The sequence below is a fragment of the Budorcas taxicolor genome, chromosome 18 (genome assembly GCF_023091745.1).
Source record: "Budorcas taxicolor isolate Tak-1 chromosome 18, Takin1.1, whole genome shotgun sequence".
NCBI lineage: Eukaryota > Metazoa > Chordata > Mammalia > Artiodactyla > Bovidae > Budorcas > Budorcas taxicolor.
The window spans coordinates 18,296,285-18,584,642 of NC_068927.1; the positions used below are offsets into that span (position 1 = coordinate 18,296,285).

The 288,358-nt window shown below is 43.6% G+C and overlaps 4 protein-coding genes across 6 annotated transcripts; 2 read left to right on the forward strand and 2 right to left on the reverse strand.

The window, feature by feature from the left end:
* Positions 1–17,586: 17,586 nt before the first annotated feature.
* ABCC11 (ATP binding cassette subfamily C member 11) lies at positions 17,587–97,730 on the reverse strand. The gene is made up of 29 exons (XM_052655999.1): positions 97,632–97,730; positions 94,682–94,800; positions 88,878–89,036; positions 83,937–84,084; positions 81,094–81,327; positions 74,561–74,734; positions 72,497–72,644; positions 72,198–72,346; positions 64,933–65,040; positions 60,048–60,308; positions 57,959–58,030; positions 54,452–54,576; positions 52,512–52,584; positions 49,910–50,113; positions 48,490–48,624; positions 48,313–48,409; positions 46,679–46,768; positions 44,403–44,506; positions 38,499–38,696; positions 34,960–35,186; positions 34,712–34,849; positions 33,064–33,250; positions 28,667–28,756; positions 27,309–27,498; positions 24,968–25,127; positions 21,155–21,233; positions 20,477–20,590; positions 17,790–17,954; positions 17,587–17,679 (listed from the first exon to the last, which is right to left on the reverse strand). The coding sequence occupies exons 1-29, from the start codon at positions 97,728–97,730 to the stop codon at positions 17,587–17,589; spliced, it is 4,140 nt and encodes a 1,379-aa protein (XP_052511959.1).
* Positions 97,731–106,044: 8,314 nt separating this feature from the next.
* LONP2 (lon peptidase 2, peroxisomal) lies at positions 106,045–187,610 on the forward strand. Its single transcript, XM_052655511.1, has 15 exons — positions 106,045–106,355; positions 114,046–114,280; positions 115,874–116,005; positions 117,222–117,344; positions 118,834–118,997; positions 121,998–122,092; positions 128,996–129,254; positions 137,860–138,001; positions 148,783–148,933; positions 150,931–151,057; positions 154,428–154,561; positions 174,121–174,263; positions 183,408–183,615; positions 184,053–184,243; positions 187,197–187,610. Exons 1-15 carry the CDS (start codon positions 106,123–106,125, stop codon positions 187,416–187,418), a joined length of 2,559 nt encoding a protein of 852 aa, XP_052511471.1. The 5' UTR covers positions 106,045–106,122; the 3' UTR covers positions 187,419–187,610.
* Positions 187,611–199,255: 11,645 nt separating this feature from the next.
* On the reverse strand, positions 199,256–226,589 carry SIAH1 (siah E3 ubiquitin protein ligase 1). Of its 3 annotated transcripts, none has more exons than XM_052655513.1 (2): positions 226,404–226,589; positions 199,256–201,239 (listed from the first exon to the last, which is right to left on the reverse strand). In XM_052655513.1, exon 2 carries the CDS (start codon positions 201,235–201,237, stop codon positions 200,389–200,391), a length of 849 nt encoding a protein of 282 aa, XP_052511473.1. In that variant the 5' UTR covers positions 201,238–201,239; positions 226,404–226,589; the 3' UTR covers positions 199,256–200,388. The 3 variants fall into 3 exon arrangements, with proteins under 3 accessions (XP_052511473.1, XP_052511472.1, XP_052511474.1); XM_052655512.1 differs by lacking the exon at positions 226,404–226,589 and adding an exon at positions 203,694–204,092; XM_052655514.1 differs by lacking the exon at positions 226,404–226,589 and adding an exon at positions 202,948–202,982.
* LOC128063446 (translation initiation factor IF-2-like) lies at positions 225,950–226,837 on the forward strand. Its single transcript, XM_052656208.1, has one exon. The coding sequence runs from the start codon at positions 225,950–225,952 to the stop codon at positions 226,835–226,837; it is 888 nt and encodes a 295-aa protein (XP_052512168.1).
* The last annotated feature ends 61,521 nt before the right edge of the window (positions 226,838–288,358 follow it).

The window sequence follows — 288,358 nt, forward strand, 5'->3', positions numbered from 1 at the left end:
ATTCAACATCAAAAATTCCAACAACCCAATTAAAAAAATGGACAGAGAACCTGATAGACATGTTTCCAAAGAAGACATACAGATGGCCAATAGGCACATGAAAAGATGTTTGGTCTCACTAATCTTCAGGGAAATGCAAATCAAAATCACAATGAGATATCACCTCACACCTGTCAGAATGGCTACCGTCAAAAGGCAACAAATAACAAGTGTTGAGGAGGATATGGAGAAAAGGGAACCCTCATGCATTGTTGGGAAGAATGTGAATTGGTGCAGCCACTATAAAAAAACAATATGGAGAGTCCTCAAAAAATTAAACATAGAACTGCCATACAATCCAGTGATTACACTTCATGAAATCTTGGCATTTGCGACTACATGGGTAGATCCAGAGGGTATTATGTTAAGTGAAATAAGTTGACAGAGAAAGACAAATACCATATGATTTCACTTACATGTGGGATCTAAAAGGACAAATGAACAAACATAACAAATCAGAAACAGACTCACAGATAGAGAAAACAAACAGGTAGTTGCCAGAGGGAGGCAAGGGTGAATGAACTAGTGAGGGAGATTAAGAGGTAAAAACACTCTTAGTCACAAAATAAATGAGTTATGGAGTAACATTCTATATCCATATTACACAATCCATCCATTTTTCTATTGATGAATGTTTAAAACTGTTAGAGTCGCTACAAATGTTCCTGTAGAAAGCCGCAAGGATATTTTGTGCAGAGTCTATTTTCTGTGGATTGTTTGCTTGCATTTTTTAAATTGAACTTGTGTTGACATTAGTGAGTATAAGAGGAGAGAGGCTTGCAGAGGTAACTTGACCTTGCTCTTCCCCAGTGGCATATTGGACACCTTCCAAACTATGGGGCTCATCTTTAGGTGTCATAACTTTTTGCCTTTTTATACTGTTTGTGGGGTTCTTGGTACAAGAATACTGGAGTGGTTTGCCATTCTCTCCTCCAGTGGACCATGTTTTGTTAGAACTCTCCAGTATGACTGATGCTGAAGCTCCAATACTGTGGCCACCTGATGTGAACAGCCAACTCATTGGAAAAGACCCCGATGCTGGGAAAAATTGAAGGCAAGAGGAGAAGAGAGGGGCAGAGGATGAGCTGGTTGGGTGGCATCGCCGATTCAAGGGACATGAACTTGGGCAGACTCCAGGAGACAGCGAGAGACAGGGAGGCCTGGCGTGCTGCAGTTCACGGGGTCGCAAAGAGTCAGACAGGACTGAGCAACTGAACCACAACAACAAGGCTAGCAGAGGTGGGGGGAATTTGTGAGGACAGTGGGAGGAAGCATGCAAATTTGGTGGCCACTCTGCAGGTGACTCCTCCAGCAAGCAGAATCTGTTCAGATCAGGTAAATGCCTAAGAGCGAGAATTGCTGGCAATGTTAGTAAGATACTCTTCAACTTGACCAGACAGCACCAAATTGCTTTGGACAAATTTTACTCCCATGAGCAGGGCTTAAGAGCTGCTCTGCTCCATGTACGTACTAAGACTCACAATTTCCAGGCTTTTAAATACTGACAATCTGAAGAATGATAAATAGCTCTTTTGTGATTGTGGCTTTAATTCACACTTCCCTGATACTCAAAGGTTAAGCATTTTTATGTGTGTTAATTTGGTTCAACTGTATTGATCAGTTGAACCAAAGTTGAACCAGTTGATCAACAGCTGAACAGTTCAACAGTTGAACCGGTTGATCAACTATATGTATCAACTGTATTGATAATTAATTGTATTTGTTATTATTTATTGCACATTCTTTATAAGTTCTGTAATTAATTTTTTATAGTTAAATGAATCACGTTTACACCAGCATGTCACTTCTCTTCTTAATCTTAATTTTTTTGTTTCTACAATTTATTCAGAAGTGAGAAAAGCAAGATGTATATATCTCAGCAACAAATAACACACCCAGTGCCAAATCTTGGTTTCTAACACCATTCCCCAACAAAAGGAATCCAAGCTCCTTGGAGAAATGGGATTTTACTGCAAACATATTTATCAGTAAATGAATATATTAGTGTTTTATAGTATGTGAACTTTCACATATGGTTATCGCAGTGAATAAATTTTCCTAAGACCTGCTTTTTTTCCTCTCTTGATTTACAATATTCCCACAGGTTGATGTGTAGCTTTATTTCATTAATTTTTACTGTTGAATAGTAATATATATGGAATCATAACACAAACACCATACTCATCTGTTAATAAGAGAGGAAATCCTCCATACTATTCTTCAGTTTTTCTGTAAACATAATACTGTTTTTTTAAGTGTATTTTTAAAGAATGAATTTGAAAAGATATACACCAATTTCAAGATGATGGTTATTACCTTCAAGGTAGAGAAATGGAGGTCATACAGGCTTTGACCCATGACATTGAAATATTTAATCACGTATTTAAGAACGCAAACCAGGGACTGGGCTGACTGTGCTGAGCATCACAGAGGAATGCAGGCCCCCTGTGCTACCCAAGTTCTGCGGAAGGACAGATCAGGACGGTCTGGGAAGAGGATGGCTTTCAGGAGGATTTCTAATAGGAAGTGAGGCTAGAGGTGGGTGGCTAGAAGCAGACGAGAGGAGAGAAAGAGAGTTTGAGGGGAAGCCCAGGTGGGCCATTCGCTGGGATTGGGTGTGTAGTGTCTGTGCAGTGAGGCTCTTAAGGGAAACACATGCATGAGGCTCAGGCAAGAGTCAGGAGCAGCAAGACTGGAAACGCCAGTGAGGGCTTTAGATCCGCTCCTGCTTCTGTGGACAGCAGACTGCAGGCCCTGCATGGGTCCGACCCTCAGCCTCCCCCACAAGACTTCCGTTGTCTGTTTACCAGAAAGCTCTTCACAGCTTCCTCTACCCAAAACATCATGCCCTCCTGGCTTCTCGGGCTTTGCTGCAGGAATATACAGGGGAGAAGTGTGTGTGAGGGGGGCTGGTAGCTACTGTAGGGATGCTCAGACTGAGAAAAGTAAAGAAACTGGGCTGTCACCCTTGGATGGGTCATTGGCTCTCCGAATATATGCAATCCAGCTCTGGGCAGAGAGGCAGGAGGAGGGAAATCTGGTCAGAGGCACAGCCTTGTACACAGAGTTTCTTGACAGCCTCCCCATCCTCCCTGTTACTGCCGTGTGTTATGAACAGCAATGCTGTGGTCCCTGACCAGATGCCCAACCTTCCTGTGAGCTCTGGGCCCTGAGGGCTGCTTGGAAGTTCCAATTGAGCACAGCAGAGGTAGGAAAGCAGATTAGCTGATGAAAGAGCTCAGTACAAGTTCTGCAACGCAACTGAAACTATTTTGAGGAGTGAGAATCCCAGAATCCAAGAATTAAAAGAATCCAAGAAGACATCAGACATGGCAAACTCAGTGTCTTGAGTAAGAATTTCCTTCTGGTCAACCACACTGTGGTGCAACAAGCTTGGCAACAGACCCCAGTCATTCTTTTCAAGATAGCCCTCATGCAATATTTCTGCAAATAATGGATAACCTGGATCTAGTCACAAGGAAATATCAGACAAACCTAAAGAAACATTCTGCAAAACCACTGGCTGTGCTTTTCAAAACTGCTAGTATAACAGAAGACAGAGAAAGGCAAGGAGACGTTCTAGGTTAAAGACAGCTAAATGGACATGCTGCTGCTGCTGCTAAGTCGCTTCAGTCGTGTCCGACTCTGTGGGACCCCATAGACGGCAGCCCACCAGGCTCCCCCGTCCCTGGGATTCTCCAGGCAAGAACACTGGAGTGGGTTGCCATTTCCTTCTCCAATGCATGAAAGTGAAAAGAGAAAGTGAAGTCGCTCAGTCGTGTCTGACTCTTCAAAAAGCAATAGGAGTGCGTGCATTCTAAGTCGCTTCAGTCATGTCCAACTCTCTCTGACCCCATGGACTGTAGCCTGCCAGGTTCCTCTGTCCATGGGATTCTCCAGGAAAGAATACTGGAGTGGGTTGCCATCCCCTCTTCCAGGGGATCTTCCCAACCCAGGGATCGAACCCATGTATCTCATGTCTCCCACATTGACAGGTGAGTTCTTTACCACTAGCGCCACCTGGGAAGCCCATACAATCCTGTATTAAATCCTGGCTCAGAAGAAAAATAAGGATGCTACTGGGACAATTGAAATTTGAATGTGGACTGTAGGTTACATAAGATTATTATTAATGTATTAAAGTATATCCTGATTTTGATAATTGTGCAATTTCATAATTGATCATTTTGATAATTATGACTATGTAAGAGAACATCCTTACCCTTAGGAAATACATACTGAAGTATTTAGAGGTAATGGAGCAAAATGTCTGCAATTTACTCTCAAACTTGTCAGAAAAATAATAATTATGCATAGAGAGAAAATGTTAAAGCAAGTGTGGCAAAATGTTAATTTGCAAATCAGAGTGAAGAGTAGTTAGAATTTCATAGCATCATTCGTGTTACTTTTCATAAGTTTGAAGTCATTTCAAAATAAAAAGCTAAACTTCTTTTTAAAGAAATAGCCCTACAGGGAACAAATCGTTTTTCTTCAGTGGAACTGAAAGCGATTGGCCTGCCACAGTCGCTCTGCTCACCTGGGCCATGCAGATCACATTTAAGCCCTCTTTATGCACCCTCACATACACGAATACAATTGCTGTGTCCCTCTGCTCACCCCATCAACCCATTTGCTATTCTTCTCTCGTCCAGGTTGAACGTCCCCAGTGCCTCCAATCCTGACTCTCCTTCTGAGAGGTTGCGCCTCCCCATCTGTGGAGAACCCTCCTATGATCTCTATTATTTCCCTCACTTCTCTGATAGCAGAGTCCTGGCAGGGAGCTGTCATCAGCTTGTCGTAAAGGGGTCTGGACTCCAAGATGCCATACACAGGACAGCAGGCCTCCCTGGTTAGGTTCAGGTAATCAGAGTGCATAGGAAATTGGGGCTGGGAGGTAATTTCCTTGAGCACTCCACAGGGAATGCAGAGTTGTGATTACCTAAGACCACTTGGAAGCATTGCAGCTGGAATGGTACTTTGCAGAATTTGGCAGCCCCAGGGGGAAATGAGGCTTTTTAAATCAGGAAGTCTGCTTTGGCTAACGTCTCTACCCCGTCTGTCGTGCCATCCTCTGCCAGGAGTGAGGAGCTGCCTGGAGCAAGAAATCTGCTTGCTGGCAGTCATGGGGTGGGTAGGGGTGGGGGCCACTGATGAGAGCTGGAAAAGGCGAGGACCCAACAGGCCAGGGCCCCTGCAGCCGTCATGACTCTGTTCCCACCTTGCTGTTTTCCACTCAGAGTATCTGAGGGATGATACAAGAAGGAAGAAGGTCCCTGGTGCATCCCTCTGCTTGCTGGCAGGGCGTTCCCTAAGCTGACCTCAGTAGACTAGAAAAGGCAGAAGCAGGAAGGTCTCATTTTAGAGCAGAGGACACAAACTCACAGATCATAGACCATTATACCTGCAAGTCCATTTTATTTAGCCTGTATAGTTTTCCAAATTTTCTGAACCTGTAGAAAACATTTAAAAATCAGAAGATACTCTTGTTAAAGAGAAAAAAGACTTCTGCCCTTTGTCAAGAAGTCAGGAGTTCTGTATGCTCAGTATCAGGAGCTCTGTATCAACTCAACCCTTTTTAGGTAGGGCACAAGGGTTTTAGTTTGCCACAGTCTCCACCAATCTTTAATGTCTCCTTGACTGTGGGGTCTCGGTGACTTAGCATTTATCATCACATTTGCTATTTTCCTTAAAGTGGGTTCATTTTTCTCTAACCTTGTCTCTCTCCGAAGATGGAAGACAAGAGATACCTTGAGAGCATTTCAAAAAGAAACATTTTCCACACCTACCCACTTTGTTCCATCATGATCTATTTCTGCCTCTCTAACCCAGAAAATGAACAATTAACAATGTCTTGTTTGAGAATTGGATTCTCAGATTCCCCTGGTGCCCATATTGGAAATCCTTCCTTAGGACTTTCTTGCATCAGTCAAATGGATAAAAATAAAATCCTTCCCAGATAAGAGATTATGGCCATCATTCCTCTCTTTACAAATCTTTTCTTAATTTAAAATCATCAAAATTACCAGTATCTGATGGTCTCATGCACTTCCCTGCCAATCCTGCAGCCCCTTCCTTGAGAGTCTAACCAGCTTCCAGCTCAGGGGGGAAAGCTCTGGGAAACTTCCCTCAGCCCCTGCCCCTCCCCTCTCCCGTCTGTCCAGTCTAGCGGTCCCCAGCATCCAGGTGGACAGCCAGTCCCGGGACTGGTGTTGGAGCGAGGAAAGAAGGGGAGAGAGGGCAGAAGGGATCATGGGGACTGGAGTGCAGAAAGGAGACAGAGGTTTGCTCAAGTCCTCTTGTCCCCAGAGAGCCCCGATGGCGATCTGTGAAGGGGTTTCCAGGTGAGGCAGTCTCTCAGTTACAGAGATGCTCTCACAAGATTGAAGAAAGATGAAGACTTCCATTTACACCAAAACCGTACAGGAGAGTACCACAGAGTAGCGCTTCTTTTTAATAAATCTTTTGATTAAATGGTGAACGTGTGTGTGTGTGTGTGTGTGTGTGTGTGTGTGTGTGTGTGTGTGTGTGTGAAGACTTCGTCTATTCATGTAGGCTTTTGTATGTCGGATTTGGAAATCCTGCCTTGGCATTTCTGCTTCTTTTTAACAACACTAGGGGGATTCCCGAATGGCAGTGCCCGGCTGCCCCTTGTGCTCTGGGGGCCCCAGGTCGCTGCCTCCTCCCGTCACAGCCTGTCCTGGGAGAGAGAGACAAGGGCCTCGAAGCCCAACTGGGCGCTGAGCGCTACAGAGAGGAGCTTTACCTGGGCAGGAAACGCTCTGGTCCTGAGGATGGGCGGGAGAGGAGGCGGGGTCGGAAGTCATGGGGCTCCGAGGGCGGTGCCTGCCGTTGCTGCCGGGTCACCTTCGCTCCTCGGACCTCCGATTCAGCTTCCTTGCCTCTCCTCCTGGAGCCCTCCTCTCCAACTGCCCCATTCAACTGCCGCTCCCACCACGCCTGTGAAGGGAACCCTGGGGGACCAACATTCCCTCTGCCCACATTAAAGGGCACTGCCCCCTCGCAGGATGGACCTGGGGCAGGGTCCCACCGGGGACAGTCCAAGCTCGTGTCATGGGCTTACCCAGCCAGCCTGCCACATCACCGCCTTGTATAAGGGGAGAAATTCCTTCCCCAGCTGGGCTTCCCTACAGCCAGGAGACCAAAAAACAGAGGGCTTTCCATGGCTGATTCGGGGCAAGGCTCAGACTAGAGCCAAGTCTCCCCACTCCCAGGAGATAAGCGTTTCTCCCTCCGTGTTCCTGCAAAGGTGAAGCAACTCTGAGGCTGGATGGGGAAATCCAGTCTTCAAAACAGAAAACTTCATTGATTCATTCCCCATTCATTTAACCAAAAGTAAAATGCAACTTGAGCTTAATTTTGCTTTCTTGAATTAAATGAAAAGTAAGTCCGGGACTGGCTCTCTTGCATATAAAAGTTTTCTGTTTATCTCACTTCAAGCTTGCAAACTCTGTAACACAAGTAACTACAGGTCTTTCCCAATTTCTTGAGTCTCTGTGAGTGGCCGGCCTCGGTACCTTCCTCAGAACACATGCCCAGCTCAATGGTGGCTGGAGGATTCCACAGTTGCCGGCGAATGGTTGGGAAAGCGCAACATCTATAAATCCAGAAATAGCAAATTTTGATTCATTCTTAAGAACTATTTACCACTTTAGAAGGCCTTCTTCATTTGATTCACGTGGATTTTACGACAAATTTTTCTGTATCATTTCAAGCCTGCCAAAATCATTTCAATCCTCGTCCTACCCTTCTCCTGATCAATTTCTCCCCCTGCTGGCTGTTCCTGACTCCTTCATATCCTAGGGGAGTAATTCACAGAGACGGAGAGTAAAGAATCCGTCAAGAGACATGGGTTCAATCCCTGCTTTTGGAAGATCCCCTGGAGAAGGAAATAGCAACCACTCCAGTATTCTTGCCTGGAAAATCTCATGGACAGAGGAGCCTGGCAGGCTACAGTCCATTACGTGGCAAGGTCACAAACAACAACAATAAATATATGTATCAATATATAGATATAGATATATATAAAACTGAATCACTTTTCTATACAGCAGAAGTTAACACAACATTGTAAATCAACTGTACTTCAATACAATAAATTTGATTTAATTCACAGAGGAGGCTGCCCTCTCTTTGTGCCTGAAAGGGAGGTGGGAAATGGAGAAGGTCTGCAGGCAGCTGGAGCTGAAACTCTAATACTTTGGCCACCTGATGTGAAGAAATGACTCATTGGAAAAGACCCCCATGCTGGGAAAGATTGAAGGCAGGAGGAGAAGGGGACAAGAGAAGATGAGATGGTTGGATGGCCTCACTGACTCGATGGACATGAGTTTGAGCAAGCTCTGGGAGTTGGTGGTAGACAAGGAGGCCTGGCGTGCTGCAGTCCATGGGGTCCCAAAGTGTCAGACACGATTGAGCGACTGAACTGAACTGAACTGCAGACAATATAGGAAAACCTTCCCAGGAGGAAGTTTCCCTGAGCTCAGGGGGGTGCTGGGCCCGCGGAGTCTCTCTCTCTGCAAGTCTAAGCGGTCTCGTTTTATTTGCCTCCATTCCTACTTCCATAAAAGCACATCACAGCTAATAATATAACTTGACATTTGTAGGGCCTTTGTGTATCACAAAGTTCTGCCTCCTTTCATCACCTGATCTTCATAACAACCCCAGGAGGTCTCAGAAACCCAGCACAGACTCACTGTCACAATTTCCAAACAGATTCAAATGCTGTCAGGTTTATGGAAGAAGAAGAACAGGCAATTTTCCTCCATGTCTATAGAAGGTCTATAGAAACTGGTTCTACCAAGATACAGTTTGAGGTGCCACTTCCAGAAGATCATTTGGCCGATCACGCAGCAGGTTGGGGCATGAATCACGGAGAGGGCCTGTGCAGTCACCACCCCAAGGAGTCGTTAGGAGAAGCATAGACAAGCTTCTGTCCAGGTGGTGAGAACATTCACAGAAGTTCTGGGCACTGAGGCCCAAGCAGGGAGTATACACCTCTATGCAGGGAGTTGCAGAGGCAGAGAATCCGCTGGAGTACAAGAAGGAAATAAAAATTTTAGAAATCCTTTCTAAATTGTCCTCATGCTTATAAAAATTCTATTTTTTGTGTGAACAAATATGTTCGTACACAACCTACGGGTATATGCAGTACATTATAGTAAATAAGTGTCCATGCCTGTATCAGGACTCTGATGCTGCGCTCAGTGCAAAGTTTCAGGACCGGTCCTCTGGAGGATTTTCCAGCTCTGAAGTTCTATGAGGCCTTTATTCCAAAGTCACTCTCTGTCTGAAATCCTCCCTATTCCTGCCTTCATCATAAAAGGCATGAACTCAACTAACCTCAAAAAATTGCTTAATATTTAAAAAAATGTATGTGTATGAAGGAGAGAGGTGAAGGAAGGAAGGAAGAGAAGGCAGGAGGGAGGAAGCTGGGAGGTAGGAGAGATAAGGAAGGAAGGAAGAAAGAAAAAAAGGGGGGGCAGAAATAATAAAGAGAGAAAGAGACAGACAGGGAGACCTGGCTCGACAACCCCAGGAAGCACACAGAGGTCGGCATATGGAGTCACACAGAATCAGCAACATGTAGCTTTAGGAATAGGAACTCTGGAATTAGATCTGAGCTCAAAGTATCTAAATTTCAATTTCTCCAGCTACAAAATGAGAATACTAACTTCCAAGCATTGTAAATTAATTGGGGGTTAGATAATGTAAGTGTTTAACACAGTGTCTTAGACATAGTAAACACTCAGTAAATGGTAGCTATTATTTGTGAATAATAATTTTTTAATTAGCAAGATCTCACAGGGAAATAGGAAGTCTACTTTCTGAGCTGCTGTTGGAAGGACACAAAGTACCTGCTAAAGGAAGAAGTTTGGGGTTTTCATTTTTGTTTGTTTGCCTGTGATATCAGGAGAGAGATACAAGGGGAAGATCAAACAAAGCTGATGTCAAATGATTTTGCAAAGTAACTTGGAATTCGAATGGGCTTTTAAAACAGGAAGCGGAAGAAACATGAATGAGTGAACCAGACGTGTGCATACAGCGATGAGAAAGCAAGCCTCTTGGAAAACACAAAACATGTTCTTGGGCAGAAAACTTGTATTCTGGCTCAGCTCTGCCACTTAGAGTTTAAAGACCTGAGCACATCTTTGGAAGACAGTGGTCTTTATTTACTTTAATTGGAGGAGAAGTGTCTACCACATTGTGTTGGTTTCTGCCATGCAACAACATGAATCAGCCGTAGGCAGACGCATGTTCCCTCCCTCCTGAACCTCCCTTGCACCACCCACACCATCCCAGCCCGCTACATTGTCACCGAATGCCGGATTTGAGCTCCCTGCCTCATACGGCAAATTCCTACTGGCTGTCTATTTCACATGTAGTAATGTGTATGTTTCCATGCTGCTCTCCCAGTTCGTCCCATCCTCTCCTTCCTTCACTGTGCCCACAGTCTGTTCTCCATGTCTGCATTTCCATTGCTGCTGATTTTTCTAGATTCCATATATATGTGTTAATATATAACATTTGTTTTTCTCTTTCTGACTTACTTCACTCTGTAAGATAAGCTCTAGGTTCATCCACCTCATTAGAATGGACTCAAATGTGTTATTTTATGGCTGAGTAATATTCCACATGTGGGAAAGATGACCCTCCATTCTCAGGACCAGGAAAACTATGCTCGTTGTCAACAACTATATATTTTTTTAATGACTGGGTCGTGAAGTTCTTGTAACACATCTTCCTTCTTTCTTCATGCTCACTGTTAAGGAACTCAGAGTGAAAACTCTTAGCCTTTTCTAGCTATGATGCACAATCTCATGGCACGTATTTTGTGTGGACATGCTCTGTAAGCTCTAACTCATGAATTGGACACAAGCCCAGAACTGTGAAGTGTATTGATGAGTGCGGGGAAAGGGGTGAGGAGCATCCCAGTAAATGCCGAGTGGCACTGGGACTGTCTTCTTGAAACAGAAGGTTCTGAATCAGTCAGTTGTTGCTAGAGTGCAGCACGAACGACAAAGCATTTGGGAACCAAGGACTGGCCAGGAAGCATCATTATTAAGTGGGAAATTATACTCCTCTTTGCTGTAATGAGAAATGGTTTTGCCCTGTTACTGCTTAGAGCTCATGCAATGGCTGCAGGAACTGGGGAAGGGTCAGCCAGACAGCAACACTAGAGTTTGTGTGAGGGGCTCACTCCCTGCTCTGCGGAAACCATGCCCGAGCACAGTATTGGGTGGGGCCTTTCTCCCCAGCCCTTGCTACCCTCTTGTCCTTTCTTTTTTTCCACAATCGAATTTTATTTTGTTTGTTTTGTTTTTAATTTCTGGCCACACTGCATAGCATGCAGGATCTCAGTTCTCTTAACACGGATCAAAACCATGCCCCCTGCATTGGGAGCTCAGAGTCTTAACTACTAGACCACCAGGGAAGTCCCCTCTCCTGCCCCTTCTATTCCTCCCTGTTTTAGAGTCAAGTCCCAAGCCAGCCAGTTAAAAGCCAGTGGTATATCTGTGGGCAAGAAGCCTCTGTCTGGGACTCAGCTTCCCTCTGTAAAATCAAGAATGGAAATAAATGAGGGTTCTTAACCCTTTTTGTGCCATGTATCTCTCTGACATTTAGAATAGAGTTTCTAATGCATCAAATAAACTACACAGGAGTGGGAAGAAAACCGATTACACTGATACATAGTTAGCAAAACAATATGTAAAAAGTAAATTCAGATATTGTCATATGTGCGCTTCTCGACTGATAGAGTAAATAACTACTATAATTTCAAAGCAGTGATGCATATAAATGATATTTTGTGAGACTTCCCTGGTGGTCCAGGGGCTAAGACTCCACACTTCCAGTGCAGGGGGCCTGGGTTCGATCCCTGGTCAGGGAACGATCCCTGGTCCGGGAACGAAATCCCACATGCTGCAACTAAGAACCCATGTGCCTCAACTAAGACCCAGCACAGCTAAATAAATGCATAATAAAATAAAATAAATGATATTTTGAGACATCTAAAACAACTGAAGTGAGATTTGAGAATACTGATGATTCACAAAGTCACAGGCAGTGCTAATACCATTATAGTTTGTTGTCTCATTCACAGTCAATGGAAATTTCTGTTAGTAAAAACAAAAACAATTTTTCCCATTCAAGTTGATGGCTCCCCTGAATCTAGCTAAGGAGTCCATGGACTACAGGTTAAGAACATCTGACCTGACAGTGTCTGAAGTTGCTTCTGACTCTGACATAGTTGGATTCCACAGAGTTGGACAGACTACCACACTGAGGTTAATGAGGGTGAAATGGTACTGTCTTAACAGCTGGCACCTATCATAGGGTGGAAACTGGTTTTTGTTCGTTGGTTTAAAGAACTGCCTTGACCAGTCTCTTGAGGTAAACTCTACGACCCTGAAGACTTGCCCAGCAGGAAAAGTCATCAACAGAGAGGAATGAACCGTTCTGAGTAGCACGCGTCAGGGCTCGGGAAGCGGAAGCAGAGAGGACTCAGAGGGTATGAGGCAGACTAGCGCAGAAACTCCCGCTTGGCCCAGAGTTCACTGAAGTCCTCTACATTGCTGAGCGGCTATCGCTTTCACGTTCACGCATACGAAGGGAATAAGGAAATTACGAGAAAGTGCTGAGCTCTCCTTCTGAGTCAACGTGATGGAGGAAACGAGTGTCTGTGTGGTCCAAGTGGGTCGCTCTGGAGTCTGAACCAAAAGAGGTCATAGAAATAAAAGTGCCCCAGAAATGGACTTTGGGGAAACTTGAAAACACGTTAGAACCAAGGTTTAAACCTTCGCGGTCTAGCCCCTACAGGATAGAGTCATCTTGCTAACCCCTGGGTTCTGAGAGTGTGGTGCTGGGTCCGGCTTCAACAACATCTGGGAACTTATTAGAAGGGCAAATTCTCGAGTCCCGCTCCGGACCTCCTGAATCAGAACGTGTGTCGGGGTGTGGGCCCTGGCAAGGTGAGCTTTAGCCCTCCAGGCTAAAGCACTCCTGCCATTGGCATTACTATGTTCACCATTGCATTCTGGAGTCATATATGCCCTAGAAGTCATCCAATCTGATCTCCCACGCACACAGCATCCCTGCCAGGACTCAGTCTTGTGGGAACCCTCCGAGCCTGGAAATACCAGCAGTGTCCCTTGCCCTACACCAGGGAACCGTCTGAATCAGAAAAGGCTGCCAGCCAGGGGCAGCTCCTAGCCTGACCTTTCCAGCTGAAGAATGTTTGTTCCTGGGCACCTGGGGCTGCCCTCTGGAGCTGTTCCTAGAGGAAGCCCTTAGGGAAAGGGCTTCTTCTTCTTCTTTCCTGGTCCTTCTCACAACATAGCTCAGGCCACCTAGTGGTCGCCCTTGGAAGAGTCTCCATGCAGCTGTGTTTCTTAAAATAGTGCCCAGAGCTAGAGGCAGAGGGCAGGGCAGGGCCAGGTGGACCACTGTCTCCTTTGATCTGCACATCTGCTTGAGGTTTCTGTGACCACGTCCACATCACATAGTTTGTGTTGAAGTTTGTCCACAGCACTCAACCTGGAGGGGGACTAGGCCCTGATGGCAGATGGAGGCCTTTAGATCCCAGAACACTAAAAATATCCTCCTATCCCCATAGGGATGTAATTGAAAATACAGATAATGGCAAGTTCAGTTCAGTTCAGTTCAGTCGCTGAGTCGTGTCCGACTCTTCACGACCCCATGAATCGCAGCACGCCAGGCCTCCCTGTCCATTACCAACTCCCGGAGTTCACTCAGATTCACGTCCATCGAGTCCGTGATGCCATCCAGCCATCTCATTCTCTGTCGTCCCCTTCTCCTCCTGCCCCCAATCCCTCCTAGCATCAAAGTCTTTTCCAATGAGTCAACTCTTCGCATGAGGTGGCCAGAGTACTGGAGTTTCAGCTTTACCATCATTCCTTCCAAAGAAATCCCAGTGCTGATCTCCTTCAGAATGGACTGGTTGGATCTCCTTGCAGTCCAAGGGACTCTCAAGAGTCTTCTCCAACACCACAGCTCAAAAGCATCAATTCTTCAGTGCTCAGCCTTCTTCACAGTCCAACTCTCACATCCATACATGACCGCTGGAAAAACCATAGCCTTGACTAGATGGACCTTAGTTGGCAAAGTAATGTCTCTGCAAACCACTAAGTAAATATGGGCTTCTCTAGTGACTCAGATGGTAAAGAATCCGCCTGCAATGCAGGAGACCTGGGTTGGGAAGATCCCCTGGAGGAGGGCATGGCAACCCACTCCAGTACTCTTGTCTGGAGAATCCCACAGACTGAGCCTGGAGGGCTACAGTCCATGGAGCCACAAAGAGTCAGACACGATTGAGGGACTAAGCACAGCACTAAGTAAATACAAGGAAGTAGAGCTGCCTTCTCTCATTATAATTATTTTTAGGTTATTTTTGAAATATTGCTTTTGGGGGGGACTTCCCTGGTGGTCCAATGATTAAGAATTCACCTTTCAGTGCACAGAATATGCCTTTGATCCCTGGTCAGGGAACTAAAATCCCACATGCCATGGGTCAGCTAATCCATGCATTGCAACTAAAGAAGTCTGTGTGCTGCAATGAAGATCCAGTGCAGCCAAAATTATTTTTAATGCAATTTTAAAAACTGTATTATAATATAGTTCAGATAGCCCCCAAATATATAAAGAATTAAATAAAACAAACTCATATACTCATCATTCAACTTAAGGAATAAAATATTACCTATCGGTTCAGTCCATTTCAGTCGCTCAGTCGTGTCCAACTCTGCGACCCCATGAACTGCAGCATGGCAGGCCTCCCTGCCCATCACCAACTCCCGGAATACACCCAAACCCATGTCCATCAAGTCAGTGATGCCATCCAGCCATCTCATCCTCTGTCGTCCCCTTCTCCTCCTGCCCCCAATCCCTCCCAGCATCAGAGTCTTTTCCAATGAGTCAACTCTTCGCATGAGGTGGCCACAGTACTGGAGTTTCAGCTTTAGCATCAGTCCTTCCAAAGAACACCCAGGACTGATCTCCTTTAGGATGGACTGGTTGGATCTCCTTGCAGTCCAAGGGACTCTCAAGAGTCTACCGTTTAAAAAAAAAAAAGCATCATATATTATTTTTTCAAACAGTTTTGCTTTATTGTTGTTTGGAGCCAATGGTTCTCAATTTCCACTGCATGTTAGATTCACTTACCGCTATAAAAATCCCAGCGTACATTCTCTACCTCAGACCAATGAAATCAAAACACCCAGAGGTGGACCTCCATCAGGATATTTTAAGCACCTTGGGTGACTCCAGTGTGCTGGGAAGGCTGAGAACCCGCCCTGAAGAGGAGCTTCTGTGAGGAGAGGTGAAATGAGGCCCTGAAGACCAAGTGGAAACGGGCTCTGGTTCTTGTCCTCTGACTACAGGGTCAACAGTAGCTCTCGGTGGATCTAGACCTGGAACCCGCGGGACCTTCCCCGCATTTTTGGGAAGAGCCTGCCATCTGCTGGCCAACTGAAGGAAAACAGGCGGCTAACTTTGTCCCATGAGGCAGCAGCCCTGAGTATGTGGAGCGCCCTCCCGCACGTGACGCAGGCAGCTGCCCCACCGCAGCTCCGGCAGAGGGCAGGGCGGGCGAGGAGAGTGGTCTTCAACTTGCCGACGAGCAGCTCTGCGACCCTGCAGAGTTGTGCCAGGCTGGGAGCAGGAGCGGCCGCTCTTCAGGGCCCCAGGAGGAAAAAGCAAGGACGAGGGGAAGAGGACGCACTGAACAAAAGGATTTTTAAGAGAGAGGAGACCTCCACCTGGGAAACACTCTCAGGAGAGAAGTGGGTGCTGCCTAAGAACCAGGAAGGGCACAGAGGCGACGCACACGTGGCACTAGCTCAGGTCCCGCGGCTGAATCAGCCCTGCCACAGTTCACTCCCACACGGGTTTGTTTGCTTTTCTCTCTGCCTGGGACTGTCTTCCTTACCCCAGTCTCCCTCATCTGAGCAAAGCTTTGTCCATTTTTCTGGTCTCATCACTTACAGCAAGAAGCTTGCTCTGACTGCCTCCATCTCCTGAACCCTGCCCTTGCCTCCTTTCGCTTGCTTTTAGAACCTCCTGTTTACTTGCTTACTACTTAATCTCTGGGACGGCTTCCCTGGTGGCTCAGCTGCTAAAGAATCTGTCTGCAATGTGGGAGACGTGGGTTCGATTCCTGGGTTAGGAAGATTTCCCTGAAGAAGGGAACTGCTACCCCACTCCAGTATTCTGGCCTGGAGAATTTCACAGTCCATGGGGTCACAAAGAGTCAGACACTGAGTGACTTTCACTCACAACTTACCCTCTGGAGGGCAAATTCCATGAAGGCGGGGACATCATTACGTCCCCAGCATCCACCCCAGTGCAAGAGAGTCAGAAATACTCGGTTACAGAATTGATCTTTCTTAGGGCAAAATCAGACACTAATCTGAAAACAAAAGGAAAGTACTTTGAAACATATTCTCCTCGAACAATGAGGTCTTCCTAGAAGTAAATTGAAAATAATTACCTTTTCTATTTCTATGTATCTATAAACATTAGGGGTGGGGGGCCAGAAATGGTCTTATTTCCAGTTGGCATATGCATTAATAATAAGCTAACTCTTTATTTCACCCATCTATGCTTCAATTAGTAAGCAAGCGCATGGTAGACAGCTACTATTTGGGGGCTGTCACTCTTTCCTAACGTAGTAATAACACCCCGATTTTATTTTGGGGAAACAACCCTCTCCATCCTTCGTTTACGTGATTCAGGGTAGCTGATCCCATCCCCAGGCCCGGGTACAGGCATACAATTTGGGCCTGGCCCCTCACTGCATTCCAGCAGCCTAACACGTAACTAGTTCAGGGATGAGCAACTCAAGTTGGCCCAGTGAGATTTAGCCCTGGAGTTTCGCTGGAATCCCTGGAGAAAGAGGACTGGGAGTATGGAGCTGGTGGAATGTGAGCCTCGGGCTGCTGGCAGCCATGCTGTACCATGAGGAGAGAAGGCCAGAGAGTGAAGTCAAACAAATGAAAGTGAGGCTGAGTGAAGAAAGGCAGAGCCCGAACGGCAGACGTCCTTTTGATACTGGCACTCAACCCAGAGTTTTTTCTGGAACTTTCCATCACATGAGCTAATAACATCCCTTTTACCAGAAAGTTTAAGAACGTTTCTGTTCCCTGTAGCTGAATGAGTACCAGCTAACAGAGAAAGCAGAACTGAGAGTGCAACTGTTTTTTTCTTTTTTGCAAAATCAGTATACCACTTGCAACACTTTTAACACCAATCAGAATATTGTAATAAACTTTACCATTATTATGAAATTCTTCCGTGGTCTCCAGGGGAGCCAGCAACTGCCCTACTCCAGGCTGTGCTCCCTAAGTGTCCTTTTCCTGCCCATCACCAGCACTCCGAGCACGCTCCAGCCCTGCTTTGCAGAGAAGCAGCCATCTCTGCAGAGAAGGCTGCAGGCTGCAGTCTTCTCCGCCGGCTCTGACAATTGCACCATGGCCGGCTCAGCCACACCCGCCTCCACGCAGTCCCTCCTCCTCAGCTCATCGAACTACTGGCTGTTGCCAGCAGGGCTGCGAACATGGACCCTGGCTTCTTCTGCAGGACCTCAGGCTTGTCAAACTCCATCACCTGGGAGGCAGAGAGAGAAGGGGAGGGAAGCAGGGTGCAGCTGAGCTTGGTCCTGAGGGATCTGAAGGCGTGGGCGCCACCCTCCCCGCAGCCTGGGGGTGTCCCCTCACCTTCCCATTGCCCATGACCAGGATGCGGTCACAGTTGAGGACGGTGGTGATGCGGTGTGCGATGATCAGCACTGTGCAGCCCTGGAAACTTTCACGGATTGTGTGTTGGATGAGGATGTCTGTCTCCAAGTCAAGGGAGGCCGTGGCCTCATCAATAAGGATGATCTGGTAGATAAGAAACAGGGCTGAAGGCAGCCTCCTCAGACTCAACCCTGGGTCTAGTCCTGAGGTAACCACTAGTTATCTCAGCTGGAAAATCAGATCTTTGGACTTGGTTCGAAACCCACTTAGAACTTTAAGTTATCCATCACATTATGAAGAGAATGTTAAGTCTCAACCAAGAGCTAACTATACTTTGTGTCTGTTAGTAGCTTAGTAGTGTCTGACTCTTTGCAACTCCATGGACTGTAGCCCGCTAGGCTCCTCTGTCCATGAAATTCTACAGGCAAGAATCCTGGAGTGGGTTACCATTTCCTTCTCCAGGGGGTCTTCCCAACCCAGGGATAGAACCCAGGTCTCCTGCATTGCAGGCAGATTCTTTACAATCTGAACTACCAGGGACGCCTTCTTTAGTGACCAGAAAATTAAGTTCTTAAAAGTGAAAATGTGCCAGTAGCAACTTCCTGTTTTATGAACTGCCTTCCTATTTGTCTGAATTAACTTAGAGCAATGTTCCTCTCAGGACAGCCAAGCACACATCCTGGGTGGCAGAAGAGATGGTGCAGCGAGTATGTGGATAAATGCACTTTTTACTTTAACATGTTTATATTTCTTTCATTAACAATATGCATCAGATGCCCTTTGCAGTAACATGGATGGCCCTAGAGATTGTCATACCAAGTGAAGTAAGACAGAGAAAGAGAAATATGACATTCCTTATATGTAGAATCTAAAAAGAAATTATATAAATGAACTTACAAAACAGAAAGAGACTAGCAGACTTAGAGAACAAACTTTCGGTTTCGGGGGAGGAAGAAAGGGGAGAAGGGATAGTTAGAGGGTTGGGGATGGACATGTACACACAGCTATATTTACAATAGATAAACAACAAGATCCTATTGTGTAGCAAAGGGAACTCTGCTCAATGTTATGAGCCTGGATGGGAGGGGAGTTTGGGGGAGAATGGATACATGTATATGTATGGCTGAGTCCCTTTGCTATTGGCCTGAAACTATCATAACATTGTTAATCGGCTATACCCCAACACAAAATAAAAAAGTTTAAAAAAAATAGGCATTGGAAGAATTTAATCAGCATAGAAAGTGTGATTTTTGCTCCTTCACAAGACAAGGCATCACAAGTAAATCACAGGCTAGATTGTACACAGATATGACAAAAATCATAAAGTGATGACACAAACTTGGAAAACAATCTAGAGAAAGCAGCCTTCACACCAAGCGGCTCAGTAACTGAAATACGGAACTGAGGGGCTAAGAAAATGTTACCCACACATTGCCAGGCCTGTCACCCCCCCTCTCTGAGCAAGAGGGGAAAGTCCTTCCTCCGCTGAAATCTCCCTGCTCCAGGCCCCATCGAGCTCTGTCTGCTCTTCTTCTCAGCTCTGACTGTCGCACCAACAGTTTTTGCACTGCTCATTAACTGACCATGTTGTGTATTGCACGTGCATGTGTGTGCAAGTATGTATACATGTGTGAGTGTGGAAGTATGTGTATGTATGTGTGTACAGCGCCTCACTTGTGAGGGAAAGTTGGCTCCTAAGTAGCCCCTGTAGTACCTGAAATATTTGGAAAATTTTAAACCAACAAAGGTCCATCTAGTCAAGACTATGGTTTTTCCAGTGGTCATGTATGGATGTGAGAGTTGCACTGTGAAGAAGGCTGAGCGCCGAAGAATTGATGCTTTTGAACTGTGGTGTTGGAGAAGACTCTTGAGAGTCCCTTGGACTGCTAGGAGATCCAACCAGTCCATTCTGAAGGAGATCAGTCCTGGGTGTTCATTGGAAGGAATGATGCTAAAGCAGAAACTCCAACACTTTGGCCACCTGATGCGAAGAGCGGACTCATTGGAAAAGACCCTGATGCTGGGAAACATTGAAGGTGGGAGGAGAAGGGGACGACAGAGGATGAGATGGTTGGATGGCATCACTGACTCAATGGAGATGAGCTTGAGTAAACTCCGGGAGTTGGTGATGGACAGGGAGGCTTGGAGTGCTGCAGTCCATGGGGTCACAAAGAGTCAGACACGACTGAGCGACTGAATTGAACTGAACTGAACTGAACTGAACTGAACTGAAAAAACACTGTTGGATGAAACTTTAAAAAAAAATGTTATTTTGCTCCTAAACAGGGGTCATCTGATTCTCAAATCTAACAAAGATGAGGGAATGTCCTGCACCCAAGTTTTAAAAGGAAAGCACAGTAGGCAACGTTGAGTGAACATATCTCTAGCCTTGTGGCTTTGTGCAGGAGGAGTATGTTGGGGCTTGGTTGTGGCAGGGACGTTTCAAGTCTAGGTTAGGGTGCCAGGGTGCAGAGCACGTGGACAGAGAGGCCCCCCTTCCACAGGCAGGGTTGCCCAGAATGGCAGAAAGTGACCATCAAGCGCTTTGTAGATTTGTGGACAGAACCCAGTGTGGAGCCCAGGGTCCCAGGTGCCTGAGGGAGAAACAGCAGTGTGTTTCCCAAGCTGGGCATCCCCCAGACCCCTCACATGCCCCCAGCTCTCACCTTGGAGCTGCGGAGGAGGGCCCGGGCAACGCAGAGCAGCTGCCGCTCCCCCACGGAGAAGTTTGAGCCGTTTTCCACAACTTCTGCTTGCAGGCCTTGTGGCAACTTTGAGATCTGTGATATCGAGGAAGACGCCCGTGAGCCACAATGGGATGAGTTCAAAAACTGACCCCTTCATACCTCTCCTGTCCTGTCCTGTCTGTGACACTCCCTCCCCACCCCCGTCTCCACACTCCAGACACTGACCTTTCTCGTCCCCAGCTCTGCCCATCCAGTTCCCCTCAGAAGGTCTTTGCACCTGCTAGCTTTTATATCTGGAATGTTCTCTCAAAGATCTGTGCCCAGCTGCCCCCTCAGCATTTGGTCTGTTAAATGTGTGTCTCTACAGAGGCCCTGGCTGGGCACCCACTGTGGTGTCTGCAGTTCTTATCAATACCTACACGGCACTGGTCCCGTCTGAGTCTCGCCTGACTGTAAGTACCAGAAAGACAAAGCTGTACCGCCCTTGCCCTGAGCTGGTACATGCCTGGCTTACTACTGGCGTCATCAGCCTTTATCGAGGGATCTCAAACCATCTCATTCCCGTGAGATGATTTAATCCACGCAGCCTCTGGCATACCACACCAGAGGAGCCCCAAGGACCAGCAGGACTGAGAATTCAGCCTTGCACTTACTCACCGTCTTGTTCAGGAACGTCCTCTCCAAGGCATCCCAGATCTGCTCGTCCGTGCAGCAGTCAAAGGGGTCCAGGTTGAATCTGCCTCGGGAGAGAAGGAGAAGTGTTCAAGAAGCACACTTGCCCATCGAGTCGTCTGCACCCCGCAGAGCACGTGACCGAGGATGCCTGAGTAAGTGAAACTTGCTCAGTTGTGTCCAACTCTTTGGGACTCCATGGCCTGTAAGCCCACCAGGCTCCTCTGTCCATGGAATTTTCCAGTCTAGAATACTGGAGTAGGTTGCCATTTCCATCTTTGGGGGATCTTTCGGACCCAGGGATTGAACCCAGGTGTATCGCGTTGCAGGCAGGCTTCTTGCCATCTGAGCCACCAGGGTAGTCAGGGTGGTTAGAGCTGAATTATTGGATCCAGAGAAATTCATCAAACTCCCACAAATGTTCTTCCTTGTGCCTTCCCAGTACCCCTTCCTTCTGCAGGCAGCAGCTCCCAAGTCTTGTTTGGGGGCCACCTCCTTCCTAGCCATCAAGCCTGTGTGGTCCAGGTGGGGCTCTACCACCAGCTCAGGGTGGAGCAGACTCGGGTGCAAGCAAACCAGAAGGCGGTAACCCCTGGCCGCAGCGATTGGCTGAGGGGTGGGGAAGGTAACCAATCAGAGTGTATCTCAGGACCTAGACAACAATCACCAGAAAAGGGGCTTGTACTTTCTCACCAACTGAACAAATGAGGCGACAACCATCTTGCCTTGGGAAGAGGAGACATGGAGCCCCCACGGCCCACAATGGAGCCCAAGGATAAAGCCAAGGCAGACTGAAGGGGATATTGGTCCTTTGAATCAACCTTGGCCTTCCTGTTTTGTGGTCCGAGAGGTTCTTTTAGCTTAAGCCATCTGGGGTGTCTGTGTGTGCGTCCCTGTATGTGTTAGCATATACATAACATAATATTTACCATTTTAACTGTAAATGTACAATTTAGTGGTGTTCAATACATTTGCAATGTCAGGTAACAATCCACTAAAACTCATCAACACCGATAAAAACTCTGCCGATTAAACATTCTCCCTCCCCTTCCTCCCTTAGCCCCTGGTAACCTCTTTTCAAAATTCTTTCTGTTTCTACGAATCTGCCTATTCCTGCTATCTCATTTAGGTGGAAATATACAATATTTGGAGCTTCCCAGGTGGCTTTAGTGGTGAAGAACCCGCCTGCCAATACAAGTAGACATCATAGACTCAGTTCGATCCCTGGGTTGGGAAAGACCCCTGGAGGAGGGCACGGCACCCCACTCCAGTGTTCTTGCCTGGAGAATCCCATGGACAGCGGAGCCTGGCGGGCTACAGTCCACAGGGTCACAAAGAGTCGGACAGGACTGAAGCATGCTGCCTCTGGCTTACTTCACTTAGCATAATGCTTTCAAGATCCAGCCATGTTGCATCATATATCAATTTTTCTTTTGTTTCTGATTGAATGATATACCACAGTTTGGATAGGTCACATTTTGTTTATCCATTCATCTCTCGATGGACATTTGGGTGTTTCTACCTTTTGGCTGTTGTGAATAAGGTCATAAGCACTGGTATACAAATATCTGTTACGCCTTGCTTTCAATTCTGTGGTAATTCTTTCAGATCTGTAGATTTGATTCTTGAAATTTAATTCTTTCAAATCTGTAGAACCAGATTTAGTGGATCATGTGATAATTCTATGTTTACCTCTTTCAGGAACTGCCACATTGTTTTCCACCGTGGCTGTGCTATTTTACATTCCCACCAATAGTTCATGACGGTTCCAATTTCTCAACATTCTTACCAACACTTGTTATGTTCCTTTTTCTTTTCTTATTATTGCTAGTCTAGTAGGTATAAGGTGGTATCTCATTGTGGTAAGGTTGTTTTTTTCTGTCTCTTGCAGAGAAGGAATCCTAACTGATCATCCAGGCAACTAACATCATATTTGGATCTAATTGGACTTTATACCCATTAAGGTTTGCCCTGGCATTTGGCATAGGAAACATTATAAACACATCCTTGTTATGCAGCCACTCCGTCCCAACTGAAACCTGTCTTAGCCGCTGTTTTCCCCCCCACCCCCCAGTTCAACAAATACATTTTGTATGTATGGCTAGATTGAAGAAGCAGAAGGTAGAATGCCCTACTTGCATGATATTTGATAGTTTCCAAAGCATTTTCACAGATGGGTTCATTGGCATCTTCTTCCTCATGAGAGGGATCTCTTATTGATGAGAAAATTATGACTTATCAGTGTTAAGTGGCTTGTTCAAACTCATACCACAAGTCAGAGAGACAGGCTGGAATCAAGGTACTCAGAGTCAGACAAAACCTCAAAAGGTAGGGAACCCAGGTCTCCTGTACGCCGGTCCACCCTTTCTGCTGCAAGCAGTGGTGGGGGGAGGGGAGGTACTATCACTCGTTAGGGTGTTGAACTACCTGGAGTTGTATCTCATCTTTACCATCTATGTGTGTGTCTCCTTCAATAAGTCACTTTCCTAAGTTCAGTTTGTAGAAAGTAATAGTGCCCACCCCCCAGAGTTGCTCTGACACTGCAATGACACAGAATATTAAAGCATAGGGCTGGCACATTTAAATGCTCAATAAACATTAATTCATATTTCTACTACTCCTATATCAAGGCACGATAGATTTTGGCCAGCTTCTACCTTAACACAGAAATCTATCACTAAATTTTATCTCATTCCTCTAAAACAACACAATCGGTACAAAATTCTCTGTGCACACAGTATGCACTCTCCTTGGAAAGACTTTCCTCCCTTTTTCTGCCATGCAGTCTTCTACTTAACCTTCAAGACCCTATTCAAAGGCCTCCCCTGCTTCTCTGGAAGGCTTTCTGAATTCCCCCAGGCAGAGTTATTTGTCCTACTTCTAGGTTCCCTTAGCACTTGGTTTATATCTCTGATCTAGCAAATTACATCCTTGTATTAATATTATAACTTGACAGGTCTTACATGTCTACAACTCCCCGCACCCTTGAATGTGAACTTCTGAGGGGAATAAGGGCACTGATCATTCACCCAAGTGTCCCCAGTCCCTAGCACAATGTCTGGACCTGGCAGAGGCTCAGAAAAGGCAGGTTAAGTGGATGAAATGATAAAGGAATGAACGAATGATGGGTAAATAAATAAATGGATGACTGAAGCTCTGTGGTTAGTCTATCCTCTTGCCTCTAAGAAGATAAATGCCCTTAGATATCCCTGTATGTGAGGCATCCAGCTTCATTTTCATGCCTCATCCTTCCTCAGACTCCATGCCTTGGACTCCCACACGGCTAAGGAGCACTATCAAGCACCAGCACTAACCTGGACGACGCTTAATCCCCAAGTTGCCTTCAGAAGAAACAGAAAGTGTGGAGAGGAGGCCAGAGACCCAGTTCCATCTGCCTCACTGATGGGACTGCCTGGATTGCAAACATCGAGCTTAAACACCGCTGTTGGCCTTATCCAGTGGGAGACAGAACAGAATAAAGCACATCCAGACATGGAAAGATGTGGTCAACCACAGAGCAAACACTGATAGTGATCTGAAATCTGACCAATCCCATCAGGGTTTTTAAAAATTAAAATTAGGCCTTTTGTTTAGGCCTTTTGGTTGAAGTGTTCTTGTGTGTATCCAGGCCTCATTCATTCATCAGGGACATCTCTTCTCGCACCAAGGAGAGAACAGAGGCCCAGAAACTGGGACTCTGGCCATAGGTGACGAGAGGCAGCCCAGCCCTAGGGATCCGCCCAGCGACTCCTGCTGGGAGACTGTCCTCTGCACAGGCTGCCTCAGCCCAGCACTCACCTGATGGTCCCTGACAGCAGGACTGGATCTTGAGGGATAACCGAGAACTTGGACCGCAGGTCCTCCAGGCCAAGGCTACAGATGTCCACGCCGTCGATGAGGATGCAGCCACCGGCTGGTTCCACCAGGCGGAAAAGAGCCACCCCCAAGGAGGACTTCCCTGCAGGGCAAGAGTAAGTGGGGCTCTGTCTCCTGAGTCTGCAGGAGGGGCAGCACGGGTCAGACCTGGTGTCCACCCCAGACTCCCCTCCCCATGACCCACTCCTTGTCATCATGAGCCAGAGAGGGCAGAAGAGGCTTGGAGTCTCCAGTCTCCACCCCAAGGGGTGCCCGAAACCATGAACAGCTCTTACTGCCTCAATCAGAGGGTGTGAATGGAGCCCCTGGGTAAATCCAGCCCACACATAAGTTTTGTTTCACACACACGATGTTATTGCTGCTTTTTTAATTCTTTGCCAGCATTAAAAAAAAAAAATCCAAAGACCCAGTATACAAAAGCTCAAATTGCATGATTCTCTTGAGAGTCAGTAAAACGGGCAACACTGGGCCCATATCCCCTCAGGCAACAGGCAGCTGGAGCCAAGCATAGCCGCTTCCTTGAGAGAGAACAGTATTCAAGTCCAATGTGCTGCCCTCCCCACCCTCGTTTCCTCACACCCCAGGCCCATCACGTACATTTGAGTTTTCAACCTCTGCTCTGAAAGGTAAGGTCAGTGTGAGGGGCAGCCATGTGTCTTGTTCACCTTTGTGTTTCCAGGCCTGGCATATAGTAAGTGCTCACTAAATACCTACTGGATGAATTCAGTCAACTGGATCATCTCTACTTGAGAGCAGCTCTACATCAGACCCAGCCCTCTCAGCCCACCTGCAGGGGAGAAACGCAAAGGGGAAAGCACATGAAAGAATACAGCTGGGAGCCCTTCACTTTGCAGTAGTACAAGGCCTGCAGGGGCCTAAGGAGACAGACTTGGGAGGCTCCAGTCATCCTGGGGGGCTGCCTGGAGGAGGCAGCCCCTGGAGCGCAAGGCTGGGGTCTGAACAAGGCAAAAAGTGGAAGAGGGTGAATACCCTTGGGTCAGATGTCCCAAAAGTGATGAGAGGAAGAGAGGGAAGAGGTCAGCCAGGAGAAAGGAAGTGGGGAGAAGCAGGTGGAAAAAGAGGTACTCCTTGGAAGGAAAGTTATGACCAACCTAGAAAGCATATTGAAAAGCAGAGACATTACTTTGCCAACAAAAGTCCGTCTAGTCAAGGCTATGGTTTTTCCAGTGGTCATGTATGGATGTGAGAGTTGGTCTGTGAAGAAAGCTGAGCACCGAAGAATTGATGCTTTTGAACTGTGGTGTTGGAGAAGACTCTTGAGAGTCCCTTGGACTGCAAGGAGATCCAACCAGTCCATTCTAAAGGAGATCAGCCCTGGGTGTTCTTTGGAAAGAATAATGCTAAAGCTGAAACTCCAGTACTTTGGCCACCTCATGCGAAGAGTTGACTCATTGGAAAAGACTCTGATGTTGGGAGGGATTGGGGGCAGGAGGAGAAGGGGACGACAGAGGATGAGATAGCTGGATGGCATCACGGACTCGATGGACGTGGGTCTGAGTGAACTCCAGGAGTTGGTGATGGACAAGGAGGCCTGGCATGCTGCAATTCATCGGGTCACAGAGTCGGACACGACTGAGCGACTGAACTGAACTGACTGAGAGGGGGAGGGGAGAAGGAAAGTGTTAGTCATTCAATCCTGTCCGACTCTTTGTGATCCCATGGACTGTGTAGCCCACCAAGATCCTCTGTCCATGAGATTCTTCGGGCAAGAACACTGGAGTGGGCTGCCATTTCCTTCTCCAGGGGATCTTCCAGATCCAGGGATCAAACCTGGGTCTCCTGCATTGCAGGCAGATTCTTTACCATCTGAGCCACCAGGGAAGCCCACGCAAGCTGATCTTCACCCTTGCAGAGCTCTGCACGCCCCGTGCAGGAAGCACTCATTCCTGCACCCTGGTCACCCTTCCATCTCAAACACTGGCCTCAGAGTACAGGCTACTGTAGTTCAAGGGCCCAACAACTCCGTGGCTCTGTTAACATCACCCCTCTCCTTCCCCAGGGCCTTCACCACCAAGGCAGTTATCTTCCTCATTCCTTATTTGATGACCTGTCAACATCTGTCACCTCCACTGGAATCCCATGACAGTAGTGACTACGGGTTTTGTTCTTCCAGCACAAAATGAGTCCCCAGTAACTATTTGTAGGGTCACCACACGTTTGAAGAGTCACCACACGTTTGAAGACAAGTCTGATACCCAAATCCAATGTTGAAGACAGGGAATGCCCTGGATCCTGAGCTCACCAGAGCCCGTCCTTCCCACGATGCCCACCACTTCCTGGCTGTGAATCGTCAGGCTGAGGCCCTGGAGGATGATAGGTGTGTTGTCTCTGTATTTCATCTGGTAATCCTGGAACGTGATTTCCCCATGCTGTGGCCACCCATGAGGACAGTTCGCGCCTTCTATGTGTAAAGGAGCCTCAGGGACACACATCTTGTTTTCAAAGAGAGAAAAATAAGTCAATGATTATCCATCTCTGCCCATCCCCTGCTGACCCACTGGCCTCTAGCTGTTGGGTGTGTGAACCACCCCAGCCTGCCCTTGAACCAGGGTTGAGCCATCGCCATGTGATCAGAGGAACATCCCACCCCCAATCACCTGAAATGCACATGATTTTGTCCCCAAAGAGTGAGAAACCATATTGGTAGTTCCCATGTGATTAACATAGAAAACTCTAATTTATTGTGTGAGGCTCTAAAGACACAGAATCCAGAATAATGATAACCAGGACAGCAGGGTTACCTCACTCCTATGAGTTGTGTTTTAGAGCTCAGACCCCTTGGGCAGACAATTTCTCTCTATTCCTATCCTAGGAGGTAGGCAATTTTAAATGATTTCACAGGCAAGGAAATAGAGGCTCACACAGGTCGGATGACATGTTAAGATCATACAGCTGATGGGGACTCAAACCCAGGGGTGCCTGACTCTAAGCCCACAATTCTGCATTGAGCAAGGTGGCTGGATTGAGGGGAAAGATTCCTCCTCTGGATACTGGGATAATAATTCAGCTAACCATATTAAGTTGTTTTGTGATTCCATGAAACAATCTGGATATCATTATACTGAGCCTTTACTATGGGCCAGGCACCGCATTAAGTGATTTACATAGGATGTGATCTAATCTTTGTAATAACCCAATGACACAGATACTGTGATCTGTCTCATTTCATTGATGGGGAGCTGAGAGGCTGAATAAGTCACAAGGCTACACAGCTGACTCAAGGAGCAAAGCTTAGACCTGAACCCAGGTGATCTGTTTCCACAATCTGGATTCTTAAGTACTATGACAAAAATAAAAGCAATATTAATAACAGTTATTATTGTTATCATCATTATATTTGAGCAAACCTCTCTCTTCTAAAAAGGGCAGATCATTCCATCTATATCCAAGAGTGCCATGAGGGATGTGGTCAAAAAGAGCTGATGAGTGTGGAAGAGCTTCTGAGAGATGATATACACCCTTCTGGGGGAGATGAAGGCGAAGGACCAGAAGCCAGTCGCCTCCTGGGAAAATCTCAGGGCCCCTGAGGTGCTGGGGCTTGCAGAGGCTGGATGTGAAACTTCCACATCTCCCTGCACAAAGCCCAGACCTGTGTCCCACCTTCATGTACTGCAGAATCCTCTCCGCAGCTGTCAAGTACCCCTCTGTCTCTGAACTAATCCGGGCACTGGCCTGGAAGTTGGACGCCAGCTGGAACAAAGGAGAAGCATCTGAGTAGCAGGCTGTAGGGGTGACCTCAGGTTCTCATCACTTCCAAAGGTGGGAAATTGCCATTCCTCCTAAGTAGCTCCTCAAACCAAGACAACTTCCCTTACAGGGAAAGAGCAGGTATCTCTGGAGCCCCGCCGAGCTACTTCTGAGCATGGCTGCAGCTGTGGTGGGCAGCTGTAGGGGAGAATCCCACCAAGCCTGTTTCACCTCAGGTGCCCTCTGCTTTCTGTTCGAAACCTTTGCCCACACTACAGGAGCCCACTCAGCCCAAGTGCAGCCCAGAAACACGGGAGCAACCCTCTCCTAGTGGAGAAAGGAGCCACTAGATAAACTCTCCTATGTCTTGGCCTTCAGGGACAATCCTGTTAGTTGGTGATGGGGCAGTGACTCTCGATGACACACCCTTGCAGCGCAATTCCTCCTCCCCTGTCGCATGCTCCTGCTCCTGGGTGCTTTCTAGAGAGCATCCGAGTCCTCGTCTCAGGCTCTGCCTTCAGGGGAACCCAGACCAAGAGGAGCCTCAGGGATTCTTAGGAATTGGAGGCACCACAGGCGAGGATACAGAGGCCCAGAGAGAGGAAGTCATCCACACAGAATCACCCAGAAGCCAGCAGCAGAGCTGGGATGGGGGCCCCAGTTTTGATGCCCTGCACCCCTCAGGCCATGCAGAAGGTGCCAGGCAACAACTCCCTTGTACAGTCAGTCAGCAAACTCTGATGGAGGTGCTGGGCCAGGCTCCACACTTAAAGTGCAGCAGACCCAGGCCCTGCCCTCCAGGAGCACCCAGTAGAATGGGGAGAAAGACAGGTTAATAGAGAAGGCGGCATGATGGAGGAAGCACTCAGCTCCATCATGGCCACAGGACAGTCGCCAGATGAGGGCCACTGGGTAGGGTTCCTGGAGGGTTGACACTGGAGGCATGTTTTTAAGGAGAGGTGGGATTTAGCCAGCTAAACATGGACGGAGACAGGTTTTCCTAGTAGAGGGACAGTCTTGACAGTAGTAAACTGGCCTCACCCATTCAGGGCTCCTCAGGCCACATGACTGTGGATAAAGCAAAGGGTATGTATGGGCTAGGGAGGCCAGGGAGGGAAAACCTGTAGAAGTCAGAGAAGGGGCCACCATCATGAAATGGCACTGAGCTGGGAGAGGACACCAGCCACAGTTGATTGCCTGTCAACAGCCGGTCCCATCTTCCTTGCTGACACACCTTCTGTTATGTTCAGGTGTCTGGCAGCCTGGAATTCCAGGAAGGCTTGGTTACTTCAAACCAATCATATCAACCCCTATCCTCTTGCCAATGACTGGTTTAGCAGTGAGCCATGACACAATTCTGGCCAACAAAGCACAAGGAAAACTCAGATGTGAGTATTCTAGGAAACAACTCCTTGTTCTTACAAGGCGGCACATGGAAAAAGTTATCTCCTCTCCAGGCTTTAGCAGTTTCTGGATGAGGATGAGTTGTCTGGGACTGCAGCAGCCGTTCTGTGAACTTGAGTAGACAATCCTGAGGATAAAGTCAGACTGTGGATGCCAGAGCAGAAAAATCAAAGATCATGGGTTCATGATAAGCCAGTAAATTAGCCAACAGAGGACAGCCCTACCTCAGCCTTCTGGTCACATCAGATAATAAGTTCCCAGATTGCTAAGGCCATTTTGAATTGGTTATATGACTTGTTTTGGCTTGTAACCAAAAGTATCTCTAATATTTACTAAGAAATCTCTTAAGGCTACAAAGCAACGTTGTGTGTGATACGTGCCTCCCAGAGCCTGAATTTCGTCCAGAGTACATGCAGAAGTCAAAGTCTGACCAGAGGAAAGAGCGTATGTGGGGTCTAGGGCCAGACTTAAGGGCCTGGAATGCAGGTCGATGGCTTAGATCTAGTGCATAAAGAGACACGGAGTCTCTAGGGGGTCTAACCAAGGTGACGACCCGAGGAAAACCGGAATTAAAGATCACTCTGGAGTGGGGGCTTCCCCGGTAGCTCCGCTGGTAAAGAATCCACCTGCAATGCAGGAGACCCCAGTTCAAATCCTAGGTCAGGAAGTTCCCCTGGAGAAGGGAGAGGCTACCCATTCCAGTATTCTTGGGCTTCCCTTGTGGCTCAGATGGTGAAGAATCCTCCTGCAATGATGGACACTTGCGTTTGATCCCTGAGTTGGGAAGATCCCCTGGAGGAAGGCATGGCAACCCACTCCAGGATTCTTGCCTGGAGAATCTCCATGGATAGAGGATCCTGGCAGGCTACAGTCCATGGGGTCTCAAAGAGTCAGACATGACTGAGCAGCTAAACTGAAGAAAGTGGGTGGGAAGGGGCTCAGGGATGGGCAAGGCAGGGGGGCCGAGAAGTTGTTACCCAGGATAGAAAATAGACATTCAAACAGAACATCAGACATTGAGAAGAAAGGATGAACGTGGGGCCATTCTTAAATCCTCAAGTTCCCTGGCAGAGCTTCTTCTTGGTATCCTGTGGTGGGACAACTGGTCAACCTTGAGCAAAGATCTGTATAGATGGTGCACTTGGGAGAGCTAAGCCTCCACCCACTCTTTGCTCCAGCACCAGATAACCTAGGCACAGGGTTCAGCAGGCAGGGGGCATCTCTGTCCTTAGTGACGCGTGTCCCCCAGGACTCCAGTGTGGGGCCTCTCCCCAGAGCTCTGGAAGGCTCAGGGTAATTCTGCGGTGGGCCACGTGCGCATGTGCTCGTGTGCATGCAGGTGTGTGTTTATGTACTTGTGTGTCAGAAAAAACGAGAAAGAGAGAGAAGAGTGTGTCCCATCACGGACAAACCTGTCTCTCAGCAGCTGTGGGAACACAGGCAAATTAACTCTGGAAACTGTAGCTTCTTATCTGTAAGCTGGGAACTATAATAGGGAACATTTATCCAGCATTTATTCTGGGCCAAGGTTTTTAACATGTATGAACCCTTGAGTTTACATATATTCCTCACAAGTCTATGATTCCAGAACTTTTATTATCTCCCTTTCATAAAAGGAATAAGGAGGGTAACAGATTTCCCCAAAGTCACATAGGTGATAATGAACAGAGCCTGTTGAGAACCTGCAGCTTCCAAACCCCATGTTCTTAACCACTTGGCCGTACCTCATGGAACATGGTGACAGTTCAATGGAAGAAGCACAGCAAGTGTCCAGCAGGGCATGGGCTCAGTGCAAGCTCCCCAGCTGCCTACTTAAGGCCTGGGGCGGCTGTCTGTGGGCATGAGCACCACACAGCCACCTGTATGGCCTGTGCACCCTCAGAAGAGTCTGCACGCAGGCCTGGCCATGTGGGCACAGCACACATGTGTGTCTGTCACAGGGTTCAACAAGGAGCAGGAAGGAGCCCCTCTGCACCCAAAAGGATGCCTCAGCAGGGGGCACACAAGGCCCAAGTCCAGTTAGAGAGAAAGAATGAGAGAGGATGGTTAACGACTGCCCCTGTGGGAGAGGGTGCCAATGGAACTGTGCACCCACCGTTTCCCGAGTTTCCTAACTAGCCTCACAGCCCTCCGGGAAGAGCCCTTCCCCAGGACTTTGTAGACATAAGCCTTGGCCCCGATCCTGGGCATGGAAGAATTCAGGCCGTGAGACATGCAAAGCTTCTACACCAGGGTCCCCTCAAGAACCCATTTTAAAAATCAGATTCCAAGACTCCGCCCAACCAGGACGTGACTCTGAATCACGCCCCTGTGCTCTGGAGTGTGGCCCTCCCATCAGCTCCATGAGCTGAATCAGCCTATCAGGCTGGGCCGAGCACGCGGGTTCAAGTCTATGCACTTTGAAGCCTCACAGGCCTGTGCCAGAGGAGAACTGGGAAACCGACATTTTAAATAGCCTCCCCAGGTACCTCAGAAAAGTGACAACTGACTCAGGGGTGTACAGTAAAGTGAAAAAGGCACCGCAGGAAACCAAGAGGCCAAGGGTCTTGCCCTGGCTCTGCTCCTCAAGCTCTGTGCGTTCAGACAACTCCTTCCCCTCTCTGAGCCTCAGTTTCCCCATTGACACAATAGGAAGGTTGGACTCTGCTGTCTCTGGGCTCCTCTTCAACCCTAATATGCTATGACTCTGTTAAATACCTTTCAATGTAGGCTTCCCAGTTCGGAAGTGACAAGGAAACAGAACAAAGCTGCAGATTCAGAAAGCCAAGCATCCTGTTCATAAGGTCACAAACGACCAAAACCCACGGTGTAATCAAAGTCCCACAGACCCCTGCATCTGCCCACAGGCCACAGACTCCCACCAGCCTCCTCCCCGCCCCCCTGCTGTCTGATGGTCCATCCCTCACCTGGAGGACGAGGCTGAGAGCCATGGCTTTATAGGAATAGGGGGCAGAGGAAAGGCCGAAAACCAAAAACAGGGCTACCACCAAGGTCACCAAGTTGGTCATGAGCTCCAGCCTCAAGGCCACCCATCGCATGGAAGACATGAACATCAGCAGGTAGTTATTCTGCACATCTGCCAGCTTCTTAAACCTGACAAAGAAAGGGCAACGTGAAAGTCACATGTGTTTGTCTAACCCGGGGTTTCCTAACACTGGTTGCTTTCTCCAGCATCCAGCTCCCCAGGATCACCAAAGAACCAGCAAAGAAAACTGGAGAGGATCCCTCCCTACTCCTTTCTCAGCCATGGAGTTCGCCTGAGCCCAGATCTAGGAGGGAGCTCAGACCGATTTAGGCCTATTAGCGGTTCTCTTCCCCTGGCCTCGATAGCTGATTCAGCATGGGTAAGTTACTCTACTGGGCCAACGAGAATGAATAAAGGCCCAGATTTGTGAGTGAATGAAGGAAAGCAATCCCTTCTTTGTATCCGTCCACCTTGCTCACAGCTGTGTCCCCAGTGGGTGCTGAGCGCCTGGGAGGTTACCAGTGTTGACTGAATGATCCCTTAGTCCTAGTCTCTGCACAGTCCTTGGGTCTCTCTAGTGCCACTGGGAGAGCTGGCACCATGATTCATCCAATATTTCAGTTAACAGAGCACACACCATCACCCATGCCCAAATCTTCCCAGGCTTCAAGGCCACCTCGGATGCTGCCTCCTCCCCAAAGCCTTCCCTGATCCCAAGCTGCAGGTTATCACTTTCTCCTCTGAAACCCTAAGTCATTCTTCCTGCATTTATCCCTATTGCATTGTATTCAACACTTGTCATATTACAAAAATATACACCTGTGTCCCCCGTCTTCCTTTAGACTGCAAACTTCTTGTAGTTCAGTGCAGACCATGTTTGACTGATGCTTTCAAGTAGATAAGTTTATGTTACACAACTAAACCTCAGCAACAATCATAGGATTTGATTGTTTCAACAAACATTTAGAAGGCAAATCTATGGGTGTGAATAGTGAAGAAAGTTCTGCTGTTTAGAAAGCTATTGTTATTATTTTATTATATTTAGATATCTGTTTGCAAGTGAAAGAAAGAAACAAATGCAATCAGTACTAACAAGGCAATACATCTTACCATTCATTGCAGTAATATATGTATGTAACTGCACAGGTCTTTAAAACTGACAGACATTTTTCATATCACTTACATTTTTCATTCTTATAAGTACCATCTTCCAGATGGGGTTCTGGAGGTGCAGTGAAATAAATGGAATAAAACAATGATCTCTCTGATTCTTCTGAAGGTGAGGTGAAGTCACTCAGTCGTGTCCGACTCTTTGTGATCCCGTGAACTGTAACCTACTAGGCTTCTCCGTCCATGGGATTCTCCAGGCAAGAATACTGGAGTGGGTTGCCATTTCCTTCTCCAGGGGATCTTCCCGACCCAGGGCTTGAACCCGGATCTCCTGCATTGGAGGCAGACGCTTTAACCTCTGAGCCACCAGGGCAGTCCCTGATTCTTCTGAAGATGGTGCTATCCCTGGTGCTCTGTTTCCTTCCTGTTCCCCACCATTGCCACATTCCCCATCACCCTCCAAGAGCAGAAGGACTCACTCATTGATGAATTCTTCAGTTTTTCCATAGACATGGATGGAGCTCAGGCCCTGCAGGGTGGTGAGGATGTGTGAAAACAAAGGGGAGCAGCTGTAGTTCTTCAGTCTCTTGAACACACTGATGGCCCTCTTGAACATCCTGCATTGAGAACGGAAGTGAGCGACCTGGGCCATCCACCTCTGACACCCTCCATTTCTAGGTCGGTCCTAGACTCAAACCTCATTCACAAGCAAAAAGAACCCACTCACCTAAAATAAACAAGGCAAGCAGAGAGGATGATGACTCCCATCAGCAGGATATAGGGAGATAGGAAACTGATTACCAAGAGGATGATGATCACCAACAAAGACAGGAGCATAGACTGTTCAGCCACGATGGGCAAGAACTGATCCAGTTCATCCATGTCCCCTGCAAAGCAGTTCAGGAGCCGGCCAGTTGGGGTTGTGTCAAAGAAGCTCATAGGGCAGTGGGACACCTGTGAGACAAAAGCAACCCAGATCACAAGGCTGTCTGCACGCCGTGGTGGGGGCTTGATGAAAACAGCAGGTATCCTCAAGCTCTGAAAGATTCACAGGATGCAGACTGAAGGATATCCAGGGAAGGCAACGCAGAGCACTGCTTAAAGGCAGAGGCTCCAGAGTCAATTTGCCTGGACTCCAGGGCTGCCTGTCTTCCACCTATTGCTCTGGGACTGTAGGCAAGTTACATATAAACTCTCTGAGTCTCAGGGTCCTCATTTGTAAAATGGGGATGATAATGACGCTTCGGAGTTGTGATGGGGATTGTACAACTCTGCAAATATATTAAAATATACAATTTAAAAGGGTATATTGGGACCTCCCTGGTGGTCTAGTGGTTAAGAATCCGCCTGTCAATGTAGGGGACACCGGTTCAATACTGGGTCTGGAGAGATGCCACACACCTCAGAGCAAGTAAGCCCATACACCGCTACTACTAAGCCTGCACTCTAGAGCCAGTGCCTTGCAACAGGCAAAGCCACTGCAATGAGAAGCTTGCACACCCCAGCAAAGAGCAGCCCCTGGCCGCTGCAGCTGAAGGAAACCTGCACAGAGATAAGTAAATAAATAAAATTGTAAAGGGTATATGCAGGTTCAATCCCTGGGTCAGGAAGATCCCCTGGAGAAGGGAATGGCAACCCACTCCAGGATTTTCGCCTGGAAAATCCCATGAATAGAAAAGCCTAGTGGGCTAGGGTCCATGCAGTCACAAAGAGTCGGACATGACTGAGCAACCAACACATTAATATTATTATTTGAGTCATGAAGTGGTTCTTACAGCAGCCCTCATGGCGAATGTCTGGATCCTGCTGATAAGTATAGTTTGGTTGCTGCCTAAGGTAGGAGGTCCTCATCATCAAGTAGTCGCTCAGTTATTTCTGACTCTTTGCAACCCCATGGTCTGCCAGGCTCCTCTGTCCAGGGAATTCTCCAGGCAAGAATACTGGAGTGGGTCGCCAGTTCCTTCTCCAGGGGATCTTCCTGACCCAGGGACTGAACCCAGGTCTCTCTCATTGCATGCAGATTCTTTACCCTCTGAGCCACCAGGGAAGCTCAAGGTAGGAGGTAGGGAGCAGCAAACAGCAGCGGGGCAGACTGTGAGATCCTTGCTTTCTTCTTCTGCTTCTAAACTGTCTTTAATTTTATCTCCAGAATCTTTTGTTAAATACATGAGCCAGAGCAAAAAGAATATTCACAATCACAAATAAAAGACTAAAGCAATCACCCCCTTAGGACACTGAGCACTTTTAGGGAGTGAGGGGCTAGGGGGGCAGGACTCAGCTCAGCTGTGGCATGAAAGGGGTCTTTGTGAGAGCCCATGCTACTAGGGATTAGAAGTATATGGTGGGGACACAGGGTCAGAATCTCTGGTTGCCTCCTTAAGTAGCAAAATAATCTGGTTCTAGTTTTGTTTTCATATTTGTTGATTTTATAGTTGAGCCAATTTTTTCAGAGATTTTTCCTTTACTTGTGATTATTTAAAACTACATGCCACATTTAAGATCAATAAAGCCATAAAAGGGTGAGCAAAAAGAAAATGTTTAAAATATGAAATGTATTTTCTAATGAAAAAAACTTGAACATTTCTCAAAATTAAAATATAGAATACAACTTTGAGAAGGCCTGGGCACTAGGTATTTCTAGAATCTGGGAATGTGGAGTCAGAAACTTAGAGACCAGCTAGCTGGTGCCACCACCACAGATTAGGAGGTAAGGACTGCCAGGCCTTGGGGTAAAATTTCCCTCTCCTGCCTTCTGGCTCATCAAGCCAGTTGCTTTATCTAAGATGTGGGGAAATGCCTGGGCCTCACCCTCCTAAATCAAAACACAATTTGTCGGACTTCCCTGATGATCCAGTGGTTAAGATTTTGACTTTCATTGCAGGGGGTGCTGGTTTGATCCCTGATCAGGGAACTAAGATCCCATATGCCTCATGGCCAGAAAACCAAAACATATTGTAACAAATTCAATAAAGATATTTAAAATGATGGCCCATATCAAAAAAATATATTTTTAAAAAATTTGTTCTGAATCTACAAGGAATGATGGGTGCCGTCATTGCCTCCCGAGAATCCCTCTGAGAAGCCCCTCTCTCCAGTTCTCAGCTCCAGCCTTCCGGAGCTCCATGCAGCTCTCTGGAAATGTTCTGCTTCTGCTCACTTCTAAATCTTGACTTGGCGCGATCTCGTTCATCCTCAGATCTTAGCATAGAGGTCACTTCCTCCAAGAAGCCTTCTTGGACTCCCACCTTCCTTCCACCACCCCCATGCTTGGGTCAGGTGTGCCATGTTCTTTTGGTCCTGTGTGCTACCCACCATGGTTAACTCTGCACATCATATTACAACAGATTATTTTTCTGTCCATCTCCCTCCTTAGGCTGTAGGTTAAGATGGCCCAAACCACATCGGCATTGTTCACTTACCACTGTGAACCCAGTGCCTCCTCCAGAGCCTGGCACCCAGTAATATTTGATAAGTGAAAGAAAGAAAGGACATTTCCAAGAAGCAATGTGATACTATAGACAACTTGGTGTTCTAGCCCTAACATACATTCTAACCATGACACATGTTGGGCTTCCATTTTCCCATATGTATGATAAGGGTAAAATACCTACTTCAAAAGGAACTTAAGGAAAGTAGAAGCAACACTTTACGTGACTGTGCTCAGCCAACAGAGGCCAGCATTGACAGCTGAGGGTTGATCCTCTAGCAAAGGGCATTAAACTTAGTCGTGGGAGAGTTTCAAGAACCTATCTCATTCTGTGGCCTGCTCCCACCCAATTAGTGACCCAGTGTAAACTCACAACTATATGACATTATATTCTCCAAACCACAGAGACAGCAAAATAGATCAACAGTTTTCAGAGGTCTAGGGGAGGGATAGATATAGGCTGAGCAAAGGGGATTTTTAGGGTAGTTTGACTATTCTGTATTATACTTGATGGTAGACGCATGCCAGTATATGTTTGTCAAAACCCATAGAAGGTACAACATAACGAGTGAAGCTTAATGTAAACTCTGGACTTTGATTGATAATAATAATGTATCAATGTTGACTCATCAACTGTAACAGATGTCCCCCACTAATGCAAGCTATTAATAATAGGAGAAATTGAGGATGTGGTGAAGGGTAAAAGTGAACCCTATATTTTCTGCTCAATTTTTCTCTAAACCAAAAACTGCTTAAAAAATAAAGTCTAATAATTAGAAAAAAGAGTTGAGCAAGGTCAAGGCTCAGCCTGTGGCCATGCCCAGTGCCCAGGCCCATACCTTGCTGAAGAGCTTGTTGTGCAATGCTGTGGATGCCTTCCCCATCACCTTGGTGAAAACCACTGAGAGCAAGATGCCCAGGAAGACTGCAAACAGGCTGCTGAGGCCAAACACCAGCTGGTAAAAGGGCAGCTGAGGATTGTCCAGTATGTCACCGGGGTCTGCAATGGTCCGGTTGCTCTCTTGACTGCTATTTTTCTTCAAGAAAGGACAGGGAGTATGGTATGATAAGAAATATGCTTCATCTTTGTCCCCAATTCCTGACACACAAGTCCTAAAACCCTTGCAGTTTCCTAGGTGATGGGGGTGCTTGGGGCTTCATTTGTGGTAATATTTGGCCTTTGACTCGGGTTTCTGACACAGGTGCTTCTAAGATCTTTGAGGCCTCTGGAGCAATGAGAGAGTCTTTTGTAGCTAATGAGATGACTAGGGGCTGGGGACTCCTAAATAGTTTCAGGACTGGGGCTGGTCACCAGATAGACCAAGTCATGAGTCCAAGCTTGGAACTTTCAGCCCTACTCCCATCTTCTGGAAATGAGAAGGAGCTGGAATTTTAGTTTATGATCCATCATGTCTACATGTTGAAGTGAAGGTTGCTCAGTTGTGTCCAACTCTTTTCAACCCCATGGACAATACAGCCCATGGAATTCTCCAGGCCAGAATAGTGGAGTGGGTAGCCTTTCCCTTCTCCAAGGGATCTTCCCAACCCAGGGATCAAACTGGGGTCTCCCACGTTGCAAGCAGATTCTTTACCAGCTGAGCCTCAAGGGAAGCCCAAGAATACTGGAGTAGGTGGCCTATGCCTTCTCCAGTAGATCTTCGCAAACCAGGAATCAAACCGGGGTCTCCTACTTTGCAGGCGGATTCCTTAAAACTGAGCCACACGTTGAAGCCACCATAAAAAATCCCTAAAGCATGGCAATCAGAGAGCTTTCAGGTTGGTAAACACATCCACGTGCTAGAAGGGTGGTGTACCCCAACTCCACGGAAACAGAAGCTCTTGCACTTGGGACCCTTCTGTACCTCACCCTATGTATATTTTCATCTGGCTCTGCATCTGTACCATTTACTATATCCCTTATTTAAAACCTGATAAAAGTATTTCCCTAAGTCCTGTGAGCCATTATAGAAAATTGTCAAACCCAAAGAGGGAGTCACGGGAATCCCCAATTTATAGTTGACTCATCAGAACTACAAAAACAGCAGAATGATCTCTTCGTTTCCAAGGCAAACCATTCAATAGCACAGTAATCCAAGTTTATGCCCCAACCACTAACGCAGAAGCAGCTGAAGTTGGAATGGTTCTATGAAGACCTATAAGACCTTCCAGAACTAACACCCAAAAAGGATGTCCTTTTCATCATAGAGGACTGGAATGCAAAAGTAGGAAGTCAAGAGATATCTGGACTAACAGGCAAATTTGGCTTTGGAGTACAAAATGAGGCAGGGCAAAGGCTAACAGAGTTTTGCCAAGAGAACACACTCATCATAGCAAACACCCTCTTCCAACAACACAAGAGTAGATTCTACACGTGGACATCACCAGATGGTCAATACCAAAATCAGATTGATTCTATTCTTTGCAGCCAAAGATGGAGAAGCTCTATACAGTCAGCAAAAACAAGACTGGGAGCTGACTGTGGCTCAGATCATGAACTCCTTATTGCCAAATTCAGACTTAAATTGAAGAAAGTAGGGAAAACTGCTAGACCATTCAGGTATGACCTAAAACAAATCTCTTGTGATTATGCAGTGGAAGTGACAAATAGATTCAAGGGACTAGATCTGACAGAGAGCTTGAAGAATTACTGACAGAGGTTCATGACATTGTATAGGAGGCAGTGATCAAGACCATCCCCAAGAAAAAGAAATGCAAAAAGGCAAAATAGTTGTCTGAGGAAGACATACAAATAGCTGAGAAAATAAGAGAAGCTAAAGGCAAAGGAGAAACGAAAAGATATACCCATAAGAATGCAGAGTTCCAAAGAAGAGCAAGGAGAGATAAGAAAGCCTTCCTCCGTGATCAGTGCAAATAAATAGAAGAAAACAATAGAATGGGAAAGACTAGAGATCTCGTCAAGAAAATTAGCGATACCAAGGGAACATTTCATGCAAAGAGGGGCTCAATAAAGGACAGATAAAATGGGCACAATAAATAGTAGAGACCTAACAGAAGCATAAGATATTAAGAAGAGGTGGTAAGAATACATAGAAGGACATACAAAAAGGATCTTAATGACTGAGATAACCACAATGGTGTGATCATTCACCTAGAGTCAGACATCCTGGAATATGAAGTCAAATGGGCTTTAGGAAGCATCACTATGAACAAAGCTAGTGGAGGTGATGGAATTCTGGTTGAGCTATTTCAAATCCTAAGAGATGATTCTATGAAAGTGACGCACTCAATATGCCAGAAAATTTGAAAAACTCAGCAGTGGCCACAGGACTGGGAAAGGTCGGTTTTCACTCCAATTCCAAAGAAATGCAAAGCCAAAGGATGTTCAAACTACCACACAATTGCACTCATCTCACGCTCTAGCAAAGTAATTCTCAAAATTCTCCAAGCCAGGCTTCAACAGTACATGAACCATGAACTTCCAGATGTTCAAGCTTGATTTAGAAAAGGCAGAGGAATCAGAGATCAAATTGCCAACATCTGCTGGACCACAGAAAAAGCAAGAGAGTTCCAGAAAAACATCTGCTTTATTGACTGTGCCAAAGCCTTTGACTGTGTGCATCACAACAAACTGGAAAATTCTGAGAGAGATGAGAATAACAGACCTGCCTCCTGAGAAATCTGTATGCAGGTTAAGAGGCAACAGTTAGAACTGGACATGGAACAACAGACTGGTTCCAAATTGGGAAAGGAATATATCAAGGCCGTATATTGTCACCCTGCTTATTTAACTTATATGCAGAGTACATCATGCAAAATGCTGGGCTAGATGAAGCACAAGCTGGAATCAAGATTGCCAGGAGATATATCAGTAACCTCAGATATGCAGATGACATCACCTTTATGGCAGAATGGGAAGAAGAACTAAAGAACCTCTTGATGAAAGTGAAAGAGGAGAGTGAAAAAGCTGGTTTAAAACTCAACATTCAAAGAACAAAGATCACAGCATCCGGTCCCATCAGTTCATGGCAAATAGATGGGGAAACAATGGAAACAGTGAGAAATTTTATTTTCTTGGGCTCCAAAATCACTGCAGCCACGATGGTGACTGCAGCCATGAAATTATGACACTTGCTCCTTGGAAGAAAACCTAGGACCAACCTAGACAGCATATTAAAAAGCAGAGAAATTGCTTTGCCAACAAAGGTCTGTCCAATCAAAGCTGTGTTTTTCCAGTGGTCATGTATGGATGTGAGAGTTGGACTATAAAGGAAGCTGTGTGCTGAAGAATTGATGCTTTTGAACTGTGGTGTTGGAGAAGACTCTTGAGAGTCCCTTGGTCAACAGGGAGATCAAACCAGTCCATCCTAAAGGAAATCAGACCTGAATATTCATTGGAAGGGCTGATGCTGAAGCTGAAACTCTAATACTTTGGAAAAGACCCTGATGTTGGGGAAGATTGAAGGCAGGAGGAGAAGGGGATGACAGAGGATGAGATGATTGGATGGCATCACTGACTTGATGGACATGAGTTTGAACAAGCTCCAGGAGTTGGTGAAGGACAAGGAAGCCTGGTATACTACAGTCACTACAGTATACTACTGTATACAGTATACTACTGTTTGAGGTTGCAAACAGTCAGACATGACTGAGCGACTGAACTGAACAAAATGTCTAGACTTGTGATTGGCACATGAGCAGTCTTATGGGACTGAACCCTTAACCTGTGAGGTGTTGCTAACTCTGGATAGGTAGTATCAGAATGGAAGTGAATTGTAGTACACCCAGCAAGTGTGCAGGGAGTTGGAGAACTGGTTGATACAGAGGGGAAAAACAAAAATCAAAACCTGCACTTTGCATATCAGAGACGTTATGTGTGGAGAGAGGAAAACTGTGAGTTTTCTTTTTCAGAGGTTCAGCCCATCTGAGTTCAGGGTGAAATTCAGCAGGGAGAAAAACATGTCTTCCTGGGGCTACAGAAGACTCAACAGCCAGTAGAAGGTGAAACCATATGTTAAAATCTTCCTGCTCAGTGCTATCGCTTTTCCCTTCTCCCTCCCCACTGCCCTGTGCTGATCCCCTGGACCACTCCAGCATCAGTCTCAGTGGCCTGTCTCCTTGATCCAGTTCTTGCCTCCACTCCATTGCCTGCTCTACCCTGACTGTTCCAAACTCAACGCCACTCCCATTAGGACTTCTGTGCATCCCTTCCTCAATGCGTCTTTGTCCTGAGGCAGCCTGCTGTCTGACATGAGCCTCTTCTCTTCTGGCAGGGTAGAAAATGGCTTGGTAGATTACTTCACTCTATGCTGTTAGAAGTCTGCTCTAAATGGTCATCTAACATCACCTCTGCCTCCTTCCACACTCTCCACTGTGATTCAGGTAAGGGTTTGAGAACTGTTTCTCAAACTCCTCGCCAGCATGGTCTTAGGTTAGAGTCTACCAAAGAGAGGCACTCACAGGAAATCTAAAGGCTGAAAGAGAAGCCATTATACTCTGGTGGCAATTGTGGACAGGTGCATGGAGCTTGGAGTTCAGCCAGTGGTTAGCAGGCATCCTTCCAAGGATCAGCCCATTTAGTGCCACCTGCTGCTAAAATTCCTGGAGCCTGCTTTCCCTCTCTCCTCCAGCCCTTCCAATGGCTGTGTAGCCTCTAACTTGTGTATTAAATCTTTGGAAGCTCTAAATATTTCAAGTGGCTCCTGCTTTCCTGACCAAACTCCGTCTGAAACATGACTCAAAAGTTAACCAAATAGAGTGCTTGAAAATCACGGCCTGGATTCAGAGCTCAGAGTTCAAGGCACATTGACATCTCAGGGCAGGCTCCTTCTCCTCTCTAAGAATAATTTCTGCAAATATAAAATGGGGACAGTGATACCTACCTCAGAATGAGGTTGGAAAGATTAATGAATTAATCTGGTACATAATGGCTGAGAGGTCCAGAACCCTCAACACAAACAACCCTGTCCAAACTCCTGCACTGAAAGACTTGACCGAACCCTAGTGTGGCTCCTAGAGGCTAAGGCATGTCCCTTGGAGGATCCCAGCTCCCCCCACCTTCATGAAAGTGCCTCTACCAGGAAAATTTACTGTTTGTTCCAGGCTCCTGATCTCTCTTCCTCAGAGCACTTACTAAGAAGCACTCACAGCTGTGACTGTGTATCTCTTGCAACTGAGAAGCATCTTTCTTAAAGACCTGAGAATGATTCCTTTAAAATGTAATCCTCGGAAAGGACAGAGCCTCTGTCCCCCACTCTCTGTGGGAGGAGAAAGCTGGCTGCAGACACTGATGGCTTAATTGTACTGACACTCACCAGCCTTTTGTACTTTTTCATTCTCTGGCCCAGCAGAGCCACTACTTTCCCTCCTCTCTCATTCTGCCTTTCAAAAGCCCAAATCACTTCTGTGCAAGTCATACTGGAGCTCAGCTCTTTCTCTGCTGTCAGGAGTGATGGATAAAACTTCTTTTCCCTTCTCTAACTCATATTAGAGCAGACTGTAAAGCATTAGAGCTGTTTGGGGACAGAAACCTCTTGATTTTGTTCCTAGGAGGCTGTACAGGTGACCTCTTGCTCTGTGAACACAGGGTGCCCACCTGGGAGGGAGCTCCAGAGTTTCAGCTCCCAAGGGTTTCTTCTAGAGCCCCATTCATCAGGATGGCAAGGGCAGGTACTGGGCTTGCCATGAGCTTCTCTAACCCATACCCATGGGGCCCCAAGGAATAAGAAGGTCCCCCATTCCACCCAGAAGCACAGAAATGCACCCCACCCCTACATGGCACTCACCCCTGAGCCCTGCTCCAGCCAGTAGCTCAGCCACCAGAAGTTGAACACCAGCAAGAAGACTACAATCACCATGAGAAGGAAAACCATGCCGCAGATCAGGTAACCTGGGGAGAGAGAGAAACGTGACACCGGTGCCAAAAGAAGGTACGTGGCCACACCAGGCCCTTGGATCTTCCTCAGACACCTTAGAAGACTAGAAAGAGCTGGGTTCCAAGATTAGAAAGCCCTGGGTTCAAATCCTGACTCAAACTACTTACAAGCTATGTAAGCCTGGGCAAGGGACCAAATGTCAGTGACAGTCCACTTCCTTACATACAAGATGGTGATGGTACTCCTGCCGGCCTCAAGGGGCTGCTCTAGAGACGCTATGAGATAATGTGTGTCAAGTACCCAGCCCAGTGCCTGGTTATGTGAGCAGTGTTCTAGAGAAGCTGGTTCCCCTTATGCAAGTCCTGAGGGTTCAACATTCAAAATAACAACAGCTACCTTTCACTGTTATGTACCAAGTGCCAGGTAGAGTACTAAATACATGAATTATTTCTGAATTCAGAATGCCTATCGCCAAGTCTCCAAGGGAGGAAGTAACTTGCCCGAAGTCATAGAGCTTGTAAGTGATGAAGCCAAGGATGAGAAAACCTAGGGCACAAGCCTTCCTTTCCCATTTACGTCTTGCCCTGGCACTCTACCCACCTATCCAGTCTGTGCTTCATGCCCATATTCTTTTTCTTGAATTCTTCCCAAGGGCCAACTCTCTTTAATGACATCTGAGACCATGCTTGGTCCCAGAGATCAATCTCTCTTGCTACCAGTGGATGAATGTTTTAATTCTCTAGTTAGATTACAGGGTAGGTTCTCAGGCAACTTTATACACCCTCCCCTCCAGAACTCAGCAAGAGCCTAGTTCATAATAGGTACTTCCTAAATACAGATCAATTGGTTTTTTGGTTCATTCATTGCATTTCACGTGTATCTGCTACTCCCCTGCTCTGGTCAGGCCCTGCGTTATATCCTGTAAGGATGCTCACAGTGGAAGGGGTGAGGATGGCAATCTCCTATGCACAGCCTACCTCTTCCTCCCTAGACAGGTAGAGAGAAGACACACCTTGTGCAGGGTTAGGTCCCAAAATCAATGAAGAATAAAAAGTTGGCATGGAGTCAAAATTACTCTCAAAAATTAAGATACTCAAAACCACAGCAGCATATACTTGGTTTCATGTTTACAACATTGTACAGTTATATATGTGTGAATTTGGTAACATACACTATTAAATAAAGCAGAAGCTTTGAAACTTTTTATTGCCATCCACCTTCAGATATATAGTCTAATACATAATAAAATGAAAGCTTCACCAACATCACTTCTGCAGATATTTTCTACTCTAGTCACATTTCTATTCTCATTGCTCCTTACAACACACTTGGTTGATTTCACAGCCCACTAGTGGGCTAGGACCTGTAGTATGAAAAACACTGAGATAAAGAATACTGTGGCATTCTTTATTTCAGTAAAAATATTAATGATATTTGCTTATATTTCTTATTTTCTATATTCCTAATACTGTGTTATTTGGGGCCTTAATCCTGACAGACTGATCATCCCAAGGCTAGCTAATTCCTAGACAGCAAGTAACTCCTTGCAAGTACACCTTTGATATACAAACGAACCAGTCCACAGCCCATCCTCCCAGTAACCTCTTTTATCAAACTCTCACCCACCAAGCCAATATCTGCCCTCCCCTAAATCACCCTAAGACCAGGTATCAGACAACTAGGACCACCACTATAGCAATGAGCCCTCCAGAATTGTTCAAGCTGTCCAGTCCTAAGCTTACGCAGGGTGCCTACCCTGCCTCACCCACTTCTTCCCACAGAAACCCCAACAAAGGCTCGGGGCCCTGCTCTCTCTTACCACTCCCCAGCCTCCTGACCAACCTTGGTGCTTCCCCATGTGGTCCTTCATGGCATGCCTGCCATGCCTATTTCTAGGCAAAAAAGTGTAAACTTGTCCCTTTGTGAAAATAATTTATATGTCTACATGCCTTGACATATTTGATTTTTTAAATGCCAGGTATATTAACACAGATACACATGGAAACATAATTTCTGGCACTGACTACAGTGGTAGAGTTATTATAGTTGAGTATGGCTGGAATTATGCAAGTTAAACTCATGAATGGCACGACCCTTTGTGCCCCTCTACCTCCCACGACCTTGCACATTCCAGTCCGGCCCAGCTTCGTGAGTAGGCCTGGCCTGGGGCAGCTAACAGCCCATACCTCCGCCTGCCTGGATGTAGTGGTGATAGACTCTCCACTTCAAGGACCCTTCTTCCATCTTCTCCTTCTCTGCGAGCTGATTTTCCAGCACTGGATCAGGGAAAACAAAAAGGAAACAGTATGCCTCCCAATCTCCTATATCTCCTTCCTGGTCAAGAAGAGTCCTTGCGAAGCCTTCTGTTCTGGTTGCCACCAGTACCCCACCCAAGTCTAACTCTAACCAGCAGAGTCTGCAGGCCTGCCCGGACTCTGAAAAGGGGGTCCATTGCCAGCCATTCAATAGACCCTGGGGAGCCTGAGGTTCCTGAGGGCTGAATGTGTTGAGAGAGAGCGGGAGAGAAGGAAGAAAGCAGTGACCTGGGACAAGAATTGTATCAGTATCAGAATCGTGATACTGTACAGCTTCAAGAAGCAAATCACTTAACCTCTCTGTTTCCTCATCTGACAACTGGCAGGCCTACAGATAATTACTAGGATGCTTTGTAGCAATACGCTTCTGAAACAGCGCCTCGAAACAGGTGTAACACCAGCCCAAGCAGACACGCGGCCTACAGCAGGGCAGAGAGATCAGTATCTGAAATATCAGTAGATGTCATTAATGTCAATGACAACTGCCACAACAACAGTAACAGGAGGCAGCGCTGTGGGGGACACCTACTGTTTCTGCCTGCCGCTCCCCCTTCTTCTAACAGCAACACCACTATTTTCCCAGGAGAAGACAGCTCTCTTTGCGGAACTTTAATCTTGAGGGAAATTAGATTAGGATGGAAAACATCTGAAGCAGGTTTTCTTCAAAAGGATTCTATACCTGTTCCTGCTATTCTAGACTCCAAACTTACTGAGGTCTGGTACTCCAACTTTTTTTTTTTCCACTCTGTGATCTACACCCTTTTCTGCCAACACATTATTTTTCTGCCCAAACTGGCTTCTGATCTTTGCAGCCGAAGACTCTATTTGTGACAGATATGCCAGGCACTGTCCTAACCCCTCAGGACCTCTGCTAATCTCTACTGTGGTGTTGTAATATAAGAACAATTATCTCCACTTTTGCCACTGAGGGTTCAGAGAGTTTAACCTGTTTGGCCAAAGTCACACAGCTTTGAGAGCAGTAGGCCTGGAATTCTAATTCAGAACCTGTCTGACATTAAAAATGAAAGTCTTTCTCATTTGCTACCTTATCTCAGAAAAGAGCAAGATCTTCAACAAGCATACTAAAAGACGTTCAGCTTCACCTTTTGAATGCCCAGAACTGGGCTTAATTTATTTCTGACTTCCAATGGCATTGTTCTCAAAAAATGTATAATGAATTAATGGCCCAGAAACCTTGCAAAGTTTATATCAGAGTCACTCGAGGTCAACCCTCATTCTGCCTCTGCACACCCTGAGCTGTTCCCCCAACAATAGTCACTTCCTGGTTGCTTCAGGCCTCCTGACCAGCACAGTCCTTACCCCACAGCCCTCCAATACTTGGATCTGTACCCTATCTGAGTAATGTCTGGCACCCCATTCAGTGAGTGACAAGGCCTGGTCTCACATTCAGGACGAAATGCCAGAGCCTGTGGAAGATGCAGACAGGCAGGCGGAGGGTTGCACCCTGCTCCCAGGTGCTTTCACTACTTCTTTCAGCATATTACCAGCAGTTTCATTGAGAAGTTCTTCCTGGCACATGGTCTGGGCCTGAGCTTCCAGCTGCAGGTCCTCTTCTGTCTTTGCCACTCCCTGCAACACACCCTGCGGAGAAAGCAGAAGCCACGGTTGCAGGGAATGGTCCGCCCAGTTGGGTCGGAAGTGAGGGTGGGGTGGGAAATCACCTGTGTGGCTTTCCCGTGCATCTTCTGGATGAGCTGGGCGTATCGTCCCCTTTTCCGCATGAGCTCACTGTGAATTCCTTTTTCACAGATTTTCCCATCTTCAAATAAAATGATCTGGTCACAAAACTCTAAATACTGAAGAGTCAGAAGAAATAAGATCTTCAACAAGCATACTAAAAGATGCTCAACTTCACTATTCTAAAGGAAACATTTAAATGCTGAGAAAATATTTTATATCACCAGTCTGGCAAAAACAATCCCAAGTGTTGGTAACGACTAGGGGTAAAGGGAGTCTTACAAAATTGGGGTGGAGGGGGAGGCCTGTATAGATTGGTACAGCTACTTTGAAAAACAATTTGACAATATCTAGTAAAATTAAAGATTTTTGAAGAATTATGAACCAATAATTCTACTCCTAAAACACTTCCCAAAAAAGCCCTCTCAAACACATGCATTAAAAACACATGCAGAAGAATGTATCAATATACTGAAGCATTTTTTTGTAAAAGTGAAAAATGGGAAACAACCTGAATATCCATCCTGGAGAAATCAATTCTGGAATATTCAGATATTGTAATATAATACTAGTAAGAAAGAAATAAAATTCCATGTATCCACATGGAAGACCTTAAAAATATAATGTTGAGTAGAAAAGCAAATTACCTAAGGACACAGAAAGTAAAGCATCAATTATAAGTTGTTAAATATGAGGGGCAGGAAGGAGGGAAGGGGCTGTGATCTGAGGGCCATCAACATTGGACTGTGATGCGTCATCTGGGTGACAGTTACATGGCCTTTCATTAGGTTATTTTCTCACCTGTTTTTATGTCTTACACATTTTATACCAAAACTACTAAAGCTCAAATAGGAGAAGGATAAATAATAACAGGGTCTGGTATGAACATATCTAGGGAAAATGACCCATGAGAGGCAGCACCCAGCACAGCCAGTGCACTTGATGGAAGAATGTGAGACTTGGCGAATTCTTCTCTGAGGGAGTTTTTTGTAACTTCAAAAGCAGGGGCCCGCCCATACAATTTTGAAGATAAAGGAGACCTCAAAATTTAGTTTCAAAAAAACAATTTGGGAGGTGGGAGGGGGGTTCATGTTTGGGAACACATGTAAGAATTAAAGATTTTAAAATTAAAAAAATAAAAAACTATTAAAAAAATTCTATAAAGCAATTATCCTTCAATAAAAAACAATTTTTAAAAATTTAGTTTCCATTTTTACCAACTTATCTCCTCCACATGGAAAGCAGAGGACATCAAGTTCTTTGCAATCCTCTCTGACTTCGGGGTCTGTCTGAGATACGAAGGGGTATCTGCTGGGAGGCTGTTATTGATCATGTTGAGATGGCAGGGGCTTAAGGAGCTACATTATCTGTCAGTCATGGCCAGAGCCCTGGAAGGGTGGTCACCTGCAGATGATGGGTCACCAGGATGATGGTCTTCCTTCTGAGCACCTTCTTAAAGCACTCCTCAAAGATATACTTCCCCACATGGGCGTCCAAGGCCGAGAGTGGGTCATCCAGCAGGTAGAGCTCACGGTCAGAGTAGACGGCCCGGGCCAGGCTGATCCTCTGCTTCTGCCCCCCTGAGAGGTTGAGGCCCCGCTCCCCAACCTGTGGACAGGCAGCCAAAGGCGCCGAGTCTGGAGGGTGACCCAGCCAGGTGTGCTCCCACCAGCCAGGTGGGCAGGTAGACAGACTAACCCCCCTCGGCGCACACTCCTGGACACCAAATGGTCTGACACCCCTGGCACTTAGAATGGCGCCCCACTCCAGGACTCTTGCCTGGAAGATCCCATGGATGGAGGAGCCTGGAAGGCTGCAGTCCATGGGGTCACTGAGGGTCGGACACGACTGAGCGACTTCAATTTTACTTTTCACTTTCACTCTTCACTTTCATGCATTGGAGAAGGAAATGGCAACCCACTCCAGTGTTATTGCCTGGAGAATCCCAGGGACGGGGAGCCTGGTGGGCTGCCGTCTGTGGGGTCGCACAGAGTCGGAGACGACTGAAGTGACTTAGCAGCAGCAGCACCTAGAATATTTTTCACAATTTCAACTTCCCAGTGGTTAACAGTCCACCTGCCAATACAGGGGACGTGAGTTTGATCCCCGGTCCGGAAGGCTTCCACGTGCCACCAGGCAACTAAACCCGTGTCCCGCAACTACTGAGCCTATGTTCTAGAGCCCGCATGCTGCAACTATTGAAGTCTGGGAGCCCTTAGAGCCTGTGTTCAGCGACAAAAGAAGCCACCGCAATGAGAAGCCCGAGTACTCCAACTAGGGAGTAGCCCCTGCCCGCTGCAGCTAGAGAAAGCTTGGGTGCAGCAATGAAGACCCAGCACACTCAAACAGAAATTAATAATTAACTAAAAAGAAAATAAAAATATTGTTTCCCAATATGCCTAGTAAGGGATGAAAAAACTGATGCTCAGTTAACTGAAACTTGTAATTCATAGTAAGATATAATTTGTTCTAAATTGGTTGGCTTGTCAGGGAGCATCTTAAAACTTTTAACAGTTTAGCTCATAAAAATAAATCACTTATTCCCAAGAAACAGCACCTTCTTACATCTTACAATGGTTTTAAATTTCTGTTGACTGTAACTGTCGACTGGTGGGATCACTGGCCTGGGTTAGGGGTATTGCCCAAGACCAAGACTGTATTATAGGTGAGGTGGTGGGCGGGTGTGTTATGTCAGGAGTCGAGGGTCCTAACCAGAATCACTAGGCAGCGGGTCTGGACTTCCCTAGCAGACTAGCACTTCAGGCAGCTGCTGGCTGGCCCATCCCTACGTCAGGTCCTGAGGCCGGGACAGCCAGGGTCTAAGTTCTATCCCTGCTTGACCCTGAACTCTGGTGATGTCGTAGAGGAGAAGCAGAGTCTAAAGAGCAATGGGTGGCCGCTTGTCACTGCTCTGCCTCCAGTTGACATGTGACTGTAGATAAGGGGCTTGGCCTGGGAGAAGCTCAGTTTCCTCACTCACTCAGCAGACTGAAATGCCTAAGTGCTCCTCTGCTGCTGCTGCTGAGTCGCTTCAGTCGTGTCCGACTCTGTGCGACCCCACAGACGACAGCCCACCAGGCTCCGCCGTCCCTGGGATTCTCCAGGCAAGAACACTGGAGTGGGTTGCCATTTCCTTCTCCTAATGATGGCCTAACACTTACCCTACACCAAGCACTATTCAAAGCAAGTATGTATCAACTCACCTAAACCTCTAATCATCCTGATGGGGTCAGAACTATTACTGATGCATTTTACAGACCAGAGCTGGTTCTTCCTACTGAAGGGGAGACCCTGAACAAAACAACCAAGGTCTCTGCCCTCCAGGGTACACTGCTGATCGTTAAAGGAAGGATAACAAAAGAACTGACCTCAGGTTATCTGAGGCTCACCTAATATATTAGAGTTGCTAGAACAGTACCTTGAATGTAGTGACTGCTCAGCCAACTGAGCTATTATTAGATAATAAAATCAAGGCAACCATACTGCTTTTATCTTACAAAGGTCTTATGTAGAGTAAAGGTGGCTACTGACGTGAAAGATGGAGAATTATCAGGCACACCTAGAGGTCAGAACTGGCATTGCCACAGCGGGGCTATAGCTGCCATCCCCAGTGTCAAAGGAAGTGCTCTAGAGAGGGGCAGGGTGGTGGGAGGGGCAAAGGTGGATGATGGGGGGGGTCGGAGTGGAGGGGTGGGGGTATGGAGTGGAGGGGGGTGGTGCTTCTCATCCTCACAGGGTCTCTGCTCTTGATTCAGAAGAAGTCTGAGATCAATTCCCATTTCGGTGGGGCAAGGTAGCCCATTTGTCAGCCCCCAAGGTCAGGTGAGCCCCAACTTCCCTCCCTTGGGAGGGAAGGCTCTGAGACTGCAGGACCAGCTCCAGTTGCTTTGGGAATGAAGAGCTGGGGTCCCTCGTCTACCTACCCGGGGGGCAGGCTGGGGACCCCAGAACAGCATGACAAAGGCACCATCACAGCGGAAGTGGGGTACCCTCGCCTCCCACGCACCTCCGTCATGTCTCCGAAGGGCAGAATCTCCAGGTCGTGGTGCAGGGAGCAGCAGTGGAGCACCTGGAGATACCTGCAAAGGAGAGGGAGCTAAAGGGCCAGGCGGCCGGCTGCAGGCCCTCCAGCCTTCTCGAGTTGGAAAGGAAGGTCTTGCATTCCATGCTGAAAAATTTGGCCTCGATCCTGCATTTAATGGTAAATCACAGGAGGCTTTTTTCATTTCCTTCCTTCATTTTTTTTTTAATGTAACACGTGCACTTGGTAAATGTTTGAACAGAACAAAAGGAAGAAAAGGTGAAAAGTGAGTCTCCCTCGCATCGTTGACCCTCAGCTGCTTTCCTCTCAATTAGTCACTAACAGAGTTTCCTCTATACATATCCAGAAATAATCTAGTGATGTATGGTATGTGCAATAGATATAAGTTTATATTGTTTTAATGGCACGACCGTATTCCAGTATAGGGAAGCACCATGCGCTGTTTAGCCAGTGAGCTAATGCTGGATATTTGGATTGTTGCTAGCTTTCAGCTATCCTGAATAATTCGATGTGAACATTCTTGTACGTGGATCTTGACGTTCATGGGTGATGCTGCATGGATTAAGTACCTAGCGGTGAATTTTCAGAGTCAAAAGATAGTGTGTTTTTATTTTTGACAAACTGCTCTATGAGTCAAGTCAGTCTGAAAGCTGAGCAGTGACAGGATGAGACTGGGCTTTTAAGACAGCTGCCCTGGAGGCAGAGCACAAAATTCAACAGAGCAGAAGGCTGGAGGGAGCCAAGAGCGGGGCAGTGGGCACCGTTCAAGCAGAAGGTCACGGACCAGAGCTGGCAGTGGAGGTGGAGAAGGGAAATATTATACCAGAGCTGTTTAGGAGGTTGAGTCTTCCAGGGTTGCTGACCAATTAGATGTGGAAGGAGGAGGTGGTTCTTGGAGGAGGCAGGGTCGGGCTCCCTGGGGTGCACAGTTCAGTGATGCCATTAAGCCTAATTGGGAATTTGGGAGGAAAAGCAGGTGGGGTGGGGGCTGGGCACATTGGACCTGATGTTGAGGAGCTCACAAGCCAACAACCGGCTGGAGATAGCTGGTTTATACACCCACATATCTGTGCCTTTCAGCAAGGTTACAACAGGCAGATTGCAAAATCAGGCAAAGAGTTAAAAGGGGCCAGAGTCCACCAGAGTTGGAAGCACAGCTGCAGCAATCAGAGCAGTTTTCCTTGCTCCTCCACAGACCAGACTTTGCTCATGATTTCCAAGCGCATTTCTCAAGCAGGTCCACCCAGGACTCTGGAGGGAGAGGCTGCAAAGGGCACGGAGGGTGTGGGCCCGGCTGGGAATCTAAACTCCTTCCTCTGCTGTTGCATATCACCGGTGTGTTTTAGCTTTTGACTTTACCTTCTTAGGTTAGGAATTAATTAACACAAGGAAGTTTCAAAGTAACATTTTCGGAAGGGGAGGGTTATTTTGAGCCAAAGGAGCATAATAGTTAAGCGGTGGCGCTAGTGGTAAAGGACCTGCTTGCCTTTGCAGGAGATGTGAGACACAAATTCGATCCCTCGGTTGAGAAGACCCCCTAAAGGAGGGCATGGCAATCCACTCCAATATTCTAGCCTGGAGAATCCCATGGACAGAGGAGCTATGGTCCATAGGGTTGTACAGAGTGGGACACGACTGAAGTGACTTAGCGTGAAGTTTCTGAAAGCAACTGAGTTCAGATTCTGACTCTATCATATCCTAGCAGCTCAACGACTTCGGGCAAATTATTCAGTCTCTTGGGGGCCTCAGCTGATTTGCTAGAAAATGGATCTGATGAGAATCTTTCCTTCCCAGTGAGAAGGAAATACAGTGATGCATGTAAATGAGCACACAGCAAGTCGTTATTAGCAGCAAGAGGCCCCTCTCCAAACCAGCCCCAGACCCCCACATCCCCCCCTGCTTACCAGGCCTTGTCGTATTGGCTTCCCATGAGGATGTTCTCCCGGACACTCCCGTTGATGATCCAGGCCTGCTGGGGGACATAGGCCAGGCTTCCATGCACCCCCACTGAACCCTCCAGCAAGTGCATCTGCGGCAGAGTGAGTCCAGCCTCAGGCCTGTGGCAGCCACGGAACAGATCCCCCCTGGCTCAGCAGCCACAGTGCCCAGGGCTCCACTGTGCTCCAGGAGCCTGGGGGCTCTCCTGTGTAAATGAAATCTTAACAGGATCCTACCAGGCCCACTGTGAAGGCCCTGAGAAGGCCGTGGGCAGTAGTTGGGGAAAGCCAGATCTGTTCCTACTGTGACTGAAGGCAAGGTTCTCATTGAAGTCACCCACACTTTTTTCCTCTTATTTCCCCAGCCCCAATCCCTAGCAAGCAGTGCCTCCCTGCTCTTTGCTGTGAGATGGAAAGCTCCAGGCCACCTCTGTCCATCCCTGAGTATCACGGAATTATTACTGATTTGTGGGTATGATAACGTCATCACGGATCAGGAAATGCATTTACTTTTTGGACATCATGGTGAAAAATTAGTGGGGAAAGTGTCATAATCTTTGTAATTTAAAATAGGTTTACCAAAAAATAAATAAATAATGGTTCTACAAAGTATATTTCTACATAGATGTGGCGAGTACACAAATGCTATCAGCTCCTGAATCTCAGTGGTGGGTATACGGACCCTGACCGTAGTGTTATTCCTGCTTTTCTGCAGGGTAAATTTAAACGCACACATTTAAAAAGAATCAAGGCCACAGCCCTCATGCCCATGACCCCAGCAGAGGACCTCATGATGTTATGCTTCTTTCTCTTCTTATCCTGTGCTTCCTACTTCTTAACTGAAGACAGGCTTTAATAAGAACTAAACCCTTAAATGACATCTTTTTGTTTTCCTTCATGGGAAGCTAAGTGATAGGTTCATTCGAAGCGACAAGCCGCTAGCCACGTAGAAAGGTGGCCCTGAAGGGAAGCTGCTGGGAAATGTAGCTGTGACGAGCAGCAGAGCTCTGACATCAGCTGGACCTGGCTGCATCCCTCGCCTGCTGGCAGCTGTGGGCAAGTCACCTCTCTCAGCCTCACTTACTCATCTGTAAACTGTGGATCACAATAAACTGTGGAAGATTCTGAAAGAGATGGGAATACCAGACCACCTGACCTGCCTCTTGAGAAACCTATCTGCAGGTCAGGAAGCAACAGTTAGAACTGGACATGGAACAACAGACTGATTCCAAATAGGAAAAGGAGTGTGTCAAGGCTGTATATTGTCACCCTGCTTATTTAACTTACATGCAGAGTACATCATGAGAAATGCTGGGCTGGATGAAGCACAAAATGGAATCAAGATTGCCAGGAGAAATATCAATAACCTCAGATATGCAGATGGCAACACCCTTATGGCAGAAAGTGAAGAGGAATTAAAAAGCCTCTTGATGAAAGTGAAAGAGGAGAGTGAAAAAGTTGGCTTAAAGCTCAACATTCAGAAAACGAAGATCATGGCATCTGGTCCCATTACTTCATGGGAAATAGATGGGGAAACAGTGGAAACCGTGGCAGACTTTATTTTTTTGGGCTCCATAATCACTGCAGATGGTGACTGCAGCCATGAAATTAAGACACTTACTCCTTGGAAGGAAAGTTATGACCAAACTAGATAGTATATTGAAAAATAGAGACATTACTTTGCCAACAAAAATCTGTCTAGTCAAGGCTATGGTTTTTCCTGTGGTCATGTATGGATGTGAGAGTTGGACTGTGAAGAAAGCTGAGTGCCAAAGAATTCATGCTTTTGAACTGTGGTGCTGGAGAAGACTCTTGAGAGTCCCTTGGACTGCAAGGAGATCCAACCAGTCCATCCTAAAGGAGATCAGTCCTGGGTGTTCATTGGAAGGACTGATGCTAAAGCTGAAACTCCAATACTTTGGCCGCCTCATGTGAAGAGTTGACTCATTGGAAAAGACTCTAATGCTGGGAGGGATTGGGGGCAGGAGGAGAAGGGGACGACAGAGGATGAGATGGCTGGATGGCATCACCGACTCGATGGATGTGAGTCTGAGTGAACTCCGGGAGTTGGTGATGGACAGGGAAACCTGGGGTGCTGTGATTCATGGGGTCGCAAAGAGTCGGACTCAACTGTACGACTGAACTGAACTGAACTGAAACTGACCTCAATGTCTGTACCTTCCTCATGGAGTTGTTTTTGGGTTGGGGGCCAAGGGAAAAAATGGGAAGCTCTGAACACAGGGCCTGGCATTCAAATACTATTCAAACTATTTTTATTAAAAAAAAAAAAAGTGGAGACTTCCCTTGTGGCCCAGTGGTTATGAATCCGCCTTGCAATGCAAGGGACGTGCGTTTGATCCCTGGACAGGGAACCAAGATTCTACATGCGTGGGAGCAACTAAGCCCTCACACTGTAACTAGAGAATCCAATGAGCCACAATGAAAGATTCCACATAATGCAATGAAGACACCTCATGCCGCAACTAACACAGCCGAATGTATAAGTGAATGAATAAATCATTTTTTAAAAGTGGAAGTTTTCTTCTCCTTAGTTGTAAGAAGTTGGGGGAAGAAGTTGCATCACCTGTGGTGCACACACAAAAAAATGGGCCATCAGATTGATGTATTCAGAGAGAATTGCTATTGACAAGGTGACCGCTTTCCTAGGAGGTGATGAGTTTGTCCATGTGCTTTCAGGAGGAGGAGCTAAGGAAGGAGGGATATCAGATAGTTCTCCCAACCATGTGGGAAGGAGGGCAATGGACAAAGTTGGGAGGGGGTAGGAGAGAAGCTCTAGGACGCAGTGAGGCTGAGGCTGAGTGTGGAAGGGCTGGAGAGCTCCCCCGTGGGAAGGGGGCCATAGACACACAGATGGCTGTTAGGATAGAGTCCAGGTGTTATGGCTGTTTTTTGTTGTTCACTAGGAGGTGTGCAACATGACCTCAGTGTTTGGGGGGAAAGGGTTGGTCTTGTTGGAAACTGGAGAAGGAGTGGGCTGAGTCACATGCCTGCAGAGCTGCAGATGAAGCAGACCTCAAGAATGTCCCAAGGCAATGCGATTAAATGGTTCCGATTTCAAGGGCCTGATGCTGTCTCCATAGGGACACATGTCCCACTCTGAGTTTGTCTTCATGAGATGATTTCTGTTATCATATTAAGCATCGAGGTGCCTGTATAATCACCTTGGTGGCCGCTTGATTACAGCAAAGGGCAGGGAAAGCACAGAGAACAGATGAGGCTGGAGCTCCAGGTGTCCTAAGAAGTGGTTCTCCCATTGGAAGGTGAAATGGAAGCACATTCATAACTCACCTCCCCCACAGCACATACTCAACTGTTTTGAATTTATAAAAATTCTATTGGCTTAGACCCCTTTGTGGGAAAGAAGTGGTGGTGTGACTTGCTGGGGGACCTGGAACCTGGGAGTTCCTGGCCCTCGGAGAGGCGGGGTGCATGCATGGGCTACAAGACACTCACCTGCCCCAGGATGGCTGACAGCAGGCTGCTCTTGCCACTCCCCGTGTTGCCACAGACCCCTAGCATGGTACCCTGCAAAGCCAAGGAGGACAGACAGGCGTTGGGACAGCTGACTTGCCCAGGACAGGTCTATTGTCTTTTATACAAAATGACAAACAGAAAACAGCGACACGCACCCCAAGGCCCCTCAGACAACGCTCAAGAGGAGCTGAGAGGCCAGTCTATCCAGGTGGGATGGGGCAACCTCAGAGGAAGGAAATTGCATGAGAGTGGCAGAAAGGAATTAAGCACAGATGGTCCTGTCAGGCGCAAAACCCAAATTCCAGATCTACATCTATTCTACTCTATGATCCTGGGCAAGTCACTTAGACTCTCTATGCCTCAGTTTCCTCATCTGTAAAATGGGGATAACGAAGCCAGTTCGGCATATATTCCTTCATTTATTCATTCATTCATCCATCGAATAGTCATGTGCATTTCTTCTGTGTACCAAGCAACGAAGAAAAGAACTCTCATTAACTTTACAACTAGTGGGAAGAGAAAAACCATGAAATAAACAACAAAACAAAGAAGACAGATGGTGGTAAGTGGTATAAATTAAATACATTTGCTACCGTGACAGACAGTTGGATGTCACTACCGTGACAGCAGTGTTAGATGGGCTGGCCAGGGAAGGCTTCATAAGAGCCTGTGTCACTGCAGCTGATGCCTGAGTGACAAGAAGGAGTGAGACAGAAGAAGGCCTGAAGTTTTCACACCACGGGAACACGAGGAGCAAAGGTCCTGAGACAGGGACAAGGCGACTGACAAAGAGCAGCGAGAGGGCTGCTGTGGAGGGAACGAGTGGGAGACAAGGTTGGGGACGTGGGCAGGTGCTCAGGGAAAGCTGGACTCTACCCTAAGTGCAGGGGAGGGCCACTGAAGGACTGAACCAGCAGAGTGACTTGAACTGGTCTGTTTTAGAAGGCTCCCTCTGTCCACCATGCAGGATGGACTGGAAGAGGGCAAAAGTGGAAGCAGAGAGGCTGCCAAGGTGGCTCTTAGAGGAGCTGGGCATGGCATGCTGGTGGCTGGGGCTGGGGCAGCGGAGGAGGCTGTGGTGAGATGAGTCTGGTCCAGGAGAGATGCTTTCGGAGAGCTGCCAGGCCTCGCTGATGGAGACTGGATGGGTGGGAGGAAAGGAAAGGAAAGTTTGACTTCTAGGACCTTAACCACTGGAAAGATGGTGATGCCACCTCCAGAGATGGAGAAGACCTGGGGAATGGATCAGAGAGGGTGAAAACCAAGTTCTGTTTTGGTCTTGTTTGTTTGAAATATCTGGTAGGCATTGAACAGGAGGTAATAAAGAGAGTTAAGTCTGGAACTCAGAGGAGACTTCAAGGCTAGAGATACTAACAGCATAGAGATGGAACCTAGAGCCACGCGACTGCAGGTGACCACCAAGGAGGGAAATAGAGATATATCACTAATATTAGATATTAATATTTATTATTACTAGATGTCAACATTCATTGCTATTAGATATTTGTGTCTATTTTAGATATATCTATCATTAGATATAGATCAATGTCTATATTCTATACCTATATGATTATTAGATATTAATATCTATTATACTTTAACAGATATAAGTAGATAATAGAGAAGAGATTTGGACAGAGCAGAGGAGTCAACTGTCGCAAATATTAGTCAGAGAAGAAGCCAAACGACATCAGTTCACAGAGTAACCCAACTGAAAGATATAGCACAGTGCTTGGCACACACTAGGAACTTAATAAACCTTAGTTTAGTCTTTTTCCTTTATCCTTGGTCCCTCCAAAGACCAGCGAACATACAGCTTGCTATTCTAGGTCATGCTATTACAAAACAGTTTAGATGATCAACTGATTTACACTTAACTATGAAAGACTTCCTATTTGCCCTCCATGGAAGTTTTCTTTGTCTTTCTATGGAAAATTTCTATTTTAGAGGGAGATCTTGGAGAGGGCAGTTTTTAGCCAAGGAAATGGTGGTGCATGAGGCCAATCTCCCAGTCTTCGGCCCTATAAGTCTGGCCACCAGCCAGCCTGCTTGGACCAGATGAGGGTACCTTTGACACCGCCAGGTTTATCTTGTGCAACTCTGGGCCCCGGGTGTCCCCTTGGTCCTCTGGCTCAAGGCCACCCAGGGGTGGCTGAGCTCTGGTCATCCCCTCAGGAGTGTATCTGTTCTTCTCCACCTCCAAGGCTTCATTGATGATCCCAGGGCAAGTCTTTCTCCATGACAATGTGGCCTCCTCTAAAACCACTGGTTTGCTGGGGTCTTCCAATGCCTTAACATATATGACAGGGCTCTCTTGGAGGAAGAATTTCTATACAGAAAAAAAAAAAAAAGAAAGAAAAGGAAGCAGGGAGGAATTTAGTTCTTTAGTCCAGTAGGAACACATACCCATTTTACTGGCTTGTCAACCGGTCTGATTTATGAACTTTTAATAAACCGAGAAGTCTGAAGAACCACCATCAATTAGAAGAAGCTAGTTTTTGCTGGTGAAAATTCCACATCAGGGTTTTCCATATCTCAGACTACTGGGCTGTTCTTTCACATTTGTACCCTTCCTGTACTATGAGTTCTTTTCCATTTTAACTTAACATTAACTAGTGACATAGCCTGGTGGGCTGCCGTCTGTGGGGTCGCACAGAGTCGGACACGGCTGCAGCGACTTAGCAGCAGCAGCAGCAGCAGCAGTGACATAACCTACATTAGCCTCATTACTTAAGTGGTAAGAGCTGCTGAAACATAATACTGATGTGTGGTTTTTCTCATTAAGTTTCATTTCTAAGTATTAAAAGTAAAAAGGTCTGTCCAGGCACAACTGTGCCAAATGCTGTTTGGGTCATATATTTCAAAATGTATTGGCAGGTCACTTTTCTCCACACCTCCATCTCACTGTCTGCAAGAAATAAGAGTTGAACTGCAAGAATTCTAGCACCAAAACAAGGTGGGTGGGAAGTATGATCTCACTGACCAAATTACATTTGCATTTCTCCACCGGGACATGCTCAGAAAGAGATGTAGAAAAACACTTGCAGACATTTTGGACAATTGATTTTGTGTCTCCGTAGTAAATGCTGAGCAATCTTTATTTTCGGTATCTTTTTGCCTTGTCTGAACCTTTGCAAAGAGTATATAGCATTTCACAAAAACACCACAAAAAGCTATTTTCAGAGGAATAAAAGAAACAATGCCACATGCAGCAATATGGATGGACCTAGAGATTATCATACTAAGTGAAGAAAATCCAGAATCTAAAAAGAAAAAAAAGATACAAATGAATTTTATTTACAAAACAGAAACAGACTCACAGACTTGGAAAACAAATGTATTGTCAGCAAAGGAGAAAGGTAGAGGGAGGGATAAATTAGGAGTTTGGAATTAACAGATACATACTACTCTATTTAAAATAGATAATCCACAAGGACCTATTGTATAGCACAGGGAACTCTACTCAATATTCTGTAATAACCTATACAGGAAAATAATTTGAAAAAGAATGTGTGTGTATGTGTATATATATATATCACTTTGCTGTATCCATGAAACCAATACAACATTGTAAATCAATTATACTCTAACATAAAATAAAATTTAGAAAAAAGGTAGTTTGTTTATTTTTTAAAATTGAACCTCAGATACATTGAAATGAATTAACTATAATATTTGGGTCAAGGCTTATAGTCATCAGCAGGAACTGCATGGCCCACTTTATTTCATTTAGCTAGTTGGGCATTTACTCGTTTAGCAATTTTTTAATAACATACTGAATATCTGTGAGCCCACCAGTGGACCCAGGAGCCATGACTTTTATCGATCAATGGGGTCCTTCCCAGCTCATCCTCCGGCTTGGTGGGACAAAGAAACCCCCTCTTTCCAAGCCCTCCCCTTGGGCAAACACTGTCCCCAGATTTGTGGTTTTCATTCCCTTGCTTTAAAAAAAAAAAAAGCACAGTGCCTTAATGTGTCAGTATAATAAGCACACATCTGGACATGAGTCGACACCAACAAACTGGGTTATGGGGTGACCCCCAAATGCTCTCAGCAAATTCTCAGTCTGTAACTTTAATGATGCCACTCAGTGACTTTTCATTTATTATTATTATTTTTTTAATAACCAGTGGAAAGGAAAAGGTGGTCTGGAGGGCTGCCTACCACCCGGAGCCCCAGTGTGCAGCCTCGGCAGCACCCAGCAGCCAGCTTGCCTCCTACCTGTGGCCACCTGCATGGAGGCAGCCTTCCTGAGGGCCTGCAGCTTTCTTCTCCCTGCCCCACCCACAAGGTGACTCCTTAGTACAGCCCTGAGGGGAACAGAGGAGAAAGAATCTGGCCTTAGAGATCTCTCTTCCCCCTTCCAGCCTGAGGATCTCAAAGACAAAGGCCTATGCATCAGACAGAAAACACAGATGACTGAAAAGAGGTCTTGAAGTGAAGGGACTTGGAGGGTTAGTACTTGTCCAGCGTAACAGCCCCAGCCCCTTGAGGCGCTGAGGAAGTGCAGCCCAGGGTCTGATATCTTAGCCCTCTCGCTGGTGTTTAGTAGCTAAGTCGTGTCTAATTCTTTGAGACCCTCCCATGGACTGCAGCATGCCAGGCTTCCCTGTCTTTCACTATCTCCTGGAGTTTGCTCAAACTCATGTTCATTGAGTCAGTGATGCCATCCAACCATCTCATCCCAATTGCCCGCTTCTGCTCCTGCCCTCAGTCTTTCCCAGCATTAGAGTCTTTTCCAATGAGCTGGCTCTTCGCATCAGGTGGATAAAGTACTGGAGCTTCAGCTTCAGCATCAGTCCTTCTAATGAATATTCAGGGTTGATTTCCTGTAGGATTCACTGGTTTGATCTCCTTGTAGTCCAAGGGATTCTCAAGAGTCTTTTCCAGCACCACAATTTGAAAGCATCAGTTCTTCAGTGCTCAGCCTTCTTTGTGTCCAACTCTGACATTTGTATACGGCTACTAGGAAAACTGTAGCTTTGCCCTGGCCCTCCCCTTCCAGCCTCCTCCTCTCCTGCTGCATCCCTCCCACCCCCTTCCCTGCCCTGTAGCTGTCTCCTTGGTCATCCCGTCTGCCAGCATCCCTACCCACCCTCTCGGCCCAGGCTGTAGCCTCCTCATCTCCTGCAGGTAGAAACAGGCATGGAAGGGGAGGGCAGGAGAACTCCTCCAGTGGGGAGGAGGAGGCAGAAGGGGCCCCAACAGCTGAAGCTGAGAAGTTAGGGAGCTCCTGAGGCTGTTGATAAGTCAAGAACTAGTGTTACTCAGACAAGACAAGTTAATTCCAGCCTCAGGGCTTTTGTACTTGCTGTCCTCTGTGCTTTGTCATTATCACTCAACTCAAACCTCTCCTTGGGAGAGATACGTCCCTGGCCGCTGTGGCCCCAGCCCTCCCCAGCATGCACTCCAGGACATCACTCTGCTTTATTGGCACCACAGCCCTTCACATGAGCTAATGTTATCTTCTCTGATGGTTAATTCACTTGTACATCACCTGTTTCCAGTACCAGATTACGTTATAGAAAAGAACTGACTCCATATTGGATCTGCTTCTTTCCCTTCAACCTTTGCTTCCCATTGCTTTTATCCACTAAAACGGTACTGCTCGTACATAATGGCCTGCCTCAGGGGACCCTGCCCTTCTGCTTAAATGTTTAACCAGAATGCCTTTGTTCAGGACCGTGTCCACTTGTGGATGGCTACAGGAAGGAAAAAATTAACAAATCTCCTTCCCAAGGCTGGCCATGCCAGGAGATATTTGTAAAACCAATGGTCTTTTTTACTTCCTCACCTCCCCTCATCTCTGTTCTATAAAAGAACCTGGCATCCAGACCCCCATAGGATGGTTATTTTGAGAAATTATTCTGACATCTTTTCAGTCTGCCAACTTTCCAAATAAAGTTGTATTCCTTGCCTCAACACCTCGTCTCTTGATTAATTGGCCTGTCGTGTGGTGAGCAGAGTGAGCCTGGACTTGGTAACAATTATAACCCTCTGAGAGCAGGAACCATACGATCATTCTCACTGTGGTGTTCTCCATGACGAGTATTCATTATTTTTGTTTGTTTGTTTTTTCTTCTAAGCCACATTGTGTGACTCGTAGGATCTAAGTTCCCTGCCAGGGATTGAATCAGAGCAACAGCAGTGAAAGTGTAGAGTCTTAACCACTGGACTGCCAGGACACTTCTTGCTAATTTTTTTTTTAAATAAGTGTATGAGTGAATGGGTGATGTAGATTGGGGACTGCACGCATTTAGGAGAGATGACTATAAAATGCTTTTAGAAATTGGTTTAGATGAGAGGTTTTCAACTTCGGTGCCTATAGGGACAAGACCAGAAAGGTAAAGAAGTGAAGTAAACCATTGCTGAGATGATGAATGGAAAGTAAGCCCCAGGCCTGGAGGTGTGCGATGGCATGGTGGAGGCTGCAGCAAACTCCACCTGAATTCTCTGACTAAATGAGGGGCAGCTACCACCTCGGCTAGATCTGCTGTGGCCACAGAATAATGTGGGTCCACTATTGCCAGATCTTCTGATTATTCAAGAAAATCCAGAAATCTGAGTTTTTAATATACAATTTCCGGTTTTTTAAATGCCAGCAACAGATGCAATTTTTAAAAAACCAAAACGATCATGGTAACTCTACCCACACCTGAACAGGGTCTGCAGGTCAAACCACATCTGGCTGAGATGTGGTTTGGATCCATGTCCTAGAATGTCCTTGGGGCCTGGCAACTAGCCTGACTCATCTGTCTTCCCAGCCCCACACCACCCTGAGCACAGGAGATCACCGAGTGAGATGGATCAGCAATCCTACTTCTAGTTAGTCCCTCTCCATCTAGGCTGGACTCTGCCTGGCCTGGGGTCACACTCAGGAGGGACGGCATGGGGCTGAAGGCCCATGAGAACACGGAGTCAAGGGCTGCATGGTCAGACCTCTAGCCACTCACCTTGAACCTGTCCGCGGCAGACACGGAGTTTGTGAGGCCTTTGACTGCGAAGGGTGTTAAGAACACCAACAGCCGCATGGGACTCAAGGTGGCCACGGTGGTGAAGGCCTGGATGAGGCAGAGAGGAGGCAGTGAGTGTCTCGACACTGTCCTGCTCCCCCTCCCAAGGAAGACCCCATCCCGGAGTTTCAAGCTGCAAAGCCAGACCTGCAGCTTCCAGCAAGCAGGTTCCTCATTTGGTATTTCGGGACGACTAGGAAAAGTGGGGAGAGCACTCATCTTAAAGTCACTGAGTGAAGGCCTGGTTGCGTTTATAGCTTAGCACTGGATAATTCCCTAACTCAGACAGGTCACTCCCACCACAGTTTCCCCATTGGCAAAACGCCCCAAATCCTGACCGTGGTACAGGAATAGTTGGGAAACACTGAAAAATTACCCAGAGAGCTACCAGTGACATAGCTTTGAACTATTACTGTTGTTAAAAGAGATTAATCTCCAAAATATATGAACAGCTCATGCAGCTCAATAAAAGAAAAAAAAATCAAAAAATAAGCAGATCTAAACAGACATTTCTCCAAAGAACACAGACAGATGACCAGAAAAAAAAAAAAAAAAACCATGAAAAGATGTTCAACATCATTAATTATTAGAGCAATGCAAATCAAAAACTACAATGAGGTATCACCTCACACTGGTCACAATGGCCATAAAAAAATCTACAAAAAATAAATGCTAGACAGAGTGTGGAGAAGAGGGAACCCTCTTGCAGTATTGGTTGCAATGAAAATTGATACAGCCACATTGGAGAACAGCATGGAGGCTCCTTGAAAAAACTAAGATTAAAACTACCATATAACCCAGCAATCCTACTACTAGGCACATACCCTGAGGAAACCAAAACTGAAAAAGACACGTGTACCCCAATGAACAGCAGCTCTGTTTATAACAGCTAGGACATGGAGGCAGCCCAGATGTCCGTCAGCAGACGAATGGATAAAGAAGCTGTGGGACATATTTACAATGGAGTGTTCAGTTCAGTTCAGTTCAGTCACTCAGTCGTGTCCAACTCTTTGCGACCCCATGAATCATAGCACGCCAGGCCTCCCTGTCCATCACCAACCCCCGCAGTGCACTCAGATTCACGTCCATTGAGTCAGTGATGCCATCCAGCTATCTCATCCTCTGTCGTCCCCTTCTCCTCCTGCCCCCAATCCCTCCCAGCATCAAAGTCTTCTCCAATGAGTCAACTCTTCACATGAGGTGGCCAAAGTACTGGAGTTTCAGCTTTAGCATCATTCCTTCCAAAGAAATCCCAGGACTGATCTCCTTCAGAATGCACTTGTTGGATCTCCTTGCAGTCCAAGGGACTTTCAAGAGTCGTCTCCAACACCACAGTTCAAAAGCATCAATTCTTCGGTGCTCAGCTTTCTTCACAGTCCAACTCTCACATCCATACATGACTACTGGAAAAACCATAGCCTTGACTGGACGGACCTTAGTCGGCAAAGTAATGTCTCTGCTTTTGAATATGCTATCTAGGTTGGTCATAACTTTCCTTCCAAGGAGTAAGTGTCTTTTAATTTCATGGCTGCAGTCACCATCTGCAGTGATTTTGGAGCCCAAAAAAAGAAAGTCTGACACTGTTTCTACTGTTTCCCCATCTATTTCCCACGAAGTGATGGGACTGGATGCCATGATCTTTGTTTTCTGAATGTTGAGCTTTAAGTCAACTTTTTCACTCTCCACTTTCACTTTCATCAAGAGGCTCTTTAGTTCCTCTTCACTTTCTGCCATAAGGGTGGTGTCATCTGCATATCTGAGATTATTGATATTTCTCCTGGCAATCTTGATTCCAGCTTGTGTTTCTTCCAGCCCAGCATTTCTCATGATGTACTCTGCATAGAAGTTAAATAAGCAGGGTGACAATATACAGCCTTGACGCACTCCTTTTCCTATTTGGAACCAGTCTGTTGTTCCATGTCCAGTTCTAACTGTTGCTTCCTGACCTGCATACAGATTTCTCAAGAGGCAGGTCAGGTGGTCTGGTATTCCCATCTCCTTCAGAATTTTCCACAGTTTATTGTGATCCACACAGTCAAAGGCTTTGGCATAGTCAATAAAGCAGATGTTTTTCTGGAATTCTCTTGCTTTTTCCATGATCCAGCGGATGTTGACAATTTGATCTCTGGTCCCTCTGCGTTTTCTAAAACCAGCTTGAACATCTGGAAGTTCACAGTTCACATATTGCTGAAGCCTGGTTTGGAGAACTTTGAGCATTACTTTACTAGCGTGTGAGATGAGTGCAATTGTGCGGTAGTTTGAGCATTTTTTGGCATTGCCTGTCTTTGGGATTGGAATGAAAACTGCCCTTTTCCAGTCCTGTGGCCACTGCTGAGTTTTCCAAATTTGCTGGCATATTGAGTGTAGCACTTTCACAGCATCATGTTTCAGGATTTGAAATAGCTCAACTGGAATTCCATCACCTCCACTAGCTTTGTTCATAGTGATGCTTTCTAAGGCCCACTTGGCTTCACATTCCAGGATGTCTGGCTCTGAATGTTACTTAGCCATAAAAAAGAATACATTTGAGAGTCAGTCCTCATGAGGTGAATGAACCTAGAACCTAGTATACAGAGTGAAGTAAGTCAGAAAGAGAAAAACAATTATGGTATACTAATGCATATACATGGAATCTAGAAAGACGGTACTGATGAACCTATTTGCACAGCGGCAGTGAAGATACATTGAGACCAGACTTACGGACAGATGGAGAGGGAAGAAGGAGAGGGTGGGAGGTATGGAGAGACTAACATGGAAACATACATTACCAAGTGCAAAATAGATAGCCAATGAGAATTTGTTGTATGACTCATGGAACTCAAGCTGGGGCTCTGTAACAACCTAGAGGGGTGGGATGGGGAGGGATGTTGGAGGGATGTTCAAGTGAGAAGGGACATGGATAAACCTATGGCTGATTCATGTTGATGTTTGGTGGAAACAAATGTAATGCTGTAAAGCAATTATCCTTCAATTAAAAATAAATAAATCCAAAAAATCTATAAAAAATAATGCTGGAGAGGGTGTAGAGAAAAGGGAATCCTCCTATACTGTTGGTGAGAATGTAAATTAGCACAACCATTATGGAGAACAATATGGAGGTTCCTTAAATATATATATATATATTTATACAATTCGTGACATTGTACAGGAGACAGGGATCAAGACCATTCCCATGGAAAAGAAATGCAAAAAAGCAAAATGGCTGTCTGGGGAGGGCTTACAAATAAACGTGAAAAGAAGAGAAGCGAAAAGCAAAGGAGAAAAGAAAAGATATAAGCATCTGAATGCAGAGTTCCAAAGAATAGCAAGGAGAGATAAGAAAGCCTTCCTCAGTGATCAATGCAAAGATATAGAGGAAAACAACAAAATGGGAAAGACTAGAGATCTCTTCAAGAAAATTAGAGATACCAAGGGAACATTTCATCCAAAGATGGGCTGAATAAAGGACAGAAAATGGTCTGGACCTAACAGAAGCAGAAGACATTAAGAAGAGGTAGCAAGAATACACAAAAGAACTGTACAAAAGAGATCTTCATGACCCAGATAATCACGATGGTGTGATCACTCACCTAGAGCCAGACATCCTGGAATGTGAAGTCAAGTGGGCCTTAGAAAGCATCACTATGAACAAAGCTAGTGGAGGTGATGGAATTCCAGTTGAGCTATTTCAAATCCTGAAAGATGATGCTGTGAAAGTGCTGCACTCAATATGCCAGCAAATGTAGAAAACTCAGCAGTGGCCACAGGACTGGAAAAGGTCAGTTTTCATTCCAGTCCCAAAGAAAGGTAATGCCAAAGAATGCTCAAAGTACCGCACAATTGCACTCATGGTAACCCACTCCAGTGTTCTTTCCTGGAGAATCCTAGGGATGGGAGAGCCTGGTGGGCTGCCATCTATGGGGTCACGCAGAGTCGGACACGACTGAAGTGACTTAGCAGCAGCAGCATCACACGCTAGTAAAGGAATGCTCAAAATTCTCCAAGCCAGGCTTCAGCAATATGTGAACCGTGAAATTCCAGATGTTCAAGCTGGTTTTAGAAAACGCAGAGGGACCAGAGATCAAATTGCCAACATCCGCTGGATCATGGAAAAAGCAAGAGAGTTCCAGAAAAACATCTATTTCTGCTTTATTGACTATGCCAAAGCCTTTGACTGTGTGGATCACAATAAACTGTGGAAAATTCTGAGAGAGATGGGAATACCAGACCACCTGACCTGCCTCTTGAGAAACCTGTATGCAGGTCAGGAAGCAGCAGTTAGAACTGGACATGGAACAACAGACTGGTTCCAAATAGGAAAAGGAGTGCGTCAAGGCTGTATATTGTCACCCTGCTTATTTAACTTCTATGCAGAGTACATCATGAGAAACGCTGGGCTGGAAGAAACACAAGCTGGAATCAAGATTGCCAGGAGAAATATCAATAATCTCAGATATGCAGATGACACCACCCTTATGGCAGAAAGTGAAGAGGAACTAAAGAGCCTCTTGAGGAAAGTGAAAGAGGAGAGTGAAAAAAGTTAGCTTAAAGCTCAGAAAACGAAGATCATGGCATCCGGTCCCATCACTTCGTGGGAAATAGATGGGGAAACAGTGGAAAGCGTGGCAGACTTCACTTTTTGGGCTCCAAAATCACTGCAGATGGTGATTGCAGCCATGAAATTAAAAGACACTTACTCTTTGGAAGGAAAGTTATGACCAACCTAGATAGCATATTCAAAAGCAGAGACATTAGTTTGCCAACAAAGGTCTTTCTAGTCAAGGCTATGGTTTTTCCAGTAGTCATGTATGGATGTGAGATTTGGACCGTGAAGAAAGTTGAGTGCCGAAGAATTGATACTTTTGAACTGTGGTGTTGGAGGACTCTTGAGAATCCCATGGACTGCAAGGAGATCCAACCAGTCCATCCTAAAGGAGATCAGTCCTGGGTGTTCTTTAGAAGGACTGATGCTAAAGCTGAAACTCCAATACTTTGGCCACCTCATGTGAAGAGTTGACTCATTGGAAAAAACCCTGATGTTGGGAGGGATTGGGGGCAGGAGGAGAAGGGGACGACAGAGGATGAGATAGCTGAATGGCATCACCGACTCAATGGACATGAGTTTGGGTGAACTCCAGGAGTTGGTGATGGACAGGGATGCCTGGCGTGCTGCGATTCATGGGGTCGCAAAGAGTCGGACACGACTGAGCAACTGAACCGAACTGAACTGAACATAGACGGTAGCCCACCAGGCTCCCCGTCCCTCGGATTCTCCAGGCAAGAACACTGGAGTGGGTCGTCATTTCCTTCTCTAATGCATGAAAGTGAAAAGTGAAAGGGAAGTTGCTCAGTCATGTCCAACTCTTAGCGACCCCATGGACTGCAGCCTACCAGGCTCCTCCGTCCATGGGATTTTCCAGGCAAGAGTACTGGAGTGGGGTGCCATTGCCTTCTCCAAACTGATATATATATATATACCATATTACCCAGCAATCCTACTCCTGGGCATATATTCAGAGAAAATCATAATTTGAAAAGATATGTACACCACAATATTCATGGAAGCACTATTCACAATAGCCAAGACATGGAAGCAACCTAAACGTCCAATGACAGATGAATAAAGAAGACGTGGTACATACATTCAATGGAATATGATTTAGCATAAAACAGAATAAAATAAGGCCATTAGCAGCAACATGGATGAATCTAGAGATTATCATCCTAAGTGAATTAAGTCAGGTAGAGAAAGACAAACAGCATATGATATCATTTATATGTGGAATCTAATTTAAAATGGTACAGATGTACTTATTCACAAAACACAAACAGACTCACTGATCTCAAAATTAAACTTACGGTTTTCAAAGGGGAAGCGTGGGGGGAAGAGATAAATTAGGAAATTGAGATTAACATGTACACACTACTATATATAAAATAGATAACTAACAAGGACCCAGGGAACTCTACTCAATATTCTGTAATGAGCTATATAGGAAAAAAAATAGGAAAAAGAATTGATATATCTGATTCACTTTGCTAACACAACATTGTAAATGAGCTACAATCCAATAAAAATTTAGAAAAGAAAGAAAAACTCCCTAAGCATCAAGCTTAATCCATGCCTCACCTTACCCTGTCAGGAGACCTTTCCTGACTGTAGCAAACCACCCTTGGTTCTCAGGATCCCAGAGAATGACCTCGGGAAGGTACCTTGGGAACCTTCCATTCAATTCATGCCATTCATGCCCCGTCTCTACCCTCTTCTTGGTCCAGATGAACCTCCACTCCAACAGAGCTTTAGTCTAACCTTCAGTCAAACCTGGTGTGGTCTAAGTGCAGTGTGACCTTAAAGTTCCACTGAGTGTTCTCCTTACACAGTCTTCCTACCACCCAACGACTCCCTGGGGTGTTCCTTGGTGTGTGCCAGGCTAGCAGAGGTGACTGCCGTCTGGAGCACCAACAAGCCCTTGGCTGCAGACTGTCAAATGCACCTCTCTTGTTTCAGATGCAGGCTCCTGGGCTTTTTGGATGGATTCTAACCTAAGAGCTGTTTTGTGGTGGTTGTTGTTTAGTCACTAAGTCTTGTCCAATTCTTTGCGACCCCATGGACTGTAGTCCACCAGGTTCCTGTGTCCATGGGATTCCCCCGGCAGGAATACTGGAGTGGGTTACCATTTCTTTCTCCAGGGGATCCTCCCAACCCAGGGGTCAAACTCATAGATTCTTTACCACTGAGCACCTGGGAAGCCTCTATAGTAGCACTCTGTCTTATGTCAAATAATCAAATTCCTAACCTTAAAAGGCAGCTGCTGCTCCCCAAGGCCAGGGTCAGACCACAAAAGAAAAGACAGAAGTTGCCAGACCTTTGCATTTAAAATGCATTTTCAGGGCCCTATCTTGAGATCAGAGGAGCTCCCCACTTCAGGATTTTCAACCTCAGCATCATCTGGGTTTTAACTACACGTTTCACCTCCACTGCACCCCGAGATGACAATCTTTCCCCACCCCACTCCAGCCCCCACAGCTGCTATGCAGGGGATACCAGCTCCACATATGGACTGAAATGGAAGAAAGCTCAAGACCCTAACAGTCTGGAAAATCAAGATTCATTTGTATTATTCGTTTACAAAACCTCTAGATCTTTCGGGGGGCATGGACTGGAAAAGGACACATGAGAAAACTCCCTATATATGAGGGAGGAAGCAAAGGACCCCAGCACTTACTACTGAAGCTGTGAGTTTCAGTCGTAAGCCTGTGTGGGTGAGGAACAGCAATACTACAGATAAGGAGGGGGCTAGGAACATGATGACTGTGGTCAGGTTCTGGATAAACCCACACTTCTCCAAGAGCTTTGTTTCCTTTTTTCTGAGATCTGGAAAATTCAAAATGAAGAAATGATTCACAAGAACATTCTGCCAGGAGCATAGATCAAGCCCCGGAAGATGAAAGAATCCCCAGAAGGTGAAAGGCTCAGTCCGCCATGACATCCCAGGCTCAGAGCAGAAAGCCAGGTATTCTGTACCTTTAATGACTTTTGTAAATGGCTTCTCCCAGGCGTACATTTTAATCAGCTTAATGCTGGTGAGAACTTCACTGGTCACACGGATGCGCTGGTCACTGACCTCTGATGTATGATTCTGTGACACCACAATCTTTCTGGTCAGGAATACCTGCAGTGAGGATGCAGCAAGAGCGTCTTTTACAAGGGCAGGAAAGTGCAGTCTGGCGTTAGTGTGGCAACTGAGAGCACTTCCCAAGTCAGCTCCGCATGTGGACTGAATCCCTGGAGCTAAGCCTGCACTCTCAGTTCCTGGTCCCCGCTGAAAGTCTGGAAGCCTCTCTGGGCCATCATGCCTCAGGACACCTGCCTCACACATCCTGGGGGGCTTTCTCTTCTGAGTTCCAAGCCAGGCTTTGGCTAACTAAACAGAAACATGACTCCTCTGCCTCTGGGAACCCTAAAGTGAAAGTGAAGTCGCTCAGTCATGTCCGACTCTTTGCGACCCCATGGACTGTAGCCCACCAGGCTCTTCAGTCCATGAAATTTTCCAGGCAAGAGTACTAAACCCTCTACAAATTACATCACATTTTTAAAAAATTTTTATTGAAGTATAGTTCATTTTTAGTGCTGTATTAATTTAAAAGACGCTTATTCCTTGGAAGAAAAGTTATGACCAACCTAGATAGCATATTAAAAAGCAGAGACATTACTTTGCCGACTAAGGTCCATCTAGTCAAGGCTATGGTTTTCCCAGTAGTCATGTATGGATGTGAGAGTTGGATTGTGAAGAAGGCTGAGCGCCAAAGAATTGATGCTTTTGAACTGTGATGTTGGAGAAGACTCTTGAGAGTCCCTTGGACTGCAAGGAGATCCAACCAGCCCATTCTGATCAGCCCTGGGATTTCTCTGGAAGGAATGATGCTAAAGCTGAAACTCCAGCACTTTGGCCACCTCATGAGAAGAGTTGACTCATTGGAAAAGACTCTGATGCTGGGAGGGACTGGGGGCAGAAGGAGAAGGGGACGACAGAGGATGAGATGGCTGGATGGCATCACTGACTTGATGGACGTGAGTCTGAGTGAAGTCCGGGAGTTGGTGATGGACAGGGAGGCCTGGCATGCTGTGATTCATGGGGTCACAAAGAATCAGACACGACTGAGCGACTGAACTGAACTGAATTTCTCAGTACAGCAAAATGACTCAGTTATACATACATATATATATATAAATAATTTTCCATTATGGTTTGTTACAGGATATTGAATATGGTTTCCTTGCTGTGCGGTAGGACGGCTGCTGCTGCTGCTAAGTCACTTCAGTCATGTCCAACTCTGTGCGACCCCAAAGATGGCAGTCCACCGGCAGCCTGGTGGCTCCCCCATCCCTGGGATTCTCCAGGCAAGAACACTGGAGCGGGTTGCCATTTCCTTCTCCAATGCATGAAAGTGAAAAGTGAAAGTGAAGTCGCTCAGTCATATCTGACTCTTCGTGACCCCGTGGGCTGCAGCCTACCAGGCTCCTCCATCCATGGGATTTTCGGCAAGAGTACTGGAGTGGGTTGCCATTGCCTTCTCCATGCAGTAGGACTACAATCACCTTTTGATTAGAGTGCCTGAACTGACAAAGGAAAACACTCCATTTCAATAAGTCAGAGCACACAAATCCAAGAGTCACTTCCTGTTTTGCCCATTTATTTCAGCTGAATCTTTGGCAGCAAATTTGCTTCTCTTCCCCCATTAAACTGTGCCAATGTTCTATGCTGTCAGCTCTATTATACTAGCAAATTCTGGGTAAAAGAGAAGGAACTCCACAGAGGATAGCTGCTGAGGAAAGTCCGTGAAGCAGATCATCGCTCACAGAAACCCACGAGGTGGACCTCACCCATCAGATTCACTTCTTATTATTATTTATGAGGCCCCAGCATGGTGGCCAGAAAACCATTTGATGGAGGAATTGACGCCGAAGCTCACTTGCAATAGAATGAACAGTCAACAAGGGTCAGCCTTCCCACTCAAGCACCCCCAATCCTAGAGCCCTAAGAGTTCTGGGGAATGTCCAGCATCCAATGGGTGGCAAAGACATTACCTGCAGCAGCAAAAACAGAAGATAGCACAGCGTGGCCATGAGCGCTGTGGGCCCGAGAATGAAGCAAGAAGCAATGGTGCAGACTGTGAACAGTGAGCCGGTGAGCATGGCCAGGGGCCCGTAGTACACTCCCTCGAACAGGTAGTTTACGTCGCTGGTGAAGAAGCTAATGGCCTGCAAGACAAGAAGCCCGTGGACACAGGTGTCACCCCTCCAGTTCCCAGAAGAGGCTGCATGTGCGTGTGACAGGTGGCTTCGCCATGCCTTCTATGGGCCAGCAAGCTTGAGAGGCAGGGTGGTAGAGTGGAGAGACACCCGCGTTCACAGGTCTCACGTCGCTAACTGTGTGACCCCGGACAAGTTACTTTGCCACTCTGAGCCTCCACCTGTAAAGCTGGAATGATTACACCTACTCTACATGGTTACTGTAAGAATGTCAATGAGATGAATACCTGCACACATAGACTGCACCCAACGAACGTTACATTTTTGGACTATTGCTACTACTACTAATTAGCTACTACTATTGCTACTACTACTAACATTGCTACTACTACTAATAGCCAGATTCCACAGAGTTGCTTCTAGTATTTTCTTCCATTCCACTCCATTCCATTCATTCTAATAGTAATACCTGCATTTTTTGGCGGGAGCTGAGTCTTTTTCTCCTTCTCCTTTCTCTTTTTTGCTATGGACTCTTCTGCCCACTCCCTCCCTCCCCAACATGTACTGCCTAGTACATTGTATAAAAGCTGACATTCCAAGTCACAAAATATTTAAGGAATCAATTCGTTAATGTCTTTTGGAATTACCAACCTGAATTCCTAAGAAGTGGTTTTCTTTTCATTTTAACCCAGTCTCCTTCCAGTGCCCAGAATGTGTCCCAGGCTAAGCTTTAAAAAATTTTTAGTGTTGGGTGAGCATAACTTTGTACAGCCAGTTTGGAGGACAAGTTAACAGTATCTTTTAAAAGCTAATAATTACACAAACCCCATGACTGTCACTTTGATTTCTCCATTGAGAAACACTCTGATGTGCTGGAGGAAGCACATATATAAGGATGTTGATTATAGCACTGCCCATAGCAGCAAACCCAGAAACACCCTAAATGTCCATTGGTGGGGGAAGGTTAAAGCACTCACTTAAGAAGTATTAGTTAACATTGGATCCTGGAGCACACTGTCAGTGTTGATGCCTCACGCTTGTCATTTATGGAACCACAGACATGTGACTCAGTCACTCCGTGCCTCTGTTGCCTCATCAGTAAAATGGGACTAATAAAACAACCCACTTTACAGCGTTGATGTGATAACTGAATGAGGTAGCGCATATAAAATATTTTCACACATTGAGAAGGCTATATGGCGGTGATAGAAATGGACAAAAGTGATCCAAAGGTAAAAGCTACCAGTCATAAGATAAGTAAGTCCTGGGAATGTAAGGCACAGCATGGTGACGATAGTTAACAAAACTGTATTGTATACCTGGAAGTTGCTAAGAAAATAGATCTTAAAAATCCTCATCACAAGAAAAGTCTGCTAACTAAACTTATCGTGGCGACCACTTTGCAATACACGCATACATCACACTGTGCTGCTAGCGTGCGTGCTAAATCACTTCAGTCGTGTCCGACTCTTTGCGACCCTGTGGACTGTAGCCCACCAGGCTCCTCTGTCCATGGGATTCTCCAGGCAAGAGTACTGGAGTGGGGTGCCATGCCCTCCTCCAGGGGATCTTCCCCACCCAGGAAAGACCCATGTCTCTCATGCCTCCTACATTGGCAGTCGGGATCTTTACCACTAACGCCACCTGAGAAGGCCCATTATGCTGGAAGTTTTGTACTAATACAAAGTTCTACATCAATTATATCACGGTAAAAAGTAAAGAAAAGAGAAAATGCTTTAATTATGAGTAAGCATCACTGAAAAGTAATGAGGAAGATCTAAATGCGCCAACATGGAAATTCAAGACATAGCGAGGAGAGAAGAAAAAACTGCAAAGTGACGTCATGATGTAGTGCCACTGGTGTGAAAATCTCACCCCAGAATACATACCTTACATCTTCCATTGGTAAAACCAAGTTGCAGGACTAGGTAAAATGCAGTATGATTTATGTAAAAACATGCACACAAAATATATTATGTTTTCTATGGGTAATTCACATGTGTACCTAAATGTACTTTTAAAAGTTGGAAGGTGATGTTAGTTCAGGCATAGGAGGAGTGACCAGGTGTAGGGGGTCATCTATACTATTTTTCCTATTTCTTTCCTAAGGAGAAAGTATTCAGGTGTGCTTTTTTTTAACTTTTTTTCTATTGCTTTTTTAATTAAAATTTTTACATTGTTGTGTTAGTTTCTGCCAGAAATGTAAGCTGATACAGCCGTTACAGAGAACAGTATGGAGATTCCTTTAGAAACTAGGATGGGACTAAATCTATTATCTGACCCAGCAACCCCACTACTGGGCATATATCCTGAGAAGAAGACACATGTAATCCCAATGTTCACAGCAGCACCTTTTATGATAGCCGGGACATGGACACAACCCAGGTGTCCTTAAAATTAATTTTAATGTAAAATTTATGGAAGCAACTCTCTAGAAATCCTCATATGAGCAACTACTTTCATCTTCAGTTCCAAATGGATCGTCTTATTTTCTGCTTCTGTGAAGATGTTGGGAAAGTTGGACTTCACACATAGTAGGGCTTAGAACAGACAAACAGAAAAGGAAGCAGCGTTGGCCTGAATGCAGAAGATCTCCTTAGCAAGGCAGGTGACGTCTAGGGTTCAGAGCCTGGAATCTGCAGCCAGGCTCTGCCACTTACCAATCGTGTGACCTTGTCCAAGTTTCATACCCTTTCCTGGCCTCAGTTTCCACCTCCTTGACAATGGGAACAATAACAGAAGCTATCATGTAAGAGGTCATCAGAGGACTGAGTGAGCGAACTTAGTGATGCGTTTGGGATAATATCTGGCTCAGAGGATGTTCACAGTCACTGTGATAACTTTGCTGAGAACGGGGAGGAGGGCTGCCGTGGATCCTTTAGCTCTAGTCAAGTGCAGGAGGACAGGGTAGCTTTGATGCTTAAGGCCTAAAAGGAATTAATGATGCAACTGAACACGTGAATCACTGCCCCTCTGCCACGTGCTTTATACATGCTAACTCACATAATCCTGTAAGAGAACACTTCTACAAGGTTGGTCCTATTACTATCCCACAGCTCCAGAGAGGCTGAACAAGTTGCCTAAGGTTAGAGAATGAGTAAAATGGTGAAGAAGAACAGTAATCATGGTAACAATACATTATCATGTAAGACAAAAATCTTACATTTGTTAGTACTTGAGTTAGAAGAAGCATCTGTTTGGGGGCAATGGTTCATTTAGCAGACTGGTTTTTGGAGATTGTCCTGTGTAATTCAGATGCTGGGCTTTTTGAGGGATAGAGTTGTGGATCTCAAATAGTCCATGTCTTTGAAGGGAGCTCATCTGAGTGGAGAGACCAGATTTGGGCTTGGTGGGGAGTAGGGTCAGAAAGAGGGGGTCTAGAGATACTATCATGAAGGAGAGACCATCTCAGCTAGGCCTTTGAAGATTGAATGAGATTTTGAAAGGGCAGGGGGAGTGATGTGAACAAAGCTGCCTGAAGGTGGACATGCCTGGTCTGCCTGGGGCTAGAGGTTTAGCCCTGCCTGGCCAGGAGGGTAGAAATCAACCTAGGACTACAGAAAGGAACACAGGAAGAGATGAGGCAGGAGAGCCGCTGAGGCCAGATCACAAAGGAGTTTGTTTGAGAGGAAAGCGCCAGAGCAGGGATGCCCTTTCCAAAAATTAAATTATCTGTTTCAATATAAAAGTAATCCACGCTCGTCAAGGCAATTGGTAAGCAGTAGAAAAGCAGAGACGGAGAAGGCAATGGCACCCCACTCCAGTACTCTTGCCTGGAAAATCCCATGGGCAGAGGAGCCTGGTAGGCGGCAGTCCATGGGGTCGCTAAGAGTCAGGCACGACTGAGTGACTTGACTTTCACTTTTCACTTTCCTGCATTGGAGAAGGAAATGGCAACCCACTCCAGTGTTCTTGCCTAGAGAATCCCAGGGACGGGGGAGCCTAGTGGGCTGCTGTCTCTGGGGTGGCACAGAGTCGGACATGACTGAAGTGACTTAGCAGTAGCAGTAGTAGTGATAGTAGAAACACAGAGAAAGTGAAATTACACATAGAAAATTCCAATTTCCCCCCATGACCCTGGGTCATACTTGGTCATATATCTTCTTCAGTCTCTGCCCTTGCTTGTGTTATGCTGTAAGAAGCTCCAGCTAGGAAAAAACCCATCAGTAACAATAACCAGGCAGCTGTAAGTATTCCTCCTCTGCAGATGAGAAAATTAACACCCAGAGAGATTATCTCTGCTTGTTTTCCCTTGAGCTACCAAGTCCTCCCATACCTTCCTCCTCAGGGCGTCTGAGGGGATGTGGTTTCTGATGTGCTTCTACTGGGGATTCGTGTTTTTTTGTTTTAATTTTTAGCTGCATGAAGGATCTTAGTTCCCTGACCAGAGATGGAACCCATATCCCCTTACAATGGAAGCATGGAGTCTTAAACACTGGACCACCTGTGAAGTCCCAAGATTTTTTGTCTTTTTAGCCACTGCTGTACACCTTTGGTGTGCTTCCCTCATAGCTCACTTGGTAAAGAATTGGCCTGCAATGCAGGAGACCCCAGTTTGATGCCTGGGTCAGGAAGATCTGCTGGAGAAGGGATAGGCTACCCACTCTGGTGTTCTTGGGCTTCCTTTGTGGCTGGTAAAGAATCTGCCTGCAATGCAGAAGACCTGGGTTTGATCCTTGGATTGGGAAGATCCCCTAGAGAAAGGAAAGGCTACCCACTCCAGTATTCTGGCCTGGACTGATCCCCTCAGACGACTTGGGAAGAAAAGTATGGGAGGACTTGGTAGCTCATGAGATTAAAATGCCAGCATCCACTGGATCATCGAAAAAGCAAGAGAGTTCCAGAAAAACATCTACTTCTACTGATTGACTACACCAAAGCCTATGACTGTGTGGATCACAACCAACTGTGGAAAATTCTTAAAGAGATGGGAATACCAGACCACCTTACCTGCCTCCTGAGAAATCTGTATGCAGGTCAAGAAACAACAGTTAGAACTGGACGTAGAACAATAGACTGGTTCCAAATTGGGAAAGGAATACATCAAGGCTGTATATTGTCACCCTGCTTATTTAACTTATATGCAGAGTATATCATGTGAAATGCCAGGCTAAATGAACCACAAGCTGGAATCAAGATTGCTGGGAGAAATATCAATAACCTCAAATATGCAGATGACACCACACTTATGGCAGAAAGGGAAGAGGAACTAAAAAAGCCTCTTGATGAACGTGAAAGAGGAGAGTGAAAAAGTTGGCTTAAAGCTCCTTTCAAAAAACTAAGATCATGGCATCCAGTCCCATCACTTCATGGCAAATACATGGGGAAACAATGGAAACAGTGAGAGACTTTATTTTCTTGGGCTCCAAACTCACTGAAAATGGTGACTGCAGCCATGAAGTTGAAAGACACTTGCTCCTTGGAAGAAAAGCTATGACCAACTTAGCATATTAAAAAGCAGAGACATTACTTTGCCAACAAAAGTCTGTCTAGTCAAAGCTATGGTTTTTTCAGTAGTCATGTATGGGTGTGAGAGTTGGACCATAAAGAAAGCTGAGTGCCAAAGAATTGATGCTTTTGAACTGTGATGTTGGAGAAGACTCTTGAGAGTCCCTTGGAATGCAAGGAGATCAAACCAGTCCATCCTAAAGGAAATCCGTCCTGAATATTCATTGGAAGGACTGATGCTAAAGCTGAACCTCCAATACTCTGGCCATCTGATACAAAGAGCTGACTCATTTGAAAAGACCCTGATGCTGGGAAAGGTTGAAGGCAGGAGGAGAAGGGGACAACAGAGGATGAGATGATTGGATGGCATCACCAACTCGATGGACATGAGTTTGAGCAAGCTCCGGGAGTTGGTGATAGACAGGGAGGCCTGGCGTGCTGCAGTCCATGGGGTCGCAGAGTCAGACACAACTAAGCAACTGAACTGAACTGTACCCCTAGGTGGAGAAGGAAATGGCAAACCACGCCAGTATTCTTGCCTGGAGGATCTCATGAATGGAGGAGCCTAGTGGGCTACAGTCTATGGGGTCACAAAGAGTCAGACACAACTGAAGTGACTTAGCACATACCTGTAGGGCCTAGAACAGGGCTTGGCCCAAAGCATACCTCAGCAACAATTTATTGAATGGATGGATAAATCCCCTCTAAGGCTCTGAATACAGTTGGAATCTCATTTACTGTTGACCTGCTCTTATGATCCCAGAGGCAATTATTGACGGTTATCAACACTCACCCTGGAAATGATTTCCTTTCTCTTTCTTCCTTGTCCCCAGCCTTTTCGCCGTCCCTTGGCCTCCAGGGTAAGGAGGTATGGAGGAGGAGGAGGAAATACCCCCTCATTGTGCAGCCTCGTCACTTACCTCTCCCACGGTGATGTGTGTTAGAGACTTAAATTGCATCAGCTTCTCAAAGGCAAAGGAGAAGACAGCTGCACGAAACCTGACTCCTGTGCGCTGGTTGATGACCCAGCATGAGCACATGCTCAGAGACTTCAGACATTCCGTGAAAAAAAGGGCAAGGCAAAGCCCAACTCCATAGGCAACGTCCCCGGATGGGTTTTCGGCATATTCCAGGATCTTTGGTACAACAAACATCTAAAAGGAAACAGGAGTTTGCATCACTCTGTCTTTCCAATCCTGCTTTCAGGCAACACCTAACCAAAGTGCACTGGGTGTGAGGGCCTCAGGTCAAGAGAGGGGGCTTACTAAATGATCACAACTGACTCAAGCACAATTCTGCACTCAGAAGATCACAGTCCAGTTGGAGGACACTTAGGAGTTCAACTGACCCAGATCTGAAGCCCAGCTCCACCACCTCATACTGGTCCTAAAACCAAGCAGGATGCTCTGGCGCTCCTGGATGCAGAAGCTTATTCTGTGCCCCCTATTTCTTGTTTGTAGGGAACAGACTCCAGCCTCCATGACCTTCCCTGCATTCCTAAGGGAAGAGAGGGGATGTGGAGACAAGGAAGGAGCAGCCAAGAAACAATAGTGCAATCTTGGGCAGGGTCCCGGTTCCTCCTCAAGGGATACACACAACAATATTTTTGAGCTCTTCTGCAGAATTAAAATGCCCAACAAATGGAAGCTGCTAACTACTTGATGAAAATACTCTACTCCAGAGAGAAGGTCACAGTTTGACAACCTTAAGAACCACAGAAGCTCATCAGAAAACCTCCTGAGGCCAGATTAAAGGAGTGCAGGCCCTACACACACCCTGATCTCATCAGCAAACCTCACCCTTGAACCATTGCTATAAAGTGAAAATGTTAGTCACTCAGTCATGTCTGACCCTTTGTGACTCCATGAACTGTAGACCACCACTCCATGGAATTCTCCAGGCAAGAATTCTGGAGTGGGTTGCCATTTTCTACTCAAGGAGATCTACCCAACCCTGGGATCAAACCTGGGTCTCCATCATTGCAGGCAAATTCTTTACTGTCTGAGCCATGAGGATTGGTATAAAACTCCTCACCAAATCCCCCTGAATTGGGACACACAGTTTTGAGGTCTTTAGCCCACTGTGTCCCCATTTGCCTGGCAAAGCAATAAAGCTATTCTTTTCTGTGTGAGTGTGTGGGTGCTTGGTCACTCAGTTGTGTCCAGCTCTTTGTGACTTCATGGGCTGTAGCCCACCAGGTTCCTCTGTCCATGGAATTTCCTACTCCAGGGGCTCTTCCCAACTCAGGGACTGAACCCATGTCTCTTGCATCTCCTGCACTGGCAGAGGGATTTTTTTTTTTTTTTTTACCACTGGTTCCACCTGGGAAGCCCTTCACCAAAACTCTGTCTCTGAGATTTGATTTGGCACCAGAGTACAGAGACCACATTTCAGCATCAGTCCCAATGGAAAATAGATTACACACACATGGAATAATCCAGGGGTTAATAACCTGACTATTTATAAAGATGTGGGCAGAACTGAGGAAATTTAACAGGAATGGAGAAGCACCTTGGAGCTAGCAACCGCAGGGGACTAAATGGGGAGGGGAGGATGAGTTTGTTGAAGCCTAGAAGGAGAAAGTCATACAAAAAGGGCCCTTCATTTTAGGAGCTGGTCACCAACCCTCAGTGACAGGGGGGGAGGAAGTCAGAGTGATATATATCTTGCCCTCACCTTCTCCTTCCCTCCAGCCTCCAGAGGGGCTCTCCCACTGGTCAAACTCAACCAGAAGCCAGAGGCAGAGGTACCCCACAGATGTGATCCAGAGAGGCCATGCACTAGGGGCATAGCATACGGTGGTGCACAAGGGTGGAGAGCGGATCCAGAGGAACGAATGGAAAACACGCTGTCACCCAAGTCACTTATCTCTGTGGTGTCATCAGCTGTTGCTTCCCCCTGACCTGCAGCCCCTCTCCCGCAAGCTGGTAACAACGCCTCTGTTTTCTTCTGGGATGATGATCACCTGCTCCAACGCACATAGCCTAGGCTGGATCGTCAATCAGAGCGCTCCACTGCTGACCAACCAAGTGAGCACGTGACCCCAGCTGGGTCAGCCAGGTTCACTGTCTACAGTTGAGGAACTAATAGGAAAAGCGAGCCCATTCATCCTAACCACGGTACGTGGAATCTCCTGCATGCCCTGAGCTGTTCAGCCATTTCTCAAAGCAGCTCCCATGTCCTGAGACAGACTGAGTTATAAATGTTTTCTATACTGAATTTATTTAATGTCACCCTATGAGGCAGACAATGTCGGGCTCTGCATTTCAAACATGAGAGTTTCCGTGAGGACTATGGTTGAGAGCATCATGGGGTTCCATGAGGGAACCAAAGCACAGAAGGGGTAAACAAATTGCCCAAAGTCACCCAGAAATTAAGCAGCAGAACCAAGGTTAGAACCTAAGCACTGGCTGCAGAATTCACACTTTCAACTACTACTAGCTCAACTGCCCCCAGAAAGCCTTCATTTTCTGAGCAGCAGTTGAGAGACCGACATCCTCAAATCTTTTTGTTTGTTTGTTTATGTTTTGGGGTTTTAAAAAATTATTGTTATTTTCTTTGGCCACCCTGCATGGCATATAGGATCTTAGTTCCCCAACCAGGGATCGATCGTGCACACCTACCTCCCCCTAGTTGGAGGTGTGGAGTCCTAACCACTGACCCACCAGGGAAGTCTCAAGACATCTCCAGTTCTTGGCATGGATCTAAACATGCTAATCACCAAAGCCTGAAGACCGGATACCTCATCAAGTCTGCTACTTACGGGCCCCACAACACTTGCGATGGAGAAGCAGCAGCTCATAATTGTATCAAAAATAAGCCTTGTTCTTTGGAATCGCAGCATCACTCGAAGCACTGACGCTTTGTCAATTCCATGCTTTGAGACTTCTTCTTCCCAAAGACGACGAAGCCTTGAAGAGAAGGAAATGGAGGCAAATGAAATCTCTTTGGTTGTGTCACCCAACTATCCCAGTTCTTGCTGGTCTAGGAACTTGGTTACAGAAATTGTCAAAGATAACACAAGGAGAGAGAACAGTACAAGGCATTTATATTGCATGCATGCTGCAGATATACATGCCTTAGCTCCAAGAATTACCAACATTTTGACATTTTTGTTTAATCTTTCCTCCCCTTCCATTATTTTCCTTTTTGCAAGAATATTTCAAGCAAATCCCAAAGATATTGTTTCATCTATAAATGCTTCAGTATGCATCTCTTCCAGATAAAACCCTAAAAAGCCACATAGTAACCATAAAAATGGTTAATGAATTAATGACTATTCATTATTAATAACTATTAATAATAGCCATATATTAATAGCATAGTAAGAATGGCATTTAATTCAACTTTCTCTAATTATTTAAAAAATATGTTCTTACAGTTAGTTTCCCTAAATCAAGATCCAAACAGGTCCCACTCATTGCAGTTAAAAGACAAATCTGACAGGCCTCTTGCATCTCATTTTATCTGTAACAATTTTCAATCCTCTGCATTTTCTGCCATTTACTTTCTAAAGAATCTGAATGATTTATCCTGTTGAGTTTTCCACATTCTGGATTTGACTGATTGCACCCCTGTGGGGCTAGTATAAGTTTCTATGCCATGTATTTCCTATTAAGCTGTTAGCTAAATCTAGAGGCATAATAAAATTCAGAATTTAAGTCAGCTGGCAAAAATACTTAATAGATGATATAGTGTATGTTCTTTTTATCACATCAGAAGACGTACAGTGTGCTATCCCACTTTTGGATATGTTAAACTGGATCACTTAGTTAAGGTGTGTTAGCCTGCCAAGTTCCCCATTGCTGATGATCATTGCCTATATCCACCTCCAACAGGACTGGCAAAATGGTGATTTGTCTAATTCTATCATTCCATTTATAGTTTTCAGCTTGAATTTTCTGAAAAAAAAAAAAATTTTTTTTTTCCCAGAAATATCCTGGTGGTCCAGTGGCTAAAACTCCAAGCTGCCAATGCAGGGGACCTGGGTTAGGTCCCTGGTCAAGGAACTAGATCCCACATGCCACAACTAAAGATTCTGCATGCTTCAACTAAGACCTGGCACAGCCAAACAAAAATAAACAAGCAAATATTAAAGAAGAAATTTCCCTCATCAACTGTTTCGTTACCCTGAAATACAGTTAGTTGAAGAAACAGCCTAAGGCTCTGAAAAACGTTGCCTTCCTTTTTATACACAAATTAAGATTCATGAAATACAGAACTCTGATCTCCAAAAAGTGTCCTTATTTATTTCAGAATTCCCAAAAGGGTGTCCCAGTGTTGGATCACGCAACCAAAAATGTATCCTAATTTTGGCATTCCAAGTTAATGATGCCTGGGAGATTTGTGCTACACCAGCAAAATATGAACACCTAAAACATTTCTTTGGGGGAAAAACTGATATACTATTTGTATATAAGCTTTTTAAAAAAAGCATCCAAGAAGTTTTCACGAAAAGATTTAAAATTGTGTTGACTTTCCTACACTTCTCTTTTGTTTTGGAGGCAGGAACAAGTGACTGGACAATCGTCATTATGATACTCAAGGCTTCCGGACTCTTAATCTCGCTCTGGATGCCTCTCCCCCGACCATGCATCCACAGTCCAATCTATCAGCTGCAGGCACCATGCTGGCTAAACTTGGATGTCCTGGCTCCTGCTTCGCTATGTCCGGTTCCACTATTTGGAAAGCGGTTAGCACTGCCCATGATGATAGCAGAGACATCACCTTGCCTACAAAGATCTGTCTAGTCGAAGCTATGGTTTTTCCAGTGGTCATGTATGGATGTGACATTTGGACCATCAGGAAGGTTGAATGCTGAAAAATTGATGCTTTTGAACTGTGGTACTAGAGAAGACTCTTAAGAGTCCCTTGGACAGCAAGGAGATCAAACCAGTCAATCCTAAAGGAAGTCAGCTTTAAATACTAATTGGAATGACTGATGCTGAAGCTCCAATACTTCGGCCACCTCACAAAGAGCCAACTCATTGGAAAAGACCCTGATGCTGGGAAAGACTAAGGGCAGGAGGAGAAAGGGGTGACAGAGGATGAGATGGTTGGATGGCATCATCGACTCAATGGACATGATGTTATGCAAACTCCGGGAGTTAGTGAAGGACGGGGAAACCTGGCATGCTGCAGTCCACGGGGTTGCAAAGAGTCGGATGTGACTTAGCAACTGAACAACAGCAATGATGACAGCAACCAGGCCAAGGGACTCCAGGCACTCGCCAAAGCTGCTGCTCCTTAGACAGCGAGAACACAGTGGACAGAACGGACTCCCCTGTTGGGCTGCCCTCTGCCCCCAGGGCCCGACAGAGGCACTGGTTGTGCCTGGTCTCCAAGAGCTCTGTCAGCATCTGGCTCTCATCTTCTCCCAGAATTTCACCAAGTCTCTCATGACAAAGCAGTTCTGGCCCTTTCAACTCTTTACTCCTCCAGCCATGGATACTCCCGCCCAGCCTAAACCAGAGGGAACCATTACCATGAGACCTTTCTGTCCTACTTTCCTTCTCCTGCAATCAAAACTCCAGGCTTCTTCCTTTCTGAGTTATTAAAGAAAACTACCCCATTCCATCCAGGCCCACCTCTGCAGACCAGATAACCTCAGGGGCCTGGACCCTAGCTCAACAAAGCAAAAATGTCCCCATGACACCTCTCCGTGTTGGAGGATTCTATTGTTTGCAGATGCTATTGCTCAGATCAAACCACGGGGCTGCCTCTCCTCATTCTAGCCCTCCCTCCACACATGACACAATCCACAGAAACAACCAGCTCTAGAGTCGGTTCTACTTTGACTAAATAAATGCAAGTCTTCCATAGCCTACCCACAGCTCTCTGGGCAACTCTATCTGTTTCTGGCCATGATTATTAGATTCAGATTCAAGAGACGTGGTTTCAAATTTTACCTCCTCCATTCATTCATGATATGATTCAAGGAACATACTTCTCTTAATTCTGGTTCTTCATTTGTAAGATGGGGGAAACAACATCTGCCTTGTTTATTTCATAATCCTTTTGTGATGGTCAAAGGAGACAATGGGTGGGGAGATGCTCTATAATTAAGAATAGCTAACACGTGAGGAATTATGGTGATCATAGGATGAAGATGATGGTGGTGACAATGGTAATCCTGCCGAGAATGGTGATGAGGATGACGGTTGGCACTTTGTCAGCCCATTCTCATAGAAAACAAAGCAGCTCTTTTGAAGGATTAGGGAAGGCACAACCCAGGATTCTGCCTATTAAATGGTGTGCCAAGTTGCTTCAGTCATGTCTGACTGTCTGTGACCCTATGGGCCGTAGCCCATCAGACTCCTCTGTCCATGGGATTCTCCAGGCAAGAACACTGGAGTGGGTTGCCAGGCCCCCCTCCAGGGGATCTTTCTGAAACAAGGATGGAACCCGTGTCTCCTGAGTCTCTTGCTTTGTCAAGGGAGTTCTTTACCACTAGTGCCACCTGGGAAGCTCTGTTAAATGGTGAACACACAGAAAGAAATCCCTCCAAAAGTGTGAATGCACGGGAAATTACCATTTCAAAGAATCATGTAAGGATGGAGTGATTGCAAAAACATTGGTGGTGAGGCATTGTGAGTTACAGAATAAAAAAGGCAGCACCAGTGGGCGGAAAGTGAACAGAAGTAAATTAGGAGACCTGGTCTTCGCAGTGGTTAGGGAAGAACAAGCAAGCTAACATTTAACTGACAGCCTATGATGCATCTGGCATTTTTCCAGGTGCTTTACATCAAATCTATTATCTCTTTTGACTCTTACAACGAGCCAATGAGGGACAATGAGAGATATTTTTTTATAATTCACTATCTTATACATAAAAACATAGGTAAGTAAACTCCTCTGACATCATAGCTGGTAAGAAGTGAGATTCTACCAATATCTGACATTATCCAAGAGGTGCTCCCTGGAACCTCTATTTTTTTTTCTGAGTCTAAGAAGCAATGGGTCAAAATTCAACCAGTTTCTGCTTTCTCAGTGGCTTCACTACACTGATTTTCTTTATAAATCTCTGAGACCTGGTGATAGCATCTGACGGTTCACAAACTCCCTGACCACTGAATATTCTCAGGAAGGCTCTTAGAGTGCCATCATGTCTGGGATACATTTGGAAAAGACCATCTACACCTGGGGTCTCTCATGAAGAACCTAGAGGTAACATTAGTACAGGACATTCCAGGTCACTTGTTCCCACCCCCCGCCCTTTTGATCTAATTTCACCTGTGAGGTAGATGGTACAGGGAATTTAATCCCACAATGATTAGTGGTTGCGTAAGGTGGCTTAAGAGCCTGGGCTACTGGCCAAAATTTAATAATCTGTGACACAGATAAATGCTTTATCCACACACCAAAAAAGGCAAAAGGGACAAGAAGCAGTACTTTCTTTCTCAGGGTCCGGGGACCTCAGACAGACCCAATAAAAGATGAGAATTCTCGTTCCAGGAAAAGTTCTCCAGCAAAAGCAACAATATTTACATATTTACATATGAAATACATAAATTATTAATTAACTCCAGATTAAGAACCTCCGATAGAAGGAGGGTTCCTGCTACAAAGGCAGAACTGATATACTTCACTCGTCTGAAGATGAACCACTACCCCCCTCCCCTTAAAACACACATTGAAGCATCTCTGGCCACCGACTGCAGAGACATGGTCTTTAACCCCACTGGCTCACCCAGCATGACTTTACCTTTTGGCATTTTTGTCGGCAGCATCGTGTACTGACAGCGGGGGGATGTTGTTCTCATCTAAGCATCTCCGTAAACCTCGAAACATGAGCGGGCTGAGCCATGACAGCATGAGGTAGGAGAGCAGGCCAGCATCATCCAGGGGCTGGGGCTCAGGAGACCTAGCAGAAGACCACAGGCAGCACGGTGACGCTGGGCGTGGGCTCCAGCGGTGGACAGCTCAGTCACAGGCAGAGCTTGGAAGAGATGAATGAGGACTGGGGGAAAACCACACTGTGGATTCTACACCGTCTACATGGAAAAAAAATATCTTTTTCATGACTATTGTTAACATCACAAATAATAGTCATGAAAAAATATTTTTTTCCTACATCCAGAGGACCACACTGTGGTTTTCTCCCCAGTTCTCAAAGTTAAAAACCAGAAGCAACAAAAACACCCAGTAACAAAGGAATGATTTAAAAAGAAAGAAAACAAATATGGCATATCCTGCACCATGTTGTAGAAAACAGTGCGGAAGGGTCTAAAAATAGGGATGATCTACACGTAGAACGTGGAACAGGCTCTAAGCATACTGAAAAAAAGGTCACTTGAAGATCAAGAAATTTAGCATATTTTTACTTATATAAAAAAGGAAGAAATAAGGGAAGTCAGAGAACAGTATACACATATCTATATTATATATAATAAACATCAAATTATATAACAATTTATATCAACTCATTCATAGATTGACTTTGAAGTAGGGGTTAGAAATTGCAATGGAGCAAAACTAAATTCTCATCACTTTAAATTTGTATGCTCTGCTTCTGTAACTTCCATCAGTTCAGTTCAGTTCAGTTGCTCAGTCGTGTCCAACTCTTTCCGGGAGTTTACTCAAACTCACGTCCATCGAGTCAGTGATGCCATCCAGCCATCTCATCCTCTGTCGTCCCCTTCTCCTCCTGCCCCCAATCCCTCCCAGCATCAAAGTCTTCTCCAGTGAGTCAACTCTTCGCATGAGGTGGCCAAAGTTTTGGAGTTTCAGCTTTAGCATCATTCCTTCCAAAGAAATTCCAGGGCTGATCTCCTTCAGAATGGACTGGTTGGATCTCCTTGCAGTCCAAGGGATTCTCAAGAGTCTTCTCCAGCACCACAGTTCAAAAGTATCAATTCTTTGGTGCTCAGCCTTCTTCACAGACCAACTCTCACATCCATACATGACTACTGGAAAAACCATAGCCTTGACTAGATGGACCTTAGTTGGCAAAGTAATGTCTCTGCTTTTGAATAGGCTATCTAGGTTGGTCATAACTTTTCTTCCAAGGATTAAGCGTCTTTTAATTTCATGGCTGCAATCACCATCTGCAGTGATTTTGGAGCCCAAAAAAATAAAGTCTGACACTGTTTCCACTGTTTCCCCATCTATTTCCCATGAAGTGATGGGACCAGATGCCATGATCTTCGTTTTCTGAATGCTGAGCTTTAAGCCAACTTTTTCACTCTCCTCTTTTACTTTCATCAAGAGGCTTTTTAGTTCCTCTTCACTTTCTGCCATAAGGGTGGTGTCATCTGCATATCTGAGGTTATTGATACTTCTCCCGGCAATCTTGATTCCAGCTTGTGTTTCTTCCAGCCCAGTGTTTCTCATGATGTACTCTGCATAGAAGTTAAATAAGCAGGGTGACAATATACAGCCTTGACGTATTCCTTTTCCTTATTTGGAACCAGTCTGTTGTTCCATGTCCAGTTCTAACTGTTGCTTCCTGGCCTGCATACAGATTTCGCAACAGGCAGGTTAGGTGGTCTGGTATTCCCATCTCCTTCAGAATTTTCCACAGTTTATTGTGATCCACACAGTCAAAGGCTTTGGCATAGTCAATAAAACAGAAATAGATGTTTTTCTGGAACTCTCTTGCTTTTTCTATGATCCAGCGGATGTTGGCAATTTGATCTCTGGTCCCTCTGCCTTTTCTAAAACAAGCTTGAACATCAGGAAGTTCACGGTTCACATATTGCTGAAGCCTGGCTTGGAGAATTTTGAGCATTACTTTACTAATGTGTGAGATGAGTGCAATTGTGCGGTAGTTTGAGCATTCTTTGGCATTGCCTTTCTTTGGGATTGGAATGAAAACACCTTTTCCAGTCCTGTGGCCACTGCTGAGTTTTCCAAATTTGCTGGCATACTGAGTGCAGCACTTTCACAGCATCATGTTTCAGGATTTGAAATAGCTCTACTGGAATTCCATCACCTCCACTAGCTTTGTTCGTAGTGATGCTTTCTAAGGCCCACTTGACTTCACATTCCAAGATGTCTGGCTCTAGATGAGTGATCACATCATCATGATTATCCGGGTCGTGAAGATCCTTTTTGTACAGTTCTTCCGTGTATTCTTGCCACCTCTTGTTAATATCTTCTGTTTCTGTTAGGTCCATACAATTTCTGTCTTTTATCGAGCCCATCTTTGCATGAAATGTTCCCTTGGTATCTCTAATTTTCTTGAAGAGATCTCCAGTCTTTCCCATTCTGTTCTTTTCCTCTTTTCTTTGCATTGATCGCTGAAGAAGGCTTTCTTATCTCTTCTTGCTATTCTTTGGAACTCTGCATTCAGATGCTTATATCTTTTCTTTTCTCCTTGGCTTTTCGCTTCTCTTCTTTTCACAGCTATTTGTAAGGCTTCCCCAGACAGCCATTTTGCTTTTTTGCATTTCTTTTCCATGAGGATGGTCTTGATCCCTGTCTCCTGTAAGCGCAGGTGTCAGCGGCGGGCCCACGCAGTAGGTGCGGCTGAGAGCTACCCCATGTCCAAGGTCAGGGGCAGCGGCCTAGAGTGCCAGGCTGTGACGGTGCAGGAACAGCCAAGAGGAGCTACCCCACATCCGAGGTCGGGGGCGACGGCCGGGAGGAGATACCCGGCATCTGAGGCCAGGGGCGGCGGCTAGGAGGAGCCACCCCGCATCCTAGGCCAGCGGCGGTGCCCGAGGCCAAGGGCGGCAGCAGGAAGGAGCAACCCCACGTCCAAGGAGTGGTGGCTGTGCAGGTGCAGGAGGGCCTAGAGGAGCCATCCCATGTTGAAGGTCAGGAAGGGCAGCAGGAGGAGATACCCCTCATCCAAGGTAAGGAGCAGCGGCTGTGCTTTGCTGGAGCAGCCGTGGACATACCCCATGCCCAAAGTAAGAGAAACTCAAGTAAGATGGTAGATGTTGCAAAAGGACATCAGAGGGCAGACACACTGAAACCATACTCACAGAAATCTAGTCAATCTAATCACACTAGGACCACAGCCTTGTCTATCTCAATGAAACTAAGCCATGACCGCAGGACAACCCAAGATGGGCGGGTCATGGTGGAGAGGTCTGACAGATTGTGGTCCACTGGAGAAGGGAATGGCAAACCACTTCAGTATTCTTGCCTTGAGAACCCCATGAACAGTATGAAAAGGCAAAATGATAGGATATTGAAAGAGGTACTCCCCAGGTCAGTAGGTACCCAATATGCTACTGGAGGTCAGTGGAGAAATAACTCCAGAAAGAATGAAGGGTTGGAGCCAAAGCAAAAACAATACCCAGCTGTGGATGTGACTAGTGATAGACGCGAGGTCCGATGCTGTAAAGAGCAATATTGCACAGGAACCTGGAATGTCAGGTCCATGAATCAAGGCAAATTGGAGTGGTCAAACAAGGGATGCCAAGAGTGAACGTCGACATTCTAGGAATCAGTGAACTAAAATGGACTGGAATGGGTGAATTTAACTCAGATGACCATTATATCTACTACTGTGGGCAGGAATCCCTCAGAAGAAATGGAGTAGCCATCATGGTCAACAGAAGAGTCTGAAATGCAGTAACTTCCATAAAAACTGTAAAAACAAAAAAAGTAAATAACTAAGAATGATAAGGTCATATCTTTGTGAATCGTTCACAAAAGACAAATAATGATTTCATTAAGGTGTTGAGATTGTGTGTAATTTCACTTTTTTCCCAACATTTTCTCTAATGTTATATGAGGAAAATTCAACATTAAAAATGATTTGGGGAGATAGATGTGAAGACAAGAATGCCAGACTTGCAAGATATTCTCTTGTTTGGGGTTATGGCCTCTTTTCTCCTCTTTCTGGTCCTTTACATCCTTCCAGCCCACCAGCAATCATGGTTGTACGTTCTGGGCAATGCTGGCCGGGCCTCAGTGGGAGATGCTGGGAGAGAAGAACTGAGGGAAGGTGAGACATTGTAGGAGACGTGTGGGGCCATCTGTGATGGCAAGGATTGGGCCGGAACCCATGTGCCGGGGCTGATATTCCAAGGGCCCAGCAGAAACAATTTTTCTCTAAGGCTGTCCAGGTGAACTCAAGTACCAAAGTTCTCGATTGATTTGGTGGGTAACAATGTAACTGGTGTTGACAGAAGCTCAAGTTTAAAAAATACAAAAACCACTGCTGTTTGTTAGAAAAACACTGGAGCAAAGAGAAATTCCTAAATACAAAATTTTTCCCAGTGACGAAACACTGAGGGATCAGACCGGAAGTGTGAAGCGCCTGTCAACAAATCCTGCATAAATGAGTGTGTGCGTGAATCTGCGGAGGCCCCTGAAGCCCCAGGTGTATAAACCAGAAAGTCTTTTGGGGATGGTTACTTGAAACTACGGTTTAGTAGAGGAGGCTCCATGAATTTCTTAAACTCTTAAGTTTAAGGTAACATCATAGGGCATCTGGCCCTTTCCATGGCTGCCCACTTTTCTCTGAATGAAGACCGATGGACTTAATATGGTCTGGGGAGACATGCTGGGGGTCTCGCCTTGCCCCATCCACTATGGCTAGGACTCTGGAGAGGCATCGGCCTCCTTCTCAGATCCTGAACACGCACATCACTGTGTTCTTCCACTGCAAGGCCAGGCCCTTGCACATGCTGGCAAACACCAGCCTCCCGTTCACCCTCCAGGTCTCAGTTTCAGTGTCACTCAGAACCTGTCATGTTGTCGCTGATCTGTTGTCCCTCACACCCCCACATTTCTTTACAGCACCTTCCCCAAACAGCAATAATCATATGTTTCAGTTCAGTCGCTCAGTCCTGTCTGACTATTTGCAACCCCATGGACTGCAGCACGCCAGGCCTCCCTGTCCATCACCAACTCCCAGAGCTTACTCAGACTCATGTCCATCGAGTTGGTGATGCCATCAACCATCTCATCCTCTGTCATCCCCTTCTGCTCCCACTTTAAACCTTTCCCAGCACCAGGGTCTTTTCCAATGAGTCAGCTCTTCGCATCACATAGCCAAAGAATTGGAGCTTCAGCATCAGTATCAATCCTTCCAATGAATATTCAGGACTGATTTCCTTTAGGATGGACTGGTTGGATCTCCTTGCTGTCCAAAAGACTCTCAAAAGTCTTCTCCAACAGCACAGTTCAAAAGCATCAATTATCTGGTGCTCGGCTTTCTTTATAGTCCAACTCTCACATCCATGCATGACTACTGGAAATACCATAGCTTTGACTAGATGGAACTTGGTTGGCATGCTTACAAGCTTACTCATTTCCCCCCATGTGAGGTCGGTGATGGGCAAGGGTCCTGTTTGGCTGGCTCACTGTTACCCACCCCCCAGTCTAGCACAGTGTCAATGAGTCCTGCTGACTGAATGAATGAATGAATGAAGATGCTGGCTGTGGTGCCCTGATGGGTGCCAGGTTTCTTGGGAGGTGTTTGGCTGTGGAGGGTGACAGGACAGTGTTGGGACAGGGCTGTGCAGGCTTTAGGAGGGGTCCAGGTGTCAGGGCCTGAGTATCACTGCCCAGGAGGCTACCAACCCTCGGCTCCCACTCAGGACTCACTTTGGCTTCGGTCGGAAGGGAATCATGGTTTTCCAGGCAGCATCATACTTCCCTCTCTCTGGTGCCTCGCATTCCCTCACCTGCTGTCTCCAGGGGCCATCTTCAACAGTTATTGTTTTCTTGGGAAAGAAAAAACAAAAGAGCATCAGTTTCAGACCTCACAAATACTGTCCTGAGGGAATGAGGGACCAGCCGCCCAAGGAGGACGATCTTTCCACATTCAGCCTCCTAGAGAAAGGATATCACAGTCAGACAGAAAAAGACAAATACTCTATGATCTCACTTACATATATCTGAGATATAACATCCATAAGATATTATGGAAAAAAACCCAAGGAATTTTTTGGCCACCCCAATAGAACAAAGCAAGAGAGTTCCAGAAAAACATCTACTTCTGCTTTATTGACTATAGCAATGCCTTTGACTGTACGGATCATAACAAACTGTGGAAAATTCTTAAAGAAATGGGAGTTCTTATGATGGGAAGATGGGAACCATCTGCCTCCTGAGAAATCTGTATGCAGGTCAAGAGACAACAGTTAAAACTGGACATGGAACAATAGACTGGTTCCAAATTGGGAAAGGGTATGTCAAGACTGTATATTGTCACCCTGCTTATTTAACTTATACGCAGAGTACATGACATCAAGTGAAATGCTGGGCTAGATGAAGCACTAGCTGGAATCAAGATTGCTGGGAGATATATCAATAACCTAAGATATGCAGATGACACCATCCTTATGGCAGAAAGAGAAGAACTAAAGAGCCTCTTGATGAGAGTGAAAAAAGTTGGCTTAAAACTCAACATTCAAAAAACAAAGATCATGGCATCTGGTTCCATTACTTTATGGCAAATAGATGGGGAAATAATGGAAACAGTGAGAGGCTTTATTTTCTTGGGCTCCCAAATCACTGCAGATGGTGACTGCAGCCATGGAATTAAAAGATGCTTGCTCCTTGGAAGGAAAGCTATGACCAACCTAGACGGCATATTAAAAAGCAGAGACATCACTTTGCCAACAAAGGTTCAGGTCAGTTCCTTAGTCGTGTCTGACTCTTTGTGATCCCACGGACTGCAACACGCCAGGCCTCCCTGTCCATCACCAACTCCCGGAGTTTACTCAAACTCATGTCCATCGAGTTGGTGATGCCATCCAACCATCTTATCCTCTGTCATCCCCTTCTCTTCCTGCCTTCAATCTCCCCCAGCATCAGGGTCTTTTCCAATGAAGTCAGTTCTTCACATCAGGTGGCCAGAGTATTGGAATTTCAGCTTCAGCATCAGTCCTTCCAATGAATATTCAGGGTTGATTTCCTTTAGGATTGACTGATTTGATCTCCTTGCAGTCCAAGGGACTCTTAAGAGTCTTTTCCAACATCATGGAGCCAGCAAAGGTTTGTCTAGTGAAAGCTTTGGTTTTTCCAGTAGTCAGGTATGGATGTGAGAGTTGGACTATGAAGAGAGCTGTGTGCCAAAGAATTGATGCTTTTAACTGTGATGTTGGAGAAGACTCTTGAGAGTCCCTTGGACTGCAAGATCAAACCAGCCAATCCTAAAGGAAATCAACCCTGAATATTCATTGGAAGGACTGATGCTGAAGCTGAAACTCCAATACTCTGTACACCTGATATGAAGAACTGACTCATTGGAAAAGACCCTGATGCTGGGGAAGATTGAAGGCAGGAAGAGAAGGGGATGATAGAGGATAAGATGGTTGGATGGCATCACCAACTTGATGGACATGAGTTTGACTAAGCTCTGGGAGTTGGTGATGAACAGGGAGACCTGGCGTGCTGCTGTCCCTGGGGTCACAAAGAGTCGGACACGACTGAGCAACTGAACTGAACTGAACTGAATAGAATAAAAAATACCCACCCAGCTAACAACCAAACAAAAACCTGACTGGTAATTGCCAGAGGTGAGGATAGGCAAAATGGGTGAAGGTGGTCAAAAAGTACAGACATGCAATTATAAAATGAGTAAGTCATGGGGATATAATGTACAACATGATAACTATAACTGATAATATCGCACTGCATATCTGAAAGTTGTTAAGGGAGTAGGTCTTAAAATTTCTCATGAGAAAAAAAATAGTTGAACTATGGGTGGTGATGGATATTGGGGTGATCCTCTCATAATTTAGACAAATAATGACTCATTCTATAATACATCTGAAAGTCATATGATGTTTTACGCCACTTATGTCTCAATAAAAATAAATAAAGGAAAGCCTGCCAGGTAGGGAATGAGTCACTTGTCAGAATAACCAGCTCCCAGCTCTGACTCTGCTCCTACTCTGGGCAGTTCCCTCAACTTCTCTGGGCTTTTCTCTGACCATAAACACTGTAGACAAGAAGAAAGGGTGTTATGTTTAGTCACCCACAGAATGCAAAACCAAGTTACTCTCTAAGGATAAAACTATTAAAAAGAAATCAAGAAGTAAAAAATAAATCACAAGACATTACATGTTACCCTTTTGATAAAGTAGGAAACCACTGAAATGAAAAAGGTATATTATTTCTAGGACTTCATATAGAATAAATAATACTCTCTTGAAAACACAGTAAGGGATCTATGGGTAAAGGTTCGGAATAGTGGTTCCTGAAGGAACCAGGGAGAGTTTGGGAATGTAATGGGGTCAAGGTCCGAGCTGGTGAGTTGGTGGTAGATTTATTGGTGCTTATCATATGATTATAAGTAAATGCATAAATAGGTGAGAGAGACAGAGATGGGGTGGGGAGTGGAGGGTAGTTGGAGAGAGTTGTATGAGCCATAAACATGCATCATAACCAACAATTACGATTCATCTAATTGTACAAGCCAGAGCTTCATTTTAAAAAAATCAAAATTAAATAAATAGGGGACAAAAAAATTTGATCCAGTTTATGACCACTGGAAGTACCCTGTGAACTGTTCCCTGGTGTTTTAATGCAAAAGAGATCTACTTACATAGCTAAGTCCCGAAACCATGTCATCATCTACATCCAAGCCGAGATTCACAAGGCCACCAGAAGACCTGGGGACCCAGTACATCCTCCTTCTGGTCATTTTCAGGTGTACTGCCAATTGTTTGTTTCCCAGAATCAGAGAATCTGAAAAGGCAACAGGTAAGAACAGCTTAGATGGAACCCCAAGCAGGAGAGGGGGATATCGCTCAACAAGGAGTGTGCTGGGGGCCGTTGTCACAGCACCTGCTCTTCCCTCTGTTAGGAATGGGCTTGGCTCCCTGTCTTTAAACTTCTACTTGGGGCTCAGCCTAAGATCACCCAGGGAAACCCCAAACCACCCATTCCCAACCTATATCCTTGGGCCAGGTCAATCTTCTTTAATATATTCAAGGCTTGCTCTTAAAACCATGCTTCTTTAACCATGCCTCTTTTATTCCAGTCTGTAATTGTCTATTTAGGTGAATCACTGATTTTTTAGAGTTCATTTCTTGGACTAAACAGAGACCCTCACAAGGACAAAGACAGGTCTGCTTTGCTTACTATTAAATCCCACAGGCCTAGGGATCCCCTAGGAGGAGGGAAGATATTCAGGAAATCAATGGTGAATGAATGAATAAATAAATGAAAGAAATGTGATTTTGCTATTCTCAGACTCAGGGGAGTGGAGCTGGGTATGATTTAGGACATTTATTTATTTATGAAAATATTTATCTATTTGGCCACATCAGGACTTAGCTGTAGTATGTGGCTTCTTTAGTTAAGGTATGCAAAATCTTATTTGAGGATTTAGGATCTAATTTTCTGACCAAGCATGGAACTCGGGCCCCCTGTACTGGAAGCTCAAAGTCAAAGCCCCTGGACCACCAGGGAAGTTCTTGATTTAGGAAATTTAAATAACTAAAAAATATATTAATTTGCTTTTCATTTTGCCTTTGTGAATATATGATTCACTCTCAGAACATCCACGTGCCTGGGGCAGGAGAGGGGATAGTAGGGGATATTAGTCAGTAATGTTTCTGAAGGAATGGAAAGAGAAAGGAAATGTATGACAGGGCTGGCATCATGGGGTATGATAGGTGTCTCACAGGGCCCCAGCTTGTGATGGATGTTCTGCCACCACCATCTTCAAATTCTTCATAATCTGAACAAGGAGTCCCACATTTTCATTGTGCACTGGGTCCCACAAATTATGTAGTCAGTCCTCCTGCTCAGATATAGCTTTTGGCATTCAAATACTGGATTGTGTCTCAAGTAAACAGACTTGAAGACTAGCCTATTGTCTTGGGAGAAGATTCTCTAAATTCCTTTACCCCATTCCCTCTCATCTTACTTCCTTTCAGCAAATCACACCCAAATCTGGTGGACTCAGTTTCTGGAATTCTCCTATAGAGCCTACAAGACAGATTCCCCACCCATGGCATCAGGCCATAAGTATACAGTTAGCCCTCTGTTCCCATAGATTCCGCAATCAAGATTCAACCAACTGACTATAGATAATATTCAGGAAAAAAAAAAAAAATCTCAATATTCCCCAAAGGAAAGGTTCAGCTGGCAAAGGAAACTGTTTACATAGCATTACATTGTATTTACAGCTATAAGTAATGACTTAAAGTATATGGGAGGATGTGCTTAGATTATATGGAAATACTATACTATTTTACATAAGGACTTGAGCATCCTTGGATTTTCACATCCAAAGGGGCACTGGAATCAATCCCAGCTCTGAACTGAGGGGCAACTGTACTTGCATGTGAGGATAGAAGTGGACCTTTCCAGGGTGATGGAAAACTTTAAAATAAAAGAGATATGTCAGGTAAGAGAGGCTGTCAGGTAGTTCTTGTTTAAGACTGTGGGAATAGTCCAGTTTCTGTCTGTCAGGCCAGCCTAAAGTGAAATTGGCATGATTCGGTAGAAGGAAGCCCTGGGGGTAGAACCATGGTATACTGGCTTACAGTTTATTTACTAAAACACAAAGGTGCTCAGGGGAGGGACTGGGCTGGGGGAGGGGGAGGAAGTAAATTCTAGATTGCAAGTCATGCACCCTGGCAAGGGACGGTCTTAGTGTCGTCAATGGCGTGCTGGCGTGCATCTACAACTAGCCTGTGGTCGCAACTGGTGAGTGAATGTAGTTCCAACACAACTGTAGCTTGACATTGTGCTTTATGTTAACGAGTACAAGGAAATTGAAGCATCCAAGACATATGTTGGTTGCATCTTTACTCATTTGCCAATGACCCACGTAACTGCTGAAGAGTTTCCAAGTACTAAAAGAGGATTTTCTCATTTTTTGTGCTGTTCACAATGTAATGGCACCACACTTGTTAACCTGAGTTATTAACATTCCCTGCGTTTATTTCTTAAGCCTACACAATCAATAAAATAATAAAAACAAATCCAGATTTGTAGCCTGTGCCGATTTTCGTGGTATAAGTATTCTCATCAAAGATGATTTCAAGCTACCAACATGTTGGGAAGAGAGGCGCATTAAGAAATCACTGTACAGTATTTCTATGCACAAATAGAGTAAGTGTGCATGCTAAGTAGAGGTGTCTGACTCTTTGCAGCCCTGTGGACTGCAGCCCACCAGGCTCCTCTCTCCATGGGGATTCTCCAGGCAAGAATACTGGACTCAGTTGCTGAACCCTCCTCCAGGGAATCTTCCCAACTCAGGGATCAAACCTGTCTCTCTTATGTCTCCTGCATTGGCAGGTGGGTTCTTTACCACTAGTACCACCTGGGAAGCCCCTATTTACAGTAGATGTAAATAGACTTAAAAGTATAAAAAGTAAACATACTGAAATAATTAGGAAGTGATAGACTTCTGAGCATTATCTTTGTCATAATATAATTAATTGTAAGTTTAATAATTTAAATACTATTTGTATTTAACAACTCGGCTCTCAAAATTCCTGAAAATTTGACAATTAGTCTTCATAAACCAGTATCTTAAAACGGTGAGCCTAAACATTTATTTTCTCCTAGTTAATTGGCAAGTAGGGACTTATGAGGAAGACCAGATTCTTGGAGCACTAATACAGAAATTAGATTTTTTTTTTCTCACCTTTCAGTTATAGCATGATTTGCCAACCTGGTTTATTTGCATAATACCTGCAAAGAGATGCATGATGGTTTCAAAGATGTAACTCCATATAGAAATATAGATGTTATCCAGGGAACTAGTAGCAGGGAAAAGTAAGGCAAATGCAAATGCAAATGCTGCTGCTAAGTCACTTCAGTCGTGTCCGACTCTGCGACCCCATAGACGGCAGCCCACCATGCTTCCCCGTCCCTGGGATTCTCCAGGCAACAACACTGGAGTGGGTTGCCATTTCCTTCTCCAATGCATGAAAGTGAAAAGTGAAAGTGAAGTCGCTCAGTTGTGTCTGACTCTTAGCGACCCCATGGACTGCAGCCTACCAGGCTCTTCAGTCCATGGGATTTGCCAGGCAAGAATCCTGGAGTGGGGTGCCATTGCCTTCTCCAAATGCAAATGAAGGGAATGCATTATACACATTAAATGTGTATAATGGATATGCTTATAGGACACAAACTGCTCATCTCAGCATAACTGGAACTGAGTCACACAGTGGCTTGGGCTACCTTCCATGTCTATGAGGCCCACCCCTGATTCCTTGACTGGCCAGAGGAATTCCCTCCAGAGTTTCCTTTGGTATCCCAGAAAATAGAAAAGTTCCCTGGCTTCCCAATAGAGCTGAAGTTTATTCAGTCTAGATAGTGACAAGCCCATCACTGTGGTCAGGCTGGGGTCCAGGTCAGGACTGGGAATAAACCAGGAAGGAGGCAGATACTTCCAGCTCTGTGCTTGCTCCCCCGTTCCCGGGGAGAGGCAACATTAGGATTAGGTCATGGCCATTTGCACATGGTGAAACAGCCTGTGGACAGGAGAGGGCCGTTGGAGGGAGGTGATCTTTCTGGAAGAACTGGTTTCTTTCCTCATTGTTCTGGACACTTTCCCAGCATGGTCTAGTGTCCAAGGCCAGAAGGGCAGCAGAGGGTAGGGGAGATGCTCAGGGCGAGGGGCAGAGGCACCGGCAAGCCAGGCCTGAAGAAGCTGAGAGGACTAGACCTTATTTCTCCTGCTCCTCTCCTTTCTCTTCCCTGGGGAGTTAGGTAAAGCTTTCTGGGGGCGAGTTCTCAGAGCTTCTGGAGCTGCTTGCTGGCCCTGGCCACCTGCTCGACTGCTGAATCCCTTCAGCCCAGCGCCTGATCATCTCTGTTCCAGAAACTGGGAAGCTCCTTCCCATCTTGGCCTTTGTCTACTCTCTGTCAAGAGCATGCTCCCCCCAGCTCCCAGCAGAGCCTGGCCTTCCTCCTCACGTAGGTTTCAGCTTATACCCCATCTTCACAGGGTAACCTTCCCAGATCTCCCTCCCTCATCTTGTCCTCCTCTCTCTAGCACTCTCTACACATTTTCCTATTAGATTTCCTTTACTTATCACTTTCTGAAATTGCCATTTCTTTGGGGGCTTATTTATTTACTGCCTACCTCAGCCCTTTTACACCAGGGTGGAATGAGTATTTGGTGGATAAATGAAGAAAGTAGACACAGTGTTGTTAAAGAAGGAACGAGGAGAGCCACTCAGTCACTTGAGACCTCACACTTAGATTCTTGCTGCTTTCCCAAGGGGACTGGCACCCCACCACAGAGACAGACTGATAGGATGGAAAGAAGGTGTTCATCAAGTAAACAACTTAAACGTGGACCCGGTGCCACACTGCACCTTCCGTGGCATGGAATGCATTTGTATTTTAAAATAAATCCAGCTATTATTATGTGACTAGACATTCATATTGCTTGTTGCTGTTGGGGAGAGTGTACGTTAAAAGCATTAAACGTGTGTTCAGAAAATATACTGCAAGGGTTATAAGATGGTTTTTGAAGTTCTGAAAAAATGGGGACATTCCCCCTTGCCCTTGGAGAAGACTTGGTGAAGAGCTAAGCTCTTTGGGAGCTAGACCCTGCATGTTTTTATCTTTGCTTCACCGCCAGAGTCTATCACAGTGTCAGGTACCCAGGGCCATCGGAGAGCAATCCAGAGCCTACTGGTTGCAGCCAAGATCTCCTGCTTACCAGCACAACTGCTCTGGAGACCCTGGAGCACTGCTTCTCCTTCCCTCGTCATGCCCAATCCATCAGCATGCTCTGCTTTTGTTTTCATTTAGTGAGTTAGTTATGGTTGCTCTGGGGCTTTGCTGCTGAGTGCAGGCTACTTTCTCTGGTGTGCAGGCTTCTCACTGAGGTAGCTTCTCTTACTGCAGAGCTCAGGCCCTAGCGATCTGGCTCAGTAGTTGTGGTGAATGGGCTTCACTGCCCGTTTCATGGAATCTTCCCAGACCAGAGGTGGAACCCATGTCCCCTGCACTGGCAGGTGGATTCTTAGCCACCGGACCACCAGGGAAGTCCCATCAGTGTGCTGTGTTGAAGCTACACTCAAATAAGGTTTGAATTTACTGCTTCTTGTCTGAGTCCACATCACCTCTTGCCTGGGCAACTTCAACCAGCTCCTAACTGGCTCTGCACATCTGACCTTAAACACCTGTGTTCCATTCTCCACACAGCAGTTAACATGACCTTTAGAAAACATTAAGTCTGAAAAAGTATTCCACAACTTGAAACTGCCAATGGCTTGCCCTGAGCTCAGAGTAAGACCCAAATTCCTCAGCAGATTCCTGACCCCCACTCCCTTCTCCTTCCTGAGCTCTCTGCACCCCACTCCACCCTACCCACTTCTCTCCTGCTTCCCTCACCAGGCCCCACCTCAGCAAATCACAGAAGCAGGCCCCACAAATGTGCTAAATCCATCCCGGTCAGAAAGCCTTTGCCGTCACCACTCCTTCGGCCTGGAATAGCACTCCCTTGGCAGCCACCCCACAAGCTCTGTGTGGCTGCCGTGCAGGGCTCCATTCAAACAAAGCTCAACTCTTTAGTGAGGCCTGCTCTGGCATCTGAAGGGCATATCACCATCCAAAAGGATTTTCCTTGCTTTTTTTTCTGTTTCTCCTCCCAGAATGTTCAGTTCAGTTCAGTTGCTCAGCTGTGTCCGACTCTTTGCGACCCCATGAATCGCAGCACGCCAGGCCTCCCTGTCCATCACCAACTCCCGGACTTCACTCAGACTCATGTCCATCGAGTCAGTGATGCCATCCAGCCATCTCATCCTCGGTCGTCCCCTTCTCCTGCTGCCCCCAATCCTTCCCAGCATCAGAGTCTTTTCCAGTGAGTCAACTCTTCGCATAAGGTGGCCAAAGTACTGGAGTTTCAGCTTTAGCATCATTCCTTCCAAAGAAATCCCAGGGCTGATCTCCTTCATAATGGACTGGTTGGATCTCCTTGCAGTCCAAGGGACTCTCAAGAGTCTTCTCCAACACCACAGTTCGAAAGATCAATTCTTCAGTGCTCAGCTTTCTTCACAGTCCAACTCTCACATCCATACATGACCACTGGAAAAACCATAGCCTTGATTAGACAGATCTTAGTTGGCAAAGTAATGTTTCTGCTTTTGAATATACTATTTAGGTTGGTCATAACTTTCCTTCCAAGGAGTAAGCGTCTTTTAATTTCATGGCTGCAGTCACCATCTGCAGTGATTTTGGAGCCCAAAAAAGTGAAGTCTGACAGTGTTTCCACTGTTTCCCCATCTATTTCCCATGAAGTGATGGGACCAGATGCCATGATCTTCATTTTCTGAATGTTGAGGTTTAAGCCAACTTTTTCACTCTCCTCTTTCACTTTCATCAAGTGGCTTTTTAGTTCCTCTTCACTTTCTGCCATGAGGGTGGTGTCATTTGCATATCTGAGGTTATTGATATTTCTCCTGGCAATCTTGATTCCAGCTTGTGCTTCTTCCAGCCCAGTGTTTCTCATGATATACTCTGCATATAAGTTAAATAAGCAGGGTGACAATATACAGCCTTGACGTACTCCTTTTCCTATTTGAAAGCAGGAACCTTGTCTGTTGTGTTCACTGATGTATCCCCCGCACCTAAAGTAACATCCATTACATAGTAGGCATTCAAAAAATAGTTGTTTAGTGAATGAATAAGTGGTGGGATCACGACAGAGAAAGAGCTTTAGGCAGGAGACTCTGAGTTCCCAAACTTCTGTCTCCAGCACAGCGGCTAGTATACCTGTCTTCTCCTTTCTCTTACCTGCTTCACATACAGAAACAAACAATTTCTGTATCAGACTCAGCCACCTGTGGGTCTGTCCCTCTAGCCAAGTGGTGCTTGAGGAACTTATACTTAGCAGGCCCTCAAGAAATGCATGTTGGCTTGATTTTCAATTTCCTCCTGGATTCTGAGAACCTTGCTAAACTTCTTATTTGGGGAAAAATTTCCTTCTGCAACCTACAGCCAAAAGCTAGTTAAATTCAATTTCGCTATTGCTATTTAATAGCCTTGTAATCATGAATAACTAACCTGTTTACCCTTTTTGAATCTCAATTACTCATTTATAAAAAGGAGATAGTGCTACTTTCCTCACAGGGTGAAGGAGCTCCCAAAGGCCAAATGTGAAAAAATTCGAGCAACGAAATACATGATATCATTGCATGATAACCCATAAAACATTGAATATTCGAGTCCATATTAACATAAAAAATAATAGAATAAGTAAATAAATGAGGGAGATGGGGCAGTTTTTTCTTACAGATTCCAGTTGATAAATATAGACTTAACTCCCTACAGACTCTTACTTATAATGAGATAAATAGTACCTTAAAGTGGGGAACTTAATCACTGTTGAAATCATCATTGGTAAGACATTTCACCGTTAATGTATCACTAAGGCACATCGCTTTTGTGGTCTTCCTGCCAAAAATGTATAATGTGATCTTGAGAAAACATCAGATAAACCCAAAGAGAGGGACATTCTACAAAATAAGAGACCAAAGCTTTGAAGGAAAAAAGAAAAAAAGATTGAGGTGACATTGTATCTAAAAAAAACAAAAAGTGGGATCCTGGAGCAGAAAAAAGGACACTTGTGAGAAAACTGGCAAAATTTCTGGAAATCTATAAATTAGATAAGAGTAAGATTAATTTCCTGGTTTTTAGAGTCGAATCATGATTGTGTAAGATGATTACACGGGAAGCTGGGTGAAAGGTACATGGAAACTAGAGTACAAAAATTTTTGTACATCTAAAATCAATTCGATAGAAAGGTACAAACATTTCAAGTGGACATAAGTCACACGGGACCATCGTTGGGCACACAGCTCAGCGATGAATGAAACTCCAGAGAAAAGAGAGGGCGGGGAGGCGGGGGTCATCCGCGGGCGGAGTGCGCTTCTCTTCGCATGTGTACGGCGCCAGGCGGCGGCGGCGGCGGCGGCGGAGGCTGGGGGCGGGTGAGCGGGCTCTCGGGACCGGAAGCGGCAGCGCGCCCGAGTCAGATCCTGGGTCGCAGCCGAGGAGGCCGCGCGAAGCCGGGCGTCGGGCTCCCGGGGACTGTCCCGGCGCGGAGGGGTGTCGCCATGTCGTCCGTGAGCCCCATCCAGATCCCCAGCCGCCTCCCGCTGCTGCTCACGCACGAGGGCGTGTTGCTGCCCGGCTCCACCATGCGCACCAGCGTGGACTCGGCCCGCAACCTGCAGCTGGTGCGGAGCCGCCTGCTCAAGGGCACGTCGCTGCAGAGCACCATCTTGGGCGTCATCCCCAACACGCCCGACCCGGCCAGCGACGCGCAGGACCTGCCGCCGCTGCACAGGTAGGCCGGACGGCCCGGCGGCGGCGGCGGCGCGGCCTCCTGCCTCGGGAGGACCCCCCGCCTCTTCAGAAGACTCCCGTGCCAGACAGGCGGTGACAGGAGTGCCTCGTGACCGTTAAATGATTTGACCCACGGAGTCGTGAAAACTGCAGTTAGCTGCTCACCATCTGTTGTGAATTTCCCTCCCGCCCCCCGGATCTTCAAGCTCCTAAGCTGGTGCACCTAACCTTCCCCGCCCGGCTCTTTTCTTTCCTCTCTTCCTTGTCCCTACCCCCTTCTTCCTTCTGTTCCTTCCTTCCCAGTTCTTTTGTCCTCTTGACTCATACTTGCTCCGTCACGTTTTCTCTCCCCCCGTCCCAGCCTATACTGCACCGTTTCTTTATTGAGGAAGCTATCCGTTCTTCCACACTCCCTGTCGTCCCTCCACCCTCCAACCCCCGCCTTCTTTCGTCCCCTCGGTTCTTCTGTTTTCCTTCCTAAAGGGCCTTCCCTGTTCACGTTTTCCCTTGTCTCTCCTTCTGTTCTCATATCTCAACAGCTCTTAGGCCCCAAGCTATACCACCTACACCCCAAGCTCACCACCTACACCCCAAGCTCACCACCTACACCCCAAGCTCAGCACCTACACCCCAAGCTCACCGATTCCCCTACGTGTGACCCTAGTTGTGTGACTTTGGGTGACAGATGAAACCTGTGCTTATTTCTTTCTTCATCTGTAATTTGGAAACTAGCAGCATCCGCCTCTTAGGTGTGTGATGAAGAAGTGAGATCATACGTGGTCTTTTTTGTGCTGGCCTGGATAAATGCTTACACCGTCCAGTACTGTCCATGGCTAGCTGGATAGCTTGAAATGTGGCTTGTCCAAATTGAGATACCAGAGTGACCAGTTGTCCGGGTTGCCAGGGACCATCCTGGTTTTAGCACTGACACTTTCGTGTCCCAGGAAACCCTTTGGTTCAGACAAACCAGGATGGTTGGTTATCCTAAATGTACTATAAGTGTACACTACACACTAAAATTTGCAAATTTCGTATGAAAAGTTTTGTTGATTAATACATTTTATAGAGATTGTGTTGAAATGGTAGTATTTTGGATATTAGGAGTTAAGTAAAATATTAGCATTTCATCTGTTTCTTCTTTCTAATGTGGCTATTAAAATTACATAGGTGGTTGGCATTATATTTCTACTGGACAGTGCTGGTATATACTATGCTCTCAACAAATGCTGTTATCAGCCTCCCAAGCCCTTGCCTCCTGTCCTTAACTCTTCTTGAGATGTTTTCAGTTTAGAGCCCTTCCTCTTTCACCTACAGTTTCCTTTTTTAAAATTAAGTGTACTTAACTCTTAATGGATTTTGAGAGGGTTAGGAATGTCTTGTTTTTGTCCAAATTCTTTCTATTATATACATTTTTTAAAAGGAGACCATGGCTTGACTCAAATTCTCAGATTTGCTTCCTCTCCCCTCAGCTCCCCTCCCCTCCTGAAACAGAACAAAAACATAGCAATCCTTTGTTGGTCCACATTAAGCCTCCCTTTTCTCAAGCATGGAAAACATTTTGCTTTGCTTTGCTTGAGTAAAATTGGATACTTTTTTAAAAACAGATTTGCTTTCTCACAGTTCTACTTATTTATGTTTTTATTGGCCGCATGTGGGATCTTAGTTCCCTGACCAGGGATCAAACCCACACCCCCTGCTTTGGAAGGGCAGAGTCTTGACCATTGAACCACCAGGGAAGTCCCTTGACACTTTACAAGTTTCAGTAAACAGTGATAAACTGTGTTGGATTCTGGTTTTCCTGCACATGACCCCGCTCCTTAAGCCTCTGTGTATTCCCATAATTTTTTGCTTTCTGTGCACAGGTCCTTAGTTGCTAGCTGAGGCAAGTGTGCTCATGGTAAGGTATTTTTGATTACTCAAAATACACTGAATTTTGAAAGTAGAGTTAGTCGTGTTTCAGTTTTGAGTGACTATTTGTTGGTATGATTCTGTCTGAATTAGCCTCCTTGGAAGTAATCCACTAATAATCAGATGAGGTGTAATGTGGTTCTTGCTGTTCTTATTGCAGCTTTTGTTTTAAATGAGTAGCAATGTTAAAGTTTAATCATTTAAGTTAGAAAACCGACATTGAAAATTCTTCACGGAATTTTAGTATTACAGAGACCCACCAGACCATCTCGTTATCCTAGAAATAAAATTTGCTACTTGAAAAATCTGGGTAGACTGTGTTCCTTAATATTAGGTTCCAGTGTCTTTTTTTCCAATTGAGCTTTAAATGCTCTTATTTTAAAAAATTAAAAGAGCTTTAATAGTACAAGTATTGAGTTACTTACGACGTTGTTCTGTTTCAATGTGCAAATCTGCCCTTCTCCAGTTACCTGCTTTTTCAGATTGTAGTAGGACCCCAGAGGCGCAGCGAGGGCTTTGCTCCCGTCTCTTGTTTCCTTTAGACCATCCAGGAGACAGTGCCTTGGTCTTCAAGGAACAGCAGTGATCATTTGTTTCCCAGACTCTTTGTCATAAAGTGGCAGGGTTGGATGTTGACTTACCTGAACCACTTCCTTAACCATGTTGGACAGTACAGTCCCTTTTCTGCATGTTGATGTGTAGGCATGTTGCCTACTTTTGGTTAGCCCCAGTGTAGAACTTGGCTCTCATGCCACCGCAGGGCCGCCCTGCTTCATCAGACTGTCTTTTTAGTGACTTCTCAGAAGCTCATTGTTTTCTTAATGAAAATGGACAATAATTTAACATTGCCTGCACAGTGTCTTCAGACATTTGAGATGGCCATTTGAGATGGCCCTGCAGTCTTCTCCCAGTCTTCCAGTCTTCAGCATACCTGCCTTCCTTTCTTCATAGTACTGATTGCTCAGTCCCTCTTCATTTTGGGATACTTCATCTCTGAAGTGAAGTGAAGTGACGTGAAAGTCACTTAGTCATGTCCGACTCTTTGTGACCCCAAGGACTATACAGTTCATGGAATTCTCTAGGCCAGAATATTGGAGTGGGTAGCCTTTCCCTTCTCCAGGGGATCTTCCCAACCCAGGGATTGAACCCAGGTCTCCTGCATTGCAGATGGATTCTTTACCAGCTGAGCCATAAGGGAAGCCCAAGATTTAATCTCTGGTTGGAGAACTAAGATCCCACAAGCCAAGAGGCCTGACCAAATAAATAAAGTTTAAAAAAAGTGAAAGAAAAGAAAAAAGCAAGTGGTTGGCAAATAGGCCACAGCTATCCTTATCTTCATATTCTAGCAAGGTTATGCTCACAATCCTTCAAGCTAGCTTTCAGTACTGTGAGAACTGAGAACTTCCAGGTGTACAAGCTGGGTTTAGAAAAGGCAGAGGAACCAGAGATCAAATCGCTAACATCCATTGGGTCATAGACAAAGCAAGGAAATTTCAGAAAAACATCTACTGCTTCATTGATTATGCTAAAGCCTTTGACTGTTTGGATCATAACAAACTGTGGTAAATTCTTAAAGAGATCGAAGTATCAGACCACCTTACTTGTTTCCTGAGAAACCTATATGCAGGTCAAGAAAAAACAAAACTGGACATCAAACAATGGACTTGTTTCCAAATTGGGTAAGGAGTGCCTCGAGCCTGTATATAGTCACCCTGCATATTTAACTTCTGTGCAGAGTACATCATGTAAAATGTTGGGCTGGATGACTCACAAGCTGGAGTCAAGATTGCCAGGAGAAATATCAACAACCTCAGATATGTAGATTACACCACTCTAATGGCAGAAGGCAAAGAGGAACTAAATGGCCTCTTAAGGGTGATAGAGGAGAGTGAAAAGGCTGGCTTAAAACTCGGCATTAAAAAAACGAAGATCTTGACATCTGGTCCTATCACTTCATAGCAAATAGAAGGGAATAAAGTGGAAACAGCAACAAATTTCATTTTCTTGGGCTCCAAAATCACTGCAGACAGTGACTACAGCCATGAAATTAAAAGATGCTTGCCCCTTGGAAGGAAAGCTATGACAAACCTACACAGGATATTAAAAAGCAGAGACATCACTTTGTCAACAAAGGTCTGTATAGTTGAAGCTGTAATTTTTCCCAGTAGTCATTACAGATGTAAGAGCTGGACAGTAAAGAAGGCTGAGTACCAAAGAACTGACGCTTTTTAATTGTGGTGCTGGAGAAGATTCTTGAGACTCTTGGACAACAAGGAGATCAAATCAGTCCATCCTAAAGGAAATCAACCCTGAATATTCATTGGAAGGACTGATGCTGAAGCTGAGACTCCCATACTTTGGCCACCTGATGCAAAGAAACAACTCATTGAAAAAGATCCTGATGCTGGGAAAGGTCGCAGGCAGGAGAAGGGGGCTGCTGAAGATGAGATAGCTAGATAGCATCACCAACTTAGTGGACATGAGTCTGAGCAAACTCTGGGAGATGGTGAAGAGCAGGGAAAGCTGGTGTGCTGCAGTCCATGTGGTCACAGAGCGTTGGACACAACCTGGCGACTGACCAACAACAAATAAAGTGTTTGGGCTTCCCAGGTGGCTCAGTGGTAAAGAATCCACCTGCCGATGCCAGAGAGGTGGGCTCAGTCCCTGGGTCCAGAAGATTCCCTGGAGAAGGAAATGGCAACCCACTCCAGTATTGTTGCCTGGGAAATCCCATGGACAGAGGAGCCTGGCAGGCTATAGTTCATGGGGTCGCAAAAGAGTCGGACATGACTTTGCATCTAAACAAGAATAAAGCTCATAGTAATAGAAGAAGTAGATTATTTAGAAAGATGACTAAGTTGATATAAACCCTATGTATCATAGTTTGATCATGGTTAGAAGGAAAGTATTAATTGAACATTTTGTTTACTTAATACCGATTTTTATATGTAAAACCTAGAGCCCAGCATACAATACAACTTGTCTAAAATAGCATTAGGGGCCTACCTGGAAGTCAGGTGGTTAAGACTTCGCCTTCCAGTGCCTACAGGGGGATCCGGTTGGATCTCTGGTCAGGAGCTAAGCTCCCACATGCCTTTCGGCCAAAAAAAAACTGGAACATAAACAACAGAACCAATATTGTAACAAATTCAGTAAAGACTTTAAAAATGGTCCACATTAAAAAAAAAAAATCTTAAAGAAAAATAAATAACATAAATGTCATCCTTCTTCCCAGAGCTTTTACCCCAAATGTCTTTCACTGAATAGTCTATTTCTAGCCATCTAATTATTTTGCACATCAAGTTTCTTCTTTAAAAAGGGTGCATTCTTTTTATGTACCTTTTGGGGTTTTTTTTGGGGGGTCTGTTGTCAACTACAAGTGATTTAAAGTAAGAAATAATTCACATTGAAAACCCCTGTATATTTTTTCTTACTAGGAGGACAAACATAGTATAAATCCAACTTAATCACTTTACTGTTTGGAACAGCTCCTTTCACAGTTAGCAAAACTTTTATTTGCTTTGTGAGAAGACTCATTTCTGGTTTCTCTTCAGTTTCTAGTTTGTTAACCCCTGAGGCCAGGAATCCAGTTTCTTATCTGTCAGTGTTTCTTATAAATGGAACTGTAAACATTCTGCATTGTGTAAGCTTTGGTGGTTGTCATCTGCAGTGAACTACCGTCTTCATTAGTTTCTAGTTCAGGTCCAGCTAACTCGCTCAGGCAGGAGAAGGCAATGGCACCCCACTCCAGTACTCTTGCCTGGAAAATCCCACGGACGGAGGAGCCTGGTAGGCTGCAGTCCATGGGGTCGCTAAGAGTCGGACACGACTGAGCGACTTCACTTTCATTTTTCACTTTGATGCATTGGAGAAGGAAATGGCAACCCACTCCAGTGTTCTTGCCTGGAGAATCCCAGGGACGGGGGAGCCTGGTGGGTTGCCGTCTCTGGGGTCACACAGAGTCGGACACGACCGAAGCGACTTAGCAGCAGCAGCAGCAGCAGCAACTCGCTCAGGCAGGTTTTCAGCGAATGGGAGATAGAACCTACTGTTGGATTAGTGACTGAGGAAAAGCACCTGCAACACAAGATCAGGTTTTTGAAGTCCGTGATGTTTTTTTCTCCCCACCAAATTATTTCCCTGATTTTTTTGGTTTCAGTTATTATTTAAGTCAAGTTTTATCCCCTGTCCATGAGGTATGCCCGTAAGGATGGTAAGGAAATATATGCATAACTCGGAATAAACTGAGTGGAGTGGCGGTGGGAAGCCAAAGGTTGCAGGTTATGTACAGAATGCATCATGTACAAGGAAGGAGTCAAGAATGCACTGCGGCTGGAAGTGAGCGAGCTCACTGAAGTGTGTGCACATTGTCTGTGCCATCAGTGTGTTTGAGATGGGCAGGTTTAATATCCCTGTGTCACCACTGTCCAGCGTTGAAAGCGCTGAGCACTCTGGTTTTAGTTTCTTTTCTGTAGTTACAACCTAGCCTGTGGCTCAGGGGAGAAAATCTGAGTGTAGATGGCATCTGGAAGTCACCTCTGAGTGGTGATCTTTCTATTTTCTATTACTGCAGCTTAGTTTGGATGAGGCTTCCTTCCTGTGGATTGGTTTATATGCAGCTTGGTCAGAATTGAATGATAAGGAGTTGAGGCTTAAATGACTTTCTGAGGCTGAGGCTTATAACTTTCTATCAAGTGTTAGGTGTGGTGATTACCACTTAGAACTAGGTTTACACTTTCCTGAGGTCTAGGTCTCTGACGAAGTCTCCTCAGACCACGAATAAGTGTGGCCTCTGCTATTTAGCCCCATATTTAGAAATTCAGAATTCAGGGGCATACATGTTAATTCCCAGATTTGATGGCAGTTTTATAGATTGATTATGTAAAAAAAAACCTGGTTTGTTAGTAGAAAAGCTGGTTGGAACAGGGATTACTTAGGTCGGTTTACATCATACTGATGTATTTAAATCTGCTTAGAATGCGAGTGTGTGTGTGTGTGTGTGTGTGCGCGCGCGCGCGCTCAGTAGTGCCCAACTCTCTGCGACTGCTTAATGCTAGTGTATATCCTGATGAACGATTACCTCATTCCCAGCTGGCAAAATTAATTTCGACTATAAATCTCAACAGCTTTTACGTTTTTATGTTTAAATAATCCAGATGCTTAGGAATTTCTGTCTAATTCTTAAAACATGTAATTAGAATGAGACGTCCCCATAGCAGGTGGTAGGGACTTAACAGACCGTGTTGTTGTTACTGTTTAGTCATGTCTGACTTTTTTCCATCCCATGTACTGTAGCCCTGCCAGGCTCCTCTGTCCATGGGATTTCCCAGGCAAGAATACTGGAGAGGGTTGCCATTTCCTTTTTCAGTGGATCTCCTAGACCCAAGGGTTGAACCCAGATCTCCTTCATTGGTGAAAAGAAGTGAAGTGAAAGTTGCTCAGTCATGTCTGACTCTTTGTGACCTCATGGACTATACAGTCCATGGAATTCTCCAGGCCAGAATACTGGAGTGGGTAGCCTTTCCCTCCTCCAGGGGATCTTCCCAACCCAGGGATGGAACCCAGGTCTCCCACATTGCAGGCAGGTGCTTTACCCACTGAGCCACCAGGAAAGCCCAACAGACAGTGCACCGGATGCTAAATTAAACAGAGAAATAATTCATTTGCACTTCAGGTGTCCTTTGCTTTTTAATGAATTTCTCAGAAAAGGCAGCCCTTTTGAGGTGGGCTTCTGCCCTGCCATACCGAGCATTTGTAATGCTGATGTTCTGTGTGTTTTTCAGGATCGGGACAGCTGCGCTGGCAGTCCAGGTTGTGGGCAGTAACTGGCCCAAGCCCCACTATACTTTGCTGATAACAGGCCTGTGCCGCTTCCAGATCGTACAGGTTGTGAAAGAGAAGCCATATCCTGTTGCCGAGGTGGAACAGTTGGACCGGCTGGAGGAGTTCCCTAATACCTGTAAGACTAGGGAGGAGCTCGGAGAGCTATCGGAACAGTTTTACAAATATGCGGTACAAGTGAGTTGCTTTTAGTGTTTCCTTGAAATTCTCTTTTCTTTGGTTTCTTTGGTACCATAAGATGTGATAAATTTGTTGAGTGGTGAGTGTTCAGGCAGTATGTGCTTAGAAGATTTAGTGATATATTGATTTCAAATTGTTTTTGTCTGGGCTTGTATCTCAGTCTTTCTAGGACATGCTAGCCAACCCTTTCTAAAATTTTTCCAAAGAGTGTTTCTGGAGCTTTTACATTAAACATTGGACTCCTTAATTCTAGGTTTGAGTTTTTTTGGTTAATTCTCGATTGAGCAGAAAGCTTCTCCCCTCACCCCAAAAGCATATACTTTTATGCTTTGATTCCCTACAGATCTTCCTGAAGTATACTACAAAACGTAGTCTTGTATGTTCTCTTGATGTAACCCAGTCACTAAGCTGGATCTATGTGGGACAGGCAGTGTCTAAAGGCCTTGATGATAAACTCAGTTCCTCTCTTGGACATAGCTTCATAGCTTCTTTCTTTATGCTTTACTTCTCCCCACTTTGAATCAACAAAAAGTGTTAAATATGTAAAGATTTTATAATGACATTCAAGGAATTTTTAGAACATCACCACAGTTATACCACCATCGTGCAAAAGGAAAGGGGAACTTTATCAACAGCCCCACTGAATATCACAGTTACTGAAAGCTTGCCTGGAGCTTGATCTGTCTTAGCTCCAGGCTATACCCTAGAACTTGTTTTTTGTGTTTTTTTTGTGTTTTTCAAAAAATCATTCAGTCAGTGCTCAGATTTTAATTAATCCTGTGTTCTACAAAAAACAGTATTTCAGCTACTGACTGGTTAACATAATCAGCCATGTTAAATTTCCAGAATTTGATCATTACACTCTGTAAGAGAATTCGTATCCTTATTCTTAAGAACAAGGAAAATAGAGAATTTTGAAGTGAGACTCAGGGATGATCACTCAGGAAAAGGAAGATAAATTCTACTTTCCCCTTAATCACCTTCATTCCTAAATAGCGTATTCACTTACTCTATTTTCCTGTTGTTCACCACACTAGAAATGTGTCCCTTCAAATGCCACATCAAGTGCAAACACCACAGGCTACGAACACCTGCCCTACACACTTTCAACAGTCAGTAGTTTCTAATCAAGGTCCTGATGTCTGCAGTTTATTCTTACATGTTTAGCAATATTTGTGTGTTGTGTGTGTGTATAGAGTGGGGGAAAGAGAAAGCAAGTGTGGCAAAATGTTAACCGTGATGAATTTAGGGGAAGTTTGTTAGGGGAAGGAGTTTCATTATACTACTGCAACTTTTCTACAAATTTTAATTTTTTAAAATAAAATACTAAAATCACTGATGTATAAAACCTTTTATAAACATTATTTTACCCACTTTCGAGTCATTGCTTTTCATTCCAATTGACATTTTAACAGTACTTCTCTTTTCCTTTGAGTCTTGTAAAAATGCCTGGACTCTTAATAATCAGTGATGGTTCAGAAGCAAAGACTTTCTTTGTGACCCAAACTTAAACCTGTATGACAATTTGATTTTTTAAATTCACAGATAATGCCCAATTTTATTAAAAAGCTTTTTTTTCTCCCTTTGTAGTTGGTTGAAATGTTGGATATGTCTGTCCCTGCAGTGGCTAAATTGAGACGTCTTTTAGACAGTCTTCCAAGGGAAGCTTTACCAGACATTCTGACATCAATTATCCGAACAAGCAACAAAGAGAAGCTCCAGGTCAGTGTTCCCCTCTGGAATGCCACGCTGCTTTGTCACTTATTCAGATCTAGGTAGTAAGTTTTGACTTTCAGGTAAGTGATACTGGAGACCCACAGAAGTAGTTAAGATACATTTACACTTAAATTGACTTTAAAGTGATTGCTTTACATTTTTGTGTACCCAGACAGTTCTTGCATTTGCATGATCAGTACTGGTAGTTTGTTAACTTAACGGAAAAAATTTAAGTGAGAATGACTTTTTAAAAATGTGGAGCTGTGACCTTTCGCTTGTATATAATAAGTCTGCATTGTTAGAATTCTTCGAGTTTCTTACAGAAACCGCAGCTATGATGTGTTAGCTGTGATTTTTTTTTTTTATGATTTTCAACTTCTATTTGTTTAAAGTGAAATGAGTTTAAAAGACACTTGAAAAATAATTCAAATGTGGATTCTTAGATTTGAATGTCTTTTCTCCAAACTATTGGAGAAGGAAATGGCAACCCACTCCAGTACTCTTGCCTGGACAATTTCATGGATGGAGGAGCCTGGTGGGCTACAGTCCATGGGGTTGTGAAGAGTCGGACATGACTGAGCGACTTCACTGTCTCCAAACTATAAAAGTTTTCCTGTACACTTATTTTTGTAGTATTTTTAAGCGATCTGTTTTATTGAATCTTCCGAGAACATTAAACAACCTTCCTTATTTCATCACTTTATTTAATGCTAAAGTCTAATAAATTATACTAGCCAGTGCAACTAATGCAGATAGATTGTGTTTAAATGCAAGAATTTGGTTTAGCTGGTAGGAGCAGAGAAGGCAGGAGTTCTACCGCCTGACCTAGCTTGGGCTTAGCAAGGGCATTTTACTGAGGAACCAGAGAGCGTTACTCACTTAAATCATTCTTGGAGGTTGGTTAAAATGTTCCTAGACTCTTGGTGTATGTAAAAATTCCTGGGAAAGAGTTGACATAAAATGTGTTTTGTTCTTGCTCTTGGAACAATATCTTGGCTTCATCTTTTAAATAGAAACTCAAGATACTATTATTCTTATTTTTTTTTTAGGATTCTGGTATTTATGTCAGATGACCTTGCTGATAATTTGGTTGTGTTAGCCATAATGTAGCTGTGAATATTGAGAGGCGTTACCTTTTTTACTTAGCAGTTTAAGTCATGAGTCTTGACTGCCTTATTTCTGGAGCACGTATTTCTGAGAGAGAGATGCTGTAACGTTTCAGATTTTAGATGCCGTTAGTCTGGAGGAACGGTTCAAGATGACCATACCGCTGCTTGTCAGACAAATCGAAGGCCTGAAATTGCTTCAGAAAACCAGAAAACACAAGCAAGATGATGATAAGCGGGTAAATCCTCCTTTTAATCCATTTCTTTAGGTTCTTTAGTTGTTTTTGTGTGATGTAAGGTTCAATTGTTTTCTTTTCTTTTTTTTAAGAAAAAAATTGGGGGAATAAAGAAAGGAACAAAGAAGAAACAAGGTTGTTGTCTCACCCAAGTTACTGATAAAATTTTGAATTCTAGTTTGTTTCCCTCTGCCCCTTCTCCATGTTTGGGTCTTTTTTTTTTTTCCTTTTAAGCATGTAGACATTTTCTCATGTTTTGTTTTGATAATCATTGAAAGGGATAGTTTACTGAGCCATTTCTTTTTCTGCCAGTGTGCGATGTTTTCAATATATTAAAAATTAACAAATAACCATGATGACTGTCTTTGAGTATGATTTTTTTTCCCACTGCATACAGTATTTATTAAGAACATACCACAAAATTATTTCCTAAAAGGACTGACTGAATGTGTTGTGCCATACTTTGGCTTTTTAAAAATTATTTCGTACTGTTTTAAGTTTTTGACTTGACTTTTTTTGTTTTAACTTATAAATATTTCAATTTTCATTTGTACAAACTGTTAGTCTTAGTTTAATATTTCCGTTTTTATAAAATTATATTTTTGCTGTTTTATGTGTTTAACTTTTATATTTGACTGTATTAAATAGGTAATTTCATAAGTTAAATAAATTCTAAGGCCTTTAAGTTAAATGCCAGTATATCATTTTGATCCAGGAACAGCTAGAGTTGATTCATGATATTAATGAGTTGAGAATTTCAAAAGAGTAGGTGGTGTTTAAAACACGGTAGAGAGTCATGGAGAAGGAGAGCTTAAATAAGACCGTTTGACTTGGCAGAGACTGTTGTTGGGTTTCAGGGAACAGTTTCAGCACACTGGAGACAAAGTCAAAGTACAAAGTACAAATTATTAAGTAACCAGCAGGGAAGGGGAAGTGGTAGTTAGTGCCTCTTGTTGGAAAAGCAGAATATCACAAGGGAAGTAAATAGTGTAGTTAATTGGAAAAAACCATAGGTAAGTTAAAACATTTTGAAAGGTGGAAGACTTTTCTGCTTGTTACAGATGAAGAGAATAGAGGCAGTAGCAAAAGGTTAATGATGTTAAAGAGAAACTTTGTATTGTAGTGAGAAAATGGAATTTATTCAGTTGCCAAATGATGAGTAGTCATTAGGTACATCAAGAAAATAGTGGCTGCAGTAGTAGCTCAAGAAGAGACAATTCTTAGATGTTTTCATTATTACTAGTAGCCAATTTCTTGAATCTTTTATTCTCATGCGGGTAGTGTTAGCATGTATGGAAGAATCACGTGCATCTCGTCTTCATCTGCTTTTTAAATTCTGCTCCCTCCATATGTACGTGTGCCTCCTCCTCATCGTTCTGAACTTAAGTTCCTAAAGGTTTAGACTCTTCCTGTAAAAATGTCTACTGCCGCTCGGTGCTTCGTCCCCGGTTTATTTGGGCATGCAGTTTTTCACTTCTGCTTTATCTTGTAGGTCATCGCAATACGCCCTATGAGAAGGATTACACATGTCCCAGGTGCTCTAGTAGACGAGGATGAGGATGAAGATAACGATGACATTGTCATGCTGGAGAAAAAGATACGGACATCCAGCATGCCGGAACAGGCCCACAAAGTCTGCGTCAAAGAGATGAAAAGGTAGGTTGTAGAAGCTGTTCGTTCGTTAGGATTTTCATTTGCTTATTAATGTTAAAAACTGTTGCTCATAGAGGTGAGTCTGCTACTCTGTGTTACAAAGCTGATCTCTTGTTTCATAGTCTTCTACCTTTCTCCTTTCCCTTATATTTATAGAGTCACAGACCACTCTATTCATCTTACCTTTCCACTGTTATCGCTTTATCTCTTGTATTTCTTATGTTATGGCTTTCCTGATTCTCAGGTTGTAGTGGTGATCTGTGAAGTGCTTTCTCTTCTTTGTTCCTCCATCAAAATCTGATTCTTAGTACTCCTGAATCAACACCGTGTTCAGCATTTTCTTTTTCTTGAATGCTGAATATAATAAGTGGTATAACTTTTTCATCTACTGTATGCTGTCAAGCACAGTCACTATTGACACTCCCTTTTCATAGTCTTAAGACCATACTTTACTTAGAAATAATGTTTATTCAGTTATTGTGTTCTTTGCACATCACTGTTTTCATCCTTAGATTATAAACTTTAGGAGGCGGAGACAATCAGTTTTGCCTTTGTACAAGATAAAAGTACAGGGGACCCTTGCTGACAGAATAGGGTACATGAGTTGATCACATTTTCTGGATAATCTCAGGGTTAAAACCAATTTTTCCTTTCCATACTTACAACATTCTGACTGTACTGCATTTTTTTAATGAGTGGATTGTAATCAACCTAAATGTATGCTCAGGAACTAAAGATTTGACTTCTGAGATACACAGTTAGGAACATAAGTAAACGTCGTGGAGATATTTTACAGTGACTGACATTAGTTAACAAATGCCGAACATCTGTTGTGTACAGAACACTTAAGCGCTGCATATATTATGGAAGTTGCATTATTTTAACTAAATATCTGATGAGCTGACTTTCTCTCTGATACAAGACAATATGTAATTATCGTATTATACATGATTAGGCACCTAAATAAATCACTGGGTAATTGACTTGAGACTCTCCCTATGAGATACAGATATTGATAAGGCCTTACATATTTCAAGGATAGAATCAGAGCACTAGTTTGCAAGTATCTGTTTAAAACAAAATAATCTTTTTATTAACTAGATTTTTATTAGGTTGATGCAAAAGTAATAGTTTTGGAACACATCTTTACTAATCAAAATAGGAACCATTACAATCAACACATTTTTGCCAATGAGAAATAAGGTTGCTTACTCCTATAGCAGTAAACTCTGTGCTTTGAGATTCAGTGAACTCTTGGAAAGCATTTTCAGCCTCTTGATGGTTGTGGAAGCATTTTCCCTACAAAAAGTTGTCAAGATGCTTGAAGAAGTGGTAGTCGGTTGGTGAGAGGTCAGGTGAATACAGCAGATGAGACAAAACTTTGTAGCCCAATTGGTTCAACTTTTGAAGCATTGGTTGTGCAACGTGTGGTTGGGCATCACTGTGGAGAAGAATTGGGCCCGTTCTGTTGACCAGTGCCAGCTGCAGGCATTGCAGTTTTCAGTGCATCTCATTGATTTACTGAGCATACTTCTCAGATGCAGTGGTTTTGCCAGGATTCAGAAAGCTGTAGTGGATCAGATGGGCAGCAGACCATCAGACAGTGACTATGACCTTTTTTTGGTGCAAGTTTGGCTTTGGGAAGTGCTTTGGAGCTTCTCCGGAGAAGGCAATGGCACCCCACTCCAGTACTCTTGCCTGGAAAATCCCATGGATGGGGGAGTCTGGTAGGCTGCAGTCCATGGGGTCGCTAAGAGTCGGACACGACTGAGCGACTTCACTTTCACTTTTCACTTTGATGCATTGGAGAAGGAAATGGCAACCCACTCCAGTATTCTTGCCTGGAGAATCCCAGGGATGGCGGAGCCTGGTGGGCTGCCGTCTATGGGGTCACACAGAGTCGGACACGACTGAAGCGACTTAGCAGCAGCAGCATTTGGAGCTTCTCGGTCCAGACTCTGAGCTGGTCATCGCTGGTTGTCATCTAAAATCCACTTTTTGTCACACATCACAATATTACTGAGAAATAGTTTGTAGTTGTTGCGTATTTCAAAACTATGAGTTTTTTGATTTGCAGTTAGCTCATAAGGCATCTGCTTATCAAGCTTTTTTACCTTTCCAATTTGATTCAAATGCTAAATGACCATAGAATGGCTGACGTCGAGTTCTTCGGCAACTTCTTATGTAGTTGTAAGAGGATCAGCTTCAATGATTGCTCTTAATTGGTCATTAATTATCGCCTTCTCATAGCTAGCTAGCCATTACACTCCTCATCTTCACAACTCTCATCTCCTTTGCAAAATTTCTTGAACCACCACTGCACTGTACATTCATTAAGCAGTTTCTGAGCCATATGCGTTATTGATGTTGTGACTTGTCTCTGCTGCTTTAAAATCCATTTTGAACCTGAATAAGAAAATCAGAGAATTTGCTTTTTGTCTAACATCATTTCCCCAGTCTAAAATAAACAGCAAGTAATAAGTCATTAGCAAAAAACATAGAAATGCACATTAAAATGATGTATAGCATAACTGCATTTATTAAGAATGTATTCCAATATCAAATGGCAGAGTTCAACAATGCAAAAACCACAGTTATGTTGAAAAGTGAAAGTGAAATTTGCTCAGTCTTGTCCAACTCTTTGTGACACCATGGACTGTAGCTTGCCAGGATCCTTTGTCCATGGAATTCTCCAAGCAAGAGAACTGAAGTGAGTAGCCATTCCCTTCTCCAGGGGATCTTCCCAACCCAGGGATCGAACCCAGATCTGCTTTGCAGGCAGATTCTCTACTGCCTGAGCCACCAGGGAGGCCTCAGTTACTTTAGCTAAGTTACGGAAGCTAACAGTTACATTAGCATCAGCCTAATAAAAACGTTTTCAGATCTGTTTAGCCAAAAATGCATGATATATCTGACCAAGAAAGGGAGATGTGCTTGGTTTTTCTGTTTCACAGAATTTTTCTGTGTTCCTGAAGAGGTTTGCTGTGTATTCTTTCCCCACAGGCTCAAAAAAATGCCTCAGTCAATGCCAGAATATGCTCTGACTAGAAATTATTTAGAACTTATGGTGGAGCTTCCCTGGAACAAAAGTACAACTGGTGAGTGCACAGATAACACCTGTTCTTGCAGTCTAATTGTCTCTCAGGAAGCTCGAGCAAATTCTGCTGAAATATTCCCCATTGATTATCTTTCTGTTGTAGTAGTTCACGATGTAAACTGTTTAGAGACTGAACTTGTGTCATAGGTTTTAGGAAGTAAAGGAAAAGAGGGTGCTGCGTATAAGTGCCTTTTGCCTAATTCTGGAGAAGGTAGGATTTTCTGTAATTGGTGAATATGTATTTCTCAGTATCAATAGTCAATCAGACAGTAAGCTTTGTATTTATGTACTCTTTGCCAGGAGCATAGGAAAACAAAACAGTTTTGAGGTAGTTGGCAATAAGTGCCAAATAAGTACTGCTGCTGCTGCTGCTAAGTCACTTCAGTCATGTCTGACTCTTTGCGACCCCATGACAGCGGCCCCCCAGACTCCCCCGTCCCTGGGATTCTCCAGGCAAGAACTAGAGACAGCAAATCTTTTATATTTTCTAAAGGAAATAATTATGTATATCGACAGGATAACAGTAAAACAGTTTTACCATTGAAAGTTTGTTTTTTTCCCACTAAAACTATTTAAAGAGTTTAATTTCTTTTTATCTCTCCTATCTTTGAGTAGTTTTTTATCTACCAGGAGGATTTTATACCAGTTTTTTTTTTTTTTTAATGTATTTGTTATGTACTTTCTCTTGGGGTAAGAAATATACTCAGTTGTCTTTCAGAATTTTCAGAATCATTTTAATTGCATTTGTTTCTGTATTTGGACTCTCTTGTTAAATTTACATACAAGGTTTATTAAGTTCAGCAGTGGGTTGATTCCCTGAACTAATTTTGGCATAAGAATTGTTGAATCTTGAGAATTGATCAGATATATTTTCCTGGCTAGTAAAATTCTTACATGTAAAGCAGCGCTAGAAATTTTGAGAAGTGTTAGCCCCCCAAAAAATGTTTATGCCCCATGTAAGTTATGCCATGCATACTAGATTTCAGAATGCTGAATTTTTAATATTAAAGAATATTTTTCTTAAAAAATACTTTCCTGTTAAATCTACAGAGGAGCATACTCTCTGGTATTGAGAATTCAAAAAAAGCATTTTTGTCTCAAAGAGGGCCTAGAATGAAGCATATTTGTGTTATATTAACTAGGCAAGGGCAGTATTAAGGTTAAAACAACCCTATTTTAATTAGTTTTTTTGGTAGACTCACTTAGCGGATTTATTAATGTGTATGGCTAAAATTTTATATAAATGGAGTGATTTAATATGTGCTCCCTTTTTTTAAATTCTTTCACTTAGCATAATTACTTTAAAGCTCATCCATGGTACTGCATCTATCAGTAATTGGTTTATCCATTTAACAGTTGTTGGCCATCTGGGTTGTTTCCAGGTTTTGAGCAACTGTATATAAAGCTATGTTGGTAAATTTATTTCTAAATTTACTTCATGTTTACATTCATGACAGTGTATTGCCTTCTGGTTGATGATGTTTTATGAAATAAACTGAAGCTGAATTTCTTGGTTTAATTCTTAATTCAACATTTTCTGGAAATGCCGTAGTAAGATGACTGCAGGGGAGCACGCGTTCCCATTGAATTAGCCCCTGGCTATCCCCTGAGCAGTTTGAGTTCTGAGGTCCATCTGGATCTAGCTGGGCTATTAGGAAATCCCGTTTTGGTTCAGATGGTCTTCTGTTAACTCCTAGCTCTACAGCGCCTGCTCTGAAGCGAAGCGGCCCCATTCTGTGAGATTTGGAGCAGGCCCTGAGCACTGTTAGTATAGACCCGGGGGAGAAAGTGACGTTGCAGTTTAGTGCTGTCATGTCGTCTGCATGAAATGAGACGCCTTACATTCGGTGTGTTTTTGACAGGTATTTGTGTCATTCAGTTCAGTCGCTCAGTCGTGTCCGACTCTTTGCGACCCCATGAATGGCAGCACACTAGGCCTCCCTGTCCATCACCAACTCCGGGAGTTCACTCAGACTCACGTCCATCGAGTCGGTGATGCCATCCAGCCATCTCATCCTCTGTCATCCCCTTCTCCTCCTGCCCCCAATCCCTCCCAGCATCAGGGTCTTTTCCAGTGAGTGAACTCTTCACGTGAGGTGGCCAAAGTATTGGAGTTTCAGCTTTAGCATCATTCCTTCCAAAGAAATCCCAGGGCTGATCTCCTTCAGAATGGACTGGTTGGATCTCCTTGCAGTCCAAGGGACTCTCAAGCCCTGGCAATCCCCAAGAGTCTTCTCCAGGCCCTGGCAATCCCTAGCTTGTCCTCCATTTCTAAAACTTTGTAATTTAAACATGTCACTTAAATGGAATCATAAGGTATATAATTTCATCACTTGTATGTGGAATCTAAAATAGGATTCAAACGGACTTATCTACAAAACAGGAACAGACTCACAGACATAGAAAATAAACTTACAGTTACTAAAGGGGAAAGCAGGGAGGGATAAATTAGGAATTTGGAATTAGCAGATACAAAGTCCTATATTACTGGAGTCTAATTTCCAAGCCCTGTTATTTTCTCTTGACAGTAGGGCTAGTGCGTGATGTGAAGCACGTCTAGATCACTTGGTAACACCAAGGGTCTTGTTTTGAAATGTTGGTGTTCTCTTGGTAATGTTTTGCTGTGCTCTAGGATTTATCTTAACTAATGACTTATGAGACATGCAGGGTGCATATAGTATAATGACCTGTAGATATGAAATTGCAGGTTTTACTGTTTGCTGTTAGTAACCTAGTAAGTTGCCCTCAGCTTCCTCCCCTCCCACACTGGTCCTATTTGTAAAGTGAAATTAATGACTGACTAGGAATTTTTGTCAGGTTCATACAGTGTCACTTGGAGAAGGCAGTGGCACCCCACTCCAGCACTCTTGCCTGGAAAATCCCATGGACGGAGGAGCCTGGGAGGCTGCAGTCCATGGGGTCGCGAAGAGTCGGACACAACTGAGCGACTTCACTTTCACTTTTCACTTTCATGCATTGGAGAAGGAAATGGCAGCCCACTCCAGTGTTCTTGCCTGGAGAATCCCAGGGATGGGGGAACCTGGTGGGCTGCCGTCTATGGGGTCGCACAGAGTTGGACACGACTGAAGTGACTTAGCAGCAGGAGCAGCAGAGAATTGAAGGCAGAATGTTTACTTGAATGCAGAGTGCTAGCTCCAATTCTTTACTGAAATAACCAAGAGAATATAACAACAAAGCAAAGCTTTTTTTCTTTTCTTTTTTTTTTTTAACAACTCAGAGTTTCTGTTGGACGTGTGTCAGCATTAGAGATGCACGGCACTCATGTACCCATCACAAAAACACTTCGCATTGTTCACCATCTCAGTGGAGAACTGAAGATGGATAATTTGTGTAAAAAGTAGTCATGGTGAGCTTCTAAACTAGTACTTTAGGCCTAAATACTTGTTACAAGTAAAATCATAAAACCGTGAAAAATGTCTTTCATAATTCTCAAAAAGAGAAGCTTACCTAAGTAGAGACAGTTACCCAAGCAAAGAGGAGTGAGTTGGAGGAAATAAGTTTGTTGATTTTCCATCTTGAATGGAGGGAACCAGTAGATACCATTTCAGTCTTCCAATTGTAAATAGAGAAATAAATGTTGAAGTAAGTTTTACATTTTTCATGTTTAACTGTAAGTTTTATTCATAATAGGAAGCATACATTCTAAATAATTAAAAAAATAATCAGAAAAGATGCATCCTGTATAGAAAAGATAAGACAATAATAAGTAGCATGGAAATTTTCTTTCCTTAAAAGTTTGAAAGAATTGACTTTTGAAATCATCTTTACTTGGCATATTAGAAATTCCTTCAGTGTGTTCATTTATTTTCTAAAGTACATAGATTCTCCTCTTAGTTTTGCTGTTGTTGTTCAGTTGCTTAGTCATGTCTGGTTCTCTGTGACCCCATGGACTACAGCACGCCAGGCTTCCCTGTCCTTCACTATCTCCCAGAGCTTGCTCAAACCCATGTCCACTGAGTTGGTGATGCCATCCAACCATCTCATCCTCTGTCGCCCCTTTTCTTCCTGCCCTCAATTTTTCCCAGCATCAGAATATTTTCCAGTGAGTCAGCTTTTCACATCAGCTGGCCAACGTATTGGAGTTTCAGCTTCAGCATCAGTCCTTCCAATGAATATTCAGGGTTGATTTCCCTTAGGACTGACTAGTTTGATCTCCTTGCTGTTCAGGGACTCTGAAGAGTCTTCTCCAGTACCTCAGTTAAAAAGCATCAATTCTTCAGCTCTCGGCCTTTTTTTAAAAAATTTATGTATTTTTTAATTGAAGGATAGTTGCTTTACAGAATTGTGTTGGTTTCTGCCAAATATCAACATGAATCAGTCATAGGTATACATGGCTTCCCTCCCTCTTGAATGCTCAGCCTTCCTTATGGTCCAACTCTCACATCTGTAAATGGCTACTGGAAAAACCATAGCTTTGACTATACAGACCTTTATTTGCAAAGTGATGTCTCTGCTTTTTAATACGTTATCTAGGTTCATCATAGCTTTTCTTCCAAGGAGCAAGTGTCTTAATTCCGTGGCTGTAGTCACTGTCTGCAGAGATTTTGGAGCCAAAGAAACTAAAGTCTGTCACGGTTTCTACTTTTTCCCCATCTAAATGCCATGAAGTGATGGGACCAGATGCCATGATCTTAGTTTCTTTAATGTTGAGTTTTAAGCCAGCTTTTTCACTCTCTTTCACCTTCATTAAGAGGCTCTTTAGTTCCTCATTGCTTTTTGCCATTAGGGTGGTGTCATCTGCATATCTAAGGTTATTGATATTTCTCCTGGCAATCTTGATTCCAGCTTGTGCTTCATCCAGCCCGGCTAGTTACTAAATATTTACTAAATGTTCATCAGAAGTGAATGTTGCATTATAACAAGTGCCTTTTTAGATACAAAATGACATTTTCTTGGAAAGTGCCCTTAGACAGGATATAAATATATTGGTAACTAAGTATTGAACCATCTTTGCATAACTGAAATCCCACTGGGAGTCTGTAGATTACTCTTTGAATAGATTTGATTTACCAGCATTTGAATAATTAGAGCTATGCAAAGTGGAATTGGTGTCCGGATTAGCATCATGAAATAGGAGACTTTGTTTCATTTATTCATATATTCATTGGTTGGCTTCTGAAGCCAGGAAAGGGAAGAAAAAAAGGAAAGAACTTTTTTTCTTCCCTTTCCAAATCGCTCAGCCAGGACTCTGACTAAATTCAGTAGTATTGTAATTAATTTACATACATTATTGCTTAGCTGGATTTTTGTAGACTAGCTTGAGAACCAGACTAGCTTGAAAACCAGGCCATTTTTTTTTGTCTTGTAGGAAAAATGCATAGCACGTTCCAAATAACTGAGTGAAAGAGTGGACTTCTGTGTTTTTCTCTCTCCCATTTTCTTTTCACGGTCAGTTTTGTGGTTGTGGATTATCCTCTGGCTGCCACCCAGCTGATAAACTCATTTTGGCTTGACCTATTGTTTAATCTGTGTTTATTTTAGATCCTAAAGCACCAGTAAACCAGATGAAAGCTTGGCTCTGGAAAAAGGGCCTAATTCATACATTTCTGGTGAGATTTTAATGGATAGAACTTAGACAGTTCTTCATGTTGTAATTTTTTTTTCGACCTAGCTCTTCTGTTTTAGATTAGCTGAAGGAAGTAATTTCAGAGGTATGTGAAGATTTAGTTACAGAGATGCACAGTGAAGCATACTTTATAGCTGTAAAGATTTGTAGATAACCTAAATGCTCAGCAAAAGGGAATGGATAATTAAATAATGGAATATTATGTAGCCACTAAACTGCTACTGAGGAATACATTTGACACTGAAAGGTGTCCATATTATTTAAGTGAAAGAAACGTATTTTTCCAAAATTTGAAGCCCTCATATAATCTTAGTTTGAAAAATAGGTATATAAGTGTGTGTGCACGTACACACACACACACACACACACACACACACACAGAATGTGGAATAATGTGTACTGGAGTGAAGGTAGTGATTCTCTCTGTGGGGAAATGAGATTACAGGTGAGTATTTTCTTCCTTTTTTATTAGTGTCATCAGATTTTCTGGCATGAGCATATATAACTAACATAATAAGAAAAAAACCACTTAGAAAGAAAAAGAACAAATACAAGCACAAGTAGAATATGTGGAAATACTCTACTGTCTATTCTGCTGCTGCTGCTGCTGCTAAGCCGCTTCAGTCGTGTCCGACTCTGTGCGACCCCATAGACGGCAGCCCACCAGGCTCCCCCGTCCCTGGGATTCTCCAGGCAAGAACACTGGGGTGGGTTGCCATTTCCTTCTCCAATGCATGAAAATGAAAAGTGAAAGTGAAGTCGCTCAGTCATGTTCGACTCCTAGCGACCCCATGGACTGCCGCCCACCAGGCTCCTCCGTCCATGGGATTTTCCAGGCAAGAGCGCTGGAGTGGGGTGCCATTGGCTTCTCCAATCTATTCTGCTATGTACTCTCTATTAAAATAATCACAGATTAAACAATAGGTCAAGCCAAAATGCATTTGTCAGCTGGGTGGCAGCCAGAGGATAATCCACAACCACAAAACTGACAGTGGAAAGTAGAATATATGGAAATATTCTACTTGTGTCCATAGAAATAATGTGTATATAGAAAATCATTCCAAATGATTATTCCATCATTCCATTCCAAAATCATTCCATAATGAGTTTTTAATTATGTAATATCTATTATTTCTATAAATACTTAAGCAAGAAAACCAAGTCCAGGTCTTTCTGAAGACTCATTGAGAAGAAACCAAGCCTGTTCTTCTCACTTCTTTTTTCAAAAAGCTATTCTGGCTCTTGCCTGTCTGAAAAGGAGTTCTTCCGTTGAACAGCTCCATGTGCTCAGATTGTCTCCGTTGGGTTACTTGACAGATCGTCTGGACATTCGAGCAGCCCGCGTTCTGCTGGATAATGATCATTACGCCATGGAAAAATTGAAGAAGAGAGTGCTGGAATACCTGGCTGTCAGGCAGCTGAAAAACAACCTGAAGGGCCCCATTCTGTGCTTTGTTGGCCCTCCTGGGGTTGGTAAAACAAGTGTGGGAAGATCAGTGGCCAAGACCCTGGGCCGAGAGTTTCACAGGATTGCGCTTGGAGGCGTGTGTGATCAGTCTGACATTCGAGGACACAGGTAGAGGACCTCTCTCAATTTAATCTCTGATTCTCCTCCCTTTTCCAGAGCCCCCTCATAAGTCAATGCATGATATAGATCTTTTCCCTAAAATGGCTCTTTGTGTTACCTTGATTGCAAAGGACATTTATGGTAGTTACTTGCCAGCCTAAGGCCTCTGCCGTCAAGGTATACCCAAACTAACCTTGATGTCTCTGCGACAGTGGATGGGGAGTCTTTGCCTCAGCTTTCCTGGAATCTCATTATAATGCAGTTATAAATCAGTTATTATTATATTCATTTTGACCCTATAACATTTCATAAATAATGACCTATAACTTTCAGAGTTTAAGAAGTAAGTGCAAATAGCAGGCAAATAGGAGGAGGTAAGAAATCTTTGATAACAAATTTATTGTTTGCAGTTTAAACTTTCTTTCAAGGAGGCTGGTTTATAGTGTGAGAATGAGTAATAAGGAGAAAAAATAATTAAGCCTTATCCTTGCATTTTTGACACCCTTTCCATAAAAATACATTAAACTATAAGAATTGGGTCTCTGATTAATCTGACATTATGAGAGTGAGATTTTCATGTTATGTTCATTGTTTTATTCTCTGTGGCTCAGATTGGAAGATGCTTTGGGAAAGCATGAACCTCTGTTTCATCGTTGCAGGTTGTGAGAAGACATACCTATGGTGTATGTGTTGAAGTAATTTAAAAATGTAGAACATTTAAGAATGTAGAAATTATGACCTGCTTAAAAAATACGATGCTGTATACTTAAAAGCATATGATGTTGACATACTACTAATATAATGTAATATGTCAGTTATATCTCAAAACAGTTTTTTTAAAAAGAGGGCATGTAACTTTGAATAGAAAGTAATTAAACTCAAAATAAACTCTGTCCACAAGATCATACCCTTGATCTTGAAATTGCAAAAGCATTGCAGATTATAAGTAGGGGCTTTGGCAGGCCTGCCAATGCAAGCATTGAGCAATTACCAGTAGCCAAGGGTAATTTAAATGCATGTTTACAGTTCGGTGAATATGGTTTAAACTTGAATTGTGGGAGAAAAAAGAATATGATGTTTTCATGACACCTTATTTTTCATTTGCCTTATTCGTGGGATCCTCAAGCAGGGATGGGAAACTGGTTCTTTTTATCTCTTTTACTTGCTTATTTACAGTTCTTACGCATTGAAGAAAAATCGTTTCAAGATTTTCATAAACAAGCAATAAGGACTGCAGATTAGGTCAAGGAATTGATTGGGATTGGTCTTTCTGGCAATTTCCAATCATGTTTTTGTTGCCTAGATTTTCTTATTCTCTTACGTGCCACTAGAGGCTGTAGTTCGCTTTTGTAAAGAAATTGGCATCGTGGACCAGTCCTAGAGAAGCTAGATCTGTGGCCCGAGTCCTCAGGCTTTACGTACAGAGCTTTAGGGAGGTGTTCTCCATGCAAGAGACTTGATTCCTGCACTCCGAGTTGTCTTCATTTATTTCTTCCTTTTATCTGTAGCACATTTTTGTGTGAGTGTTTGATGAAATTTAGAGAGTGAGTTTGTGGAGTTATTTGTTATATGCAGTTAATGTCTTAGGCACATGACATTTAGGTATTTGTCCTTATTTCTTCCTACATTGCTGTTGATTATTTAGTAAGGCTTGGTGCCCAGCACACACTGAACATTCAATAAAAATTACCTTTCATTATTTTAATTCTCAGTTCTCAGGAGGACATGGTTAGGTTTATAAGCTTCAGTATGACTTTTTATAAAATTCAATCTGATTCTTAAATGTACCTAAAATATCCTGTTTGGGACATTATATAATTTATGTGGCAGAATTGTGGAAAATGTATCCTTATGATGCCTGTTGGTGCATATATACGTGCTGAGTCGCTTCAGTCGTGTCCAACTCTTTGCAACTCTGTGGATTGTAGCCCGCCAGGCTCCTCTGTCCATGGGCTGCTCCAGGCAAGAATACTGGAGTGGGTTGCCATGCCCTTCACGACCCAGGGATCGTGATCTTTCCGACTCAGGGATCAAACCTGCATGTCTTACACGTCTTGGGCGTTGACAAGTGGGTTCTTTACCACTAGCGCCACCTGGGAAATCTGGTTGGTAGGCAATATATAAGGTCATAATCCTTACCACTTATTATAAACATTGTTGGGTTTAAACAGATCCCTGTTTTAAATCTTTACTGAAAATGATAGATAGAAAATTTGTTTTCTTTTTTCAAGTGAGTATACTTTTGTATGTGTGACTGTTGTTAAGAGAACTGAACCTAAAGAAAATGAAGATTTATTTTTTTATGGATCTTTTGTGAAAGAAGCTTGTGTATTTGCCTAAAATATGTATAAATATAAGCTTTTTTATGGTGCATGTTGAGGTTATGATCACTGCCAAATAAAAGGTATGTGGGTTTGTCTGTGAATCATTCTGTTAAGGTATTTTCGATACACCTTGCTGGTAAACATGTACGTCCTAGCCATCACTGTACCAGATGTTTTGCTGAACACTACAGCAACGTGTGCTTGTGGTACTGGGGACTTATTACCCACCCACCCTCTACATGGCCAAAGCCTGGAGGAAGTTTCTGTCTGAAAGCCTGTTGAGAAGCTGGTGGAGAGCCGGGAGTGCTGGATGACAGGAAGGCCAGTTGAGAGCAGAGGATGCGCTTGTGCCGGAGTTACTGGTTGGAGGAGGTGATGAGGGGAGAGGAGACAGCAGAGGATTATAGCACCACCATGGGGTGGGGTTTGTGAGAACAAGTGGCTCCATGTCACAGTTGAGGCATTCGGGGAACACCCAGGTCTTGACATTTTAGTCCTGGTCACATGCTCACAAGCAGAGTTCACGCAGAGTTTTGTTTTTCTTCAGCCAGTGAGTAGGCACCGCTGTTCAGCAGCCTTAAAATAGTCAAGGAAAAACAGAGCTGCGTTCTCTTATCTTCCTTGCTTGTTCTCTTGATTGTGCCACTCACTTTCCCCAGTTTCCCACGCATGGAGCGCCAGCCTTTTGGTAGAAGTGCCTGTTTATGTGGAGGAAGGTGCTAATAAGTTAGAAATTGATTTTAAAAACAACCTAAGGTATTATCTTTTAGAGTTAAAATGACAGTGAGGTGGGAGATGGGAAGAAAAAGACTTGGTTTACATGAAAATCCTAGACTGAGAAGATAACAGTGATCTGACTGAATATTGTCCCATTGTTCAGGTTCATGTTACTTTGGTCGATTAGAGGAAGAATAGTCTTGTTTATGCTCCATATTAACTACCACATTTTTTCAGCTTAATATTTCTCATTATCTCCATTGAGACTTTCGTCTATTTTTATGTCACAGAATCTCTGTTCCCATCTATCAGTTTTTGACTTATATTTTAGTAATTTAAATAATTTAATTAATTATTTAAATATAAATAATTTAAATCCGTTCATAAACATTAAAGATAAAGTGACTTCTTTGGGGGTGAGGTTTTATAAAGTCGTGTTTGGATAATGATCTTTTTTCATTAGCTGTTCCTCAGTGAAATATATGTTGTGATATTTCTCAGGTTGTTGATGAGAGTAACTCTTTGAAAGTCACTTACTAAAAAAAAAGTCACTTACTAGCTGTTTGTTCAGATGATAAAGTTATATTATTGTAAGGAATCCTCTGCTCAATTCTTAACCAGTTTGAGAAGAAAAATGAACTTTTGCTTTCCACGTTGATAAATTTTCATATGTAACCTGAAATAGTGAAGTTTTAACTAAATTAGCTGTTTCATTATTAGTCTCTACAAGGGAAAAATAACTGAAGCAGCAAGGTTTTAAAATATTTTTAGCATAGTACGCCAGACATGTTGCTGTTTGCTCATCAGCCTCCTTTATAACATGTATTTGCATATCGCTCTTCTTTGCCTCCGAAAAGCTTCCATGTTTGTCTTGAGGCTGCAGCCCAAGTCAGTGATGATCTTGCTCTCCTCTGGACTATTGTGCTCCTTAATGATTCAATAATACAGGTCTCTGGCATTTCTGATACATTCCTGTAGTGAAAGTAGGAGCTCTGTAGGGTAGGGATTATTTTGTATTTTCTAATCCTCCGTACATTCTGTACTGCCGAGCACAGTGCCAAGCATGGTAAGTGCTCCGTAAATGCTGTGTGAGTTCAAGTAAGATTAAAACATCTTGGAAATCAGGCAGCCCTTTGGACGAGCACATCCATGCAAATGACTGTCTAAGAAGATTTAGGAATGACTGCTACAGAACAGTTTCATTTGTTTAGACCTGCTATATTAAAGACTATTTTTACTTCCTTAAAGACTTTTTCTGTTTTATAAAGAGCTCATTAGGATTTCTTTTAGGTTTATTACTTTATCCAACTTGAGATACACACACACACACACCTGCCAGATTTTCATCAAGCAGCTTTTGCTCTTTTTTAAAGCAATAGGGTTGTCATCCTACCCTTTCAACTTAACATTGTAACATAAACTTTTTATATTACTTTAAATTGTTTGTGAATATCACTTTAATAGTTTGTCTTGTAGCCCGTAAGTGCTCCTTCATTGGATAGGCGTGAAAAAATTGATGGGAAAATGCCGTTTTTTCTCCCTCTCTACATACTGGAAAAGAAGTAAGGAAAGACACCCCTTATTCCTAACGTTTAGATATCCTTGGCAGTGACAGAATGACCAGCCTCTTGGACTGCATTGGATTTGATTTGACTATATCCAACTGAACTGAACTGAGAGATGACGCAATATAGTAAAATAGCTGATTACTGGGCAGCTGTAAGTAGGTGGTATTGTAATTTTATGTAGTTGTTTTCTCAAGCATAATACAGATTGCTTTGGGGAAAATTAAGAATGCTAATCTTGTCACTTAAAATTTTGAACTGTGTAGGCATTTTTTTGTTTTTGTATCTCATATACTGATTGAATTCTCCTGATAAGCCTATGAACAATTACAACAATAAGCTTATGTAACAGTTACAACTATGGATCTATGTATTTTCAAGTTCACATGTATGGTTTAAATTTTGAGAAAAACTCCAAGATAGTTACATATTCAGGCTGAATTATAAGTAACTGGAGCTATACATTCTTAGAAAAATAAAAGGAAAATGTCCTCAAACTTTCCTGTATTGTACTATATTGCTTTCTAGATGTTGTATCATAAGGAAGGAGTATTTTGCCCTCAAAAGAGAGTATTTTGCCCTCAAAAAGGTTACAATTTGTAAAATCATTTATTTTCTACCTCTGTAGTTTCTCAGGATGCTAATTTGTTTTTTTTAAATGTTTGTGTTTGTTTGTTGAAAGAGAACATTTTTGTGTATTTATTCATATTCCAAAGGTTTCAGTTCGGTTCAGTCGCTCAGTCATGTCCGACTCTTTGCTACCCCATGAACCGCAGCACGCCAGGCCTCTCCGTCTATCACCAACTCCCAGAGCCCACCCAAACCCATGTCCATTGAGTCGTTGATGCCATCCAACCATCTCATCCTCTCGTCCCCTTCTCCTCCTGCCCTCAATCTTTCCCAGCATCAGGTTTAGTCCAAAGGTTCAGTCACAGTATATTCTGTAACTTCAGTCAGTGAATTGCATGCTACCCATACCTTCTAGCAAAACGCAAGCACATTACAGATACTTTACATAGCTCACAGGCTCTGCTCACAGTTGTCTTGATTTGACATCTAGATTAGTGGTACATATTTGGGGATGTCACCTGTGATGGAGCAGCTCTAGGGGCATTGAATGCTCTTGGGGCTGTTGTAACTGAGCAAAAGGCTCATGTGCCCATGGCTCAGAAAGCCGAACTCTGACAGCAGGTTTGTAGCAAAGGAAGGGTTTATTGCAGGGTGCCCAGCAATCCTGTGGGAGACAAGCCTCAGATCCAGTTCCACTTGATCTTTGAGCAAGGGGTTTTTCTAATGGTGGGAAACAAAGAGGCTGGGGTTAATTATCATTGCGTGACATTTCTGTGACATTTCTTAATTGTAGTTTCAAGAGTCTGAATGTCTCTGGTTTATGATTCTCTGGCCAGGTGGTCTATGGCTTGGGGCTCCTTGCCCTGGAGAAGCAACCTGAGTTGTATGTTAAACAATGAGATTTATAACAGCTATTTCAGTACACTGGCGATGTTATCGACAGCACAGTCATCTGACTCTGGTTGGTCAGTGTTGCATTAGTGCAGGATTGAGGTCAGAGGGGACAAGAAAAGGAATAAAGTTTTGGATAGATTAATCATTAACTCAGTAAGGGAACTTGGTCTGGGGGGGCTCGGTTTCACTATGAAAAGACCGTTATAAGAGTTGCTTCTGTGAGACAGACATTGAAATGGGACCCAAATTTGGTGTACTGACACCTGCCTTTGTATCTTTTTCCAGGAAATTACAAGTGGACTTAAAGTAGCTATTAAAATAACAGTTACAATTACATCTTTTGAAAGCTTACTGTGTGCCAGGCACTGGGCTGTGTGCTTTACCTATAATAGTCTCTAGTGATCTCATGTAATTTATCAGGTTGGTACTGCCATTATCCCCATTTTAGCAGATGAGGAAACTGAGGCTTGGGTCATATTATTTATGCAAAGCAGTACTCAGAGACTTATACGACCTTAACAGTGGTCATAGATATTTTGGGTCCTGGCGTCATTGATCTGGTGTCTTTAAGCAAATAAAGGCTTCTGTTTGGGAAACGATCTTACAGCTCTATATGCAGTATCTAATCTGTATTAAGACCCACTTTCTGTTATCAGAGTGCTCACTGGCTGTTTAGAGGAGGCCATATGCTTGGTACCCATGGATGAAACCTAGGTCTTAAGTATGAATCAGGAGAACTATAGGGCCAGTACATGCTGCAGACATTGCATTATTGGCAAGATCCCTTTGTGAGAGGTGGTCAGGAAGAGTTTAGTAGGATCTCTGAGATTTACATAGGCAGGGAGGGTATTAAGAGCAGGAACTCAACCATATTCACAAAGGTAAAAAAAAGTGTAAAGGATATTAATAGAACCTCAGCTGTGGTTGGAAAGCTGGTGGTGGGGACTGGATTGTGAAGAACCTTGAATTCCAGACTGAAGAGTTTGGACCTTATCTTCTAGGTTCTGGGAAGCAGTAGAAAGCCTAGGAGGAGTTGTTTGTATACTATGACTAGTACTTGGATTTCTAGGGCAGCTGTCTAGAATATTATTTTCTCTCCATGTCTGTAGGTCTAGAATTGTCAGGACTTGGTTTTGAAATCTGCCTATCAAAAACAGTAAGGAAAGGAAAAGAAATGAATGCAGCAAGAAATGACCCATTGAGAGAAAGGAGCTTTGAGGTGTTTTGTTTTTTTTTTTAATTTCCCTTCCTTGCTTATTCACAGAAGGCTGACAAATCTGTCAGTTCTCCAGAGAGAGAATTTCGGAGAACTTATTACTTATGAGTCTTGTCATTCCTATATCCTGTTCTGAAGTCTCGAATGTGCTAACTCCTCATTATAACCGGACAGTGTTCATTGTATCTGGTTCCAGGCCCTCAATCACGCCCCCAGATGAAAAGCATTCCTACGATATTCTTGAGGCTTTCTTGTCTTTTCAAAGGTCACTATTTACTCTGTCCTGCTTTATACCAGTCATGTGGCAGGATTGCTCCGTGAGCCGGCTTTGTGCAGATCATGAGATACGGCCGCTGTTCCACTTGTCCTTGGTTTCCTTCTTGCAGGCTCTCACCCTTTCATGCCTCTTCACAAACAGCATTTGATTTCTCATGGCTTAGGCCGTAGGGTTATAATTAAAATCAGGAAATTGCTGCTTAAAATAAAGTTTCGCTGGCTTTGTCAAAAAGGCACTGTTTTTAGTTTGACAAACATATTTTTATTTCGTGTCATGCTCTGCATCTGTCAGTTATGTAGCTGATTTTTGTTCAGATATGTTAAAGCAGCCTCTAACATTTGAACGCACAACCAAATGTCTGGCTGAGCTTGATTATGCCAGTTGGTGTATATAGGGTGAACACAGTTTTATTCAAAAGGCCAGAATTAATGAAATTTTTCTATAAATACTGTTGGTCCCAGATCCTCTTACTACTATGTGTAACAAATTATTGTCTATGAAAACAAAAAAGTTGGAATTTTTTTCTTTTTTTTGGTGGGGTTTGCAAGTATTTTGAGTGGACCTTTGAACCAATTCTAATTTCCTCCATGAATATGGTGATAATGTTTTAGCCAGCCCCAAGACAGCCTTTTCAGACTAAAAAGGCAGTTATGTTGGGGTTTGGGAAGTGCCAAAAAGGTGCCCGGAAAAGCTATGAAAAATATGGGAATTAAATTCATAGGGCTCTCTGGATGTTTTGGAATCTTGGAAGTGTAAGAATTGTAACTATGTGACTAAAGTATAATTTTTTTCAGTTTCACTAAGTGGTAAAAATTAGATACAGTGCTTCCAATATCATGGGTAATTTACAGCCAGAATTAAATAGAAAATAAGAATTGAATCTGATGATTCTTTGATGTATCACAGGGCTTTTAAAATTTATAGTATCTCTTTACTATATTCCTGTGGTAACTAAATAACTTTTTCCTGATCCAGAATTTTGATTTCTAAGCGATACTGTGCCTGCCTCCTGCCATCTCTCTGTTGCTAATCTATGGCTTGCCTTCTGCAGGCGCACCTATGTTGGCAGCATGCCTGGCCGGATAATCAATGGCTTGAAGACTGTAGGGGTAAACAATCCAGTGTTCCTGTTAGATGAAGTGGACAAACTAGGGAAAAGTCTGCAGGGTGATCCTGCAGCAGCTCTGCTTGAGGTAAGATTTACAAGGTCTCCACCTTTACTCACACTGGAAAAGTGTGGGTAAGAGTAGATGATCATATTTAGGGAATATATACATTCATGTGGATCTCCCAGGTGTGATAGTGGTAAAGAACCCACCTGCAAACTTGGGTTCCACCTCTGGATCGGGAAGAACCCCTGGAGGAGGCCATGGCAACCCACACTGGTACTCTTACCTGGACAATCCCATGAACAGAGGAGCCTGGTGGGCTACAGTCCAGAGGGCTGCAGTAAGACGTGGCCAAAGTGACTTAGCACGCACACATGCAATACATTGATGTGGGTTTAGTCATGGGAAAAATACTTCGATACAAACTAAAATCTGAAGCCATCTGATAATTTAAAATGTCTTAGGGATTTTCTTTGTTCTTTTTCTAATAATTCCTCTTGTTTCTTTTTTTCCTTTTTTGTTTTTATCAGTTTAGTTTAATAAAATTTTATGCATTCTGATTGTTTAGAGAATAGCAGTTCTGTAATATTGTTACAAAAAACAGCAAGCAAGTCTAGTCCCTGGGGTTCCTTATTTCGTTTTCTGCACTTTGACCCTCTGACTTTTAGTTGGTTCTTGAGATAGTGTGGCTGTATTGCTTTCTTGATTTTAGGGGTTTGGGCGTTATCTGTGGATTCCTTTCTATAGGAGATGAGTTTGCTTGCTTATACTTCCAACCTCCCAATATAAATCGTATCCTGATTTTGTTAAGTCATTGTTGAGGGTTTGCGCTATTACAGTTATATAAGTGCTTTTCTCAGCTGAACCATGTGAACCAGGATCACTCTTCTTTTTCTGTCCTTTGTGTTTTTTTGTGTTTTTAAAAATCTTTTCGAAGTTAATGATTGTCTTGTTTCTTTTGTTTACTTTCACCAACTATTTAATTATTGTTGGGAGACTTTCAAACACTTTGTGTTTTATCGATTTTGTCTTCCGTAAGCCTCCGATCTAAATTGGCTGTCCCCACCCCGGGTACGGAGCTGTGGTCCGAGGGTCACTCTTCACCTCCCCCACGTTGGGTTTCCTGACTCCTGCAGCCCATGTCTTCCTCTGTTTTGATTCATTCTCTCATTGTCCTGGTGTTGGTCCCTCAGTAGCTTCCTGAGAAAGCCTGAATGTAAACAGTTTTCAACTTTGAATATCAGAAAGTGTCTTTATGGTTCTCTCATACTTGACTGGTAGTTTGACTGGGTGTAGAATTCCGGGTGGAAATAATTTTCCTGCAGACTTTTAAAGACAGTTTCTCCTCTGTTGCTGTTGATGAAACAAAGCTGTTGTGGTCCTGTCTTTTGTGACTTGTTTTACTCTCTGAAACCTTCTCAGGTCTCCACTTTATCCCAGTGTTCTGAAGATTAACTGCTCTGCCACAGCATGGGCCTCTTTGTTTCCATTTTCGCTGATGCTTTGAAGACTCTTTGTATTGAGAAATCCTCTCCTTGTATTTCTATGAAATTTTCTTGAATCTTTTTGTCGGTGATTCTTCTTCATTTTGGGGGAACTCCTATTAATTTGATGTTAGATCTTTAATTTTCTTATCTCTCCTACTACTCACCTTTTTTATGTTTTGCTCTACTTCCTCTGAAGACTTCCTCAGCTTTATCTTTTAATCCTTCTCTGAGTTTCTCATTTCAGAGAACCACCCCCCCCCCTTTTTTTTAACTTCTCTGCATGTTCTTTTAATAGTATCTTGCTCTTGTTACATAGTTGTAAAATGTCTTTTTATCTCTGTGAGAAAAATACTAATAGATTAAGAAAATTTTTTTCTTTCTTTGCTCTAAAGCTTCATTTGTCTATTCATTACATATATTTTTCCTGGTCTCTGTCTTTTATATTAGAATCTTTCATTAGATGTCTGACAGTTTTGTCTGTTCATATATAAAATTAGTTGATTGGTTGGTCGCTAAGTCCTGTCCAACTCTTGGCAACCCTGTGGACTGTAGCCCACCAGGCTCCTCTGTCCATGGGATTTTCCAGGCAAGAATATTGGAATTGGTTGCCATTTCTTTCTCCAGGGGATCATCCCAACCCAGGGATTGAACCTGCGTCTGCTGCTTAGCAGATGGATTCTTTACCATTGAGCCATCAAGGAAGCCCCATTCATATTTAATAGGATTTTAAAATGCTGATTGGAAGCTATAAGCATGTTCAGTCCAGTTCAGTTCAGTCGTTCAGTCGTGTCCAACTCTTTGCAACCCCATGAATCGCAGCACGCCAGGCCTCCCTGTCCATCACCATCTCCCGGAGTTCACTCAGACTCATGTCCATGGAGTCCTTGATGCCATCCAGCCATCTCATCCTCGGTCGTCCCCTTCTCCTGCTGCCCCCAATCCTTCCCAGCATCAGAGTCTTTTCCAGTGAGTCAACTCTTTGCATGACGTGGCCAAAGTACTGGAGCTTCAGCTTTAGCATCATTCCTTCCAAAGAAATCCCAGGGTTGATCTCCTTCAGAATGGACTGGTTGGATCTCCTTGCAGTCCAAGGGACTCTCAAGAGTCTTCTCCAACACCACAGTTCGAAAGCATCAATTCTTCGGCGCTCAGCCTTCTTCACAGTCCAACTCTCACATCCATACATGACTACTGGAAAAGCCATAGCCTTGACTAGACGGACCTTAGTCGGCAAAGTAATGTCTCTGCTTTTGAATATGCTATCTAGGGTGGTCATAACTTTCCTTCCAAGGAGTAAGCGTCTTTTAATTTTATGGCTGCAGTCACCATCTGCAGTGATTTTGGAGCCCAAAAAAAGAAAGTCTGACAGTGTTTCCACTGTTTCCCCATCTATTTCCCATGAAGGGATGGGACCGGATGCCATAATCTTTGTTTTCTGAATGTTGAGCTTTAAGCCAACTTTTCTGCTCTCCTCTTTTACTTTCATCAAGAGGCTTTTTAGCTCCTCTTCACTTTCTGCCATAAGGGTGGTGTCATCTGCATATCTGAGGTTACTGATATTTCTCCTGGCAGTCTTGATTCCAGCTTGTGTTTCTTCCAGTCCAGCGTTTCTCATGATGTACTCTGCATGTAAGTTAAATAAGCAGGGTGACAATATACAGCCTTGACGCACTCCTTTTCCTTATTTGGAACCAGTCTGTTGTTCCATGTCCAGTTCTAACTATTGCTTCCTGACCTAGAGAGGGTTTATTGATTACGATTTTCAGGGTAGGTCATCTGACTAATATATTTGATTGGGGAACCTCATGTGTCAGTAACTTTAGGTCTTTTTTTAAGGCTGGTCAGATTTCTTAGGGAAGACTCTTCAAGTCTCTTGGCTTGAGAATGAAGGCCCAGCTGCCAGCCTCTGGGAGCCACGTAGGGGAAGCATTCAGCATCCCAGATGCATGCACTCACCTGAGCTGCTGTTTTCAGTAGACTATGTACTCTGGTCAGCTGTGCTGTGTCACCTGTGCAGGGGCCTGCTGATTTATGTTTTTAAGGGAATCCCAGTACTTTACTGAGATGGGGAAGGGATCTGGCATCTGACTGCGTCTTAAGTTTACTTTAACCAGTCCTCCGTATCTTACCACTTCTGCCCCACTCTTTACCATGGTTTATGTAAAATAATATTAATATTCAGATTGGTTTTTAAAACTGAGGGAAAACTTGCTTTGTGAAATTTTTTTTTTTTTCTTTATTTCCTTGCTTTGAGTTCCCTCTGGCTTCCTGATTCTTTTCTGTTGTTGTAATCTCCTGAGGACAGGATGGACTGAGACGTGACTTACAAGTATACATTCTGTTTTGCATGGGACACTCCCGGTTATGCCTAATTCTTAACTGCATTCTCTTTTAGTCTTAGAAGTGGGGCCTCTTTGGACAATAAAAGGCATAGTTACCTCACTTTAAAAGCCCCAGGGTTTGGAGATAAGAGTTTTATTTGGTTTGATTATTGCTTGTTTTTATTCAAAAACAGTTCTCCTTTGTCTCAGTAACTAGTTTACTAATCAGTACTATGAATGATAGAATAATGAACATTATTTAAGATTTTAGTTGTTTCTTAGGTGCTGACTTTAGACTTGAAGACTTTAATTGGAGCATTTTTCAGATATATAACAGATTCTCTCATTAGACACACACTGTTACCTTGTTGAAAAGAACTTAAGGTGGATTCCCTGATAGTTAGATTTCCCAACAGACTGTCTCTGGGAGTTGTGAAACAAGTCTACCAAAGACAGCTTCACAAGTAGTAGGAGAGGAATAAACCCCTGTATGTTTGTTTGACTGTATATTTTAAGTGTTCACCTAGTGCTTTGTAGCGATTCAGTAATGTTTGTTGAATTGATGTTTGATGATGAGTAGCTGACATATTGATATTTTCTGACATAGAACTTGATAGTCACTCTTTTGGCAATTGATTTATTAATATTCTAAACTAAAAATAAAAAAATCTCAAAAGATATCTTTAAGTGCCACCCTGGGTTGGATGCTTATCTCTGAGGTTTAGTGACTAATAGCATCAGTTTGACTGTGGTGCTGTAGAGTGAAGCAAGATGCAGATATGGAAGAACCAAGGGGCTTGATCCCTGGCATCCTCCTCCCCACCTGCCCAAATCCTGGGTAAGAATTTCTCATGCCTCACAGCATATTAAAGCAAGAAGAATACATGTAAAAACAGTTTGTAAACTGTAAAGCAGAAGTAGATGTTTTTCTGGAATCCCCTTACCTTCTCCACGATCCAAGTGTTGGCAATGTGATCTCTGGTTCCTTTGTCTTTTCTAAACCCAGCTTATACATCTGGAAGTTCTTGGTTCATATACTACTGAGACCTAGCTTGAAGGATTTTGAGCATAACCTTGCTAGCATGCCAAATGAGCACCATTGTATGGTAGTTTGAACATTCTCTGGCATTGCCCTTCTTTAGGATTGAAATAAAAACTGATCTTTCCAGTCCTGTGGCCACTGCTGAATTTTCCAAATTTGCTGGCATATTTAGTGCAGCACTTTATCTACATCAACTTTTAGTATTTGAAATAGCTTGGCTGGAATTCTGTCACCTCCACTAACTGTCCATAGTAATGCTTCTTAATGCCCGGTTGACTTTACACTCCAGGATGTCTGGCTCTAGATGACTGACCACACCATTGTGGTTATCTGAGTCATTAAGACCTTTTTTGTATAGTTCTTTGGTGTATTCTTGCCACCTTTTCTCAATCTCTTGCTTCTATTAGGTCCTTACTGTCTCTGTCCTTTATGGTGTCCATCCTTGCATGAAACGTTCCCTTAATATCTGCAATTTTCTTGAAGAGATTTCTGGTCTTTCCCATTCTATTGTCTTCAGCTATTTCTTTGCATTGTTCATTTCTTATCTCTCTTTGCTATTCTCTGGAACTCTGCATTCAGTTAGGTTTATCTTTTCCTTTCTCCCTTGCCTTTCACTTCTCTGTTTTCCTCAGCTATTTATAAAACCTTTTCAGACAACCACTTTGCCTTCTTGGATTTCTTTTTCTTTGGGATGGTTTTGGTCACTGCCTCCTGTACAAGGTTACAAACTTCTGTCCATACTTCTTCAGTCAGTCTGTCTACCAGACCTAATCCCTTGAATTATTTATCACTCCCATTGTATAATCATAATGGATTTGATTTAGATCGTAATTGAATGACCGAGTGGTTTTCCCTACTTTCTCCAACTTAAGCCTGAATTTTACAATGAGCAGAGCTCATGATCTGAGCCACAGTCAGCTCCATGTCTTGTTTTTGCTGACTGTATAGAGCTTCTCCATCTTTGGCTGCAAAGAATATAATCAATCTGCTTCACTGTCTACGCAAAATCCTTTGACTATGTGGATCACAGCAGACGATGGAAAATTCTTAAAAAGGTGGAAGTATCAGGCCACCTTAACCATTTCCTGAAAAACCTGTATGCAAGTCAAGAAGCAACAGAACTGGACGTGGAACAACTGACTGATTCAAAATTGGGAAAGTAGTACAATAAGGCTGTATGTTGTTACCCTGCCTGTATAACTTACATGCAGAGTACATTGTGAGAAATGCTGGGCTGGGTGAATCTCAAGCTGGCATCAAGATTGTCAGGAGAAATATCAAGAACCTCAGATATGCAGATGACACCCCTCTAAAGGCAGAAAGTGAAGAGGAACTGAAGAGCCTCTTGATGAGGGTGAAAGAGGAGAGTGAAAAAGCTGGCTTAAAACTCAGCATTCAAAAACTAAGATTATGGCATCCAGTCCCATCACTTCATGGCAAATAGAAGGGGAAAAAGTGGAAGCAGTGACAGATTTTATTTTCTGGGGCTCCAAAATCACTGCAGGTGTTGACTGCAGCCATGAAATTAAAAGATGCTTGCTTCTTGGAAGAAAAGCTGCAACAAACCTAAACAGCGTATTAAAAAGCAGAGATATCACTTTACCAACAAAGGTCCATGTAGTCAAAGCTATGGTTTTTCCAGTAGTCATGTACAGATGTGAGAGCTGGAACATAAAGAAGGCCAAGTGCCAAAGAATTGATGTTTTCAAATTGTGATTCTGGATAAGACTTGGGAGTCCCTTGGACAGCAAGGAGATCAAACCAGTCAATCCTAAAGGAAATCAACCCTAAATATTCATTGGAAGGACTGGTGCTGAAACTGAAGCTCCAATACTTTCATAATGAGCCAACTCACTGGAAAAGACCCTGATGGTGGGAAAGATTGAAGGCCAAAAGAGAAGGGGATGACAGGGAATGGGATGGTTGGATGGCATCACCAACTCAATGAACAAATAGTTTGAGCAAAGTCGGGGAGATAGTAAAGGACAGGGGATGCTGGCATGCTGCGGTCCATGGGGTTGCAAAGAGGCACAGCTTCACTACTCAACAACACAGTGTGCTAAAGCTGCCATAGCAAAATACCACGGACTGGATTTCTTAAAAAAAAAAAAAGCAAACATATGTATTTTCTCACAGTTCTGAAAGCTTGAAGTCTAAAATCAAGGTGTTGGCAGGTTTGATTTTTCCCGAGGTCTCTGACTTGTGCCGCCTTGAGAAGATGCCACCTTTTCACTGTGTGTCTCAGATGACCTTTTCTCTGTGCTCATGCGTGCCTCATCTCTTCCCCTCTCTTAGAAGGACACCAGTCATATTGGATAAGAGATCCACCCTTAATGGCCTTTTCTAACCTTAATGACCTCCTTAAAGACCCTTCTTCCAATTATACATTGAGGGGATACAAGTCTATCTGTAACTAAAGCTAAATATGCAACATAAACATGACATATATGTGCCATTGTACTAATGGTAGGTATTTATACATGCGGCCCATACAGAACACATTTTTAAAGGTTAAGCAGTTATTTTTGGGGAAAATGATGGATTTTTAATTAGGTAATTGTTTTTATTTTATTTTGTACTGTGGCTGTCAAAGCTTATTCCAGAAGTAAGTATCAACTCCTATTATTTTCTTACTGCTCACAGTTTTGCCTCCATTATCTTTCATGATATGTTGCAGAAATCTTTTTAAACACTCCATTGATCCATTTGTATTCTATAAAACTACTGAATCAGGAAAACATGGACTGCCATTGTACTGTGATCACAGTTAAAGCAGATGAGTGAGGACCCCACATCAGCCCATTCTGTTATGGGAGTTCTGCTCTTCTCTCAGACTATCTCATATGTGTGTGATGTGTATTTCAAGGGAGGGCATTACTTCTTGTAGTAAATATTTTAAAAACTAATTTCTTTCTGGTATTTATAGATACATAAAGATGAATATATGGACTCATATTTTCTACTTGCACTTCAGGGGGCTTTTCTAAACATTCCACTTTGATGACCCCTGATCTAGACACAAAATACAAATGTAGTCACAATTAGATAGTGGTTTCACAGGTATTCACGTTGTTACCCATTGTATCCTATGTGTTGCTACATGTATCCTGTGTAATAAAATACTATTGAAACCTTTTAAAGAAGTCATAAGTATGCTTGAAAATTTTGTAGGTGTTATCCTAATAATGTTCTGTCATTTATTATTGCACAAGAGGAGTCTAAGGCTTTTCAGACTGTAGTGTTGAGTCTTCTGGAATATTTTCTTGGTCATTTCTTTAATTACATTTGCTGAGACCTCTTCTTTAGTTACATCAATTAGGTATGAATTGGACATTGTCATTTTTTTCCATGCCTTTCCTCTGCATAGCCTTTCTGCCTTCTAAGGACCGTTTCCTATGTTCTGGACATTTTCCTCAACTTTGTCATTAGCACTGATTTAATTTCTGTAGTACTTGTGTGTGACTTCCAGAGTTGATTTTAGTTATTTTATTGTACTTTATTTTTTTACTTTTGTTGTGAAAAAATATAGCTCTAACAAAAGTTGAGAAAATAGTATAATTAACCATAAAATTTGTCACTTGCTTTAACAATTGCCGTCTCATGGCCACTGTTTTGTTCTTTTTGACTGTGCTGGGTCTTTGTTGTGGCGTGAAGGCTCTCTAGTTGTGGCACGCAGGCTCACTTGGGCTCTAGAGTGTGCAGGCCCTGGAGTTGCATTGCTCAGTTGCCCCATAGCATGTGGGATCTTGGTTCCCCGACCAGGGATTGAACCTGTGACCCCTGCATTGGATGGCGGACTCTTAACCACCAGCTTGCTAGGGAAGTCCCTCATGGCCAATCTTGTTTTGTCTGTTTCTACCCATTCTCCTTCATCCCATTCTTACTTATTTTGAATCAAATTCCAGACATCGTAACTCTTCATAAATACTTTAGCATCTACCCCTAAAAGATTCAGACTTTAAAAAGTATCACCATACCATTAATATCATACTTAGAGATGATAGTTGCCTCATCATGTATAATATGTGGAGTATATTCCTGGGTTACCTAACAAATATCTGTAGTTCTTCTCTTTCCAGAAACAGTTATTGAAGAACAGTTCTCGGCATACACCCCTTCCCGTAGTTTAATCACTGTGCTGACTTCACATCCCTGAGAATAAAATGTATCACAGCCGTTTCCATTCCCAGTCATTCTGCATAGGTAGGGATTATAGTTTGGGGTTTACATAGAGAGAACTTTTAATGAGAAGAGACCAAAAACAGCTCTGGTCATTCCTGAAATCTGCTCCTTTATGTGGGTGAGTTGGGCCATGGAAGCCCTCACTCTAAGGCTTGAGGAAGAAGCAGAGGTTTGATAGCTGAAAAATTGACACTATAAAATGTGTCACTCCCTGGATTCAACAGTTTACCTTAAGGTTTCATCAGAGTAATGGTTCCTAGAAACGCTTCTTAACTCGCATTCTAATGATCATTATTATTTTTGATGTTGTTCAAACTCTACATTTTTTTTTTGTATTTTCCTAAATAAAAGATGGAGGTATGCAAATTGAGCATCATTGATTTTCTCTCCTCCTAACCTAGGCGTCCAGTAGTACACTTTAAAAAGACCTCATTCATAATCCAGAAAACATTGCTTTATTAATTTTCCTACTTTTAAAAAACTCAGTGTCTTAAAATTTTAAGGGAAAAAAATTATTTCTCTTGGATGGCAACATATCCAACATGTATGTATTAGATTTAATTACAGCCATTAAATGAGAGATTTTTACTTAACTAGGCAATCAATTTAACTAAGATTGCCATACATAGATGAGCAATTTTCAGATCATTGGTGGACAGTAATATTACACTTAGCCAGTTTATACTGAACATAATTAGAATTGTCTTTGATTTGTAAGTAACATTTTTATAACATTACACATTATTTTAAGTCTTGTGAAAATATAAATAGTAGAACTCTCTGGGAATTATATTCTAGGTACACACTGAGTTACCAATAACAATAACAATGAATATTTAACAAAATTCAAGAGTCTTCAAGAAAAGGGCTTCAAATTAAGACTAACTTGTGGATATGTTTAAAAGTAAGTAAAACTTTAGAAAGGGAATCAGAAGCAAGGGAAAGCTGGTTATATAGTAAAATTGTGATTGATTTAAGTATTTAAGTCATTTCATGTTAACCCTGTTTATATCTATACTAATCCAGTAAGTGAAAGTGTTAAGATGTTGAAGTTTAGAACGTGGAAGCCATGTGTTGCCTTCTTTAAAGTCCAGTGTAGGCCTCTCCCCTGTGAGTGCCTACAACTTAGAGCATTTGAACAGGGATCTGAGAAGATATAGTCTCCTTAATATACAGTTGTTCAACATTTTAAGAATCTGATTAGTAAATATCTAATTTATTCAATTAAAATATTTTCAAGGGATAGTAATATTTTGCTCATTATAAGCAGGAAGATTTTGCTTTTTAAAACATCAGGAAAATTCCCTGGTGGTTCAGTCTTTAGGATTCCGTGTTTCCAGCTGCAGAGGGCATGGGTTCAATTCCTGATCAAGGAGCTAGATCCTACTTACCATGGTGAGCACCCCCCCCCCCCAAAAAAAAACTGTTAAAGACTTTCTGATAATGTTTGAGGAGGAATATACTAATTACTATTTTACCTATTACCTTAGAATTTCAAAATTCCATACACATTCACTTTATATTCTCATAGCAGTTAAGAGAGGGTGTGTTACCAGGAGGTAAACTGGTTCTGCAGGATTGGTAACTTATTTGTGGCCACATAGTGAGTCATTAATAGACTTTGAGAACAAAGTTTGAATGGTTAATTTTTGCTTCTTTGTGCTTTTATATGTTTAAAAGAATTTTAACATTGAACACGTTTCCCATTTTTAATGTTATCCCCGTATTTCCCAAACTAACTGTATCGAGCAGAAATATCATCGTGAGTTTTAATTTATACGGTTTTCTGTCAGAAGTGCTGCATGTGTTTCAGTGGTTATTGTTCTCCCTCAGGTGCTGGATCCTGAACAAAACCATAACTTCACAGATCATTATCTCAATGTGGCCTTTGACCTTTCCCAAGTTCTTTTTATTGCCACTGCCAACACCACTGCTACTATTCCACCTGCCTTGTTGGACAGAATGGAGATCATTCAGGTGCCAGGTACTTGCTTTGAAAACAAAAGTCATTACTTTGCTAAATAAATTTTGAGTAAAAAATTGATTTGCCAGTGTTGATCAGAAGTTCTGAATCTGGCATATAAACCAGCTTTTATATAGATTCAACATCTATAAAATAAACATGACAGATAAGAGTGTGTTTATGTTCTATACAACATACATTGTGTGTTCTGTAACACTTTCAGATTCAACTTAGCATTAAAAACTGATTATTTTTATGGAAAATAAGATATTCTTTGAAGCAATTTCTAAAATTATAGATAAAATAATTTACTTTTTCAAAGTATGTGTCTAAAAACCAAAAATAGATCTTCTCATTGCCAATGTAGCTTCCTATCTATCAGATTTGGAAGTTTTTACTATCTCTTAGAACATCTAATCATTTATTCTCGTTAGGAAGTAGATCCTAAAACTTTCTCTTTGTTACAGCTGGCCTCATTTTTATATAAAATTACAGAGTGCTTTCAAATTCTTCTTTTTAGTTGAATCTGTCAATACTTATATACTTTTTTTCTTTTAGCCATGTCTTCTCCTTCACAGGACTGTTTTTAAAAAAGTCCTTTAGTTGTGTGTATGTTCAGTTGCTCAGTCATGTCACTTTTTGTGGCCCCATGGACTGTAACCCACCAGGCTCCTTTGGAATTTTCCAGGCAGGAATATTGGAGTGGGGTGCCATTTCCTACTCCAGGGGATCTTCTGACCCAGGGATAGAACCCGTGTCTCTTGTGTTTCCTGCTTTGAGAGGTGGATTCTTTTCCACTATTGCCACCTGGGAAGCCCCTTTTAGTTACTAACACTAAATAAATCCCAGTGTTTTCAACCTTATTTAAATTGTTCAGAATTACTTCTCCCTAGAAATGATCAAATGTCAGTGGGTATCTTTTAAAATAAAAATAGATAAAAATAAATATAATCTGAATATATATTTCATATTAAACTGAAATATATTTTTACCCTCAAGTAAATGATAATTCGATTTCTTAGTTATCTGTGAACCCTGCAGGATCCTGTAGTTTTAAAATATGGTGGAGTATTTCAAAATTGCTTTGTGCTTATTTATAAGACTAAAATAAATAACGAGACCTAGTTGCATGGAAACTCCAAATTAAGGCAAAAACCATAAGACATATTAACGTGAAGTGAAGTAATCAGGACTGCTGCTGCAGAGGTGGACACTGATGCCACCTCCTTCTGCAGGTTTGGTTATCTTATCTTTTAGCTCTTCTGGTGGTTTTTAGTCTCCTTTTTATTCCAAAAAATAGATTCCTTGTCCATTCATCTTTTAAATTTTTGCTTGTTAAATGGAAAGGGGGCAATCATTATAGGAGATACTCATCTTACAGGACTTAAACAGAAAGTAAATTTACACTTATTGAGACTTTGAAGTAGATAAGACCATAAAGTATTTTAAATATATAAACTATCTATGTAATTCCAACACGTAAGGAAAAAACTCTTACAGAGACGTCTTAGTTTCTGTTTTGTTTGTTGCTAAAATTTACAATTGGACTTTTGGAAATAGCCCCTTTTTGGCTCTTCCCTTGAAGCCTTAATAGAAGCCTCTGTTGTTACTGTTGTAAGTTTTTTTCGATTACGCAGCAAATTATGCTAAAGAAAAGGGTGGCTTTATTTTTCTTTTAAATAATAAAATAAAATTTGCATTTAAATTAAGGAGATTTAAATTAAATCTTTATCTTAATGAAAGTGAGATTTTTTTTCTCTTTAAGAGAGATACCATTTTAATCAAAAGACTTTCAAACACTGTGCTTATTTAGTAAGTGCTTGTTTTGTTTGCGAAAAAGTTGGAAAGTTTAGCAATTACTGATTGGCAATTAGATTAATTTATTCTACTCTTACTCGAAGTCATACTTAAATCCATTCTAAATCCAAGACCCATTGCGCTGTGTTGGATTTATTAATGAAGCCTGGCCCTGTGGAAGCCATGTGAATAATCATAAAGCACGATGACTTCTTTTCCAGGGTATACACAAGAGGAGAAGATAGAGATTGCCCACAGGCACTTGATCCCTAAGCAGCTGGAACAGCATGGGCTGACTCCTCAGCAGATTCAGATCCCTCAGGTTACTACTCTTGACATCATCACCAGGTTAGTCAGCCAACCGGGGGCTTCAGTAATGTTCCGATATGAAAAGGAGATTCCTATTTCACTGGCAACTCACAGCATCCATTTCCCTCTCCAGCAGATTCCCAGCAAGCATTTCCGGAACTGTTGATTTACACAGGGCTCTGTATTAGGCAGAAATTCACAGGGAAAGCATTTAGAGTATCTTCATAGCTAACTAAGGACTTTAGTGGAGCCAGAATCTCAGCTTTTCTACAGTAGCAATGTAAGGGATTAATGTGATAAATTAATAGCCAAATACATGGGAAATACCGGGACACCTTTTCATATCCCAGAACCTTGAAAGTTGAAGTCTCCTGGGAAGTGAGATGGTCCTTTCAGACATCTGTTAGAAGTTGTTCAGATTTTCTTTTCCTCACTTCGAGAGATTTTTTAAAATCCTTAGTGTTTTTATCTTCGGAATTAACGCCAGAACAACAGAGAAGGTATTTTCCCAAGTTAGCTACCAAGTGGTTAAGCCTGTAGCAAGCAGCACATAAATTATCTGAGTTGAGTACTGCTGAGTCTAATTTATGGATCGTATGTTTGAATGGAAAATACATCCTGTTGAGAATTTCTGTCTACAGTAGCCTCTCACAGTTTTCCTGGCTCAGCATTGCAGCTCTGTTGCATCATCTGGCAAACAGTGTCAGGCTGCCAGCACTCTGCAGCCCCATCCCAGTAACCGCAGGTTTTTCAAGAGAAGTGAAGTCTCCCTCTGTTTTTTTTTCCTCCCTCTGTTTTGAACTTTGACTTAGAGCTTGGCTAGTTGGACTGCTTTTTGATCTAATCCAGCCTGCTTATGGAAGTCTATTTGGAAGTCTGTTTAAATTTACTTATGAAACAGTAAGACTCAATCTGACCTGGGAGTTCCTTTTCTTAACTTGTGATTTACTATGTGGATAATGCCAGGGGAAATAAAGTAGGTGATTTCTGGGCCAGAGTCTTCCAAAAATATCATTATGCCAGATAATACGCCTGATGTTTCTGGGTAACTTTTCAACAAGTAACTTACTTAACCTTTTTTGATTGCTTCCCCATCTGTAAAATATGAATATAGAGAAAAATATCCATTCAAAGCTTATCTGGATATAAATACTAATGACTCAAAGAGTAATCGCTATTTCTATTTGCCAGTTGTTGCCTGGAGAACTATTTCTTTTTTATATACTTGTTAGCTCAAAACATCAGCTGTTAAAAGCTACGAACATTAGGAAATTTCTCTGAGCAATTTTATTATTCATAGATAAGGCACAGGTATTTACTACTCCAGGCAAGTTTTGGGTATGTAATGAGTTACCCAGATTAGGACATAGTTTTTTAATTTTTACTGTGTTGTAGTCATAGACCTGTAGTGTTTAGGAGGAGAGGAGGGAGTCTTAGAAGTCATCTAGTTTTCTTCAGGCTAAATATTCCTATTCTCCTTACCATTCCTCTTGACCCACTTTCAAGACTTTTCACCGTCCCGATTAGTTTTCTTCTGAATGATTCCTCTGATGTCAGTGTTTCTTTTAAAATAAACACCCAGAGTAGAACTCAGTGTGTCTTATGTAGCCTAAACAGTCCATAGTATAACAAGACCACTGTGGGTTAGGAAATGGCAACCCACTCCAGTATTCTTGCCTGGGAAATCCCATGGACAGAGGAGCCTGGCAGGCCATGGGATTGCAAAGAGTTGGACATGACTTAGCAGCTAAACAGTAATAAAGAATTAAAAAAAAAAGACCACTAGTCTTATTCTATTATTATTTTATGACTGTATCTCCAGTCTTAGCTTTTTTAGGTTATCTTCTTGTCTCTTGTAAATATAGTTACTGACACCTTAGTTCTTTTTCATATGAATTTCTTATTCACTCGATCTGTCTCATTCTATATTTATAGGGTTGAGTTTTTTAAAGCCCAAATGTAGAAGTTTACAGTTATATATATTTTAATATCCATGTTAGTTTCAGCTACCATTGCAGCAAATTGATTTTTTTTTTCATCTTGATTATCATCCAATGCATTAGTTTTATGTCCTCTGAAAATTAGCAGCTTCACGATCATTTAGCTGTGGGTAGGAAACATTAACCAATTATTACTTGACATTGGTGCTTCTTCCTCTTTTGGTTTAAAAATGCTAAACCAAACCAGTGGTTGATATGTCTGCTTTCCTCTAGTCGAGGTTAATATTATACTGTCTGCCTTAGTTCCTAGCCTGTTATTGTTCTAAACACCTAAAAAAAAAATCTCGCTGTTGATGATGTCCTTATTATTTTTGGCAAGCTCCAGTTCATTCTCAACTTCCTGGTCCCATTTCTGCATGTTCACGCCATCCTTCTGAAAGCATCCTCAGGCCTTTTCTCTTTTATCTTTTGTCCAGACCTTTTCGTCTGAGCTCATCAAATAGTTGTCTAGGAAGCTACACTGGGTTTTTGTTTTTACATGTTGGTTTATTTTTAAGGTGCCTCCCTATTTTCTTTCTTAATGAAATTACATGCATGTGTATAATATGGACTTTATTCCTATATCCTTCTATTCCTTTGATTGAAATACACTTTTTACTTTATAGAGTGTTTAGCCAAGAATTTTGTCTTTTCTCATAACTTAGAAAACTGCTTTCCCAGAGTCTTGACTGTGTGTTGGCTGCCTAATCAGATGCAGTTTTCCAGATAAAACTGCATTCTCTAGCTGATGTTGTGTGTTCAAACTCACCCAAAGCTGGGTGCCAAACTTGATTGTACTATATAAAGGATTATGAAGTGGCTTACGGAATTTGAGTCTGACATGGAGGTTTTTTAAGACAGCTCTGCGTAACCACATCTAGAACCTTTTCCACTGAATCACACTGCTTGCATCGTTAGCATATTTCTCTCTTTAGAAGGTCTCTACAATGAAAATACACTGAATGGGGTAATTAGCACAGTTCCAGGTAAAGACTCCATTCTCTGTCTCAAATTATTTTTTGCTTTAGTTAGGAAAAAATTCTATTTTTCTGATTCTTTCAGCAGTATTCCACACGTAATAAATTTGTCAGAATTTTCTTAAATCAACAAATTGTAAGAAAGCTTTTATACATATCAAAGAGTAAATGATAGTTTATGTGCTGCAAAATTGAAGAGCCAATAATTCATTTTTAAGTATAGGGTAGTAGTTCAAGATACTCTATATAAAAGGAAGAGTGGTAGCTGGAATTACTTCTGAATATTTTAAGCAATAAGAATACTGAGGAATTTTTAAAGATGAGGCTATTAATACTCAAGAAACTGTAATACACTTAAATGTACGCTTCTTTTAGTATAGTCGTTAAGCACATTAATCCTGCTTTTACAGGTGATGTGTAGCCAAAATTAAAATATCTTTTCTCTGATGGCAGGTACACCCGAGAGGCAGGGGTCCGCTCTTTGGACAGGAAGCTGGGGGCCATTTGCCGAGCTGTTGCTGTGAAAGTGGCAGAGGGGCAGCACAGAGAAGCCAGGTTGGACCGCCCTGACGCAGCTGAGGGGGAAGGTGGGTGACCTGGGCCTGGTGCCCCCAGGCTTGGTGGCTGGAAGTGAATGGAAACAAAGCTGGACATGGAGGGACTGTGTGGGGTGGTCCTTGCAGCGAGGGCATGCGCTCCTCCGCTGGGAAAGGCATCCAGTGTGTAAGTTAAACTTAATGGTTGATGTATCAAGAGGATTCTTTTCTGCAAAGAATACAGAATTTTGGCAGGAATAATAACTTAGTATTAATGCCTTAGGGATATATTTCTCGAGCTTATAATGATGGTACACTTTATGTTTGGCTTCTGGTGTTCATGTGTCTCTTTCTGATCCAGATTGTTAAGTCTTTCAGTATTTACAGCATAGAAAGTTGCTATAGCAGTTAAAGAAAAAAAAATCATAGTTGTCTAAGTACTGCAAGGGCAGATATTTATTCTCTGGAATGGCTTCATGTATAATCATTTGTTTTTCTCACACATTTTCTTTGATAGGTACACAATTAAGATATAATTTAAATTATTTTTTCTGAGGAAAATAATTGTGGAGTTGGTGACAAGGAAAAAAAGGGAAGCGGTCTATTCCTCGACTTAATGAAATATGGATATTTAAGTTAAAATGTTTTAACTTCTTACCGAAGACCGTGTTGCTGCATGGTTGCCAAAATTTGCTTTAACAAACATGACTTGAATAGAGAATCTTTATTCTTTCATAGTTAAGAGATGTATTAGATGTCCTACCATTTCCATAGCTCTTTCTAGACAAAAGTTTGATGAATATGGCTAAAGAACCATAATTTGTAATAAGCTCAGTGGAACAGAGGCAGTAAAGCGTCATTCCTGCTTGTCCTTCTATTGCTAAACACAGTGCCTTTAACAGCAATATCATCCAGAGAGCTGCTCATTTGCTAAGTGGTGTCTGACTCTGTGACCCCATGAACTGCAGCACGCCAGACTCCCCTGTTCTTCACTGTCTCCTGGAGTTTGCTCAAACTCAAGTCCATTGAGTAGGTGATGCCATCCAACAAGTAGCCTTTCCCACATCCTCCTGTTCCTCATATGTGCTTCATCCCAGCTTGCACTGTGCCCAGAACCTCGCGGGTTCATTTCTCTCAAAAGTAAACCTGCCACCTTCTGTTGGTAAGGGATAGTGCCCTTGTTACATGGAGTAGGAATAGGGATCTTAAACCTGTAATTGTTTCTTGTTGTTTCGTTACCAAGTCGTGTCCAACTCTTTTGTGATGCCATGAACTGTAGCCTGCCAGGCTCCGCTGCTCATGAGATTTCCCAGGCAACAGTGCTGGAGCGGGGATACATCTCCTTCTCCAGGAATTCTTCCCAACCCAGGATCGAACCCACATCTGCACTGCAGGCAGTCTTTACCACTGAGCCACCTGGGCAGTCAGTTATTTCCTACATAGTTTAGAAAATGTTTTGTCTTTAATCCCACATCTCACCCATATTTTCAGGGATACCTCAAATTCCTGAGCCCTTTTTTGTAGGATTTTGTGGAGAACCACCCTCTGCCCGCACCTACCTCCTTCACAGACATTAAAGTTTCTACTTAGATGTTTATTACTTCTTGCCCATCTACTTGCTGTTACCCAAAATGTTGTCAGCATCTCTTGTCTTCTTTCTTTTTCTTTTTCTGGGTTTATCCTTTTTTTAAAAAAATCCCTTACTTGTCATTTTAATAGGATTTGGTGGCGGGCAGGGTGGCGGGGTGGGGGGTTGTTTAAAGATAAACACATGTTCAGAAGATTCTCAGAAATCTGAATTTTTGACAAGTACTCTAGATGATTGATAGCCTATCAAGAATGGCATCACTGTTGCAGCTGAGTGACCGTGGAGAACTGAGATAGTTTTATCTTTTTTTCCCTTGCTGAATGTAACACCTAAATCCTCATGAGTTTCCCTTCTTAATTCTTAGAATATTCTCTTTTGCTGTGGCATCCAGCACCTGAGCCTATGTCCTTTTATTCTTGTCTGTGATATAATAGAAAGGCAGAGAGTTAAGTGAGTTTATCTACTTGACACAATTGGGAAATTGTGTTTATGATTTTGATGGTTTCTTTTGGAACTTATAATAATGCATTCAGAGGTATGCATTAATTTTTTAAATTTACTTTTAATTGGAGGATACTTTACATGTTGTGTTGGTTTCTGCTGTACGACAATGGGGACTTGATGTTTAAAGAAGCTTTTCATAGTTACACAATGCTTATTATATCTATTAGCATATTCCTAATAATGTCTGTGATCATATTAGCTTTTTAAAAATAGCCTAGAGATATTCAAGAACTTATTCAAACTGCTTATGAACCATGTGAGAACATACAGTGTTTCATGGTAACATTTATTTGGTTATTTGTTTTTTAATCAATGATTCACAGAACAAATCCTAAATGATGCATAGTTAAGTAAATCTGGGTTAAGATACTACCAAGGACACCCATGGTGCGAAAGTGAAAGTTGCTCAGTCGTGTCCAATTGAATAATTAGGATAAGGACTTGTCTCTTAAGACGACGATTTTGATTGTATTTCTTATTAGGAGATATGGGACTCCAAGCTGGGTCTTACGTTGTAAGATACCCCTGAATTACCTGTAAGTGACTCTCCTCCAGATTTTAGTAAAATAATTATAAGATATTCTGAATTGATGTTTATGACCTTAAGCAAGCCAAAAGAAAATTTTCTGTCAAAAAAAAATCTCTTTCAGGTTTTCATGTCACAAAGTTCAAATGGAGCTAGCTTAGTAACTGAAAGTTTCTCATTAAGAAATTGAATTATTTAAAATTAGAGTAGAAAGTTGTTTTAGAAATTTCGAGTAATTCAGTGAGGGAGTTATTTTTAATGTTAAAAATATTGCTGGTCTTAGAGTTATTGCCAGGAAGAAAAGTAATTTCAGGCCACAAGCTTTAAAAACAGGCAGAAGCCTCCAGCATATCGAGCAAACTTTCTGGAGTAGGCCCAGAAATACTGGTCTGTGAACAGTTGTCTTTGTATTTGTGAGGTCTTAACTGGCAGTTACACAGAACAAATAATAGAATTTAAAAGGCGAGTGAGATCCCTAATTGATTTGTGTTAGTGGAGGACTATTTATGGTGTTGGTCACTTACCTATAAAGTATGGGAATTATTTCATGAAAGCAGCCCTGCCTATGTTTTTCGTATGTTATTAGTGTATTCTAAATTGCCCTTTTCCTTTCTGTGATGTTAGTTGGATCGAAAGATAAAAGTTTGTGGTTACAGTTTTATTCTACTTTGGCCTGCCTTTTAGCCTAGGACACAGATATCCCATGTATTCAGTTTTATAGTTTGGAGGTTTCTCTGTAAAGAGTTAGCTTAGGTCCATTTGTTCAAATACTCTTTTACCATATATGTTCATTTAATACCTATAAGATTTTCTTCCTCAAAAATTATCTCCAGCCAGGGATTCAAGTTATAACCAATGCTTATGAAGTTTCTCAGAAGATGGAGCATTCTAAATTATTTTTGGAAAGTGCGGTATTTATTGGAGAAGCTACATTAAACTTAATGTGTCTCACGATGTTAGTTTCTTAACTATTCTTATAGAAGTCATCTGAAAAATTGATTAGATTAAAAAAAAGACAGATGAACAGATTTAACATGAGGTGTGTTAGATGTTGTTATGGATAAACTTTAAAAATGTCACTTCAGGCAGTATGTATTTGGTTATGTTATGGAGATCTCAGATAAACACTTAAAGGAAAAATGAGTTAAACTAGCTGACTTACGGTCAGTAGATGGGTACTTTGGGCCTGGGATGAAATTTCCAGTGTTAGCATCATACTTGGTTTCAAGAATGACTGTATCTCAGTTGGTCTTGATGCCTAGTAGTGTAAATCCTCCAGCTTTGGTTTTCTTCAAGATTGCTTTGGCTATTGTATGTAGGTTCATCAAATATCTGTGTTAATTTTAGAATCAGCTTGGTGACTCTGTACCAGTAAATCACTAAATAAATGACACTTTTTTTTTTTAATTGGAGGCTAAATAACACCTTCTGATATTTTGATTGTGATTGCATCTATAAATCAGTTTGGGGAGAATTGATAATTTGATATTAGCAAGTCTTCTAATTCATGATTAGCTTCATTTATTTAAGTCTTAATAAATGTTTTTAAGTGTTTTAATAGTTGAAGTGGTGAGCTTTTGCATATTTTTTCTTTAGATATAGTCCTAGTTAATTGATCTTGTATGTATGTGTTATGTGTGTATATTATTGTAAGTAATATTTTTAATTTTCTAATTCTTTTGGTTGATACTCTATGAGAATGCTATATTGACTTGAATCCAGCAGACTTGCCAAATTGAAACACTGATTTTTTTTGAATTTTCACTCAGTTGTGTCCGACTCTGCAACCCCATGGACTGTAGCCCACCAGGCTCCTCTGTCCATGGGGATTCTCCAGGCAAAGATGAGATACTGGAGTGGGTTGCCACGCCCTCCTCCAGGGGACCTTCCCAACTCAGGGATCGAACCCAGGTCTCCCGCAATCCAGGCAGATTCTTTACCGTCTGAGCCACCAGGGAAGCCCTACGTACACCATCAGCTGTCACAAATGCAAATAACGTCAGTTCTTACTTTTTCTTTTCTGATCATTATAGCTTTTATTTCAGTTCTTTCCTAATGAACTAGCAGGGACCTCTAGGAGAACGTTGAAGAGAAATAGTGATGATACACAAAGGAATCAGGAAAAAAAGCCTGTGAAGAACTGCCAGTCTCTTTAGCTTTTGTTTTGTACATTTGGGCCGCTTGATTGACTGCTGTAAAATCGCAGTTGAGTAGGAGTCTCAGTAAGCTGTCTAGTTTGACTCTTGATTGAATGTGTGAGTCCCTTCGCAGAATTCCCCAGTAAAGACTAAGCCTTGCCTATTTAACTGTTAACAGACACATCTTTATAGGCTTAGCCATCTACTTCCCAGTCCATAGGAAAACAGAAGCTGTAGTTTGGAAAAAGGGTTAAGTGGTTGGGTGGTATGAGTCAGAAGCAATAGGATTTAATGTCAGTGAAAACATGCCTGTCCCCTCATGATAGATGCCGTGGGCCCCTTGCTGACCACAAAACATCGGGTTGGCCAGACCATAGATCTAACTCTGTGGCAGTTTTCGCTGGTTCAGTCTGGATCGCAGTTTGACTGAGTTGCATTTCAGCATGTATTGGTTCTCTGATACGTTTGCCATATGTAGGACAGTGAAATCAATGGAATATAATGGAAGCAGGCAGATAACAATATCCTTAACTTTGGATATCCTTTCTAGGCGACTTCACATTTAAAAATGCATCAAAATAAAATATTCAGAGCTTATGGCGCTGTTCTCTGCCTTCTTTGGCTTTTGATTCCCCTAGGTGTCTGCACTCTGGCCGTCGGCGGGAGTGTGCTGCCTGAGGGGGAGGGTCCTCCTGCCTGCGGCAGCCGGTCTGCCCAGTGCCAGGGCAGGCGGGGGCGGGGGGATGCCGGGCAAGGGCGTCATTCCCACGGGCCTTCCTCGCCGCACATCCCACTCATCTGCTCGGGTGGCTTTCCCCTTAGCCTTTCTTGGGTCCTTTCCTCCGAAGGAATCCTCTTCTGTCGAGCTGCTTTCAGCTCTTTGTTGTGGCTTCCTGGCATTGACTTCTCAAGCCCTCAGCATACTTCACAGTGGTTATTTTAAGCGTGGCTCCTTTGTAACCAAAACAGGAAGCTGTTCCTGCAGGAGAAACAAGTGCTTTTGATTCTTTTTCAGCTCTTTTCCCCCCACTACTTGTCATCTCCAAATCTGAAGCATATCCATTCTCTTGTCTAATGTCATGGGCTTCTTTTATTTTTGAAAACACTATGTATAATAATGTCTTCAGGAAGTAACTTCTGAGCTTTGTGCAACTTTTCGCTAAGTTATTTTGTCTTTGACTGCTTGGAACCGTCTTCTGCCCAAATGGGATCTGTCCCTTTATTTTTGGGAGTTTTACATTGTTCAGTGCTGTGTGACAGATTACTCCAAAACTTGGTAAAGCAAAAGTTGTACTTAGTGCCCCAGAAGTTAGCAGACATTTGTCATCTCGCTGTATCTGTGGGTCTGGCACACACGAGCAGTTTAGCTGGGTAGTTGTGGCTTGAGACCTTTAGTGAGGTTCTCATCAAGCTGTAGCCAGCTGGAGGTTCAGCTCGGGGCGGACCTGCCTCCAGGTTCACTGACGTGGCTGTGAGCTGAAAAGGGTTCCAAGACCCGGTTCCAGTGCACGTGTGGATGCTTCCCCACACTGACGAGCAGTTCAGGGACACCAGCTGGGTCCACGAATTCAACTCAGTTCTGACACTACCCACCTGGAGACAGTGTTCTGCTCCACAGACAAAGGGCTCAGCTCAGCCTCACTAGACTGCCCTTCACTCAGAGACAAGTCACAAGCCCAGGTTATTACCTGGACTTCTGATCAACTGGCTCAAATTGGAGGTTGCCATGACCTCCTCCTCTACCTTCATTAATTTGCTGGAACAGCTCACAAAACTCAGGAGACCCCTTTGACCCAGTAGATTACCGGTTTATTATGAAAGGATATTAAAAAGTACGAATCAACTACATAGGGCCAGGGCCAGAACAAAGGAGCCTCTGTCCTCACGGAACCTGGGGCCCAACGGAGAAGCTTCCCCTGGGGCACAGGGAAGCTCTCCAAAGATGGACCAAAGAGCTCTGCTTTGGGGTTTTATGGAGGCTTCATTGCTTAGTTGTGATTAACTAGATCACTGGCCAGTGGTAACTTCTTCAACCTCAAGCCCTGCCCTCTCCCCAGAAATCAGGGAGTGGGAAAGAAGGTTCCAGCCCTCTAATCTCCTGGCCACCAGCACTGTCCTGGGTACTCCTGGAAGTCACCTCATTCACATAAGGAAAGACACCTTTATCACTGTCAATACTTAGGATATTCTAAACGCCTTGGGGGTTGTGAGCCACAGTGTTGGTCAGATCAAGATGAGGAATACTTCTTAAAATCACACTATCACTTGACAACGTGGCTTCCTTGCTGACTGATGGCCAGGTGTTCAGCTTCTTGCCACGGCGGCCTCTCGCTAGGCTTAGGACATGGCTGTTGGCTTCCCTTAGTGAGAGAACTGTGCTAGGAAAGAAACAGAGAGCTCGCGACAGAAGCTGCAGGCTTTTATAATCCTCACTGTGCTATGCTCCATGGGTCACACCTGCCAATCCTCGTAGAGAGATGGCACTCCACGGGGTAGGGCCTCTGGGGACCGTCTTGAGAGCTGCCTCGCACAGACTTTTTTTTTTTAAACTTATTTTAAAGAAAGTTATACATTTCATTTCTGATAATACAACCCCCATTCCTGAAGATTAAAATAGTTTGTTTAGAGTTTTAAAGAAAACCTGTGGTTTGGGTTGTTAATAGAGGGTGGAAATTGTTGTGCAGCAGAAACAGAGAAGCACAATTGGGTAGGCCTTGGGGGAGGAAAGCTTAATGAGACCACAAGCAAATGAATGATTCTTTAGTAACAACTGAAACAACCTTTCTTTAGTCAACTTTTAATGAGGATGGATTTCATTGATACTGTTCTTGTTTGTTTTGTTTTAGCACATAAAAACTTTGCTAGCTGTTTTTACTGAAGTGAGGGTAATTGAGTCGTTTCTTATTACTTGGTTCCAGTTCTATATAAAAATCCTCAAACATTTTAGCCTAAATCCCGTATCTTCCTTTCTGGTGAGCGTTAGAACAAAAAAGAGAGAGTAATTTGTGTGCTTGCCTCTGAACCCAAAACCACAGACCAGATGCTTGAGCTGTTTATTTTAGATTGTTACAATAATACTCAGAAGTCCGATTTTCAGTTTCTGAAGAAATGCCTCCATCGGATGTTAAGAGGTCTTTGAACAGAGTGTGACAGGCCACAGTTTTAGTGTTGCTCTGGGGGCTGAATTTAAATTGGTCTACATTTTCCTAATTTTTAAACGGCACAGCTTTGATCCTCACAGAATTTACTGTCTTAAAAGGCTGCAATGGTTCAATAGTCATTACAGTCTAAGACACTTTATTATCAGAAGGGTTTTTCTAAGCCAGCATTTAAGTTTGTACTGTTGAATATCCATCCATCAAACTTGAGCTGGTTTCTTATTAAAGACCCAGGTTCACAGATAGGGCCAAGAAGTTTTGGTTCATTTTTGCATTTTTAGGATTTTAAAGTCTTTTCTTCATCTGCTCATACTTATCTTTCCTTTGACTGTATTAGTGACTCAGGACAAATAGTTTTCTAATCGTCCAAGAGACAGCTAAGGTAAACTGTTAAGGAATATGGATTTAAGAGAGACTTTCAGTCCCAGGGCACCTGGCTCTCTTGCTGGTGGTTCTGAAGTCTCAGGAGTTTGTAGGGGTCTATTACAGCTAATTGGATTTTGCAAACCAAGATCCAATTAAATTTAGAGATTAAGACTTTCTATGCTAAATCCTTTACATTTGTAGGGATATTAGGCAGTATGTTGTGTCCAAACATCCAGAACCAACTGGTGTTCTAATGTTGAGAGAAAGTGTCATGTTGGAATGTACTCCCATATCATGAAGATATTCTATATTCTGTTCTGATGTTTATGCTGATTCACTGATTGTTCCCTCTTCAGTACTGGCCTGGTTTAAGAGAGATTTGTTTGACTGTGTAGACTGTCAGGAAGCTGTAATGAAGGAAAAACCTTACTTCCGTATGATAGGAGGCAAATAAATGTTTGCTCTTTAAACTGTATTTGGAAACAGGAAAATCAAATATTGACAACGAATTAAAAAGGCATTGTTCCACTTAATGAATCATGTAGGAAGTTGCAGTGGCTTTTGGGTGGCATTGACATAGATTATCAAAACCAGCCTTAAGTTACAAGGTAGTAAAATAATACCTACTTTAAAAAAAGCTGCAGACAGTCTCTACTTCTTAACCACTAATCCAAGTAGTTCCCCAAGACCATTTTCTGAATCTCTGACACAGGAAAGGAGATCTATTAATGCAAAAAAAAACAAAAAAAAAACCCCTGGGAGACAGGATACAAGCTCTCTTGTCTGGTACAAAGTTAGGGTCGTATGTTTTGGACCATTGTATAACACTGATTTATTCCATGAGTCAACTAACAGTCACTGAACACTTATGATATGCTGGGTTCTAGATTGGATTCTGGGCAGGAAATGAAAGAGAACTTGTAACAGGTAGTCCATTGGGGGAGGTAGATGTAAACAAATAATATTTAGATGTGGGATAAATGCTGGTTTTTAAAGTGCTATAGAGGCATTGAATTGATCATTGAAAGCTTCATTTGATTTATTATAAATATTGTAGCTTTTAAAATTTGGTTTTAGTAAATTGAGACAAAATAGTCATTTATTTACATCTCAAAATTCATTGAAATAGATGGGGGGAAAAGTTTTCCAGATACCTTTTTTGATGTTCTTTATTTTCATAAATAGATGAGAAATGGTTCACAATCATAATGTCCATCTTTATCTCAACAGTTATTATATAGAAATGTTTAGTAGATCCCCAAAATAATGAAGAAAGTATTGGCAGAAAGGGCTTGAAAGACTTTCTTGCTAGCATGAAGGTTTTTGTGGGCATCTGATCCACAGATTTCTCCATTATGACTAGTTCCTTTAAAAAAAAGAAAAAGAAAGAAAAACAGATTGAAAATATGCAGGCACAAATGCCTTGGCAGCCAGGGTCAGTAACTTGAATCTCAGTTGCATTCAGCACACTTCCTCTGGCTGGGAAGATGGTTTTCTGGAAAAGATTAACCTGAAACTGACAGACAAATTATATAGTTGAAGATATTCAGGTTTTTCTGAATTGTTTTTAGATGCTTTGTTTTCCCCTTTCTGCCTTCCTAAGAGAAGGCTCTCAGATGCTTTTTATCTGTGGTCAGTTTAGCTTTGAGGCGCATACTTCTACTGTCTTGTAAGAAATAACAAAAGTCACTTACAATCTCAGCATCACATCTCAGTTTTTAAAGTAGACTACTCAGTTTTTTTCAAGAGTAGTTTTATAACTACAGCCATACAGGTCTTTTCCTTTATAGCTAAATGGGGTCTGGATCCATGTTTACATTCCCATGTATGCTGAGGAGTTGAGATGTCAACAGTATTCCCATTCATTGGTTCATGCACGACCTCTCTGCCAACTTCCTGTTAATACACCTAGTAGCACACATCCTACACTCTGCGCACAGATGCAGTTGAGCCAGTCTGTAAGTTTCATTTTGCCACTGCTTCAGGATTCAGGAGCCCAGTGTGATTGGATTCAACGTTCAAGAAAAAATTTTAATCATTCAGTAATAATTTTATTACAGCCTAAATTTTCATTTATTTGACAAAGTCAGCATTAAAAATCTGGTAATTTCTTGGCAAATCAAGTAGTGATTAAGTGTTTTGGTGATTTGTCATTTGTCCACACATGTTACTAAGATTTAAGAATGCAATAGGCAGTCACTATGCTATACACCTGAAATTAATACAACGTTGTAAATCAACTGTACTCCAATAACATTTTCAAAAAAAGAATGCAGTAGGCAAATTCAACTTAATTCAGCAAATCATAATTGAATACCTGTTTTGTATGAAGCACTTGTGATGAACTGGTGTGGTAAGGTTAGAGTTCCTGTAATCTGACATTTTGCAGATAGGGGCTCTAGGGTGAAGTATCTTACCCTGGATTGTGTTCCTTAAATGTTAGTTGAGTTATGGGTGGTGGTTATGTACACTTTCAGTTTAAAAGGCATTCCAGTGGGAGCTTTGATTGGAAAGGTAATTTGACACTATATGGTGGTAGGTCTTGAATGCAACTCTTGGAAGTTAATTTGTAATGAAAACCTAGTAAAGATTAAGTTTAAGTCTGGAAATAATGTAATTAGAGTAGTGATTTGAAAGATTCATTTACAAAGAGTGAATAAAATGGATAATAGGAAACTTGGAAGAGAAACCAAATTAGAAGGCTCTGTGATAATTCAGGCAAGAAGGCTAATTGTCATTTATAAAGTTCCTGCTGTTTGCTAGACTCCTTCCTAAGCACTTTACATGTATATATTTACTCATTTAATCCTCTTAATGATCCTATAAGATAGGTTATTTTTAGGCCCATTTTACAGATGAGAAGACTAAGGCACAGAAGATTAAATAAAGTCCCAAGGTTCACAGCTAGTAAATGTCAGATTTTAATTTAGGCCGAACAGCTCCAACCCTAACCTTAGAGGCTATACTATGATTTCATTATCCCTGTATATCCTGTATCCATTATCCCTATAACAACTATTTGCAGTGTTCATACCATTTCTCTCTTTTCAGATGAGGAAATGGAGCTTAAAGGGCTTAGGAAAATTAACAATCTGAAAATGAAATTTAAAAGGCAGTTCCATTTACAGTAACATCTAAAAAACTTAAATACTAAAGAATAAATCTCACCAAGGAGGCAAAAGACTGGTAGGCTAGCAACTACAAAACGTTGATGGAAAGAAATTTTTTAAGACCCAAGTAAATGGAAGGATATCCTGTGTTCATGAATAGGAAGACTTAACATTGTTGAGATCTATAGATTCAGTGCAGTCTTTCTTCCAAAACTTCAACATCCTTTTTCAGAGAAATGGAAAAGCTAGTCTTCAAATTCATGTGAAATTTCAGTGGGCTCCAGATAGCCAAAACAATCTTTGAAAAAGAAGAACAAAATATGGGACTCACATGTCCTGACTTTGAACTTTGTACAAAGCTACAGTAATTAGGTGGTATGGTACTGGCATAAAGACAGACATATATAAGCCAGTGGGACAAATAGAAAGAAAGGCTCACATATGTGGTCAGTTGATTTTTAATAAGGATGCCTAGATCAGTGGGGAAAGCAAAGTGTTTTCAGCAAACTGTTGCTGGGAATACTGAATATTCACATGCAAAAGGATGAATTTGGACCTTTACCTCATAATATATATAAAAGTTGACTAAAAATTGATCAATAACCTGAACTTAAGAGCTAAAATTATTAAGCATCAAGAATAAAGCAATGGGGAAAATCTTCATGACATTAGATTTGGCAATGATGGTTTCATGGATATGAAACCGAGAGCACAGGTAACAAAAGTAAATAAGTAAATTGAGCTTCATCAAAATTAAAAACTTCAGTGCATTAAAAGACATAAGAAAGTAAGAAAAAAAAAAACCCTATAGAATGGGAGGAAATATTTGCAAATTATGTGACTGGTAAGAGATTGACATCCAGAATGCATAAAGGACGCCTGTCTACAACTCAACCGACAAAAAACAACCCAGTTCAGAAATAGTCAGAGGACTTGGATAGACACTTTTTCCAAAGAAAATGGACAAATGGCCCACAAGCACATGGAAAGATGCCTGCCATTGTTAGTCATTAGATAAATGCAAATGAAAACTACAGTGAGCCATTACTTCATATCCAGTATGATGGCTGTAATAAAATAAAATGGAAAATAAAAAGCCACACATTGGTGAGGTTGTGGAGAAATTGAAACATTTGTGCGGTGTTAATGGGAATATAAAGTGGTGCAGCTGCTGTGGAAAACAGTCCATCAGTTCTTCAGAAAGGTAAACATAGAACTACCTTGTAAGCAGGCAGTTCTACTTTTAGGTATATATCCAGAAGAGTTCACAGCAGGAATGATAGCAGTGTTCATGGCAGCATTATTTGCTGTAGCCAAAAGATGAAAACACCCCAAGTGTCCATCAGCAGATGAACAGATAAACAAAATGTGGTGTCTGCATATAATGGAATATTATTCAGCCATGAAAAGGAAATTTTTTATATATATTCCACAGCATGACTGGAGTTAGAAAATATTATGCTTAAGTAAAACAAACCAGACCCTGAAGGACAAATATTACAGAAGTCCACTTAATATGCAGTTGCTTAGATAGGCAGATTCATTGAGCTAGAAAAGTAGAATAGAGGTTGCCAGTTGGATGCAGGAGTGAAAGAAAGGGAAGTTACAATTCAGTGGGTTCAGAGTTTATATGCAGATGATAAAGTTTCAGGTATAGATAGTGGTGAAGGTTGCAGCAACATTGTGAATGTATTTAATGCCACCAAATTGTACACTCCAGTGGCTAAAATGATCAATAGTATGTTACATACGTATTATCATAATTAAGGGAGTTACCCCCCAGAAAAAGGAAATTTCCCAAAATCATACCAGCTTGTAAGAAATGGACCACAAATCCAAGCTGTCTGACTCCAAGGCCTCTTGGAAATAAAGAGGATCAGTTGTGCCTCTCCTGGATGTTCTGAGGATCTACCCAAAGTCAGGAATACTGAAAATGGAAAGTTCATGTTTTTGTATCTAAAGCAATTTGGTGTATCTGTCTGAGGCCCTAAAGTTTTAAAATCTAAACATTTCAGCTTAAGTAAGGGGTGACTCCTGTGGGAATTGGTCACTTTTTAGAAAGATTTGTTTTTGTTCAGTATTAAAGGGTAATAATTTTTAATGGCAAAATCATCGCTGTTACACAGATATAAAATGAACGTGTTAAAGATTTAAATGAACTCATTTATTAATGAGAGAACCAGTAAGATCGATCTTAGTAAGATCTGGTTCCATGGAGAATTCAAAACATAGACATCTATATAGGTGATCAGGAATGCTGAAACTAATTTGCAAAACCAGCTTCTTGGGAAAGGGAGAGGACAAAATACTGTTTCATTTCTGTGGACAGGAGTCATCTCTGTTACTGTTAGTTTCCTACAGCTTACAAGAAAATAGCTGAAAGGCACCAAGGCACAGCCTGGAAGGACACACTGGACGGCTCGCCCAGTAATCTGTGTTTTGCTCTTTTCTAAGTCTTTCACGGTTTTTTCTGACAATAGTCATAGATAGGAATCTGTGTGTGATGGCAGATGAGTTGATTATTTTCAGTCAGGAAAAAGTAACCTCTAAATTTGCCACCAGGCTGCTTGTCAAGGAACTCCTGAGCTACAGGCAGCTTTCCTAAACCGGACTTCAGGTAGAACAAAACGTGCCCTTGACCAGACATCCAGAATCCCGAGGCTGTCTGTGATTTACTGTGGACGTCAGGAGATTTGCTCAATCTTCCATCCCTTTCCTGGAGTATAAAATGAAGGATTGGACCAGACTTTTTACTTTCTGCCTAGTTCTTAAATTTTAATGGATCGTGGTTCCATTCTGTACTTGAATTTCCTGACACTTCCTGAATTCTGCTAAGCTTCAGAATGAGATCTGGATGTTCTTGGGGACATCGTATTAGTATGACAGGAACAGGTAGCATTTGTTCCTTTGGAGAATTAACCCTCTGTGTCTGAGTCACCCCTATTACTTGATTGCTGGTTGCAGTCAACAGTATTGTATACCCCATCCTCTCCTCCATCCCTACCCCAAAGGAGTTAAAAAAAAAACAAAACCTGTTATTCATGAAAATGAATACTTCTTTCACAATCTAGAAGAAGGGGTTTGTTTTATGTCTATACCACAAAATGTAGCTTTTGAACTCATGAGAGGGGGCTAGAGAGTGTAGCATATGCTTCAAGTTAAGCAGAATATAGAGAATAAGTGATACCTGCAAGGTTCTGTCTTGAGTAAAGGTGATTGTAGATAACCTGGGGCTGTGTGTGGTAGGGTGGAGTTTTCTTTCTGCCACGTTCTGGGAGTAGCGGTTGGTGTTGGTACCTGTTCCTGGCCTCTGCTACTTTCTCTTGGTTGGATCACTTGCTCAGAGACACCATTTGCTGCAAGATTTGTTCAGAAGGTAAGAAACTTTTTTAAAAACAAACAAGAAAGCTACTGGACTTTGCTGAGGTATTACACCCCTCTGTTCTTCCTCCTGTCCTCCTCCTCTCTCAGGACCTTCCTTTGTCCCTCCTTCCCACAGTGATTCTTTGGCAGTAGGGCTTGTTTATGTAAATCATGTTCCTCTGATGGGAAAAGTGGTTGGGAAATATCACGTGATCGTGTCCTGGTGACAGCTGCTTTGGAAGGCTGACATCCCCGCTCTACCCCTCGTGCCCCAGGAGTTCTCAGCTATAGAATATCCTTTGGTAGTAGCCGTGGTGACATCGGGTTTCACCCTTGCGGTACCAAGGTCCACATTTGCTGTGCCAGCAGAGCAAGTACCTTGCAGGTTCAGCTTCTGGTGCTATCTGCTTATCTGCTACCTTCATGCCATTCAGCCCCTGACCACCCTGGCTATGTCCTGAATTAGACTCAGGACGGGCTGATAATACTGATGAGAAACATGGGGCAGAGTCTTGAGTCTTGGTATCTTTTTCTATTTTCTTAAATAGAATAGAAAAAATAGTTTATGTCATCCCCTAAAGTCATGTGTGGTCAAAGCCCTGTCTGTGGGGCCCTGGGTGGGGTTGGGGTGCAGAAAGCATTTTGTTTTCTTCCAGTGAAATGGGCTATGGAGTAAGACATGTGGGTCTTAGAAGTCTGTGTTAAATACTGCTCTATATAATTCAGTTTTTCATTTATGAATAGTAAAGCTTTTAGCATTATCAAATTCGCCCAGCAACTCTCTAAGGGTTACTATAATTGTTATGGTTTTACTGATTGGAAACCCAGATATGGAGAGGTAAAGTCGCTTTTTTCAAGGCCAGCTAGGAAGCCAGCGCCAAGATTGGAGACTTTTATTTATTGACTATCTCATCATGTAATCTTAACCTCATAACTCAGGGAACAACTTGTATTAACATTTTGTATTATATAACTTCATTCTTATATACATTTATATTAGTAAGATTCATGGCCTAGAAAATCCCATGGACAGAGGAGCCTGGTAGGCTGCAGTCCATGGGGTCGCGAGGAGTCGGACACGACTGAGTGACTTCCCTTTCACTTTTCACTTTCATGCATCGGAGAAGGAAATGGCAACCCACTCCAGTGTTCTTGCCTGGAGAATCCCAGGGACGGGGGAGCCTGGTGGGCTGCCGACTATGGAGTCACAGAGTCGGACACGACTGAAGCGACTTAGCAGCAGCAGCAGCAGCAGCAGCATGGCATGAGAAATTTTACTCCTCTCTTTCCTCCATTTTATGTTGTTTCAAAAGGGTTTTCTTGCATCACTTAAAAACACTTAGGGAAAAAAATTATTAAAAAAGAACACTTAGAAAGCAGTTTTAGTGACTGTATAGTATTTTATTAGATCCGTGGGTGTACCACAGTTTACTTAATCATGCTCCTAATGTTGCGTCTTTATATTGGATCTAATTTTTGCTGTTAAAAATAGTGCTACAGTGAGTAGATTTGTTATCTAAGCATTTGTTTAAAGTTAAAGATAGTTTCCTGAGAAATAGAATCACTGGGTGTGAGATTATGAATATTTAGGAAACTTTCAATATGTTGACAAATGGTTTTCCAGAAAGATTGAACCAACTTATATTTCCATAAGCTGTAGTATTTGAGAAGATCTCTCCAGTCTCTTTAATGTTGAAGAAATGTTTGTCATTTCTTAAACTTTATTGATTAATTTGGTAACCAGAAAATGTAACTTGGCTTTTATAATTTAAACTTCTTGGGCTTCCCTGGTAGTCCAATGGCTAAGACCCTAGTGCCAGGGACATGGGTTCAATCCCTGGTCAGGGAACTAGATCCCACATGCCTCACTGCAGCTAAGACCCAGCACAGCCAAATAAATAAATAAAAATAAATATTACTTTTTTTAAAAGCTTCTTGGTGAAATAATCATTTTTTCATGTGACTGTTCCCCGTTTGTTAAGAGCCACTGTTTACCCCAAGATCAGGGCATAGAAGACAGTTACCTGTGCAGTTCCGTCAGGAAGGACCTGTGGGACAGGGTCCTGGTCTGTTGCCGTTGTTTGCTGTGCCTCAGAAAGTCCATCTGGCATGAATGTTGTGATCTGGGGCAAGGCCAATCACGAGTCCCAGGGACGCTGCAACTGTCTTCTCCTGGTGCTGATCCCTTCTGACAAGGGAGAACGGGGCATTTGAGTTGAATACTGAAAGCTTATTCGAGGACTCAGGGTTCAGCTCTAACCTGGGCCTGATTCCTGGAATGGCATGTTGGTGAGATGACGTTTAATGAGGAATCAAAGTGTACACTCTGTGAAAATCCATCTCCTTGCTCACTTTGTGTTCCCCAAGGTACAGTAGGGGCTTCCCTGGTGGCTCAGTGGTAAAGAGTCCGCCTGCCAATGCAGGAGACACGGGTTCAATTCCTGGGTTGGGAAGATTCCTGCGGAGGAATCTGAAGAAGGAGGAAATGGCAACCCACTCCAATACTCTTGCCTGGAAAATCCCATGGACAGAGAGGAGGCTGGTGGGCAATAGTGCATGGGGTCACAAAAGAGCCAGACATGACCCAGCAACTAAACAACAAAGGTGTGGCAGATGGCCCGTGAAATCCGGCGCCAGCCTGTCTTTCCTGATTGGCTGGCACCATTTCCTTGACATGAAGCTTTAGTTCTCTAGGCTTGTGTTCCATGGTGGAATATTTGAAAGCACAGATTAGTTCTAAGTTTGTTGGTTTTTCTTTACCCAGCTGCTGTGCCTAGAGCCTGGAGTGAATGGCCATCCTTTGCGTTGTAAGGTCTAGTCGCATTAGAAGTAGCTCTCCCCACCCCCACCCACTCTATGCTCAAAGCGCTGAATTCACTACTCCACTTGGAAAGCGATGGGATGTCCCAAAGCATCGATTACATAAATGTGGATTGGCTTTCACCCATCCAGTTTTCCTTCCTGCTGTGATGGTGAATTCCAGACTGGCAACTGTAATCAGATCTCGGGAAAGCCCGACACAAAACACAACAGGTTAAAGAAGCTTGCAGCCTCTTCTAGGCATCAGCCAGAGTTTCAGAGCCCTTCATTTTTAGTGTACGGTAACCTTAGACAGTAGTGCTTTTTTTTCTGTGCATTAATTTTAATTAAGTAATGACACCTGCTTTCTGTTCCGCTCTGAGATCTGTGTGTAGCTAAGCTGTTGATTTAAGTGCCTTCCCACCCTCAATCATTGACGTTGTCGCAGACAGAGCAGCAGGCAGAAAATCTCCCACGTGCCACCGAGTAACCTAGGAACTGCTCGATTTTGTGAAACAGATAAGTAAGCACTGTAAGAAGTTGGAAAGATCAGGGAAGACTTCTCAGAATCTGATTGAGCCAAAGATCAAGTGACATTGCAGAAGTAGGACTGTGAGATTATCTGTAAGTTAACACCCACACTTGGGATACAGTGTGTGCATTGCACTTGGCAGTCTACAGAGTTTTCTCTTTCATTCTTTGTATAAAGTCAAGTAGCCAGCAAGCAGGAAAAAGTCTGAGCTGTTGTCCATTTGCACTCATGATTCAGTCTTGAAGAGGAGCCCTGTAGGGTCCAGCAGAAGAGTAAGCCAACAGAGGCCTTCACCCTGATGTTACAAGGCCGCAAGACACGGGGATCTCTTGGGGACACTCCAGGATGTGTCCAGTTATCATTGGAGTCTAATATTATTAAACATATTCAGTAGTCACTTTTGAAAAGAAAAGAGTTAGTAGAAAATAATTTTAAATTCATGAGGTATCAGAAGGATCATAGCAAAACTAGAATAAATACATATGAATATACAGTGTTTAAGTGACTTTATGTGTTGTATGTTAATATATACAGTAATCATCTCCAGAAAGAAGGGTATATATAAAGAAAGTAATAAAAGAAAAATATTTTTAAAACACTTTGTGAGATAGAACCAGAGCTAGAAGAATTATGACAGAACTAAAGGAAAAGAAAAGCAGGGAATGAAACTGAATAGAGCCAGATATTTCCTGCATTTTTAAACCTCTTCTCATTTTCGGTTTCTGGCTATAGACGTAAGTAACATTTTTCTTTACTCAGACTGAAATTACAAAGACCAATAGAAAAGGTCTGCTAGGGCAGCTGGCTCCTGTTCCCGGGATGTCTAATCCCAACCACAATGAGTCAGTCCTTTGACAAGATGTCAGCAACCAGGGCTCTTAGGCAGGTAAAGGAAATGGTCCATTATTATAGGGGTTTCGAGCCAGGCTTCATGTTCTCTTACCAGGCACTGACAATTATATTTGTTTTTATTGGAAAATAATAACCTTGGAGCTGAGCTGTATGTTTATGCAAGAGGCATTGCTTCTATGGGTTCTGTCATTTCCAAGTTCTTGTTGCTCGATAGAAATGGGACAGCCGATGGAACTCCTCTGAAGAGGGACTTGAACAGTTTAGATTGTGTTGATTTCACAGAGGATTGTGCACGTTGATCTGTGCATCTGACCCTTGAGTGTCTGGCCTCTCAAGGCCAGCAGTTGAGCAGTACCAGGCATTGCTCCTAGCTTAATGTAATGGTTGAGAAGAAGACAGGCAGGGTTGCTGCTCTGCTGGGGCTCACTCTTTAACAGGGGGAGATGAGGGCAAACAAGTAAAAGTGACTGAACAGAGCACCGCTCTGTGTCATCCTCAGGGGCTCTTGAAAGACTAATTCTTCTGTTGTGTCCCACAGATACACAAGGTGCATTTTTGTGCCTTCATACATGTATAAAGGTGACTGAACTACTAGAAATCCACTGATGTTTACTGATAATGAATTTTCATCCTGCACGTCTCTGAGTGTTCTTAAGTAAAATTTTCTTCCTTAGGTTGCAAAGAACACATCTTAGAAGATGGAAAATCCAACCCTGTCAGTGACACTACCGACTTGGCCCTCCCACCTGAAATGCCAATTTTGATTGACTTCCATGCTCTGAAAGACATCCTTGGGCCCCCTATGTATGAAATGGAGGTGAGCATTCTCGTTTCTTCGTTGATATCCACCTGTTAACTCTGTTGGTTGCCTAATAGATTGGGGGAGAAATATGTTTGGCTGTTTGGTGAGGCTGAATTTCGTCTTCAGATTGGAAAACTGTTTTCTCTCTAGTATTAAATGTTGGTACTAAATGTGATAATAGGGCTGCCCAGGTGGCACTAGTGGTAAAGAACCTGCCTGCCAGTGCACGAGACCTGAGAGATGTGGGTTTGATCCCTGGGTGGGGAAGATCCCCTGGAGGAGGGCATGGCAACCCACTCTAGCATTCTTGCCTGGAGAATCCCATGGACAGAGGAGCCTGGCAGGCTCCAGTCCTTGGGGTTGCAAAGAGTCAGACACGACTTGAAGCGACTTAGCACAACACAACGTGATAATACACATGGCTTTTGCAGAGCCCCAGAGACCCTGCCTGGGTGCTCTTTTAGAAACCCAGTCTGATCTTCTTCTTTCCATTCAGTTCCATTTTAAGAATAGTGTCTCTGACTTTCCTCCTCAGAAATTGTTATATTCCTATTTATGTGCTTTAATTAAGGATTCTTCCTCTGTGCTATCAAAGGCTTGGCAGAAGGCGGTAGGGAAACAGCCTAGTACATAATACCTAAGGACATGAGCCTGGCTTTAGCTTCAGGCTGCTCTAGTGCAGACCAGATGGCATCTTTCAGGATCCGTTCTCCCATCGTTACTACTAGTTCCTTTCGGGCTAAACCCACGTGCAAGTCTCGCTCCCTTAACCATCCCTCATAGCGGGACGCCGAGCCATAAAGGCCTGGGAGCAGGACTGAGTCAAGGCAGCTGGGTGGATATAGGTATTTGAAGCTGTGGTTACTGAGGTATGGTGATGTATTTCATAGGATGCTTCTGTAAGCTTTCATGAAGCAGTTACTAGAAAAATATGTATGTACTACTGAACTTCCTGGCATCTTTCTTCAGAAGCTTTCCCATCACCTTTTCTGTATAAAGGAAAAAAAAATTTCAGATGATATATCTGGTAAGTTAAGCAGAAGACAGTCTCCCATCCAGCATTTGAAACCACTACCAGTAAATATGATTTTCCTCAAATCTTAAAACTGAGGGGAAATAGTTCCCAAAGCAATCAGCTACAAGAACACATTTACTCTTGACAGTAAATGTGGTCCTGAACAGTAGAATCAGAAACATTATTTTGCTTATTTGAATTCTTAAGATACTGTGGGTTTAAATTTTGAAGTGTTGAAAGAAGTGGAGCAAAACGTATCTTGGTTGAGAAAGCTGTTTCCTGTTCCGAGTAAATCCATTGATTTTGTGAGTGACAATGGAGACAGGTTCTGCTCCCGCATGTCCAGCAGGCTTCTTGCTCTTGGCTTTCAGAACAGTCTGTGTCAGTCATCCTTTGGGAATTTACACCAGAGCAGTTAATAAAAACAAAAGATGGCTCCTTGTTTCTGTTGCATAGACCCTTCTCTCCCAGCCACATTTGCTCCTGTTAAGTTTGGAAACATTGCTGACATTCTTGGAGCTTTAGCGGAGAAAGAGCCAAAGGACAGAAAAGAGAAATTTTTATAAACACTGCTTAACAGCTCTGTTTGATATCATTACAAAAATGATTTTATTTTTCTTGTAGCATCTGAGCTATTACCTATGAACACTGTTACCATCATGAATCCTGTAGCCATTTTCCCATCTATAAAGAGCATCTTAGAATAGGAGGTCTGGTGTCTGGGCATTGGGAACATTTTGCTCATCTCTTCCACAGCTGAGAGAATTTACACTGGTGCAGGGGGTTTCCTTCTCTGCCTCTAGCAGTCTGATGATCATCACCTTCTGCCTCAACTTTTGCATCTATGAAATACAGGTTTATGGAACATTTCTTTGTTATCCACAAGGGCTTTCTTTGTGCTCGGGGTCGTCCAATTTACACACAGGAAAAACCTTAAATGAATCACGCAAAGTCACAGAAGGTGCACTTAGTGAAGCCAGTCAGCCAGCTCAGATCCAGCATTCCTTCCACTCGCCTACAACACCCTGCAGCCAAGTTGACACCTGCCCTTCCCTCTCTGCCGCAAAAGAATTGCTTGAAGTACAGCAATGTAACATAAAGCATACCTGCTCTACCTCAGAGTTTCACTTCTGTTCTTACCAACTGTGGTGCTCTGTTTTGGACTGGGAGGTATAAATTATAGAGTTGTTAGAAAATAGAGGCGTTTTAAAGTCCTGGGAAAAAGGATGCGGCGTGAAGAGCAGGGAGCCTGGGAAGAGGCCCTGAACAGTTAGGGTCATGTAGGAGAAGAGGAGCCTTCACCGCAGAGAGAAACAGAAGGAACAGGCCATCAGGTAGGAGCAGGACGAGGACACGGCACCGCCATGGAAACTGTCTCGGGAGGGGGGAGCGTGCGGCTGTGTCTGCTGTCTGGGTCCTGGATCTGACAGCGTGGAGGGTGTCACCGGGAGGGCTGAGTGTGTGAAGAGGCTCTGGACCGTGCGGAGCAGAAGGAGGTTGCCGGGAACTCCTTCTGCAGTTTGATGGACCGCACACAAGTGAGGTGGCTGGAAGGGACAGTGGAGGTCAGAGGGAGGGGGTTACACATGGCAGCCTGTTTACTAATCAGAATAATCCCATAGAGTTGGACTGAGTTTGCTGGAGAGAGAGATGGTACCCCGGGAGCAGAGTCTCTGGCAAAGTGCTATGGGAGGAGGTATCTGTGATGAAGATCCCTTGTGCGACAGATGATGGAGAAAGGGCCAAGGAAGAGATGATAACACTGGAGCAGAGGCGTCTCGGTGCCCAAGGAGAGCGGTGAAGCTGGGAGAGAGCTGGTGGATAACATGAGGATAGTAGAGTTGGTGGTCTTGAATACAAGTGAGCTGGAAGGACAAGAAAGTGAGTGGTCAGGGAAGGGAGTGGTGGAATTCAGATTTCAGAGGCTGTATGGCTTCCGCTGGTAGTCAGAACCAGGGTAAGGGTGGCTGGGTTAGGTTGAGGAGTGTGTTTGGGGGTCATGGGGGTGTTTAGAGACAAAGAAACCAGGCTGCATGAGTCTCAGGCGCTTGCTGAAGACGCCCAGGGTGATGGCGGGACTCAGGGTGGCCAGAAGGGAGAAGAGTGGTTTTGAATATAGGAGGAGGTGGGCAGAGTATGAAGATGGGAAATCCAGCCACCATCAACAGGACTTGGCAGGAGGAGGAAGAGGCCTGTCATTCACAGGGATGAACCCCTCCCCCTGGACTGTGCTGGCACCATCTGATGCAAGGGAGTGAGTTTTTAGAAGCTGGTGAGTTAATATATATAAAGTACCCTCGATAGTACCTGTGTGGGTGCATTTGTGCTGTTGTGTCCGACTCTTTGTGACCCCATGGACTGTAGCCCACCAGGCTCCCCTGTCCATGGGATTTCCCAGGCAAGAATACTGGAGTGGGTTGCCATTTCTTTCTCGAGGATCTTCCCAACCCAAGGATTGAACCCAAGTCTCCTGCATCTCCTGCACTGGCAGACAGACTCTTTACCACTGTACCATCTGGGAAGCCCACCATAGTGCCTATTACATGCTAAAAAAAATGAACAAATACTAGTTTGTGCAACCACCATGTACCCTAAAAACACATGTCTAGTCACAAAAGTAAAAGTCCCTGTGACTTTTATTATAAGCCTCATTATTATTTGCTTTAATAACATGACCATCCCTTACTGTGCTTTCAGTTCAGTTCAGTTGCTCAGTCGTGTCCGACTCTTTGTGACCCCATGGACTGCAGCACACCAGACCTCCCTGTCCATCACCGACTCCTGGAGTTTACTCAAACTCACGTCCATTGAGTCGGTGATGCCATCCAACCATCTGTCGTCCCCTTCTCCTCCTGCCTTCAATCTTTCCCAGCATCAGGGTCCTTTCCAATGAGTCAGTTCTGTGCCTCAGGTGGCCAGAGTATTGGAGTTTCAGCTTCAGCATCAGTCCTTCCAATGAATATTCTGGACTGATTTCCTTTAGGATGGACTGGTTTGATCTCCCTGCAGTCCAAGGGACTCTCAAGAGTCTTCTCCAACACTACAGTTCAAAAGCATCAATTCTTTGACACTCAGCTTTCTTTATAGTCCAACTCTCACGTCCATACATGACTGCTGGAAAAACCATAGCTTTGACTGGACGGACCTTTGTTGGCAAAGTAATGTCTCTGCTTTTCAATATGCTATCTAGGTTGGTCATAACTTTTCTTCCAAGGAGCAAATGTCTTTTAATTTCATGGCTACTGTGCCTTACTTTTATTGAAGATGAGTCTGCAAAAATATGTCAGTACCAAAAAACATTACTGACCTAGCAAACTAACAGTGAGGAGGAATGACAGGAAGGCACACTTCTGCTTGTGTTACATTCCTTTAGAATTCTCTCAGCAGGTTGAAAAAGGAGTTTCTGAACAAATGAGAAACTTCATCTAGGTTTCAAATTTAGGAACAGTATGATTAGTCACTTTTTCATATACAGTAACAAGATCAGTTAAATCCACTTAAAAAAAAAAAAAGACCTCCCTTTGTTACGAGTTTTTAAAAATGGGAGAGAGTGGAGCAGGTGCAGGCGCCCAAGGAAGTCTGGGCTTCCCTCTCCCTGTCTGCTTCTCAGATCACTCCCCAGGGCAGGCCTGGATCCAGATATGGAGGATTTGGGAGGGGCCCAGCTGTTGAATCTTACTGAGCTAGTCAGTTATGAGATTGCTGTTAATAATGGTGAACTTGGTTATCATTACTTTTATTCATTATGTGAACCTCTTTGGGGTGAGATGAGAATCTTACTTTCATTATCATCCTAGCGAAGCCAAGAGAAGCCTCCACATGATTAGGTATACACACATATATACATATATGTATATATCTCCATATTGATATACATACAAGTTAGATACATTACATAAATATTATACAATCCTGCAGTTCATACTCCCCTCCTGAAAAAAAAACAAAAACCCAACATATGAAGAGTTCCTACATAGCTCTGGGGATCGCTGTCTTAATCCCACAGATTGCAAATATGGTGACTCAGTCAGAAGAACACATAAATTCTGGGGTTTCCAGGATGCATTTGATTTTCAGCCTCAGAAAACCAGTCATCCAAGCCACGAGTCTGTTTGGTCCAGTCTGCTAATCCTGACAATCTGTCATCTGAGTATTTGTGACTCCATTCATAATGAGTATGAAAGCCTCCATGGTATATGAAAAGTCCTTATCCAGATGTCACCACCCTTAGAAAAAACAGTAACAAAGAGAAGAGACTAGACATGGAGATTTTAAAAAGCATCCTGAACAGAATGCAGGTGAATTCCAGGAGAGACCATCCACGTGCTTCCCTTGCAGACAGACACAGTCAGCTGCTAGGAATAACCAGCGTGTGTAAACACTGAGGAAATGCCCAGAGAGGCATGGTAGTGAGTTCCTCCTCCATCCCTCTGGTTCAGACCTGCTGTGCCCCACACCCCCATTAAGACTGCACCGACTCTGCCCTCGCCTGGCCCACCACCAGTCAGTTGTGCCAAGGAAAGGCCTTCCTTACTGGAAGCATCTGAAAGCGGCTGGCTCTCGGCAGCACTGGTGTCGGGCCAGACAGGGCTGTGTCACACTGCTTCCAGAGGCTGACCCCAGGGCCCCTGCAAGCTGGAAACGCTGCTGAAACACATTTACAACTAGAAAAATCAGATATTCCTCCAAAGACTTTACAGAAGTTGGCAGATGGAGAGCTGCCGTGGTGACAACTCTGGCAGGAGGATAAAGTATGCCGTATGAGCTATAACAGGACCATCGTGTGGTGTAACCACCACCACGGGGCAAGCCTGCACACATACACAGCCGTCTGACAGCACAGGCTTTGCGTTCAGTGAGGCGCTGTGCTTGTCTTTGGAGAGAAGGCCCACGATATCCTATCTTGAGTCCTTGGCACATGCTGGCCTCTCTGCTGTGAAAAGGCATCCTGGCCTTTTTCTGCCCAGCAGACACCTGCCCCAGCTCCCCAGACACGGGCCGTCACGCCTGCAGGGCTCTCTGTAGACAAGCACTGGCTAGATCCTCTTGTTGCCTCCCCGTGCTGGGGGATTAGCGGCCCCTTATTCTTTGTGGTTAGGCAGGTAGTCTGTCACGGCCCTGAGGTTTTGGTTTGCTATCCCTGTGATCTGTGATGGAGCCTGGAGCCAGATGCTAGTAAAGCCCCGATGGATGAAGGAAAAATTGCATCCCTCCAATGGCCACAATAGTAACTAACCAGGTGTTAAAACTGCGGGTGTTGGTCTAGGCGTGGAAGGGTCACAAAGAGTTGCATGTATTTACTATTTTAGTCAAATATCAATAAATATCACTGTTGAGTTAATCAAGAGGAAAGACCAGTGAAATTGGCAGTGATTAGATGCTCAAATGCTCCTTAAACACTGCTATCACTGAAGTGTTTGGAATGCAACCATACTTTATAAGACATATCCTATCATTAACTTTATTAAATATTTTAAACATTTCCTCAGTTTGCATATTTGCATGATTGATAGAATTGTTACAGAAGAAACTGACCGTTTCTTTGAACAAGCTTTAGTTAACAGATAAAGGAAACTGAAGCACCAGTTTGAAGGGAAAGTGAATGGCAAATGAACTTGAGATACTCATGTTCCAGTTTGACATTTAAAGGGAAAAATTGTTCTAAGCATCAAGCTGAGGCCTGTCTTACCTAATATAATTGATGATTCCACAAACCAGTAATGGAGTTAGAAATGGGTAGCAAAGCACCAATAGATAGAGTTTTGAAATTATTGTCTTCAATCTCATTAGGGAATTCTATAAAATACAAATTGTTGTATACACAGTTTAAGATGGCTGGGAAACTGCATTCAGGAGCAAGAAAGCATATTTCTCATCTTTTAAATTCATATTTACTTGTACTCACTATTTCTGAGGGAAAAATACATAGAAAATGGATGCTTGGTAGTTAGAGAATTGTTTATTTCAGAACAAATGACTTTGACGAGTATGACTCCAAGTTCTTGAGTTACAGATTCCTTTTTTCCAGTATGTAATACTATATATATATGGTTTGGGCTTCATGGGGTCTTAATTGCTATACTCTTCATTGTGGTGGGTGGGCTTCTCTCTAGTTTAGGCACGAGGGCCCAGTGGCACTGCGGCATGTGGGGTCTTAGTTCTCCGACCAGGGATCAAACCTGTGTCCCCCACGTTGGAGGGCTGATTCTTAACCGCTGGACCACCAGGGAAGCCCCTGGATTCCCGACTGTTATTGGCCTGATCTCGAGATTCTCGGTTTGGTAGCAGCTCCTGCCCTCAGTTCCCCCACGCCTGTACGTGGTTGAGTTACACAGATTCGTCACTAGTCCCATTTCCAGGTCACTATTAGAACACTTGCCATCAAGCTAGAATGAGGTGACTCTGAGCCTGGATGGCTTCGTTTTGGCCACGTGTCCTTACCTACCCTCCTGCCTTTCAGTGAACTATGTACAGTTGCTTCTACCCAGAGCAGCATGACTCTCCAGTAAGTGGAGCGTTTGGCTTGGCTCCTTGAAGCAGTGCGGTAATCAGCATGAATCTTACTCTTGATGCTTTGGGCATATTATTTTGACAAAATGAGTTTTGAGGATTTAGCTATTTTAAAAGGGGGGGAATTGTTCTTTTTATAGCTAACAGTTGTGCAGTATGGTTTTTCTGTTAAATTAGCACAGGATTAAGTATATTGAGGATAATTGTTTAGGGCTGGTTCGGGTCACTCAGCCCTAGAAAAGAGCCATGAAGTAAAAACAGGAACCCCTGGCAAGTTCCCACCCACTAGGTGTCATTCAGGTGTAGAGAATTGCTTCTATATTAGCAAGAACAAGCCTTGTGAACACTGTTATAAATAGTTGTTTCTGTTTTCCTTAAATAGTACTGATCTTCTGCACGTTGTTCTTTTGCATCTTTCTCCTTGAATAGATACAGAACAGGGCAGATGCGAAATCCGTGGTGCACAGCGTCAACTTAGCCATCACTGCAGCCTGGCCTTCCCAGTGTCTAACTTATCATTAAATATAAAATTTAAATTTAAATATAAAACCAACTTTAAAAATAGGCTTTTACGTTCACTATTAAAAATAAGTGCCCAACAGCTTCAAAGGATTTCACACATCCATTTAAAATCAGGATTTTCAGCATCTAAGCCCCTTGGAAAAGGAGGGAGCATCCCCCAACCAGCCCTTTAACCAGAAACTCATCCTGTAGACTCTGCCGCACCTGAGGGAGGTTACCTCTCAGTGGAGAAATCTCATGCTTGCATTAGTGCTGGGTTGATGTATTGTGCCCAGTTCCTCCAGCATGCATAGCTTCTATAGGAAAAGAGATTTGAAGGCTCAGGGTGTGCAGTAAAAGGTACCATGATTGTTCCTCAGCTGCTACTTCTTATGTTTTCATACCTTGGATGTGTTAGCCTGTTTGGCTTGTGATCTCTGGTGAGTGACACAACCGGTTTGAGATGGCAGTGAGAGCTTATTCTTAGCACTAGCGAGGGACTAAGCGGATTTGTTGATCTAATATAGATTGCTGTGTCTTGGGTTCGTTCCGATTTATATGGACAGCTTCTGAGAATTTAAAAAAAAGGCAGTGAGGCAGCATGGTGGGCCTCCGAGCACACAGAGAGGACCCAGCACTGTACAGCATCTCTGCAGCAATAAGGAAAAAGTAAAGATGAGTGGCGGAGAAGTGCAATCCAGGGGTTTTAATAAGTACCTTCACCCTTGGCCTCTGGAGCTGACAGTTCTCAACAGCATGTTTAAAAAGAGGGTAGCCATTTCATGATTGCCTGAAATGAAGTTTGGCACTAGAGTGTTTTTAAATATGCAGCCTAATAAAAATACTGAGGTAAATAAAACGATTGTGTTTGTGCCTTGAAAATTAGGGCATGTGGTGCTTAAGCATCGAAGTCACTCATACGTACTTTAAGGGAAAACTCTTTATGATGAATGCCAAACGTCCTGATGTGGCAGAAAGCCTGTGTGACTCCAAATTGAGCGCAGTAATAAGTTCTTTGAGGTGCAGCGTACGCTCAGGTCCTCTGAGGGGGAGCTTGCCTTTGTGATTAGGTCAGCCTGAAAAGCATTTGGCTCTTGTTGACCTTACTGTTCACTTTCCTTCCTTCTCCCAAGGTTTCTGAGCGTTTGAGTCAACCAGGAGTGGCGATCGGTTTGGCATGGACTCCCTTAGGTGGGGAAATCATGTTCGTGGAGGCAAGTCGGATGGATGGCGAAGGCCAGTTAACTCTCACCGGCCAACTGGGGAATGTCATGAAGGAGTCTGCCCACCTCGCTATTAGCTGGCTCCGCAGCAATGCCAAGAAATACCATCTGACCAATGGTGAGTGGCCTGCCCCAGGGTGGGGGCAGGGCTGGAGGGCGTGCTCAAAGCTGTGGGCAAAGAAGAGCCTTGGGATCATGACCCAGGAGGTATCCCACAGTTCTGAAACAGAGATAAAGGAGAGCTTTAAATGATCACTTTCACCTTAAAGCACAGACCTTTGCTTTTGAACTGCAGTGGAAATTCTAGTTCCCAGTTGAGGACTGTTTGACTGGAACCTGAGCTGGAAACTGATTCCAAAAGTTTGTTTTGGTTTTCCTTCTACTTGGAATAGAATGAAGCTGTTCTTCCACACCCCAACTTATACTGCCCACTAATATTTTGAAGGGTGTGTTTACCCCAAACATTCATTTTTATCTCTTTGATTTTCTTTTTTCAGAGAAAGAGAAAACCGGTTTAATTTTTCTACATCAAAATCTTTTTTTCCTTTCTTAAAGCTTCTGGAAGTTTTGATCTTCTTGAGAACACAGACATCCATCTGCACTTCCCAGCTGGAGCTGTCACAAAAGATGGACCATCTGCTGGAGTCACCATAGCAACCTGTCTCGCCTCACTTTTCAGTGGGCGGCTGGTGCGTTCAGATGTAGCCATGACTGGTGAAATCACACTGCGAGGTCTTGTTCTTCCAGTAAGTATGAAAAAGCCTGTTTAGATGGTTTTTAAATTTTTTTAATTTAAAATTTTTATTAATAGTATTTTAATATCTAAATTAATAGTGGTTTGCTGTCTTCCTATGAATGGCTTAGTTTTAAATACGTATTTTTTATATCTGCAGTTCAGATTTCAACATTTTGATCAAATAAAGGAAAAACTGACGATTTTCCCCATGTTTTCCCTTCCACTAAAAAAGAAAACTTGCTGACAGGAAAAAATACCAGTCTGGTTACCAGAAATATTAGCTGTTTAGATGAAGATTTGAGACTTTGCTCTAGTTAATGAATTGTTAAGTATATAGCATATGTGTGAAATAGGATGGTGGCTGTGTATGTTATTTTGGCTGCACGAGTCTCCACTGCAGTGCCTGCGCTGGTCTTGTGGAGTGTGGGGAGTACATGGGCTTGATAGTTGCGGCGGCAAGCTTAGTCACCCCATGTGGCATGTGGGAGTTCAGTTCCCTGACCAGGGATCAGACCTGTGTCCCCTGCATTGGAAGGCTGATCCTTCACCACTAGACCACCAGGGCAGTCCTGGACGGTAGCTGTTTTTAAACTTGAAGCCCAGTTCTCACCTTCTGAAATTCCTGTGAAACCTCCTGTCCTCCTATAGATAAGTTAGATTACTGTAATTGATAGATTGATAGAAAAATTTATAGAAAAGAAGTAGTGCAAAATGGAAGTTTGTAGTAAAGACTAACCATTCTTAATTGCTAAACGCTGAAAAAGTTCTGTACATATGAGGCTTTGGGGCTCCAGCCTATCTGGCAGCTACTTATAAAAACACTGAAAAATGCATAAAACTTGAGAGATCATTTAGAGGCTTAAGTCATTAGGTAGCAATACCAGTCTACATTAAAGTTTTGGCAGGTTTGATAGCAAACTGAGAAAAAAAGAAATGTTCTTTATTCTGGGAACACCTCTGCTTTAATGAAGTAATGGTGAAAGTAGGTCATAGAATCACCAATTAAGATCACTAAAAATGCTCTCAGTTCTCTGGGTTTTTAAATTTAACTCAACCAGGAAGTCATATCCTAAACTGTATTTATGTTCTATACTCAAAAGGAATGTTGCTCTCTTCTCTTCACACTGCCCCGGAACCATTGCATTTCTAGTGACTTGGTGGTTAACAGTAGCTGTACTACTAAAAGGAAATGAGCAAGTGCTTTACTAACCATAAACTCTTTGGTTCCTAGTTCGAAATGGTAAGCTAAAGGAATAAATTTTAATGGTCAAAAATGAGTGGGAAGCCATCAATCAGTGGGGAACTTCTTCTAGTTCAGCCAACTTCTAGAAGATAAAAGTATCCCCACTGATGTAACAGGATTGGAGGTAGAGACATTCTTCCCTGCAGGAACCTGGTGAAAAGCACTGGCTCAGAGCCAGAAGGTTCAGACCAGGAGAACAGGAAGGGGATGGGAAACAAAACCCAGGGCATTCATTGAAATCTCCACAGAACAGACCGCTCTTCTGCTAGGCCCCCTGCACTCAGAGCACCTCGCACCCAGGTAAAGGCTTTCCCACCTCCAGGGGAGGACAGCCACAGCAACTCTGAGGAAGCCTTCAGATTTAAATTATTACATGTAACATGGAGAAAAGCAGCAGCACTTAAGAAGGCCTGCTAAGCCTAGAGAAAACATAATTCAAGAACAGAGGCTAAGACAAAGCTCTTGAATTTAAAATGATGGTTTTAGGAATTGCTCAAAGAACTATTCAGAAAAAAATAGAAAAAAAACCATCTGACAGATCCAGCATCTAACTAAACTGAGACAATGGAGTACAACAAATTGTCAAGGAAATAACAGAGCATTCCCTAGAATTGAAGGCTGTGTTGAGTTTGAAAGGACCTAAGAAAGATTGAAAGGACCACCTCAGAAAAAGGATTGCATCTTCATGACTTTCCAGTCACCAAGGACAAAGCCTACTCATTGATAACACTAGATATATAGCACCTTTAAGACCCTGAGAGCAAATGAGTTTTAATCAAGTCTTGTATACACAGCCTTACTGTCAGTTAAATGTGAACGCAGAATAGACATTGCCATACATTCAGGGACTGAGTTCATCTCACACTCTCTCTGACGAAGGAACCTTGAAAGTGTAGTTCAGCGGCATAAAGCGAAAGCCTGGAAGGAGAGACAGTGTGATAGGATGGCAGGTGTGTAGCAGGTGGGAGGCGGCTTCCAAGGGCTGTCTCCAGGGATCATCTCTATGTGGCACCTATTGCTGCATACGCACCACCCCAAAACAATAGTTACTCTTAGTTTCTGTGGGGCAGCAATTCAGAGGAGGCTTAGTTGGGCTCTTCTGGCCCGGGGACTCTCACTGTGTGGTCGCTATACCAGCCCGGTCTGTCATCCAGAAGTTGACTGGGGCAGGGGGATCTGCTTCCGTTGCGGTTCACTCATGACTGCAGATTGGTCCTGGCCGGCAGGAGGCCCTGGGTCCCCACTTTAGAGCCTCTGCCTAGACAGCTGGGGTGACCTCAGACACCTGAGCTACCTGCGAACAAGACTGATGTGAGTGCCGAAAGGAACAGAAATATAAAAGGGAGTCATGGACAGAAGAGGTGCTCGTACCTGCCAAGAATTAAGAATTTTCAAAAAAAAAGTTTAGAATTTTCCATTAATAGGACAAGGAAATGGCAACCCACTCCAGTACTCTTGCCTGGAAAATCCCATGGACAGAGAAGCCTGGTAGACTACAGTCCATGGGATCACAAAGAGTCGGACACGACTGAGCGACTTCACATGGTGCTAATTGAATGTAAAGAATATACTATTAACCTTTTTAGTGGCTTTCTCAGCTCAAGCTCTAAGGAAATGGAAGGTGATTTGGATGTTTTAAAATAGCAGTGAAAGAAAGGTGGGTCAGGGTTTATCTCAAGGCCTGAGGATGATCATAAATAAGCCTCTTCTCTCCTTACAGGTGGGTGGAATTAAAGACAAAGCGCTGGCAGCGCACAGGGCGGGACTGAAGCGCGTCATCATCCCTCAGAGGAATGAGAAAGACCTTGAAGAAATCCCAGCCAACGTCCGGCAGGATTTGAGTTTCATCACAGCAAGCTGCCTGGATGAAGTTCTCAATGCAGCTTTTGACGGTGGCTTTACTGTCAAGGCCAGACCTGGTCTCCTAAATAGCAAATTGTAGCCCAGGTCGCAACAGAATTTAAGTTGCAAAGTGCCAACAGGTACTGACATGATTTTATTTGCACCAATAGGGGTAAAGCAAAATGTCCCTAATTTGTGAACATAATCACAGCAGCAACAAGCCTCACTCAAGTGGTGGCTAGTGTTTATTACAGAAATGTTAATTTAATAAATTGATTAAACTGGAATTGAACTCTTGTCTTGAATGGGCTCATTACTGTCCCGGGCAAGTTACAGAACAGTGGTTTTCTTACGGTTCCATACAGATGTCTCTGTATTACCTGAGAACTTGTTAGAAATGTGAACTCTCAAAACCCATCAGCAGACCTTCTGAATCAAACTCAGGGGATAGGAGCCAATCTGTGCTAAGCCACCAGGTGGTTCTGGCGTGTAGTCAAGGTCAGAAACCGTTGGGATAGACCATTACCTTAGCAGATGCACCTATGGACTTTATTGGACCCTCAAAGCAATCAGAAGGGGAACTGGGCAAAGGTGAGACTGTAGCCAGCTATTGGTCTTTGTGGAGCATATTCAAGTGAAGCAAACTCTGACGAGGTCTACACATCCCAGTATAGGCCCCTTCCTTGCTGAGGGGAGTAACAAGAGTGGCCTGTGTTGGCTCACGTGACAGACACACCGGCTCTAAATGTCTGTGATCTTAGGGAAAAGATCCAGGAGGAGGCAGCCGTCCATCCGGGGATGGTCCCCAAGCTTGGTGTCCTGACTCCTGCCGCCGCCCCTCGTGTTCCTTGCTTGCCCATGCCAGGGCCCAGTCCTGGCAGACTTGTCTTCTGTGACTCAGCCCAGGATGCGGGTCTTGTGAGATGCGGGTCTTGGACTGAGTCACGGGAGAAGACAGGTCTACTGGAGGAAGCCTACCAGCACGGGGCACTGGCACAGGCGAACAAGGAGCAGAAGCGGAGGTGGCAGGAGTCGCGAAAAGACGGGCAGGAGATACTGGAAGAGGCCCTGATGCTGGGAAGGGCTGAAGGCGGGAGGAGAAGGGGACCACAGAGGATGAGACCGTTGGGTGGCATCCCCGACTCGATGGGCAGGAGTTAGAGCAAGGTCCCAGATTTGGTGATGGGCAGGGAAGCCTGGCGTGCTGCAGTCCATGGGGTCGCAAAGAGTTGGACAAGACTGAGCAACTGAACTGAACTTGATATGAGTTAACTTCTACGTACTAGCATTTGAACTTTCTGTATCTTAGTTTTCCTTACCTTTAAAATGCAGATAATTGTACTCATCAGTCTTACTGTAAAGATAGTTAGAAAGCAACAGAAAATACTGTTGAGCAATTTCTAATCATCATCCCAGCCAGTAATGGATTTTAGAATCTTATTATTACAAAATATAACAACAGACTTGTAAAGATACTTTGAAATTTCTTGGATAAGACTGTGTTAGTTGCTCAGTCGTGTCCAACTCTTTGCAACCCCATGGACTGTAGCCCGCCAGGTTCCTCTGTCCATGGGATTCTCCAGGCAAGAATACTGGAGTGAGTTGCCATTCCCTTCTCCAGGGGATCCTCCTGACTCAGGAATCAAACTCCTTTCTCCTGCATTGCAGGCAGATTCTTTACCATCTGAGCCACTAGGGAAGCCCTAGATAAGAATAAGGTGTACAAATTACCCAAATACTGTGCTCTGAGCCACTAGGGAAGCCCTAGATAAGAATAAGGTGTACAAATTACCCAAATACTGTGCTCAGACCTGGTAATAAAAATCTGGTGTTCTGGGAAGACAACAGATCTGGGACTATGGCCAGTGGTAGCAGGTACCAGGGATTTTGAAAACATTTCATTGACTATCTTGTCACTACTATGAATGTATTATTTCTGCTCAGTCATCTTACAGGGTAGGAAAAGAAACTATGATGTTGTTTTCAGCAACCAGAGGGAGCTAATCCATACCCACGTTGCTCTGCCTTGTCCCACCCAGTGGTGCAGCACAGCACACTTTACAAAGTGGAAGTTCTCTGTATTCTTTCTCAGAAGTTCTGAGCATGCAGCTTTGTGCCAGACCTTTAACAGCAGCAGCATCTTCCATGCCCTCTGCCCTTGAGCATCCCTTTCATTACTAAAGGAGCTGACCAAGAAAGTCTGCACGTGCATGAAACCAACAGTATGACCTTCCATCTCTCTAGCATTGTTTTCGGTTTGTCGTTCTAAATCTAAGCTTCTACTTTTTAAAAATTAGGGCAAAGTTATTTACCATTTTAACTTTAAAGTGTATATGGAGTTGTTAATTACACTAATGTACAATCATCACCACTATTATCCAAAACTTTTTTATCATCTTAAACTGAAACTCTGTGTCCATTAAAAAAGTAACGTCACATCCCTTCATTCCCTAGGCCCTGGTAACCACTATTGTCTCTAAATTTGCCTATTCTAAGTACCTAATGTAAGTGCAATCATATAAATATCTAGCCTTTTGTGCCTGGCATATTTCACTTAGCATGTTCTCAGTGTTTATCCATGTTGTATCATGTATCAGAATTTCGTATCTTTAAGACTAAATAATATTCCATTGTTGGACATACCACATTTTATTCATTCATCTTTTTTCTGCCTCTAGGCTATTGTGCTATGAACGAGTGTACACAGCACTTGTCTCTGAGTCTGTTTTACATTCTTTTGGAAAAGTGTTTGAGGAACCCAACCCATGTTTCCCACCACAGCTGCATCATTTGATATCCCCACCAGCAACACTCAAGGTTCTTATTTCTCTACATCTTGCTAGCACTCACGTTCATTATTTTTTCAGAATTATTTTTGGTTGCACTGGGTCTTCTTCACTGTGCTCAGGCTTTGTCTGGTTGTGGTATGCTGGCTTCTCTTGTGAAGCACAGGCTCTAAGCACACAGGCTTCAGTTGTTACAACACAGGCTTAGTTGCCCTGTAGCATGTGGAATCTTCTCGGACCAGGGATCGAACCCTGCTTTGGCAGCCAGATTCTTATCTGTTGTACCACCAGGGAAGTCCTACTTTCATTATTGGTAACGACCATCCTGAGGGTATGAAGAAGCATCTCATGGTTTTCATTTACATTTCCTAGTGACTAATAGTGGGCTTCCCTGGTGGCTCAGACGGTAAAGCGTTTGCCTGCAATGTGGGAGACCAGGGTTCGATTCCTGGGTCGGGGAGATCCCCTGGAGAAGGAAATGGCAATCCACTCCAGCACTCTTGCCTTGAAAATCCCATGGACAGCAGAGCCTGATAGGCTACACCCATAGTATTTTTCTTCTTTCTAGCAATGTTTGTGTTTCCCATAGACCCTTTATGTCAGCTGGGTTTTTTGAGAACGGCTAACTTAAATTTCAGTTCAGCAGGCCTACAGGCAAGGGCTTGTTAACCAATGTACTTATCCAGCGCTCTCTTGCTTTTTATGCATGGGCTTTTAAAATTTTCGAGTATGAAAACTATATAAAACTTTTAAGTGCCTTGGAAACCAAGAAATTTTATACTGCTTGCGGCACACATGCTTTTTACTTTGCTCTGAGCCTTCTGTTTTGAACCTTACTGCAAACCATGTCAGACATCTTTACTGGTTTTAATCACCTATATGCAAATACAGTGGAAGATGTCATCACAGTGAGTGATCCTTTTTAACATCTATTTACACATCATTGGAAGACCCTGATACTGGGAAAGATTAAAGGCAGAAGGAGAAGAAGGCAACAGGATCAGATGGTTAGATGGCATCACTGATTCAATGGACAAGAACTTGGGCCAAAAAAAAAAAAAAAATGGTGAGCCTGGTGAGCTTCAGTCCACAGGGTCATGAAGAGTTGGACATGAGTTGGCAACTGAACAACACACATCTTGGACCACAGTTAAGGTCTTCTGACTATGTGAGTGGTATTTAAAGGATATTAAACATCTGAATTTTTCTAAATAAGGGGAGGTAAAAAAATTAAGGTTTCTTCCCTTGACATCAGTCAAGATTTGCTTTCTAAGCTGTGATACATATACACAATGGAGTATTACTCAGCCATTAAAAAGAATACATTTGAATCAGTTCTAATGAGGTGGATGAACCTGGAGCCGATTATACAGAGTGAAGTAAGCCAGAAAGGAAAACACCAATACAGTATAATAATGCATATATATGGAGATGGTAACAATAACCCTGTATGCAAGACAGCAAAAGAGACACAGACATATAGAATAGTCTTGGACTGTGGGAGAGGGCGAGGTGGGGGATGGTTTGGGAGAATGGCATTGAAACGTATATTATCACATGTGAAACGAATCACCAGTCCAGGTTCAATGCATGATACAGGGATGCTCAGGGCTGGTGCACTGGGATGATCCAGAGGGATGGTATGAGGAGGGAGGTGAGAGGGGGGTTCAGGATGGGGAACACATGCACGTCTGTGGCAGATTCATGTCAATGTATGGCAAGACCAGTACAATATTGTAATTAGCCACCGATTAAAATATATATATATAAAAATCTGCTTTCTAGTCAAAGTACAGATCACCTTCACAAGAATGGAGTTGTAAATTCATTTCCATTTCCAGTGCCATCTGAGTTGTAGAGGCTGCTTGAAATGCAGAGGTTTTCTGCTTCCTGTCATATCAACACAGTGACCTAGTGATGTCTGCCATCAGGAGCTCCCTGGACTAGGTGACTGGCGCACATTTAAACCTTATCAAAGTCTACCATGTTGTGACGTAACCGACTGCTGAGGAGGGAGTGGGCTATTTTTTTTCACTGACCACTGAAATGAGAAAAACCTTCCTAGAATTAAGGGACTTGACACTAAGCCACAAAGAATGTTAATTTTGCCAATTCTCCTTCCAAATCTGTAGTTTATTTTATCTGGGACTATTAGATGTAAAAAAAAAAAAATCAAGAATTTTTATTTTTTAATTAAGTGTAATGGAAAATAGATGGGGAGACAGTGGAAACAGTGTCAGACTTTCTTTTTTTGGGCTCCAAAATCACTGCAGATGGTGACTGCAGCCATGAAATTAAAAGACGCTTACTCCTTGGAAGAAAAGTTATGACCAACCTAGATGGCATATTCAAAAGCAGAGACATTACTTTGCTGACTAAGGTCCGTCTAGTCAAGGTTATTGTTTTTCCAGTGGTCATGTATGGATGTGAGAGTTGGACTGTGAAGAAGGCTGAGCACCGAAGAATTGATGCTTTTGAACTGTGGTGTTGGAGAAGACTCTTGAGAGTCCCTTGGACTGCAAGGAGATCCAACCAGTCTATTCTGAAGGAGATCAGCCCTGGGATTTCTTTGGAAGGAATGATGCTAAAGCTGAAACTCCAGTACTTTGGCCACCTCGTGAAGAGCTGACTCATTGGAAAAGACTCTGATGTTGGGAAGGATTGGGGGCAGGAGGAGAAGGGGACGACAGAGGATGAGATGGCTGGATGGCATCACGTACTCGATGGACGTGAGTCTGAGTGAACTCCAGGAGTTGGTGATGGACAGGGAGGCCTGGCGTGCTGCGATTCATGGGGTCACAAAGAGTCGGACACGACAGAGCAACTGAACTGAACTGAACTGAACTGAACTTGTTCAAGCTCACATTATTTTGGCAAAAATGAGTTGTATTTGAGTGCCCATCTTCATGAAAATTTTATCCAGCTGCTTAAAATGTCAAGACCACAGAGTTTTACAGTCATGATCCAATTTGATGATTTATGATCCAATCCTATGCTTTTTTGCTTTAATGACACTTAGTTGATACAGCAATGACAACTAGACTGTTACTAAAAAATATATTTTACAGCACCAAAACAAGGAGTATTAAATGGATCTGAAGGGACACAAACAGGCAAATGCATTGAATGACTACTGAAATGTTATAAAACAGCTGTATCAAGTTTTTTTAATCTAGGTAAACCTTTATTTGATACGAAAATTCACTTATTTGGAACACCTTAGGTATGGTTTGTGCTATCAATGAGCTAAAGAATGTGTTTAACATTCTTGGATGTAATAAAAAATCGTAATTTTATAACTAAATTCAATTCTAACATAGTACATATCTAGACAATAGGAACTAAAACCCTTTTTTGGGCTAAACCCTAGTCTTAACATGACAGTACAAATTTACCAAAAGGTGCCTTTATTATAAAACCAAGTATTCTTTCATAACCATTGTTTCTTCTTTTCAAAATTTAGAAACGCCCAAGAGAAATAATTTTCAAAGAAAATTCTTAAGTCTGTACAAGATTAAGGAAAATGTCTGTTTTAGCAGACAAATGAGGCTATAATGGCAGACATAAGGATAAGCACTTTGCAGCACACTTAACCATCCTCATTTTCTTAGGAGGCTGGCATCATTACACCTTTTACTACACCTAGAGATGGAACTAGGAGCAAAGTTACGCCAGTTAGTAGGGAGTAGGTCAGGACTGAGACCCAGGCAGTTAGAACCTAGACCCCACAGTTTACATTTTGGTGGGTGAATCTGGAGGATGTTGTTCTTAGATAAAACTTTCTTTTGGTAAACGACTCAACTAGCTTAAAATTGGAAGCAGTGAGCCACCAAATTATCCTTTATGTTTAGAACATGCACACCGGTAGGTGGGGAAGAGAATGACCAAGGTTCCAGCAGTGCATTCAACCCATCGGTTTTCGTAACACTGTCTGTTCCTGTCTTGTGTAACCTACGTAAATGACTATAGTACTAGTTGGTAAGTCATACAGTCAGTCTTACCCTGTGTGTTCTGATCTTACTCTAGATCTAATGCGCCGATCACGGGCTGGCCCCCAGAATGCTTTTCATTCAGTGTTTTTTCAGTTGGGTTACTTACCAATTCTTCTACTCAACAATCTGAATGAAATAAAATTCCACCATTAGTAGAATCATTTGCAGATGTTCCTGGATATAAAGAGCTCTTGAGCTGCAGGGAAGGTGGACACAACTAAGATTTTTGGCGAGCCAAAACATTTATAGCCATTAGCTTAAGTCTAAAGTTTGTAGTATTGTGGGCCTAAGCATACATATGATGAAAAAAAAAAGCAGAAGAAAAAACTCCCCAACAATCATTAACGTATTAAACTAGTCCATGATTCAACAGGATAAATTCACATATTAAACTAGTCCATGATTCAACAGGATAAATTCATATTCAAGAATATTTAAGAATATAAAATAAAGACTATCACCTCGCCTTAACTCTACTGGGCTTCCCTAGTGGCTCAGCTGGTAAAGAATCCACATACAACACAGGAGACCTGGGTTCAATCCCTGGGTTGGGAAGATCCCCTGGAGAAAGGAAAGGCCACCCACTCCAGTATTCTGGCCTAGAGAATTCCATGGATATAGTCCATGGGGTCGCAGAGTCGGACACAACTGAGTGACTTTCACTTCACTTCACTTCACTTAAATCTATATAGTCCCCTGAAAGAAAACATCAAGACTCCAGGAGTAGGGGCATCTGCAAAAGTAGGATACTGATTACAGTATAGATGATTTAAGAACAAGAGTTAGAGCTCACAAATCAAACCTCAAATAAACCAAGAACTACAGCTCTAGATCTCATTACCCCTACAGGCCGAGAATATAAAGGCTACTAAGAAGAAATACAGTTAGCAGATACCGAAATATCAACCTTATTACCGGCAGACACGCAATTTATCTTAGGCATAAATTGGCGAAACATGAGGTTATAATGAAATGCAAAACCCTTCATCTTACTACCGTAAGTTTCCACTGAAACTTCTCTGGAAAGCAATGAAAACAGTATCATGACCCTAAAATAATGTAAAAAAAAGAACTCCAAAGAATATAACCAGAAAATATATTAGAAATGTTCACAGGCTATTTAGAATTAGCCAGAAAAATTACCTGGACAAAGCGAATATCCAATGCTGGGGACCTGACTAAAATTATAGTCAATCTTCACAAAAGTTACCCAAAATCATGTATTTCCAAGATTATTAAAGTGAGGAAATGCTTAGATGATCATGTGATGTGTGCGAGGGTGAGAGTTACGTAATTACATGATCCCAAATTATATTTCAAAATAAATGTGTGTAAACATGTGTAAATAGACATAAAGAACTAGGAAAATGAAAATGTTTGTAATCATCTCTGAATGGATAAAACTAGACTCTTGTGTGTACCAAAGTCTATATATTAAACCTATACTGCTTTTACAATAGAAACATTTTAAAGTATTTTAAATATAAAATGATATACTGCCACAAAAATATATTAAATGAGGAGGGAGTCATTTTTCTAGCATTCATGCCAATAGGAATCTACCTGGATGGATATCTACTACCATGGGCAGGAATCCCTTAGAAGAAATGGAGTAGCCATCATGGTCAACAAGAGTCTGAAGCAGTACTTGGATGCAATCTCAAAAATGACAGAATGATCTCTGTTCGTTTCCAAGGCAAACCATTCAATATTACAGTAATCCAAGCCTATGCCCCAACCAGTAACACTGAAGCAGCTGAAGTTCAACGGTTCTATGAAGACCTACAAAACCATTTAGAACTAACACCCAAAAAGGATGTCCTTTTCATTATAGGGGACTGGAATGCAAAAGTAGGAAGTCAAGAAACACCTGGAGTAACAGGCAAATTTGGCCTTGGAGTACGGAATGAAGCAGGGCAAAGGCTAATAGAGTTTTGCCAAGAGAACACATTGGTCATAGCAAACACCCTCTCCCAACAACACAAGAGAAGACTCTACACATGGACATCACCAGATGGTCAACACCAAAATCAGATTGATTATATTCTTTGCAGCCAAAGATGGAGAAGCTCTATACAGTCAGCAAAAACAAGACCAGGAGCTGACTGTGGCTCAGATCATGAACTCCTTATTGCCAAATTCAGACTTAAATTGAAGAAAGTTGGGAAAACCACTAGACCATTCGGGTTTGACCTAAATCAAATCCCTTATGATTATACAGTGGAAGTGAGAAATAGATATAAGGGACTAGATCTGATAGACAGAGTGTCTGATGAACTATGGACTGAGGTTTGTGACACTGTACAGGAGACAGGGATCAAGACCATCCCCATGGAAAAGAAATGCAAAAAAGCAAAATGTCTGTCTCAGGAGGCCTTACAAATAGCTGTGAAAAGAAGAGAAGTGAAAAGCAAAGGAGAAAAGGAAAGATACTTAAGCATCTGCATGCAGAGTTCCAAAGAATAGCAAGGAGAGATAAGAAAGCCTTCCTCAGCGATCAATGCAAAGAAATAGAGGAAAACAACAGAACAGGAAAGACTAGAGATCTCTTCAAGAAAATTACGAGATACCAAGGGAACATTTCATGCAAAGATGGGCTCAATAAAATACAGAAATGGTATGGACCTAACAGAAAGCAGAAGATATTAGAAGAGGTGGCAAGAATACACAGAAGCACTGTACAAAAAGGATCTTCACGACCCAGATGATCACGATGGTGTGATCACTCACCTAGAGCCAGACATCCTGGAATGTGAAGTCAAGTGGGCCTTAGAAAACATCACTACGAACAAAGCTAGTGGAGGTGATGGAATTCCAGTTGAGCTATTTCAAATCCTGAAAGATGATGCTGTGAAAGTGCTGCACTCAATATGCCAGCAAATGTGGAAGACTCAGCAGTGGCCACAGGACTGGAAAAGGTCAGTTTTCATTCCAATCCCAAAGAAAGGCAATGCCAAAGAATGCTCAAACTACTGCACAATTGCACTCATCTCACACACTAGTGAAGTAAAGCTCAAAATTCTCCAAGCCAGGCTTCAGCAATACATGAACTGTGAACTTCCAGATGTTCAAGCTGGTTTTAGAAAAGGCAGAGGAATCAAATATCAAATTGCCAACATCCGCTAGATCATTGAAAAAGTGAGAGTTTCAGAAAAGCATCTATTTCTGTTTTGTTGACTATGCCAAAGTCTTTGTGTGGATCACAATAAACTGTGGAAAATTCTGAGAGAGATGGGAATACCAGACCACCTGACCTGCCTCTTGAGAAACCTATATGCAGGTCAGGAAGCAAAAGTTAGAACTGGACATGGAACAACAGACTGGTTCCAAATAGGAAAAGGAGTACGTCAAGGCTGTATATTGTCACTCTGCTTATTTAACTTCTATGCAGAGTACATCATGAGAAACTCTGGGCTGGAAGAAGCACAAGCTGGAATCAAGATTGCCAGAAGAAATATCAGTAACTTCAGATATGCAGGTACCACCACCCTTAAGGCAGAAAGTGAAGAGGAACTAAAAAGCCTCTTGATGAAAGTGAAAGAGGAGAGTGAAAAAGTTGGCTTAAAGCTCAACATTCAGAAAACAAAGATCATGGCATCTGGTCCCATCACTTTATGGGAAATAGATGGGGAAACAGTGGAAACAGTGTCAGACTTTATTTTTTGGGGCTCCAAAATCACTGCAGATGGTGATTGCAACCATGAAATTAAAAGACGCTTACTCCTTGGAAGGAAAGTTATGACCAACCTAGATAGCATATTAAAAAGCAGAGACATTACTTTGCCAACAAAGGTCCATCTAGTCAAGGCTGTGCTTTTTCTAGTGGTCATGTATGGATGTGAGCTGGACTGAGCACCAAAAGAAAGCTGAGCACCGAATAATTTATGCTTTTGAACTGTAGTACTGGAGAAGTCCCTTGGACTGCAAGGAGATCCAACCAGTCCATCCTAAAGGAGATCAGTCCTGGGTGTTCATTGGAAGGACTGATCCTGAAGCTGAAACTCCAGTACTTTGGCCACCTCACGCGAAGAGTTGACTCACTGAAAAGACTCTGATGCTGGGAGGGATTGGGGGCAGGAGAAGGGGACGACAGAGGATGAGATGGCTGGATGGCATCACCAACTCGATGGACATGAGTTTGTGTAAACTCCAGGAGTTGGTGATGGACAGGGAGGCCTGGCATGCTGCGATTCATGGAGTTGCAAAGAATTGGACACGACTGAGCGACTAAACTGTACTGGATGGATATACACTGGTGGTTGATCTGCTCCCTTTTACAACAAAAACGGCTATAGAAGCACACATTACAATCAGTTCAAAAAATAATGCTAATGTAGGAAAGAAACTTCCTTCCTGAAAATGGTTAACAGAAGTAAGCTGTTACATCCAGAATTGGTGGTAGAGTGAGGGGCTGGGGGAGGGGGAGTCCAAATTATTTTTTAATTGACTTTCGGAAAATGGCAACCCCCTCCAGTATTCTTGCCTGGAGAATCCCATGGACGGAAGAGCTTGGTGGGCTACAGTCCACAGGCCACGAAGAGTTGGACACAACTGAGCAACCTCACTTTTCTACCTTTAGGGTACCCATAAAACCTGCACAAAATAAAATGATCTCTAGCCAATCAGAGGGCCATTTCAGAATCTTTCTAGGTGCTTCAGGGTAACTAGCAACAGTTAACTATATCGTGCTAGTTACAGGTATAATACGAGTATCTAACATTTGCGGGGTGCTTATTAATGCAGAGCACTGTCCTTGGTAACTTGTATCCATCCCATCTAACCCTTGAAGGTAGCTACCATAATTAACCCCATTTTACACACTAGTAACCAGGGGTGCAGCATCACACAGCTGATTAGTGAGTAAAGGCAGCACAGGCATGTAGGTCCCTGGGGGCTGGCTGCAGAAGCCAGGCTCTAACCACTAGGCTGCAGAACACTAACTCATTTTTTTGTTGTTAAAGGGGTGTGGGGGGGTTGGGCGTGGGGAGTGATCAGTATTTTAACTAATTGGCTTCCTAATAGAGTTAGGAGAATCAAAATGAAAGCTGAGAAAGGAAGAAAACAAGACTGTAGGACGAACAGAGGCCATAACCCATTCTTTTGTTTATCTTCAAACTTAAGAGCTAAAGCAGACACGTAAGAGTTTTTAATTTGCCAGATATTCTTTTAATGAGAATTATAAAAGACCAAAAACATTTTTTTGCAAACTGCTTTTTAAACAAATGATTTGCTTTTAATTACAAATACTGTGTGAGACGATGCCTTCTTTTGCAAAACCAATAAACACAAGAACAAATTTTAAACATATGTGATTTGTCCAAGATATGTGGGGGGAACGGGGAGCCTGATTTTTTTTTCCCCAGTATTAAAAAAAAAAAATCAGTACTCCCTAACCTTACAAAGAATAAGTCTGAAGGTATGACTCAACTGGAGAAGAGAGGGAGACCATTTTAGAGCTGCTTTAACTAGTTTCTGATAATTCTTCTGATGTTATCTTTCCTGCTTTAACTAGTTTCTGACAATTCTTCTGATGTTATCTTTCCTTTCTGAAACTCATATCTTCACAAAACAGTTGAATTTAAAATATTTCTAATGAACTGATTAATGGGGGAAAAGAAAATATGTATCGAACACATGTATAAATTTTACCATCAAGAATTATGCATATCAAAAAGACACTAACTTTAAAAGGTACAAAAAAAAGTGAGGAAAAACCTGAATTACAGAAAAGAAAGTCAAATTTATTTAATGAAAAACTAGAATTAATAAAAATTAGCAAATACACACAGAAAAAAAATATACACACACAGCAGCACTATGTATTGACTCACATAGGGGAAAAGCAGTGGTCCAAGACCACTCAACATGGCTTGTCAGTTAAAAGAAAAAAGAAAATCCAAACACACTCACACGCGCGCACACACACACACGCACAGGCACACAAAAAAACAAGAACCCAGTATTTTTCAACGGTACACTCAATCTACAACAAACACAAATTCAGAATTATTTTACAATGCTTCCTTTCTTAATACAAAAGATGCCCATCTTGGGTGTATATATATATATATATTTATTTTTCAGTGGTTTACTGTTGACTTATTTTTAAATATATTAGTGTTATTACATGCAACTGTTTCCTGTATTTAACAGCCTTTCCTTTTATTTACCTTCATGTGTCTAGCTTCCACCTACCACAAGTTTTTGGTTGGTAGGCAGACAGGTGCCTTATTCTCTGTGAAATCAAATGCAATGGTTTTAAACACTGGCCAGAAAATGTCTGATTGCCATTTCAACACATGGAAATAGTTACATTGATGCCTAAATTGCCATTTTCTGCAAAGAGCTGTGCAATGCTGGTGTCAAAGACTAGGCAGTCACTATTCATAATGGCTGTTGCAATTCCCTCATGAATAGACCGAGGAGTGGCTTCCCAAGTCAATCGGCGCCTATGACCATTTAGCTCAAGTCGATAAGCAAAATTTTCAGCTTGCTTGCGTGTTCCTATCAGCTGTACAATTGCAAAGAACTGCTGGTGACCATCATATTTTTCCTGTTTCTCCAAGACCAACATGAAGTGAAAGCCAAAACAGGACTGCATCATCACCCAGTCAACAGCACCAGGAAGATTAATGTCTGTAGCAAGGAAAACTATGTCCTCTCCCTGCAGGGTTGTGATGGACTTATGCTGATGCATCAGATGCGGCATGACAGCATCCAGAGAGCCTTGCCATTTACAGGAAGCACCAGGGCACGGACAGGAATAAGGCCTAAACTCACAGAGCTCTTCGTGGTCTGCTTTTTCTGTGTGTGGCAGAGTTATTTCACATCCAGAAGAGGCGTATTTACAAGGGAAAAGTACTGAATTGGCCACTTTCTCCATAGCCAAGTTGCGAATGGATCCCAACGGGCCCCGGCAAGTTGGACAACATGTGAGCTTTGGGCGACAGTTGCTGCAAACCAGATGGCCACTCTGGCACTGGAGAATAGGTGGCAGCACATAGTCGAAGCAGACTGGACACTCAAAGAGGCTCGCCAGGTCATTGTTGGAGGCAGTTGTGCCCGTCAGGGCAGGCACCCTCTGGGACGGCGCACACTTTGAGGTTCCGGTAGGTAATGCTGTTGCAGTCTGACGGCTCATTTCTGTAATAAAAAACACAAATAAAAGTATAAGGAGGCAGGAGAAAATTAACTGCAACTATAACATGTTTTATATAAATAACATTTACTTGCCTAAAATACTTAAGTTTAGTGCAAAATTTGCTGTAAGCAAAATAAAGGAAAACAAACAGGGTTTAAAACAACATAGATTACACAAAATATGTGCATTGTACATTGGATAAAATCTGTTTTCACAATGTTCCAGAGCACATTCCCTTTTTCTAAAAAATGTTTAAAAAATCATCCTTGAATGGACTGCATGGAATAAATGCTAAAATAGAAACCTGGATCCTAAACAACTAAGGAACACTGTATAAACAGTTTAAGTTCAATGAAATCAGTTTTGACTGGAATTTCCCCTGCCTGTGTTCAACTGCCCTGCTCATTCTATTTCTTCCCCATTCTTAAGTCAGCTGTTGACAGCCTCAGTGAGTTATACATGATCCAAAGGATCACCAGGGTACTGACTTTGGATTACTCTTTCTAAGGGTGAATATTATCTGCTAAAGAGATCTATCTGGGGAAGGGAAGGTCTCCTGCCATCCCATCATCCATCTCCATGGAATGTTAACCCCAGCTAGATCTTCATCTTATTTCCTACCCATCTGTGACCCCCTTCCAAAGTGAGGAAGTATATAGGAGAAATAGAGGGCCACCCTCTAAAAGGTATGAGTCTGGTATTCAGAACTAAATCATTCTGTTCTACTTCCACTCTACAATACAAATCAGGTATAATTTGCAAAGAGGAAGGAAAGTCAGGAAAAGATAAGGAATAAACAGTATCAGAAAGACTCACACAACATTAGGGGTGAGGGACAGAGTCAACAGGTAAAGAATTCCTTATATTCTATTATAGAGTTCACCAGTGTTGCTGAAGCATTCATCAGCACAGTACTAAACATTATTTAAGAAATAAATGCCATCTGGAAGAAATGATCAACAACATTAACTAACCTGTCAAGCTGAATTAAAGATAAAATAAGCGCCTTTTCCCAGGATGTAGTACACTGCTTTCTTGGGGATGACAAAAAATCAGTCCATTAATGTCCTAAGAGTATATACTCAATAACCACAAGCCATATCTCTACAAAATCAAAATTTAACAACTCCTAAAAGTTAATGTTTCCTTAATTATAATTGTTATTCTATTAGAATTTAACGTTGAAAAAATAATGCTGGTTATCAATGAGACCACATAAATGCAATTTGGGTTCTATTACTCATAGATAGGGCGTCCGGCCAAGGCAGAAGACACAGTATCGATCCCTGGGTCGGAAAGATCCCCTGGAGGAGGAAATGGCAACTCACTCCAGTATTCTTACCTGGGAAATTCCCATCAACCAAGGAGCCTGGTGGGCTACAGTCCACGGAGTCACAAAGAGTCAGACCCCAGGTACTGATCGACTGAGCACAAGCACACACTCGCAGATTACTCAAGGACAGACACCTTAAATGCGGATTGAGAGTGAACCCTCTCCCCCAGGAAACCCCAAAACAGGTCAATTCCACTGTCACTGAAGGAATATTCTAGAGTTCACGGGGAGACAAAAGTATCCCAAGGATTCTATCATAACATGGCTCATCGCATAGATTTAAGACAGGAATCAACTCTCATCACTGAAGCCCTGTATAACCAAAGTGTTCAGCCCAGCAAAACACTATAAAGGAACTTTCATGAAATCCAGTTTACCTCTGAGATTTTTTCTGCATATGATGATCCATGCATTTTATTTTAGGTCACTAGTAAAACAATGGCTTAGCACTGCCGAAGTGTCCGGTATGTATGCTTATTTCATGGTCCATTTTATGCGGCTCATTTAAGAGAGCAACATAATCACTGGGAAGTAACTCCCTGGGCACAAAATCTAAGCTGATTCCTTTCAAATCACTAAACCAAAACCAGCTGGTCACTAAACTCAGTTTGTATTCAACATAATATAACTACTAAGCAAGAAAAATATTACTGTTTAATTTTGTGACCTAGAAAAAGTTATACATTTATCAATAGTCCAGACTCACATTACAATATACATTATTATTTTCCCAAACATACAAAGCACAACTTAAAATTACTATTCAAAGTGTGAAAACAAGCAAAATATGGCTTCAATTGCTGGTGAATTTAAGTATTAGAGGACAGTAGCTGCTAAAACTTCCCAAAGTTCAGAAGGCGGAACTCAGTCCATCTTACACAGAAAAGTAATCCACACACAGCACAGCAGCCGTGCAGTAGGAACCAAGGACTGAAGTGTCTGGACAGCTCTGCAGCAGTCATGACATAACTCGAAGTTTGGTTTAAACTGAGAAAAGCACAGCTGATCAAAAGAAATCACTGCCTGCTCAATTTTGTTGCAGCAATTCCCTGGTCCGTTTCAGAGGCTCAAAACAACTTTCCTGTTCCACAGTTTAAGCAACACAGTTTCTTAATAGCAGTACCTTTTCTCTTCCTTGTCCCAGATGCTGGTAAACAAGTGAGCAAGACGCCTCTCCAGGAGTACAGAAAAGGTAAGGGAGACTTCCCGGTCATAAGTCAGAGAGCTCATAGCCTTTCCCCCAGAAGCAAAGACAACTTGCAACAGAGGGCTCTCCTGGATATCTTCTGTTACTAAACATGTCCCGGGTCTAGTTTTCAAAAGAAGGCACATGCCCTACTCCATACACTCCATTCACTCCTCAGAAGCACTGGCTACTGAAGAAGAGAACTGATGCCCCCTCCTGTTCCAAGAGGAGTCGACCACACCTCCCCAGGAGCTGAAATTCGCCTGCGTCTCCAAAAATGGGAGCCATTGCTGAGCTCTCCTCTGCTGGGCCCTAAACCTTCGTCTGTCTCGGAAGTCTGTCTTCCCCAAATTCATCGGCTAGGCTCCTGCCAGCTCGGTGAAGAACAGGGCAGAAGGGTGCGTAGAGGCCACTGGTCGACTGCGTGCGCTCTCGGTGCCAGCTCAAGCTACTACTGCAGGATCCGGCCCGCAGGAGGAAAGCCTGCGCCAACGCAGTGCCAGGGGGCCGCAGGCTCTCTCTGCACAGGGCGGCGGCTGCCGCGGATGGCGAGAGGCGGGGCGGCGTGCGCGGGCGGGGCTTAAGGCTCCGCCCCACTCCGTCTGGGGCAGCTCCCAAGCGGCTCCTGGGCAAGGAGCGTGCAACTCCCACCCAGGCACCCAGCCGAGTAAAACCCGGCGTAAAACCCCCCGATCCTCACTCCCCGGCGATACTGCGAAAGCCATCAGCTTACTAGAAGGCTGAACTCCATTTCTGTAGGCCCAAACAGTCGAATATGGGCAATTTTGCATGGTTTCAACCCAAAAGTCTACACAGAATATATGGGAAATACGCGACCAGACAAGCATCTCTGCACTATACTCTGCCAGTTAACCCTGCGGACGCTAGATTTTTACAAAGTAAAAGCATTCTCCGTACTTCGCTCAATAACTATTTAACGGGCGTTAACTACCTTATCTCCACAACTGTAACTCACTTCTCCATTTTTACCACCGTCTGCACCTTAAACTCCTTCTCCCTTCGAGAAGATTTTGTAGTGAGAGTAGTAAGCACACATAACCATATTAAACTCCTGCTTTAACCTTCAACTTTAGATTTTATTCTCTTCCCACTCTAGGAAAACCATCTTAAACGGCCTCATTAAACAGAGTAGCTTGTTTTGTTTTTAAATAAGCATTACCCTTGCCCCAATAAAGTCCAGGGCCTCCAATCTGCATTGCGTCAGCTCAGGCATTCAGAGGTTTAACCTGTCATTACATCATGCTTAGTGCAGCCTTTAAAGACACCAAAACCTGGTGTGGGGTGTGAACCCTGTGCTCTAAATTGGCCATTTTCAGCATAAAATTTTAACTCTTGATCACTTCCCCACCCTATTAATAGTGTGTTCAATCACCTCAATGTCATTTTGGTATTAGGCTACAGAAAACATCATTAGGAATAGAAATATAACTGAAAATAGTCTGTTCACTGAAAAATATAAATTACAATAATCTATGTTTTAATTTTCTAATACATATTCATTCTAGATAGGTCTCAGGTTTCTAGACCAGGAGACTTCAAATGTTTTAGAGCAGAAAAACTTCAGACAGATTTAGGACAGAGTCCAAATGTGTAAACACAAGTAAAAGGGATGACATTTCTCAAGCAAAAAAATGTTTTCCCAAACTTCCAAAGAACCTATACAAAAAGAACCTATATACAAAGAACCCATACCCAGATCCTTACAGCACCATCTAAAAATCATTAATCTGTGGACAAACCTCTGAGTAAGTGAGCCAGGACAGTAACAATGGAAGTGTCTGGAGTCATCTGCACTCGAATTCAAACTCAGCCTTCACCACCTGCTCAGCTGTAAAACTGGGACAGTATTTCTAGCCTTGCATGGCTTTTGTGTGGATTAAGGAAGATGGGTAAGTTATACATATCATAGGTGGCACAAATTCCAAAATATGTAAGTGCTCACTTACACAATTCCAAAAGTTAACTTTAACTTGTCTGACCTAAAGTCATCAATTAGTCAGAGACCTAGAACTTGTGGGTTCCTAAAGTCATCAATTAGTTAGAGACCTAGAACTTGTGGGTTCCAGATGTATACTCTACAAGATGCCTTTAGCTTTAATAAGGTTATCAAACATGTCGACCAAAGAGCAACTACCATTTTAACTAATTTTTAGCACAATATAGTAGAATTTCTCGACTAGGTAGAACATTTATTTAAACTGGTTTTATGAGATAAATTTTTACAAAAACTACATTACACTAAGACAAGCCCACAGAATCCAAAAGTAAGCAAAATTCCAAAATTTATCAAGAGTCCACTATTACTTACCCTTTCTAAAATAAAGCTTACATCTCAGGCCCCATTCGGTATAAAGTTTAAATAGACTTTAATTTAAATAAAAACATTTTAGAATCACCCTTTAATGTTGCCTTAGTAGCCTTAGTAACTTTAGAGCATTTAACCATTGCTATGCCACATTAACAAACTTACCACTGAAGTAAACAGATTCAAACTTTTAGTCTCAGTTTCATGTGGGAACGTTTTTTTCCTATTATAAATTATAAATAACTAATGAACAATTTCTCTGATTAATCGTAACCTTGTGCCTGGGCATTTTAATGAATACACAACAATGCTGTGCTTTTCATTTTCTTGCAGTTTACAAATGTTACCATGATGTGCAAATAATGACCCCCCTCAAAGATGCCCACCACAAAATTAAAACTATGGCAAGTCTCCTTAAAAATTCAACAGCTTAAAACGCTAAGTTAAAAATCAAACTTCATTATAACACAATAATGCCAAGCGGGAAAAAAATAAGCAATCTATTTTTAGTTTCCAGAACTGTACCTTACTAATGGTAATTTTTAAAAATTGTACATAGTATTTTCCTAAAAGCTCTTTTCTTGAAGGTAATTCAGAAAACGTTGTAGCTACAAAATAAGATTTATATATCCAATAAAGTAATGATCTGAAGTGGGGGAAGTCCAGGACAAAAGACCTGATAGAAGATGTAAAAGCCTCAGCCTGAACAAAGGTGATGACAGCAAACGGAGAGGAAAATGCAAGCCATAACTTACACGTATGAAGCATATTTGTTTTCTGCTCCCTAAATCACTGTATTTGAGGCTTCTATACTTAGTAAACAACAACAACAACAAAAATACTTAACCAGAACCCATTAGGCACTATGCTAAATACCAAACTATGGTAAGAGATGAAATGCAAAGTAGAAATGAGATGCCTGTGAGATATCTAAGAGACGGAACTCTTAAGCTCTGCTGATGGGAATGCAAAATAAGTTATCACCATATCCTCGTCACTGCAGAAAGTCCCACTGGACAGCATGATTCCATATCCTAATTTTACTTCACTATTTTCCTTATTATTTTTATTTCACAGTGAATCTAACCTCAAAATGAAATTAACCTCAAAAATGAAACCATAAACATCTCCCAAAACAAGGCAGGTCAAACCTCAATCTTAACAATTTGAAGCTCTTGCATAAACTGCACAAGCTCAGAATTTCAGTCATACCATTTACCCCTAAGAATTACATAAATCCTGCTGTCTTCTGATCAGTAACTACAGAGATCAAAAATCTAACCTCTCTTTTATTCTTGTTCCTCTGCAAGTAACTTTTCTACCCTAACAGGTGGCTTCTAGGACTCTTATCTTTGGAAGAAATTTTCATCAGAACATCTAGATATATGTCATCAGCACAAGCCAACAGCCAAGTATTTTCCATCTCAAGACAAATCTTTCACCTTTGTGGACCTTTCCTCTAATTGTTCTTTTTTAACTCTTACCATTACTCAGTTCTTTTCTTCACGTAATGCTGATAATGACTCTCCTGAATCTATCTTCAAAAGTCTTAATATATTTTTTCTCATTATTCCTATCCTTGCTTTGTACTGCATTCCAAGAGAACTCAAGTTCTAATTCATAAATTTGGTTTTGCTAAGGTTACCAATCTCCTGATATGCTAAAGCATTTAATTATATAGATACCCTCAACCTCCAACAAGGGAGCAGAGTATGATGGAAAGAACAGCTGCTTCCCTTTCCTTTCCCTGAAGTTGGAATGGCCACATAAATTCAGATTGCACTGCTCTTGTACTTCCTTAACCTCTCTATTAAAGTTTCCATGTTTAATTTTCATGTCCCTCATTGAAGCGTCACTGTTGGTTAGTGGTTTTGTTCTCACTGCTATAACCTAAGTAGTTCCAGGGTCAGCAAACTAAATAAATAAGGAGGCAGAGAAGGGACTTTTCTTCCATTCTCACTAAAACAGATCCCCCAGACGTTCATTAACAAGCAGATGTATGTACCAGGTATTGTCCTCAATGAGCTTCCAAGGTAAGCATTTATCTCCCATGTTACAGAAAAGAAAATGGATTTCAAAATAAATTTCAGATCACAGAGCTAGTTGTTTTTTGTTTTTGTTTTTTTTTTTAAAAAGGGAGTTGAAGAGCTATGTGACTAAGGAAGACTTAGAAGGGGTGGTAAATGGCATCCTAGGCCAACAGACATTATAAAAAAATTTTAGACTTGGAAAAGATCTTAAACAACTCTCTCATTTTCAGAAGAGAAAAATGACACAGAACTTGCTAAATGTCATATAAAGTAGGTCAATGTTCTAATCTGGGCAATGTTATAATTTCCTAGATCCTTGTAAAGCAAATATTCTTTGGACATTTTCTAATTCAACTTGAAAAATTAACCTTTTCTGAATTTAAGTTCAGTAAGATTCAACCATCTTTTGCTTTCCCTCCCAACACAAGAAGGATCCCTAATGTAGCCAGGAAAGAGTAAATAAAAAAAAGATGGGAGATGAGTAAGAGTCAGCACCCTAGAGGGGCCTTTCCTAAAGGCCAGATCACTCTTCTTACTGTCTTCATATTATCTCTTGCCATATGAAATTCACTTGCTAAATAATTTCTTACTACTTATTGTCTGTCTTCTGTCCTTTTCCCTCTCCTCCTCAATACCAGCTTTTCGCTGAAAACAGCAATTTTCAAACATTTTTGGTTTCAGGAACCCTTTGTACCAGTGATTGGCAAACTACAGCTGCAGGCCACTTGCCTGTTTTTGTAAGTAGTTTTACTGGAATATAGTTAAGCACATTCACTTACATCCAGGACTGTTTCCAAGGGTGGAGATGAAAAGACCCTATGTATGACTCCTAAGGTTTTCCCTGGTGGCTTAGTCGGTAAAGAGTCTGCCTGCAATGTGGGAGACCCAGGTTCAATCCCTGGGTCAGGAAGATCCCCTGGAGAAAGAAATGGCAACCCACGCCAGTATTCTTGCCTGGAAAAATCCCATGGACAGAGGAGCCTGGCGGGCTACACTTTGCGGTCACAAAGAGTCCTTGAGGTCACTAAGAGACACGATTGAGCGACTAACACTTTTCACTTTCATGACTCCTAAAGCCCTTTAAGCCTATCTGGCCATATAAGAAAACATTTGTCTTTACTGTTTTAAAGTTTTTAAAAATTGAGGATCCCAAAAGAGCATTTTGTCAATGTGGTTTATATGTATTAATTATTACAATATTAGAAAGTCAAGAACTTTAAATATATGTTAAAATTACCATCACATTTTTTATATAACATGTAAAAATCTACATGTTAAATGTTTATGAAAAATATCTTCCATAATAGGGAGAAGAGCATCTATGTTTTATGTTTTTTTGCAAATCTTTTAAATATGATACAGTAAGAAAAACAAAAGTTGGATCTTTACTATCTGCTCAGTTGCAATGCAGGAGACCCTGGTTTGATTCCTGGGTCGGGAAGATCCTCTGGAGAAGGGATAGGCTACCCACTCCAGTGCTCTTGGGCTTCCCTTGAGGCTCAGCTGGTAAAGAATCCACCTGCAATGCAGGAGACCTGGGATCAATCCCTGGGTTGGGAAGATCCCTGGAGAAGGCAACAGCTACCCACTCCAGTATTCTGGCCTGGAGAATTCCATGGCCTGTAAAGCCCATGGGGTCACAAACACTCAGACACCACTGAGCGATTTCACTTTCACTTTCACTCTGTGAAGACACCATATGTCATGAAGCCTCTGGGACCCTCATTTTACTTTCATGTCTCATTATTATGAAAAACAGCTTTGACACTCGAAGGGTCTTAATAACTCCCAGCTTCCCTGACCATTAACTTCTCGTTCGGAAGCTCTGCAGAATATAAGCTTCATCAGAACAGACTTTGTTTATTGTGCTCTCTCTTCTATCTCCAGCACCTAGGACAGTACCCAGTCCAGACCAGGTACTCAAATATTTCTGAACGAACAAATAAATCGAGTACAACAGTGTGAAGGATTAGCATGTGTATAAACAGAGCTCACTCATCCCTGATGACTCCTCGGTAAAATATATCTGTTGCTTGATATAACCTTACAGAGATTCACAACTGTGAATCTCAATTCACAACTGAGACTTACAATTTACTTTAAATAACCATATTTTACAACAACACCATGCTTATCTTTGACAAAGGAGCAAAAGGCAACAACACAATGAAGGAAAGAGAAGACTTCAACAAATGGTGTTGGAAGAGCTGGGTATCCACAGGCAAAACAAAAGAAATCTAGACACAAATCTAACACCTTTCACAAATTAACTCGAATCACAGGCCTCGTAAAACTATAAAAATCCTAGAAGATAACACAGGAGAAAATATGGAAGACCTTGGGTTTGGCAATGACTTTTCAGAAAAATCAAAGGCATGAACCCAGAAAGATTCATCAGCTGGACTTAAAAGTAAAAATGTCTGCTCTGCGATATGATCAAGAGAATGAGAGGACAAACCACAGACTGGGAGAAAATGTTTGCAAAAGACATATCTGATAAAGGACTGTCATCCAAAATATTGCACAGAACTCAACAAGAAAATGAATACGCCAATTAAATGGCATGCCACAACCACTGAAGCCCCTGGGCCTAGAGCCCAAGCTCCGCAACGAAAGAAGCCACCGCAGTAAGAAGGCCATGCAAAGACTAGCCACCACTCGGCCCAACTAGACAAGGCCCGCACAAAGCAATGAAAACCCAGCACAGCCAAAAATGAATTAACAGGGGAAAAAGTGGGCAAAAGACTGTAACAGACACCTCATCAGATATACGGAGAGCAAAGCAGCATATAAAAGGTGCTCCACATCATTTGTCATCAGGGAAATGCAAATTAAAACACAAATAAAATACTACCACACACCTCTTAGAATGGCAAAATCCAGGACACTGACAACACCAAATGCTGATGGGCAGGTGGAGCAACATTCATTGCTGGTGGGAATGCAAAAGTGGACAGCCACTTGGAAGGCAGTTTAGCAGTTTATTCGAAACTACAATATACCGTAAGATTCAGCAGTCATGATCTACAAAATTTACCCGAAGGAGCTGACAACTTATGTCCACACAAAAACCTGCACATAGATGTTTATAGCAGCTTTATTCAAAATTCCCAAGATGTGGCAGCAACTAAGATGTCTTTCTATAGTGAACAGATAAACTGTGGTACATTCATACAATGGAATATAATTCAGAAATTTTAGAAAATGAGCTATCAAGCCACAAAAAGATATGAAGGAACCCTAAATATGTACTGTTAAGTGAAAAAAGCCAATCTGAAAAGGCTACATGTTGTATGATTCCAACTATATGACATGCTGGAAAAGGCAAAGGTATGGAGGCAGTAAAAAAATCAGTATTTGCCGGAGACTGGGTGAGAGGGGGTGACAGGCGGATCACAAAGGATTTTGAGGGCAGTGAAATGATCCTGTATGCTACAGCTGTGGCTACATTTGTCAAAACTCATATAGCACTAAGTTGTTTCTTTAGCCACTAAGTCGTGTCCAACTCTTTTGTGACTCCATGAACTAGACAGACCACCAGGCTCCTCTGTCCATGGGATTTCCAAGGCAAGAATACTGGAGTGGGTTGCCGTTTCCTCCTCCAGGGGATCTTCCCAACCCAGGGCCTGCACTCGAGTTTCCTGCACTGCCAGGTGGATTCTTTGCCATTGAGTCATAAGGGAAGCCCACAGCACTAAGAGTGAACCATTAATAATGGGCTCTGCGTCAAACTAGACACCACATGTTGCAAGGAAGACCCGCACGCTGCATGAAGATCAAAGATCTCACATGCTGCAACTAAGACCCAGCACAGCCAAATAAATTTTTAAAAATATTAAAAAAACAAACACAGACTTTTGGACATTAACTAACATCAAGCATATGGAAACATTTGGTATATTACTAACAACACTTGTGACAAATCACCAAATTAAAAAGACCCAGATTACCCAAGATTTTACTGAAAACTGTTGTTTCCACCTATTGTATTCATTTTCATAACCTCAGCCTGGGACCGTGTCTGAAATGTGATAAAGACAACAAAGTCTGCTATGATAGAAACTTCCAACTGACCACCTACCAACCTGTAAAGCATCATGTCAGGAGCTTCATACAGTCTACACTAATAAAGGCTGTATCTCCATTTTGCAGATGAGCAAACTGAAGATCAGAAAAATTAAGCAGTAATAAGAACAGAGCCAGACCGTCTGCTTTGTCCCTGAATCTTATTTTCTTTCAAATAACCCAAGAAAAGTATGTATAATCTTCTCACTTTTACACAGAATATTACAACTTCACATCCACCTAATCTTCAATATTCATAAAAACTGACCAAAAAAAAATCCCTAAATTCTTTAAATTACACCTGTAGTCATAGCAAGTAGTTGTTTTTGAATTTTTTGTATTAAAGTGGAATAACCTAACAGTCATTAAGCCATTAGACATTAAATCAAACCAAACAATCAAGAAGAGAAGAGAAAAATAAGAGAAAAAGAAGCAGGGTACTTCTCTGGCAGTCCAGTGGTTAAGACTCCCAGCTTCCACCACAAGGATCTCGGGCCAGACCCTGGTCAGGATACTAAGACTGAACTAAGATTCCACATGCTGCACAGCAAGAATAAAAGAAGCAGGAAGAGATTAAACAGGCTCTCAACCTTTTTAAGTTACACCACATATCACTAAAGAGAATTCTGGGGAACTCACTAGAAATTATCGAAACCATACCAGTCATAATTACACACAATCACTTCTACAATATCACCAAGACTCACAGTGTCTAGATAAAAGCAACCAAACTCTCATCATTTAGTTACGTAAGTCTGAATACAACTGTTTACTAATCTGATTGGGCTTTATATTCTCTCAGGATGTAAAACTGTCACACATTCCAGTAGATCTTTGTTCTTTTGCTCCATCTTGATGTTAAACTATGTTTTCAAAATTCTTCCCTGTATCTTGTACCCAGTTTTACACTTTAACATACAACCCATCCACCTTCGCTTTCTTCTTGACAAGTAATGGTAGGTAAATAAACAGAGAACAAAAATTTTAAAGCAGATCAACACTAGCAGTAACCTACAAAGCGTTGGTGATACTAAGCTAAACAGAAAAGAACACACAGCTTGAGAGATAAAGAAATTAAATGAGATAAAAAGTCACACTGAAGAGTCTTAATACATTATATGATGGACAGTTCTTTACTACCTTTATAGAACAATGGAATATATAGGGGAAAAGGCCATATTAAAAAATTCATGGAGCCTTATTCAAACTAAATTACACTCCTTTGAAGTAGTTAAAGAAGCTTTCCTGATGGCTCAGATGGTAAGAATCTGCTGCAATGTGGGACACCTGGGTTTGAGCCCTAGGTCAGGAAGATCCCCTGGAGAAGGGAATGGCTACCCACTCCAGTATTCTTTCCTGGAGACAAGGAGGGACAGAGGAGCCCAGCGAGCTACAGTCCATGGGGTCACAGAAGCATCACATCTCAAACTCTAGCCAAATCATTTTAGATACTTTGAATAAGGATATTAACACATGAATTAACTTAGACTCTGAATTTCATCAAACTAAGATTCCATTCTCTGGGCAGGTACCACATTTCTCTACAAAAACTTCTCTGTTTTATTCTCTTGGGTTTAGTTATTTTAAAAACAGCATTAGCACAGTCTCAATCATCTGAATCCACCTGTTAGTCATGTAACTGAATGCTCCTGTCCAGTTATGGTCACACTGGTCACAAGTTGGTACTAACAGTACTCTAGTTACAGGAAGTTAAAGAGAAAAGTAGAGGGGGACCTAATACATAAGTGATGCATTTGTGTGAAGTGAAGCCCAGATGACGCCATGGTTTTCACCGAAGCACTAATACACTAGTAAGAAAATGCATCGTGTGGTGACCACACATATGGGATAACTTTGGTGTGCTCAACTCATGAAGAACCTACAGCGTAAATCAATTCCGTAAGTCATGTTGTTTCAAGACTTCAATTTTGCAGGTAGCATTCGATACTTTCATAAATTAGTGTAATCTGAATTTTCCTCGCTTTGCAGTTTTGTTTGTATTTAATTTGCAAGTTTTGAACTGTCACCAACATCAGACAGAGCTGATCAGATCCCTGGCTCCTGCTGTGTGAACTGTCACCGACTCTACACACTCTTGGTTTTCCTGCCTCACCAGCTATTCCTCAGTTTCCTTTATTGATTCCTGCTCTTCTCCCCAAACTCTTGATATTAGAAGTTGTCCATGGTCCACTTTTCTTCACTTTGGTAATCTCATTCACTCTGTGTTTTTAAAATTTCACTGATACTGTCATGGACCTCAACATTTTTATGTCCAGATTAGAAAACAAAAAAAACCCTCCCAGATTTGTCTTAAACTACGGATGTGTACACCCAGCTGTCTCCTAGACATTCCCACGGCTTGTGTGCATAGCCACTCGGTCATGTCCAACTCTTTGCAACCGCACAGACTGTAGCCTGCCAGGCTCCTCAGTTCATGGGATTCTCCAGGCAAGAATACTGGAGTGGGTTGCCATTCCCTCCTGCAGGGGATCTTTCTAACCCAGGGACTGAACCTGGGTCTCCTGCATTCCAGGTGGATTCTTTACCATCTGAGCCACCAGGGAAGCTCCAGACATTTCCACAGGAGGGTGGTCAAAACTGAACTCCTTATCTTCTCCCAGAATACTCAACCAATAGCCTTCCTCTCACTTCATGGAAACTTCATCCTTCCAGATACTCATTCCAAAAGTCTGAAGTCATCCTTGATTCTTCTCTGCATATCACATGTGTAACCACCAGGAAATCTTGTACCTCCCTGAGAAACGAATCCAGAAGCCAACCTCTCCTCACCACCTCTACTACTACTCTACCATTATCTTTCAACTGGATTACTGCAGTACCCTTCTACCCAGTCATCCTGCTTCCATCCTGTCTCCCACCCCACCCACCAATTCAGAGCACAGCAATAAGAAAAAAAAAATCTATTAAAATCTCCCATATCCAGGTAAAAGATAAATCCTACAACAGTCTACAAGACCCTTCACAATGCTGACATGTCCCCATTACTGTCTGACTTCATTTCCCACCTCTTCCTTCCTCACTGGCTGACTGGCATCCTTGTTCCCTGAGCGTAGGTTGCTCCTTTGGGTCTCTGCCTTAAAATACTTTTCTCCGAGATATCCACAGGACTCTCACCTCCTAATCTTTGCTTGTATACCTCCTTCTCAACGAGGGCTATCCAGTCTCCTCTATTTAAATAAAACAGTGACCACACTCTGCCCACTGACCCCTTCTCCTAATCCTTGCTCATTCACTGTTGTCAATCTTTGCCTCTCCTCCTCTTCCTTCCACCTCCTCCATTTTTACTCTATTGTTGTCCATAAAATGTACTACCATCTATCAGGCTATACAATTTACTTATTTGTTATGGTTGTTGGCAATATGGTTGTTGTTGTAACCCCTCCTCCACCACCTGGAAAATGGGAATTTGTCTGGTTCAATGATGTGTCCCAAACACTTCCACAGTGCCTGACACATAGTGTAGGCTCAATAAATATGTTAGCTGAATAAATAAATTAGAAAGCAGAAGAGCTTTGGACTTCTGAGCTGCTGCTGCTAAGTCGTTTCAGTCGTGTCCGACTCTGTGCGACCCCATAGACGGCAGCCCACCAGGCTCCTCCATCCCTGGGATTCTCCAGGCAAGAACACTGGAATGGGTTGCCATTTCCTTCTCCAATGCATGAACGTGAAAAGTGAAAGTGAAGTCGATCAGTCGTGCCCAACTCTTAGCGACCCCATGGACTGCAGCCCACCAGGCTCCTCCATCCATGGGATTTTCCAGGCAAGAGTACTGGAATGGGTTATCCAAAGCTAGATGTAATAGAGCAATACTTGTTAAAATCCACAAGAAAATGATTAAATACAGAGAAAACAGAGCAGAAAGGACAAGTATTAACTACAAGGAAAATTATACAAACAGGTCCAAGAAAAAGTAACCATTTACTATATGGCTCAAATTGTAACTTTTACAGTCGTAATAATGCAAACACAAAATTACGCTGTTACTAAATTAGGAGAGTATAGGAATGGTAAGGTCTGTACATGTGACAGGGGCAGGAAAGGCAGTTAGAAACACAACAGGAATAAGGCCTAAAACTGAAATCCTGAAGTAACAACATAAGCATGTAATCTAGAGACAATGAAGGTAAATAAAATATAATCACTTCAAAGAGGTTAAAGTAGTTGCCTCTGGAAAAAGACATCTGGAGAGGAATATGGCAGGTAGTTGTTCTTTAAAAAAAAAATAAGCCTAGTGGAATATTTCATTTTGGATTATTTTGCATGTGAAACTCTAGACTAAAAGAAGTTCAAAAACTTGATATGAATTGTCACAAACTGCATGCATTACTTAAGACATTACAAATATAAATTTGTTTTCAAAGATTTGATTCCAAGTATTGGCTAAGATCTGCAGAAACATACTTTCCCTACACTGTTGGAATGTCCACGATGAAGGTTTCTAAGAATATTTGGCAGTTTGTATACTCTCTGATCCAGTAGTTTTCTTTCAAGAGTCTATCTTATGACTTACACATTGGCAAAGGTGTATATATACGGACGCCTACAGCAACCCTATTTCTAAGAGCAAATAAACTGAAAAGTGCTCTAGATGAAGAAAGTGACTAAATGATGATCCATACAACAGAATAGTATGCTGCCTTTTTTTTCTTTTAAATAAACAGACTCATACCTACTAACATATAAGAATCAAATTGTTTAAACAGGTAGAGGGAAAAAAAGTCCACAGAATATACTACAATCCCATTTATGTTAGAAGAGAAAAAAGAAATAGCTGTCTTTTTATATATGTACGCATGTACATACATACCATGTACTGGGACAGAAAACTAGCAGGGCATCCAAATTGCCAAATGTGGTTTAAAGACTTATGGTATGGAACTAGAAATGGGGGAAAGGAGGTCAAGTTCAGAACCAGAAATCACAAAGACTAGAGTTGGGACCACTGAACTACAAATACATACACAAAATATCAAGATGGAAGAATATATAGACTACAGAGTATAAACACAAATTTCAGCATTTGGAATTACGCAGTTTAGGGAAGCCCCTCAAACACATATAGTTACTGACAAGTAGTAATCATTTAAAGGGAAAGTATCTACAATGATTAAGTCAGAGCAAAGAAACTGACTTTAAAATGTCTATCTTAAAAGAATGTGTAACACACACAGACTAGAAACTACACCAAAATGTCCACAATGGTTACACTTTTCAATTACCACATTAGGAATAATCATGAGGAAGGTGGGGGTTGCATTTCTATATGTATTTCTCAAATGCTCCATAAAACATATATATTACTTTGGGAATTTAAATTTAGTGCCTATTTTGTGTCCCCACACTTTTCTGCTAACAAACTGCTAGTGATTTCACACAAACATTAAGAGATCAAGAGTTGATTTTGCCTACTGCTTTTTTTTCTTAAAATGCCTCCAATAGATGAATACTTACTTACAGGGAAAAATTACTTTAAAAACAGCCTCTTCACATTTTTAAAACCCTACATATTTCAAATACATGTACATATATTTTAGTTTATATAAAAAAACTTAAACTTAGCACTTTAAAAGTTAATTCTAAAAGACAAAATTTATCTGATCTCCTCTCCAAGCAAAATCAAAAGAATGTCTGCAGAAATTAACTCAGAAACTATCTGTATTAACAAAATATCCAAAGCTGTCCCCAACAAAGCTAAATCAGGGACCCTGACAAAACAAAAAAAACCACAACTCAACTTTAGCTGAGCTCAAAAGAGCTAAAAGGTAAAACACAAAGGCAGGAAAAAGCAAGTTTTTAACAATTAGATTATTTCATTTAGTCAAATCAAGAACTGAAGTACAAACGTTAGTGTACAACACACTTAATTTTGCTGTATCAACCATTACTAGGCTAAGCCTGTCAATTATGACAATAACAACAAGTACAATACTTCCTATAAAATTCAAGACTGGCATTAAATTCTTCTCATTTTCTAAGAAAATATTCCTCACTGGTAATACCAGCTTTATAAATATAGATTCATTCTCCAAAGATTTTTCCTCTATTTCTTTTTCTACTCTCACATGCTCCCAACTCCCCTGCTTTTCAAAATAAGCAAAAACAAAAGCCACAAGTAAGTTCAACACGACTGGGCAACCTCAAACCTGAAAGATCTTTGCCAATATCATTCTGGTCACTGTGGTTCAAACCTGGAGAATAAATTGAACCCTAGTGAACTGTATTACCTGTTATCTTTTAGCCTAGAGTTCTGGAAGACTTACTCCCCCTCCCCACAAAAATCAAAATAAAAGTAATGGGATACATGGGAGCTGGTCACAATAGTGTGCAAAATGCGTTAATCTGTATCCTTAAAATCTTGAGCACATTTCTATATGTAGTTATCCTATATGTCTTCAAAAAAGTTTACATTGAGGGGAAAAGAAGTAACACTCCAGGTATTCTACAATTTCCTGTGAAGAGTAAGCATCAGGTGTCATAGCTGGTGACAGAATCTTCTCTCCCGGCCTCGGCTCAGCTTCTCTCTACTATGCCTTCAACCAGCTGTAGTACGGTAGTCACTAACTATAAACGCTCAACTGATGGCTTCACTCATACCTCCTTTAGAAAATACAGCAGAAGCCATCAAATGCAGACTTGCCACTTCCTCCCCTCTTAGAATGGAAGAAGTGACCCAGGCCTTTGGGCAGTGTCCTCTCGCCCCCTCAGACTTCACACTTCTATTCCCCTTCTCTCCCGCATTCAACTCTTTTTCTACTGGACCATTCCCTAACACCTGAACATACTCTAGTATCTCCCATCTGGCTTCTGTGATGTTCCTCTACCTCAATGGATCATTCTGGATGTCTCATAGATACCTTTAAATCCATCATATCAGAACTTCAAGTTTATTTGCTGTCCTTCTGTTTCTTGAGTTTTACTGTTATCTGCAAACCCCCTCCTGGTTCTTTCATTCCTGGTAAACAGCACTATGATTCACAGTTGCTCAAGCCAGAAACCACCTAATTTTTTCCTTCCCTCACCTCATATCTAATCCATCAGTAAGCCCTGTTAATTCTGTCCCCAAAATACATCTCGAATCCATCCACTTCTCTTCATATTCACAGCCACCACCACCTTAATCCAGGTCATAATCAACTACTGTGCTTTCTGATCTAAGTAAACATGTTAGTTGTGCAGTCATGTCCAACTCTTTGCAACGCCACGGACTGCAGCCCACCAGGCTCCTCTGTCCATGGGATTTCCTACGCAAGAATACTGGAGTGGGTTGCCACTTACTTCTCCAGGGGATCTTCCCGACCCAAGGATCGGACCCAGGTCTCTGGCAGAGCAGGCAGATTTCTTTACTGAGCCACCAGGGAAGCCTGGTCAAAGAAATGGCCTATTCTTAAAAGAGTTAGGCATTTGTGCTCAGTCGTGTCCGACTCTTTGCGACCGCATGGACTGTAGGCTACTCTATCCATGGAATTTTCCAGGCAAGAATACTGGAGTGGGTTGCCATTTCCATCTCCAGGGAACCTTTCTGACCCAGGGATCTAACCCACATCTCTTGCAGCTCCTGCATTGGCAGGCGGATTCTATACCACCTGAGCCACTGGGGAAGCCCCCCAAAGAGCTAAAGCAATCTTAAAAGAAGATTGTTACTCCTTTAATTAAAACCTTTTGATAGCTTCTCAGTACCCTTAAAATTCACATTCCTTACTTTGACTCTGCAGGATCTGACCCTCGCCCATCTCTCCCCCTCATCCATTTGATCTAGTGTCACTCTCTTTTCTCAGTTCCTAGAACAGTCCATGTTCACTTTTGCCTCAGGGTCTTTACTTCTGCTGCTCCTTCAACCTCATATTCTCCTTCTCTCCTTCAAAGAAGCCCTTATCCTTTTAACATAGCTTAAATAGCAACGCAGGGCTTCCCAGGTTGCTCAGTGGTAAAGAATCCGCCTGCCAATGCAGGAAACACAGATTCGATCCCTGGGTCAGAGAAATCCCCTGGAGAAGGAAATGGCAACCCACTCCACTATTCTTGCCTGGAATCCCACGGACAGAGGAGCCGGGTGGACTACAACCCATGGGGTCGCAAGAGCTGGACACAACTTAGCAACTAAACAGCCAATATCACCATTTCTCACAGCAAGACTCCCTCCCACCATTACTCTTTCCTCCTTTATAGTATGTATCACAATTTGTAATTCTGCTTTCTTCCCTTACCAGAATGTAAGTAGTAATAGAAAAATTAAGTAACTTATTCAACAACTAATTTTTTTAATTATTTAAGTACTTTCTATGTTAAGTAATGTGTTATTAAATGCAACAGTAAGCACTGTCCCTGCTCCTGCAGAGCTTAAGGTCACAAACAACCAGTAACAGATGCTAGACACACACCCAGATCTGGCTCTTAACCACTTGGCGACACCGCCTCTAGCCGCAGGACACTGGCTCAAGGGGCAGCAATATGCTTAGTAGATGCTCACTTACTAATGGAGACTAAGGCTTGGAGAGTTAAGTCATCTGCCCCAAGGAGCACAGACAGATTACCTGAGGGATTAAGTACAATCGTGAAAAAAGGCACAGATACATTTAAGTATGGAGAATGTTCAAGAAGCAAAAAAGAATCCAGTTTAATCAGGCATGGCAAAGAAGAAATGCTGGAGGATAAGGCTGCTGCTGCTGCTGCTGCTAAGTCACTTCAGTCGTGTCCGACTCTGTGCGACCCCAGAGATGGCAGCCCACCAGGCTCCCCTGTCCCTGGGATTCTCCAGGCAAGAACACTGGAGTGGGTTGACATTTCCTTTTCCAATGCATGAAAGTGAAAAGTGAAAAGTGAAAGTGAAGTCGCTCAGTCGTGTCCGACTCTTAGCGACCCCATGGACTGCAGCCTACCAGGCTCCCCCGTCCATGGGATTTTCCAGGCAAGAGTATTGGAGTGGGGTGCCACTGCCTTCTCCAGGAGGATAAGGCTAGAAGAGCATAAAATAAAACAGTGTGAAGGTATTAGCCATTCAATAAATATCTACTGAGCACCAACTACATGCCAGCAACAGTAATAAACTCTAGACAGGGGTGATCAAGGCAAAGTCCTCATAGAGACTGCAGTTTATATCTGTGAAGGCAAAGTAGAAGAGAAAAATCACAGTTCAGAGGAATATATCTTGTAGTAGGGTCAGGCAGAAAGTGCTATGGGAACATGGAGAGATGACATCCAATTCAAGGTGGGGCATCCAGGAAGAGCACATCAGTTAAGTGATGTCCAAGCTGAGATTACAGAGCTTAGTTGGAAGAGAATGTGTGGTGTGCATAAGCCCTTGCAAGTATGTAGTTGAAAGTGGCAGGAAAGTAACAAAAGCTAGCTTCAGTTGGAACTGTCGACTTACTGTCTATATAATGTCAAGGAACTTGGGACTTTAAACTGAAGGCTTTAAGTCACCTATGTTAGAAAGCTCCCTCAAATGGCAGAAGAAAAGCTGAAGGGAGGAGGCAGAGACCAAAAGCAAATAGATATTTAGAAAGTAGAAGAGGACTGAATGCACATGTGAAAACGAGGGAGAGAAGCAACGCCAGATCTCTGGCAATAACCTGAGAGCAGAAAAATCAGGGCTCTGTAGCTAACTGACGGAGAAGGCGATGGCACCCCACTCCAGCACTCCTGCCTGGAGAATCCCATGGACGGAGGAGCCTGGTAGGCTGCAGTCCATGGGGCCGCTAAGAGTCGGACCCGACTGAGCAACTTCACTTTCACTTTTCACTTTCATGCATTGGAGAAGGAAATGGCAACCCACTCCAGTGTTCTTGCCTGGAGAATCCCAGGGACGGGGAGCCTGGTGGGCTGCCATCTATGGGGTCGCACAGAGTCGGACACGACTGAAGCGACGCAGCAGCAGCAGCAGCAGCAGCAGCATGACTAACTGACACAGAAGATGAGAGCCTTGGACGGCTGGAAACAAAGGTTTTAGTTTAGGATACATAAATTGGGAGCACCTTGGTATGTGAAAGTGGAAAATGACATGCAGGGAAAGACACGGTTAAAGGAATGAGAAGATAAACCACAGACTGGGAGAAAACATTTGCAGAAGACATATCTGATAAAGGACTGTTAACCAAAATAAAGCCCAACTCTTAAAACTCAACAAGAAAATGAACATGTCAATTAAAAAAATGGGTAAAAGACCTTAACAGACACCTCATCAGATATACAGATGGTAAAGGAGCATACGAAAAGGTGCTCCACATCATTTGTCATCAGGGAGACTCAAATTTAAAACAAAAATAAGATACTACCACACACCTTTTAGAATGGCAAAATCCAGGACACTGAAAACACCAAATGCTAGCAGGCACTTGGTTCAACAGGAACTCTCATTCATTGCTGGTGGGAATGCAAAATGGTACAGCCACTTGAAAGGCAGTCTGGCAGTTTACTACAAAACTAAACAGGGACTTCCCTAGTGTTCCAGTGGCTAAAATGCCGAGCTCCCAATGCAGGGGGCCTGAGTTCGATCCCTGGTCAGAGAATTAGATCCCACAGGCTGCAACTAAGAGTTCCCATGCTGTGACTAAAAAGATTCCACGTGGTGCAACTAAGACCCAGCATAGACAAAGAAAGAAAGAAACTAAACATATTCTTACCATATCCAGCAAATCATGCTCCCTGGTATTTATTTACCCAAAGGAGTTTAAAATTTATGTCCATACAAAAACCTGCACACAGATGTTGACAGCAGTTTTATTTATAATTCCTAAGACATGGTAGCAACTAAGATGTCTTCTGGTAGGTGTGTAGATACATAAACTGGTACACTCAGACAATGGAATAATACTCAGCGCTAAAAAAGAACCAAGCTATCAAGCTACAAAAAGACATGAAGGAAATTTAAATGCACATGACTAGCAGTCATGCACTGGAGAAGGAAAACGGCAACCCACTCCGGTGTTCTTGCCTGGAGAATCCCAGGGACAGAAGAGCCTGGTAGGCTGCCATCTCTGGGGTCGCACAGAGTCGGACACGACTGAAGCGACTTAGCAGCAACAGTAGCAGCAATGTGAAAGAGGTACATACTGTATGATTCCAATTATGTAACACTCTGTAAAGGACAAAACTCCGGACACAGTAAAAAGATCAGTGCTTGCCAGAGGTTAAGGAAGAGGGAGGGATGAAGAGGTAGACCACACAGGATTTTTAGAGCAGTGAAACTATTTCTGTGTGATCCTATTAACGGTGGATACATATCATTTGTCAAAACTTGTAAAACATAACACCAAGAGTGAACCATAATGTAAACCATAGCCTTTCAGTGATAAGGTGTAGGTACACCAATTGTAACAAATGTATCACTGTAGTGGAAGATGGTGATAATGGAGGAAGTTATGCATGAGTGGGGCAGAGTATATGGGAAATCTCTGAACTTTTTGTTCAGTTCTTCTGTGAACCTAAAACTGTTCTAAAAAGAAGTCATTAAAAAAAAACCTATGAGCAAGAGAATACATGGGTCTAGATTTCACAAGCAAAGAAATCTGAGTGTCATAAGAATATATTAATAGAAATAGTAGGTCATGAAACAAGTCTGTACTGAGTGTCAGCCACTGAGGATATAGGAATCAAAGACCACAATCCCTGCCCTTTTGCAGTAGAAACTCTAGTAACACTAGCCATGGAAAACCAAATGACTCAAAATGCATTAGAAAAATCTTTCTTAAAGAAACCATTAAGGATTTTTTTAGAGAGGAAAAGTTTACACCTAGGTTTTTCTTTAGGGGTGGGTAGGAAGTCTGAGGTTTTCATATATTGACTTTGTTTGTAGTGAGGTCTAGAGCAAAAATAACCAAAACTTAAAACATTTTATAAGACGTATAGGGACATTTCATAATTATAACTGAAGTCTGTAAAACAGATCTGAGCCACGAAAAACTTCAATCTCTAAAAACCAAGTAAATCAATTCCTTCAAAATACAAAGTTGTTGCTCTGCAAATTTACTGAACTTTGTTTACCCTCCTTATGTAAGACCTGTTTTCTAAACACTGTATATGCTGAAAATAAAATCCTATTCTCCATATTACGTCACTGTTGCCATAGCTAGATGTTTCCTTTGGAACTTCAATTAATCGTAGCCTAACATTCTTTTAAATTATAGGTATTAAAGTATATTGTTCTACAACAATTTTGTAAAAATTTCCCAAAGCTTAGAACACATTACACTAAATTGAATTAAATTTCTGAATTTGTAGCTTGTAGTAATATTTATCCTGAAAAGTTCCTCATCCATCATTTAAACTGTACTTCAGCTTAAAATATTATTAAATGTTCAATTATGCTGCAGTGTCAAGAGGGGTCATGCAAAGCAATTCTATAACAGAGTTAAAGAAACTATTTTGGCAAAGCCAACTTCAGGGTTGCAACTAATTACTCCAGATCACAAATGTCTGTTGTATATTTTAATTCCCAGAACAAAAAATTACATAATTTGTACAGTCCACTTGAGGTCAAAATCTACTTGTCATGAACTTCTAACAGCTAACCAAAATCCTCTCCTCCACAATTTAAGCCAGTATCTCCCAAAACAAAACTACCAGACCATTACATTTATCACCACACTACACTCTGCTCTTCAGTAATGTCCAAATGAGATGGTGACACCATAGACAAGTAACACTCAGAAACTCACTGTTTCACTTCTCTAAGTTAAGACCTCAAAAACAAACTGACCCATGAATTTGATTAAATTCTAGATCACACAAGATTTACCCAGATGTCTTTCTAAAGAAATTTTCCAACGCCATCATCTTCAAAAGCCTGGACATTTATCATCTAAACCTCTTGTTTTCATTTTTACGAACTAACAAAATGCACTAAAAGAAAACCTATGCAGTTCCAACATATCCAACATGCCAAAATAATCTCATAAATCTAGTTATTAACAGCCTTGGCAGCAAACATTTACTGAGCACTTATCATGGGCCTGCCACTGCTCTAAGCCTTAAGCCCTTCACCTACTATCTCATCAATTCTTCCAACAATCCTACGAGGTAGGTACTGTTATTACCCCTATTTTGCAACTAAAGAAAAAGAGGCACAGAGAGGTTAAGTATCTTGCCCAAGGTCACAAACCGGTGGGGCAGGACTGGAACCAAAGCAGGTAGTCTGACTTCAGAGTCCGCGCTCCCAACGTTCAACTGCTGCAAGAGTTAACAATTTACCCTTGACAGCTCCTTATCAAGAAATGGTAAATGTTCAACCGCTAAAAACAGGCAGTCCGATCCCTGCCCTATATCCGTGCTCACGGCTTCTACGACTTTGACAAATCGGCTGCACCATCTGATTTTCCGAACACACAAACTGGACTTCTCTGGATGTCAGAGCAAATTCTCAATCTTTCCAGGAACGGGAAAAGAAAAACCTACGCAACACTGTGGCCCAGATTATCCACATTCCTAAATAATAAATCTGGGAGCGTCCAGAAAGGCCCCCAAACTACCCGACAAACGAAGCCTAGGAAAACCAACGTTTACAATAAAAAATCGTTCACGCGATCTCCTCTCTAACGACATAAACAAGGGAGGAGGCTGCATTCTTCCCACCGCACAATGAAAGCGCAGGCCGGAGCGGGAAAGAACGCAGCGCAATCGGGGACGACAGCTCCCGGGGTCGGGGGCAGGCCGGGGAGGCCAAGGACGGCTGAGTCGCCCCGTCCTGCCCCCGGGCCGGTGCGGGGAGGGGCCGGAGGGACGGGCCGGCCACTGCCCGCACTCAGCTGACCTCCGCCATGTTGGCCGCAAACCCCGGGACCCTTCACAACAAAGGCCGGCACCCGGGCGCCGGGAGCGCCGGGCGCCTCCCCCGGCCAGGCCCGCCTCCCAGGCGCGCGGGGGCCGGGCCGGTCGGCGAGGAGGCCCTTCCCCGCCCTCGCCCGGCCGCGAGGGGCCGACCCCCGGCGCGGGCCTGCCGGGCCCCGGGAGCCGGGGGCGGGGGCGAGCCGGCTCGCCTCCGCGGGCAGGGCCGGGCAGGGGAGGGGAGGGGCGGGGGGCGGCGCTCGGCCGGGCGGCCGGGCTCGGGCCGAGACAAAGGCGCCCAGGTCTGGGGGCTGCCCGCACCCCCTCCCGGGCGGCGCGACCCGGCCCGGCCGACCTTCCCGCCCGCCGCCATGACCGGGCCTGGAAGTCCTCCTCCCGCGGAGCCCCTCGCGGCCGGCTCCTCCCTCCAGGCCGGGCCCCACTTACCTGTGGGCGGAGAGCGCGCCTCGGACCCCGGTCCTGGCTCAAACGCGCTCTGTCGCCGCCGTCAACCCCCGCCACCGCGGGCAGCGCCACCGCCTCCTCCTCGTGCCAACACCGACGGGACACTCTGGGCCGCCGCTGCCGCTCGAGAGTGCGCCCCGCAACGGCCGCCCCGGCTCCCCCCTGGCCGCCGCCGCCGCCGCCGTTTCGCGCGTCCTCGAGCCCGCCGCGCGCTCCCGCTAAATACCACACACTGCGGCGGCCGCCATGAGGAGGCGCGGCCCCGCGCGCCGGCGGCCCGGAGGGGGCGGGGCTTCCACAAGCGCGCAGGCGCAGAGGCGCTCGCGCGGCCGGCGGCGACTTTCGCGGGTCGAGGTGCTGGGTTTCGAGGGTGGCGGTTGGCGGCCGGGTTCTGCGGGCACAGTTGCTGTGACTGAAGACCTCGCGACCAACAAACATCGCGCTCATGCCCTCAACCGTCCCCTCCTGGGGAGGAGCAGGGCTTCGCTGCCGCGTCTGGGACCCGGTTTGCGCGCCCCCCCGCGGGGCTTTGTTCCGCGGCCGAAGGGGTCGTCCCGCGCGGCGGCCCCGCTGTCTACTGTCTACTCCTGTTTTGTTTGCTGTTTTCACACAGCGCCTCCTCCGGCTCTTCCCAACTCCGCTCTTTCCCAAAGGAAAAAGAAACGGGCTGCCTTAGCCACCGACCTGGACCCCCACCCCTAAAAGGGAAGAGGTCCAAGCCGCTTCCTTTAGCTTTGAGCTGCTCTTCAGCAAAAGCGGAACGAGTTTCAAAAGCTTATTTTAGGTGAAATGTGGGTAGTGGCACGCCCTTCCCCGTGTCCTCCTCTGGAAGCTGAATGAGACTCGGGGGTCTTCTTTTCCCACGTGCAGGGTACTTAACAAATACGAAGTATATACCAGAGCAAAGGCTATAGTGTCAGACCTTAAACTGGATTTCCATGTAAGCGCCTCCATAAAAATAGTATTGTGTGAAAACAAAAAGTACTTTTTATATGAGACTTTAGAAACCACCAAGGAACAGTCTCGCATTGTGTCCAAGTTCCTATCGATAGGAAATGATTTTAGATGGGAAGTTTTTAATGCAAGCACCCCTGAGAACACAAAACTTTCGGCTTGAAAGTGAGGCACACAGTTATTAATATCTTTAAGTACTAATGCAAGCTGCTAATTTCCAGCTTCCCCCAACAAATCTGTAGACTGTCTGTGTTGATACTTCTACTTCTGTTCTCAACCTAGTACTTGCTTTTTGTGGCTACTCTCTTCCTCCGGGACTATTAGCACAGTGTTTCTTGAGGTTGGGAAAGTAAAAAAATCACGTGTTCTTGACCGCAAGTTATACTACTAATATGCTGGTCCCCGAAGCCCAAAAGTCACTTGAAGAACTTGGGTGAATTGTATAGGCCCCTGCAGTAATTTCTTCAACAATAAATTCTGACAGGTTCTGTTATACATTGCTTGGTCGGGCTTGGAGATTACTGAGTGAAGACATTATTTATTCATTCTTCAACACCGTGTTGGGTTCTAGGAGTACAGAGCCACCAGTCCTACGTTCATGTATATAGTATCTAGTGGGGAACATAAAAAATCAGTCTTACAAAATCTATGACTACAACTGGGGAAAATGTTGCAAAAAGGGGGGTGGTGGACGGTCCCTGGTGCTAAGAAGGTATGTAACAAGCCAGGTATATAATATGACAGGTGACTGACTAAGTAAAGAACCTAAGGATTAGAAGGAATTAACCAGTTAAAGTTGGACAAGGAGCAACGGACTGGTTCCAAATTGGGAAAGGAGTATATCAAGGCTGTATATTGTCACCTTGTTTATTTAACATATATAAAGAGTACATCATATGAAATGCTGGACTGGGTAAAACACAAGCTGCAATCAAATTGCAATTGCAGGGAGAAATTTCAATAACCTCAGATATGCAGATAACACCACCCTTTCAGCAGAAAGCAAAGAGGAACTGAAGAGCCTCTTGATGAAAGTGAAAGAGGAGAGTGAAAGAGCTGGCTTAAAACTCAACATTCAAAATACGAAGATCATGGCATCCGGTCCCAACACTTCATGGCAAATAGATGGAGAAATACTGACAGATTTTATTTTCTTGGGCTCCAAAATCAATGCAGATGGTGACTGCAGCCATGAAGTTAAAAGACACTTGCTCCTTGGAAGAAAAGCTATGACAAACCTAGACAGCGGAGACATTAACTTTACGGACAAAGGTCCGTGTTACGGTTTTCCCAGTAATCATGTATGGATGTGAGAGCTGGACCATAAAAAAAGCTGAGCGCTGAAGCATTGACGCTTTTAACTGTGGTGTTGGAGAAGACTCTTGAGAGTCCCTTGGACTGCAAGGAGATCAAATCAGTCGATCCTAAAGGAAATCAGTCCTGAATATTCATTGGAAGGACTGATCCTGAAGCTGAAACTCCAACACTTTGGCCATCTGATGCAAAGAACTGACTCACTGGAAAAGACCTTGATGCTGGGAAAGATTGAAGGTAGGAGGAGAAGGGGATGACAGAGGATGAGACAGTCGGATGGCGTCACCGACTTGATGGACATGAGTTTGAGCAAGCTCTGGAAGTTGGTGATGGACTGGGAAGCCTGAGTGTAGTCCATGGGGTCACAAAGAGTCGGACAAGATGGCTGAGCGACTGAGCTGAACTGAACCAGTTGGGGGTCAGGGGTGACTTACTGGAAAGTGAAGGACTTGAAAAAGATGAAAGGCATTTCAGAGGAAAGTGAAAGTGAGTTAGTTGCTCAGTCGTGTCCGACTTTGCCACCCCATGGACTGTATGTAGCTCACCAGGCTCCTCTGTCCATGGAATTCTCTAGGCAAGAATACTGAAGTAGGTAGCCATTTCCTTCTTCAGGGAATCTTCCCAACCCAGGGATTGAACTCGGGTCTCCTGCATTGCAAGCAGGTTCTTTACTATCTGAGCCACCAGGGAAGCCCTATTTCAGAAGAAAGCCTTTCCCAATTCCTGGAATGGAGAACAACTCCACTGCAGATTTTTTTCTGGGGGGTAAGAGAAGGGCACAAATTATAGGTAAGTGATATAAACAGTCAGTGGAGTTCAGAGACTGCTGGGTTTTGTGGGCCAAGGTGCCAAATTATGTAATGGACAGCACTTCTCAGGCTAGTGAGGCTGAAAAAAGATTCATTCACTCAGGGATAAACTTGAAACTGAGCCTCAGCTAAAAGGTAGGAGGAGGAAAAAAAAATCCTTCCAAACTGAGGTCAGATATGGAAGGGACAATCACAAAAGGAAAACGTGTGTCTAAGTCACAGTGTGACCGGGAGGTAGAGTTTGGCTGAAACTGACCACAATGAGCAAAGGGTGACCAGAGAACGCTTCGGTCTCGGCGGCAAGAAATGAAGGCCTGAGCCAAACAGCTGGCAACAGACACGGTGAGAGTCTTGGAGAGACAGTTGGCTCTAGAGAGCAATCAGGTGGATTCAGGGAGGGTAGGATGTGGAGATCAAAGACCTGAGGCTGGTGATAATGACAAAAATATAGTAGAAGTAGCTTTTGTTGTTGTTTAGTCACTACGTTGCGACCCGATAGATGTGTTAGTGGCCGTTCTTAAGCATCTGCTCTGTTTCAGCCGTGTGCATCACCTCATTACTCCTCACAAAAACTCCATAAAGCAATGCCATTATTATCCCCATCTGATACACGGCAACCGAGGCATGAAGAGGTCAAGTAGCTTGCCTGAGGTCACAGAGCTACTAAGTGGCAAGAGGCAGGGTTCAAACCCAAGCCCTTCCTCCATGCTCTGCTCTAAAGCCTATTCTGAGATTTTTAGCTTGGTAAATGGTGATGGACAGGGAGGAAACAAAGAAAAGTAAATTCTAGTTTTGGAGGCATTAGGTGTGAAGTGCCTGGGGAACGTGCAGAGAGAAGCTGGAAATAGAAGCCCAGGACTTAGGAAGGAGGTTGTGGGTCATTCCCCACAGTCCCGGCTCCACCTAACCCAACCCTATCCTAGCCCGCCTCTGTTTAGGGTGGAGCAGAGATGTGTGTTCTAGCAGATTCTCTGGAGTCACAGAGAACAGAGCCTAGTAGGGGAATTAATGAGGAAAACCCAGGTTTCTTTTTCAACAGTCATTTTGAGGTTTGTCAATTTCAATTCAATTAAGGCAAAACTGGACATTACAAGATGGAATATGGTACCTACTTTTAAGATAGAATTCAATAAACTAAGTTAAAAAGATAGATATGAATGGAACACTATTCAGCCATAAAAAAAATAAATAATGTCATTGTAGCAACATGGACTGTAGCCTACCAGCTTCCTCCGTCCATGTGATTTTCCCGGCAAGAGTACTGGAGTGGGTTGCCATTTCCTTCTCCAAGGGATCTTCCCAAGCCAGGGATCGAACTCCGATCTCCTGCATTTCAGGCAGGCGCTTTACCTCTGAGCCACCAGGGCTCAGCAACATGGATGGCCCTAGAGATTATCATGCTAAGCCAAGAAAGAAAGAAAATACTATATGATATCACTTAAACGTGGAATCTAAAATATGACACAGATGAACCTATCAAGGCAACAGAGACTCACAGACATAGAAAACAGACTTGTGGCTGCCAAGGGGGAGGGATGGATTGGGAGTTTGGAATTAGCAAGTACAAACTATCATATATAGAATGGATAAACAACAAAGTCCTATTTTTAGCACAGAGAACTATATCCAACATCCTATAATAAACCATAATGGAAAATAATATGAAAGAGTATATATATATATATATATGTATACTGAATCACTTTGCCATACAGCAGAAATTAACACAACATTGTAAATCAACTATACTTCAATAAAATTAATTTTTAAAAAATGAAATGAGGAAGGCTTCCCAAGTGACCCACAGGTAAAGAATCAGCTGGCCAGTGCAGGAGATGCAAGACACACGAGCTCAATCCCTGGGTCAGGAAGATCCCCTGGAGTAGGAAATGGCACCCCACTCCAGTAATCTTGCCTGGGAAGTTCCATGGACAGAGGGGCCTGGCAAGCAACAGCCCAAGGGGCTGCTCAGAGTCATACATGACTGAGTGACTGAGCAAACGTGGAATGATGTAAGCCAGTGGGACACAATTCTCTCTACTAAAAAGAGACTTCTTTATAAAGAGAGCTGAGAGTGTTGGTCTCAAGGAAAACCTGGTATTTTCTTAGAAGAGAGAGCAGAGAGACTCCCAGATTCCCTCAGTTTTCAAACTTAACCTTCCTCTCCCATTGAGATTTGAGCTGTGTCTCGTCAGAGTCTGAGGAACATTCCACCTTTTTTTAATTTTTAGAGGTAGACATGAAACAAACATATGTACATACAAATGTGTAGATAGGCTTAACATATAGTGACATCACAGCTTACCCGAGTTAGGGTTTAAACTCTGCCCATTAAAAAAAAGTAAGTATAATCAAAATTATCCCTGAAAATCCTTTGAATTGCCCATAAGTTACAGTGCATATTGTTTTGCAGCAATCAAAATTCCAAACATCATGCTTTGCCAAAATCAAATTTTGGCCCTCATATCCCTGTCCCTTTTCCCTGTTAGACCATTAATACGCATTAATCAACAGCATTTTGCCCGTCCAAAAATGACACTAATTCTTTTGGCCCCGTGCTGGAGTACCTTATAAATTGGTGGATTCTTTTAAGCTGCAGGAGTGCCCAGGACAAAGTGTTGCCTGAAGACACCACAAGTCACTTACGAAGTGTCAGAAGCAACGTCTGTTTCTGGAATTCTCGAACTTGATTTTCTTGGCTAGGTTGGTACCTGCTCTCCTGTAGAAAAGTTGAAACTACTGCTTCCTTCTCCCCCTTCCCTTTTATACAAAACTAGCTCATGAGAATAATTTCATCCCCACTAATCTCATCTAGATTTGGGAGGGGCTTAATCTGGTTTAGTTCATTCCTACTGAGGGTATGAATGGCTGATAGATATGAGTGGGACACGAACACACTATTAAAGTTTTAAACATTGGAAGGAAAATAGCCCCACTGTGAAGTAACTACACATCCTTTTCTCAATAGGGAGGCAACTCTGCTTCCATGACAGTTAATCTAAAGAAAAGCATTTCTATAAATTCTAAAGCCAATCCAAATAGTCTTCTACTTGATGGGATTTCAGGATGAGTGCCAAATATTTTCAGGCCAGATGGGGAAAATATTTCAACCTTCCTAGTCCCCTTGAATCATGTCAAATGGCAATTTCCTCTGCTCCAGTGGAATGTAAAGTGCTAATTCTGTAGGTGACCCATAATAAAGACTCTAGTGATAGGAAATGATGTGACTTTCTTCTTTGCTAATCATGAATAAAGCAGACACTGATAACAGAATCTAGATTTGGGGATCTTATATAAATTCACAGTAACTTGACATTTAATATAGGTCTGAGACCAATTTATTGACATCTCAAAAAGAACTGTTCTTTCCATGATGTCTGGTGAGATTTTACCAAGAGATGAAGTAGGAGCAAGTGGAATAAGTAGAAAGTGTTTTGACTGACTGCATTAGTCCATGATTTTTAATAACTGAGTCATGTTCAAAATTGGATATCATTATTTCTTTCACATGGAAATTTGCCAAAAATAAATACATATACATATTCTTTCTCCCACATTCTCTTGTATGACTGTTTTAAACTGTTCTATGGATTAAGACCACTCAGGTGCACCTATGTAAATCTTTGGGCACACCCATGTTCTTAATTTAAGAAATATGAATTCAACTTTTATAATAATAATAATATATATATATATTCTAGTTTTGTTTTTTGGAAACACCACTCAACTGGCAGGATCTTAATTCCCTGACCAGGGATCCAATCCAGGCCCCTGGCAGTGCAAGTGCCGAGTCTTAACCACCAGATGGCCAGGGAATTCCTCAGTTATACAAAACTCTCAACTCGTTATTGCCCCTCCAATACGACAATACAATGCAACAGTACATTTCCAAATGTTCCCCCGAAAGCTCAAAGCCTTAGCCTCAACTTAGCATCACCTTCCCCTCTCCCAGTCACCAGCGTCATTTTTCCAGAGTACAAATCCTGCCTTTGTTAAGTTCCTTTCCTGCTCCTGCTCTAACTGGTAGCTTTCTATATGGGCGGGCCTCTGAAATCCATGAGTTTTTGGAAGGTCTGTTTCTCAAACTTCTCTTCCATCAAGCCTCTACTAGTTCACTGGCTCACTTGATGAATGTGCTAGTGTTATTCAAGACACACTGGCTGCCCTCCATACAGTCAAAGCAACTTGTCCTTTGCATGATTACATGCAATTCCAGATAACACCATAAAAATTGGCAAAACCAGTTAAGACAGTATACTTCATTTCTAAGTGTCTAATGTCAATACAATTATTTTTGTACAGATTGGTTCACAAGGCCAAAGCCATCATTCCTGGATCACTGATGGGCTGTTTGTTTCCAGGTAATCATAGATATCTTTTGCCCAGGAAACCATTGCTATTAATATCTTCTCTTACGTTAGCTCGTTAATACCCATTTATCATTCAACTAACATGGATAGCTCTGAAGACATATTAGCATTCCCTTCCAAGCTGAGCTCTGCCGCAAGCCAAACCGGGAGCCTTTCTTGGCCTGAAACAGGCATGCACGCCTCCCTCCCAAATACTAGATTCCTATCAGCTTTGAGAAGGGAAGCAGGTCCCAACATGTCAGACATATCTAACGCAAAGCAGAAACAATGTTTTCTTTATCAGACACACCTGTTGACATCCAGTACCTTCCTGGGGGTGGTGAATGTATTAAACAGCATCCAAAACAAATTCTAACAAACCAGGTGGAGAAGAACTTGGAGCTACAGCATAAATACCCCAAAACATGGTAGGGACTAACTGCTGAAAGGTCCTCAGTGATCAGAAAGTGCATTCGTCCACAACTTTTTTTCCTTAATCTCTTTCTTCTCAAAAAATGTTATGTGCTAGGCACTAAATTTTGCAAGAAGCTGGAAAACCATTTAGGTTTTTAGGTACCTGGCAGTCTGTGGGGATGAATGGTATTAAGAATAATTACTTTCCAGATATCAGTCTTACATCAATGAAACACAATTAGTGTCCATCCCATCCAGAGCTCTTGATACAATCCCTGCCTCCCCTGACCTCTCAATACACACATACTTATTTCCACAGATCCAAATCTTTTCTTTATAGTTACCAGAAGTTAGACTTTTTAAAACTTCTATGTTGATTTCCTGTTCTGTGCTAAGGAATACACCCAGCCTTTCACAGGGAAGGGCACAGCACAGTCACCATTGTGTCCCCATCAAGGCCTAGCACAATGCCATAGAGAGCCCTCAACATTTTTGCTGAGCAAATGAGTAAATACTAGACAAGGACCATGTCCTAAAAACCTTGGCTGTCTAGGAAATCTATTTACGATTTTTAGTTTATATGTTTTCATTCCTTGTTGGAAGACATTTGTCCCTTCTTTCTTGGAAGAACTAGCATTTGTTGGACTCCTAATGTGCTTGAATTTACAAGTTAGTTACTTTAAAGCTAACAGCATATATGAAAGGAGTATCATATGGATAAGGAAACTGAAATAGAGAGGAAAAGTAACTTTTCCAAGGGTACCTAATAATGAGTGGAGTGAAAGCTGACAATCAGGCCCACCTGGCTCCAAGCCTTTACTCTTTGCTCTATGTCTGTGTGTTTCAACAAAAGTACATTGATCTTTAAGGATTTACGCATGAATTCTTCTCCAGAGCTCTGAGGTCTTTGATGAGAATTTTTAAATTCAGCATTTTCATTTGAATAATTGTAGAAGAATTAGTAAAGGTATACATTATATTATCCGAACAACTACCTACAACTCTCTATATTAATTGAAAAATTAAGGCATATTATAACATTAAGGTGTGGGGTGATTACTGGAAACAATATAGTTGACAAGGACTGTTAGGATATGGCTAATGACGGGGTGAAGGAGAGGGAGAGGGATTTTCATTTGAACTATTTTTAATCACCTATATTGCTTGACTTTTATATTTTTTTTTTGGCCAAGCTGAGTGGCTTGCAGGAACCTAAATCCCTGATCAAGAATTTCACTGCCACAGCAGTGAAAGCTGGACCACCAGGAAAGTCCCTACTTTTATAATTAAAAACAGTAAAGGCAATAAAAGTCTTTAAGGACAAAGTCTGTGAGTTTTAGGCTTGAGTACTAGATTAGTGACCCCAGGCAAGTAATCTAACCTTTTTGCGTCCAAGTTTCCTTATCTATAGTAACAGACCCCGTCTTCTAGGGTGAGTGTGAAAATTATCCATGTTAAACATTTAGAACAGAGCCTGACTTGAGTAGACAGGGGAGAAAAAAAAAAAAAAAAAAACAGATGGAGGCTGTAGTAGATAGAATAATGATCGCCCCAAATGCAACAATCTTCCCCCCTCACCCCAGCTCCCTGCCCCTGCTCCCAGATCCTGTGATGTTGGGAGGGGGACTTTGCAGGTATGATTGAGTTAAGGATCTTGAGATGAGGAGATTATCCTAGGTATGATTGAGTTAAGGGTCTTGAGATGAGAATATTATCCTGGACTATCCAGGAGAATCCAGTGTAATCAGAGGGCCTTCTAAAGAAAGAGGCAATCAGGAAAGTCTGATAAAAAGAGGTGTGAGGAGGGAAGCAGCAATCAGAGTAAGCCAGGAAAGAGTCACAAGCCAGGGAATGCAAACGGCCTCCAGAGGTTGGAAATGCAAGGAAGTGGATCCTCCTCTGGATCCGCCAGAAGGAACTAGCCCTTCCAGCACCTTGACTTTAGCCCAGAGAGACTGATTTTAGACTGGTGACATCCGGAACTGGAAAAGAATACATTGCTGTTTTAAGTCATTGCATTTGTGGTAATTTGTTGCAGCAACAATAGGAGTGCAGACTCAAAAGGAAGTCGAAGACCTCAGGCAGCGTGGGTTGAAAGAGAGGTGAGGGTTCACTGAGGATGGCGCTCTTCTGAATATCACAGAACCTCTGGAAACAAAGCAAAGGCATCCCTGGGCAAATCTGCCAACAGAGTGAAGGCGGGAGAATGTTGCCTCGTGCTGATGTTAAGATGGAAAAGGCCATCCAAGCACATGGAACTCCTTGTTTACATGCATTCAGTCTCGCAGCCTTGAAATCCCTGAATCCATTGAGAGAAAGCAAGTGCATGTCTGCTGATAAACTCTCCCCGCACGTTTGAACACTCGATTCCTAGTAACTGTCTCTTTGGTAGGCAATAAGAAACAGCTTCTCACAGCTCATTTCTTAATCAACAGAAGCATGGATTAATCAGGTTGACTTTCAGGCACGTGTGTATGCAAATTATAGAAACATTTCTTTTCTTTCTCCTTCTCCCCTCCTTTTAATAAAAATGTAGCCCTCAAAGATATCCTGGAAAAAGCACTCAGGCTTACAACATTACAGCTTTAATGAGCCAAGATTTCTATTTTTTCCCTATTACACAGAACAGTAATTCTTAACAGCTTAAATTTTCAAAGCATTTCACAAGCATTTAATTAATCCTCTCCACTGCCAGAGAGAAGGAAACTGATATTCGTAATATCTCATCCTGACATCCTTTAATTTGGCAAAACTTCCACTGGCTTCAAGAAAGCATCAGTACCACTAAGGTTATTTGGGTCACTGTTGTTTAATCAGTTCTCCTCACCTATTGAAACCCAGTCATCAGAGCTGTTTAAATCGTCATCTCATGAGGGCCGGATGGGGTAGGGGGAGCTGCTTTGAGCTTGGAAAAGAAATGGCAGTGATTCCCTCAGAGAAATGACAAAGCTCGTCTGTACGGAACCTGCGAGATGGGGCTCGTGATGAAGGCCCTTTGCCAGTTGCATCAGAGCCTGATTCACTCCGGAGAACTGGGGCACGGTGATGCTATCGGGACGCCCTTCTCAGCCCTGGGCTCTCTGGAGGCCCAGGACAATCAGCAGTTGAATTGCTCTGGGCTCTTTGCTTAGCCTCTCGGATGCATGGCAAGCTCTAGGAAGCCCTACTTTTCTCTCTTTTCAGACCTACTTCCTGAAGGTTTCACTGATACAGACTAGCATCGCAGCCTCACAGACCTGATGCCACTCTCCGCCTGCCAGCCATGCCCCGAGGGTGTGGCCTTGCCACCAGACCTGCTCCATTGACTGCAATTGGATGAGCTAATCCCTTCCACTCCATTATGCCAGCAACACAGTGGCCAAAATAATGTCAAATTCCATTTTCAATTCAAAGAAGCAAAATTCAATAAATGCTTCCTGAGTGCCTGTTTTGTGCCAGGCACTGCCCAATCCTAGCTAGATAAAGTCCCAGGCCCTTAACAACCTTGGTTTTAAGTCAGATAAATAGTCAAATGACTGTAATACAAGTACAGTAATGAAGGTGCCTGCAGGCTGTTACCAAGAGAAGAGGGCATGAAAAGAAGGGGCAGAGGGGGGAAAATAACGTATATGGGAGGTGGGGAGGAAGCACTGGAGGGCTTTTAACAGATGGTATTTAATATGGCTCTTACAGGACATGATTTTCATGAGCATCATGGGAAGGGGTGATATGATAAAATAAGAAATATGTATTTGGTCTCTGTTCCTGACAGAGGCCCCTCTGTTCCAGACCATTCCATTTCTCTTCCTGTATACCCCTCCATCTGGCTGTTCTTTTGTATCCTTCATCATATCCTTTATAATAAACTGATAATGGGAAGTAAGGGCTTCCCTGGGGGCTCAGTGGTAAAGAATCTGCCAATGTAGGAGATGCGGGTTCAATCCCTGGGTCTAAAAGTTCCCTTGGAGCAGGAAATGGCAACCCACTCCAGTATCCTTGCCTGGGAAGTCCCATGGACAGAGGAACCTGGCCAAGAACACTGTTAGGATGGGGTTGAACATCCAGCTGGTGTCTGGAGAATTGATCTAGTTGTTGCTCTGGGAAAATCCCACACTTTTGATGTCAGAAGTACTGTGAATAAAAATGACTCAGAGAGGGTATTCGAAAACAAAGGACTTGGGAAGGTGCCGGATATGTGGGAGACAGAAGCCTGGCCTAGCTGGGTCTTGGAGGAGATGGAACCGGACAGCTAGGATGAACCAGGTCTTTGTGGGCCATGAACTTTTATTGATGTGTTTCCCCAACTTAGATTATTCTTGCACCACTGTCAGAATATTCTCCAGATCCACGTATCATCTCTGCTCTTCTTTACTTCATACTATTCTCGTTAATTCACCATTTATTGTTTAAATGTAATGAACACTCTGTACCAGGGGTCAGCAAATGGCCCCAGAGACCACATCTAGCCCATTATCTGTTCTTATACGGCCCATCGGCTAAGAATAGATTCTACTTTCTTAAATGGTTGGAAAACATCGAAAGAAGAAGAATATTTAATGCCATGTAAAAATTATGTGTTTAGTTGCTCAGTGATGTATGACACTTGGCAACTGTAGCCCTCTGGCCCTTCTGTCCATGGGATTCTCAGGGCAAGAATACTGCAGTGGGTTCCCATGTCCTCCTCCAAGGGATCTTCCCGACCCAGGGATTGAACCCTGGTCTTCTGAGTTCCAGACAGATTCTTTACCACCTTCTGAGCCACCAGGGAAGCCCATCTAAGAATTATATTAATCCAAATTTCAGTGTCCATTAAAGGATTTTTTTGGACACACCTATCCCCAGTCATTTATATGTGGTCCATAGCTGCTTTTGTGCTATCACAACAGAATTGAGTAGTTGTGACATAGACCATACATGGCCCACCTAAGCTAAAATATTTACTCTCTGGCCCTTTACAGAAAAGTTTGCTGACCTCTGTTCTACAGTAAATATATGCATTTGAAGATCCTGTCACTTGTCATAATGAAAAGCGACGGGAACAAATCATTTAAAAATAAAAGTAACATCAGAGGTACACACTCAAGTAACACCTTGGGAAAACACTGATTCGTTGAGCAAATACTTTGCAGCAGGCACTTTTTGCTAATGTCTTTAAATGGGATGGTAATGATAGAAGCTACAAGGTAGCTCCTGGTTTCACTTGAATAAGAATAAAAACTTTATGTATATTATCTTATTTAATCCTCAAGATTGTTGTTGCTCATTCATGTCCAACACTTTGCAACCCCATGGACTGCAGCACGCCAGGCTTTCCAGTCCTTCACCATCTCCCGGAGTCTGATCAAACTCATGTCCATTGAATCGGAGATGCCATCAAACCATCTCATCCTCTGTCTTCCCCTTCTCCTCCTGCCCTCAATCTTTCCCAACATCAAGTCTTTTCAAATGAGTCAGCTCTTCGCATCAGGTGGCCAAAGTATTGGAGCTTCAGCATCAGTCCTTCCAGTGAATACTCAGGGTTGATTTCCTTTAGGATTGACTGGTCAAGACAGCTGATTGGAAGTAATGCTATTCGCCTTTTAGAGATAAGAAAACACAGGCTTATAGAGGTGAGGCTCCTCGCCCAGGGTCACATTATTAGTAAGTGACACATTCAGGATTTCATCTCAGGTCTTAAGAGGTCAAGCCTATTGTAGGTTAACCATTAAAGCACCATAATCTCTCACACTGTGAGACCGTGGGACGCCCCGCTGAAAGTCTGTAACCAGGAGGAGCCCTTGAAAGTTCTGAGGCAGAAAGTAACATAATCAGAGGCCTGCTGTTCAAGGATTAGTCCAGGCATGCTCAGCAGGAAGGAGTGGACTGGGTTCTCTGGAGACAGAGAGACCAATTCATAGCCTCTCATAGTAGATTAGTAACACTATCGTGATGGTGAATCCAGGGGGCTTAGTGGCAAAATGGACATGTGAGGTGAGGGAGAGGGGAGAGTCAGAGTCCCTGGAATCTTGATGATAACAGGATGATGAGCAGATTGGGAGACGGAGGCTAAATGCAGTCAGGACATGCTGAGCAGCCTCTGGGGTATCCAGTTGGAAATGTACAACGGACAGGAGGAAATTTGGGACTGGAACTTGAGAGAAGCATATGCTCTGGGGTATCATCTACCTATAAGGGATAGTTAAAGCCATGGACGGTAATGAGTTTCAAGGACAAGAGGGTACTGAGAAACAAAAGGGCATTAGGGAATGTCCATGTTCAGGGAAAGGAAGGAGGAAGAGCCAGCAGAAGAGAGATAAAGAGAGAAGATGGGAGGAGGGGGCGCTAGTGAGGGGCTCGATCACAGAACTGGTGGGATGGTGACTAGGAGTAATATTTATAAGAATGCTGGGGGTCTGTGTACTTCTGTGACCAGAGAAAATAGGAGAGGCTGGGGAGAGAGGAAATGGTGAAAGATTCAGACCCAAGAGAAGCAAAAAACAATGGTTAAAAAAAATTAGCATCTGGTGTTGAGCTGTACGAGCTGCTTGTAGACTGGGTTTTGGAGATTTTGGAGATTCTTTGTCAGTTGCTTTGTTTGCTGTTATTTTCTCCCATTCCGAAGGCTGCCTTTTCACATGCTTATAGTTTCCTTCATCGTGGAAAAGTTTCTAAGTTTAATTAGGTCCCCTTTGTTTATTTTTGCTTTTATTTCCATTACTCTGGGAGGTGGGTCATAGAGGATCTTGCTATGATTTATGTCAGAGAGTGTTCTGCCTATGTTCTCCTCTAGGAGTTTTATAGTTTCTGTCTTACATTTAGATCTTTAATCCATTTTGAGTTTATTTTTGTGTATGGTGTTAGAAAGTGTTCTAAGAACACATTTGAGTCAGTTCTAATGAGGTGGATGAAACCGGAGCCTATTATACCAGACTTTTGGACTATGTAGGAGAAGGCAAAGCTGGGATGATATGAGAGAATAGCTTTGAAAGAGGTATATTACCATATGTAAAATAGGTGACCAGTGCAAGTTCAATGCATGAAGCATGGCGCTCAAAGTCGGTGCTCTGGGGCAACCCAGAGGGATGAGGTAGGGAGGGAGGTGGGGGCGCTCAGGATGGGGGGACACATGTGCACCTGTGGCTGATTCATGTTGATGTATGGCAAAAACCATCACAATATTGTGAAGGAATTATCCTCCAATTAAAATAAATTAATTAATTAACAAATTTTTAAAAAGAATGCTGCTGCTGCTGCTAGGTCGCATCAGTCGTGTCCGACTCTGTGCGACCCCATAGACGGCAGCCCACCAGGCTCCTCTGTCCTTGGGATTCTCCAGGCTAGAACACTGGAGTGGGTTGCCATTTCCTTCTCCAGCAACAACAACAAAAAAATAGCATCTGCCAATCCCAAACTCCCAATGCAACATTCTCTTAGACCCCTCCCCCTTGACAACCAGTCTGTTCTCTGGGCCTGTGTCTGTCTCTGTTTCACAGATAAGATCGTTCACGTCATTTTAGATTCCCACATACAAATGATATCATATGGTATTCGTCTTTCTCTTTCTGACTTAGTCTGATCATCTCCAGGTCCATCCATGTTGCTGCAAATGGCATTATTTCATTTTTTTACGGCTGAGTAGTGTTCCATTGTATATACGTACCACATCTTTATCCGTTCACCTGTCACGGACATTTCAGTGGTTCCCATGTCTTGGCTGTTGTGAATAGTGCTGCAATGAACATTGGGTTGCATGTATCTTTTTTCTTTTGGATAAATGACACGATTTTACTATATAACACAGGAAACTATATTCAACATCTGTGATAAGCCATAATGGAAAAGAATAAGAAAAAATGCATATATACATGTATATACATATACATACACATATATACGTGTATATTTGAAAAAGAATGGGTGTGTGTGTATATATATACATGCATATACCCGCCTGCCAATGCAAGAGATGTAAGAAACGTGGGCTCAGTCCCTAGGTCACAAACATCCCCTGGAGGAGGGCATGGCAATCCACGCTGGTATTCTTGTGTGGAGAGTCTAATGGGCGGAGGAGCCTGGCAGGCTATGGTCCATAGGGTCACAAAGAGTTGGACACTACTGAAGTGACTTAACACACACACGCACATATAATATAACCGAGTGACTTTGCTGTATAGCAGAAATTAACACAACATTGTAAGTGAACTATACTTCAATTAAAAAAAATCAAGGAGGGAGATTAATCTTTGCAAGAAAGCAAGACCCATCTTGGTCATTGTAATGCTTTAAAAATGTATCCATAAATATACTTTCTTTTAAAAGGTAGAGCTTAATCCCCCAACCCTTCAGGGTGAGTTGGACTTGGTGACTCATTTCTTACAAATAAAATAAGAAAGAAGTCACTTTCAAGAGAGGCCAAAAAAAGGCATTTTGCCTTCCTTCTTGCTCTTTTTCTTTGGGATCACTTGCTCTAGGAGATCCAACCACTTTGCTGTGAAAACACTCAAGTTACCCTCTAGAGAAGTCCGCACGGTGAGCAACCAAGGCCGAGGCCTTCAGCAATAGCCTTGTGAATAGGCTGTCTTGGAATGACTCTCCAGCCCCAGTCAAGCCTTCAGAATGCTAGCAACCCCAGTCAGTCAACAGCTTTACTGCAACTTCACAAGACTCTGAATTAGAATCACCAAGCTAAGCCATTCCCAAACTCCTGATCCACAGAAACAGTTTAATAATCTATGCTTGTCTAGGGCTTCTCTGATAGCTCAGTTGGTAAAGAATCTGCCTGAAGTGCTGGAGACCTGGGCTTAATCCCTGGGTTGGGAGGATCCCCTGGAGAAGGGAAAGGCTACCCACTCCAGTATTCTGGCCTACGGAATTCCATGGACTGTATAGCCCATGGGGTTGCAAAGAGTTGGACATGACTGAGCCACTTTCACTTTTCTTTCCTGTTTTAAGCTGTTAAATTTGGGATAATATAATACACATCAACAGGTAGCTAATAAAGTCAACAATAAGAGCCTCCTGGCCTGAAACCACTAGGATTCCCGCCCCCACCCACCCCCACCCCCCCCACCCCCCCCCCCACCCCGCCATAGCTTAGAAACTTAAAACATAAAGCAACCTCAAGGACTGCTAATCTAGTTCTCCAGAGTAGGGAAGGATTGATGGTAGGGAGTACACAAATACCCCTGTTTCCAAATTCTACACATAAAGTGAAACATCTCTGCCCAGCCACACGGCCCTTCCTTCTCAATGCATTTGTTCATCCACCCATCCAACAAATATCAGTTAAGCACCTACTCCATCTAGGCACTGGCAAAACAGCGCTGAGAAAGGCAAACCTATTCTCTGGAGCTTACATCTTAACGGGGGAAAGTAGTGGTAATACAAGCAAGCGCATAATAATTTCAGACAGCATTAGATGTTGTGGAGAAAATAAAGTGATAGGGAGATTGAGTGGATGGGAGAATACAAGTATTGGTAGGGAGAAAGCAATGGGCCTGCCCCAATTATTGTGGGGGCCAAAGTGAGAATACATAGAGGCTTCAGACACGCATCTAAGTATTGAAAAAGTATAATCCAGATAATAGACTCTTCATGAAAATATGTTCTATTCTCCTACAAAGACAAATACACCCTCATAAAGAATACCAGGTTTGGGGACGTCCCTGATGGTCTAGTGGATAAGACTCCACACTCTCAATGCTGGAGGATGGAGTTTGATCCCTGGTTGGGGAACTAAAGATGTGTATGCTGCAACTGAGACCAGGGCAGCCAAATAAATAAATATTTTTTAAAAAAAGAAAAGAATACGAGGTTTGAATTTAAAATCTGCAGCTTCTCAGAGTTTCCCATCAGAACCTGGCAGTCCAGAGGCCAACTTGATCGGTAGCCCCCTCCTGACCTGCACTTCCCACGCTCCCTTACCCAACTCTTCCCCACACATCCAGGGACCTCACCTGGGTTCATGGCACCACAGCACAGTGTCTCAGCTCTGGCCTCAGCCCCTCCCAAACACATGCATAAGTGGTTCTTACATCCACTCTCTGGAGGCAGAGGTGCACCTGGCCTTGGGAACAGTCCCAGGGCCCTTGACCTGGGATTCCAAGGTCCCAGGAGCTGATGTGTGGTCCAGAAGGGGGCCTCCAGGTAGGCACTTCTCTCTGGAAACTTAGACTCATCACTCTTGAGGGGCAAGGCCAGAGGAGGGCCAGAGCTGGTCTGTTACAGATCAGTTTCCCATTGCTGCTGAAATTACCGCATACTTAGTGGCTTAAAATGACAGAGGACTTGCCTGGCAGTCCAGTGGGTAAGGTTTCACCTTCCAATGGAGGGCATGGGGGTTTGATCCCTGGTCAGAAAGCTAAGATCCCACATGCCTCTCAGCCAAAATACCAAAACATTAAAAACAAAACCAAAAGCCCGTGGAAGCAATATAGTAAGAAATTCAGAAAAGATTTTACAAAAAATAAATACATTAAAATAAAGAACATAAAACTTAAAAAAAAAAAGAAAGATACAAATCCCTTATCTCCTAATTCTGTAAGTCAGAAGAACTACAGGACCTCACAGGACTGAAATCAAGGTGTCAGAGGCTTGGCTCCTTTCTGGAAACCCTAGGGGCTAACCCATTTCCTTGCTTATTCCAGTTCTTGAGCAAGTGTTTGAACACTTCAAATCCTTCCTCCTTTTTCACCCTTCTCATTCTCTAGCCCATACTGTTTCTGTACTTAGTTCTACATTTAAGGACTAATACGATTAAACTGAGCCCAGCCAGAAAATGCAGGCTAACCTTCCTACACCAAGGTCAGCCGATTAGCTGCTTAATTCCATCTGCAACCTTAATTCCCTTTTGCCATGTAGCAAGATATGGTCACAGATTCTGGGGATCAAAACATGGGCCTCCCACAGGCAGCGAACCTGAGGGATTCTTCTCTGACGGAGTGGTTGAGAAGTGAGATCTGAGTGTTGTGAAGGTGGCAACCACGAGAAAATCTAGGGCTGAGCTGTTCAATATGGGGGCCATGGCAGTTATTTGAGTTGGAATTAATTAAAATAAAATAAAATAAAAAATGTATTCCAGTCACACTGGCCACATTTCAAGTATGCAATACTCATATTTGGCTGGCGGCTACTGTGTTGGATAGTGTAGGGTAACAGAACATTGCCATCATCCTGTGTGTGCACATGTGCGTGCTAAGTCACTTCAATCATGTCTGACTCTTTGTGACACTATGAACTGTCCGCCAAGATCCTCTGCCCACGGGATTCTCCAGGCAAGAATACTGGAGGGGGTTGCCATTTCTTCCCACTAGCGCCACCTGGAAGAAATCTGCCTTCATCCCAGAAAGTTCTACTGACCAGAAATGGTCCAGAGGAGTTCCAGGCAGAGGGACAGTCATGTGCAAAGATCATGGGAAGGACACAGCTCCATCGAGCTACAGATAGATGTAACACGTGCTAGGAGCAGAAGCCTGACATCTCTGTATTCCTGACACCACAAAATCATAGATGGATCATAGATAATTAGCATTGGAAAATGGCTTTGAGGACCCTGGGCCAGCTCACCCCCCAAATACAGGTCCCACCTCAAGATGACTTGGATGCATCCCGAGTTTCCCTAACTCCAGGTTGATTGTTTCTTCCCTGACATCTCATTGCCTTCCCTACCAGGAAGACTACCTCCCTGCTAGTCCATCTCCTCTTTCCTTCAAGAGCCAATCCACAGAACACCCTTTCAGAAAATCTCCCCAGCTTTCATGTGAAGGTGCAGAGTCAGGGACACAGTCTGGCCAGCATCCTGTCTTTTTTTTTTTCCTCTGTTAAATGTCTGTATATATTGTCCAAAAACATCCCTTGCACGGGGACTGTGACTTCTCTGTATTTTATTTCCCCACAGCAGACAACAAAAGCTTTTGAGGAAGGAAGGAAGGGAGAAAGGACAGACAGGAGGGAGGGAATGAGGGAGGTATGATGGAGAAAAGAAATATATAGGACTCCACTGCTAGGATAGAGTCCTAACAGTGATTTCAGACTGATTGATGATGTGTGAGATGTCTCTGTTTAATCTGTGGGGCTGCTAAGATAAAAGCAGGTTAGAACATGATCTAAGTGACCAGGGCTGAGCTGGGACAATTACCTCTCTAGCACCTTCACACCTGTCTTTAAAGAGCACTTCCTCTTCAATTTGTCTTGGGCAACTCCCTTAGCATATGTGTCTATTTCTTCTTCCCTCTGGGTTTATACTTTCTAGACTCCTTGAAGGGAAGTTTTACAATGAAAAGAGACTAGATAGAAAACCAATGATCATTGTCGTTAGGGATTTGTTTAAGAGATTCTAGAATTTAAGAGAATTCAAATTGTAGGCAATCCCTTGATTTCCCTCTTGCCTGCTGGCTGAATATGCCAACCTCTACTCAGTATTTTCGGGGCTGCCCAGGTGGCGCTAGTGGTGAAGAACCCACCTGCCAAAGCGGGAGACAGAGGAGGTATCCGTTTGATTTCTGGGTTGGGAAGATCCCCCTGGAGAAAGAAACAGCAACCCAGTCTAATATTCTTGCCTGGAGAATCCCATGGACAGAGGAGCCTGGTGGGCTACAGTCCATAGGGTCGCAAAGAGTCAGACACGACCAAAGCGACTTAGCATGCCCTACTCAGTTTAAATATTTCCTTCCCCAATTTATAATGCAAACTTCTCCTGCCCAACACCACCTAATGTATGTTTTAGCCGAAAAGCACAAGATATTTATGTGAAAATGGATTTGGAGTTCAATCCCCAGCAGATTGTTAAACTTTTGCCCCAGGAAAGTGAGATATTCATATAGTGAAGAACTGAGTTTTTACCATTGAACCTGGGCCCGTGGTGTTTGGAGGGACAGGGATGATAAGATTTCTAGACACCCTTCGCTGGTTTGATCGGTATCACAAGGCTCAAAGGCCACAGTGGAAGGCATCCAGGGCTGAGACATGAAGCAAAAGCTCAGAGCAGGTAGGCCTCTTGTGAAGTAAGCCATTCAGCATCTTCCAAATAATTTTTGTGTGATTCTGTAAACTGTTCTGACTAAGGTGTTTGTTTTTTTCTTGGAAAAAGTATAAGGTCTGAATGGTCACATTCCCGGCCCCGCCTCCACCCCGCCCCGGCCTTGGATATTAAGAAACGAGGCAGGACATTATGTGTCTAGCGCCCTTCAGGACCTTGTTGTTATGGCAACGGGGACAGGCAAGTGCAAATTTCCTGACACTGAGGGCCTCAAAGTCAACATAAGCATGTGCTTTTGTGAAACCCAGGTGGTGAAGGAAAAAGCAAATAAATATCGTCCCTCCTGCTCCCCGACTAGGGGCCCCACAAAAGCCTCCATTAACCTAATTGACGCAGGTCCTGCTGGGGAGCTGACAAAACTCCCAGCAGGGTTAGGTTTCTCGGCTCATTCCGTGGCCAGGATCTCAGATGTCTTCCCTCTTTCTCAGCAAAGCTGAGTCACAGGGCCCCACGGAAAGGGCGCAAAGCGATGGCCAGGGTCTAGAAAAGACCTGGACCGCCTGCCCACTGGGGACTCGCCAGTCAGTGCCGTCTCGCCGAGGCTCCCATTTGTGAAATGGGGGTGTCGGCCCAGAAACACTTTTCCAGCTCTAGCCCTGTGCCTAGAGGCAGATCATAACCAAAGAGAAGCTCTGCATGCGTGCCAAGTTGCTTCAGTCGTGTCTGACGCTTTGCGACCCTATGGACTCTAGCCCGCCAGGCTCCTCTGTCCCTGGGATTCTCCAGGCAAGAATACTGGAGTGGGTTGCCGTGCCCTCCTCCGGGGGATCTTCCCGACCCAGGGATCGAACCTGCATCTCTTATATCTCCTGCATTGGCAGGCGGGTTTTTTTTTGTTGTTTTGTTTTTAAACCACTAGCACCAGCTGGGAAGCCTAGAGAAGTTCTAGGGGATGTAATAGTCTCCTGCTGCTGCTGAGTCGCTTCAGTCGTGTCCGACTCTGTGCGACCCCAGAGACGGCAGCCCACCAGGCTCCCCCGTCCCTGGGATTCTCCAGGCAGGAACACTGGAGTGGGTTGCCATTTCCTTCTCCAATGCATCAAAGTGAAAAGTGAAAGGGAAGTCGCTCAATTGTGTCCGACTCTTCGCGACCCCATGGACTGCAGCCCACCAGGCTCCTCCATCCATGGGATTTTCCAGGCAAGGGTGCTGGAGTGGGGGCCCACTGCCTTCTCCGAATAGCCTCCTAGATAGATGTCACTGGCCGCCCATCCTGTGGAAGCCACTTACATGAACCCCTCTAATCCTCACAGCCCCGGGACGGTCTCCCCGCTCTGTAAATGAAGAAACAAGGTTCAGGAGCTGTCATCGGCCCAGCCAAGGTCGCTACAGGTAGGCAGCCATGCAGCTGGCCTCAGTTCACAGAGAGGTCTGAGGCCAAAGTCCTTTCTTCACACCTCCCCTCTGCCTCCCTCCCTGTCACCTTTTACTTCTTTACCACCTGCCCTTACTGGTGACGGAGGCGTGCGAGTCTGCTGGAAGGGCCCATGACCCCTCCCTGCCGCCCCGCGGCCTCAAAGTCCGCCACGCGTCCGCCTGTCACAGCCTTTTGTCCCCGGCACTCTTGTTCTCCGGGCTGCTCTGTGTCCTTGACAGTGAGCTCGAGTTGAGCCCCGCACCGCGCTGAGCTCCCGTGACCCTCATCACGGCTTTATGAGACGGGCGCCGTGGGCAGCCCCGCTTCACAGAGGCCGGAACAGACCTAGAGTGGGTAAGTAGCTGACAGAAGCCGCGCTGCCCTGGGAAAGGCAGCATTGCCCACAAAGGGCCAGGTATGAAGAAGGACACCCTCCAGGAGCTGAGGATTTGGTGTCAACTCCACTGTTCTGCGGTTCCTTTTTGAACGCCCAGGCAGCCGGGCAGAGGATGCTGTCTGCTCTCAGACCTTTTGCCGCTCCATGAGGACTCCCTGGAAACTAGGTTTTTAAGCTGACTTTGGTTGAATGTTCCCATTACTCACAAAGATGATCTGGAGCCTGGGATGTGAGAATAAGGAGGTGCCCCTTGGATCAGCTGTATTTCCACACAACCCAGAATCCTGCTTGAAACCTTCTGATGGCTTCTCATCAACCAGAATACAATCCAGTCTCCAGCCTCATACGACCTGGCCCGTGCCTACTTCTCTTGCTCTCGATCTTCACATGACTATAAATCTAGCCTCTGTTTGTCACCTCTTTGAAGAGCCCTGTTAGTTTGTTCATTCATTTTTTTCTGGCTACCCTGCTCTCCCCAACCAGGAGCACACGGTAAATATTCATTTGAACTTACTACCATTTGTTGCTTTTGTTCTTTATTGATTTTGTTGCTGTTGTTGTTTAGCAGCTAAGTTGTGTCCAACTCTTGGCGACCCCATGGACTGCAGCATGCCAGGCTCCTCTGTCCTCCTCTATCTCCCAGAATTTACTCAGATTCATGCCCATTGAGTCAGTGATGCTATCTAATCCTCTTATCCTCTGATGTCCCCTTCTCCTTTTGCTCTCAGTCTTTCCCAGCATCAGGGTCTTTTCCAATGAGTCCATTCTTCATATTAAGTGACCAAAGTATTGGAGCTTCAGCTTCAGCATCAGTCCTTCCAATGAATATTCAGCGTTGATTTCCTTTAGGATTAACTCGTTTGATCTCCCTGCTGACCAAGGGACTCTCAAGAACCTTCTCCAGCACCACAATTTTAAAACATCAGTTCTTCAGTGCTCAGCCTTGTTTATGGTCCAACTCTCACATCCGTACATGACTACTGGAAAAACCATAGTTTTGACTATATGCACCTTTGTCGGCAAAGTGATAGCTCTGCTTTTTAACACGTTGTCTAGGTTTGCCATTGATTAAGTCGAAGTTTATTAATTAAATCAAACCGTATTGATTTAGTCAAAGCATCAGCAAAAGTAGAACCCTGCTTTTGGGGCACAGATGTCCATGGATCTATTAAATGAAGCAGGATGTCTTAGGAATGTCTGTGTAGGAAACAGCTTTTGAAGCAAGAGATAGCACCTCCCTCTGGCACTCAACTTAGGTTTACTGAAAAGATAGTGGAATACTCTGGAGCAAATGAGTTTGTTGTTGTTATTGTTCAGTTGCTCAGTCATGTCTGACTCTTTGCAGCCCCATGGTTTGCAGCATGCCAGGCTTCCCTGTCCTTCACCATCTCCCGGAGCTTGCTCAAACTCATACCCATTGAGTCAGTGATGCCATCCAACCATCTCATCCTCTGTTGTCCCCTTCTCCTCCCGCCTTCAACCTTTCCCAGCATCACGGACTTTTCCAGTGAGTCGGCTCTTCATATTAAGTGGTCAAAGTATTGGAGCTTCACCTTCAGCATCAGTCCTTCCAATGAATACTCAGGGTTGATTTCTTTTACGGTTGACTGGTTTGATGTCCTGGCAGTCCAAGGGTCCCTTAAGAGTCTTCTCCAGCACCACAGTTCAAAAGCATCAGTGCTTTGGCGCTCAGCTTTCTTCATGGTCCAACTCTCACACATATGTGACTACTGGAAAAACCATAACTTTGACTATTTGGACCTTTGTCGGCAAAGAGATGTCTCTGCTTTTTAATATGCTATTTTGGTTTGTCATAGCTTTTCTTCTAAGAAGCAAGCGTCTTTTAATTTCATGGCTGTAGTCACCATCTGCAGTGATTTTGGAGCCCAAGAAAATAAAGTCTGTCACTGTTTCTGTTGTTTCCCCATCTGTTTGCCATGCAGTGATGGGACTGGATGCCATGATCTTAGTTTTTCGAATGCTGAGTTTTAAGCCAACTTCTTAACTCCCCTCTTTCAGTTTCATCAAGAGGCTCTTCAGTTCTTCTTCGCTTTCTGCCATAAGGGTGCTGCCATCTGCGTATTTGAGGTGATTGGCGTTTCTCCCGTCAATCTTGTGCTTTATCCAGCCCAGCGTTTCTCATGATGTACTCTGCATATAAGTTAAAACAGCAGGGTGACAACATACAGCCTTGATGTATTCCTTTCCCAATTTCGAACCAGTCTGTTGTTTCATGTCCAGCTCTAACTGTTGCTTCTTGACCTGTATGCAGGTTTCTCAGGAGGCGCATGAGCTTACTGCCCATTATAAAGTGTTTGGATTCCCAAATACATGCAGGGTTCTTCTCGTGGAATGCAACCTGTTGTCAGTGCACGTGCCACCTGGCCCTCTTCGCATCACTCTGTGGGAACTGGGGCTTAGGAAACACACGAGAAAAGGTTGGTACTCAGCTGCTGCTATTGCTGTGAGTAATCGAGTCTTTTGCCTCTGACCCAAGAGTCTCCCATCTTCTGCCAACATTCGTGGAACTGTGGCAGCATAAATAATTAGCCTGCAAGACCCGTAAAGGCTCAATACTTTCAGGGTTCTTGACACACACAGTCAAGTTTTTGCTTCAGATGATAAAGCTTTTATTCATTCATGCTCCCAGCATCCAGACACAGCACAGAGTTACCCAGAAGTCTCTGCTATTTCTGGGGTGTGAATTTGCCAGAGAGGTTATTTAGATGTTGTCATAACATGGTAAGGGAATCCCATTAGCATTGTTATTGTTCAGTTGATAAGTTGTGTCTGACTCTTTGGGACCCCATGGACTGCAGCACGCCAGGCTTCCCTTTCCTTCACTATCTTCCAGAGTTTGCTCAAGTTCATGTCCATTGGGTCGGTGATGCTCAATCACCGATGAGATCTAACCATCTCATCCTCTGCCACCCTGCTTCTCCCATTAGCATTGTAGTACATTATAAGCTCTGTAAGTACAAGTGTGAAAGTTCTTCAGTTGTGTCCAACTCTTTGCGATCCCATGGATAGATATAGTCCATGGAATTCTCCAGGCAAGAATACTGGAGTGGGTAGCCATTCCCTGCTCCAGGGGAACTTCCCAACTCAGGGATCAAACCCAGGTCTCCCACATTGCAGGCGGATTCTTTACCAGCTGAGCCACAGGGGAAGTCCAAGAGTACTGGAGTGGGTAGCCTCTCCCTTCTCCAGCAGATCTTCCCAACCCAGGAATCAAACCAGGGCCTTCTGCATTGCAGGTGGATTCTGTAGTCCAGAGACGTTTCCAATTTTGCATCATCTTCAGAGGAAAAGGAGAGTGAGGCTTCTCCGTCACCTTGCACTGTCTTTTTGGGCATTTGTGTTGGCTAGCATCACTGCTTCATGCAGAAACTGGGCAGCACCATGAGATTCCTGCTCCATGACCCCGAGGGAGCAACCTGGGCTGGGTCGCGGAGGCAGGGGGGCGAACTTCCAGTCCTGCATTGCACGACTGTATACTGTTATAACTTTTTACTGTTAGCTAAATAACTTTACAATAAAAAAGATTTTAAATACTGAAAAATAAAATGCAATTCACACTACTGACAAAAAGAAGTTCTACCATCAAATAAAGAGAAAAAATTTTAGAGTCTGGTAAACACTGTGGTTGTTCATCCCTCTCCTTTCCATGTCTTGTAAAGATTTTACTTTGTGTGTGTGTGTGTGTGTGGTCAGTGTGGGGGTTGTTGTTTGATCCCTAAGTCATGTCAGACTTTGTGACCCCATGAACTGTGGCACACCCGGCTTCCCTTTCCTACACCATCTTCCAAGGTTTGCTCAAACTCATGTCCACTGAGTCAGTGATGCCATCCCACCATCTCATCCTCTGCAGCTCCTTTCTCCTTTTGCCTTCAATTCTTCCCAGCATCAGGGGCTTTACCAATGAGTTCACTCTTCACATCAGGTGGCCGAAGTATTGGGTATAGGGGAAAGGGTGGCAGTAACTGGACTGAGAGAAAGCCAAAGTTCTTTGAAAATTCATTCACTCGTTTAAAAAATATATTGATTTCCTATCTGTACTAAGCAAAATGGGGGTTACAAAAATGTATCCGCTCTCATAGAAATGAACTTAATTACAAAACAGAAACAGACTTACCTACTTAGAAAAAGAACTTATGGTTTTGGTGGGGGAAGGAATAGTTAAGGACTTTAGGATGGATATGTACACGCTGCTATATTTAAAATGGATAACCAACAAGGACCTATTGTATAGCACATGGAACTGTGCTTAGTGTTAAGTGGCAGCCTGGATGGGGGGAGGTTGGGCAAGAGTGGATACTCTCAGGCTGAGTCCCTTCGTGTTCACCTGAAAATACCACAGCATTGTTAATCAGTGATGTGGTAGTCCCTCCGTCATGTCTGACTCTTTGCAACGCCATGGGCTGTAGCCCGCCAGGCTCCTTTGTCCATGGGATTCTCCAAGCAAGAAAACTAGAGTGAACCGCCATTCCTTCTCTAGGAGATCTTCCCTACCCAGGGGTTGAACCTGAGTCTCCCGCATTGCAGGCGGATTCTTAACTGTCTGAGTCACCAGGAAAGCTTCTATACCCCAGTACAAAATGAAAAGCTTGAAGTTTGGAAAAAAAAAAAAGTGTGATTTCTCATTCTCCACCCTTAAGGAGTTGACCATCATGAGGGAGGTGACTGGGACACAAATAGTTTGGATAATTTGAATAACCCCAGAGGTGAGTTCTGCCCTAGAAGAGTGAGGAATTTCATGTAGCGAGCACCCATCATAGTAGGAGGCAGCATTTAACCTGGACCCAAGGCTGGCCGTGGAGGGACCTTGCACGTTGAAGGGGCACAGAGGCATGGGCGCTGGGCAAACGAGTCTGTGCTGGGAGGAGGGAAGATACTTTTGGATACATGGGTGGAGTCAGGTTGGTTTGAATACCTAAGAAACTGGGACTATGTTGATTGCTACTGTATGTTTATGTGTGGGACCCAGTTTCTGGAATAGAGAAGGGAGGTCATACAAGGGTGACAAGTGGAAGAATGGGGAAATGGTGGAGGGGGAAGCTCATGGTGAAGGAAAAGGCAAATGCAGAAGAAAAAGAATGGGGCCAACTGGAGGCCAGAGTGTCTAGGAAGCGATTCCATTTTGGAAAACCTGCTCCCCTTGTTAACCAAGTCAGGTTCAGCTGCTGACTGCTTGAAAGCCAGTATCTGAGAGGCAAGTGTTGGTACGAAGGGAAAGGTTGCTCTGTTCAGAAAGTCAGCAATTGAGGGAGAAGGTGGATTCATGTCCACAGGCCAACTCCCCATTGCTGATCAGGGAGCAAGAGCTTTTTAAAAAAATATTTATTTTTTGTAAGTCAGATCTTGGTTGCGGCATGCGAGCTTCTCTGTAGTTGTGGTGCAAGGCTTTACTTGCCCTGAGGCATGTGGGATCTTAGTTCCCAAGGCAGGAATTGAACCCGGGCCCCCTGCATTGGAAGGCCAATTCTTAACTGCTGGACTACCAGGGAAGTCCCAGAATAAGAGCTTGAAAGGAGAGAGTCAGGAGGGAGAGAGGTGGCTGTGTGCAGAACATCAGAGTCAGCTCTGACGGTCATCTTGAGAGTGGTCATGCGGTGGTCAGAGCCCGTCGTCTTGTTTTAAGCATAGTTAATCTTCAGCTGCAGGGTTGGTTATCTCCCACATCCTCGAAGCCAGTTCTCAGAATAATGTAAGATGGAGCAGCTTATGTCATGGGTGTAGTCTGGCCATCATGTAGTCAGCTTTAACTTCTCCTACTTGGTGGGGGTTGCAGTATCTGCAAAACAGCTGAAAGGATATAGTTCAGAATACTACCTATAGCCCTTGAGGAGGAACTCAAAGTCCTTGACTTTAATGACTAAACTTTTAATATGTTGACTGCTTGACTATTTATTTGTCTTTGGTTCTGTAGTTTCTCATTTTTCAGATTAAGCTTATTCTTTGACTAAAGTGTTTCTTTCTTTATATGATTTTTTTTTAATGTCACCATTTTTAAGGTCTTTATTGAATTTGTTACAATATTGCCTCTGTTTTATGTTTTGGTTGTTTGACCACAAAGCATGTGGGATCTTAGCTCCCTGACAAGGAATCGGACATGCATCCCCTGCTTTGGGAGACAAAGACTTAGCCACTGGAACGCCAGGGAAGTCCCAACTGAAGTGTTTCTACAGACAAAGGGCAGGCTTCCCCTATAGCTCAGCTGTAAAGAACCCGCCTGCAATGCGGGAGACTTGGGGTCAATCCCTGCGTGGGGAAAATCCCCTGGAGAAAGAAATGGCAATACACTCCAGTATTCTCATCTGGGAAATCCCATGGGCAGAGGACCCTGGGGGACTACAATCCATGGGGTCAAAGTCTCTAAGTCGACCATGACTTAGAGACTAAACAACAGCGACAGAGAAGAAGAGGCGGGCAGACAGCATGGCGACGGACGAGGAGAGCCTGACCCGGAAAGCCCCACAGGGTCCCGCACCCTTCCCCCACTCATGGAGAGGGGTTGTGAAGCGCTCTGTTTGCGTGTGGGGGGGCTAACACAAATCTTTATCTGGTTCCTGTTTCACCATACCAGTTCAGCATTTATAGATTCAGGATTTAATTTTAATGAATTCTTACATCATACTGCTGGTGTGTAGGTTTCATTTTACTTTGCTAAACATTTTTGAGTTGTGCAAATTTCTGACACTCATGAAATTTTAAAATGGTAAAGCTGGAGAAATGTCTATGGTTATTGGGTGGAAAGTTCACAAAGCCTTATTTAATATCCAGTGTTCTCTAACTTAAAGGATTGGGCAACAATTCTTGTCATCCTAGAAGGTAAAAGTGAGGCTTGTTTCCTGTTTCTTTCTTTTTTTAAAAAACAAAAACAAATAGACAAACCTGTTTGTGGAACTTCCTCCATGTAGGTGGAACATGTGAAGTCCCTGTTAGGAGAGACATTCCAGACAGAGTGAAATAGTCTGAACTGAGCTCACACACCACACTTTCCAAAGGAAACTCAAATCTGCACCTCGCTGCAGAGAGAGAGGGCTTATCAGTCACTCCATGAGTCAGCCAGGCTGCTCCACATACTAATTACCTAACATGAAGCAACGAATCGGGAGTAGGCCAGGGGTCACGGTGCTCATGCCTGAGTAATGCCTACCGAGGGGCAGCCATGTAGCTGAGTGCATTCTTCTCCCTCAGCCCCCTCCTATCTCAGTGTCCCTGTGTCGTGAGGCTGACAAGGTGGTTTACCCAGGGCCCTACAGGGATCAAGGATGGGCAACCTCCGGGAGGTGGGCTGTGCCCTTTGAGCTCACAGGGCAGGCCAGACGTCTCCTCTGTCCAGTCCTGCCTCTTCTTGGCACTCACACGAGAATTTCATGACATCCCTCTGCACCTCCTAAATGGTAATTACAGACGTGAGTCTACACACAATTGCCTCGGCAAGATGCACGGCAACCCCCACCGATGGAGCTGCCTCTACTGAAAAGGTAGGGAGTCAGGGCAGGACGCAGTTGTGCAACCCTGACCTCACCCATTGTTTCCACTAAGAATGATTTGTTACTTAGCACCCAAAGCCATTAGTCCTAGCTCAGAAACAGTACATTGAAATCGTCCATGAACCCAATCTAGTCCACCAGGCTTTCAAACATGAGTTCATTTGAATAGAACCATGCATGTGTTTGTTGAAAATAGTTTATGCAAGAGTTGTGTTAGGGAATAAACAGCTCAAATATTTATTTGTGGCTAAGGATATTATCTGGGCAGAGGAGGTGGGTGGTAGGTGTGATGCTCTGAGAATTAGTTAACTAGCATTACCATTTTCCCTCCCTGCACATGTCTAAGCAGGAGAGCCTTAGACCAAGTGAGTGGCTGGCTTGGGGAACGCCTCTCACTTGCTGCTCAGCACAGTTCTCACAATAGAGGCTTCATGGCCCTGATGAGCGCCTCAGACCTTCCTCTAGGCACGCCACTCCAGTGGCACTGTTTCCTAGATCCCTTGGAGAGCTGTAAAACGATATCCCCCAAGCTAGTGATTGATTTGGTTTTTTAAGAAAATCAGCCAGATGACTCATGAGGTTTAGAGGAACCTGATCATTTGGTCAGTGAGTAGGGGAGGGTTTGATGAGCAGCTGAAAGTTTGATTTTTCTACTAAATGCAGATACGGCCAAGTGGATACAATTTTGGGAGAAGGTAGTAGAGAGGAAAAAAGCTGATTCTAATAAAGAAGTCTAGATCCCAAGAAAAGAAGCTTGGGCAAAGATGTGAAATGGCTTGAAAAACCCTGAATCTGCTAATAAGCATTCATGAGTGGGATGCAAGAAGGGAAACTCAAGCAGGTGAATTTGAGGATGATACGGGGCACAATCTTACAGGTCATATTGTAGAGTTTCTGTTTCATCTACTGTGTGCTGAGGAGCCATCAGAGCATTTAAGTGAATAGCTGGATCCGATTTTCGTCTGAGCAAGAGCATTCTGACTGCTAAGTCCCGCAGGCACTGCAGTCAGAGGGGCAAGAATGGCCTCAGGAGAACAGAGAGAGGCTGCAGCAGCGCCCCAGGTAAGGGTGGTCTGCGCTTTGATCACAGCTGAGTGTAGAGAGAAGTGACCTGGAGATATATTCTGGAGAGGAAATCCACAGGACTAGCTATCAGGAGGGAGAGAAAAGGAAGAACAAAAACCATCGTTTTGCTTGAGCACCAGCAGGGGTTATGTATTTATTGAGATGGTAAAGGCTGGGAAGGTAGGAGTTTGTATGCTCAAGGTGGAAGGAGAGAAAAAAAAAAAAAAACTTGGAATACTTACAGGAAGTTTACAAGAAACTACACCTGGGGCAAGCCTAGAGAACAATTGAAGAACACAAGTGCTCATGGTGGACCAGACACTGTACTCCCCAGCTTAAAATCCTCTCGCCTAAACCATCTGTTTTCACTTGGTTGTGCTTCTGAGTCACATGTGCGCCCTCCAGATGCAGGTGGTCTCCTAACTTATCTCAGGGGCTGGAGCCCCGCACCCCACCCCAGGACACAGAATTGACCCTCAGCAGACTGGTCACATATGGGTGTTTACTGGGCACTGTTTATACCTTCACATTTTTCTGTTTGCAAAGTCACGTATACAGATTGTAAAAATTCACGGAATATAGAAAGCTTTTTTTTTTTCAGAAAGGTGTTTTAAAAAGGAAAAAAATCTTAGAGACTCCCTCCCAGTTCCCCACCCCATCCCCACCCACCTCCATACCCATATTTATTCTTACTAGAAGAGTCTATAGATTCCCTGGTGGCTCAGATGGTAAAGAATCCACCTGCAATGAGGGAGACCTCGGGTCAATCCCTGGCTTGAGAAGATCCCCTGGAGGAGGGCATCGCAACCCACTCCAGTATTCTTGTCTGGAGAATCCCGTGGACAGAGGAGCCTGGTGGGCTACAGTCCGTGGGGTCACAAAGAGTCAGACATGACAGAGTGACTAAGCACAGCACACAGGGATGTCTAACTGGCCAGATCTGGGATCTGAAAGTGGTACATCCTTCCCTAACAGCTCCTGGCCTTGCCAGCAGGGAGCTGAGCACAGGGAAACACAAGTCACGCGGGGGGAAAGCTGAGATGGCCTGAAATTCCAAGAAGGTGCAGAAACTGCAGTGTCAGGAGGGGAAGGCTGCAAGCCTGTGCTGTCTGATTAGCCAACCCCCTCCACCCCCAAAAGGGTTCAGGGGGGTGAATCAGGAAGCCTGCAAACATTCTAACTACTTACTTTTCAAAATCAACATTTCAATTATTTTAAAATAGACAATACATGTCCATGCAAAAAATAAAGCAAATTTCCAACATTTCAAAGAGTCAACAGGAAAAAGGAATTCTCCCTCCCAGTCCTGTTCTGAAGTCTCTCAGGGGAATCCCCGTGACCAGACGTCCTGTTTTTTTCCAGGAAGGGACCCGGCCCCTCCTTTCCACACTAATGAAGCATGTGGCTCCTCTGCCCTACCTACCCTCCTCACCTGCCGTTAAGTCAAAGGCCTTCCATTTCTGACCACTGTTCAGTGTGTGACCATCAGCAGGCACCCGGCTGCTTACTGGCTCTGCCCACAGTGGTGTCAACTAAGAACCTGGACAGACTGGCTCTTGGAACTGTCGGGTTGTTGAGTGTGAGGGCCAGGGGGTTTAGATCTGTGCCAAAAATGTTCAAATTTAATACCACGTGTTCTTGGTGATTTATGAGTAACCCCACCAATACACTGACTCCTGTTCTCTCTCTCTCTCTCTCTCTCTTCCCTCCTTTTCCTCCCAACCCCCCAATAGATCTTAAAACAAGTAGCATGAAAACCTGATTTGATATTTTTATCTTCAGGCTGATCCATAGTAGAGATTTTGCCAAGAAGTTCGCTGCTGCCTTTATTCGTTGCACAAATATGTATTAAGAGCCTAGTCTGTGTCAGGCTGAGTGTCAGAGAGGGAACCCCATTCACACAAGTCTGGCAATCATGCTCCCTGGCTTCACAGAGCCTACAGACTAGTAGGGGAGGGCACGCTCAATCAGTCATGTACGACTCTTTGTGACCCCATGGACTGTAGCCCGCCAGGCTTCTCTGTCCATGGGATACTCCAGGCAAGAATACTGAAGCGGGCTGCCAATTCCTTCTCCAGGGGATCTTCCCGACCCAGAGATCAAACCCGCATCTCCTGCACTGGCAGGCAGATTCTTAACCACTGAGCAACCTGGGAAGCCCACATATCTAGTCAGGGAGGCAGGCGTACAAACAGCTGTGTCAGTAAAGAGTGCTAAGTGCCATGGAGAGGAAACAGGGCACCAAGGGAGTGATAGCTGAGCAGCAAACAGACCAGGGAATCAGGGAGGGCTTTCCAGAGGAGGTGATATTTTGCCAAGATATGAAGAATAAGTAGTTAGTCAGGCAAGGTAGAGAGTATATTAGGAACAGAGAACTGTAAGTACAGTGAGTGGAAGACAGAAGATGGCCCACTGGGAGAAACGGAAAGAAGTGGCATTTGTGTGACTTCCCTGGTGATCCAGTGGATAAGAGTCCATGCTCCCATGGAGGAGGGTCGAGTCTGATCCCTGGTCAGGGAACTAGATCCTGCATACTGCAACTAAGAAGCCTGCAGGCCACAATGAAGAACCCTCAAACTGCAATTAAAACCTGGCATGGCCAAAATAAATAAGCATATATATTTTTAAAGTTATCATTGAAAAAGATAAAAGACATGGCATTTGCTAAATAGATGGGGAAACAATGGAAACAGTGACGGACTATTTTGGGGGGCTCCAAAATCACTGCAGATGGTGACTGCAGCCATGAAATTAGAAGATGCTTGTTCCTTGAAAGACTAGACTAGACTAGACTGCCATGACCAGTCTAGGCAGCATATTAAAAAGCAGAGACGTTACTTTGCTGACAAAGGTCTGTCTAGTCAAAGCTCTGTTTTTTCCAGTAGTCATGTATGGATGTGAGAGTTGGACTATAAAGCAAGTTGAGCACTGAAGAATTGATTCTTATGAACTGTGGTGTTGGAGAAGACTCTTGAGAGTCCCTTGGACTGCAAGGAGATCCAACCAGTCCATCCTAAAGGAGATCAGTCCTAGGTGTTCATTGGAAGGGCTGATGCTAAAGCTGAAACTCCAATACTCTGGCCACCTGATGCAAAGAACTGACTCATTGGAAAAGACCCTGATCCTGGGAAAGATTGAAGGCAGGAGGAGAAGGGGACGACAGAGGATGAGATGGTTGGATGGCATCACTGACTCGATGGACATGAGTTTGAGTAAGCTCTGGGAGTTGGTGATGGACAGGGAAGTCTGGTGTGCTGCAGCCCATGAGGTCCCAAAGAGTCAGACACAGCTGAGCAACTGAACTGAACTGAGATGAACATATTGGATAAGTCGTTATGCTTTCCCAAATAATACTGCTTGAGTTCAATTTTCAGCTCTACCACTTAACTAGCTGTGTGACCCTAGGCAAGTTATTTAACCTCTCTGTACTTAGTTTCCTCAACTATAAAATAGATATTAATTGCACTACTTCATAGGATATAAATGAGACAGTGCGTGCTAAGTTGCTTCAGTTGTGTCCAACTCTTTGGACTCCATTGACTGTAGCCCGCCAGGCTCCTCTGTCCATGGGATTCTTCAGGCAAGAATACTGGAGTGGGTTGCCATGCTTTTGTCCAGGGGATCTTCCTGACCTAGGGATCAACCCCCTGTCTCTTATGTCTCCTGCATTGACAGGTGGATTCTTTACCACTAGTGCCACCTGGGAAACCCAAATGAGACAGTATATAATATAAAAGGGAAAAAGAAGTAAATTAGATGGTATAGGTGAAATGGCTTAGAACAGTACATGTGGGCACAGAATAAATCTCAGCTATTATTTAAGTTTGGTGTAGCTGGTCTGGTGACTGGGCGCGGGGGAAGGTGGGGGAGACTGAGAAAGAGGTGGGGGTGAGGAGGAGGACATGGAGCAGTTCTTGAAAGTCCTTTTAATTCATGTCAAGAGGTTAGGCCTTTTCTCCCACAGGGGAACAAATGCATTTGAGGAGCTAAAGAGAAGCCATGATCACAAAAGGCCTGGGCAAGTGCTTTGCTCAAAGAGCCACCTTTTGGTGAGCCCCATCCAGTGCCTGCCATAGACAGAGGACAGGCTGAGAACCCTGATACCTGGACTTGAACTCAAGCTCTATGGGGCAGGTATGGACCAGCAGCATCACTTCTCTGGGTCTGTGCTTTCAACTGAGAAAGGTTTTTTCAGTGACTAAATACGATGACGGAATTCAGATGCCTCCTTCTGAGTCCCCAGCACAAAAGCATACGTTCGATGCTGACTGGTGCCTTTCCCCATGTTCCGCAAATAGTTCTTGAGTGTCATAGCTTCAGGGTTCTTATTCTACCCCCTTGAGCAAACCTAGCCAAGGCTTCCTCTTCATTGAGATCTCTGATCTGGCCAGATGCACCTTTCTGTGCATTCACCTACCCTACTTGGAACCACACTTTGGAGGAAAGGTTCTCTACTGTGGTGTCTCCAGCCGCTGGAGGAGTTATGTGACACTGCCAAGATTCCACCCCAACCACAGTGATTTTAATTTGATTCGATGAAATATGCCAATTAGCACTTCTCTGGGAGAAGAGAGATGAGAGATTGCACAAGATATGCCGGAATGTGGAATGTTTTAAACTTGGAAACAATGGACCTAGAAATTCGCCAGCAGTGCTCTCATCATTTGCATGAGTTACATTAACCCTGAAACTGGTCTTCCCTGCTGGCTCAGTGGATAAAGAATCTGCCTGAGACACAAGGGAGTCAGGTTCGACCCCTTGGTCAGGAAGATATCCTGGAGGAGGAAATGGCGACCCATTCGAGTATCCTTGTCTGAAAAATCCCATGGACAGAGGGGCCTGGCAAGCTACAGTTCAAAAGTTGCAAAGAGTCGGACACGACACACACACATACACATAACCCTGAAACATTTAGTGTTTTATTAGTTTATCTTCGGCACCCAGGAAATATTTAATTCAGCAGTGACACAGATGTTTATTGAGGTCTTTCTCTGTGCCAGACCGTGGGCTACATGCCAAGGATATACAGATGAATGAGACTCGCAGATTCACTGAGCTAGGACACAAGGCATGTGAGAACATTAGAGCAGAGGTTTGAGGAGAGCTCCAGGGAAGCCTAGCGGCAGGGTTGCGTGGGCCCATCTGCCTAGGTTGTCCACTGCAACACTCCGGGACTTCATTCACATAGGCTAGAGCTTGGCAAATTCTTTTCTGTCCAGGACCAGACAGTAAAGATTTTATGTCTTGTGGGCCATACTGTCTTTGCTGCAATTTTTCAACTCTGTCTGCTGTTGTTGCACAAATGCAGCAAGAGATAATACGTACACAGATGAGCTTGCCTAAATTCCAGTTAAACTTTATTTATAGGCCCTGAATTGTACCATGAAACATTCTAATCTTTATTTCTTTTTGACCGTTAAAAATGTAAAAAGCACCTTAATTTGTGCACTAATCAAAAACTGGTAGCGGGCTAGAATTGGGGTGTGGGCTGTACGTGGCTGACCCCTGATGTAGATTCCAATGAGAATGGCGTCCTCTGTCGTTGTACACCGTGGCGGCCCCTTCTTTCTTCTCTCCATATACCCTGTTTGAAGGACTGTATGTGCAGGTGAGGTGGATATTTCAGGAGGAGGGATGACATGTGGAAGAAACAGCACGGCTGCACAGCGGGAAACAGCGAGGGCTGGGACACAGATGGAGGCTGGGGATGGGCAGTGAAGGTCTCCAGGGCAACACCCAGCAGTTCGGGTGCTGCCCTGTGGGCAAAGGGAAATGGCTCAGTTCTTTAGGCAGAAAATGACACAGTCTGAAATTGTATTTTAGGGACTGAAATGGAATATGGAAAGACCAGTTAGGGGGCATGCAAATCAGTCAGGGAAGAGAGGTCGAGGGCTTACACAAGCAGAGGCCAGGGGAGTTAGAGAGCAGAGAGATACTCAAAGATAAACTGGCTGCAAATGAAGATGCCATCTTTATCACCAGCCATCAGGGAAGTGTATGTCAAAACCACAGTGAGATACCACTGCACACTCAGTGGGATGGCTATTCTTAAAAAAGACAGATAATAAGAAGTGTTGGCACGGATATGGAGAAACTGGAACCCTCACACACGGCTGGTGGGGATGCAAAATGGTGCAGCCACGTCAGGAAACTGTCTGGCAGTTCCTCACAAAGGAGGGCCATATGGCCCAGCAATGCCACTTTAATGCACTCCAGGAAAACGCAAAACATATGTCCACACAAGAACTGATGCACTAACGTTCACAGAAGTGCTATTCACAATAGTGGGAAGAACCCAAATGTCCACCAGCTGATACATAGATAAATAAGGTGTGGTAAATCTGGACAATGAAATGTTATTTGTCAAAAAAAAAAAAATAAAATGAAGTACTGAGACACAACATAAAAAACCCTGCAAAACATTATGCCAAGGAAATAAGCCAATCACAAAAGACCACGTATGATATGATTCCATTTATGTGAAATGTCCAGAATAGCGAAAACTGTACAGACAGAAAGATTCCTGACTGGCTAAAGCTGAGGAGATGACAGGCAGCGGAGGTTGCAGGGTGATTGCTAAAGGGTACGGGGTTTCTTTTGGAGGGGGGTGAATAAAATATTATAAAAATTGGTTGAGAGGATTGTGCAACTGTGAACCTGCTAAAATCTATTGAATTTACACATTGAAAGGGTGAAATGTGTAGTATGTGAATTGTATCTTCAAAAAGTTATTTTAAAAAATGACTACACTATTGTAACTTAAGAAGGATAATTTTCTCTGCATCACTCTAAATAAATGATCTGTCAAATGCAATTTAAACCACTTATCATTGGCTTTAAAATACACACAGCTTTTTGTAATTTAGGTTTTTACATTTGATTTAATTCAATGCACATGTTTTCGTCTTAGGGCTAATATTCTAATACCACTTTTACAAAACTAGAACATTGTAGCCCACGGTGAATTATACGTACAGTAGATTCAGAAATATGTGCCTATGGACCTCATACTTTTCCTTAGTCCTCACGGCCATCAGCCAAGGTCTCTTCAGTTCACTTTTCTGGGGATAAAGATATAATTCACATTACTGTACAACTCACCCATTTAAATTGTATGATTCGATGATTTTTAGCTTAGTCACAGTATTGTGCAGTGATCATCACAATCTATTTTTAAAATAGTTTCATCATCCTAAAAAGAAACTTCTTACCCTTTAGCCATCACCCTTCATTCCCCCATCCACCAGCTCTAGGCAACCATTAACCTACTTTCTGTATAGATTTGCTTATTCTGAACATTTCACACAAATGGAATCATACAATATATGGTCTTTTGTATCTGGCTTTTTCCACTTAAAGATTTCAAGGTTCATAAACCCTGTAGTATGTGTCAGTATTTCATTCCTTTTTACTGACAAATAATATTCCATTGTATGGCTTTTTAATTTATCCATTCATTCATTCATGGATATTTGGTTGCTTCCACTTCTTGATTATTATGAATAAAACTGCTGGGAATATGTACAAATTTTTGTAGAGACGTACATTTTCATTTCTCTTGAACACATCACCAGGATTGGGATTATTGGGTCAAACCTAGTCAGTTTATAAGATGATAGTAATGATATTGGTTTAGACATTCAGTAGAAAAGGATCTCATTGTCTACTGAACATAGTTGTCATATGGTGAGTTTCCTTCCATCCAGGGAAACTCAATCAACCCCAATAACCACATCATGTATATATACAGATATACACTTGGCAGAAGACTGCTTAAGTAATATCACATGGGTGCAGTTATCATTTTTAAGCAGACATAAACTCTCAATAGTATTAATGTCTTAAAGAAGAACCTTTCCACTCTGTCACCCGCCCCATATCTTTTAGTTACATTTCATGATAATTACAGTGTGATATTTCACCTTCCAAACAAGATGAAAGAGGGTACAAATAAGAATGTCTCTTTTGGCTTTTCACATGCTTGTTGTGGTTTGTTTTTTCCACAAAGGAAGCAAACAGAGCTAATGGTGCAGTAATTTAACCAGACCTGGCTCCGACTTTTGGGGGTTCAGTGCAGCTCTGCACCAACAGGGCTGAGAATTCTAATACAACAACCTCATGACCCTTCCTTTTGTGGTTAAAATACATTTAACAGAGGGGCTTCCTTGGTGGTCCAGTGGTTAAGAATCTGCTTTGCAATGCAGGGGACATGGGTTTGATACCTGGTCGGGGAACTAAGATCCCACCCAGTGTGGAGCAACTAAGGCTGCATGCCACACCTGGAGAGTTCATGCGCTGCTTGGAGAACTCTCACAGGATACAGCCAAGATCCTGACGTGGCACCGGAGGCCCGAGGCAGCCAAAGAAGTAAATATTAAAATGCATGTACAACTCAAAATGTATCATTCAAACCATTTTAAAGTAAATTAAGTGGCATTAACTACATTCACAATCCTGAATGTTCATGGAAGGACTGATGCTGAAGCTGAAGCTCCAATACTTTGGCCACCTGATGCGAAGGACTGACTCACTGGAAAAGATCCTGATGCTGGAAAGACTGTGGGCAGGAGGAGAAGGGGATGACAGAGGATGAGATGGTTGGATGGTATCACTGACTCCACAGACATGAATTTGAGCAAGCTGCAGGAAGATGGTGAAGGACAAGGAAGCCCGGCGTGCTGCAGTCCACGGGGTTGCAAAGAGTAGAGCACGACTGAATGGCTGAACAGCAACAGTTCCATTCACAACGCTGTCCAGCCATTGTTGTTCAGTTGCTCAGTCATGTCCAGTGCTTTTCAGCCCCATGGACTGCAGCACGCCAGGCTTAACACTATTTCCACAACCTTTTCCATCACTGCAAACAGAAACTCTATACTCCTTAAGAAAACCCCCCATTTTTCTCTTTTTTAGCCCTTGGTAACCTCTGGTCTACTTTCTCTAAGAATTTGACTAGTCTCGATATTTCATGTGAGTGGAATCAAACAGCATTTGTCTTTTTGTGTCTGGCTTATTTCACTGAGCATCATGTTTTCACGGTTAATCCAGGTTTTAGAATGAACCGGAACTTTGGACACATTCCTTTTATGGATAAATAATATTCTACTTTTCGGATATACAAGATTTTGTGTACCTGTTGGCAGACATGGGCTGTTTCTACCTTTTGGTTACTATGACTAATGCTGTAATGAAATTGGCATTTAAGTATCAGAGTCCTTGTTTTCATATTTTTGGAATGCATACCTAGGAGTGGAATTGCTGAGTCATGTAGTAACTCATATGCTTAACTTTTTGAGTAAACACCAAATTGTTTTCCACAGCTGCTGCACCATTTTATTGATACAGTTTCATGAGCAATGCACAGTGCTTCCAATTGCTCTGTATCCTCATCAACACTTTAAAAAACTCAGGTTTAAAAAAATCATTATAGTCATCCCAGTAGATGTGGAGTGGTACCTTATTGTGGTTTTGATTTGCTGCTGCCTAATGACTTGAGAGTCCCTTGGACTGCAAGGAGATCCAACCAGTCCATTCTGAAGGAGATCAGCCCTGGGATTTCTTTGGAAGGAATGATGCTAAAGCTAAAACTCCAGTACTTTGGCCACCTCATGCAAAGAGTTGACTCATTGGAAAAGACTCTTATGCTGGGAGGGATTGGGGGCAGGAGGAGAAGGGGACGACAGAGGATGAGATGGCTGGATGACATCACTGACTCGATGGACGTGAGTCTGAGTGAACTCTGGGAGTTGGTGATGGACAGGGAGGCCTGGCGTGCTGCAATTCATGGGGTCGCAAAGAGTCGGACACGACTGAGCGACTGAACTGAACTGAACTGAACTGAATGACTGCTGATGCCGAGCATCTTTTCATGTGCTTGTTAATCATGTGTTTATCTTCTTCAGATAAGTGTCCATTCAAGTCTCTCTTTTGCTGATTTTTAAATTGTGTTGTTTGCCTCTTTGCTGGTGAGTTTTAAGAGTTCATTACATACTCTGGATATTGAGTCCTTATCTGACAAATGATTTGCAAGTATCTTTCCTATTCTACAGTCATCTTTTCAATTTCTTGGTCCTGGCCTTTGATGAACAGCAGTTTTTAATTTTAATGAAGCCCAATTTATTTTTTCTTTCGTTGCTTGTGACTTTGGTGTCACATCTAAGAATTCATTGCTACCTCATGACTCTTATGTAAGAGAAGCAGGGTACATATATGTTCCACAAAAGAATCAATATAGCGGAAGTGGCAGGTCAACTGACTGTCTTTCTATAAAGAAAATATTTGGAAACCCACATCTTTCTACTGAATATTGGCTGAAGAATATGTATGTTTTCCTAGTCAATTCTGTGGCTCTCTATCAGAGTGGACAATTGGACAGGTGTCTGCTCAGCCCATAAATCATTGTTCCTTCTACAGACACGTCCCCCTACAGCAAAGTCCGCTACATAGACAGCTCCCTGGAAGCCATGTTTGTACCCTGTGATCCCATCCCCCTGCTTAGGACCCAAGCTGGGCAGTCAGCTTCTCTCTGAGAATCTCTACTTGAGACTTTGAGAAATGTTGCATTATTCCAGGGCATTATGAGGCAGCCTGGTATGCTGCCATTTCTGCTTCACCCCTTGCCTTTGGGTCCATGTGAGATCCCATATCTTTACAATAGGTATTTCTTCTTTGCAAGTTTATTTGGGTATATTTTATGCCACTACGATATTTTGTGATAATATTTATGCCTTCTGGGGCTTTCCTGATGGCTCAGCTGGTAAAGAATCCACCTGTAACGTGGGAGACCTGGGTTTGATCCCTGGGTTGGGAAGATCCCTGGAGGAGGGAATGGCTGCCCGCTCCTGTATTCTGGCCTGGAGGATTCCATGGACTGAGTGACTTTCACTTTGACCTTTCCCCTTATTGGTCAGTTGGTTTCTCTTCCCGCAAAGATACCATGTACTGTTGGATTTAAACTATGAAATTGGAGTTGGGAAGAGAGTAGGACCCGGTGGGCACTGCAGTCAGACAGAGGAGGATGTGAAAGTCCTCTTCTTTCACCTTCAAGAGATCCTGGGAGAAAGGGCCTTAGAGGCCAGGTGAGAAGGTTGGGTCCTTCCTGTTTCTTGCCCATTGCACCTATCCCCTGAGTGAGGAAGTGGGGGCATTTTAGGCTCATTCAGTGGGGAGTGGGGAAGCCTCAGAGCATGGGGGCCCATGCTAGGCTCTCCTAGTCAGAGTCTAGGAGGTGCCAACCAAAAGGAAAATGCTGTCCTCTCCATGTTGGCACCATTTTAACATGGCAAAGGAGAAACAGTGAGGACGTGGCTCAAAACGCAGCTATAACAACTAGCTTACGGCAGGGCACCTCGGCTCTCCAAGGCATGGCCTTCGGGAACCCATGTCACAGGGAGGACATGCAGAGAGCCTGTGGCCCATCAGAGGCCTGTGTCGGATGAACAGGATCATAAACACTAGCAGTAGAGACCAGATGGACAGTCACACTTCAGGGCTCACCAGTCCCAGAGGGCAAGGCAGGGGAGGTACCCAGCTCCAGAGACTAGTAAGCATCTCCGAGGCACTTCTTGGGTGAGACTAACCTTTCTGTCATCTGCAGGACCCAGGGACACTCAATACCAGGGCACTATCCTGGGGAGGAGAAGCGAGTGTGCCTCAAGGGAACGTGAGATTACCGATCTCGGATCCTATTGTCTAGCCTAGACTGGACAGAGCTCTCTCTCACTTGCACTTCTCTGCAGGTTATGGCCACATCAGACACTGGAAAGCTAAGGAAGACACATTTTCTTTGAATATCTGAGTGTTCTATGAAGTTCAGTTTAGACCGTACTATAGAAAAAACTCCAGAGTCCAAAACCTATAGAAATTGCTATCAGGAGCCAGAAGAGTAACCCAAGGGAGGCCAAGTACTGACTTTCTTTCCCTGTTCCTCGTCCTGCCTTCCTCCATCAATAGGCAGCGAAGGGTCTGGGTCAGGCCCTTCGCCAGGTCCAGGGATCCCAAGACTGTGACATAATTCCTCCTGTGTGGAGCTCAGAGTTCTGAGGGAAGACGGAGACTGAGTTTCCAAACCAGGTCATTAATGCCACACCACGGTGTCCATGGGGCTGTGGGAGCAGAGAGGAGAGACACTCACAGTGACCTGGGCAGGTGTGAGGCGAGGTATATGAGCTTCCAAGGAGGAGGGCATGCTCTGTGGTTATAGATGTTGGTGGCTGTGCTAGACACAGTTAGTTATCTGCTCAAACTATTCTCCCCTTCCAGTTTCCTTATAAAACCCCAATTTCATTTCGGGTTGCCCTTGCACCCATCCTAAGCCCCAGGGCACCACTGCTTCTATTTCTATTGTACAACAACCTCTTTCCCAGGCCCCCTTGGCTTGTAGCTATGGCCTGTGACCCAGATCTGGTCAAAGAGATACATCACAAAGGGAGCTTCTGCAAAGCTCTGCCTCCGTGATAAACTGGCTAGATCTGGCTGGTACCAGCCCTTCCCCCTTCTACCTGCCCCAAATGTGCAGCCGACGCCTGGAGCTGTGGATTCATCTTGCAGTCGTGATGATGAAAAGTCAAAATGCTAAGAGAGTAAAAAGCAAAAGACGAAAGAATCTGGCTGCTCAAAGACCTTGCTAAACTGTCTACCAGTACTGGACTATCTACTTCCAGATTTCTTATGTGGAAAAAGAAAACAAACCTCTGCTAATTGAGTGCTTTTAAAACCGTGACTGAAAAAAACATTCCTAACTGACAGTGTCTCAGAGGAAAGACCTGAGATCCCATGCAACATTTGGGGTCTGACTACCTTAGAGCTGGTTTTCTTCTTGTTCACCTTAAACAAAAACCTGGCAATCTGCAGTCAGTATTTGGTGATTGAGCCTGTTGCTGCTGCTGCTGCTGCTAAGTTGCTTCAGTCATGTCTGACTCTGTGCAACCCCATAGACAATAGCCCGCCAGGCTCCACCGTCCCCGGGATTCTCCAGGCAAGAACACTGGAGTGGGTTGCCATTTCCTTCTCCAATGCATGAAAGTGAAAAGTGAAAGTGAAGTTGCTCAGTCGTGTCCAACTCTTAGTGACCCCATGGACTATAGCCCACCAGGCTCCTCCGTCCATGGGATTTTCCAGGCAAGAGTACTGGAGTGGGTTGCCATTGCCTTCTCCGGATTGAGCCTGTTAGGAGGTAATTAATGTTAAATGAGTCCATAGAGGACCCCATTAGGACTGGTCTCCTTATAAGAGGAGGACAAGAGGGACTTCCCTGAGGGACCAGTGGCTAAGAATCCACGTTCCCAATGCAGGGGGCCTGGGTGTGATCCCTGGTCGGGGAACTAGATCCCACATGCCACAACTAAGAACAACCCAGCACAGCCAAATGAGTAAATAAATAATATCTTTAAAAGAAGAAGAAGAGGACAAGACACCAGGAGGGCACGCACACTGAGGTAAGAAGGTGCGAGGACGCAGCAAGAAGGCCTCCGTCTACAAGTCCAAGAGAAAGGCCTCTGGAGAAACCAGCTCCACTAGCATCTTGACCTCAGATTGCAGCCTCCAGAACTGTGAGAAAACACATTTCTGTTGTGTAAGGCTCCCATTTGTGGTATTTGGTTATGGCAGCCCTAGGGATCATTTCACAAAGACATCCTCTCTGAAGAAGATAGAGTGAACAGTCAGTCCTTTCCAACAATAGCAGAAACACACCCCAGCTGCCGTGTCTTTCTTTCTTAAATATGAATGGAAGATCATGGATCATATCACTAGGTTGAGGCAAGCTGCAGCTTGTAAGGGAATAACCAAAAATGAAAATGAGAACAGAAGGAAAAAAATAGGCAATCCAATAATCAGAAAAAAAAAAAATCTATTTTTAAAATCATTTCATGAATACACTCAGAGAGATTCAAGACAATATTATAGCAGTAGAACAAGAAAAGGATGCTATGGAAAAAGATCAACTGAAGAATAAGAAGACACTTTTAAGGATGAAAACAGTACCACGAAAATAAAATAAATTATTAAAGGTGGAAAGCAAAGTCAATAAAGTAAATTATTAAAGGGCAGAAAGTAAAGTGTGGCAGAATGTCAAGCTATGTGATAAAAGAAGAATTCAAGAGAAAGGAGAAAACAAGAAAAACAGGAAAAAATAGGGAGAAACAAAAAGAAGGAGGAAGATAATTCCTTCAAGTGCAATCAGGATCCAGATTTTTAGATTGAAGGCACCCACCATGAATGAAAAAGACATTCTAGTGAAATGTCAAAATCACAAGGAATCAGAAAGTTCCAAAAGTTTCCCAAGAGACAAAACAAGTTAGTTAAAAAAAGAACAGAGATCAGTTTGGTTTCAAACTTCTTAGTAGTAACTCAAAATAGAGAAATACTTTCACAGTTGTGACAAAATATTATTTTAAACCTGAAACTCTATACCCAGTTAAATATCTAGCAGGTAAGAGCAAAATAAAAAACTTACAAACAGGCAAGTTCTCAGAAAATTTAACTCCCACAGTTCCTGTCATAGGAAGCTATGTGAGGATGTATAAAACAATAAGTGGGAAAATGGGGTGTTGGGAAATAGTAGCTCTAATTCTGGAAGCAGTGAAAGGAAGACACAGTACTGCCAAGAAGGAAATCGTTTAGCTCAGAGCAGAAAGATGGAGACGTTCCGGTCAGAGGCATCTGGAAAAATGGAGGACTTCAGTTGAGACTTTTATTTTAATGTAAAAGTATCATAGACCCACGGCTTCCCTGGCGGCTCAGGGGGTAAAGAATCCACCTGCATTGCGGGAGACCTGGGTTCGATCCTTGGGTTGGGAAGATCCCCTGGAGGAGGGCCTGGCAACCCACTCCAGTATTCTTGCCTGGAAAATTCCACGGACAGAGGAGCCTGGTGGGCTACAATCCATGAGGTTGCAAAGAACTGGACACGACTGAGTGGCGAAGCACAGCACAGCACGTGATGGACACATAATGCAAGGGATACAAAGTCTAAGTCAGTTAGAAGCTCTAGGAAAAAAGAATGATAGTATAAGAAAATTATGGTCCACACTGGAAGCAAACAAAAAAGAATGTAAGGTAAGTATATCCGATTCCATGGAAAACCCAGTAATTTTTTTTTTTTTATTACAGAACCCTACTGTTCACTGAATTGTATGCTGCTTCCCACAACTCCTTTATATTTCCCATGTCTCATAATCCCCACAAATGCTTATAAATACAAACCGTTTTTTTAAAATTTATTTTTGGTGTGCTGGGTCTCCACTGCTGCGAGCCCGTCGTGGCGAGGCGGAGCTTCTCTCTAGCTGCAGCGTGTGGCCTTGTTCATTGTGGTGGCTTTTCCTCTTTTGGAGCACGGGCTGTGCAGCTAATGGGCTTCAGTGCTTGTGGTTCATGGGTTTAGTTGCCCCGTGGCATGTGGAGTCTTCCCAGACCAGGGATCAAACCCATGTTTCCTGCATTGGCAAGCAGATTCTTAACCGCTTGACCACCAGGAAAATCCTGTTCCCTTTTTTTTTTTTTTTTTTAAATATTTATTGATTTGGCTACACTGAGTCTTACTTGTGTCATGCAGGATCTTTAGTTGCAGCACATGGGATTTAGCTCCCTAACTAGGGTTCGAATCCGGGCCTCCTACATTGGGAATGATGAGTCTTAGTCACCGGACCACCATGGATGTCCCCAAACTGTTTCTTAAAACATGTATTGAAATTAGCTTTGCTCTGTACACCTTTGAGACTCTTCCATTATCACAACAGGCATTTCTGGGAAGAATAATACTGTTCTGTTTCTTGATCTGCGTGATGGCTAGATAGATGTGTTTTCTTTCTGAAAAATCATCAGGTTGTATTCTTACGATGTGTGCACATTTTTTCATGTTGTACTAAAAAAAAAAGGTGTTTTGTTTTTTTAAATGTAGTTGACAAACAATGACGTGTTGGGGACGGAGGATGAGAAAAATAGTAGAAGGTTCTGATACCTTTATCTTACAAAGTGAGAGAAAAGTTAGGGAGCATGTTACGTTGATGGGAAAGAAAGTTATAAATATTTAAATTTACAAAGGCAACCAATGAAGAGAAGAAAAATAATATTAGAACTACTAAATGGGAGTAGTCCATGGGGTCACAAAGAGTCAGATACGACCGACCAACTGAACTGAAATGAAACATTGAGAAGACTTGTGGGACGAGGTAGAGTGAATGAGTTCGACCCTCATGTTTAAGAGTGTGAGTCAACAGACATCCTCTAAGGTGTAATGGACATACTCCATTTCCTATTTGGAACCAGTCCGTTGTTCCATGTCCAGTTCTAACTGTTGCTTCCTGACCTGTATACAGATTTCTCAAGAGGCAGGTCAGGTGGTCTGGTTTTCCCGTCTCTTTCAGAGTTTTCCACAGTTTATTGTGATCCACACAGTCAAAGGCTTTGGCATAGTCAATCAAGCAGAAATAGATGTTTTTCTGGAGCTCTCTTGCTTTTTCTATGATCCAGCAGATGTTGGCAATTTGATCTCTGGTTCCTCTGCCTTTTCTAAAACCAGCTTGAACATCTGGCCACGTCCAAGGTAAGAGAAACCCAAGTAAGACGGAGGGCATCAGAGGGCAGACACACTGAAACCATAATGACAGAAAACTAGTCAATCTAATCACACTAGGACCACAGCCTTGTCTAACTCAATGAAACTAAGCCATGCCCGTGGGGCCACCCAAGACAGGCGAGTCATGGTGGAGAGGTCTGACAGACTGTGGTCACCTGGAGAATGGCAAACCACTTCAGTATTCTTGCCTTGAGAACCCCATGGACAGTATGAAAAGGCAAAACTCCCCAGGTCGGTAGGTGCCCAATATGCTACTGGAGATCAGTGGAGAAATAACTCCAGGAAGAATGAAGGGATGGAGCCAAATCAAAAACAATACCCAGCTGTGGATGTGACTGGTGATAGAAGCAAGGTCCGATGCTGTAAAGAGCAATATTGCACAGGAACCTGGAATGTTAGGTCCATGAATCAAGGCAAATTGGAAGTGGTCAAACAGGAGATGGCAAGAGTGAAGGTCGACATTCTAGGAGTCAGAGAACTAAAATGGACTGGAATGGGTGAATTTAACTCGGATGACCATTATATCTACTACTGTGGGCAGGAATCCCTTAGAAGAAATGGAGTAGCCATCATGGTCAACAAAAGAGTCTGAAATGCAGTACTTGGATGCAATCTCAAAACGACAGAATGATCTCTGTTTGTTTCCAAGGCAAACCATATAAAGATTTAGAACAATACAATAAATATGTGCTAAATTGCATGACACAATCTATGAGGGCTGAAGTGGGGAATTGAACCAGTGTTCTCTGCAGTGGAAGTTTGGAATCCTAATCACTGGACTGTCAGGGAATTCCAAAAGGCCTTTTTCTTAATCTTCTTTACTTTCTAGATTGGGGATGGTATTTTCAAATCCTGGTTTTTAAGCACATCAAATAGCTAATAAGTTGGCTTGCTTTTTTTTCAAATTTAAGTGTCTTGAGGAGGTAGTGGTTAGGTTGGTCTTTGGGGTTTCCCAGGTGGCTGCAGTGGTGAAGGACTGCCTGCCAGTGCAGGAGATGTGGGTCGGGAAGACCCCCTGGAGGAGGGCATGGCAACCCGCTCCAGTATTCTTGCCTGGAGAATCCCATGGACAGAGGAGCCTGGCAGACTACAGTCCATGTGATTGTAAAGAGTCGGACATGACTGAATCGACTTAGCACATACGCGTGGTGTTTCCAGTGGTCACACACAGTTGTTAGAAGTGAAGTGAAGTGAAGTGAAGTGAAGTCGCTCAGTCGTGTCTGACTCTTTGCGACCCTGTGGACTGTAGCCCACCAGGCTCTTCCGTCCATGGGATTCTCCAGGCAAGAATACTGGAGTGGGTTGCCATTTCCTTCTCCAGGGGATCTTCCCAACCCAAGGACTGAACCTGGGTCTCCCGCATTGCGGGCAGACGCTTTAACCTCAGTTGTTAGAGCTGAACTGTAAAGAAGGCAGAGTGCCAAAGAATCGATGCCTTTGAACTGTGGTGCTGGAGAAGACTCCCAAGAGTCCCTCGGACAGCAAAGAGATCAAATCAGTCAATCTTAAGGGAAATCAACCCTGAATACTCACTGGAAGGACTGATGCTGAGGCTGAAGTTTCAGTTTTGGTTACCAGATGCAAATAGTCGACTCATTGGAAAAGTCCCTGATGCTGGGAAAGATTGAGGGCAGAAGGAGAAGAGGGTGTCAGAGGATGAGATGGCTAGATGGCATCCCCGATGTAATGGACGTGAACTTGGGCAAACTCCAGGAGATGGTGAGGGACAGGGAGGTCTGGCATGCTGCAGTCCATGGGGTCGGAAAGAGTCAGATACTACTGGGGGGCTGAACAACAACCACATAGCTGATTAACAATGCTGTGGTAGTTTCAGGTGAACAGTGAAGGGACTCAGCCATACAAATACCGGTATCCAGTCTCCCCCCAACTCCCTGCCATGCAGGCTGCAGAAAGTGGCAACTTGATGTGTGATCACCAGGACCTTGTGGACGGAATAGTTTCCTCAAGGAAACAGAGGAGCCTCAAAGGAAGACCTCTTGCTGATGGTGGAGGAGGAGCCAGTGGGGAGTAAGAATTGCTAAGACCCCCGGTTTTCCCATGCAAAGAAGAAGGGGGCTGGCCTGGAGCCGTGTCCTGAGGGCTGGGGACACCCTGGAGAAGTGCTGATTGTATGGTCCTAAGCAGTCAAGGCTTTTCCTTCCCTGTACACTTGACCTTTCCAGGCTCATCATCCCTGCACCAGCCCTTGACAGCTCCCTCTCCACCCACATCCAGCCCCTCTGCCATCCTGGCCGTTGCTCGAGCTTTTGTCCTCCGCACCTTTGTGTTCAGGCTACTTCCTCAGCCTGAGCTAGTCTTCCTTCTCAATCCAGCAATTGCAAGCCCATCTTCTGGGTCTACGGCAGAAAACTGCTTCCTCCGAGAAGTCCTCCCCGATTCCCCCGTCTTTCTGGACCTTGCACTGTTTGCTCACTCCTCTCATCAGGCGTCTCTTGGTCATTTCTATCTGATACATGACCCTCATGTTAATCCTGTGGGCTTCGCATCCTCTTTCACTGATATCTGTGTCCTCCGCAGCACTCGGTAGGCCCCAGGGCACGGCAGGGGCTCCTTCACAACTGCAGTAAAAGAGAAATAAGGCTTCTCAGGCCAAAGGTGAAGTGAAGACGAACTCCAGGCAATGCCTTCAGGGCAAAGGTCCAGATGAAACGGGGGCACCGCTTTTGCTTCCAGACATACTCATCTTTTGCTTCATAGATACACGCCCAGCCAGTTCCTCCTTTGCCCACTTCTCAGCTGGCTATTTTGGCCCAACTTTCACTTTAGCACGATTCCAGTATCCCCCGGCCTGGAGACCCTCCCTTCTGCCTCTCTAGCAGCTGACCCTTGCTGCACCAGGGGTTTATTTTGCCTCCAGCGTTGCAGAGTCTAAATATTGCTCTTGCAAAACGAGCCACTGGCAGCTGTGTGACCTTGGCATGTTCCTTTACCTCGCTTACTTACTTGCCTACTTAATTCCTCATCCTCATCAGTGGGAGCAGCTGCCCCCTGGGGCTGCTGTGAAGATCAGATGAGCTCAGACATGAGAAGGTCCTAGCCTGGTGCCTGACACACTGAGTTTTCAGCAAATGCTCCCAAAATAAAAAGAGGAAGAAAACCCAGCTTTCGTCACTTGTTTCTATGTTGCCCAAACCTGGTCCTGGACTTATTCTCCCCATTTCGTTGTTCAGTAAGTCCTGCTTGGAACAATAATACAGCTGCCACTGCTAGGGGAGCCCCTGCCATCACTCGGCCAATGAGCCCACCCGCTGCAGATAGCCAGGCCTGGGGAGGTGAGGGCTGCTTGCAGGATTCTGAATCCATGGTTGTTGCCTTTGCCCAGATAGACAGCTACAAACCTATAGTGTTATTTTTTTTTCTTTTAAAAAATGTACTAAGTCATGCATGAGAAGAAGGTTCTGAGGGATTGGAGCAGGTCCCGCTGCCTGGAGGCCCTTGCGGGCTCCTGGTGTGGCCTTCCAGCGAGGGAGGCTGGGAAAGCGTTGAGGTGCCCACTGGGAAGGAGTGTCCCGGGCACTTGTGCTGCTTCAACACCAGGTTAGTCTGCTCCTTGGCTTTCTGCCACTCCCTTCTGGCCCTCTCTCTAACCATGGCCATTTTCAAGGAGAAACTGACCGCAGAGTCCCAGGCAAAATACTAGAGTTCAGCCTTGGTGAGTCCTCTCCTCGGAGGGATTGCCTCCCTCCTTGGTCCTCCCACCTGGAGGGCAATTCCCACCTGTAATTAGAAGTGGGAGCAAAGTGCCAGCCTTCCAATTCTAGGTGGCACTGTTCAGAAAGAACAGAGGGAATTAGGTCTCATAAAACCACCTACTTAAGTGGCTTTAAATTAAGTCCCACTGTGTGGTTTCTCTATTTCTTTACATCCTGGTTGTTAATGAGAGGTCCCACTGGACAGATGAGAAATGCTTTTTTTTTTGAAGAGCCAGCAGAAAGGCGTCAGTCCTCCTTACCAAGCAACCCGGCCAGGGCTAGCACTGCTCAGAGAAGAAGCAGGGGAAAGAGAAAGGTCAAGGCCGGGACTGTTAACACACAGTGGGTTTCTGAAGGCATGCACACGATTGATACACACCTAATCCTCCTTCTTCCCCTGTATCCTACTTGGATTTTCAAGTGGATGAAGCTGGAGCTTTAGCTGACTTTCATCACAAATGACCTATCTAATTGGTTTCTGCAGAGCTTCTTAGTAAATTTTGCAAACTCTTGATTAGCTCACTGCTATCTCACTGTATCAGTCAGGATCCAGAAACTACACTAGATCTTTCAACAGAGGGGATTTAATATAAGAAATTGGTTATACAGGACATGGAAGAGACCAGAAGCTAAACGGGAAATAGTGGAGCACAGCTTAGCAAGAGCAGGAAGGCCCTTACCCTGAGGCTGAGGACTGAGAGCCCAACAGAGCGTGCTGGCTGGCAGACACCGGACCAGGCAAGGCTCCTGTGAGCCTTGGCCCTGTGGACATAAAGCCGTCCTGCAGGAGCTGGCTGAAGTATGAATGTTGGAGCCACAGAGGAGACACGACCATACTTTAGGTGCCACCTGAGGCAGAGTGAGAGGGAAAAAATGCCCGTCTTCTCCCCTCTTCTTGCACTCCAGTCTCCTACCAGCTTCGCCCATGGGGCAAAGCTATCTGGAAGCCACTGGGCATGGGAAACGTACTGCACAGAGGAAAGGAGAGTCAGGGAACAGACCTGGGAGCAAATAATAGTCAGAGTCTCGGAAAAGTCAATTGCTAGATGAAACAGCTAGGAAATAGGGAAGCTCTGATAGAGCAGGGGAACTCAGCCAGCAGTGTGGGGCTAGAGCCTGTTCAAAGCCTCACTGTATGTGTGTGTTCAGTCGTGTCCAACTCTTTGGGACCCCGTGGAAGGCAGCCCACCAGGCGCCTCTGTCCATGGAATGAATTCTCCAGGCAAGAATACTGGAGTGGGTTACCAGTTCCTCCTCCTCAGGATTTTCCCAACCCAGGAATTGAGCCCACTTCTCCTGCATGTCCTGCATGGGCAGGTGGCTTCTTTACCACGTGAGCCCCCTGGGAAGCCCCAAAGCCTGACTACTGTGTCCCAAAGCATGGGTGAGACACCGGAGCTGAGGAAGGTGGCAAACAGACCAGCAAGGCGTCAGGGAATAATACAATCTCATGTGAGAATGCTGGCCTCTTTTTAATTCTCTTTCCCCTCGTCGGACAGCTTTAAGGAGGTAGTCTTTGTTCAGCGCTAACAGATCTTTAACGTCTCTCTGACGCATGCTCTTCTCTCATCTTAAGTTCTGAAGACAGGGACCTCAGGTCTAATTCTCTGGCTGGCGTAATGATTATGTTGACCCGCTCAGATCCCCTTGACCCAGTTGTCACTGAACACCCAGCTGCTGTGAGTGTTGCCACTCACAATTTACACCTGTCTCTTGGAAGCTGCCTCACCTGGAAATAGGTGAAATGTACCATCACTCCTGAGGCCATCTGTGGGCAGTGGCTGCTGGGTGCAGGAGACAGGGCCCAGTGTCCATGCATCAGGGTGGTTCAAGGCCATAGTGCCATTCGTGGACAGAGCTCCTGGGAACAGGCGGAGGCCAGACTTCAACTGAACCCACTCCCTTACGTAGCCGCCTTCTGTTTCACCCTCCTCCTTCATCAGGAGCCCTCCCTTGATCAAACACTTGCACACAAATTTAAAGGATGCTAAGACAGCAGGCAAGAGGATCCAGCTAGAACGTAATAACTCTTTTATTATCCGTTTTCACATCTTTGCCTGGTTGACTTATGGTACACTACAAAGGCTTTACATTTCTGGTAATTTTAATTTTAAATATTCAATTTAAAGGAAAATATTAAATAAAATGTAGTACAGTTTGTACACAAGTGTTCATAGCAGCTTCATTCCTAGGACCCCCCCACCCAGACTAGAAACAGCCCAGTATGTTTCAACTGGTGAAGGGAAGAGCAAATTAAGGAGACTCCATACTCAGCAGTGAAAAAGAATGAACCAGTAACACATTACAATTTGGATGAAGCTCAGAGGTGTTATGTTAAGAAATCATCACAGGGACATCTCTGGTGCTCCAGTGGTTAAGAGTCCGCACTTCAGTGCCGTGGGCCCAGGTTCAATCCCTGGTCAGGGAACTAGATCCCGCATGCTGCAACTAAGATTCCGAATGCTACAATTAAAGATCCTATGTGCAGCAAGTAAGACCTGGTGCAGTCAAATAACTTTAAGAAAAAATTACAAAACACTGGCACTATATGATTTCTCCTTGTATGAAACTTTGAAGAGGCAAAAAGAAAAAATAGCATATCAGTAGCTGCCAGGTGTCAGGGGTGAGGGGTTGAGAGTGTCTGCAAAGGAGCATGTGGGAACTTTTGGGGGTGATGAAACTGTTCCATGTATCATGATTCTAGCAGTGGTTACATACCGTTTGCATTTATCAAAACTTAGGAAGCTATACTTTACACGAATTTTTAATAGAAATTAAACCTTAATAAAGTCAATTTAAAAACTAGTACAGGTTGAATATGGGCACAGGAGAAATCTTGGCGATTGTAGGAGAGGAGCTGAAGTGGATGAAGATGGCAGTGTTTCAGAGGGAGTAATCCCAGTCTTCACCATGTCACTCCCAGGCAGGTAAACAGGCCTGGAAGGGTCTGTTGGTTGGGGGCAGAGGAGCCGCCCCACCATACTCTCTGACCCTTGACCGCAGGCTTGATGCTTGTGATGGATGCAGACAGCTGGGGGAGAGTGGTGGGCAGAGCCTTGGTTCCTTCTCTCTCCTTCCCCCATGAACAGGTAGAGTAAAAAGCAAGCCACCCCTGCCTCTGCAGAGTCATACCTTTTTTGATCCTTCCATTGTTGTTTTGTTTTAAGCAAATATCCCTAGCAGGAGAGGAAGGAGGAGGAAGGAAGATGTTCCTAAGGAGGGTGACGAAGAAAGGTCTTCTCCTGCTCAGCCTTTGAGATAAGGTGGAGAACAAGAAGAGGGGTTAAGGGCTTGCCTGGTGGTCCAGTGCTTAAGAATCCTCCTTGCAATACAAGGGATAAAGGTTGGAATCCTGGTTGGGGAAGATCCCACATGCCGTGGACCAACTAGGTCTGTGTGCCACGGCTACTGAACCTGGGCTCTAGCACCCTGGAGCTGAAACTACTGAGCCTGAGATGAAAGTGCTGAAGCCCACGTTCCCAACAGCTGGTGCTCTGCAAAAAGAGAAGCCCCTGCAATGAGAAGCCCAAGAACCACAGCTACAAAGTAGCCCTCGCCTGCCACAGCTAGAGAAAGCCCTCGCACAGCAATGAATATTTTCGCCCGGCCAAAAATAAATTTAAATTAAAAAAAGGACTTTTTAAAAAAAGAGTGGTTGGTGGCAATGGAAATGAATGCAAGTGACCACCTTGGAGAGACTGATGGACGATGAGACAGCCCCCAGGTTACTCAGCCAGGAGTCTCTGCTCTCAGCCTTGGTCTTTCAACCTCCAAGTTTCGTAAAGATGGCCCTTCTCTGTTTCCCCTTTCTGTTCTGACTTTCTCTGATGGAAGATCAAGCTGAGCAAGGGTGGGACGGCTTTACTCAAGCAAAGGAGGCCGCTCTGAGAGTCCCGTAAATGTTGACTTTGTACAAAGTCGCCTTGTCCAAACATCATCCATCACTGTGAGCCATATTTCATTGGATTAAATGGCTTCTTTTCGCAAGAAGGACTTGTACCAATATTTACCCTGCATCTTGTAAAATCATATGGAAATCAGATAATGATGTTGAAAATAGAAAAAGTGAATTTCCAGAGAGAATATGACTGAGATGGTTGTGCTTTCCTGTGTAGCCTGTCTGGCTCCGGGAACCTTCCTGTCCACCCTAGTCTCTAACCCTCACTCTGAGGCATCCCCCCCACCCCCCTCCCCCCCTCCCCCCCCCACCCCAAGTAATAGGCCAAGGGCAGACTCCATAGTCTATTTTGGATGGAGAGATTTTAAGTAGACTCAGCTCATTTTTCACCCAATGGTTTTTTTTTTTTTAATTTGCTAAGAAATTCCAGAAAAGGGAGTATAAACACTTGTGTGACTATAGGAAATTTGTTGCCAGTAAATATTAATAGAAGATAATATGAAAATAATTTTGGTAGTTTTCTAAGGGATATGCATAATGTTAATAATTCCATTCATTAGTTTGTCAGACATTCACAGAGTGCACACACTGTACCCTACACTTTCTGGTATAAATACCACGGACATACTTTTTCAGGTATGCATCCCTTTATTCATTCAGTAAATAGTACTGTTTACTCTGAGCTGAGCACTGAGGCAGTTGTCGGGTAGAGACGAAGGGGAAATAGCTCAAGTCCTGTACAATTTGATCTTAAAAGAGGCAATGATGGGGAATTCCACCACAGGGGCATGGGTTCATCCCTGGTTGAGGAACTAAGATGCTGCATGTCGAGTTGTAGCCAAAAAAAAAAAAGGCAACAAGGAAGGCTTCATCTATTCTGTTGTTCCTCCCTATGTTAATTCATTCCATATTTTTTCTTTTATAAAAAATTATTTTATGGTCTTTTAAAAAACTGGAGTATAATTGATATAACATATTAGCTTCAGGTGTACAATATAATGGTTTGATATCTATGTATATGGCTCAGAGGGTAAAGAAATCTGCCTGCAATGATGGAGAACCCGTTTCAAACCCTGGGCTGGGAAGACCCCCTGGAGAAGGGAATACAACCCACTCCAGTATTCTTGCCTGGAGAATTCCAGGGACAGAGGAGCCTGGTGGTCTATAGTCCATAGGGTTGCAAAGAGTTGGACATGACGAAGCAACTAACACTCACTTTTTATCTGTATATGTGGCAAAATGAGTGCCACAATTAAGTCTAGCTAACATGTCACCATAGATAGTTACAGATTTTTTTCCTGTGATGAGAACTTTAAAAATCTGCTCTTAGAAACTTTCAGATATGCAATACAGTATTAACTATAGTCACCATGCTATAGATTATATTCCCAAAGACGTATTTGTTTTGTAACTGGAAGTTTGTGCTGTTTAGCCCAGCTCATTCACTGCCCCATCCCACGCCTCTGGCGACCATTAATCAGTCCTCTCTCTCTCTCTGAGCTTTGTGGCTGTTTCTTTAAATTCCACATGTAAGTGAAATCATACGATATTGCTCTTTTCCTATCTGACTTACTTCACTTAGCATAATGCCCTCAAGTTTCATTTATGTGGTCCCATACAGCAAGATCGCCTTCTTTTTTATGGTTGAATGAAGTTCTGGTGTGCGTATGTATACCCATTTTCTTCATCCACTTTTCCATAGATGGACACTGGTGGTTTCCATGTCTTGGCTCTTGTGAATAATGATGCTATGAACATTGGGATGCAGATATCTTGCAGAGATAGCATTTTCATGGTTTTTTGAAGGTAAATACCCAGAAATGGAAACATTGAATCACCTGGTGGTTCTATTTTTAAGTTTTTGAGGAAGCTGTGTACTGTTTTCTATAATGATTGCATCAATTTACAAGCCCATCAACAGTGCCCTAGGGATTTTGGTTTTCTTTTCTCCACACCCTCATTAGCACTGACATCTGGTCTTTCTGATTACAGCCATTCCAACAAGTGTGGGGTGATATTTCATGGTGATTTTGATTTGTTTTTCTCTAATGATAGTGATGTTGAGCATCTTTTTATGTGCCTGTTGGCCATCTGCATGTTTTTGGGAAAAGGTCTATTCAGATCTTCTATCCATTTTTAAAGTAAATTGTATGTATTTTTGCTATTGGGTTGTAAGAGTTTTTTTTAACATCAGATATATACATGATTTACAAATATTTTCTCCCATTCAGTAGGCTGTCTTTTCATTTTACTGATATTTTTCTTTGCTGAGCCTCTGTATCTACTCTGGGCACCAAAATGCAGGGCTGAAGTACCTCCTGTCCTGGACAAGCTCACAGCCTGGACACATCCCAGAATCTCTCCCCAGCTCTGTCTTCATGAAGTCGCTCAACCTTCCACCCACCAAGGGGAATGAGGGGCACACACAGTGGTGTGAAACAGTGGCTAAGAAGATGGGCAATTGATCCATGAGGTGCTCGGCAACTGGCCGGGGTTCTGGCTCTGGGGATGGTGGGAGAGGTCAGCTCTCAGTGGTGGCTCCTTCCCAGGGGCACCTTGTATTATTTCCCCCTTACTCATCTTAGTCATGTTTGCAATTCGTTGTTTAATGACAGCAACGTGCATTGAGTATTTTCCAGAACAATGTCTGATACACAGGAAGTGCTCAGTAGATATTTGTAGCTTGACCTCTCCCACCTTCACAGAGCAACAGAGGCTTCCTGAAGGAGGGGGCCTTTGGGGCAAGGTTTTTGAGGGAGCCTGAGGGGCCTTGGTGTCCTGGTATGAGGAGACACTATTTAGAAAACTGCCAGGTTGCAATAAATGCTCAAAAGAAGCATCAGTGATGATGTCAGTGGCAGCGCTAGTAGCTAAGAGGTGGGCTGCCTGAAGAAGACAGACACTGGGGCCGGTGGGCTCCAGAGGACGCATCCAGCTCTGGAATCCTAAGGGATGCTTCTGAAATCCACGCACAAGGATGTTTCTCTGCTTCTCTCTTGCAGGTACCCTATCCTGGAAGCTCACACAAAGGATTATCCAAGAGCTTGTCGAGGTGGGGCTTCCCTGGAAGCTCGTGGTGGGGTTCCAGGTTGCCTGGCTGCCGAGGAAGGCTGGAGGGCAATAGCCAGTGATGGGGCAGAGCTTCGGGGCCGGCACTTCTAGAAGCAGGGCACTTCTTAGTTCTCTCTCTGTTAGTGGATGTGGTTCTCAAGTTACTTCCCTCTATGTCTATGTTGGGAGCGGGGGGTGGGGCTCTACTTGTCCTTTGAGTGACTTCAAGGAAGGAGCTCCTTGCTCTGCAGGATGATGGAGGAATTCCTGGCTCTGCTGCTATTTATAGTTAAAATGATATCATGCGGCCTGAAGTCTCTAGCATTTCCCTTTCTCACTTCCTCCTTGTGCACAGACTTCCTTTAGTTTAAAACCTTGAATTCCTGATGCCGATTTCCTCATAAATTTCCAGAAGCCCCAGGAAAGTAATTTGGTCACATCATAATTCAAGCTGACTCTTACTGAGGTCTGACTGTGTGACAGGCATGAGTCTAAAGCATTTTTATATGTGTTCCTTCATCTAATCCTCACAACAGTTCTTTGAGGCAGGTACTATTATCCTATCAGCATTCTCCCTTTACCAACGAAGCGGAGGCTTAGTGTACGCAAATCATCTCTTACCAGTTGTTAGGTGGTAAGTGGCCAAAATAGAGCCCAATCTCATCAGGACCAACATTTAAATCTCTAAAAAAGGCAGCTCCTGTTTCTGGATATTGGATTGAAAAAAAAGTAAAGAAGACAAAAAAAGCTGTCACTTTGCTTGTGGCAGCTAATTAGAGGATGTTTGTTGGTGGTTGTGTTGCAGGAAGGGAGACCCTTTCCAGGGCCCAAATGGGGCTCTTGTCTAACACTCGGAAATGAATTATCTGAGGAGACACATGTGCTGATAAAGCAAGAGATTTTATTGGGAAGGGGTGTCCAGGCAGAGAGCAGTAGGGTAAGGGAAACTGGGGGAACTGTTCTGCCTCGTGGTTCACAGTCTCGGATTTTATGGTGATGGGATTAGTTTCCAGGTTGTCTTTGGCCAATCATTCTGACTCAGGGTCCTTCCTAGTGCTGCACGCGTTGCTCGGCCAAGATGGATGCCAGTGAGAGGGATTCTGGGAGGTGGTTGGACACGTAGTATCTCCCTTTGACCTTTCCTGAACTTTCCCGGTTAGTGGTGACTTACTAGTTCCGTATTCCTTACCAGGACCTCCTGTGGTAAAATAACTCATGAAAATAATTACTATGGTGCCTGGCCAGGGTGGGTGGTCTCAGTCAGTGTGCTTCCCCTAACAGTTGGAGGAAATGTTTTTTTAACATGAAACATAGTCCCGAAACGTGGCTTCATTTTTAGCAATAATCACAAGCAAGATAACTCTTCCTTGTTGGTAATCTTCCATCATCTCAAGGTATAGTAAGGTGGCCAAGGAAACGAAATCTCTCTCCACCGGACTGAGGGCCAGAGGGACCAGTGATGGACCCGCAAGTTACCTGACTGCCAGTTACCCCAACAGATAAGTCGCATCCATGCCCTGTCCCATTAGCCGTCGCTCATCACCCTGGGCACAGCAGCTTGGGTGTGGCGAGACCACCCGCAGAGAGCACTGATAACCTGCCAGAGATCGCTCTAGGCAAGGGCTGCAGCAAGGAGCCGAGAGGTTTCACTTTGTTTTGTTTTCATAATTAGAGAGGGATCCAAATGAAGAAACAAACATCTGGCACAGAGCAGTATAAAGAGGATCCCAGGGCCCCAACAGTGAAGAATCCAGACCCACCCATGGTCCTCTTGCCCCATTCAGGCAGCTAAGCCCAGACTTGCTGGATGCCTTGGGGAAAAGATGTGATGAAGGTGGAGGAGAATAATGTTCTTTCCCTGACGTTTGAGTTTCAAAAGGCTATATGCCTTTAGACAAATAGAATAAATCTGATGATTAAAGATGGAGGTGGGTGCATGATAAGGAAGATCATCAACCCCCCACCCCAGGCAGATGGAATGTCACAGGTTGAGGGAGGGGACAGGGGCAGAGGGGAAGAACTGCAGTGGATACTAATGGTCTCCATGGGGGCCTTGACCCTTAGCTCACCCTTGGGTTGGAGGCAAGACTCCCAGCTGGTGACCAGAATACCCAGTGCCACTTCTTGGGAAGAGTTCAGGGGAGGAAATGAGACTCAAAGAAAGGACTGTGGCCATGGGCAGCTTCCTAGAGTAGGGGGCTGTGAAATGATGCTGGGCCCCCCAGCACTGAGAGAGGCCTGGACCCAGAGGACTGAAGAGAGCGTGTCCTTCCACTGCAGCCCTGAGGAAAGATGGAACATGGGCCCTCGATAATACGAGATCCTCGGTAATTCCCCCAGAAATTAGAGGTGACACAGAACAAAAAGGCAAGCACTCCAAGTTGCCTGAGATGACATTTCGGCCACCTAACAAAACAGAGGCGCAGAACAAAACTATATTGTATAGAAAAATAAGTTTTTATCCTATCTCTATGAGAAGATGGATGTTAGCTGAACCTATTGCAATAATTTTACAATATAGGTAAATTAAACCATCATGCTGTATATTTAGTACTCATACAGTGACATATGTCAATTATTCTTATTAAAACTGGAAAAAATGCAAAATAATACAGGATAAAAAATGAAGTCCCATTTTTTTCCAATTGGGGATCCCCTAAACACCCCTCCCCTCCCCTCCATCCCCAGTCTGGAGACAGGCTGGTCTGCTACACCCTGTTTTGAAGGTATATTTTTCTCACAGAGTGCAGACATCATTCTCAGCAACATTTGCTGGTTTTGTGTCTTCATGAAGGTCCCTGGGGAGTGGTTTACACAACAGGTTTCTGCTCACTTTGGGGAGCCCAGTGACTCAGAATCCCCCTGTGGTCTGGGAGGGCCTGCTGACATCTTGCGCTAGAGAGACGTGGCTTCCTCCAGAATGCCGTCTGCACCTCCTTGCCTCCCAGCTCACTTTCCCACTTATATTCAGTTTGGAATTTCAATCCCAGACAGTAAATGTTCAATGCTGAGGATATCAATTAAGAGGCTAGACTCCACGAGTCTCAGCTTGCCCTCCAGGGCTTGCAGTTACCTGGCCTCCACCGACTGCTCCGGCTTCATGGATTAACCGGCCCCTCTTGGACTAGACACTCTGATGGCAATATCGCAGACAAAAGGCTCTAGGGCATGCTCTCCCACATGTCTCTGCCCCCATCCTTCCTCCCCTGTTCGCCACCATCCATCTATCTACCCCTTGGCAAGCAGCTCCTGAAATTTCAAACCAAGCCCTAATACCACCTCCTTTGTGAAGTTTCCCCAGGTAAAGGTAGCCACGCCCTTTGGTGGTGACCTCACTGTGCCTGCTGCAGATGGTTACCAGGGATGGCTCCGTCCTGCACCATCATAGTGAACTTGTCAGTTTGCAAGCAGTTTCCTTCCATTCCAAGGCTTTTAGGAGGAGATAGAGAGAAGGAAGGAGCAAGGAGGGGAGTGGGGAGAGAGAGATAAAGAGGCCAACAAAGAGGGTTGCTCACCATTTTGCAGTGTTTGTGTGTTTATGAAAATACCC

What these genes read in the sequence shown, in the direction of transcription:
- ABCC11 (XM_052655999.1), bottom strand. Translation starts at nt 97,730, where the DNA reads ATGACCAGAAGGAGGATGTACTGGGTCCCCAGGTCTTCTGGTGGCCTT. An exon ending in TTCTGTTTTTGCTGCTGCAG is followed by an intron (nt 72,645 to 74,560) that starts GTAATGTCTTTG and finishes TCCTCACTGCAG; the next exon opens with GTATTCCTGACCAGAAAGAT. An exon ending in GGATTCTGCAGTACATGAAG is followed by an intron (nt 27,499 to 28,666) that starts GTGGGACACAGG and finishes TTTGAAAACAAG; the next exon opens with ATGTGTGTCCCTGAGGCTCC.
- LONP2 (XM_052655511.1), top strand. Translation starts at nt 106,123, where the DNA reads ATGTCGTCCGTGAGCCCCATCCAGATCCCCAGCCGCCTCCCGCTGCTG. An exon ending in TTTACAAATATGCGGTACAA is followed by an intron (nt 114,281 to 115,873) that starts GTGAGTTGCTTT and finishes CTCCCTTTGTAG; the next exon opens with TTGGTTGAAATGTTGGATAT. An exon ending in TGCGAGGTCTTGTTCTTCCA is followed by an intron (nt 184,244 to 187,196) that starts GTAAGTATGAAA and finishes CTCTCCTTACAG; the next exon opens with GTGGGTGGAATTAAAGACAA.
- SIAH1 (XM_052655512.1), bottom strand. Translation starts at nt 203,784, where the DNA reads ATGACCGGGAAGTCTCCCTTACCTTTTCTGTACTCCTGGAGAGGCGTC. An exon ending in TGGGACAAGGAAGAGAAAAG is followed by an intron (nt 201,240 to 203,693) that starts GTACTGCTATTA and finishes TTTTTATTACAG; the next exon opens with AAATGAGCCGTCAGACTGCA.
- LOC128063446 (XM_052656208.1), top strand. Translation starts at nt 225,950, where the DNA reads ATGTTGGCCGCAAACCCCGGGACCCTTCACAACAAAGGCCGGCACCCG.